A 288,358-nucleotide genomic window follows, 5' to 3' on the forward strand; every position below is an offset into this window, starting at 1 on the left:
TTAGCGGAAGTCCAAAGTGTCACAACGGTGGCTCTAAGTCTTATTAAACTTTAGGTTTCTATATTGCCTGGCAGGCTCCCCTTCCACCAAATAAATATAGGCAAGCATATTCTTTAGTTCTTTTCCTTCTTAAACAGTTTTTGGTCTCCTGCAGCTTAAAATTGGTGCCACCTAGTTTAATATCTCCTGTACTTTTATTATACCACGAGTGCAAATGGAACATAAAAGATGGGGAAACAACACAGCTCTGTTTCCTTCCTCTTTCTCAGAGCTGAGCAGAAATGTCACATGAACAAACAACGAATTTTTGACTGACACAGGTTGCTTCTGAAGCTGACTATGTTTTTAAGAGCTATGAAGAAAAAATAAATCACAATAGCAAATCCTGATGATTCCCTCAGAAATTACTCTGAACAGTGAATTTAATCTTTTGTTACTACAGCTTGCTATTCAAAGCCGCTGTTGCACTTTTACCTTTGCGGTGTGCCTTCTGATCTTCCTGTTTTTGAACTCCGTCTCTGTCTGTCTCCTGTAAAAACAAGCATTGTTATTAGCCCTGCTGCTCCCACATTCCATGAATCTGCTGTAATTGAGACCTTGATCATCCCACACAAGACGACGCATCGATGGAAGGAGAGGGAGAAAGTTGAGGTCCAATTAGCAACTCTGCAGCAGCCCCACTCCCGGGACTTCCAGGTGGTCCCATGGATCTAATTTGGAGAAGACTTTGAGAACGCCAAAGTTATCTCAGCCAGTTTATGCAGAAGACTGTTCTCGCTGAAGAATGGTTTCCACATATTATTCATGCACTGAATACCTGCTCCTGCCAATCATTAGTTATTACTATTCTAGTGAGGTCCCAAAGTACAGTACTGCCAGAAGAATGCCAGAAATTTTACTGTTGAAAATCTTTTCTTTTCTTTTAAACTTGCACATTCATTTTATTGCATTTTTATCTAAAAAGGAAATAAGGCCTTGTCACTGGTAACATCGCCTGACTCTGTATCTGGTCCAATTCTGTCAGTTTGAGTGTATCTGCACTGTAATTTTCAGTAAATGTCTAAAAAAGTTGGAACAGAAGTAACTGTTGTCAGTGAGGCAGAATTATATAGTATTTATCAAGCAAGTCCAGGCACATTTTGCCCAATCTGCCATTTCTCTAAGAAAGTGCCAACTTAATTGTATATCCCTAAGCAACAATCACATTGGCTCATAATGGGAATATCTCTTGTGAAAATATACAGATATGCAGAAAAAATCTGTAGAAAATGTCCGTTTCAACTTACAGAGTGCCAGAGCCTTTTTGTGTGTGTGTGTTTCATTGTATGATAACTAAATTTCAAGGAGGAATTGTTTGGGGAAAAAATAGAGAAATATTTAAAAGGAAAGAGTATTAAAGTCTTAATTGAGGGTAGATGGCAAAGTGAAAGTCTTGCTTTCCAAGTTCTAAATAAGTTCATATTACTCCTTATAGCTATTAGTTTTATTTTTGATGCGCCCCGAGGTCATAGCAAATTAGAACAAACATCCTAACGAGTGATTTTGCAGAACTACATTCTATTTATAGAGTTGCTAATTATTTGGCATTATTGCAGGCAAACCAGCCAATGAAATGGATGAAACTAATCCTGACTGGGTTCCAACACTACACATGAGTTCTGTTTTTCCAGCTGTGTATCTAATAGCGGTGACAACTCCAGACTAGTAGGTGGAACTTTTCTTTTTTGAGGACGGCTCCTTTTGCCTTTCACTACAGATGGTCTGTTTATGTTTTGATCGAGAGACTTTTTGGAGGCAGCTACCTTGTCAGATGACCGAACCACCTCAGCTGGCTCCTTTCAATTCGAAGGAGCTGCGGCTCTACTCTGAGCCCCTCCCGAACTTCTCAACCTATCTCTAAGGGAGAGGCCAGCCACCCTTCGGAGGAAGCCCATTTGCGCCGCTTGTATCCGCGGTGTCATTCTTTCGGTCACTACCCACAGCTCGTGACCATAGGTGAGGGTGGGGACGTAGATCGACCGGTGAATTGAGAGCTTCGCTTTTACACTCAGCTCTCTCTTCACCACAACAGACCAATACAGCATCCACATCACTGCAGCCGCAGCACCAATGCGTCTTTAAGTACTTTCAAATCTATTTATCACAATTTGAACAACGAACACGTTTAAAAAGTTAACACATACATGTCATTTTTATTTTTTATATATCCATCTATAGAACGCTGCATGTTATGTTCTAAATCTGCCTGTTCTCTCTCAGAAACCTGCCTGCAGAAAATGAACCTAAAGTATGTAATGCAAGGATGTCATCACTTTCAAGATGGAATAAGCATGAAGTTCAACTTTAAGTGACAATTATGGACACCTAATATGATAAGGAGATTCTGCAGTTCATTAATCAATGTATAAAACTACTATAGAACATATTTCTAGTGACACAGGACACAAACACAGAAGCAAGATATATAATTAGGATTATTTATAATAAATATGAATAAAACATTGCAATTTCTTTAACCAGAGAGAATAACTAAATCCTTCAGGACAATGTCACTTTAATGCACCGAACAAGCTATGTTATGTCATCCATCATGTGTTCTCCCACATGTTCTCACTGTAATTTCCCCCTCACCAATTTATGCTTGCACTAATCAATCTGAATGTTTGGGGGGAGTGGGGAAATCAAACGCATTTTACTTGCAGTACTCAAGCTGTACTCACAACGTGGAGGCTTAAAAATAGCAGACAAGGTGCAAAAATACATCAGGGTAAGTAAATGGTGGTCGGTCTTTGGGGTTTTGTCCCGATTTGTGATTGAGGTGTGAGACAAACGACCACTGGTCCAAGTGCGTCAAAACAATGATTTATTAAACACATGTGTGGGAAGATACACATCACTACATTGTCAACACAGATCTCCCGTCAAAGCATGCTTTCAGAATAGTTTTATTATGTCAGGGTTCACGCCTCTTCTCACGTCAGAAAGAATATCACATGCATAGGTTATAATTAATGACAGTTAAACAAGTTTCCGTGTTCAACAACATTCTGTCCTGTATAGTTGTCTGACTTCTCCAGATGTTTCCTGTAGACTTATTCATGGCATGCTTATCTTTAACACCTTCCGCATCACTAGTTGCTAAGCAGAGACAAAGCAAGATGTGTTTTCACCTTTACCCTAGAAAGTTTACTTAATGTCTGTGTGTGTGTAAGCGTGTTGTGCATTCATTCACAGCACTCCAAGTCATTCCTACAATATATCAGTTCAGACCATCACGCTGAACGAAGCTTCTGACCTTCTGAGGACTGAGTGCTTAACAACTCTTTCATGAGCACTTATGCAATGTGTGTAATAACATGATAAAAACTATATGTTTAATAAATGGAATAAATGTTTTCATCAAATGCCGCTGCTCAAAGTGTAATAAAAAGGATATAAAAGAATAAACATGAAAGTACCACCTCTTTCCATCCAGACGCTATCTGTCTCTATACCATCCTTTTTCTTTTGAGCTGCTTTTAAGCATGGTTCGTAGCAATCTTCCTTCCAACACAATTTGTTTTGATTGGTGGCCTTCAAAAATGGCGCCGTGCTCCCACAATACATTGTGCCATTATGTCACTTCCAAAGCCCTATACAATTGCTTATCCCAGCTGAGAGGCAGGGTGTTCCCTGTTTAGGCTGCCACCGTCACAGGGCTAACAAACAGAAGGCAGATGTGAGAATCACCAATTCACCTAACCAGTACAACATGCAAACTCCACAGAAAGGTAAAAAGTTCCAGCCCACATCCATTTTGCAGCATAGTTGGAGTGCTAGCATTTGCACCACTCTGATCTTAGACTAGTATATACTGCAATCACTTCTTATTGCAGAGGTAACTCATGTACATTAAAGGTTTATGGTAAAACAATGTGATCTACTATATAACAACAATGGTTTTCCAACCACAGAGTCAGTCACGTGACTCTTTTTTCTTTTCTTCTTAGTGGGGGGGTGTCCTTACAATAAACGCTCACTGTCTCCCTAAAATTCTTTCCCTTGCAGCGTCACTTCTTTTCACTAGGCTTCCTAAAATATATCTTTATCAGTAAAGCAGTTAAGGAAATCTGCCTCATCTGAAGTTTTATTTTTTAAAGAATTAAAAGCACCCCTTGAGCTACGCTAATCTCAACTCTGGCAGTGCAAGCATCGTCTCATCAAATGAACTAAAAAGGATTTACAATTTCCCCATTTGAAATAGTGTATGAGTCAGACTCGGTCTGCTGCTTTACAGAAATGCAATACAGATTGAAAGCTCGTCTCACTTTGTAGCTTAAGTAGTTCAAGTTTAATAAGTAGTGTCTTTCTTCAGATCAAAGCCGTAGGTTGTGCCTTAGCCTCAGCTTGTACTCAAACCTTTTCTTCGTGTCTTTTCGTGCTCTTTTTATTCTATGTAATGCTTTCTTTATGACAACAGCTTGCATCACACTCACATGTTTTTCCAGTTGCGCAAATGGTTCACCTTATTGTTTCTCACCTTTCCTTTGTCCTTGGGTGTTTTTTCACCTTCACATAAAAATTCACAAAAAAGAAAACAGAAACTGATATTCTTCCTTTTAAAAAAAACAACAGCTCTTCATCATGTGCTGAGTGAGCTCCTTTCCACCTTTTATCCATGTCAGATTTCTCTTTCTGCTAATTCACTGCCTTCATTAACATTCACTGTGTTCAACCTAGATCATCTATGACTCCCCCCACCCCCTGTCCTTCTTTCTCCCCAACCAAAGCAGATCTTTTTACTTTTAAGAATAACACAAAGAATGTGCTCCTCTGAGGTCTGCTTCTATCTTTCATTGAAAGTAGCTTCCTTTTCTCCTTGTCTGCACTTTGACTGGATGAAAATTGTAAAAAAAATAAAATAAATAGAACCGTTGCTCTTGCAATCTCCCTTTCCCCCTGAAATCCCTGACCTACTAAAGTGGGCCCATTGGAGCCAAGTCTATAATATATACTTAAAGCAGGAAATTGGATTATATGATTGCAGGACTGTATCCTGAGCTATGTCTCCTCCTTCTTTCAGCTGCTCCTTCTCTGTAGTGAGTTACATGAGAAACTCGAGAGTCCCCAGTGGAAGACATGGACGTCCTTCAGTCAGACACACAGCAAGCAGATCAGCTCAGTGCTGCTCGGGGAGGGTTCATCATCCTCTATCATCATCCTCTGCTGCTGGACATGCTTGACAGGATCAGAGGGGAGCATCTCCCTGGGTCTCATCACAGACATCAGGAACTGTGCTACTCTTTAGTGTTTGCAGGGTTTCAGCTGTTTGATACTGCTTGAGCTTTCATGCATATGGCAAAAAAATGGACTTTCTGTAGTGCTCATGCTGTATCCCAGTGTCACATGATATGCAAACTGTGCAGAACGTATTGCATACTGGTACTTTTTCTGCTTAGGATACATGAAATCTGTTCATTACTGCCTAAACAGGCAGTAACAAAATACTTTTAAATTCAGGTAAAACTGAGGTTTTTTTGCCTGGTCCTAAAAATCTTAAAAGATGGTGTCTACCCGATGCTTAGTCTGGATGGCATTACCTTGGCTGTAAGTCATTTTTGACCAGAATAAGTCCTTAATATAAGGTAAGAGATAAGACAAACCGTCCATTAGTCCCACATGTGGGAAATGGATTGTGTTAAATCAGAAAGTGGACATTGCAAAGTTACAGCAGCAAAACTTAAGAAAAACAATGTAATAAGATAAGATAAGATAAGATAGAACTTTATTAATCCCTCGGGTGGGGTCCTCTGGGAAATTCGATTTCCAAAAAAGCACAGCACCGACAGAAGTTACAGAGTTACAGAATATTATATATATATATATATATACACACACACACACACACACACACACACACACACACACACACACACACACACATATATATAAATACAGAGACAATATAAATAAAATATACGAAGGGGATAAATAGAATAAATAGGAATAAAAAAAAAATAGGATAAAATAAAAAGAATAACATACTTTATGCAATAGAATAAAATACTACGTGGTCAAAAAATAAATAAAATTACACTTAGTGTTATTGCACATGCGTGGTTGTGTGTCTGGTCAGCTGCAAAGTCTTTGTTGTGGAGTCTGACAGCAGGAAGGAAAGACCTGTGGAATCTCTCCGTCCCACATCATGGGTGCCATAAACTGCCGCTGAAGGAGCTGCTCAGTGCTGTCAGTCTCCTGCATGGGGTGGGAGATGTTTTCCAGCAGTGATGACAGCTTAGCCTCCATTCTCCTGTCACTCACCACCTCCACTGGGTCCGTAGGGCATCCTAGAAGAGAGCCAGCCCTCCGGATCAGCATGTTCAGTCTCTTCCTGTCCCCAGCAGAGATGCTGCTGCCTCAGCAGACCACACTGTAAGGCCACCACAGAGTCATAGGTCTTCAGGAGTGGGCCCTTCACTCCAAAAGACCCGAGCCTCTGCAGCAGGTACAGCCTGCGCTTCCCTTTTCTGTAGAGAGCATCTGAATTGTGAGTCCAGTCCAGTTTATTTTTTTAGAATAACACCAAGGTGCCTGTAGCTATTCACAGCCTCAATGGCCATACCTTGGATGTTTAGTGGTTGCAGTGATGTTGCACCTGCGTAAGACTACCACAAGCTCCTTGGTTTTTCCAGTGTTGCTCTTGTGACCCGTAGGAGGTACCTATTTCAATAGGATGGAGTCGTAGGCATACAGTCCACAAGGGTTTAATGTTGATACAAAAATAAAATTGAACATGTAACAGTATGTAACCCAGTAGAGAAAACCACTTTTGTTGTTATTCTTTCTTGGTTTCTTTTTATTTGTATAAATGTATTTCCATTCTTTTATTTTGAAAAGAAACATTTATTTTGAAAAAAGGAAGTGCGATCCTCCAGCAAACTTTACTTTTCTATTGCCTTTTTCATTGGTTGAAAGTAGTTTTAGCCCCCTCTTCTAAAACACCAGACTATCATTTCACATGAGCTAGGTCTTTTCTCACGTGGAAGTAGATGAGACAGGCCACGGATAGCTCGTGCGGAATTTTCTTTTTTTTTTTTTTTTTTTTTTTTTTTCTCCTTTTTTTTTCTCTCTCGTGCGGAATTTTTTCTTTTTTTTTCTTTTTTTTTTTTTCTCTCTCGTGCGGAATTTTCTAACATTTTGGCTAGGTTTTTTTTCCTTGTTCGTGTGGAAGGAACTACGATTTTGGATTACGTTGGATTCTCTCCGGATGGAGATGGCGAGCCTGAGCCCGGACTGAACTTTGCAGAGGAACTTACTGTTCTTCCTCGATGGAGACTTTGAAGTGGTAACACACAAACGAAAGAGAAAAAGAACTAGACTAAGAATTTTTGACATGACGAATGACCAAAGACAAAAAGACAATTGAACATTGAGCTCAAAGGGACTATTTTTGTTTTGCCAGCTTATTCTTATAATTGTTATTATTACCATTACTACTGTCAATGTGGAATTTGTGTCTTATTTCATTTTTGTGCAAAATAATAACCGTTGCTGCTCAAATTCCTGTCTCCAGCCATTTCACATTCTGTATTCGCCTCACTTTCTATTGTAGCCCTGCCGAACCTAGCAACTCGTCCGTAGTTTGGCTGTCTTAAACTATTTAAAATGAGTCAGTGGTTACAAGTAGCACCAAAAACTATTAATAACTCTACATTATTAAATATGGTTAACACTGTAAAATTGTATGATTGTAAGTGGGGAGACAGGATAAGTGCTGCGGGCACCCGTGCTTATAAAAAAAACAAAAACAAAAAAACAGGCTCCCCTATCAGGGGCAGGTCCCAGTCTCAGGTCTCACCTGTCACAATCTGGAGGTAGTTCTGCTGGCACCAGTCCACAACGCCTTGGGTCAATTCTGTGTACTCCTTGTCGTCCCCATTAGTGATGAGGCCGACTATTTCAGAGTCATCAGAGAACTTCTACCACAACTCCACCCAGTGCTTCCTGCAGAAGTCTGCAGTGTAGATGGTGAAGAGGAACGAAGCCAGAACCATTCCCTGTGGGGCCCCTGTACTGCAGACGACCCTGTCGGACACACAGCCCTGAGTTCTCACATACTGTTGTCGGTCGGTGAGGTAGTCCAGTGTCCATATTGTCAGGTGATGGTCCACTCCTGAGTTCTCCAGCTTGTCAAAGGCCTGGAGTTCGACACCCATGTTGTAGGATCTTTACTTTAGAACAGGGGTGGGCAACTCCAGGCCTCAAGGGTCCTCCAGGTCTTAGATATCACCCTGGGTCAACACACCTGAATCAAATCATTAGTTCATTACCAGGCCTCTGGAGAACTACAAGACATGTTGAGGGGGTAATTTCGCCATTTAAATCAGCTGTGTTGGGTCAAGGACACATCTAAAACCTGCAGGACACCAGCCCTGGAGTTGCCCACACCTGCCTTACGATATAAAGCACTTTGAGGTGACTCTTGTTTTGATTTGACACTATATAAATAAAACTAAACTGAGTTTAAATTGAATTGAACAGAATGAGATGTCAACCTGTAGGATTATTTGCCCTGGGTTAACATTTAAAATAATGGTTTTGAATTCGCAGCTCTTCTAAAACGTGTACACAAGTACACACAGAAAAAGTACACACTGAAACCAGAGGAGACTAAAGTGAAGATTAGATTAGGAACTGAGAGGATAATGAATACATGTGGAATCATGTAGGATCTGCACACATTTCTAAAGAGTTTTCCAGGAATTAACAAAATTAGATTTTTTTCTGACTGAATTAAATTTGCGATGCTCTGTTGCTAGACTGCACCAGATGTGCGTAGTCTAACATGAAATTGCTCATGATCTTAAAGCCTGCTATTGAAAGTATTTCAGTCAATTAACTTGTCTAAGAACCTAAATACTCAGTTCCTGTGTAACCTTTTATCTTTTCAGATCTTGACACTGTTTTGTTTCTGTTTTTTGTTTTTAATTAACCTGGCTGTGTTGAACATCTGTTGTAGTATCTGGTTATCTTTGCTTGTATCACTTGACAAACCCTAAAACCCCACAGAGATAAATAAGAGACATTATAGATCGTCATCACGCGGTCATCTGATAAAGACCAAAAAACTATAAATCACTAATCTTGAGAAACCTTGATCATCACAACAACCCCAAGCATTTTAAAAAAAGTGATGTATTATTTAAAATTGTCTCAGTCCTGGTTCAGTGACCGAGTGTTTTGTGTAATAATTAATCTTTGATTTCATCATGGTTTATCATTACTAGTCTTTTGGTTTATGATTCTGTATTTCTAGCTCTCTAGTTCTTGGGTTTTGTTCCTGTTCCTCTTGTGTTTAGTGTAGGTTTAGTTCTGTCTTCATGTTTATTTTCTTGTTCTTCAGTCAGTCGTGTCTCATGTTGTTGCTCGTGTCCCTGTGCTTCATGTGCTTCCTGTTTTATTCTGATATTCCCTGTCCTGAGTGCAGTGTATTTAGTATGCTTCCCTTTGTCTGGTTATGTTTGATTACTCCCAGCTGTGCTGTCCTGCTGTGTCTCATTCCCTCATCACTCCCGTGTGTATTTATGCCTTGTGTTTTCCTCTGCCCTTTGTTGATCGTACTCTCAGTATGCTGTGTGGGGTTGTTTTGTTTGTTTTTCTTACACGCGCCTCATAGTTTTCTAGCTCTGTTTCCCAGTTTAGTTCCTTAGCTTCCCAGTGTCTTTGTGTTTTGATTTTAACTCGTATTTTTAGTTCCTCGCTTTCGGTGTTGTTTTCTGTATGTTTGCTGCTGCAACCTTTAGTTCACCCTTGCATTTATGAGTCCTGCATTTGGGTCCTACGTCCTGCCTGCCACACAGCAAACCATGACACAAATGGTATTCATTTTACCGTTCTGTGTGCTCTCCGAGCTGTGCATCATACGGTGGTGTTTGTTAAGCAGCTGCATATATCAAATATTTCTGTTTTAGCAGATATTTCTTGAGCTACATCACACGTAAAGCATTAAGTAAATAAAAGCATTTGTGAAAATATCAAACTTCCATCCCATTTGAAATCAAACCTTTGGACACAACCTTCTTTCGTTCAGAATGAGTTGCCATGGTGATTTCACCTGACTGAAAGAGAACCACCTGTGTGACACTGAAACTCTGACCCAAAGCTCAACATTGCTCATAACCCATTAATCTTGCTTTGTGGTACAACCCTCAGATCAAGTATACTCCACTTAAATGAATCTTTTGTATGTCTCTACTACAGTAAAGCCTGCAGTTCTTCAATATTCTTGTAGCATCCAGAGTGAACATGTCTGTTCTGGGTTGCAGGAGTAAATTATGGATGATAAAATTTAATGCAAAAAAAACACACAATGCGAAGCTCAAAATGTCAGAATTAATGTTTTGTTTTGTTTCTTTTATATTCACTTATGTTTATAGATTTGCTGGTTTGGTTGTGTTTTATTTCCCTTCAGGTTTCATTTCAATACCAAAGCTGCAATAACAAATACCAACTGGGTAACCTGGTTTTTGACTCTTTGTGGTAACAGACGGTAGTGTAGAGTGTTGCTGTCCTTGCTGTAAACAAAGGGAAGATTTTAAGGTACATTTTTTAGCAGCATTTTTAGCCTTAACAAGAGAAGCTAATCACTGTATATGGAAAAACGGCAGCAATAAATACATTTGTGTAAAATCATTAAATGGAAACAGGGATGTCTTATTATAAAATAGCAGAATTACAGTGCTACGCATTTTCAGTATTTTTCTATATTATTTATTTTGTTTATTATGCGTTTATATATATCACTTTAGCTGAAAATATTTGCATGTTTGAGACTTCAAAAGCCCCTGATCTAAAATCAAATAATATGTCATAGAATATTTTCAGAATTCAAATGTATTAATTTGAAGTTTGTCAGTCAAAAAAAATCTGTTCTGTCACATTTTGTCAGACTTACTGCATAGCTGTGACCAAGGCAGAGACTATTGACATGGTCAGGATTTCCAAAACATAAGCAAGCAACACAAGTGAATCCATATGGTGATTTCAAATATCCACTAAATTAAAGAATTACATGTTTCTTCATAGTCTAAATAATTCCTCATGCTTCAGAAGTTCAAAATAATTTAAAAAAGTAGGGTAGCTGAAAAATTCATTTTCACAAAGCTAAAAATATGGCAGCTCATTAAAAGTGCATGTTTTCATATGTGGAGTTTGTTTTCCCCAAACGGGGAGGACATACAGTAATATGCTTCACATACGGTGAATGAAAATATCTGTAGGTTTGCTTTAACACACTGACGTTACGCTCTTCTCGTCATCACACGTTTCATTATTTAGAACATCTGTGTGGCCAGTTATAACAGTTGCAGTGAATTCCAGTGACGGTTCAAAAAAAGACCCCAAATTTAACCAAAACATCCAAAAAAATATCAAAACTTCAGTCAAATCCCGCTTCTGTGCACTTGTCTTGTTCGCCCCACTACAAACACATTTTTCACTTCTGTTTTTTTCTAGAACCGAGGACTTTGACATCCACATAACCTCATGGCATATGTTGTCATCTCAATGTGACAAAATCAAATCTGGCTGTATGAGATACTGAAATCACTACAGACAAGCTAAAGGCTTCCCTTAGACCTTGTTGTTCACAAGGTGAGCTTACCCATGGGTGCTACAGGCTGTACACGCTTATTAGTCCGACGCTGCTTCTTTCAAACCTACAGTGCAGCAAGTGCACTCCTGAGTCAGCGGAAGCAGTCACACTGTGTCCCCGCCGACTTATCTTACCCACTGGCACTGCCAGCTGCCAGAATTTAACAAGCAGACAGAGACAAGTTTGGATGTGGTTTGGGACCATTTACCCTCCTGGTGCTTTACACAACTAGGTCAGTGAGCTAAAGACTGCTAGAGCTCCTTCAGCAAATAACACCCTGTGGAGGAAAGAATGACTGAATCCATCCAAACGCATGAAAATAAGCTAGATATGAAAAAAAAAATAGATTGCCCAAAAACTGCCATTAACAGCTTCATACCAAATGAAAAGAGGTAGCCTATATTGTCTCCACTGTCTATCCAGCACTAGAATTTGAAAGGTATTAACATCTTAATATATATATGTGTGTGTGTGTGTGTGTGTGTGTGTGTGTGTGTGTCTGACATAAAAATTTCATGCTAGTTTTTCATGTTACTAGCAAGTAACTTGACCCCTTGAGTGAAAGTGACATGTTTTCATAAGTTATAACAAGTTAACACGCCAGGCCATAGGCTACAGTTTGGGGAAGGCCTCATTACGGATCAGCAGCAGCTGAACCAGAGGGAACAAAACAAAGGGCAGGTGTGGCACAGGAAAGAGAGTGTATGGGGTGTGGTCTGCATCCTGACCTTCACAAAAATGATCTCCAGTAAGAAATTATCTTGAGATTTTAAAAGTACAATGGGTGGCAGAGGCTTCCGCTAGCATGTATTGGTCCCTGTTCTTGGAAACAGCTTCCAGTCTGTGTTTGAGAGACTGACCTCCATTCTACTTTCCTTCTTGACAAAATTTAGTTAGACATGGTCCTGTGGCCTTGAACTATCCCTTCATTATGCATCTATTATCTCACACTGCTTAATGACCAGCCATGATGCAGTTGCACCTTCTGTTTAGTCCCCTCTCTTCAGCTCTCTATGCATTTATATGTCACTATTACATGCTATTAACCTTGTCTTTATTTTTTGTCCTGTAGTGCTGCTTTGACCCCTCTGTCTCCCCGTTCCTTTCTGTAGGTAAGCGTTTATTATGCTGGCTGTCATCTCTCTGTGCTCATCTTCGCTCCCTTTGTCTCCCAAAACCAGCTGCTGCATTGGTTTTGTCCTTGTACCTAAAAAAAGAGAGAAATGCAAACAAAATCAAAAACCAAACATGCACAGCTCGGACCAAATGTCATGATTAACTTTGGGTTAGTCAAAGTCAGCTTTATTGTCAAAAACCATATCAGGAAATTGAAATTGCAATGCTCCCACGGCCCTCAGTGTACACCAAAACAATATAAAGATAAAAATAAAATAAAAGTATTTTATATACAACAGTGTCTAACACAATAAGAGTGCTTGTGGGTGAGAGTTCGTGTGCAAGTAGGGGTGGGTGGGGCAGTCAGTGAAAAGACAATGGTGGAGGTTTGTATGTTTTGTATGTGTTGAGGGGTGGGGGTTCAGAGGGAACAGGCAATGCAGGTCTGGAGTTTGCGTGTGAGAGTCGAGGGGGACAGAACAGGGAGTGAATTCAGCATCCTGACAGCCTGATGGACGAAGCTGTCTCTCAGTCTGATGTCATCAGGAAGGAGACTAAAGATGTCCTGGTTAGAACCAGCAAACTGAAAAAGCTGTTGGACGGATGAGTGGAGTCAACTGTAATGCAGAGGCCTTTTTGGTGAGGCGGGTGCCGTAGATGTTCTAGAGGGAGGGAATTGAAGTATCCACGATCATCTCCAGTTCTGTCACTACTCGAAACGTTTTCTGGCAGGAGCCACAGACACAGTGATGCAGCTGGTGAGGATACTCTCGACAGTGTCTCTGTAGAAGGTGCTCATAATAGGGTTTGAGGCTCTTTCTCTCTTCAGTTTCTGGAGGTAGAAGTGGAGTCTTTGTTGGGCTTTCATAGAGAAAAAACACCGCATCACTGGCCAGTAGAGATCTTCTGAGATGTGCACACCCAGGAACCTGGTGCTGCTTACTCTCTCCACAGCAGCACCATTAATGGTTAGTGGGGTTGCGAGTTCTCCTGAAGTCTATGATGATCTCCTTAGTCTTCTCTAGATTCAAGGACAGGTTGCTGCAACACTTGGCCAGATCTTCTTCACTCCTGTAGTAGGTCTCATCTCAAAAACATGTTCAAAAATGTTTCCCCTTGTAGGAAATTTAATGTGTTTATGCAGTTTGGGAAGCACAGTCTTTGGGTCTCCATGATTGATATCACCCGCCAGGACGAGAAAAGCATCTGGGTGGGCTGTCTGCTGCTCACTGACATGCTGATGAAGTTCAGCCATACTGTTTGCTGCTGTCTATATCCCTCCCTCCTCCAATAACAACAACAGGAGTGAGACACTGAATGAAAATTCCCTCAGTAGGTAGGACGGTCTGCACTTGATGATCATAAGCTCCAGCAGAAATGAACAGTGTTTCTGTTTGCATCAACGATGCCTGGTGTTGTGATGCTGTTGTGGCTTGCAGAGTCCCAATCCACGAGTCTTGCCTCCTTGTGCGAGCTCTCTGTCTGCCCAGTCAAGTTGAATGGCGCTGTCGGGAATGTCCAGGGAGCGCACGTAGGACAGTATGATGGTGGAGATAACGGGTGGATTAGCCACTAGCCTCCGACTCAGAGGTACAAATATGAGCAGGGAATTCAGTCGAGATCTCTCTCTCTCTCTCTCTCTCTCTCTCTCTCTCTCTCTCTCTCTCTCTCTCTCTCTCTCTATATATATATATATATATATATATATATATATATATATATATATATATATATATATATATATATATATATATATACAAATACTGTGTTTGCGCTACGTTTGGTGACCTCAATCTGATTGAAATGCTGTGGTGAGACCTTAAAAACGCACATAACTAAACGGCTGCAAACCTCAACGAACTGAAGCAACGCTGTGAAGAAGCGTGGACCAAAGTCCTCCACAAAGAAGTGAGAGACTGTCACACAGAAAACAATTACTTCGGTTTTCACACACTGCTCCTGTATTGTGTCTTTGTAAAATAATAACAGAGTCATATTTCATATTTTGCCATTCACCTGGTTGTATTTACCTAATCGCCTAATCATTTTTAATGTCCTATTATATCCTGATATGTAAATCCTTAGAACCAAAAGAAACTTTATTTGAAGGACTTTTTAGTTTCTTTAATTTTCATAGTGAAAAAAGTAAACACTGACAATGGCTACGTGGAAACATAAACCCACAACAAACCAGCTTATCTCATGGCATTAAAAGTCATGTAGACGTGAATTCACTGCCGACTGAAATGTGCTTTATACCAGCAGGAAAACTGTGAAATTTCACTAGATCACCAAACCTTCCATTTTAATTAGTGCGACACCCACTGGTGTCACTAAAAACACACATTTTAATGAACTTCCTGCTGTTGTAAGAAAATACTGAAGCATACTTACTGTACAAGACATGGAACTGCTGCTGAATAACTTCTTTGTGTTGCTCGAGCTTCAGATAGATTGCAGCACCGATTTAAAAGCTTCTGATACTTTTCTTTTAATTCTTTGGTGACATATCACTCACAATAAATCATTTCCAATTGTGTTTTGCAGAAATATCAAGAAAAACCCTCATTGTTATATGAAAATTAAAAAAGATACCGAAAAGTAACAGCGACAAAGCTTGCTGTATCACACAAAAGGCCTCATCTCAGGTTTCTTTCAAACTGCTTGACAATTTATAACCGAGGACACAAACAGCATGACACTTCGGCTGCTGTGACAAATGCTTCAGGTTAAATGCTCCTTCTCTCACCAGAACTGGACTGCACCATGCCAATATGGCCCAGTTTCTTTCAAACTGCTAAGCCATTTTTAACAGAGACATGTCTCTCACTCCCAACTAAGAGGCTGGAAAAATGAGGCCACAAACTGAAGTTCCTGTAAGCGCCACTTGAAGTGGGTTTCCAAGTCTGTGGATCTTTCTCCTTTCCAAACTGTAACCAGCTAGCTTGGTCTCTAGGCCACTCCTCTACTAACTGAAGTCACAGAACTGGATCTCTCCATCTTTCTGTGGCAGCACGAGGTGGTGGAGAATGGATATGGAGGGGAGAACCAGTAATGTCAGCGGCACGGCAACTGGAAGCTTAAAGCTTTTATAATTTAATGTTGAAAAATAGCACATAAAAAGAGGCAATGAAACAGTTGCACATGTTGCAGTAAAATTCAGAGCTGTGGCTTACCAGTGGGGGAATGAGATGCCAGATAAGGACAGGTCCAGAAAGAAAAATCGCCAATGAATACCAGTCAGTCAGTCACTCTATGGTGCAGCTCAAAGCAAGGGTGCATGGCACACGTAAGGTTCCATCACGAAGGCGCCCCAGTCACCTTCACTTCAGGCCTTCTGTGTCTGTATAAAAGAAAAGTTGTAATGTACTCCAACAAAGAAAACCTAACTACACCCTCTGTGGTTAGCCCTACTGCAGAAACACACTGGTGATCCGCAGCTACATAAAGGGCCTCCTTCCAGTGGTGTAACACAAGAGAATGCAAATTAGTGATGGGAATTCCGGCTCTTTCTAGAGAACCGGCTCTTTCTGCTCGGCTCACTAAAAAGAGCCGGCTCTTTCGGCTCCCAACCGGCTCTTCAGGTTGTTTTGTTGCTTTAATTTATTATCAACAACAATATAAAATTATGCACAAAAGGAATTACTAATGTAAAAAAAAATGTGGTTTTATTTATATATGTTTATATATAAATATATACAGTGGCCTCTAAAGACAAAGCACATACAAACTCCAACCGTGTTGGGAAGGTTACTTTTAAAATGTATTCCATTACAGATTACCAAATACATGCCACAAAATGTATTCTGTAACGTATTCCGTTACGTTACTCAATGACTGTAACGTATTCTGAATACTTTAGATTACTCAATATATTATCATGCTTTTTACAACTACGTGAATGTACTATTGCTGTGTGATTTATTACTGTTGTTGAAGGTCCGCGGCTCTGAGCCGTAATAAAGGGACCTCTGGCTAATACGTAAAATAGCCGAAAAATAGCTTTACTTTGTTGTGTGGGTCAACTTTGCTTGCGAGAGACAGAGAGAGGCGTTGAAAGACTGCTCCAACGGAACTTATTGTTTTCGGAGGAAAACATGAACACAGTGTACAGTCGAGTCTTAATAGCTTACTTACAACTGGGCTCGTCAGGCACTCTTCTTGGCTGAAGTGGTTATTATTATATTTACATGCTTCCAGCTCCCGTTTTTGCTCGGTGACAGCTCGTACTTTTCTTTTTTCTCCCTCCCTCGCTCACAGACACATAACGTGTATGGCAGTCCATTCTCCCTGCAGCACGGACTACATTGCCCATGAGGCTACATTCTTTAGAGCAATGCCTGTAGCTCTCTCACCCAGGAAACAGTCAGAGAGAGAGAGCGTCGCCCTTTAACCATGGCAACCATAATGCTGCCGCCTGGAACAACAGAACGTAGCTGTCAAACAAATCCCAAACAGTCCTGACCCGCCACAATATGAAACAGGAAAGTACCACCGTGTAATCCATTTATTTTAACAAAGTAACTGTATTCTAAATACTACCTTTTTAAACGGTAACTGTAACGGAATACTCATATTTTGTATTTTAAATACGTAACGGCGGTACATGTATTCCGTTACTCCCCAACACTGAACTCCAAGATTTTTAAGCCCTATTGGGAGTGTCCCTAAGAGGGTTGTGGACACGCCATAGTTCCTTTGACTAATCACACGAGCCAAGGTGTGAAAACAGGTGTGAGTCACAATCAGCCAAGGTTTCAGGTGAACCCATTGTGAGACCTAAACCCACCCTATTATGTGATTTCCTGAGTGAGCATTAAGGCGTCTAGGAAGGGATCTCAAAACTGGATTATAGATGGCAGACAATGGGTATCGTAAACCCACCCACTCTGTTCAAAGATGGTCGTTCACAGTGGACATAGATGGTTTGAAATAGGAGTGAAAGAAGCCATCTGTCTTCCCTGTCCAAAATGTGAACATTGGCATCCTCGAAAGAGTGACCTTTGTCCTTTAGATGCGGGTTGGACAGCAGTCTTGTCTCGTTCAACTGTCTCTTCTATGTTGTGCCATGAATTTATGAAGAGACTGTTTGGTTTCTCTAATGTAGAGGTCTGAACACTCCTCGCTGCACTGCATAACTTATACCACATTGTTAAGTTTGTGTTTGGGAGTTTTGTCTTTAGGATGAGCCAATTTTTGTCTGAGTGTTCAGAATCAGAGAGACTTTATTTATCCCCAAAGGGGTAATTAAGATACAACAGAGCAGCATGACGTTAGAGATAAGGACGGGGCATAAACAGGCAATTAGAATTAGATAATAAATACACCGAATATACAGTATGTACGCAGTTTTAAAATTAAAGTGACTGAATAAGTAACTGTAAGTGAATAAAGTGAATACAGTGCCGGTGGTATAAAAAAAGTGTGTATAGTAGTATAGTGTTTCTCAGAAAAACTCAGAAGAGTCTTCTCCAAGCATGACATCCCAGTGTACTTCAGACACAGCCAAACCTGCTACATAAGGGATGACAATATTGGTCTGTTTGTCCTTGTTTTTAGGCTTTCTGAAAATATTGAGGTGTCACCAAAAAAGAGTGACTGACCCTGAAGTAATTCTACAACTGGCTCCCAGTTTGTAGTGAGGAGGGTTATTAAAAAGAAAGAAAATACAAACAGTTACCATACAGCACTGTAGCACTGAGGCTATGTAGACAGTTCTTTTTAGTTTATTATGAAGATCAAGTCATTTTCTTTCTTTTTTTTCTATTTTTCTTTAATTTGCATTTTTCACAAAAAGAAACAGACAGAATTTCACCAATTTAATCCCCCGACCAAGAAGGTCACTGAGATTAAAATAAAAAAATTTTTTGCTCGTTGCCAGGCAACAGTAGAACCCAGTGACACTATGCTATGAAGATAGTAGTTCTGTAATTGCCACTAGATTGGCGTTATCAAAATTTGAATCTAGTGGTCTGTTAAATTTTTAAAAATATCCATAAATAAACTAAGCATAAAGAAAAACAGCAAAAAAGTGATGACGAAACCCTTCAGTCCAACATTATCCTAACATAAACTTCAAACTAATCCATAAAACTGAGGGATTTACTTCTTGGGGGAGATTATCAGACTTTGACATATAATTTAAATGAATCCATGTCATCCACACAATTCAGTTTCACTTCAGTACACTTGAGGAAGCAGGACACAATCAAAATTGCCATTTCATGTTGCCTCTAGCTGAGCTGTTTTAGTTTGTTTGCAGTAACTTTGAACTATTTGGTCACTGTCTCTGTATTGCTGCTACTTTGTTAGGATGTCATAAAATTAGATCTACAATGTGTATCTTACAAATATGTCAGATATTGGGGAGGGGGGGGGGGGTTGTTTTCCCTGTGTTGAATTTCAAAGTGCTGATCAAAGCAGAGAGACTTTTCACTAAATTAAATGGAGAGAGAGAAAAAAAACCTGTCAGCATCCACAGCTGGAGCTCTTTATTGATTTTCATAGCTCGTGTTTCAGGCTCATTACTCATAGAGCTACAGTAAAACTGCAGCAGGAAACTTCAGAGGAGATGCTGCTGCCCGCATGAAATTGCCAAAAGCACCAGAGGAAAGCACCAAATCCCAAACCTAATTGAGGGCTGATCAGTTTCAATTACAAAGGTTTTCCATTCAGTGTGGCATAGCCGCTGTGAATGCTGCTAATGGCGGGAGAGATGCCCACTTACACCCACTCACAATATGTTATTGTGCCATTTTTACACAGAGTTGTGGGGTTGGAGACAATTCTAGAGATAAAAAAAAACAACAACTGAAGCTGTGAAGGACCATTGCCAAGTTAGATGTTCAATCCACAGTTGGACAATTGGAGGCTTTCTCTGTCTTTTTTCTTCATAGATTCCTGTAATTATTGCTTTGGCTTATTGCTGTTTATTTGGCTTGTAAGATGGTTGGCGATGTCTTTGGGTAAAATGGAATTCATCCTTGAAATTTCATTGAATTTGCTGGATGACTGACATGATAAGCAACTTTACTCGTATCCACCAGCTCAGCTGAGCATGGACTGCTTCCTCTAGTTTGTCCAAGAGATGTTGCCCCAAATGATGGATTTTAAAACTTCAGGATCTCGTTCGCTAATGATGGGAAGGTGGCACGTGAGACTGGTGCGGTGTCAGCAGTAATGTAGACGCCTTACCTGACCATCACGGTGAAGAGAGAGCTGAGCCAGAAGGCGAAGCTTTTGATTTACCACTCCATCTACTTTCCAGTCCTCACCTGATTTATCGGGCAGTGACTGAAAGAATGAGGCAAACTGGTTCCTACGTAAGACAGCTGGGCTCAATCTTAGAGATACTGAAAGGAGCTCAGACATCTCTGTTGGTATTATGCAGCGCTATGGTGACAGCGTGTTTTAACACAAAGTTTGACAGACATAAATCCTTGCTGAGCTTGCTGAGAAATCTCAAGCTGAAATTTCCCATACGAGTTCATAAATTCACATTTTTTACCAGTTTTCAAGACATCATGTTGGAAACATAGCCCTCTTCCCACCATTATTAAATTAAATCACTTTTTTGCATATCATCAGCTAAAGTGTCATGCTGTGTCCACTTCCTCCTGCTGTTCCCATTCCCTTGCCTGTGCAACTGCAGTTTAATCTATCAGTGAAGAGAATTTCAGCAGTAGTAACATGGAACACACAAGCAAAAATCCTGTTCTTAATGTTCCTGAGCTGGAGCTGCTGTGACAAACACTTCAGGTTAAACGTTCCTTCTCACTTGAAACTTAACTGGACTGTCAGTATGACAGGTAGTTCTGATCAGGGAGACAATATGCAGTCTGTGCAAACTTTCTACATCTTTGACGGCATGCATGAAGTGGATGCCATTTAAACTGTAGTTTGTTTTTAAATGCATTTGAAACACAGAGGGATGCAGGGGTATCACATGAATGGTCCATCTGTGTGCAGCTGACGTGGACGGACACAACCTTGTGCTCTGCAAAGTGCAACTGAAAAAGAAATAATGAGTTTGACTTGGACATTAATTATAAATGAAAGAACAGTGTTCACGCTGAATGCTCTGAGCATTCGAGGCTCAAAATGTTGTTGAGCACAACACATTATAAATGATTTCATCCCATTTAGAGAAGAAAGTTCCAGGGTCTCGGTTTTGTGCATGTCAGCCAGTTGGCAAGGTTCACTGAGACATTTGATGAAATTGAATCATCAAAAGTTTGTTTTTACTGTATAAAAGCTCTGCGCTGTATTTTAAAAAAATTATTATGTACTACTGCATGCAGCTTGCACATAATTGGACACACTACTCTGCCATAGCATTGTACTTGAACTTTAATCCATGAGAAAATTTGGAATAAAATACAAAACATGGAGTTTGGAATGGGTGTACCATTACCTTGGAACATTTGTTAAGTTTACTAGAAATACTGGAGGTCAGCCCAGAGAGATCTGCAGCACTTAATCTCTTGGGTTTTTTTTCCCTTTCTTTCTTTTTTATTACTCATGAAGTACTTTTATACTTTTGGATGCCCTCATATAGCTGTTATGAAAAGAATGAGAATATCTTTATTGATCCCAAAGGGGAACGCCATTTGAATGAGAATTGTGAAGCCTGGTGTCTGCTTGGTTAGGGTTGGTGTTGGTCCATAAAGATAAAGTGAAAGAAAATGTTTTCTTCTTTTTTGAGGTGTACTTTTTGAAAATATTGTAGATTAGTGCAGAGACCTCACTCCTAACCAGTCACAGCAGACGGCTGCACCTCCCAGAGTCTGGTTCTGTTGGAGATTTCTTCCTCTTGAAGGGGAGATTTTCCTTGCCACCATCACCAAGTGCTTGCTCACGGGGATCATCTAATTATGGGGGGTTTCACCTTACCATATAAAGTGCCCTGACGTGACTGCAGTTGTGATTTGTTGCTATAAAAATAAAATACAATTGAACTGAACTGATTTATCTTCAGGTCATCTGCAATGTTTTTTCTGGGTGCTGAAAAACAAGCCAGTATCTCCGCTTACCAGTGTCTTTCTGTATCTGATTAATTAATAATATCAGTATGCTTTGAATGTTGCTTAGTGCAGGTACACTAACAGGCTGTCCAGGCTCAGGCACATAAGAGACTACTCTCTGGAGATGATAAGAACCTATTTCTGTCCCATCTTTTCAAATTTTGAGATATAAGCTGCATTTTTCTACCTTTTCTCTGTTGTACCATCCTTCAGTCTTTGCCAATACAGCGTGATGAAGAAGATGCTGAAGCAGGAGATGAGAGAAAAGTCTAAAACAGGAAGTCAACTCAGCCAACTGATGTTCCCAGAAACTGCAGGTCTAATTTAAAAAAAAAATACTAGTTAAAAGGTTTGGTGGTTTGTCTGAGCAATTCTTAGACAACATACTTACCCCAAGTTGGCCTCTGTGTGTGACTGTTAGAAACCACTTAAGTATTAAAAAAGTGCTTGTATGAATGGGTGAATGAGGCATGTTGTATAAAGTGTTTGGAGTGCTCAGGTGCTGTATAAGAACCAGTCCATATATCATTTAACTTTACAAGAGCTGAAGTTATTGGATTACTGTACAGGTACACAGGTCCTTGTAGTTCTCATACGAGTGTTGCAAGGTCAAAAAGGTGTTGCAGTTTTTCCTCAAACCAGAGTAGCCCACTAATGGCAAAGGTACAAGCACTGGAGAGAAAAGGCAGATCGTATCTAAAGATCTTTAAAAACCCTGGGAACTATTGCTCCGAACTGTTTTAAAGTAAATGTAGCTCCTTGGAATCGAAATTTGAAGAAATGAGAGGCAATGCAAGACTTTTGCTGTATGTTACAGTACTGTTTTGATAACTTTTATTTTTACTTTTGACTCAGGACCATTGTTGTGGTTGAAAAGAAGAAAAAAGACATAGTTGTGACGGGGCGTGGTCTGTGGTGCCGCTGCAGGGGAGGCAGCACCTGAGTGGCATCCGCAATCACGCCTCACCACATAAAATGGGAACTGGGTTCTATCATTATGTTGTTGTTGTTGGTATGTGTCTGGCTGCGAGCTGCAAAGCTGCTGCTGAGTGTTTGTAACAGCAACCGGTGAATAAAGAAAGATGCTGCAAAGCATGAATATGTCGTCGGGTCTTCCGTGGTTCTTTCACAATAGTTTGCTAGGCTGGCTAGACACAAGTTATTGCATCAACGGTGACTTTCTAGATGTACCAAAAGGAAACCGATACATGCAGATGGAAATATGGTCAAACAGTAAAGCCTGTGGTAGCTGGAAAGGCCATGGGAGACCAAGCTTCTGTTGTCATCACTCAATAAATATTATTTTCACTGCCGAAGCTAATATAATAAAGCAGACACACACTCTCCAGTTGACTAAACAAAAAGCATGAAATAAACATAAAATAGGAGTTGAATAAAACAAACAAGTTAAAAGTTAAATGATGCATCCAGCAGTTTCATAAATGTGTTTTCCTGCCTCTCCCTCGTACCCAAAAAGCTTGTAGCTGATCAAACAGCTTTTTTTTGTTTTTTCTGTCTGTTTTGGATCGTTTAGGACCGAGTCTTCCCCTTTCATCTATTTCTTAATAGTGTTCATTCTGAATTACTGGACCACTAACAGCAGGAGTTTAAATTACAACAGTCTCCTGTCATGGTTTGCTGTGTGGCAGGCAGGAGAAAGACCCAAGATGCAGACTCACAGACACGGGGATAAACTCAAAAAACACAGCTTTATTGCTGGCCACGAGAAGTAATACAAAATAACCTAAAACTGGGAAAACTAAAGCATGAGCTGTACAAGGAACCGAACCACGGGGAGAATTACACACAACATGAGGGAGAACGCGACGCCGAACAGAGGGAGACTCAGACAGAAATACACAGAGGGTAAACGAGGAAAGTGGGCACACACGGGGAACACAGGTGATACTGATAATCATAACGAGACAGGGCGGGGTGAACTGAACATGACATGTACAGGCACAGAGGTTCAGACAGGAGGAGAGAGAGCATGGGGAAAACACAGACATAACGGGCTGGGGAAACATGAAACAACCACAAAGGGAGACGAGGGCTCATAAATACATAGAGGGCACACAGGGGGGAGAGAGAGCACGGGGAGAACTTAGACATAATGGGCAGGGGAAACATGGAATAAAACATAAGGAGAGACGAGGGCTCACAGATACACAGGGGGTAAAAGCCATGAAGGGAAAACACTTAGGGAACAACACAACAGGGCAACTCAGAAAACATGGCCTAAATAAGGAACGAAATACAAAAATACAAGGAACTAAGAATACTGGGCCCACATGGCCCAGGACCATGACACTCCCAGCTAATAAAGAGAGAAGTATTGGTAGGGTGATGAATAGCTTGCTGCTTAGTGGCACATCCATCAACTGACAGCATTTCCACGAGGCTGCTTTTGCCCCCCTTTCCTTGGGGGTGACCTATGTTCTTGGATTTAGATCTTGCAAATTAGATAAGAGAAGTTTGTGTTACTAAAGAAAAGGTTCTTCCACTTCCTTTTTTTTTTTTTCAAACCCAGATGGGTTGCACTCAGCCTGTTATCTACCACAGATATACCAAAAATGTCATAAAGGGAACCCAGCTGTGGGCTGAAATGCCAAGCAATGACAAATGCTTGTGTTATCATATGTTGTTGGAAAGTAAGAGTTCATGCTTTTCTGACTTCCAGCACATATAATTTCCCACATGTTCATCAGACATTAAAAAGATCATGTAAGCTGCGTTTCCCCAGGAACTTAATGTCTTTTACTGCACAGGCATGTTTTAAAGGCAGGCTAATAAACTTACATTGCTGAGAGCAGAGTACTGTGGGTCAGAAATGGTCAGAAAAGCACCAGCTTTATTTTCTATCCCACCAAAAAAAGTGCTGTGACAGATCATCCTGATATGTGCGGCTTCCTGTATTGAGAGACCGTGTATTTAGGCAGGTTTCTGCCCCACCATATTGAATGTCACCTGGATATTAAGGAGCAACTCATGTCACATACGCTAACTGCTTATTATTTTTCACCTGTGACCTAGGCCAGTAGTCTCATTGGTTTTTGTGGGGGGGGGGTTTTAAATCAGGGAACCAATCACTAACCAGAGCCCCTGAGGCAAGAGGAAAGGTCACACACATCAGTTTCTTTCTGCTTTAGACATTGAGCTGAAATGTGAATTTATCTGGTGGCGGCTCTGAGATACCAAGATTCTACCTCAGCAGTCCATTTCAGCTATACCGACTCCAATGCAAAGGAGCTAAAGGGAGGGCAGCAGGTCAAAGCATCTTCAGCAGGCTGACTGAACAAATAAAATAAAAATAGTTTTCATGCAGAGTTAGATATACTAGATAAAAATATTAAAGGCTTCGTTTGAAGGCGCAAAGGGTAAGACAGAGTGTCCTCTTCCTGTTAGGTTGTCTCCTTCCAAACATGCACAACAACCTACAGCTGCAACTAAACAAACCAAAAGGTCCTGTTTGCCACCATGTGTTTGATTTGTCTGTGTTAGGCTACTGTAGAAACATGGCTGTGGAACATTGTGTGGTTAAACAGCTGTCTCTGGAGATTATGCTTCAGTATGAATGCCAGAGGAATGCTTAGTGGAGAGGATTTAAGCTTCAGTGGTAATTTTGAGACCATCCAGTGACATAAAACATGACGACAAGCTACAGATTGTATGTTGTGTTGTGGTTTCTGCACTGCTAATTAAAAAAAATCTATATGTAATTAAGTAAAATAAACTTGCAGCTTATGTCAGTTTCATATCTTTACAGGGATCGCATAACATGAAATGATCCAAAACATTTAAAACATCAGATTCTCTAGAATACCATTGTGAAGTCCCCATTCTAATATTTAAATGTTTTTATTACTTATATTGCCCTACTCAACCTTTTAATGACATGCTAAATCAACAATTAATTAACTGATTAAAAATAAATAAATATATAAATAAAACTGAAATCAAAAACATTGTATGAACAACAAAGAAAGGTGAGAATTTCATGTGCTCCTAAACATTTTAAGGCTATTCCAGATAAGAGACATCTAAAACTTGAATGAACAATTTTTACATGCAACACTGCCTGGTTTGGTTTTAGGTTTTGTTTTGTTTTTTTGTGCCCAGACATTGTTTTCTAGGCGAGAATAAATCGGAGGCAAACAGCCATTCAAGGCGAGGGCAGAAGTCTGAAGAAGTTAGATGGCAAAAACTTTGCTTTTAAAAACTTCACACCATCTGATCTGATGCAGCAGCACACAGATGTGAACACAGACCGGGTGAAACACGCAACACAGCAGGTTCACACCTTTACTGCCTCGGAGTCTCAAAGCAGCTGAATAAATGGAACAATAACAGGGCAAGAACAGCCTGCCGACAGAAAAGTTTAAACCGGGGAGCCTGTGGTTCTTTGCTATAAAGCAGAAGGTAGCATAAATCGAAGAGAGACCTGCAAATTTAATTTGGGATGAAGCTGCCTTTAAAACCAAGCGCTGCCTCATTGAGGCACCAATGTGGTTGCAGCACATAACACACAATGGAACACATTAGAGTAAGGCCCCTCACAGACTTATGGATGGGAAATAAACTGCAGTGAGTTTCTGTCAGGAAAATCAAGGTCAGCCACACTTTGTGTCCATCACATTGAAAATTACATCTAGGTCACTTCTTTCATCTGCTGACCCCAAGCAGGTACGTTCCCTTAATCTACACGTGTGGTGTACACACGTTTTGGTTGTTTACTGCATGAATGGTATTCAGTACTGTTGTTTGATGCGACCTCTGAGCTAAAACTAGAACTACCCTCTTGTCTGTGTGCATCAGCCAAAAAAGACCCACTTTAAAGAGTTTAGGAGAATAAACAGACTCATTTAGATAACTGTTGTTATTCTAAGAGTGACTGGATTAAAAATAAAATCCATCACTGAGCATCTTTCCTTCATGCTTTTGGATTATGTTTATTGCTTCTGCCATTTCTTCAGTTTTTAATTTTAATTACTTTCCTTGTTTTGACCTTTAATACTTCCAGTCTTTCTTCAGTTTCCATCCAATTTTTGGCCTCATGATCTCAAATCAGCTTAGACTCTCCTGTGCATATAAGTACTTCTGGGTTTTCTTTCTTTGTACAACTCTGTAAAGTGTTCAGTCTCTACCTCTTTAAGGTTATTTTTCCTGCTTGCTTTATGGTTTTCCTTTCCTGTATTGTTCCTTCTGTCTGTCTGTGCTTTGTTTGCTCAGACTATATTTTTATATCATCTCACTGTAGGGAAAACTTGCACGTTGCGTTACTATAGGCTGTATATTAAAATGAACATAGTTATTGTTACGTCTGTGTTTACTGACGTCCTGTTCTTCTGTTATACACAGCTCTGCATTTAATTAAGAGTTATTATTATTTCTGTCTCTCTACCACACAATGTCTTTTGTTCTGTTTCCCTACCCTCACCCAAACCATATGGCAGATGGCTGCCTCCCTTGCTTCTTCCTCTTATAAGAGAGTTTTTCCTTTCCACTGTCGCCAAAGTGCGGCGGGGGGTCTGATTGTTGGGGTTTCTCTGTATTATTGTAGGTCTTTACCTTACAATATTAAGTTATTTTAGGCAGCTGTTGCTATGCATTTGCGCTATATAAATAAAATTGAAATGAACTGAAATTGTGACACTAAAATGGGTTTTTTGCCATTGCAGGGTGGAGCTCTACAGCATTTTACAATATTAACTTTTTATCCATATATGATAGCATTTGGACCTCTGGAGTTTATAAATGTTAGTGACTGAGCTTATGTTAGCTCATAATTCACCCTTTTGGTACCCTTTAATCTGGTATCCTCTGTTTACAAAAATAACCCAACCTGGCGGTGTTCAAAATGCCAATGACTTTGCTTAAAACTTTGGCATGCAAAACCACTCAGTGATGTCACAGTGGTGGCTACATCCATCTTTTAAATACAGTCTATGGGAATAGCCCAGCAGTGAAGCTTTATAGTACATCTTTTTGTTTGTTTGTTTTTCGCACACTAATTAGTGCATTCATAATTCTGCGAACCATTCAAAAGTCATAGCACTGGTCTTTCCATAATCTTTGTCAGATCATAATTGCTATGTATGGATACTGCAGTTAGAAGTTGCAACAAAGCACACAAAAAACCTCTGCATTGGATGAATGTTGTCACTGAACAATAAGCAAGTACTTGTAGAATCGTTGAGTATGTAATTTTCTCGTCTAATAATAGGCTTTTTATTGCAACAAAGTGTTAGAGTGCTCTTGTTCTGAATGGAGATATTTCTATTGGAAGGACACTTTCTTTTCTTCAGGTGACATTCTCTCTGAGTAAACATGATAATGAAATGCAGAGCAAACACTGAAAACAACAAAGAGTGTGGAATTACTAAAAGCCTTTAAAAAAAAACGTAATTTAACTTGGTCGTGGCGTGTATGTCCACACGCTATGACTTATTCTCATTGGTGAATTACTCTCCAATCACGTGCACATGGCATGTAATCATAAATTCAACTGCCATTTGTCTTTGGGAGCAAAGTCTAAACCAAGGGTTCTCAGAGTTCTGCCCGCAGGTGCGATAAGGCAGGAAAAATGAACAATTGTACATTTTCCTATTTCCTTTATTCGCTTCATCTTTCCTTTCAGCTTCACTATGATAAAGCAGCTCACAATGACATCATGAGTGCATTTCTCTTCAACTCTTTTATTCTCTCAACAATGAAAGTATTTCCACTAAAAAAAAATATGACGACGCCAACATTCAGCATAACTAACATTAAATATGTTGTGGATATTATTCTTGTGCAGCCCTCATTAATATCTGGTCTAGACTAAGCTCAAAAATCACATGTAATGTTTCCTCAACTCGACAGTGCTGGTGTGGTATCAATGTGAAGCATGCTGCAAAGTCTGGCAAATAAGCAGTTTAAACATCTGTGTAGATTTTTGAAAGCACAGTTGAACCACATTTTCCCCTCAACCAGATGGTTTCGAATTTCCATTCAACTGCTCCCAAACACGACAGGTGCAGAAGCACCTTCATTCTACAGGGAAAAGGATTAGAACAGTCAGCCTCACAAAGAAAACGTGCCTGCTCATTGAAAAGGCTTGCAGATTGTTGGGATTTTATCTGTTCTGCTTCCAATCTCATTTGGCCGTATTGATTCAGACTGGTGGTGGTAAGTATTTTGTTATCAAAATAGTTTAATATTGTGGCACAGGAAGATTATAGCTTTGTTTGGAGAAATGGGACAATCCTTTCCGCACAAACATTCTTAACGAGCAGTAGGTTGGCTGGAAAATAAAGAAAATACAAATACAGGCTGTGATTGCATGGCTATACATCAGCGGAGGATTGGAGAGGATCCCGAGGAAAACAAAAACCTAAGAGCACTTTTTCTTCCCAGTGTCCTGCTGTCAGTCAGGATTGGGGGACCCTGTGGAGAAGCTTGTTTAGAGCTCTAGAGTGTTTCCTGAGCAAATGATGGTGGACGCAATGTAATAAAGAAAAATAAATCCTGGAGCCCTCTGCTGCTTTGCTCTCCTACTCTGTCTCCTCTACGCTCTACTTCTTTCTCCTTATCTTTAACTTTCCTTTTGTGTCCATCCTGCTCTCCTTTTATTCATCGTCCCAATTCAAAGCTCTTTGTCTTACCTGCCGTACGGTGGGTTGTGGTGCGTTTCTGCTCTCAGAGCCTTCTCTGGCTTTCAGTTATCAGTCATTTATTCTCTAATCTCTCCGTCCAGGAGCAGCCTTGGTCTGACTCCATATGGCAGAGAGCAGAGGCAGCAGATGGCCTTTTATCAGAAAACAGAGACTGACCAGGTTACATGCACAAAAAAAGCACATCTCTAAATGCAAAACCCAGAGAAGCACACACAGACAAACATGTGCAGGTACAGTTGCTCATGCAGAGTTGCCAATGTACAAACAGCTGAAATTTGTAGCCTGTTCTCTTTTCCCAGTGTGTCAGTATCAAAAATAGGCACAAGGTGTCTGGTCACACAGAGTGCAATCAATCCTTAAGGGCCTACTATAACATGAGAATAATAAGCTTTTAATGAGCTGTGTTGAATTTAAAGCCAAACTTTATGTCACAAAGGTAGCTCTGTTTTGACCTGGCTACATAACCTGGCTCTGTTTAGAGTTTGGGTTTAAAATCATCTGTAAGCTCCACGTGTCTGATTCTTTTGATGACAGTATGCTCAAATATCACTATAGAGCCACAGCAGGGAGAAGATAGTATACAGCCTGTTCAAATTCACTTTAGTAACTCAGCCAAATGAAGTTGGGCAGTAAAGTTACAGCACCACATTACCCTGAGAATTAACATGTATTCAGTTCATGATGCAGAGAATGTTTACATTTGCTTTTATGTTTAGTCCTGATGTACTTTTAACACTGCTGATATTTCAGCAAAATGAACATAAATGGGGAAAACTGATTATTATTTTATTATGTTTGAAATATAGGGCAGTACTGAGACAGAAAGAAAAACGATTCAAACACAAAAGTCTTTTGTGAAACAAAAAGGAAATTATGAATTTTCAGTTTCCACAGTTTTAACCATGAGGCCTTGCTGTCTGTTCTCTTTGGCCGAAAAACCCTGAAGACAAGTGTCTATGTGCAGATTTTATTTTATTTTTTTCTGCTGAAAATATGCTTGTTTACTTCCAGTGTTGACCCTGAAGCCATAGTGATTATGAACTTGCAGAGGCAGTACCAACAAGCTGGTATCAACTTGTGTATTCTCTTGCCTTATTTGTAGCACCTGTGTTATATTTTGCTATTTTTTTAATCTATATTCTTCAGATCTCTCCTCTGGCTGAAAGCAGGTGGCACTCAATCAGTGCATTTTATGCAGAAGAAGAGTCAAATCATGTGGTAAATGCCCCTTTTGTGTAGGAGCCTGAAGCAGAAAGCCTGGGTTAACAAAGAGAGCTGATAACTACCATCATGATATCATCATCTCTGCCTGCATTCGCTGCCTTGACAAAAACCTAAAACCCTTAAGAAAGCTTTTATTAAACTGTAAACTTGCATCATTGTGTCCCCTTATATACAGCCTTATAGAGAGTCTCTGTACAGAGGCAGAAGATATTATAAATCACCTGAGCCGGTGAAGTGCTGTTACTGCTGCAGGTGTCAAGTAACTTCATTGAACTGAGTGACTCGCTGACTCAGAATTAATCATCAGCGTGACTCGCAGGTTCACCGTGCAGATAAAACAATGTGTTGCAGTGTTCTAGGCGTGATGCATGGAAACTATCTGTTGCACAAGTGTTTACATTCACCAGGATATTAAACATAATTGCTTGTGTTTGGTTCAGAAGACAAAGGGGCAAGAAGAACATCCTGTACAGCCCCGTCTCCTTAATATTACTGCAATCCACCTTTTCATATCAAAATATTAAGTTTGCTATTTTGAAAAAAGAAACTGTAGACTTGGCTTTAGAGTAATGAATATTATAGCCTTAGTTTTTAAGTTGTAATCCTCTTCAGATACTGTTGTGTCTGACTGCACTGTAAGTGCCGTGGATTTACGGTTTCTTGTGGAGCTTTTTAAAACTGTAATATTTTATTGTCAAGTCTTTTAAACCTGCCTTGCAAAGCACTTTGTTCTGCATTTTTGTAAGGCAGGTTCTGCAGTGTATGTAAATCAAGTCTGAGCTGGGGAATCCTGCAGTCAGCTCAGACTGAAGACTGAAGAACCGTTTCTCCCACAGAAAATGCTCAGTCCAAATGAACAGAATCAGTCTTTTGGGAACTGAGAACAGTCGTTAGTTTCATTTTCAAAAACTACAAAAAATTGACTTGATATCATTTCAGGGATATCCATTCCCCGAATGTTTTTTAATTTCCCCCAACCCCTAAAAGTCACAGAAGAACAGCTTATAGAAGTATTTCACACACAATGTTGCAAGAAGACAGGTCTGGCTTTGTGTGTGATGATGCCAGAAAATATAGGCTATGGTGCAACAACTAAATCTAGAATTACTGGGAAAACTTTCATGTCACTCCCTAAGGTGGTAGTTCTCAAACAGCGGGCGGGCTCACTGGTAAGGGGCGGGTCCACTGCAGGTGATGTAAACTTTTTTTCTTTTTTTTTTATGCTGTTGTTGTTGCCTCTGTTGCCTTTGTTTTTGAGCAAGAGATCCAGGAATATCCACGAGCAGCTGCTTCGTAGACCCTTGGGCTTTGGCCATCCTACGTAACTGAACTTTTACAGCCCCACACTCCTACCAAACCACTGAAACTCTTAAAAACAAGATATAAAATTTTAAACTGGAGCCAGCGTAGGGAGGTCAATACAGGAGTGATACTATGTCTTTCCTGCCAAACGGCGAACTGCAACATTTTGTACAGCCTGCAGGCAGTGCAGTAATAACTGATCAATGACATCTTTCAAATCTATAGTCGAGCTTATTTAAAGAAATTTGCCTCTGGTACAGTTATGATCATGGACGAAGTACAAGCTCCTCAGGGTTAAGAGCAGTTTTACAAAGATGATAAGAAGGACAGTTGTATATATGCATGATGTTTCTGCCATGAACAATGTAACACTGATTCTTACTTAACACATCACCCGCACTGTTATTCAAAACATATGCGAATTCAAAACATGTGCAACATATGGTCAGCTGCAATGATATCGAATACAAATCTGTTTCTTAGCAGCATGCTAGTAGTATGACTGCACTTAAGCCAGCCAGCATATGATATAACAATGACCTTAAAGTTAACATGGAAGGTTAAATTCAGTTGAAGAACTACAGGAACACATCCATCAGTTACTGATATGTGAAACAGCTAAGAACCACTGGTTTATGGAGACTTTCAGCACCCGAGAAAGCAGCAGCCGCACCCCAACACATGCAATGAAAAATTCAGGACCACGGACAGCGACCAAAACCACAGCGCCTGACGCAACTTTACAGCTGTTTTGTTTGACCTGTAAACAATGCAAACTACTTCAGGTAAATAGCCGAATTCAAGGGAGTTACTGGCAGTAACATACAGAGTTTTTAAAGTTTTGTATTTTTAATTAGCTTTTATTTTTATTTCGTTTTGACTTTGTTTTTAATTCAGTTTAGATTGCAGAGGGGATTTTCTTGTTTCACTTTAGTTTTTATTGTTTGAAAATGTTTGTTTTTTATTTTAGTTTTATTAGTTTCAGTCTTTCTAATGCTGTACTGGAGGGAGGGCATATCTCAGAGGCAAGATTTAGAGAAATTAAGATACCAAAATAAAAACACATGATTTTTTTAAATCTGTTGACTTATAGTGTGTCATAGTGCTTCTATAAACATGTCTTTCAGTGACCCATTGGGCAAGCTGTAATGTTTGTTTTATTTAATATTATATTTTATTTAGTTAGTTTGGTAATAAATAAATAAATATCAGACACTTAGTCTAGTTTTTGTTTTTATTTTAGTTAACGCCAAAGTGTTTGTTTGTTTGTTTGTTTTCACATCAGCCAGAATACTTTATTAAGGAGATGATGTGGTTACAGTTGCTCCAAGACAATAAGAACAATAACAGACTGTATTAATTAAATAAGACAATGTATTCCAAAGTTTACAAAATATAAGAGATAGCTGTAATATATACAAATAGTTCGATTATAAATATCCAGAATATTACAGAGGTGAAATATATACATAAATGACATTTTACACTGTGTGTACAGTTATTACAAGTGAGTAGTTTGGCCATATCATCATTTTTATGCATATTTTCCAACTGCAAGCTGTATAGACTCGAGTACTTATTGGATGTAAGCATGTCAGCTGATGTGTATTTGAATAATGAGTGAGAGTGTGGCCTAAGGAGCTCAACACTCTATATAAAGGTGGGCATAATTTTTAGCAGCTTCCCTTCCTCTGGGAAAATGGGCCAAAAGAGATTTAAAGGACTCTGAAAAGTCGGAAATTGTAAAAAGTCTTTCAGAGGAATGCAGCACTGTTGAACTTGCCAAGATGTTGGGGCGTGACCACAGAACCATCAAACATTTTGTTGCAAATAGCAAACAGGGTTTCAAGAACATATTGAGAAAAAAAAGACATATATTAAATACCAAAGATTTGAGAAGAACCAAACATTACATTTTCAATTGACAAAGAGCACTGGAACCTGCCTAATAATTGTGCACATAGTGTAATCTAAACTGTAAAATTATTTTTACTGTAGAGGATGTGCAAAAGACTGTAAATATTGCAGTGTGTACTGTGCATTAGATGGAGGAGTTGTACAGAGATATCCACAGGCGGGAATATTTTCCTGTGTTGTTTAGTGGTGCATTTGGGTAATCTCAGTCTCTCCCTGAGTGTGCTCTTGGGACTGGCCAGCACGTCATGGAGTGGGTGGGAGGTATTGTCCTTATCTTGGACAACATCTGCCTCTCCACCTCCATCCCCACAACATTACTGGCGTGGCAGATCAGTTTATTGGGTCTATTGGCATCTGTGACCCTCAACCATATAACAGTGATGTAATACCTGAACTGCCTTTTTTTTTAGATTACTGTGGCAACAAAGGATCTGCTGTGATTGTGTTTGCTCTGTCCTACTTCTGTTATTGATATTAGAAAAAAACACTGGATAAATCTCTTTTATATTATATGTTTACTGATGAACTTGCTGCCTCAGCAGAGACTATGAAATATTTGCCTGGCTTGTTTAACCCGTGTCTCTTGTCTAAAGTTTCTTATCACCTGGTACCATTCACATTTTTGTTATGTGTGTGATTTTTCATTAAAATTTTTCATTAAAAAAGAGAGGATCTTACCCCCAATTACAGCATTGATAATAATGGTAGCACACCTCATCCTTTGCTCAGTGGAGAATTACGTGCTCAGAACAATGCAGCTCACATCTGTTCTTCATTACGCCTCTATTCAAAGGTGCCTCTCATTATCCCTCCGCCAGAAATAGCATGAAAATAAATACACAAAATTAACCAACAATATGTTCTCACACAAAGAACAAAATTAGGGGGTAAATTAGTTGAAAATAATTACTTGAATCACTGAGTCATCATACAGTCAACACTGAATTCAGCACTGCACAACAGCACTCGCATTTTATTTGTTTAAAATGTGCAGGGAAGCACTAAAGAATTTCCAATAACATTTGACTTGTTCAGTTGTGTGAAATTGTTATACATCTTGCACCAGATTCTCCATCTTATCACAGATGTCATTTCAAAATCAGCAAAATCCAAGCAAATCCATTTCCCCAGCAGTCGGAACCAGAGACAGATGTTTTCCCAATGTGGGGGCAACATTCAGCTGCCTCTTGCTTATCATGTGTGGTTAAATGTCCAGTGGTGTGGGAGACGGAAACATCTGTTTACTCTGAGGGAACTGCTGTTTTACAACTAAAACCATGGTGGAATATCTTTCATGTGAAAGAGCAGATTTTCAGTGAGAAAGAACAAATTAAACTCTGATGCAGTTGTAGAAAAGCTGGAGGATTTACACAACGTACAATCAAAGTTCTGTTACTGTGCCTCTCCAAAAGTCCAAAACTTTACTTCATTAAAGTGTTGCTGCTACTACCACCTTTGTTAGTATGCCTGGGTTTTGGACCCAGTGTCTTACGTGATTACATTTTACTTTTCATTGACTAGTCCTTTAGTGTTTAGTATTTTTCCCCCCAGTTCTTCCTAGTTTAGTTATCTGTATTTCTATGTCTTAGTCTGTTGTTTAATTTAGTCAGTTCACTTTTATTTCCAGTCTGCCTTGGTCTCGTCTCTGTGCATCCTCCCTAGCATCTCCTGTATTTAGTCTTTCATTGTCTCCATGTTGGCTTACCTTAGTCTGTGTCTAGTTTATAGCTTCATGTCAAGTTCATAGTCTCTAATCTGTTTATATTTTGATCTATCTTCTTGCTTTGTAATATTTAATTGTCTTAGCCTGTGACCCTTGTCCTGTCTCCATGTCTATTCTCTCTGTACCCTGTCTCTATGGTTGTCTGCTCTCCAGATTATTTTTTTCTCTTTTCAGTGATGTCTTTGTGTTTGTTGTGTTGACCTTTAGCTTTTATGTCTTGAGTCTGGGTCTCTTGTCCACTGTGCTCTGTGTTCAGGCTTCCCCTGTCTCATTAGTCAGATTTAGTTCACCTGTGACCCTGGTGTATTCCATCTCCTTGATTACCTCATGTGTGTATTTAAGCCCTTAGCTTTCTTCTGTTCTTGGTTGTGATTTCCCTCTAAGCTGTGTGTCCTGTTTGTTTTGTGGTTCCTATGTAGTTTCCTAGCTAGTGTTCCGGTTCCTGCAAGTCCAGCAATAAAGCTGTCTTTGAGTTCAGTTCTGCGTCTGAGTCCTGCATTTGGGGCCACAACTCTGCCTGCCTCACAATATATTGTTACACCACCCAGATGTAATATTAGCTGTACCCTTTTCACTCTGTCAAGTAAACAAACTTTCAATATGGATTTTATTTTGTAGTGATAACGTTTCAGGCAGCAGCACAGTAAATTATGATTTCCTGTTTGTGCCGCAGACGTGAAGCACACCCTTAGACCTGTCCACTGAAAATTGCTGTTTGGTCTGAGTCATAACCAGATATCCAGCTCTCATTACTGGTAATAATCTTTGACATGAAAGTTGGGTTGCTTTGACACAGAGGTGGATGTTTTGCTCTGCACAATTTCAGGTCTGTGCCAAAACTGCTGTTGATGAGTCATCAGGACAAAATCTTAATATGGAGGTACACAGCCAAAGCCAAATTAAAATCTGGTATGGGTTCTGCTTTCTTTAGGCTTAATAGGCAACATCTTTTTATATCCCATAACTGTAGCGTTAGTGGCCACTTAGCCAAAATCCCAGGCTTCAGACTTCTATAAACAGAAGTGGAATCCTGGGGGAGTCTCTAGGATTCGGGCCCCAGGAGCTCAAAGGCAAGTGTCTAGTGGCAACATCTGTGTGCACGGGGTTTGGTTAGGCCTAAGGCACAGCCTGAAAAAATAACATACAATCCTGTAAGTGAATCCTCTAAAGCACAAGTGTCAAACTTCAGTCCTCAAGGGCTGGTGTCCTGAAACTTTTCCATGTGTCCCTGCAGCAACACTCCTGAATAAAATTAATAAAACTGATCAAGACTATAGAACTTGGCTGCATGCTGACATGGTAATTCAGTCATTTGATTCAACAGCTCATGAGTGAATGAACATGGTGCAATAAAAGTACTTTCAGAAGTACATTTTTTTCAAACACTTATAGTTTTGTACTTGAGTAGGGTTAGAGGTTGCCACCTCAGCATGCATTCAAGTTCTATATAGTCTTGCTAATGACCTACTCATTTTATTCAGGTGTGTTGCAGCAGTGACACATTTAAAAGTTTCTGGACTCCGGCCCTCGAGGACTGGAGTTTGATACACCTGCTCTAAATCTAGTTTGATAGATTCCAAGAATATTGAGTCTGTCCAGTGTCTTGGATCTGCCTGGAGTCTTCTCACATGCCCACCTCCTCTTCCTCCAAGAAGATGCCTAAAAGTCCTCACCTAGCAGGCACTCTGTCTACTGTGACCCCTCCCAAACAACCACGTTACTCACCCCATCTCTAGGTGACAGCCCAGACACCCCACAGAGGAAGCTAGTTTCTGCTTGTATCCACTCAATTTTTTCACTCACTACCCAGAGCTTGTGACCATTTGTGAGGTTCAGAATTTAGAGCAACCTTTAAATGGGCTCTGCTCTACAACAAGCAGGATTCCACGTTACTGCAGATGCTGCTTAAATCCGTCTGTCTTTTTCCTGCTCCCCTCTCCCTTCACTTATGAACAAGACCCAATGCATTTCACCTGAGGCAGCATCTCGTCCTTGACCTGAAGTGGGTACTCCAACCTTTTCCTACTAATTCTCATCCGACTCACTCGACTGCAAACCGCCTCAATTGCAACTTGGAGGTCATCTCTCCATGAAGCCCAGAGAAGCGCATCCTCTTCAGGAAGTAGAGATGAGATTGAGACCAATGGGGGTGGTTTGCAGCTAAGTGGGAAGCAGATGGGATGAGAATTAGCATCTCTGAGCCTGAAGCCAAAAGCCCTAAACCCCCCACACTGTGGCTGTATTTAGAAATTCTGTCCATAAATATTATGAACAGATTCTGTGAAAAAAAGGGAAGGCTTGTCTGCTGTATCTGACTTATTGCTGGCAATGTGAACCAAGTTCTCTCTGTGGCTGTACAAGAAACAACTGAGGATAATCAAACGCAACAGGCAGCTATAGCACTGAATTTGCCTCCTGCTAGGCTCAGAGCATGCTGCCCTGTTACAGGAGGAACAAACAGTTGTTACCTTCCTGTCTGTGATTCAGGAGCAAATGCAACTTCTTTTGAGTCATCAGCAGGTGAATTTTTAATCCCAAGAGAGTCATTGCTGCTCAGATTGGGGCTCGTTATGTCACAGCTCTCTCAGGTACAGTAGATCAAGAGACCTCTTCAACATATTAAATTCCAGTCTGGAAAGTCCCCCATCCAGACGATGAAGGCAGCAAACACAATAATCAAAGCAGCAATGTAACACTCCATTAGGAACACATTTGTCTTAAAGTCCTAAAAATTAAGAATGACAAAACAAAAAAACAGTGGGCAGGATGAGGGTTAAACTAGCTGTTTCATTGGTTGGCTAATTTGTCCTGTGCCCAGATGTCATCCATAAATGCCAACAGCTGTCCATCCATTTAGTTCTATAATCACAGGACTGATGGTTGGATTTGGTCATTCAGGAGAAGCACAGACATCAGAAAGTAACCACAGTTGGTGAGCAATAGCAGGGGGTAAATTGAGGATAATGGAAAGTCTGGCTCATGCAGCCTGCTGTGTTCAGGCTTGACCAACAGCTGTGAGGGACAAAGACCAACAAAACACAATGGAAAACACAGAATCTTTCGTATCCATTATAATTGTCCTTGTTCAGGACAGCTGTGTATGCATCAATTTGAGGAGCACCTGGCAGACTGACCTGAACTGCACAAATAGATTTGACAAAATGTGGTTTAAATGATGGTGATGATGATTCTGCAGCTGGCAGGATTACCTGTTCTGTCACCTCTGTGGCTGAGAAGCATTTAAAAAAAGATTATTTGTTTTAATGTGGAAATAAAAACATTTCCCAGTGTGTTCAACATGAATTTGTATTTGCCATTAAAACTTTCATATGTTTCTAACCTCAAACAAAGTGTATATGTTGCCTAAATCTAACCACCCAGCATAAAAACCTCCTGTATCAGTGCTTCCTACACACACACAAAAACGCTGCCAGTGGTCCATAATCAAGTGTGACTATATTTAGAAAAAACGATTAGTAGTGCATGAATTTCTAGGAGAAAAAACCTCTGTAAATTATTCAACAATATTATCATCTAGAGTGTACATATGAGAGCTCTTAATTCTGATATCCTCCTCCTGGATGACGTTTGAGTGACAGTCTTCATGTACTTTCCAAAAGTATCACCAGAGTGATAAATATTGAGTGATTGGTAAGACCGCTGGGAAGATCCTAGAGTCAGTTACAGTAAGTACAGCTGTTTACAAACACTCACCATGGGCATGTACGTCACTGTAACGATGTTTAATGATTTCTTTGAACTGTTCTGTTTTTTCCGAACACAGTTGTTTGCACCTTGACTGGATGCTTTTGGTAGCCATCAACAAGCTTCTGGCAAATTCTGACTGGATGTTTGACCAACCTTCTTGGAGTTCATTTAAATTGGTTGGTTTCTTGGCACAGACCTGGCTTTCAAGCGTAGTCCATACATTTTCAATGGAGTTATGATCAAGACTTTGGGAAGGCCTTGATCGTAATAAGGAAATCCCAAAAAGATGATTCTCTTCATCTGGTCATGGTGTTTTCTGTGTGAGAAATGTTTCGTTACTCATCCGAGTGAGTTTTTTGGTCTTGAACTGAAGAAGTCACTTGGATGACTCACTTTGGGCGGAAGCTGGAGTATCTGGGAGAACACACGCAAACATGGGGGGAACATGTAAAAGTCCACACAGAAAGGTCCCGGCAGGTGGTGGAATCAAACTCAGGACCTTTTTGCTGTGAGGCAACAGCATTAAGCCTTGCCCACTTTGATCTATCCGTGAGAAAAAAACTAAAATCACTTGAAATGTTTTCAGAGGCATTTCAGAATGAGAGCCTTCCATGTTCTTCTAATTATTACCTCCAAAATCAGAAAATATGGGGCCAACAAGACTGAACTCCAATATTACCTTAAAATATAACAGATTTCATACTTTGCATAAAAGGAATTGTTGATAATGAGCTGAATATAATTCATAATCTAGAAGGTTTTTTTTCATTTGTTATTACATTATGATAATGCTGCAACTTTATACAAAATTACAAAAAAACATGCTCAAAATACGGGATTATCGACGAGGTTATTCTTGGAGGGAAAACATCACTAATGGCAGAGTGTTACCTGTAACTCCTGAGGGAGTCCCTGGGAAGAGGTCATTTCTCATGAATAGTAGAGCATTTCACTGCAAGGTGATTCTTGGTGTGAACCTCCTGGTTGGCTGGAGCCTTCTTGTGTGGGGATTGCATGTTCTCCTCATGCCTCTGTGGGTTTTCCAGTTTCCTCTCACAGTCCAAAACACATGTCGTTAGGTTAACTGGATGAAAGTGCAGACGTCCAGAGAGTAGGGGAGACCGGGGATAGTTGTAACATTTTTGACATTTCTGTCTGTAAATTGGAGCTCTTTTAAGGTAGTGGATTCAAATTGTAATGCAAAGTATTTACATGTCTCTGCTATTAAATAGTGCAGCTATTTTCTCTGCAGCACAATTACCCATTGCATGGTATGGTCTCAAACACGAAGAGTGAAATGTTACAATTAACCCCATAGTCTGGGTTAGTTGTAACATATCCTGGGGTGAGATGTAACACAATGAAATAAGGGTACTGACAAAATATTAACATGTAATCTTTGTTTATTCAACACATGGATGCACTTACATCCATTTATGTAGCTGTGTGTGTGTGTGACAGAATGCAGAAATCTAGCTTTTGAACATATTCCAACCCCCCAAAAAAGACAAATTATGGAATTTTCTGTTTTCTGCAACTGAATATTTCATTAATTTTGGTTGGTCTTCCTTGAGTTTGGCCTCATTGGCTCAGTGGGCATTATAACCTACAACTCTTGCACCAATTTTGAACATAACAATGAAGCTGAAAAAATGTAGTTGTTCACCAGCATCGCAATTCCATTACTTTTTATCACGGCTTACCTTGGTGTGGTTTGCAAAGTGCTTCAGAAAGATGAGGAAATCTGTTTCTTGCACCCATCCTGATTTATTTCCACTACCAATACTTCCTACTGGTCCATCTCTGACACAGTGTGGGAATGTGTATGTGTGGGAACACAAACAGTGGAGGAATTGTGTTGCCAATGGCATTAACCACATATACAAAAGTGACCAGTGAACCTCTCTCTGCTGATGTCGTTGCCCCAACTTGTTTAATATAAGTTAAAGTAATAGTGTGGTAAGTTGTAACATCTGCATTATTGTTACAACTAACCCAGACTGTTGCTGTTACAACTGACCCAGACTCCTATAGCCATGAACTAGCTAACATTACAGCCAACGGCTAAAACATTAGCACTAAAGACCTACACAGAATATATCCCCATAGACATACAAATAACATAATTTAAATTTGATGAGTTTAACTGCAAAGCAGATAATGCTATTAGAAATTGAAATAAAGTAGAAAAACTTACTTTTTCGCATACAAATTACTTTTTTTCATGTTAAATTGTCTGTGTTTGACAAAATGTGCTGATTTTTCACATGTGATAGCAGAACTGAGTTGGGCATGTACAGGATGAGTCACATCATTTGAAACTTAGCCCTGATTGGAGAAATTGGAAGTGTTACAACTGACCCACGTTACAACTATCCCCGGTCTCCCCTACCTCAGCTGGGACAAGCCCCTTCCCCCGGTGTTGCATTGCAAAGATTGAAAACACTGGACAACAACTTTAACATTTCATCTAGCCCTTGGCACTGATTGGCTAATCACTAACCTTTGCATTAATTAAACCTTCTGGATAAAAATAAATAGTCACTCATCCGCTTTAGCTTTTCTTCTCTCATGGATTTTTTTCCCCTTTACATTTTTCCTCACATCCTTTTTGAACAAGAGCAAGAAAAATCTCCCCACATAACACGTTCATTATAACAGAAACTTTTCCTAATTTTACTAAGTAGCACACAGTTTTGCATCTCTTAAGGCAGTGACAGTGATGGTGTGGTGTTTTGAAATATCTGTCATCTTTTTTTCCCTCTTTTTAAATCCGTTTCTTCTCTCTGTTTATGATGCTGTGACATTTAGAGGCAAAACCTATCATGATATCATTTCGAGACATCTGTTAGTATTCATCTTTGATTTTTCTCTATCTCTCCCCCACACACGCGTGAGCGCGCACACACACCGCACGCAGTCATGCACTACAGAGGCTGCCATTGTGAATCCAGAGCACAGCATGGCAATCCGTTAATTACATAGCTCCCAAAGTTCAATGTTTCAGAGGCCATAACTACAAAGGAAAGAATGGAAATGTATAAATAATGAATTCGGCATTCTCTGTGATTAAAGCTGAATATCAAACCAATCAGACAGTCGTTGCAGCCGCTATCTGATTATCATTCTCTGGCTTTTTTTTTTCTTTCTCCGGCTGGAGTGATGCTCACTTTCCTCAGCTTTCATGCAACACCAGGGAAAACAGAAAAGGCGAAAAACAAAATAAGCATGAAATATTTGTTATTCATGAGTTCATTTTATTCAGATTTCCCTCTGTGTGATAGTTCATATCTCGCCCTAATATGGTTTCATGCAGCCGAAGTCTCCAGTGTGGCTCCGTAGATGGTTTTTGTCTCGAGGAGAGACAAAGAGATGACTTTGAACTGTTTGCACAGAAAGTGTGAGAACACAAAACTCTTCCACTCTCACTCTGACTCACAAGGTCATGCACACAACGAGGAGTGTCACATGTGGGCCTGCATCGCTTGACTCAGATGATTGATATATTGCAGCTCAATTTAAAACACTTTCTCGTTGCACTGCAGCACCTTCCAACCTCAGTCCTCCCACAGCACATGACTGTTTTTTGCATTGAACAAAAAATATATTTCAATCAATAAAACTTCAGGCAGTAGCCTTTTTTCCCATTCCATTCCTTGTTCTTACAACCTCTCCTTTTTACCTTTTCCCCCTCTTCTCTGGTCATGTTTATCTTTTTCCATCATTCCCTGCACTCTTGTTTCTTCCTCTGTTCCTCACTTTCTTTCTCAAAATATGACTAGGTAGAAATATTTAAACTTGTTGTGGAAGATTTTTGGACCAGAGTGATGGACAGCTTCTCCATCGCTATTATCAAAGCAAAATGAGGAAATATCTTTTGGAGAGAACCATCCCATTTCTCTAGTAGAATTCCAGACGATATAATAAGGTGCAGTGTACAGTAGCTAATGGCAGTTCAGTGGCCTAATATTCACCAATACCATTTTCTATTGGTCTGTATTTGTACAGTTTTCAAATAGAAATCCATTTTCTGGTCTGGTTGTAATCAGACTTTGATTAGGATGGGGTTTGACAGAGTCCCTAATTAAAATCATAGTGTTGCCAAATTTACATTTTTTTTAAGGGGTTTGGTTTAGTATTGTGTCAGTTGGTTTTTGGCCCTGCAACATATTGGCAATCTTTCCACAATGTGTGATTACTCAGACAGTGAGGATAGGTGCGAGCATCCCCTCTGGGATGGATGGATGTTAGCCCTCCATGAGCAACCCCCATTTAGACAAAAATCCTGAAAACACGGGTATTATGGATAGATATTGGATGCAGGTTTCATTTATCATCTGTTGCCAATTTAAAGGGTAAAAAAAGCAAATTCATGCTCATGCCTTGAAATAGTTGTTTTTGGTACTAGATCGCATTTATGGATCCCGCAGAAAATAAGCAATTGTGTTGCTATATCATAATTCAACAGTAAAAAGTTGACATCTAAAGTGGGGTTGGCTGTTGTTTCCACCAGTGTTTTCCCAGTTCATGTTTTTTGCATTTTAAACAATATATTTTAGTGTAACAATAGTTTTGTGCTATGCCCACTGGTTGTAATTAATTCAACTTTATTTCTTAGATATTTTTTCTCTCATTTTGGCATAGCAATTTTATATAAATACCCATGAGCCTTTGCTTTGTTTGTTATGGAAAAGTGCAAGGGAAGTGAATCAAAATTGTAGGGAGAATTCAATACGGTTCTAAGTCAATTAGAATAAGCTGCAGACTGTTTTTCCCCAGTAGTATAATGTTGGTCCTCTTGAGTTTAAAGCCCAGTGATTGGAAGTTACTTGCCAAAAGTTACCTTGAGTTGTAATTAGTTTGCGAGAGTGCACTAATAAGTGTTAAATTGGTTTCTGTTGGTAGGATACAGGATCAGCATCGTTCTAAATCAAACCCTCTCTCAGTGGTCATATATAATACCATCGCTATTCCTTAATATTCTCTCTGCTTAAAGTGATCAGAATTCCTCACAGGGCTACAGGGCTCTGTTACCAGAGTCAAAGGAATTGCTATTACAGGGCATTTACTGGAATGATCAATGTTGTCTTTGTGAGAAGGATGAGAACGATGAGAGTGGCGTAAACACTTTGTACTTTCTCCAGAAATTGTCTAGTTTTGCAGAGACCAAGTGGAAGCTTAAAGGTGAGTTCTGAAACCTTGTACATGTCCCATTAATGTGGAGTGTTGCAATTCACTCCCTTTTTTGTGCGGTCTTTAATGGTTATACAACGATGCAGCCGACTACATTTGCCTTTAAATGTATTAACCTTAAGTGACTGCATAGCAAATTTATTTTTTCAAGCTCAAAGATACAAAGTACAAAGATTGAGCTATTTGGCCACAATGATGAGGTAGTAGAGTAGTAAAAGTGAGCCTTTCCACCCTAAAAATATACCAACTGTCAAGCATGATGGTGGTAGGTATACTCTCATGCTGCTTTGTTCCCAGTGGTGCTGGTACATTGTTTTTCCCCATTCACTGTGCAAAGGAGGAAGACTACCTCCAAATTCTTCAACTTCCCCTCAAACCAAAGGAAGCTTATGCATAAGTTCGATAAGAAAGATCTGTAGTCACACATCTGTCTGCTTCCCAGGTGTTGGCAGTTAATCTAAGCTTTATAGATTAGCTGCCAACTAACTTCCACTTTCCAACTGTGTCAAGCGGATTGTGACATCACTGGTCTAGTCCAATCATCTTTCTGCCACCCTTCTTCAGGCCAATCGGCCTTCACTCAGCGTACTTTAAATCTTTGTGCTTTGTGCAGCCCACATCCTCCACATCTCCACCTCTCCCTCACCACTCAGGCTCCATTTAAGCCTCCATCTTCATCTCCAGCACCACTTGTGCAAAACTTGTGCACGCAGTTCAAGCTACTAACAAATACTACAGATGCAATGCACATAAACCTGCATTTGCTAATAGTGCTAAGTAACTGACTAATAATATATAAACATTTCCTACACCTAAACTGAAACATAAGCTTCTTAGATGCCAAATTATTATAAGCCATGTTGTTATAAGCCAAATTATTAATTAGAAAAGGCATTTAAACTGCACTAAACACACGAAGCGTTCCAACAGTTCCAGTTCAGTGGAACGGATTTGAAGCAGTGCATCAGAGTAGACTGGCGGCTGGCTCAACTCCAGGATTGAGCCATATAGGCTATAAGCTTTTTTTTGTTTGCTTTTTATAAATTCCCATAAATGAATATGAAGGCTCAATTCATTTTGAAGAAAGTGGCTATTACCTTATTTGTTCTATGGGTGGTATGAGGATCTATGGTGCTGTTGCATGCTGTGTGAAGAACTAACTTTAACTCAAAACTCCTACAGAGCTGTTTGATTTAATTTTTTTTTCATAAGCTGAAAAAAAACCTGTTGAAAATTGGCTTCACACTGTCACACAAATGTCAGCCCAAACCCATTAATGCTGTTATTTGTTTAGAGGCTGATGAAGGTATTAAGGCAGCAGTGGAGAGGAAATAAGGTGGTAAATGAGTGGAAGGCCGGCTGTTATCTGCTCAGTATGAAGCAAACAGCACAGAGAGAGGACATAAAAGATTGAATTTGTCGAAAATGGACTACACAGGTCTGTATTGTCAACAACCCAGATCCAAAGTCATTTTCTTATTTACCTCATACTTGTGCTGAGATAATCGAGTAAAATTTGGAGTCACAAACGTCCTCCTCCATTTCCTCCTCCGTGTGTCTGAAACCATCAACTGAACGTGGGACACTGATTACCTTAAAGCTACAGCTTGTGATTCCATTACCTCACATCAACTCCAGTTCATCAGGGTTTTTAAAAAAAATAATCTTTATATATATGTATTATGATTAGCTCAGGCATTTTCATTACAATGAATGTCTGTTTTGTAAATGAAACTATGTGCTCACCAGTGCAAGCTTGTTTCGTCTCATTTTATTTCATCTAAAATTTGAAAAGACAAACTGATACTTACATCGTTGCAGTTGCATGATGACAGTGGCAGTACACATTTAGATTAACAGAAAAAGGGTTCTGCACTCCACGACACTCCTACATGGGAAAGTAACAGCGTGGTCAGATCCTGAGGGGAAAGATGACACAGCAGCAGGACTAAAGAAAAACCTCTGCAACGGCAGCATTCAACACCCTGGGATGAAAACACATTAGGCATGCTAAGATATGCACAAGGGATCCTTTGGTGTTGCCATCTTGATGCACTGTCTACCTTAAGATAACAGTTCTTTTATTTAAAGTGCAATAAAGTCCACATTAGGAAGTTGTGAGATGGCAGGCTGAAAAATGACACTCACCACAGTGCAGTTAAAAGTAACACCATGATGAGATGGGAGTGACAGATGACTGCCGTGACTTGATATGTCTCATATCTCTGATGGCAGTGGCTGTAGCAAAACAATATGTGTAATATGTGACTCCTTGGAGCACTAACAAAGTTGTGACTGCAAGGTACTAACTTGCCTTGGTGCTGAAATGATGGTGTAACCCATTTATTGAACAACAAAGCCAAGAGCCTGCAGCCACACTAGCCCGCTTAGTGCTAATTTGAAGTTTTAACAGTTCTATTCATCATGTTTGTCTTGTGTTATCATGCTACCATGGTGATGTTCACCCATTAGAGACAAGATGCAGCTAACGTGGATTAGTCAGATCACTGAATGGTACATGAATAACATCAATTATTTTGTTCATTTTTGATTTTCAGTGACATTTTACTTTAACTCTTATTTCATGGCATCAACATAGAGAAAGGTTCGGCTTAAAGTTGGGGTAAACCCTAAAACATAAAAGCCTGAACTACTGATGTCAATGGTTTGGTAGCAATGCTCTTAAATGGAGAAATGGGATATGGAAAATCTATAGGGATATAAAAAAGTAACATAAGTAACTTGTAATGAATTAATCTGGCCTCATTTTATTACCACTCACTGCCAGTTACTATAACAGAGTTGCCATATATTTTGTACCATTGATTGTGCTATAAGATGATGTGATGGCCCTCATGCCTGGGCTAGAATTGCTGTCTGTTTTTCCCTTTGTGTTGATTTGCAGGTTCTTGCTAGGCAGATTTAACCACGCGTGCCTGGCCAGTCCTCCTGCATCATGTAAGAGCTGTCAGTCTTTGCCCTTACTCATTCATGTTGTTTCTTTTTGTCTAATAAATTCAGGACCCTGACAGTGACCACATCCTGTAATGAAACATCAGTGAGGTATTTGGTGTTTATTCAGACTGTTTATGATGTTTTGTGAAGTAATGATTGCTGAATATAAAGTCTCTCTCTCTCTCTCTCTCTCTCTCTCTCTCTCTCTCTCTCTCTCTCTCTCTCTCTCTCTCTCTCTCTCTCTCTCTCTCTCTCCAGCCAAAGCAGCTGCCTGTTGTTTGCCACTTTGTATTTTGCTCCTAAAATGTGATCTGTGGCTTCCCTGGCAGAGAATAATCCTTCCAGTGCCCAGCTAGCATGAGGTTTCAATTTAGGCTCTGAACCCCAATTAGCGGTGATGTGATGCCCCTCAGCTTGTGATTTAGGCTGTTAAGATAGGTGTACTCTTACATAAACATCAAGCCTTCGGTCTGATCCAATAAAAACAAAGGGCTGTGAGGCTGACAGCCACCTTCTCTGCTGTCAGAGAGCGAGCCACCTCACACTGTGCCTGTAATCACTGAGCAGGATCCCTCCACAGTGGCAATCTGACACAGAGCTTATTCACTCTGAAGCTTTCGTTTCTCCTTCAGTCTCCAAGGCTCTTTCACTCCATCTGTGATCAAGCAGGAACTGAATGCTGAAGTCGATACAAATGTAGGTTAACCTGGAGAAAATCTGCCTCTATACGCTAACACTTTTCCTAGTTAAGTATTTTAATACACTATGATTCCCAGCTGGACAAACTGAAATAAATGTAAATTGACCTTAGAAGTCCCAAGAATATTTGGACCAGACGGTCCTTGTTGGCTCATTACAAGCTTCTGCGACTTGGCTCTGCTGCATTTTTAGGCATGGCCAGTGGAAAAAATTCCAAAAGCTGCCTTGAGATGGAATCCTCTTGGAAAGCAAAAGACGGGCAGGCTTCAGGCCACCTGGTGTTAGGGTTGCCAACCGTCCCTTAAAATACGGAATCGTCCCGTATTTCGAAACAAAAGTACACGTCCCGTATTGAGCTAATAAGGGACGCACTTTGTCCCGTAATACAGTGAGAATCAAAAGTAGTCTATAAATGTTAATGGAATTAACGCTTTGTTGGAAAACATAATTCCCAGCCCCTCTCCTGCTTTGTGACCAATGAGCTGACAGCACACTTATGACAATTCGAGTATGACAAGTCAGATTACCGCTCATCTCATTGGTCGATGAAAGGTCGCTTACGGAGAAAATACCGGAAGACAACAGATGACCACAACAAGAAGCATGGCCAACAGGGAAACAAACGCCGACACTGCGGTGCAAGTCTCGGATGACAGTACACCTAAAGCTGGGCAGACACTGTGCGATTTTTTTCAGTCACGTTATTCAGCTCCTGCTCAAACTGCACGATTGACTCGCAGGGGTTAGAAGTTCGTATGTCACGATGTACTCTCACACTATACCGCCCGATGCTCTGATGCGACCTGAGTGCTCACACTGTGCCTCCATAACATGAAGGTTATAACAGAAAATCTGTCGCTCTCTCTCTCTCTGTCTTTCACTCACACAGACACACACACCACCACCATCAACTTTGCTAAATTGCTAATGAAAAACATGATCAGGCAGCTGTGATTGAGCAGCAGTGTAAATCCAACTATTTTCACGGTTGTTGTGGTCGTGATAATTTTGTGATGCCACATCGAAAAGGCTCGGATGAGCTTTCCAAAGTTCTACAAGTTGTGCCTCCATCACTTGTGTCCAGATCACACGCTGCACAGCCGTGCTGCTCCGTCTTTTTCACCGACGTTTACGTTTGCGCGTGAGCAGTGTGAGCGGCTCACGAGCGATTGATGATCGGGAGCTGCTCGAGGTGTTAATCGCTTCTCGTTACCCCACGTATACTACACGACGCACGATGAAGGCCAAAATCTGGCCGATCACCAAATCGGTCGCACGACTCAAAAATCGGCTCAAAATGGGCCAAAAATCGCACAGTGTGAGCCCAGCGTTAGAGCAGCAATGTTTGTTCGCTCAGAGAAAGAAAAATAGGCTGCAAAAGTACAGGGAGGAATGGGAAAAGGGAAACACCTGGCTGGGAAAATACACCATAACACCTTTAAAGCGCACTGCACTGTGTGCCGGCGCACTTTTTCCATAGGCATGCTTCTAGTGGTGGGCACATGAAGAACATGAGGGGCGTGAAAGCTCGGGGAACCCTTTACCAATTTCTTGTCCACCAGGCCACGGCTGAAGCAGATATGGTATGTAAACACTGGTTTGTTTTTTTTAAACCCTCTGGTTAAGGTTAATATGGGCATGTGCAGTGAATATCAGCGCTATGTGGCCAGAAGTGTGATAATATAACTTATTTTGTGTAATAAACAACTGCAAGGATAGATGATTACAACAAATAGATGACTAATACATAAAAGTAATACATAGATGAATAATGATGATGAGTTATGATGCGTAATCATGGGAACAAGTGGGTTTACAAACCTGATTAGCTTTAGAAAAGCTGAAATAATACCTCAACTGAAGCCAGTTGTACTAAATGCACTAAATGTGCACAGTTACAAGAATGATTTTGTTCTATTGTTTTCTATTAATTTATATAATTTTAAGTTAAGTAGGACAGAGTTCTTTTAAAGAAAGATTTACTTATATTCTCAAAAGTTAAGCATGACAGGCTTCTGTTTAAGAAAGAGACCTGTTTTACTGTGTTAATGTTGTCATTTTGAGCTAAAAATAAATGGCTAAATGATCGTTTGTTTCCCATATGGTCATATCACAAAGAATATGCATCTGCTTAAATCAAATTCAAGTCAAATGGTTAAAAAATAATTTCACACACAAAAAAAAGAGCTACCACACTGGGAAGGGTGAAGACAACTGGGTTGCCCGGCCCTGGCCACGAGGTGTCCCTTATTTATTTTTCAGGGAGTTGGCAACCCTACCTGGTGTAGGGACGTTCATGGGGTGACGCAAATGCTCAAACCCAAGTCGGTGACAAGTAGAGAAAACTTATTGCAGCCTTGTGTCACACTAGAGACAGTGTGCAAAAGATGAATATAGTCCTTTTTGGCTCCTCTGTGTTGTTGTGTGTATCCACAGCAGTGTTCTGAGCTAAATGCTCAATTATACGACTGACAGAGGCACAGTTACCATCTTAATCCTGGTTTAAACACGAGTTTAAACCTGGAAAAGTCAAAACACTACCAGTAGTCCTGGTGTGACTGAAGTTCTTGATTGGGATCAAAACCCAGGTGGTATATAAAAGACAACTGCAGCAATCCTGGTCTGTGGATTCGCATTAGCATTAGCAAACCCAATCTTTCACATTTTAGTTGTTGGCCTGTTTATTGTTTAGTGTAGCCAGAAGTCATCATGTTTAAACTAGAGGATGGAGAGATATATAAGGTATTTCTAGCTAGCACCGTTAGCTAGGTGCATCATACAGGTAGGTACATAATAAATTCTAGTAGTTTATATTTTACAATTTAAATTACTCTCTGGGTTAAGCACAGACCTCTTGGAAGATCCTTTAGCACATAACAGCAAAGCTCAGATACCAGAACTGAAATGCATTCGAGCGCAGGCCGGGGGAAGCGATGGTAGAAAAACAAATGTGACATCTTGTGTTATTGTTGCTGTGCCCACACGTGTCGCTGTCAGTTTATGTCAGGGCTGAAAAACCGACTGCAGAAATTAGATATGAGTGGTTACTCTGAATTGAGCACGAAAGGCGGCAGTGGAAATGAGGCTGTACACGTCTTCAGCCCAGAAATATTTGCACTGTCTGCTTGTCTTTTATCTGTTTTATATTTTATCCACCTGTGTTCCTGTGCCTCCTAGTCACTGTCCAAACTCCACTTGCTTTCACAGTCTTTCTGCCTTTATTTCTTTCTCTGGTGTCTGGATCCTTTTTATGGTACATATGCTCCATTCTCTTTTTACTTTCTCCTGTTTTTTGCTTTCCTTTTCATTTAGAGTCCTTATGTTGGCCGGATGAATTCATTGGCTCAGTTAAATATAGATTACAGTGTTTTGAATCTGAAACACAGATCATTCCTCCTTCCTGTTTTCTATAGGTTTCTATTCATGCACTGGACTATTTTAGTGGTCTACCCATTTTTTTCTATTTGCTGGAATACATTTCAAAAGGCTTTTTCTTGTCATATCACTTATGATCTGTTACAAATTCTGCAGCAAAGTATTCGAATTCCCTGAACGTAAACCTGGAAAAAGTGTGAGTGATTGTGGGGATTATTAAAGTGCATCACTTCACCTTTTTATCTCCCCTTCTCCTCCCCACATCTAATTTTCTCTGCTGTCCATTATTATCTCTCTTCTCATCACCTCAGCTCAGCAATCTGACCATGTGCTCATCGCTCACTTTTCTTTTTTTGCCACTTTAATCTCTTGTCTATTTGTACTTGATTTAATAGCTTCTATCTGACTTTGTACCCTCAAAGATAGGAAAGATTAGGAATGAGTATAGAATTTTAAACGGAACCTCATGGAGTTAAAATAGTCTTTGAATACTGAGTAAACAGCTTGGCATTCACACATTAACACGACAGATATGAGCTGCTGATATTTGTACACAGAATCTGTATTTTCTCTTCAGCGCAAATTGAGGTAAAACATTTGGAGCTCATTCACACATCCACACACACAGATGCTCACACACACAGTGAGCTACCATGCAAGGTTTTGGCCCAACCATCAGGAGCAGCACGGAGCTCAGAAGCTTGGTTAAAATAACTGCTGCTAAGCATCAGTGCTCATGGAAGGGACTACAGGCAACAGATGATCGGCACACAAAGTAGGTGATTTAAACATTATTTTCTGTCTCCAGAGTTGACCAGATTTACGGCGTGTGATGCTACGTATTGTTCGGTTTTTAAAAAAAATGCGAGCTGGCAATGAAAAGCTCCAAACTCACACTCATGAGTGAAAACAAGGTAAGACTTTAGCATGTTGGCAAAAGGAGTCCAACCAATAACTGTATGTTAGTCAACAGCTACTGTAGCTGCTAGCTTTTGTTTTAATATGGGCCGACTGACTCTCTCTATTAAAGAATTACTTAACCCAAACCCCAGGCTTAACCTTAACCCTCATCCTAAGAGATTCTAAAAGAGAGAGAGAGAGATGAATGATTGTATTTGGGGTCTAACTCCAATGACCCTCCATGGCAGAATGGAATCCAGCAGGGACAGGACCCCCAAGAGTCTGGACGCTGGTGGTGACAAAGATGAAAATTTGAGCCTTGGATGGAGCTCTGAGTGACTTGGGTGAGCGTGCATGAGTCAGTTTCTGGAAGGGAGAATGATTTAAACCACGCAGAGTGGCATGTGTGTATACATGTATGTGTGTGTGTATTTATACATACTATACAGTTATCTTGGTCTCCTGCCCTCCTGCTTTCTTTTTGTCAGACAAATGAACATGACAACTTGAAAAACTTGCTAAAAGTATGACAATAATGCAAGAAAGTCAGTAAAAGCTCGAAGATTAGGCAACTAAATTTGCTCTATTGCCAAAGCTGCTCTTAGAATAAATCTTCATCCTCTTACTTTCCAGGCTCTTCAAATGTCAAAACTCTTCCTACCTGTTTCTCGTTGTGTAATCCTTTCATGCTGGGGAAAAAGGATTAGTCACCTCTCGAGTCATTAACATATGTAGACGTCATGCCCCTTTCCCAGTATTTCACCAGACTCTGCTCGGTGTGCTCATCCAGACTTGGACACAATAATGATCTTGCGCTTCTAAAACTTTTTCTCATCTCTGTTCTTTAAAGCAGCAAAGACGATGATGAATGTTGTTGTCATTTCTCTACATAGCTCAAGTTTTAGTAGAAGACAAATCGATGCAAAATCCGTGCAGCCTAGTCTGGCTCCATGTATCCCTGCAACGGCACAGACACGACGACCCGCATGAGAATCACCAATGGGCCCCATTCATCAATCAGAACCAGCTGAAAACAACCAAAATCAATTCAGCATCAGTATTTTAGAGTGTGTAATGATTCTAAAAATAAATGTTCTGACCTTTATTTAATCAATGCAGGGAGATAAAACTCACTTTTCTTGTCATTGTCACCTTGGCGCTGCACAGTCCTCAGAGCCCACACTACAGCATCGGGGACCATTTGAGGAAACTATGAGGAATCTCAATGAGGAGGAATCTCAATGCATTCTTGATGTGAAAATGTTCCTTTTACACATGTACGTGTTTTCACAGATCTGGTTAGAAGCATTCAAAGTCAACAAATTGTTGCACCTGAAAACGGTCTTTTTTCCTTTTGGTTCTAGTCTGTGTTTTCATTCTTTATTTCATCGCTATTTGAAGTATGTCTTAGAAAACCTTCCTGAAAGACTTTTGCTACAAAAGTTGACCATGGTTAAATTCTTAAATGATCAAAGACATCATACGCTCATCGGAAGAACCACCTGGAGGCATTGGTTATGTTTTTTTTTTTAACCAAACTGTCTGACGCAACAGTTGTTAAATTCAAAGTATGTCAGTAATGTCTCAATAAAGCCCTCACCCGGTCCAAAAAAATGTTTTTATACCTTATAACACTTAGTTTTAGATAAAGACTATTTGATGTAAAATCAAAGGATAAAGTTTCATTTAAAACAGAGAAAAGCAAAACACCCGTGTTCATGTTTGCCAGGATCATACATCGCCTTCATTCATCCACGAGTCTGGCCGCACATAAAAATGTAACTTGCCGTTACAGCTCCATCACCTCGAGTTTGGTGTCAGAGAAAGACATTTTGTTGTACTTGCACACCTCTTTTTGATTCAGTGACTTTCTGAAATCTCTAGCAATCTCTCCTTACCAGCAAAGGTAAGAAGTTGTGATTGAAAAGAGAAACTTTGTGCTATTTATGTTTGATTCCCTTTCTAAGTAATCTTTGAAAAGAGAAACTTCCTCCTGGCAGACGCATGCATGGGTCTCACTATATACTCATGCATCTGTCTACTGTATTTAACTGGGCTTAAGCAGAAGATGTGGACAACTTAACCAAAATAGTAGCTTACTGAGGTGTGGCTGCTGCTGTGCACAAGCAACATCTTGGAACCACAAGTGAGAGTTGATCTAGCGGTCCCAGAGGTTTATCCATGGGACGTGGCTGACCCCCTACCACCAAGCCCAAACTCCCCGTGCATTGCAGCACTTATATAAGCAGACATCTACCAGCGACAGCTACTGACATGATGTATTCTTCTACAGATTTATAGCTTATTTTTCATTGAAGATGTTTCTAATAATGTTCAGAATCAAGACATGAGGGAAGGGTTAAGCTGGTGTCACCAAAGCAACACCAAAGACTTGTAGAGCACAGAGAAATGGACACATTTTCACAGTATGCTGTTGTTGTTTTTACTATAGGCCGAACTAAGAAAATATAAGGAAAGAAGCAGCTTTAAGCAAATGTCTGAGAACTGAGAAGAAAAGCAAAAACGGAGAGCTGGAGAGTACTAAAAAGCTTTGCTCTGATGTTCAACATCCAAAACAGCACCTGCATAACAGCTAGCATCAGTTACTCTCTACTCTTAGGAACACACACAGATGTTAGTGGTTTGGAGTTAAGCAGAACTACATTGTGGCGAAGTGTTAAGTCTGCACTATTGTTCTTCATTTGCTTTTTGTTTGAGTTGTGGAGAAGGAGAGCACAGGCAAGAACCCTATCCCACATTTAAGTTCCTTCTGCCTCCCGACAGTGAATTTGCACCTCTGTTTTCTCCCCACAGACGCTCCCACTAACAATGAATCAATCGATGACGGGCGCCGCTTCAGCCCAAGCTCTGTATCGTTTTGAATTTCATGGACCAGCTAAGTGTGTCTGTCTGTGGAGCTTGTTAGTTTGCTTTGAAGTGAGGTCTGACCGGAGATGTATTATCTCTCAGGCTGGAGTTGTATTATCCTTCACTGACCCAAGACCGAGATAATAAGACTGAGGGGCAAAGGGCTGATAGCTGAGAGAGAGAAGAAGGGCGACGCCATGGGAAACAAACACAATGTTATTTAGTCCCTTGTTCTTCCTTTTTATTATATTTGTTCATGCGGTGGCGTGTGTACGTTTTGCTTTTGTTTTTTTCGTTTCTTCCCATCTCTTATATTATTTTATGTGAGGCGATGATGCCTTCTTCACATTTTGCTGCAGGGAAAAATGTGTTATGATAGGCATGACCAAAGAATTTGTCAACATGTTTTTTTCCCCCCCATTTTCCTACAGGAATAACAGATTTATTGGCAGATGTGTAGATGTGCGTGGGTGTGTCTCTTTTTCAACAGCTGTGTAACTTTCCCATTAGCAAGGACGCCCCATGTTCATATGCATAAAACTATGCTTTGAGAACTATGAAACCTGGGTGTAATTGATGCTGCAGGTTATACGCCTGTGATACAGAACAAAATGCTGTGGATGAAGAGGGATGCTACACATACATAATGCAGTTTGTACAGATATTACAGAATTTGCATTACCAAAGGTTCAAATTTACTTACAAAGTTTTAATGCAATTTCTTAAATGGCTGTCCATTTGTATTCCCAGGGCATCAAATGAAGTACATTATATATTTGATATGACATTTAGTTTATTTTGCGAACCCATACTTGGCTAAGGCTTAAGACCACATGGCATCACTGTCATTACAACTCAGTATGTATTTGGACTATGTTGTCATCTGCATTTAGATGAATTAATGAGATAACCCAGCACTGCTTCACAGCAATGCCAGATGCAATATGATGTGGCCACCCTTGCATTGCTGTATTTAAAGGTAGTTGCAATTTAAGCCTTCATGTGTGAGACAGCCTTCCTCCTCCATCCGAAACTTTTCTTGTCAGCGTGGGATGGAACAAAATGACGTGAGGCAAGAAATTGCAAAACAAAAGGCAACCATATTCCCCACACCCCCATATAATTGTGCAGTTCAATGTGACAAACCCTCTGTACTCTTTGAAGATGCGTGGAATCAAAACCGTGACACTCTGTCATTGAAACGTCTTCCCATTTTGTTGTGTAATCTGAAGGAGCTGTTGGCCCAGAGAGCAAGCAGCACAGAGAGAGGGGGTATTAGTGAATTATGGGAGACAATTGGATTGTGTTTTTCTTTTTATAATGGTGCTGAGCCCAATAAAGAAACTTAATGGATATCTTTAGAGGAACACTGTGCTAATGTAATAGCCTGATCTGTCCCAGTTACAGCTCCCGAGTCTCAGGGAATGTTGATCATTTGCTAATTAACTGGAAATAAATATGAATATGAAAACAATTAGTATGCAGATAACATCAGTCTGGTTTGCACACCCTGAATACATTGCATCATCACTGAAACTTTTTTTACTCTCAGAAACCTAAAACCAGTCCTTTGATCAGCATGTTGCTGCTCGAGTGTTGTGACTGTGCAATTACATGAAAGCTCCCATAACACGGACACTATAAGTGTTCTTACCAAACCAGAACGTTCTCAGTCCTTCTCAGCCAACATGAAAAGTTTTGAGTTACGACACATCCCAGGAGACTCTGGGAGAAATGGGCCAACTTGCAAAAGCAATATCACTCCAGCCACGGATAAATCACTGAAACCTGAAAGCTATCAGAGTTAGTGGGTTGCTGGGGGAAATGATTATGGGATTAGCGCATGTGGAAAGTGTGTTTTTGCACCATCAGTCAGAGAAACTATTAAAGCCATACAGAACCTACAACAAGAAGTGACAAGGGGAGGAAATTAGAAAGCTGTGAGCACCAGACGTTTACGCTGAAGTTATTTAGGGAAGACGATCGCAACTAGAATGAGCAGCCTTTTCGCCCACCTGGTGCTCTGTCATCTCTGACGCTGATTGGTCACTGCCTCACACAGACTGAGAATGTCTTCGTCTCATCTGAGGGCAAAACTGAGAAAGCTATATGGATTGGATGTTAGGAAGGGGGGGGGGGGTAAAAAAGATGCATGCTACAGCAAGGGGGAGTCAGGACGATGCTGGGGGGAGACATCGTCACCCCAACCCAAGAGATTGGACCAAGCCCCAAGTGCCCTGGGTGCAGGATCGCAGTGACACTCCCGGCTTAAAGAGGTGGTTAGAGGCGAGAGGCTTCTAGTATAAGTCCCCCCCCATTATAAAACTATATAAAAGGACTTGATTTGATGATAACTTCATTTGTGTGTGATAACTGATTTGATGATAACTATTTTATTCAACTATGGAGAATTTTTTTTTTAAAAATTAAGTCCCAGAAGCACAGACAGACGTTCATCCAAATATAGAAACCTTTTTATTTTACAATTTTCAGAAAAAAATATCATACAATTCCAGTTTAATTGTACAGTTTGTTAAATACCTAAATACACCTTTACAGTTGCAATGTCAGTAGAAAAAAAATATTGGATATTTTTGAGATACAAAATGTACACTTCCCTACACATCAAAGCTCACACACCTACACAACATTGTGTGATGGGCCACGTTGGCCACTGACATTAAAAACATTTGCTCCTGTAAATTACGATTATTCTGCCCAACAGACTTTCGACTGAACATGTGAAGGTGGGAAAAAAAAAACGTAAAAATGCATTTGGATCTTAACGTTATAAAACGTTTCAGCACATTTACGATTGCTCTATCCCAGCAGCTGTGGAAAAGTATTACATTTGAAGTGTTTGTGTACTTGAACTGTGGTTTATACCATTATATGGGTGCCAGCTAGGGACAGGAATTGAGGATCGGGTCTTGTAGGGAACAGTTCCCAGTAGTTCAATTCCTTTCCTTTGATATGTTTCTTAGTGATGGTGTCGACTCTAAAAACGGTGCCAATGAGAACCGATCTATGTTAAGTGCTAGTGAAATCGATTTGCTAAATTCGTATCCCTAGTGTCTGCAAGGAAGTTTTTCTTTACTTAAATACTTTACCACAGTGGATAAAAGCTGAAATAAAGCAGTGCCTGAAAGTCTTCGACCCAAGTTATCCTTTGATGTAATAAAACAAACTTTACATGTGCAATGGAAAGGTACATATTACTCTGATTGAAAAAAAACCCAAACTTTTAAAAGCTTATTCAATTAAACATAATTGAAGGGATACAGTTGGCAACATCCTGTGAAATTTCCCCAGAGACACAGATCCATTTAAGTTCATTTTTAATTTAATGCACTTTGTACAAAACACAGTAAAGATGAAGAGCATGAACGCAATTTTGGCATCATCTCGTTTCCTCCCCCATCCTTTCCTGCAGAACAGCTGATTATCATTGCTATCATCCTATCTGCAGAATGCAGTTCCCATCATTTTGTGACGACTCACTAAACTGTCAAAAAAAATTCACAAAAGGTGCTCCTCGTCTTCCTGCCCTCGAGGCAAACATGCCAAGCTTGGGATTATTCTTTCAACAACAGGGACAGAGAGCTGAGTTTAGACTGTAGTGAGATAGCTTAATTTGTTATACTGATAATGTTATTTTAACCTCAGATTTATTAGTGATAGCACCAACATCTCAATCATGGTGGATCCAGGCCTGTGTGACTGGGGCTTTACCAAACATTTTCCTGAAGGGAAAACAAAAGAAGTCATGTTAATGACGATTCTGGTTGTGAGACCCAAAAGACTCAACTCTAAATACCAGCAATGACCTCTGCTTCTTTTCTGCGCAGCTGAGGCAAGGGGAACATGAAGATTACTCTGCAGGGAAGATTAGGACATCTAAATAAGTCTTTTGCTGTAATTTTGTATTTTATATTTTGTTACTTAAAAATAGGACTTTGGCTATTCTATAAAGCATTTTAGCACGTTCCAGGTCAAATTATATCATGATTTACTGTCAATAAACTGTCAGATACCTGTTTAAACACTGGCCTTCCAGTTGACTAATCATGGCGTTCTATTTGACAGCTAAGTTCTACATTTTCTCTAAAATCAGCTCGTCCTACTGCATTTGATCCTGCTGCCCCTGATGTTTTATTGGAATAAGGGATTTTCTGGCCCTGCTACAGCTCTTCATGCCTAAAACATCTTTGAAAAAGCACAAGCTAACACATCAGCTACCTAAAACACTTTTCTTACTAATTCTATACAACACAGCCAAAAGTCTGTAATGATGATAATCTTCTTCTTTTTATCCAAGATTTATGTGACAGTTGGGCTTGGCAGACTCAAGGAAAAACAGATGCAATAAACTGTTCTGCAGGATAAATGTGAGAGAAGAAAAACAAGATGAAATATTAAAGAATAGTACACTTTCTCAGAGAGAACTATAAAGTAACTTTTAGTACTTCGACAGTCTCATTTGAACCAAAAATGTTGCCTTATGTACCCACCTTCTATAAAACTTCCACAAAGAGTGTTCGTATTGACAATTCTTTAGAAAAAACAAACAAACAAACAATCCCAGCAACAGCCCAGCCCATTATCAATTCTAGTATGATGTCAAAGAAAAGAAATTCAAAGAAATCATATCTGGATATACAGTGGATAACAAATTGTTCCTGTTGGATCATCTGCTGGTAATCTTACTCGGTGGTCTGAAACAATAATTCTAAGTCATCTTTTAACAATTTGACAGTGTACAGTGTACAACAAAAAGGTTTACATTTAGTACGCTCCTGCTGCTAATAAATAACAGTTACATGCTGGTAAATGAACCATTTACTGTAACTCAAGAAGGGTTTTTTGAAAAGTAGATCAGGTTTTAACAACTTAACAGTCGAACAGGTTAGAAAACACTTGTGATAGTTATTTATCTTCACCTCTCAATAATCTCATTGCAAATCTACCAGCTCTGCTATCTAAATATGGGTTCTTGGTTAGCATTTGTGTGAACAATTTATGTGATAAGACAGAATTGGAAACAACAAATCATTGTTTGCACTGATTGTGATAAAATCCTTTTTGCATTTGTGTTGGAAAAGGTTTTAATCTGCACACAACAAGGAGCTCAATATATATTTTTCCCCAACATTTTCTAATATCTGACTTAAATACTGAAATATTGTGATATATAGTGAATATTACCATTTCTTTTGGTCTACTACTGCATGTTAATATCTTCCAGAGCCCAATACCTGGATCTGATGATTAAAATGGCACACACTGAACATTGTTCTGCTTCACAAAATGGGATTAGAGAATGTGCGCAGGCGACAGACCAGAACATCCCAAAACATAGTGTCAAACAGGGATTCAAGCAAAATCACCATCAGCTAAACCACAGGATCAAAGAAAGGATGAAAGCACATTTGATTAAAAACAGAATGAAGAAAAGGATTTATAAAGGCGGATGGCGACACTGGTAAACAAAGACAGCAATTTCCTCTCTCATTATAATATTCTGGATTGAACAAGTGGGAAAACAACACAGCATCATATCATGATTTCAATACAACAAAAGGTCTTCTTAGGGTTGTGGTTTACTTTTGACAGCAGGAGCAAATATGCTGGGAAAACAACAAAAAACAGTCTTTTTAGCTCTATTCACAGCCAGCAGTTACACGTGTGTTCACAAAGCCAGTGGTGCGTTCAAGGTCCTGCACCAGAAGTCAATTCATGATCAGTTCAAAGACTTGAGGAGTCTTTTACAGCATAAAAAAAATCCAAGCAAAGTCACTTCCTGAATTGAGGAATTGTTCCCTATTTTCATCTGGACATTTCAGGCCACACACATTTTCTGCAAATACACACAGCAACATCTAGTCCTCTTCTAACAAGGCACTAAGATTTCATTCAAGTTTATCATTCCATAAGTGCTTAATGCATTTTAAACCCCCCTCTCACACTCACACACACACACACACACGTTAGTCTCAATCCCAGCGCTACCTTGGCGAGGCTATCCTGGATAATTTCCCCTTTTGGTCTCTACTCCCGCTCACACTGTACTCTAAAGTGATGTGTCAGCATGGCGGCCGGCCAATCAGGCAGCCCTGCTGAGAATCAGCTGGCCTGTCAGTCACACGGCCAGCCATCCGGGCGCGCAGGGGTCTATTTGTGGTGCTGCCTGCTGCTCCGCACCTTGACGAGACCCCTTGCTTGGCCGTCTGTGACCGGGTTGCTTTAGTGACTGAGTGGAAAGCGGCAAATAGCGCACAGAAAGCAAAGGAGAAACTCAAAGAGGTGTGACAGCTACTCCCACTCCCACTGTCACCACAATAATGACAAAGAAGCTCTCGTGGTGCAGTCAGACAGAAGTTTGGCTTGGGAAAACTTACAGTGCATATTATAATTATTATTATTATAATAATTGCATATTGTTTTCTCCATTTGCTTTTGGTACAGCCCCAACAAAGTACACACTGTTGAATGTAGCAGGCAAATGAGCCCCAAACTTTAAACATCTTGCTGTGTGCGTAGTGCCAAAAAAGCACACTTGCTTGTATACTGCAAATCCTATGAGATGTAGTATGAATAATGAGGAGTCGTCGTAGTGATGCGAAGTAGCACGGCTATTTAGCTAACAAACCGCAGTAACCACGCAACCTTAAAACTAAATTCTGAACAAATACCTCCTGATTTAGTGGTCACTGCTTTGAGGAGCTTTTCTCAAAGCATTCTCAAATAAATGGACCCACTCCAGGGTGAGATCTCACAGGAAGCACTTGTTGGAGCCTTGTTACAGTGCGATGACCTTACCTTGGATCTTCTGTTTGCCATTGTCGCTTTTATCTCTGCGTAGGCCTCAGACAGCCTGCATTCTTATTGGCTATTTTAAGAGATGCAGGACCTCTATGAAGAAAGCAAAATCTAGTCTGACTGCACCATTACCCAGCAGGAGTCAGCCTGCACATACCCTGGCATCGGAAAGCGCTCGTCTCTGAGGAATATAAGAAGAACGTGGCACAGTGACAAATCTGTGAAGGACTAATCAATAAATACAGACAGGAAAGCAGAGAATAAGGAACAAATAAGTGAGGCACGTGCAAAAGGTCTTATCTCCTTGGACCGTCTTTGTCAACTTTCACCCACTACATTCAATGCAGCTCTGCCCGCAGACCAGGAGTTACACACATGAGGGGAAGGATGAGGGAGGGAACAGAAGGTTGTAAAGGAGAATCACTTCACCAGGTGATTTTCAGAGTGGTTCTGCCTGGCTTCACCCAGGTGTCAGTACGACTTTGGCTCAGCAAGAGCCCCTCCCCCCCTTCATCTACCCCCAGGGAGGTTGTCAGAGCTGGAGAGACATAAGGATATTTGAGAGGGAGAATGAAAAAGGTGGGCAAAGGTGCAGTCATGCAGGCAGATAGAGACGGACATGCAGGCAGTGGCAGACCGGGAGAGAAACGAGGGAGGAGAGATTGGAGGATAAAAGGTAGATGGACAGAAAGAGAGGGAGAGAGAACTGCAAACAACAAACCCCCAGAGAGGAAACAGTACAGGGGAAGAGAGGGAGATTTGAAACGGGCAAAAGAAATAAAGAGGAATGGCAGACGATAAAAAAATTAAATAAAAATCAGGAAGTGAGACAGACCTACTGCCACAGCAGCACCCCGACAGAACACACCCATCTCTCACAGAGTAACTTTTACACAAATCCCATCAATCAAACTCAAACCCAATCTTCCCTCACACTAATGCGTTTAACTAACCCCCTCTGCGTGCCGTCCTGCCTCACTCCCAGCACCCCAAAGAGAAACAGCTGTCACCTCATTGCGAGGTAAATGGGAAATACCCCAGTTCGCAATAGCAGCAGCAGCAGCTCCACTTCTGCGTGAGTCCTTCCTCGTGGATGCTGCAGGACTTCACTTGGCGCCCTGATTGAAGTGCTCCAGCACGGTGGCGTTGGTTTTCTCAAATAGCCACTGCTGAGTGGGCGAGGACGGGTCACACGTGTTCATGAAGACACGCCGCTCGTTCAGGCTGCTGTCGATACAGCTGTTGCTGACGGGGTGATACAGACTCTTATCCTGGAGGGAGAAACAAGGGAGATGACGGGCTGCGTCAAAGAGAAACTCTTTGGAAGCTCATTTGAAACATGGACAGTGTTTGAAACAATGACTCCCTGACAGCTAGCTCTAAATGCTCAACATTTTCATGTCTCGTCTGTTTTATGTCAGCGAGAGGGGATATCTCGACTGTTCAAACCTTCTGTTTGTGAGGGACGGCCAATGAGAATAATCTTGGGTTAAGGGTGGAGGACAGGAACTATAATGGCTTGTTTGTGGTGGAGGATAAAGACTGCACTAAAACTCAGCTCATGTTAAACAGTAACTCATGCAAAGATATTCTAATAGAATCAAATAATGAATATACAGAGCTGGGAATGGGTATAACAGGTCCACTTTAAACCAATGTTTGCAAGTAACGCTTTCAACTTGTGTTGTTTACTGCTGCCAGCATGTTTCTTTGTGGCTACATTAATAAATCCCACAATGGTTACAAAAATAGAAACGTGGCCCTTTGTAATAGCCGAGCATAAAAGCACAACAACATAATGAGCCCCGTAGATTCGGTTAAAAAGTGCAAAGCTTTGGGAACTGATTAAGCATTCTTGAAGTCATTCATTCTGAAGCAATTACATTTGCAATTTTGCTGTTTTGTACTGTAAGAGGAAAACAAAAAGGCTCAGAGAAAGAGCTCACCACACAAACATTACACATAACCACGCCGAAGGCTCCGACTCTGATCTCCGCTTCATCTCTGTCATACCTTTCTGTAGCGCCACAGCTGGTTGCCTTTCATGCCGTGGCAGTCGTACAGGGTGACGGGGCTGTTGTGGGAAATGGCATCGAAGCAAACTTTTTTCGTGTGCATGGGGTCGCCCACCCGAATGTCCTCTCTCCAGCCAAACGTAAACACCTGCAGGAGATATAACGTAATGATTTTTTCCTTTTTTGAAGTGCGATGATCTTTACGCGACATGAAAAATTCTCAGCACAGGGTGAAGGGACTTGCAGGGGACTTGAAATGAATCGTTTGTTTTGTAGGTCAGAACTTTTGAAAAGAGCGATACAGGGTTAAAATATCAATGTGGGAGAAATCGTTTTTATAACCTACTGTAAGAAACTTTCACTTTCCTATTAAGCTGCTTTTGCTCCTTTGTGCTGTTTTGCTTCTGTAGAGTTCAGAATTGAATTTTATAAAAATCTAAAAGTTTATCATAGTTGTGGCCTTTGATTATTGTTGGGAACTTCTGACCTGTTTTATACAGGAGGAGACTTGAACACCTCGGTTTCTGGAGTTTTCTGTATGAAACCTGTGTTCTCCTCTCTCCTGGTTACTCTGGCTTCCTCCCAAAACCCAACAACATGCATGTTAGGTTAATTTGTGATTCTCTGATTGGCTGTAGGTGTGAAGTGCTATGGGTGAAATTGGCTTGCAGTGCAAAGTGCTCTGAATGGTCAGTAAGAGAAGAAAAGTGCGATACAAATGCCAGTCTGTGTCCATTCAGTGTGAATCAGACTTTCAGGGAGCAATCTAAAAATAGCAGCCGTACTGGAAGCAGTGCAGCACTGACAGGAGAGTTCACTACACTTTAGTCACCATTTTTCCCCCATATCCAGTGAGGGTAACACATCTGACTGATGACCGAAAGGTAGCTGGTTCAATTCCAGCCGGAGACACAAATGTCAGGAAACGCATCTGGTGTAAGACTCTGCCAAATCCAACACGTGGAGTTACCTGCTGTGGTGCCCGTTTGTGAAAAGGGAGCAGCTTTTAAATAGGCAGATTTTTTCAACTCGCACTGCATTTTGTGTGTGTATATATATATATATATATATATATATATATATATACTAACCAAATGAAAGAGTTATGTACACAGCAGATATTTTTTTAACCGTTTACTGAAAATGTTTATCCTTTGTCCTCATGTCAACCAGCCCATAAACATGTCTGCATGCAGAAAAATGTCCTAATATAATACACTACACTGGGTGCATTTTAGTGCATGTGGTCTGAAAGAAGACCACAGTTTTGTAAAAGAAGAGTCAGGTTCAGTCTATGACCACAATATAATCAAATCGCTACAAAACCCTCCTCTCTGGACTGCTGGTGTCATAGAAGGTGCTTAAGCAAGGTATCATGTTTTTGACAGATGAGCAATAGTGTACCTTTTGTTATTATGATTCCCCGTCATTCTTCACAGACGCAGACATATTACTAGATTTTGACAGACTGTTTCCATCTTTCTCTGCAAAGGTTATTTTAATGTGTGCAGCCTTTTCCTTTGTCTTTACTATAGTCACGTATATGTACAAAGGAAACACAGACCCAACTGCGGGCTTTGTAACTCTCTAAGCAGTCAATCAAATCTTTTATTCAGAGCACACGTGAAAACAGGAAACAGAGGACGAGCTGCAGAAGTCTGAAGAGGAGAAACAGGTGGCGGGGAAAGGAGGCTTAAAGAAAATTTAGTTCAGAACAATGAAGAAAAGGGGAAACCCCAACTAAACCTGTTCATTATTTTAAATTAAACACTATTTGAAGACAAGCTCTTATTATTTTTAAGGAGAAGCCTTATTTTACTTGAAATGAGAACAACACTTTACTACTTTATTATTAGAGTAGCCTTTAGGTCATTGGGAAAATTAGTAATAATTTTTAAAATACTGCTGAATTTTACTGTGTTTTATTTGATAGCCGACACTCATTTCTGTTCATTCTGTACACAAATGAGTGTCGCAGTAATTTCACGAACAGATACATCCTGAAGTTTGCTGACGACACAGTGATCGTCAGTCTTCTAGTGGGGGACGAGTCAGGCCATGGACAGGTTGTAGATGATTTTGTAAATTGGTGTGATGAGTCCTTCTTTTCACTTAATGTGTCTAAAACTAAACTAAAGGAGGGGAAAAAACTATGATTATTGATTTTAGGAAGTCCTCTGATAGCTCATCACATATTATCATTAAAGCTGGGATAGTTGAGAGTTATAAATATCTAGGTGTGGTACTTGACCATAAACTGTGTTTTCAATCTCATGCTGATGCCACTACTAAAAAAAAGTTCAACAAAGACTTTTCTTTTTAAGGAAAACGAGATCTTTTAATGTCTCATCTGAGATGTTGTCTTTGTTTTATAGAAGTTTTATTGAATCTGTGATGTTCTTTTGTATCGCTGCCTGGTTTGGCAACCTGACGGTGAAGAATAAGAATCGGTTGGGACTTCTGGTAAAAACTGCTTTATTTTTGATTCAATAATTTTGTATTTATCTTATATCTATGAATACAGAGTATATCCATAATTACATACAGTTTTTATTCATGGTTCTAAACCTAAAAAACAAAGACCAACGTGTGCTGTATCAATTGTTCTTTTTCTTGACCCTTAGTTTGTTTTCTGTGACAGTGATGGATTAACGCAGCTTCTTATGATCCTTATCCATTTGTCTACATCTCGATGAGTTCATCAGAATGATTGATATCATAATCTGCTGATATCAAAGCTGCCTTAGCCGTGAAATCAACGATTATGATAAATCTTGATATGTACAATGAATTGAAACGTCTCAGCTAACAACTCATATTAGATTTTTGCATTTAGTTTCATTAAAACCAGCAAATGACTCATTTTGATTTGGTAAATGTAGAAGTATTTCTGGATTCCAGACATATCCAGACCAAAAAAAAAAAAAAAGTCTAATTCGCTCTTACTTAAAACCAAACATACAAAATTTAACTTTTAATCTCCATCTGTGTCCAGGTGACTGTCGCCCCTCTGGCTCCCAAACACTGTCTGAATGATTTGCTCCACTCCTCCTGTACAGGATCGAAAAGCCCCGACAAGGACAGCTGCCAGAGAGGCCACCTGTGAGCTGCAGCGAATGCATTTCGTGCTGGCTCTGAATACAGATTGAGACTGTGACACAAATTAAACTACAACGCATCTTCAGATTAAAGCAATTAAACTGTCAGAGCTCTGAGGCGCAGTATTTTGGCTGTGGAAACAAAAGGGGACATTCAATCCATTAAGTTTGTATTATGAGCTGTGCTTTAAGATCTACGCTGTGACGTGTGAGTGCAGAGTCCTTTTAGAACAATGCAGAGATAATGAAGAAGCTTTTCCATCTATGCGGGCACTATTTTTTTTGACATTTATGTCTCGTTAGCTGACAAAATCCAATTACTTAAGCGATTTCATAAATGTGCCCTTAGGAAAAACCTAAAATCGCTCAACTTTGTAGTTGAAAGGCACATTTGTGGACCACCAGACTACGCTTTCCTTTAGATTTCTTTTTAAATCTACATTGTGGAGTATAGGTGATCGCTATAATGCTTATTACATCCTGGACAGCCTGATGACACAGCAAGAAAATAGCCGTTATAATAAATCACTCCTACCTGTACACCTGCCACCTTCAGCAATGTAAGGACTGGCCCACACTATCGAAGCTAACAGAAAACTCCCAATGCAGGGAATGCTGGGAAATCTGACCACAGTATAATGAATCTTCTGAGTAAGTACGGGGCGGAGAGTGAAACACATCACTGACAAAATTAAAGAGCAACTTCTTTTAATAAAGCATGCCAGGATCCTGATGAAATCAAGGGTGCAATTACATCAACTATTAAAATTATATGGGGAAAATTAAACTATTAAAAACTTCTAAAATAACGACTTTTGGCCCGGGTATCAAAAGAAGATCAAAGTATGGTTTCTGCATGCCTAATGTTGAATTAATGTATGAAAAAGGAGGCAGTTAAAAGTTTCAAAAACAGGCTTTAAAAATAAAAAGGGAACTGTGTGTGCAAGGGTTTCAAATATTTAAGGGCAGGTCCACAAGAAAAAAAGTAAAATAAAGTAGAACGCAAGTCTTTGATGAAAACAAAACAAAACAAAAAAACCTGAACAAAAACACGAAAGAAAAAAAAACATTATGATGGATGAACCAAAACTCCCATGGAAATAGAAAAAGATAAGATAAGATAACCTTTATTAGTCCCACACGTGGGAAATTTGAAAAATATAAAGAAAAACAACAAAAAACAAAAAGGCCGTTTCTGTTGCAAAATCCTTGGAATCATAACATCCTCTGGGACTCACGGATTGGCAAAACCTGCAGTTTCTCCACCGGCCACTTGGGCTTGTCTTTAAAAAGTCAAACCATGTTGACGCCTATAAATCTGTACGCAAAGGCCACATTTTTTGAGCTTTGTACTGCAAGTTCAGCTTGGTCAGTAGAAAGATCTGACAACATGGCAGACACACTCCAGGTTACCAACGCGAGCAGCACAGGCAGCGATGATGCTGTGCCGAGTTTGCCTAATACAGTTACGCTGCAGCTTACGCTTCCCCTCAGGATATGTCTGGATTCTATTTTGAGATTTTAATTTAATGAAGATGCACATTTTGTTATGATCTGGACAATGTCAGCGCATTAATTCTCTGGATTTGCAGGTTTTCTTTATTGCCGCCTACAGTGATTGTATCAATGGGACCGTGTTAGGCGTGCTCACTGTGAGCACACAGGTTGACTTCTTTCTCACCACTCTCCCTGTATACAGAAGAACTTGGGTTAAATGAGTAATAATTAGACGTTAAAGGTGAACTAATAACATGACCTTAATCAGGCTCCATTCAAGCTACACTGATTAATAACTGACTTCAGTGACTTTTTCGTACCTGTCCATGTCTCCAGCTCACATCGCCTTGTCCCTTCACACAACTCTCCAGGCGGATAGGACTCCCCGACACAAAATGTTTACTCTCCATACACATGCTGCTACCCACGTTACGGATCTTCACCAAAAAACACACATAAGAGCAGAGTCACATAAGCATGAAAGACGGCAGAAAGACGTTATTCAGGCAATAAGAGTTGTACATCTTCAACAGAGATCAGAGGTTTTCTTAACTACCAAAATCACAAAGAATATAATGCAAAAAAAAAAATCATCAGGCAGCTTCAAGTAGTATTACACCATTAGTTTGGGTTATTTCAGGAGGCAAGAACACTGCAATTAAGCTCTAATTAAATTCATGCACTGAGTGTAACCGGTCCACAGCTCCAGACAGCAGTCTGGTATGACAGACAGATAGGAATATTAGAGCCAAATGGAGAGAATTTCTGACAGCTTCTTGAGTTATTTTAGAGGAAACCGCTGGTAATTACTCTTATCTTTTGGCCTGCCATACCAAAGGAGAAAAGGAAGAATTTGCTTAAGACACCAGTAACAAGACCAACTATCTTTAGACTGAACCTCTGGCACACAAAGTGGCATTTTAAAACTAAACTACATGAAGCTGAGAAAAAAATAGCTTCACATTACATATTCAAAGTACTCACTGTCATGACTTTCTAACACACATTTCTTGGTAGCTCTAGTTCCATCTTTCAATTAGGCTGCCTTTAATTAGAGGATAAGAGCAACTGTACCTCTCCCCATGCAGCAGCAGGAGGCTCCACAGGTGGGTAGTGCTTGGGCAGATCCCAGGCCACCTCACTCATGAACCACTTGAAGTTCTTGCAGTTGAGCCGGTTCCTCAGCTCCTTCTGCACAGTCATGTCTCCTGCCGACAGGTGGCGGTACTCAGGCCTGCGCTGGTAGATGTACTCGGCGTACTCGTCCATCCACACTTCTGCTACTCGCTTCAGGTTCTGAGATCAGAATGGTTTCTCAGTTAACTCTACAGTTACAGACCACATTTCACACTGTCAGAACAACAGAAATCAAGTTTTCACACCAATCAAATAAATGACTATATTTATAAAAATGTTGTTGGTTCATTTATTGGCAAAAGCCGAGGCTCACAGAATAACTTTGCTACCATCAGGTTAGTTCTTTGTATATGCAGTAAATTCTTCTTTCAAATTCTGCTTCTTACACAACTACATGATCAAGTTCTGCACGAACTGGACCAACAAATACCCCAATTTGCTAAGCTGTCACAAACTGACTGACAGCAGTGATTTGTGTATGTAGTGCCTGAATTGGCTCATCAGACAGCAGCCTCTTTGGTTGACAATCAAGTAATGCAGGAAATGCAGTTAAAAGTAAAAAAAATAAAAATAATAAAAACATATATAGCACCTTTCAAGAAAAAAAAAACCCAAAACAAAGTGCTTCACAGAAGCTAAAACATAAAAACAAAAATCAACCAAAGGCAAGTTTAAAAAGATACGTTTTTAGCTGTTTTTAAAAGAGACCACCGAATCCACATATCTCAGGCTCAAAGGGAGAGAGTTCCACAGTCTAGGGGCCACAGTTACAAAAGCTCTGTTGCCTTTAGTTTTCAGCCTCGTGTGTTGGACAACCAGCAAGCCCTAATCACATGACCTCAGGGACCTGCTGGGAATGTATGGATGTAAAGGTTCCCTGATATATGTTGGTGCTTGTCCACGCAGAGCCTCGAATGTCAAGGTCAAAACCTTGAAGTGGATTCTGAATTTATTAGGGAGCCAGTGCAGCTGAATCAGCAGGGGTGTGACATGGGAGTAGGGACAGGCTTAGGGCGTCGGGGGGTTCCCCGGAGGCATCTTCCTTGGGGGGCTCAACCCGGGGTAGCGGTCATGTCCGGTTAGGGGCTCTGTTGGCTCTCAGGTGACTGTTTCCTCGCGGCTGCGTGCAGCGGGGCTAGGGGAGGGTCTGTGCTGACGGACGTGGGTTACTGACCTGGTAGCCTGGCTGCCCCTGGGTGGTTCCGGGATGGGCGTGAGGTTCTGGGGGCGCTCCGTCTCTGGGCTGGGACCCGGACCGGGCCTCGGGGGCTTGGGTCCTGGTTGGTGTGTTGCCGGGGTTGTGGGCGGGTGGGTGCATGGGGGCCCAGCCCTGGAGCAGGGTGCCGCCGGTGCGTCGAGCCACCTGGGGGGCTCTTCAACTGGTGGGGGAGATTGTCACATCTTGCAGGAGCTTTCCTCTCTTCAGGAGCTCCCTCTGCAGGAGGGGGAGTTACAGGAGAGGTGGAGGAAGATCTCAGCCTGGGTGTTTATTGTCTTATGTAGTCTGGAAGATGAGTGGATGGTGGGGTGGGTGCAGTTTTCTCTGTGGTGGGGTTGGGTGGACTGTCCCGGGCTCTGTGGGGCCGGGCGGCGCTGCTGCACTGGGCCCGGTCTGGATGGGCCTGGGCCCCCTTTCCCTGGCGGGTCGCGGAGTATGGGGGTGCCTACTGGGGTCAGCGGGGGAGCTGGCCCCAGGGAGGGGTCACTTGCCCCTCCCTTCCTTCCCTCCCCATCTCCAGCTGCCTCCCTCTTCCCGCTCCACCACAACCACCCACACATGCAGGGCCTTGGAGTAGGGGTATGTCACCAGGGTGCAGGCTGCCTCTGCCTCAATTTTATCCCACAACTTAGACATTCACATTACTCACACTCTCATTACACATACATATAGGATCTTGGGGGTGGGCACGATACACGGAGTCCAAAGTACCATCAGGGTGTACACCCCACCCCTGGCATTGTTGCCCACCTCTCAATTTTAAATACACGTAGACATTGAGGGCTAGCAGGAGGGACCATGCGCTTACCTGCTGCTCTCTGGCAGGTAGCTCCAAGCCCTCCTGGGTTTTAAATGCACCTTAGAACACACATGCATCAACATTACAATGAGCGGGTGGAGGGAGGTTTGGAGTCTTCTCTCACCCCCATTCTCTGCGACCTGCTGGAGCGGGAGGGCTAGGACTAGGAGGAGGAGTTGGCCGTCCGACTGCGGTCTGGAGTGTGGAGCCTTCCTGCTGCTGCGGAGTCGGGGCGGTCTGCCTCCCCCCACCGCAGGGAAAAGGGAAACACCACCTGGGTCTGGGTGCAGTTCCCTCCTCCAGGGGCGGGGGCACCTAGACCCGGTTTGTAGAGTACGCTTGGGGAGTGTGATCGTGTGTACAACGTCTCTTTATGTCTGTCTCCACGTTGGTTGAGTGTGGAGTAAGTGCATATGAGAGCATGAGGGTGGGAATGGATGTTTGTATCTGTGTGTGCCTGTATGTCTGTGTCTATATGTCAGGTTGGGTGTCAGGCGCCACCTCTCTGGGGACATCTCAGGCCCTCCAAGGTTTGGAGGCCTATCTCCCCCTACCACCACTTTCCCTGCCAGTGGCGGACCCCCTCAGACATCGGTGCGTTGGTGGTTCTTTGTGTCCGGGGATGGGCGTCCAGGTACACACCGGCTCACTCCTTGGCGGCCGCTTATCGGGGCCTGGAGCCTGGGGCTCGCTCGGGCCACTTCGGAGGTGGGGTGCCCCCGGCCTCTCGGCCTGGGGCTCGGTCACTCAGGCGCAGCTGGCTGCCGGCGGAGCTCACGGGCGCGTCACTGCAACTCCCCCTGGCTTCTGCTCCGCGGCTGCTGAGTGAGCCCTCATCTGGGACTCTCCTCAGCTCTTTCCGGAACAGTGGCGCAGCTGCCCCTCTGTTGGTCTTCCTTGGTCTCTTGTGTTCTGGGGGCCTCTGGATGTCTGGAGTTTTGATCTCCTCCACACCTGCTTCACGCCCTGGAGGACGGGGCTGTGGCCCCCCCACACCCTCTAGCGGATTATTACATGAAGGAACCTTTTAAAAAACAAAAAACAAGCGCGTCCATGCTCACAGGTGTACACACGGGTGATCACACCCACAAACTACACCCTTTTTGGCTCCTACCTCAAAGCACACTGTGTTCTGTTGATCTTATGTGCTGCACAATAATGTTTAACATTTAGTATTTACTGTCATATTCCCATATATCATTGTGATGTTGTTTATTCTATTACTCTTGTTCTCTTCTGCTTGCTTTCTTTTTTCTTTCTCAGCAGGTGATCCAGGTGATTGATATATGCATTTTTTTTTCTCTGCCCGTTCTGTTGGATTTGTCTTTTGCCCTTCTCCCCCGTCCCTCTTCTCAGCTGTTTCTCTTTCCCTCTTTCTTTCTCCCCTTCTTTCCCCCAGTCAAGTCTGTCCCGTATTCAGTAAGTGAAAATAAAATAAACAATAAAAGGTGAATCAAATGGACCATTACGGCAAGGCTGGGATGGTCAGTTTGGTAAAGTAAATCCGTTGGGCATCTTTCTTTGCCTTTAGACAACAATTCTGATGGCAAAAGAGCCAAACGGGACAGGCCAAAAAAAAAAAAAAAAAAAAAAAAAAAAAAAAAAAAAAAAAAGACATGGGAGTACTTGGAGGACTTGGTCAGAAGCTTTGCAGCAGCGTTCTGAACAACTTACAGATGCTCCAAAGAGGCTTTATATAAACAAGCAAACAAAGAATTACAATAGTCCAGACGAGATGAAACAAATGCATGAATGACAATTTATAATTCAAAAGTCAAAAGTTACACCGAGGTTCCTGATAGAAGGTTTGGCAAATGTAGCAAGTGGACCCAAGTTTTCCATAACACTAGATGCAAATCCTTTAGGAGCACAAACAAGGACTTCAGTCTTCCCCTCATTTAGTTGAATGAAGTTTTCAGCCATCCAACCTCTAATGGAGTCTAGGCACTTATGCAAAATCTGTAGCATGGAAACATCTTGGGCTTAAAGGAGATATATAAATGAATATCATCTGCATAGCAGTGATAAGAAATGTCCTTAAAAGTGCTCAATAAGTGCTGAAGAGGAAGTAAATACAACAAAAACAATAAAGGCCCCAAAACGGAACCTTGTGGCACACCATAGGCAAGAAAAGTAGAAGAGAAACTGTACTCAGAGGTAGCCACAGAAAAGGATCGTTCATGCAAATAAGATTCAAACCACTCCAAAGCAGACCCTGATATACCCAGCCAGTGTCTTAGCCTATCTAGCAGAACATGATGGTTCACAGTATCAAAGGCGGAGGTCCAACATCAACAAAATGGAGCATTTTCCTGCATCACATCTCATCAAAATGTTGTGGGAGACTAAGAGTTTTACTTCAAAGACGCCCAAGTTAACTTTACAACAACTTTCAGGTAGAGAAAGTTGTTTTTGTCTTTAAAGCCTTTATAGCCAATATTTCCTCTTTTTTCTTAATAACGTGGCTGTTTCAGTGTATTACAATTTGGGCTATTGGCTGCAACAAGTGTCCACATGCACATTACATTCCTTTGTGGCTACTAGTTGGTTACTAATGGATATTCCAGGCTTTGTTTGTGCAGGTAACCCTCTAATATATTTACCATCTTACCATATGTAAATCAATAATATATTTTGTTCCATAAAAGAGCCATGAAAGATTTCACAAAAGCTGCAAATAGGTGAAGAAATCTAATGAATTTTCTTTATGATAAATGCATTGATAAAAAGTCATGAAATATGTTAGAAATTTAAATATTTGTGAAGTTTCAGTTTTTCAAAGTCATCTAATGAGAAACTGGACCAATTGTACTTGTGTCTATTCCCTAACCAACCACCAGTTTGATCATCAAAGTGGTGAAATTCCCTTTAGATTAATTCCAGACTCGTAATCTGCAGAACAGCTATCTGAGATTCTGTGTTAGTTTTGTCACGCTGTGCAGCACATTTAATATTCTCCCCTATGCCTTTTTTTTTCTGCTTTTGCTGTCTGAAAATATTTGTAATAAATATATAAATAAATAAAATCTGCTTTAATGTCTTACAGTTAGCTGGCCTGTTAGCTAAATTCCTGCCTTTCTGGGCATCGTGTCTTCACTGCAACAAACAAAGCCATCATTTGTACATCCTGCCACCCTTGAAGTTTTGATTGATTTGACATGACAAAATGATCAAAGCCGCTCAGTAGAAAGGAGGCCAGTCATCATACAGGACCTGTCATCGTGCCCCGGGAGGCGAGAGATGAAAAAAGTACCTTGTCTCTAGTCACGAAAGCAGATATAACACTGAACTGAATTATGTGCTAATTTACAAGGTGCCTTTATAAAGGATGAAAAACTGTTTCTTTTCTTTTTTTCTATATACTTGGTGTTGGGAAGCTGTTACGCCTAATTAGGTCTCTAATGACATTACACATGGATCTGAAACATTCTTTGTAGCTTTATGAAATAAGAAAATCTGAAATCAGCTGTGAGACTGGCTTGGCTTTAACAGAAGAAAAGGAGCAATATGCATAATGTGAGTTGATGTTGTGAATCCACACTTAAGTATTACTGCTTTGTCAATTCAACTTGTTTTTATTTTATATTTATATACTGATGACATTATTCACTAAAGATTGAAAAGATGAATTATCAGGAAAGAAAAACCCAAATGCCAACTGCATTCATTCTTCCTCTTTACTCAGAGGGGGGGCATCTTCTTTTGATGCACTCCAGTGGCTCCACCTTTTCTCCTCCCCTAAAGAAACCCAAAGGTCAAAGTCACCACTCCAACCAGATTTAAGGGCTAATATGCCTTGGGAATAACCATTTCGATAACCCCAACCTTAAGGTGAAATTCTTAGAAAAAGTGGTAATTTTAAGACTTTTCTTGGTATTTCATCACTAAGAGCTACTCTTAGTGCAAGGAAGTATTGGAGAATAAAAAATAAGGATTACGAAACAAGAAGCCCTTCTGAAAAAGTGAAACACGTAAAGGTCTGATTTAATGTCTTTTTACAAGATCACATCTTGAAAAAATAATTGCTAAAATCATGAGGAAAAACAATTTTTTTTTTTAAACCATCAGATACTGATAGAAAACCAAGGAGGAAAAAAAATAGAATATGGACTTACTGCAAGCTACATAAACAAAACAAATAAACAGAATATATCCATGTAGGTTGTTTGGGCAAACAAGATGCTTCTTTAGTTTTTATAAGAGTTCCAGATATTTAACTGCTAGCGGAGTTGTGTTGGTTGCTTCATGTGGTGCTGGTAATATCATTGCACAACCACATCCATTACGTTATTCGCCTGAACGATAGGTGCATGGCACGATTGTGCACGGCACGATTGTGCACGGCACGATTGTGCACTCGGCAAACGCACCGTTGGCACAACCTGCCAGGTTATAAAAATCAAGATGTGCACGACCCGTTGAAAACAGCAGCTAACGACAGTAGCGGTGTCGTCAATTTCATGTCAAATTTGTCATATGGTGCTGGTTGCAAGGCACTGAGATTTCCTGACCTACCATATCTTAAGATGTTGGTCATTATGTGAATCATTTGAGAGACACTGTAGAATCTACACATGTCAAGATGCGAGTAGAGCTCGAATCACCCGAGAAGACTTCCAGGACTTCTTGGTACAACATTGAACACTCGGATCCTCAAAAGAGTTTCCCTTCTCTGTGTAGGTGGAGTAAGTGCACAGGACAATAGAAGTCTTGAGAATCTGAGAGAGGAGTAAAGGACTCCATCAATGTCCACTGTGAACCGTCGCTCAACAGAGATTGTTATAAGATCTAATGAGAGCAACTTAAAATGAACAAGAACACCCAAATGTAAGACATCAGCTACAAAGAATGCATTATTTATTGTACATTTAGGCCACTAAATTATACATGTAGTGACATAAGCTCACAGAAAAAGCCCCACCCTTTTTGTCTCATTATAAGAGCATTAATATTCATGACTAAGAGGCATAAAACAGGTGAGGAGGAGAGAAATCCGATGCAAAATGAGCGACAGTAATGGCAGCACAGACAACATCTGACACAGGTTCTTTAAGCCTGCTTTGAGTTGCAAACATAAAAGCCTGAGCAATGCGAAATCCATCCATCTGAAGCCTTTGAGGCGTCAGCCTCTGGGGTGCGCACGCATGCCTGGGAGTATAGATGGTAGCAGCCTTGGAGGCAGGGATGGTGAAAGGAATGAGAATACAAGTTCAGCAATCCTCCCAGGAAGGAATAAATACAAATCCTCCAACCCTCGGAGGTACAGATGTAGTGAAGAAAAGCTTCCAGCCACACACACACAGGCACACATAAAATCCCTGTAGCAAAGCTCATCGCCTGCAGCAAAACTCAAGCTCTGTGCTCCCTAGGTGAAGTGCAGTTCAGTGGTTCTATCTTCCTGTGTGCCGACTGGACTTAGCGGTGGCTGAGATTCCCTGATGTGCACACACATACGTGCACACAAAACTCTATAAATATGTCTGGAGATCCTTTGTTCTCTTTATCTGTACCTGCTGAAATGCTTCTCTCACCACGATACTTAAAAAAAAATCAACATAAATGAAAAAAAAAAAAAAAGTCTTGAAGGTTTAATTCTTTCCTGAGGCAAAAGATTTTTAGAGCACGGGAGAAGTGTCTCTTAGTGAGCCATGACTAAATCCTTACACAAACCAAAGTCTTTATTGAGTCCTGTTAAGGGAATTCTTCAGTCCGTTAGTTCTGCATGTCTAGATATACATTCTGGATTTTGTGCAGCAGATCTCTACTATTAAAACTGAAACAGTTAAGGCACTCTGATGGACTGGTGACTGCTCCAGGGTGTATCCGCCTCGCACACTATGGGAGCTGGGACAGACTCTGGCCTCCCTGCAACCCTAAGTTTGATAAAAGTGGCGGGGGGGAAAAGGGTGGATGGAGGGAAAACTCTTTTTACTCAGTTGGGGTTGGTTCAGTTGCTTTGAAGTGAGAGCCACAAACAGTGTGTCATCAACAGCAGGTGGTGTCAAGCTGCCAAGCAGACGGGAGCATTGACCGGCACCGGAACTAAAGTCATGGACTGTTGACGACATAGTCAGCAACAAAATGGATTTTAGCCACCTAAGGGAAATCAATAGTGGTTTAAGTTTATGCCCTATTTACCCACAAAGCCAGAGCACATCATCAGATTGACAACCCCGCCCCCCCAGCAATTTTACCACACAAAATCTTAAACTTTTTCCACCTCCTGCTCTTTTGATTGGTTATTTTATATTATGGTGTCACATTGTGACATTTAACATTTTGGGGTTATGAATTGTTAGCCGTCTGCTGTCTTCCTGCATGTTGCAGGAGAACTTTATGCTTCAGTGAGCAGAGGGATAGAGGGGTGGATTTGCACAAGTCGAATGTTTGCGAAATAGTCGAAGCTCTAATCCAGCGCTATCAAACTCATTTTACATGGTGGGGTACATAAAGTCCAAATATGATCTTAAATAAGAAATGTCTGTTAGTAAGACGACTGTGAAACTGCCAAAAACGCAGCTAAAAATGCAAATTTATGCCCTCCTTGGCAGTTTTCACACTTTGCAAAGTCATGCAATGGGCTGTTTGATTACGTGATTATGTTTGCTGTGTTTGACACCCCTGCACTAATCTATTGATTTGTGTTCCTCACACAACATTATACTTGTGCTGCTAAATGAAATTTTCCATCATTTTGCTGATCATACTAGAGCTCGAGTTGACTTGATTTATTTTGATATGATATATAGAAATAAACATCTAGCTCCATCTCTCTGAATGTTTTGTTGGAGGATATATTTGAAGTTATGTTTTCCAAAACAACTGACACATTCTCATAAATTTAGAACTTCTAAATTTATCTTCATAAATTTAGAACTAATCCATTATAAAATATACAGAAGCAGTTCTTTGTAGTTGTTGTTGTTTTTTTCCCCCAGTCCCTACTGAAGAGTCTGGACAACACAAATGATCCAAAATACGCTCAGTGATTGTTACTGTCATTTGGAGGGGGTCATGTCCGTGGAAGTGAACATGTATATATATAGTAATGAGACTTGGGCACTCTCAAATTTGCCAGCCATGTACAGTAAGTATTTACTTATATAAGGATGTTATTCAGTGTCTATTAAACACTGGTCAGTGTTTTTCACACCAATGTTTAAAAAAAGAAAAATCACAAATAAAAAGTAAACAAAACAAAAAATAACAGCTTAAGAGCACTTTGTAAATTGTGCTAACCAACCTTATGCTTTTAGAGCTGAACTGATAACTAAGGTCCACAAAACAGAGGTAAATCTTAAAGTGCTGTTTGTGTGTGACAGCGCTTTGTGTCATTATCATGTAAGTCATTTTAAAAATGACTTACATGATAATGACATGTGGAGAAAAAAAATATACTAAAAAACAAAACAAGAAAATGCCAATCTTTTCTCCCCCCAAGCTGACATACAAAAAAAAGCTCTGTAGATCACACACACACACACACACACACACACACACACACACACACACACACACACACACACACACACACACACACACAAAAACACCTTCCACTCTTCCTAACATTTTTTCCGTCAGATCTTCTATCAGGTGTGTTTGAAAACAGATATAAATGAAGAGCCATACATGCCGAACATGAAGATTTTTTGTTATATTATTTACATTTTTACAATAAGCCATGGCCAAAATAAAATATACCAGCTAATACCAAAATTAAAAATTAAAATGAAATACAACAGTTGGTCAGTGACTTCAGCCATCACTGTGTGGTACAAAAAGAGCCTTTGGTGTTCAGAGTTATCTTGACCTAAGATCGCGCTAATTCATCTAGTCTAATGGGGCAAGTCAGTAGTAAATAAAAACCTGTATTATTATTTGATTCTTTGTAAACTAGTAGAGAAATCAACAAAAACCAGATTCATAACAGCCCCAGGTACAGTCAATACTTTTATACTGTTAAAACCAGCCTGTTTGTTTGCTATCAGTATTCAATACAGCCTCACTGTGGGGCTAATGGTCAGACCAAGAAGGCAAAAACCGAGGCCAAAGGGATTAATTACATATTCATCTGAGCCAAACAGAGCCAGGTGTCAGAATGAGGCTGAGTCATGCATAATGAATAATGTTCAGCTACAGGCCAGAAAGCCATTTTTAACACTTCTCATACTGTTTCACAGTGTTAAAGCTGCCATGGAATAAAGAAAGAATTTTCTCATAATTAGCTCCCCTAAGTTGTATGCTGTGTGTGTAGGTGACAACTTTTAGAAATGCAAAGTAAAGGAAACAAAAGCTGCTAAAAGCCTGCATCACACTCACAGCGGCTTGCAATTCAGTGGTCTTTTCATGTAATGCTAGCCTTCAGTATTGAGTAGATGGTAGATTTTGGATAGTAATCGGGTTTTTACGCCCAGTCACAGATAGGAGTTGTTAATGCTAATGCTTCTGCAACCTCCCAGGAAGGGTTGAGCGATGTGTTAAAAGTATCCAACTGCCACCATCAGTGCAGTAATCACAGGCTGCTGATGTTTGTGTGTGCATGGCAACGATCATTCCCCCATTTCACTGAGAGACTTAAATGAAGAACTTTGAGATGATGGAGTTAAATGAAGAAACAGGTGGAGGTCATGCATGTCAACCGAGTTCGAAAGCAGGGTTTGTGAAATAGCTGCAACTTTTAATACATTCATGCACAAAAACACAAATCAGTGTAACAGTTTTTATGCGATGGCCCAACATTTAATGTCCCTGATCACGATTTTTGTCTGTCTGTTGTTTACCGAGTTGTGTCCAAATACACATCAATATTGCGCGTAGACGGAGACGTGAAGAAATCCACTTTTGGAGGTTGGAAGGAGTTTAACACTCACACTAGAGACCAAAGTTGAAGTCATACACATTATAGATTTTCACACAACATCTGTAGAGCCCAACCAATGCAGCATTATTAAGACTGATACTGATATTTAGTTATTTAAACCTGATTCGGATTTTGTTTCCTTTCATATTAAAGAAACTAATGGATTTCCTTTGCATTTACTTTGTGTAGTTATTCATTACACTCTGCTCAGCACCACCTAGACTGACTGGTTATTATGTTTGTGGCGCTCCAAAGCGCATTGGCTTTTGTTGTTTGGACAGTAAAGAGAAGAAAGGGTTTTTGAGGTGAGAAATTCCTAACCGACACCTCTGCACAAGGCAAGACATTTCACCATGAGGTCACTGAACAAATACAAGGCACCAGAAATGGAAAACATCAAGCTTTCCCATAATGCTTAAGACAGATCTGAGACTTACCCTGGCAAGGCTGACACCACCAGGAACTTTGTAGGGGACATACTTCCTGTAGATGTGCCCAACCCTGGAGCAAGGAATGTCCTCCATCCGACCACCACACATCCACACCTACAGAGAGAGAGACGGGGACTCAGCAGTGATAAAGATCATATCTGAGAGTGAATTTGTGTAACTGAACAGCCTGGAATTGAGAGGGGCAGATGAGGTTAACATTTCCGAGATGAAACAGAAACTATGTGAGAAAGACAAAATGTGGGAAGACACGACCAGGAAAAAGCAACTGAGAGTAGACAAGGTCAAAACATAAAAGGAAAAAAAAGGATAAATGGGAGAAGTAGGAGAGGGACCTTTAAACTGAAGAAGGGTAGGGACTGTATAGGGTACGCACAGGGGTGCAAGGTATGCTGACTTGGTCATGAAATCCTGGAGAGAGGAACAAAAGCAGCAGGTTCAAGTAGCACAAAGAGAGTTGAAAACTTCAAAGAACTACAGATATGGATCCTATTTTATAAAGGACTGCAGAGGTGATAGAACTTTGTGCAATCTAGAAACACATGAACTTTTTTCAGAGACCAAAGAGAGGAAATTACACCGAAGAGAATGAGACAAGTCAATCATGCTTAGCTAAATGACAAAGACTCAAATTGGATTTGGTATGCTACTTAGCAAAAGCAGAGCTACCTTTCAAGTCTACAGGGTGTGAAAATCTAGTAATTTAAAACTAGAATTTAAGTGATTAGACACTTTAAATTAATGAGAAGACTTTGGGGTCAAAAGTTTGACTATATGAACTTTTGACCCCAAAGAGTTCGGGATTATCTTTTTTACATTACAAGCTTTGAATTTATTCTCTCAGTGTGCTGTTGATGTCAACCCGTTTTTTATTTAGCTGAATGATGCAGACGTGTAACAGTTGAAAGAAATTAATTATTACCACCTATTAATTAATTACCACCTAATTATCGGAGTTTTGGTATCAACCATAAAATGTAGTCTGATCTTAATCTAAGTCTCAATTATGCACAAACACAATCTGACTAACAGATAAACGTGTCGATAAAATATGCAAGAAAAAAAACTAATAAAGATTCAGCTGAAACATTAACACAGTGTGCTGCACAATAACGATCAAACTAATATCCAATACAGATGTGTTTAGGCTACAACATGTTACTTAGAAATGTGTGCTGCTGACTTCTCCACAAGCTACTGGGAATTAGATGTTCCAGTTAAGGAGATCGGATGGGACATGTGGGTTGTAGAGGTGTTCTCGTCTATATATAGACATGCAAAAATCTGCTCTTCCAAACAAACTAGTGTAACTCATTTTCATAGCACCTTAGAAAACTAACATCAATACCAGTGAATGAAATACCAATAAATATTTGGCCCGTTTAGCCAGTTTAAGGCTTACATACTAGTTGATTATGAATATTATGGACAAAGCATTTCAGGAGATTAGGGAAGAAGATCAAAATCTGTCTAAAAGCCAGATTAAAATACATCTACTTTAAATCAGGATTTAAGATTTATGTAAGATTTTATTGAGTGTACTTTATATGAGATCTCCACCAAAACCTCCCATGACCTTTACAGCACACTGTCCTCCATATCCGCCTAAATCTTGCATTCCTCCTACTTCTGTCGTGACTTGAACCTCTGAAGCCTGAACGTCTGATGATATAACAGTCATAATATGCTGTCTTTATACAATTTGAAATTCAGACACTTTAATCTAGAAAAGTCTTCCTTGCCTTCGGCTGAAGGTCAAGACATTTTCTGAAAGAAACCTCTCTGGTGATGAAGATAGAGGCTGTATTTAAGCTCAGGCATATAGTAACGAGAGCAAAATTATAATTTCCCACCTGAATGTTGTTATACTCTCATTCCCCTCCCGATTCTCCAGAGTGGACATCAGCTGGCTGCTATTTCAATTCAATTACTCCTTGTCAAGTTTGTTGCATCGCTCCAGCTTGGACAAACAGAATCGGGGGAAATAAGAGATTGAATCTACCCTCTCCACACTGTGCTGTAGGGGGGAAAAGTCTGACCTGCTGCACTGGTGCCTTCCATCCCCTTTATCCCTGCACTGAAGCACTTGAGCTTAATAACAGGGGCGCCCCACCGCAGGAGGGATCAAGAGCTCGGGTTCAGTGGCAGTCTGATTAAATTAAAAGTCTTATCACTCACCTCTAACACCTCAACCTCTACAATCTGCTCGCCTCAAAACATGAACACCAGAAACCACAGCACGGCGGCCCAGAGCAGCTTTAAAAGCTGTGTCCTTTTAAAGTACCATCTTGTTTATATAGCTCCTTTCAAAAACAAATTATAGAATGCAATTACACTGGCATAATAATTTAATTCCATACACATAATCAATCTGATTATACCTGACTTTTGGCACTAACTTACATCTGAAAAGTAAAGTGAGGAATGGTTACCTTAATGAGAGAAAGGGAATCCTTCTTAATGTATTAAGAAGATATTTTGGCTCTGCACTCCAACTGCAGTGGTGCTACGGATCGATGTTTTTTAGGAGAAGATGCCAAGAAATCTACCATACCAACAAAAAAGACCCGGGAAAAGAATGCAAACGAGTAAACATGGATGAAAGCAATGTAGCTCTTAAATTATTTTTAACAAATCAGCATTGCAAATGTCTCTTGAAGGGCTTTGATGTCTTTTCATTTAAAAGGACAAAGAGGGAAGGAAACGCTATAGCAACAACAGTATGATGGAAGAATGAGTCTCTTTTTTTAGTCCAAATAAAACTAATCTCACCCAAGAATCTCTCAATCTTCCTGTTACCAACTCAAAGCTTTAGTCACTAAATCCATTAACCTTTCATGCAGAGTTTGCTTGCCCAATTAAGCAAAAAATGAACGGCGCATTTATTTAAAGATGAATGGTGTCTGCTAGTAAAGCCTGATGCACAGAAAATGTGTGTGTGGTTCATAAAACTCCTTTCAAGCTTTCACAGCTGTCAGCCGGGCAGCAGTGTTCATCAGCCAGCAAATGGTTTAAAGTTGTGAGTTCATATATTTTTTCCTCCTACATTTGTTTTTAGACCACCTCTAAACTGAAAACTGAACCACAGCTCTTCATCTGCTGATCAGCAGCAAGTTTTGATGCTGCTGATGTCAGAATTCAAATGAACTGTGTTTTTTTAAAATGAACCAAGGCACAACAGCCACACCTAGACCCATGTACAGAACTGGGAGGGCAACAACGACAAGAGTCAAGCTTGAAAAGAACAAAGAGGAACTGAGGTGAAAAAGATAACCGACGGCTAGGATAGCAGTCAGAAGAACGAAACAACAACAGCATTTTGTAAGAAACATGGCAGTTATCTTGGCTGTAGCTACATGGTAGCATAGCTAGAATCAAACAAAGTCTTTATGATTTTGTTTGTTTAAAAACAGGTTTTGTAATACAACCATGTGATCCGACTGATTGCGGTTGTTACAAGCCTCTGACCGGTATCAAGAACAATGAGGCTGCAGTCTCCTGCATGCAGCGGCTCTAAAACATGGAGCGCTGTAATGTAATAGTAACAAAAGACTAAACCACTTTATCTTTGAAGGATTTTTATTTTTAACTAGTGCTGTCAACATTAATCTCGTTAACATGACGTTAATGCCATAACCGCATTAATGCGGCAAATCTCTGTTAGAGAGTTACTGCAGATCGCCCCGCGTGTGGGGCTGCACGGTGTCAACGCGTTAGCGCAGTTAGCTCATAAACGTCATTTTAATGAGATGACAGCACTATTTTTAACATTTGACCTTTCTTAGTGTTCATATGGATCAACCACTCCTAAGAGCAACCCTTTGCCTTATTGTTTAGCTTCTCCCTGTATATTATTATTGTGCTTTTGAATTTGCTCGTGCGTCATTTAGCTGGAGTATTTTTCTTGTCATTCCGTAGTGACGTCCAATAGATAAAAGGTAAGTGTTGAACTTGCATTTGATAGCATTTAACTGCAACTACAAATTTATAGTCAAAGAGATGTTGATGCAAGTGAAAGAACCCATGATTAGGCTCTGTATGATGACATTAAGTTGTTAGGCCTCCATCACTCAGGCCCAGAGATCTGCAAGTGATCATGGCGACCAAGTTTGCATCTAGTTGCATGAAAGACACCAGCTTGTTTGCGAACACTGACCAGAGTGATTTCAAGTGTTTCTCATGTTCCACTGCTGCTTGGCCAGTAGTTGGTGAGTGTTTGCAGACAAGTTGAGGTCTGCAAAGCAACTACGGACAACCGGAGCAACTGGGCAAATAAGTCAAAGAGATTATTGATGCAAAATTATAGTATCAGCTTATGTTTAGCACTGAAAGAAATTCAGGAACCTAACCAAAAACTTGTGGAGATGTGGAAAAAATGGTTATTTATTTGACTGAACTAATGCTAATATAATAATGTAAATATATATTCTACCAACAGAATTAAAGTCTTAGAGATAAATCAATGCATGCTTTGACTACAGGGCAGGGCAGCACGGTGGCACGGTGGTTAGCACTGTTGCCGCACAGCAAGAAGGTCCTGAGTTCAATTCCAACATCAGGCCGGGGTCTTTCTGTGTGGAGTTTGCATGTTCTCCCCGTGTTTGCGTGGGTTCCCTCCGGGTACTCCGGCTTCCTCCCACCGTCCAAAGACATGCAGCTTGTGGGGATAGGTTAATTGGAAAATCCAAATTGCCATTGTGTGAATGTGCGAGTGAATGTGAGTGCGAATGGTTGTCTGTCCCTGTGTGTTGGCCCTGCGACAGACTGGCGACCTGTCCAGGGTGTACCCCGCCTCTCGCCCTATGACAGCTGGGATAGGCTCCCGCGACCCTGAAAAGGAAAAGCGGAAGCGAATGGATGGATGGATGGATGCTTTGACTATTTTTTTTTTTTTTGGCATTTGTCAAGGAGTTTTTGCGTTTACAACAGCGGTCCCCAACCCCTGGGCCTTGGACCGGTACCGGTCCGTGAGTCATTTGGTACCGGGCCGCGAGAGTTGAGGCTCAGGTGTGAAATGTATAATTTTCAGGGTTTTTATCGGTTTTCAGCGTTATTTTGTTATCGTTTTTATCGTTAGCTCTGTTTTCCTGGGTCTTTTCACGTGTGTTATGAATAAATCTTCTTTTTTTCGGTACCGGTACTAGTTTTATTTTGTTGTATTTATCCGCGACACCTTAAAGGCCGGTCCATGAAAATATTGTCGGACATAAACCGGTCCGTGCCACAAAAAAGGTTGGGGACCGCTGGTTTACAAAATTATTACCACCATCTAAAATGTATGCCACGGTTGTCCTAAACTGACAATATTGCTCTTTACTAATCCACCAGTTTGCAAAAGCTCAAAATTGTTGTTATCCATGAATTTGACCAGATTAGTTATTTACTCATCTAAAAATCAGTTTTAGTAGATTACGCTTGATTAATTTCCAACTTCTCAGAGACATCCAGTATGCTGGCTCAAGTTTAGTTATAAGAATATGAACTCAGTTGGTTTTATATAATAAATAGTAACAATTTTAGTCTTAAACATGTTTGAAATATTTCTGTATAGTATACTAACTAATAGTGTTCCCTTGTTTTTATGACAGATGCTCTAATAAATTTGTAAATCTATGTATATAATGATGTAAAAAAAAAAATATATTTTTTTCCCTTTGGTCATAAATGTTGCCTATGTGAAAGTAAAACTTTTCACATAGGCAACATTTCATGCAAGGCATACGTTAAAATTTCTCTTATTCCGTATCAATAGCAAAATGGCATTATGTTAATATGAAGAGGCAGTCACAAGTAAAACTGTTTTGATGGAAAATTAGATTTAGGTGTTCAATTTGTATAAACAACAATGCCTCTGTGCTGGAAATTTCACTCTAAGGAACAATCGCAGTACTATCACACAGGAGCATATGTCCAATTTCATCAAACTACACAGCAGTGGCCTTTGTGTCTAATTGAGTGAGACGACAAAAGTCCTTACTCATTCAAACCAGAATTCAATTATTGTGACGGGCCGTTTTGTCTGTCCGGCGCACGCAGAGAGGAGGGGGAGACCACTGCTTAACATACTGGCCAAGTCGCAAGCAATTATGGCTGTGTTGTAGAATAATTCATGGTGAAGTACCAGACAAAAACATAATCTAATAGGGACTTCTGAGTATGATTAATGTGGAGAGTCGTAGATGCAACAGATTATATTTGGCTCATGAGTTGAAACCACAATGAGGGAAGCACCATTTGCTTTACAAGTCTTTTAGCTGCTTAGTTAAAGAGATACGGGGAAAACCAAAGAGAGGGAAGCACATGGGACCAAAATTCTTTAAAAGCTGTTTAATGTCAAAATATAGTAATGCTGAGCATATGAGCATTAAAATCAGTAAGCGCTTATTAAGAAGGAGGTGGTTCAGGAAAAATGAAAAATGTTTCATTTACTCCTGCACTTAGCAACAAGACCTCTTTTCTTAATAGCTTTACAGCAATTTAAGTTGTGCAACTATCTTCTCCTCATCCAGGTCTGCCCATTTCTATTGCAGTCTTTATTTAGTCCAGTTGCTTTCTAATGCATTCTAACCTGTTCTCGCCTCTTTTCTCTTCACAAGCTCTCTCCTTCGTCTCTTTTCCTGACATTGACATCTCTTGAAGTGACTGTAACCAATTCTCAATTTAGTGACAATGACGTGGTCTTTCCTGTTGATTCTGATATTATCCCCCCCACCCTCTCCTTTTGTTGCACCTTGCCATTACTGTTCCCATTTCCTCTGAACACTCTGCTCTCTGATTTTCATCAAATTTGACAATATCTCCATGAACACGTATTCTCTCCTGACAGCCACTTTTTTCCAGTGTGTCACAGGCTAACCTTGAATCAGTAAACAGTATTTCATATACTTGTTGGTGATTTTGGGTTTATTCGGCTTTAATCTTTGACAGCAACACTGAGTCACTGCAGATGACTATACTTTCTACCACTTCCTCTGCCCACTCTCAGTGCTAGAGGATGTGCAAAAAGCTAGACAGCATACAGTCTAACTGTTGTTTTCTTACTGACCCCAGTCTCCTGAATCACCACTGCTTCCTGCTAATGGATGATTTGACTTGTCTGTTAAAAACTGGCAGGTCAAAGGAATTCCACAAGAAAACCATAAAAGTTCTGAGGCGCTCTGACAGCAAGCATTTTGGGTCCTCTTAGAAGCGTGATCATCTTTATCCTATGACGAAACAGGACACAGGTAATCCGAGGGCACCAGGGCTCACTGGATGGCTTGAGGTTTATGAAATGATGTGAATTATGCAATTTGACCTTCATGGTCTCTAAATCTCAACCCAGCTGAATGCATAAGGGAGATTTTGCACCAAAATACTAGAGAATGATTCAACACTGTAATCTCAATTTCAAATGAATTTCTTTGCCAAGAATGATGTCATCACTTCTATACAGTTTTATTATGACTTATTAGTCATGTGACTTTTGGATACAAATTTTTAAATAATAGGAAAAAAGCAATTTTTACAAGATCATGAGTCAGTGACAAGCATGACTGAGGTTTCAGTGCTGTCATTTTCTGCTTACACACACACACACACACACACACACACACACACACACACACACACACACACACACACACACACACACACACACACACACACACACACACACACGGTTCATAACCCTGGGTTTAGTATATTCAGTACCAAACTGAAATGCCTGAATCCAAACATTAAACCAGGACCAACACGTCTTGGGAATCAAGTCAGCTTTCTTCACGGACGTCAAAGTGATTTTATTGATTATTTTCGATGCTACACTGCACTTGTGTGCACTCTTCTCTCTTTTTAAATTGTTTTTTTTTTTTTTTTTACCTTGAAGGATATCTCGTACTGCTCCCCTCCCCAAATCTCTAGACCGGTGTCGTATCCCCCGAGCTCCCAGAACCACTTCCTGTCGACAGCAAACAGTCCACCTGCCATCACTGGAGACCTAAAAGACACAAAGGCACAGTTGAGCATATATTGGAATACAACAGGAAGTATTAAAATGACTTCAAATCTTCCAGGCTAGCCACACACATAAAGTGCCAGGTTTGAACATCCCGTGACTTGCTAAATGCACACAGGATTAAATAAACAGAAAAGTGTGTTAGAGAATTCCGGCTCTATCCCACTCCAGAGCTGTGTTTTTCACATCCCCACGTGTGTGTGGCAACCCAGTGACACTCTTCACAGCACAAAACCAATTAACCCATCTGAACCAGTGAGAATACTGACTGGGATGACAAGCTCAGCAGTGCCAAACAACATAATAGTCCTCAGCTCAGAGTGCAGTGGGAGCTTCTCCCTGCAGCAGAACTGAACGTAAAATATCGAACAGCTTCTCATCAGGACACCGACAACAACAAGAGGAAAACGGGAGGAGCAGGCGGGCAGAGAAAGAAAAGTTTTATCCACGGGGAATATTCTGTATTGAACTATGAAATAATGCAAGACAGATGAGAACATAACCTCACAGAGAGCCTTATAAATCCAAGAAAAGCCTCGTTTCCTTCTATTTCCTGAAACATTACAAGGCATTTGTGCCCAGAGTTATTATCTAGTGATACACTAGTGCTCAGAATTTCAGAGCTTTATTTTTATTTTAATCTAAATTGTAGCAGTATGGGAATTAATAGCAAAGGGTATAAAAGGAAAATAAATTTGAGGACTACAGAATTAATTTTCCAATCATTCTCATGTTGAAACACCACGTTTGTCTTTGTTGCAACCAAGGTGGATACTATTGTTAGTGAATTATGAGTCTAGAGCGGTTAGCATGGATGATATGATGGGCTTGGACCATAATCTCAGGTCCCATCAGTGTTCAGAGAGATCGCTTGCCAACTTTGGCTTTTTTCCCCTTAAATTAATCATTAAATCAAAGAAATTTCACATGGAAGTTAATCTGCCTCTTACCAGCAGCACTTTTCCATTTTTTTACCGTTAGTCCAAGTATGTATTATGGTGGTAACGGTGAATATAAACCGTAATGCGTAACTGCTCCTTAACAACCAGCTTTGTGATCGTAGTGATAAAAACTAAAATGGAAACGAGACTGAGCCTAAATCACACATTAAGCGTCGTAAAGGCCATAAAAACACGAGCTGAGGTCGCTGCTTGTTTTCCCCTGCCTACGTTTGTTCTGATAAAGCGCGGCTTTCTGCAACAGTTTGAATAATTCTTTCACACAGGCATACTTGACCTGTCTGACCAGATAACTGTGCTTGTGCAGTTCATTGTCCATAACTGGTGACTGCTGTATGCTGGAGGAAACAAAGTGAAGCAAACAAAGCTGCCGCGCACGCACACGCGCACACACAATCTGCTTCCCTGGAATAGCGCAGAGTGAAATGCACCAGACAGACTTTCATCACAGGACAAAGGGTGAACAACAGTAGCTGCAGGGGCACAGAGAAACAGTGCTGCATGTCTGTGTGTGAGTGCTGATGGTGGGTATGGTCAGCAGACTGTGTGAGTTTAGCAAAGAGAGCGTAGACACTGCGTGGGCACTGATTTATGGGGTGGTGATTGTTAGCTCTTGTTCACCGGAGGGAGAAAACACAAACACTCTTCCCAGAGTTGCGTGGAAGGAAACCCAGCGGCTTTTGGGAATGACAGCACTGACATCTCGCAAGCTAGTCAATATGAAGATCGCTTAACCACAAGTTAAAGTTTAATCTGGCAGGGTAACAACCACATGTATGTTCAACTATACTGATAACAAGCATAAAACATAATAAAACAATTATTGATTTTGCCTGGGAGCCAGTTGCACTCCACTGTACGCCAGGCCAGGCGACATCATCTCAGGTGCAGATGCTTTAAAATGCTTCAGGTGATGGAAACAAACCATGTCCCATTCAAGATAGTCTCATCTATTCCATTCGTATCAATTAGCTTGACTAGGTCAATGGATCAGCAGCTTTTGATTGTTTCAATTGCAGCCTCCCCCTCAAGAACTGGTCATTGACTTCACAGTCAATTATAATTTGTAGTGTATGGTAGGACTGGGCGATATATAGAGGTTTTTTAAAAAATATCGATATATGAATTTTGGGTCATATTGCCCAGCCCTAGTGTATGGTATTAATGACTGCACCTGTACAGCCTCTAATGTTTGGAATTGAGTTTTAATGGCTTGATTTGTTTAGATTTTGTCCAATGTCATGGTGGACTGACTTGACAGTTCATTGTCTTTGTCTATGAGATCAAAAAGCTGTTTTTGGACTGTAGGATATTATTATACATTGCTAAATCTTTGATTCATATAAAATTAAATTGAAAACAAAATCCACATTTGGTTAGCATCATCAGATATACTGCACACCAAAGAAAAACAGGGCATTTCACTTAATTCTATACGCAATTTTGAATACATCTGACATATTATTCTATGCATGAATGTCCAATTAATACCTGTATTATAAAACTGAATTCAGCTTCCGTATCTGTCAGATTCTGTGGAACCTCTAATTCATCATTTCGTGGTCATTTGTCGTGTTTGTTTCTCACAAATGCCTGAACACACACGTGAACATTCACAAAGACCTCTTGAAAACAATGAATTCCATTCTCTTTCAAACAGGGAGCCACTACTCAAAGCCAGAAAAAACCCTGTTGCTGCAAAACACTTAATTTAAAATGATAATGAGTTGACTCAGTCACTACTCACACTGCTGCTCCTGAGTTGCTTAGCAACTACTTTGTTTTGCCGCTGTGCAGAAAAAAAAATCTGTTTGTGGAAGGAAAAAAAAACCGTTTTGGGAGGACATATTTAATTCATTTTATTCAGGCATATAATTTAATCAGCGTTTCGTATACACAGTACTGTGCAAAAGTCTTGAGATGCCCCTCATTTCTTTATATTTTGCTAGAGAAATGAAAAATGCATGCAGTGATTAACTGAAACATAAATCACTTCAGTAACACAGTATATTGGGCAAACAGGACTTTTTCAGTTCTTATGAGCTTTAAAGTCAACACAATACTCTAGCAGCCCATCATGGCTGAGGGCTGAAAAATGAAGTCAGTGACAGTTACTGGTTGGTCTCCAAATGGTATTACATGGAGTATTCACATTTCCATCAGCTTTGACAAGACCCCCAACACCAGTGGCTGAAATGAATTTATGAATTTATGACTCTGACTTTGGCGTTCCCGAATTAGTTCCTCTATTCAGCACCACCTGTGTCAAAGTTATCTGTATCTCTAAAGCCAAACTAAACATCTCATTCATTGAAACATGGGATTAACAATTGTGGGTTTACAGTTAGGTGCCTTGACTATTTGGCAGTGTTGGGCAAGTTACTTTGAAAAAGTACCGTATTTCCTGGACTACAAAGCGCACCTGAATATTAGCCGCACAAGCTAAAATCAGGGGAAAATCCTGTTTTGTACATACATTAGCCGCACCTGACTAAAAGCCGCAGGTGTTTCAATGTTGACTTATCATATGTAAGAGAATATGCACAAAGCGAATTGTCAGGAAAGAGATGGCTGTTTGGAGACACCCCTTTTATTAATATTTTGAAAATCAAGTTATGGGTACATATTTGCATAACTTTTCAGGTATATGTACAAGTAGCAGTAATTACAAGTAGGAAACATGTACTGTGCTTCATGAATGAGTAACAAATGTAGTACATAACAATAACCTACAGCACACCAGAAAAATAGATTCAGACTACCTTTTAGGCTCAGGTGCAGTGACACGGCTTTAACAAGAAGAAAAGTCAGTCATTCACCACCATCTTCCTGCCCACTAAAACCACCAAAGTCCTCTTCTCCAGTGTCAGATACGAACAGGCTCAGGGTGGCTTCGTCATCCACACTCAGATTCTTTCCTTCGTTGTCACTTTCAAAACCAAAGAAATCCTCGTTGTCAGTGTCAGAGTCGAACACCCTCTGAAGGGCCGTGGTGTCCTCCTCTCCATCATGCAGCAGTCCAGCCCTTCGAAATCCGTTGGTGATCGTGGATGTTTTCACACTTTTCCACGCTGTCAGATTCCACCGGTGGAGTTGGGCATAACTTGCTTTTCGCAAGTTTATCGCGCTACTTGTACGGCACTATGTTGGCTGGCGGATGGACATGTGACCAACATACCTCTCTTGAACCCGATACTGTGTGTCTGATCACATGCCCTTCCGCCAGGCAACGTAGTGCTGTACAACAGCGGAACAAACAAAACAAATCGTCTTACGATATGACAAAAATCATGGACAATCCATAGAAAAGCCGCACCTGACTAAAAGCCGCAGGGTTCAAAGCTGGTGCAAAAAGTAGCGGCTTATAGCCCGACAATTACGGTAATTAATTATAGTTACTTCTTCAAGAAAAGTAACTGAGTTAGTAACTGATTTACAAGATTCTAAAAGTAATTAATTACTTGAAAAGTAACGTTTGCGTTACTTAAAAAAAAATATATCTATCTATCTATCTATCTATCTATCTATCTCTATCTATCTATCTGGGGTCCAGGGTATAATTGGCCATTTTTGACTACTTATGATTTTCCCTCCACATTTCACCTTTAAAAGCTATTTACTTTCCCTTGTTTGGTATCATTCTTTTCAGCACAACCTCACGTGTCTGAATTTACAGTTATGTTTTCATTTTGACAAACTGTATTAACACAATTGATCTATAAATCACACAAAAAACATAAAATCCGAGTAGAAAAAGTTATATTTTTTACTGTGACAACCACAAACATGTTTAATGAATCATATTTCATAACTTTAAATGCAAATATAAATTGTCAATTTCAAAATCCTATGCACAAGTTTTGCAAACAAAGTTATTTGCAGCCATTTACCTTTGACCTTTTTTTTTATAACCATTTCAAACCATTTACAGAACAATCAGCTGTTCTGCATTCAATAAGATGCCACACAAATTATTTGTGCCACTTCAAAAAAATAATTTGTCCACTATAAAGGAGAACATCACAGCCTGATACCTGCAGGTCTGACAGCAGCAGGTGTATCACTCCTGTTTCTACCTGCAGACAGCAGTCGCCTCATTGTTCTGATGCAACACAAAACTATCCACAACACTACAAGACATCACAGTAACTACACACTCCAAACACGCTGAACATCACAAATCTCTCACATCTCAAAACTCGCTCTCTCTTTTTCTGCTGTCTTTATCTCTCTCTCTCTCTCACCTTGTTGCTTTGTCATCTTAAAGTGGTCATGTGATTGGCTTACCACGACTACTTTATTCTTCCTCAGACAAACAGCAGCACTCATGCGATTGTTTTGCCCCTTTAGCCCCAGGTGTTGTGCCAAAAAGTGATCGTCTACCAGACAGTGATTGCCGCCCGCGGGAGCGCGCGCAGCTGCTTAAAGCTGTAGCGCCCAGATTACTTACAGCTACTTCCGTGCAACTGATATAAACTGCAGTAAGCTGAACACAGCTTCAACCGTCTGTTTGTTGAAAAATAGTAACGCGACCGCACCGCATTTTCTTGTTAGTAACGGTAACGGCGTTGTAACAACAGGAATAGTAATTCTTTAGATTACTCCTTACTGAAAAAAAGCAACACCGTTAATCCCATCACTGCTCTTAGTACTGTGGTTTTTAGAGGAGTAGCAACTGTGCAGAACCACAGTTAACGTCATTATTTTTGGGTCAATGTGTCTCTCCATAACATGGTTCTTCTATAGTGAGGATAAAGTACAAGAAAGGGGGGACAAAAATACCCCAATCTCTTGATAATAACCACAAAATAAACAAAAATATATTCTGATCCATTTCCAGATCAATCACTACCTGAAAGGTCTTTAAGTATCTCATGCTTTACCTGACTCGGTCAACCTTTTAAGATGGATGAAGTGGATAGCCAGCACTACTGAAGATCCTCTTTGCTTTTGTAATGTGGGTCCGTCTTCGCCTTGTCAACGTAATTCAGTGTTGTAGCACACTAAAAACAATCTGTCCAGAGCGTGGGTCCCAGTCTCATGTGCAGACAGCACAGTCTATTTACTTTAAAAATGTCATTACTTTATATTGAACAGACACAAACACACACACAGTGAAAGTCTGCAGACCATCTGCTAGTACCAGGACCCCATACAGACTCTTTTTGATTACCTGTTCACCCACACTGTGAAGTGCAAGCTGAACATCGACCGGTGTGATGGTGGCCACAAATTTGTCCAGCCGGGTTTGCGAAACACTGCTGTAGTGTTTAAAGACGAGAACGGAAATTCCACCACTCTGAATGCCTGTAATTACCTTCCTACGCATGTCAACATTAAACTTTATTTCTTTTCAATAAAAGAAAATCACAATAGAAATGGAAATGGCAAATTGGATTTGCACAGTACAGACTTCAGCCCTCCGCCACAGAGCAGCTCTACTGAATTAATATTGACCGGCATCGACTAAAGTGACCTTAACAGGCCAGAAGCAGCAAGAAAATGCAATACCATAAGTAAAGTACTGGGCTCAACATGTACATTTGCCAGAATATAAAATCTCTGTACCCATTTGACTGCTGTCAGAGTAAATCAGATTGATGATACCACAACAATTATGTTTAAATTAAATCATGATTTCATAACCTTTAAGTTACATTTGATTTTGGCAAAGTTGTTAACAGCATTTGTCAGACCTGTGAAAATTATATTTATTGTCCTGTTAGTTTTGTACTTTTATTTATTGTTTTAACTGCAACTGATGAATGGTAAGTTTGCTCGTTTTAGACCATCTTCTCAGACAAAGTCAATTCCTACAAAGGAACAGAATCTCTGGGTGTATTTGAGGTAAAGGACAGCATGGTCCAGGTCTTTCTAACAAACAACTGAGATTAAACTACAAATGCTCAAGTTGATATTCTCCATTTCAGTCTACTGACCTTGTTAGCCTGAGCTAACTGCTAAATGAAACTTAAAGAAGCAGAGAGAGAGAGACAGAGAGCGGGGGGGGGGGGGGGACGACGACAAATGAAGGGAGTGTTGATGGCATTAACAAAAGGGACAGGGACAGTGACAGAGGCATGAGGACGGAGATAAAAATCATACTCCATTACCCTCAAACACACACGCACGCACACCTCCGAGATGGATTTTGCCAGCCCACCATGCCTCGTTCTCCACTGCTGCAATGTCAGAGTGAAAATGAAAATCTTTGCGACTCAAATTGGATTTGCACTGATGAAGGTCATTTCATTGGGTAAGAAGAGCAGACTAATTCACGAAATGAGGATTGATTCTGATTGTTCTGCAGCTCATTTCTTCTTTAGTTTCTTATCCTCCTGCATCACCGCCTGATCATGCCTACAGCATTTCCCCAGGATAGTCAAATATTCTCTGGCATCCAAACATAGACAAATGTCTAACTAATCCCTCAAAGCTCACAAATGGAGTGTTTGGCATCCCATGCAGTTATTTGGTTATTTATTTATTTCAGCATCCATTACTTAAAAGGTACAGAAAGGGGAAGAAAGTATGGCAAAAACCTATTAGGCTTCTTTGCAGAGAGGCAGTGTTGCCGGGGAATCAATTCAACAAAAGTGGCCTCAAGGCACTTTATATTGTAAGGTCAAAACATTCCAATAATATCCAATGACACTGTAAACACATTAATCTGTGACTGATCTTTGTTTAAAAGAAACTTTATAGACAACACTCAAATGGTTAACTACATGTGCAGCCAATCATTTAAACAAGAGACTCGCAAATTATCAAAAAATAACAACACACACAAAAAAATGTCTCAGCTCATTCTGTCCAACCAACAGCTTGAAATGTCAACATAAACAATTTAAAAAAACTCCATATGAGGGACAACTGTAGTCACAATGATGTCACTCATTGGGTTGTGATGTTCACTTTCAGCATCGTGGTCATCACCAATATGTTTTTTGTTTGTTTTTTTTAGGATCCTGCTTTTAAGGGAGAGGGTCGAGTGTAGAGCAGGGCGATATGACCAAAAATATTTATCACGATATACATTTGAAAATTTGCGATAACGATATAACTGACGATATAATTCACACTAGACAAAATACTTTACAACTCCTCAACTTTATTGGTGCAAAAAACAAAAACAAAACAAAAAACATCAATGTATTTTCACTTAAACAAGCAGCTGTTTTTTTTTTTTATGTGCATTAAAGTTATATAAAAATGTAACAGTGCAAATGCAAATTCCTTGCTGACAGTTTAACCAAAAGGCGTTTCCAGTGGAAACTGGCCGACATATCCTCAGCATAACCATGTGTAATATGCACAAAACTTAAAAAGAGGTTATACACACACAATACGGTAACATTATGTTGAAGCACAGTACGTATCACTCCGCGAGGCGCCTGCCTATGACAGCCGTAATGCTCCGACAATTACGCCGCGGTGTGGCTTCGTAGCTCAGCAAAGTCGTACTGAAACATTTGACAGATTTTTGAGCGCCGTGTACATAAAATCGTTTCGAGGTCAGTAAACACAACCAGAAGTCATACATAAGGCACACGGGATTATAAGGGGCACTGTCGATTTTCAGAAAAATTAAAAGGATTGATTTTAAGTGCGCCGTATTTTCCAAAAAAAAATACGGTAACAACAACGGCCCGCTAGCATGCTCTACCAAAGATAGTGTTTTGTTGTGTATCTGACGGACGAAAGCTAAACCAGTTCCACACCACTGAAGTTGGAGCATTTTTACAAACCAATTCTGGTTCATCCGTTTCATTCAACGATCCACTTTCGCCCTTCTCATTCTCCATCGCCGCCATGCTTTTTCCACCATGTGCGTATGAAAACAAAGGCACTGCGCCTGCGCGTTTTACCCATATTCTATCGCGATATTTCATTTTCTTATCTTTGCCCAACATTATACCGGTATTACCGTGAACAGTATGATATGGCCCAGCCCTAGTCGAGTGCCAGTTATCATCTAAGCTAGCAATGTCAATTAGTGCAAAGAGCACCCAGGCACCACATGGGTCCAACACAGACACCAATACCTGCTAATTACTGGAGGTACAAATAATTGGGTAGAATTTCACTCACCAAACCTGAAGCATAGACATTTTCAGTGGGTTTTTAGTAGAGATGGACCGATCCGATATTACGTATCGGTATCGGTCCGATACTGACCTAAATTACTGGATCGGATATCGGAGAAAAATTAAAAATGTAATCCGATCCATTAAATATCACGAAAGCACCTCACAAAACTTGCAATACGCCGTAACTCACCTCAGAACGTTAGCACGTTGGAGCAGTATGCATCACGTGATAGAGCGGCTGTGGCATGCGGGACCTGTGGGTGCTCTGGATAGCATTTGGAGCTTCGCTAGCAACCCGGCATTTCATCGCCGACAAAGTTATCCCCGAGAGAAGTACAGCAAGTGTGTAAGTCCATCTCTGAATGTTTGTAAAGCATTCCTGCGTTAAGCTTAACAAACGATATATGGAGCGACTGCCTCTTCTTGCTGCTACTTCAATCATGAAACTGCTTAACGATCAGCTGATCGGCTTTTCTGTCGCGAGTCCGTGTCTCTTCTTTGTTTTTGGTCCACTTTGCACCAGAAAGAGGAAACCAGCGGCTGAACAACAGCAGCACGTTTAAGCTTGATAAGCTGTTGTTAGAATTTATTTAATATTACTTTCTACACCAGGATCTTTTTCTATGACGGCTGGTAACTGTGCAGGGGCGGATCTAGCAAAGTTTAGCCAGGGGGGCCGATAGGGCATTAACAGGGAAAAGGGGGCACAAAGACATACTTTTCTTTCTTATTCTCATTTAAAATGTCTAGCTTTTAATAAATAATTATCTGACACCCAAAGTTTTAATTTGATGCAAAATGAATAGAAGTCCATTACTGTATATAGTAACTATTAAGTCTAATATATATACCCTAGTAAGCTATAGTACTTTTTCCTTTGGGAAGGTACCATCTGTGCAGTCTGCAATTTTGTTGAAGAAAGATGTTGAATCTATTTAATATTTCTTGAAAAAATAATTGATTTCTGTGCATTTTTTTCACACTGCATCAAATTAAGGTTGATTACGTCGATTAAGCATCATGAGGTGGAGCGTGAGGGGTGGTTCCCTATTTTTTATTTATTTATTTTTGTTGTTGCTGGGAGTTGGAACCCTATTAGTTAGGTTGCTTAATATTTACACTAAGTACTCTTTAAAATACCAGAATAGTGAGGATGGTGTAGGTTTAAGTTTATTAGATTGATCAGTATTGCTGAACTATGAAACATTTTTTTTGCATACAGGTATAACAGAATAGCTTTAGTGTAGTTGTTGTTTTAAACTTGAGTATGAACTTATACAAAATGCAGCAAGATATTTTAAAAACAGTTTTGTTGATTAAAAAACACTATATCGGATTCATATCGGTATCGGCAGATATCCAAATTTATGATATCGGTATCGGTATCGGACATAAAAAAGTGGTATCGTGCCATCTCTAGTTTTTAGTACAATTAACCACACAGTGGGCCACATGATTTGCCAGACAACTGCATTACAAATGCTCCAAATAGCACAAACGCAGTTGGAAGGTCCACTTCCAACTGTGTTTGTTGGAAGTGGACCTAATGACTTGAATAAGCTGAGCTGCAGCCCAGCGAAGGCACCCGTCTCTCAATATCTCTATATGGCTGAGTTAGAAAAATAAATAAATGAATCACTTCCCATTTCATTTTTATAAAGTTTCATCTTATTAGCTAGAGTTTGACTTAGTTTGAGGCCATTTGACAAACTGCATTTTTTGGAATTGTCATGCTGTATAAAACATGAGGTGACTGTGAAATGACCTAAATATCCACCGATCTCTAAATTGTTTTAACTCTAGAACTCACAGATCTACATAGATCTTTTTTTAAGCTATTGCTGCATAAAAGCTAATACAATAGCAGCTAAAAGTAAAGGTTAAGTAATTCCTTGAAGAGCTCTGCCCTAACTGAAGTAGCAAAATAATATAAAAATAGCTGAATGTCGCTCTTTTCCCACTCATAAACCCTACCTGACAAGAAAAACCAAGTAAGTCATAGTTCAGTGCTGCAACATAATCAGTCTTTTATAATGACATAGCTTTTGATATAGATATTGTACTGGCATTAAAAATCAGAGACAACATTTAAGACAGCGAGCTGGCAGCTTCACTTCACCGCCACACTCGTTCATTGAAATCCGAGAAAGCTTCCATTTCTCTGTACACTCTGGAATGTAAGACTGGGATTTTGGCATTTATCCACTTTGGAAATGGAATTCAATTTCATGTTTTGCAGCTTAATGGGGCAGTAGTCGAGTGCTTTAGTATCCATCCTATGCAACACTCAGGTGTAAACGCGTGTATGAGCATAGCAGTGCCGACAAAGACCTTCAGTGAATAAACACGGTGTGGTGTAAATCATTCAGAGGTGCACAGCTCAGACAAACCCAGTTGAAAAGCTTTAAGTCCCACTGGGGTCACCCATGGAACAGATGCATGCATTTAGTCATGGCACAATCAGATAATGGGTATAAAAAAAAAAAAATCCCTAACCAAGTATCAGAGTCACTCACTCAAAGGGTTCACTGGGGTCGTCCTTCTGCAGCTCTGTGGGGATCGGGATCCGCTTGTAATACATTTCCCAGTCAAACGCCCCTCGCATGGCGTCGCCCGCCTGTGTTTCATAGCCAAAGCTGTCGTGGTCGATGACATCAATCATCGGGCATACGATAGTCTTCCTGTTCTGGGCGATTCGGTCTGAGAGGGACAGAAGGAGGCACACACGATGGCGAGCAGGTTATGACAACAGATGGTGCAGAAAAGTCGTTTCCAAGCTTTGTGGCTTTAGACCTTTTACAGCCAAGCAAAGCCTACTCACCCTCCTGTCCACAGACTGCAGGTTATGAGGGGTCGGTGGGCTGTTTAAACAACTGGTGAAACTGTGTGTGACCATTTTTACCATGATTTATCTTTTACCATTGGTAAAAAACATGTTTTTAGGAACAAATAAAATGATTGATAATTTTTTACAAAATATTAATTTATTTTTCTACCATTTACTTTTACAGGAAAAAAGGTTAAAAGGTTTCAGTATAAATCAGTAACCATCGCCTCATATCTCTCAGCTCCATCTAGCTTAGATTTATTGCTTTGTGACTGGCTGAAATCTAATGGATGAATTATAACGCTCACTTATTTTACATGTGTCATTGTGTTGTCATTAGTTGTGTGCGCATAATCGAAGCAGCGTACAGATGTAAAAATGTCGTAAACCTGCGGTTTTTCTAGTCGTCAGTAAGGGAGCCACTCCTCTGACTACAGCAGGTTAGATCCCACAGGAGTCAGAAAATGACCCTACTTCTCATTTGAATGATATCAAACACTTTTCTGATAAGCACATTTACCATTTTAGCTCACACACCTCGGGTAGTTATAACAAACAGACCTGCCCTTCAGACAGCAATACACAGAGTAGAGGCACCTTAGATCAAATGCTGCTGGTCACATGATCACATTACATGGAAACCATATGCAGTCCAAGCCCATAGAATGAGTATTCGTTACTCATTCTAACTCATATTCTGGATTTCAAAATGTGATATGTATGCTTAAATGTCTGTGTGGGCTGGCATAAACATCGAGTGCTACAAGAAAGCATGATCAGGAAAGTTCAGCTGCTAATCACCAAGCGTATGAATCACACTGTGGCTTGCTTGAGTTATGCTGGCACTGAGCATGTACATCTCCCAAGGAGAGAACACTTTACTCTAACAATAAGAACACTTCTGGATTTACACTTTGGCTCCTAAAGGTCTCAATCAATAAATTGATGTTATTTTAGTTTTTTTTATGATCCCTTGTATTTTTATGTCTGGCTGGTTCAGCTTCTGGCTGTCTGTATACAATGATACAACCTTCATTTTTTATTTCATTTTTCATTTATTTTTTAGTGCTTTCCCCCCCAAGTGTTACATTTTTCTTTTTTGGATGAATTTATTTATTTACTTATTCAGAGATTCAATAATATTTCAGACAGTTAACAGTGTGTAATGCACCACCCACACATGACTTTGAGATGTTATTTATCTAGCAACTATGTAATATATGGGCTCTGAATGGACATCTTCACGTGATGAGCTCACATGACCAACAACATTCATTATCTGATGAAGAGCAGATGTGCTTGAAACATTAAAACAAACATGATGGTTGTTGTAATGAGGCAATGAAGAGTGAGAGCTGTTGTCTAATTTTTTGGCCCAGCAAATTTCCCACTTTTTGGTATATTTTATTCTATTTTTTAAAATCGTATTTAATAGATTTTTGGACACTTTTACACTTGTACAGCTGCTGTTATTGTGTATATACCGTATTTCCCGGACTACAAAGCGCACCTGAATATTAGCCGCACAAGCTAAAATCAGGGGAAAATCCTGTTTTGTACATACATTAGCCGCACCTGACTAAAAGCCGCAGGTGTTTCAATGTTGACTTATCATATGTAAGAGAATATGCACAAAGGGAATTGTCAGGAAAGAGATGGCTGTTTGGAGACACCACTTTTATTAATATTTTGAAAAACAAGTTATGAGTACATATTTGCACATGTAGTACATAACAGTAACCTACAGCACACCAGAAAAATAGATTCGGACTACCTTTTAGGCTCAGGTGCAGTGACACGGCTTTAACAAGAAGAAAAGTCAGTCATTCACCACCATCTTCCTGCGCACTAAAACCACCAAAGTCCTCTTCTCCAGTGTCGGAAACGAACAGGCTCAGGGTGGCTTCATCATCCACTCTCAGCTTCTTTCCTTCGTTGTCACTTTCAAAACCAAAGAAATCCTCATTGTCAGTGTCAGAGTCGAACACCCTCAGAAGGGCCGTGGCGGTGTCCTCCTCTCCATCATGCAGTAGTCCAGCCCTTCAAAATCCGTTGGTGATCGTGGATGTTTTCACACTTTTCCACGCTGTCAGAATCCACCGGTGGAGTTGGGCATAACTTGCTTTTTGGGCATAACTTGCAAGTTTATCGCCGCTCATCATCCACAACTCCCGCTGAACGCATAGCGCTACTTTGAAGTTTGTTTTTCGCGCTACTTCGTACGGCACTACGTTGCCTGGCGGACGGACATGTGACTAACATACCACTCTTGAACCCCGATCCTTCCGCCAGGCAACGTAGTGCCGTACAACAGCGGAACACACAAAACAAATCGTCTTACGATATGACAACAATCATGGATAATCCATAGAAAAGCCGCACCTGACTAATAGCCGCAGGGTTCAAAGCTTGTGCAAAAAGTAGCGGCTTATAGCCCGACAATTACGGTGTGTGTATATATATATATATTTTTTTATATTTATTTATTTATATTTCTTCATACATTCTTATATAGTTCTATGCTGTGTATTGTGTATTTTGTTGTACAGTTATTTTATTTTCAACTTTAATTTATATATTTTATCTTATTCTTTCCCACTTAAATTTACCCTTCATTCTAAATTGTGTTGTACAGTTATTTCATTTTTAACCTTAATTTATATTTTATTCCTTCCTAGTTAAATTTACCCTTTTTAATTTTTCATATTTATTTCCTCTTATTCATAGCCTTTTCTTTTTTTTAGGTCACGGGCAGTTGTCTAAGCATTTCACTGCATATCGTACTGTGTATGACTGTGTACGTGACAAATAAAATTTGAATTTGAATTTTTATTTTTCCCCAAAATGAGTTTAACGTCACACGTAAAGAGCAGCCATCACTAAGGTTATGACCTAGGCACACAGTGCAGGCCGGTTGAGGATCGGGCTCATGTTAAGGGTCATGGCTCAATAATGAAGTCCTCACCCAGCAGTGGAGGCAGCCAGTTCACATTGGCTTCACAGTGCGAGTCTAGGAAGGTGAGGACTTCTCCTTTAGCAGCAGCTGCTCCAAGCAGGCGAGTCCGGATCAGACCCTCCCTCTTCTTGGTCCTCAGGATGCGAACCTTTGGCAGCCGTACCATGTACTCCTCTAGTGCCACCTTAAGGTGTTCTGAAGAGACAACATGAGAGAGAGCATAATTTAAAGAGTGGAAAAAAAATGCCATAATGGTATAGAGAGGATCAATATCATACCTTGTTAATGCGTGCAGGTAAATACGGATCTACTGGCATGAACTGCTTCAGAAAACTGTCCACAAATAGGAAACCCTCACAACAAAAATGCTCTTCAAAAAACATGAAAAGAAAACTAACCCATTAGCTGTCACCATCAAACACGACATCTGCTGCTGCCACATGCTCCACACTGAAATGTCCCCCTTAAGGCCTCTACATCATAACGTACTTTCACCCATACAGAGAAAAACTTTATATTACTTACTTTTCTACACTCACTGACTTTTTTTTCCTTTTTTTTTTATATCTGCAGTCATTAGACAGAATGTTACCCTCAAGAGGAAGAAACCAACTGCGAGGAATGAAAAAGGAATTAAATCAGCCCCTCTAATGTGCGGTCATAAAGGCTTTTGGCAAGAAATAAAAAAAATTAAAAAAACAAAAACAAAAAACACAAAACAAAAAGAAAAACAGTGCTGCTGCCAAAATTGTGATGATGTTCATTCTACCCAAAACTCATAATGTCCCATTATGGACCCTTTTCCCAACAACAATCCCTTCACTGAGTAAATTACACGATCAAAGTGTTTTATTAAAGTTCATGTCTGAGCCACTGGTCCTATGCATGGCAGCTGTGCCATTTTCCCGTGTTTCTCTAGCAGCAGTGACAGTAAATCTCAACCCAGAGTGAGGTGTCAGTCAAATGGTCAGTTCCATCGCCTAAAATGGCAAATACACTGGAACAGGGTGGATGGTGTGTGTGTGTGTGTGTGTGTGTGTGTGTGTGTGTGTGTGTGTGTGTGTGTGTGTGTGTGTGTGTGTGTGTGTGTGTGTGTGTGTGTGTGTGTCGGGGGGGGGGGGGGGGGGGGGGGGAGATCTATATATATGGCGACATATATATAAAGACAGGGCAACTTGAAAGCGTCAATCAATCAGAGACTGGGCTTATACATGCACATTTTCTCCAATCTTTCATCACAGCTCGTCTTTGACAGAAATCAATCCTGCTCTAAATGGAGCCTTTAAGTCTTTCTGCTCAAACGCCCAGTCAGCTGTGACAGGTCAATAAATATAAAAATAAGTCACACTTAAAGCCATGTTTCAATGGCCATCTGTCTAGTGTTAATGTTTCTAAAGCTGTCAACCATTGCAGAGAAAAACCCAGAAAGTCCAGTGTTGTAGTAGAAAACTGAATGTACTCCACCTCAATCCATCCATCCATCGCTTTTCACTTTCTGTTTAAATATTCAGTAACCACCAAAAAAATCATTTGCACTTAACACCACCTCAAAAGGGGAACATCTTGATAAGACGCTATATGTTACAAACCAACTGGACGTGAATGGTCGCAGTTATAATGTTATCCACTGTGAGCAAAGACAAAACAGATGCACTGGAAAAGCAAACCACACAAATTGTGCTTCCTAAATAGTCTCCAACAGACAGACATGACTCAGCACTGTCTTTTAATCCATCTGTCTACTGTTAGACAAATGATTTAATTGCCTCCAAATCTGACGTCTACAGTGACTCTGCAGAGGATCATGTTCCAGCTCACCAAACAGTCAAACTACAGCGCCAGAAAACAAAAACGCAACAAATGTCACATCAAGTCTCTTTGAGCACATGGTTTGAGGTCAAAAATCATTTGCAGAGGCTTGGGTTTTTTGAAGAAGAAGAAAGACGTCATGATCAAAGTGTGCCTTCACCATTCTAAGGTACTGACCAACTCAATTAAAAATTTATTTATTTAGTGCTAACTCACAATATATTAGGACACATTACATTATAAAGTTAAGACCTTGCAAACCCAACAAACTCTGCTTTCATTGAACAATATCCATGCTGCAATCTCTGGGGCTAAAAAAAAGAAGCCTGCACAGAAGTATCAAACACAGCAAAGATGGGTTGTGTTTCCATTCTGTTAAGTTAGAGTCTACCATTTTATTAGCACTAATAGTTTCTCAACACCAATTAACAGAGTAAAACATGTGTTTCTGTGAATTGTTCATACAAGTTTCATGTGCAAATACCTATCCAAGCTCATCATTTTGGTACTTCACCCTCTTGTCCAAACATGGTAGCTTCCAGCTCCCCAAAAAGCTAACACAGAACTAACTAACATAGAAGGGACACCATTGAGGCTTCAAGCAAAATTTTTGCAGGCACATCACAAGCCCATCACTATATCGCCTCTATTTAAAGAAGTCTAAATCATCCATAGTAATACACGAATGAGGTCCAGTGTGACTCAGACAAATAAAAGTGCCTCATTGTACCATTTTTTCTTCTCTTTTGCACCTCTTCCCTGCATCAACATCAAAAATGTGAACAAGAACATTTCTCAGGACTACAAAAAGAGAACATTATATACATAATAAAGGAAGATACGCTTTACATTAAAATATTACCTCTGTCAGTGTTCCTCCTTACAAATGGCCCACTGTCACAAAGGAGCTCCCTCTAACACGTCCACTAATTGGATTTTGAATATCAGAAGGGTAGGAGGAGGAAAGGCGGCAGTCCTTTTACACCTTCAAACTGTAATCTGCAGCTGCTCAAATGACTGACAGTGTCTTTATCTCTGCACTCAGTTGTTTCTTTCCAGCTGTAATTCTTTCACTTTTTGTTCTACCTTTGTTGCTTCACTTCCCAACCTTCATCCTTCATTCCGCTCGTCTCTGTTCTGATGCTGCTTGGCAGCCATTGCCTCTTGGAGAGGTACTCCTAATCCCAACAGACATCAGAGGCACTGAAAATGGGAGAACTGGCCAAAACCAACAAACCAGACGCCAGCTGGTCCTCCGATTTGTCTCCATCCTCACACTTTCCCTTCATCCTTTTTTTTTTTTTTAACTTTCATTAACTTTTTAATGAAACTGAGGCTAAGAAGATGACAGCTCATCACTTGAAGCCTAACACCAAAATTCACCATCATTTCCCAGCTAGTCCAAAAAGACAGGACCTGGTCCAAACACTCCCCAATCAGACATTATTAAAGCAAAGCAAAGCGAATTAGACAACAGCAGTAATCAAGACCAGAGTGAGAGGTGCTGTCTATCAAACTGTCACAGAGGTCTCCGCTACGTAATCCTGAAGGCCTCAATTGAGATGCAGCCCGCCTCAAGTGGTCTGGCTCTAATTAGCCCTATCCAATTTGAAATATTAAAAAAAATACTTTAAAGCCAGGAAATAATTTATTTAGCAAAGTGATAATGAAATACAACTTTCTGTCTCTCCCTGTTGGTCCTGTGATAGACCGACAACCCGACGTGCCCCACTTCTCAATCCAATTAAAACTGGCATAAGTTCTGATAGTTGGAAAAGTTCTGAAAGCACTTGCCTAACATTGGGTTGTTTCCTTATACGCCACCAAAATGCCTCTGACCTGTCTGGGGCATTACAACAGGACCTTTGGGGATATCCTGTGGTGTTTGTAACCAAAATGCTGGCAGTAGCTCCTGTGGGACATGTGGGCTGTGGGCTGCAGCCTCTATGGAGGAGGCTAGGTCCACTGAATGCTGCCAATTCTAGATTGGATTGGGATCTGGGGAGGCGGGAGGCTGGAGGTTGGGTCAGTGCCTTGGGCTCATTGTCATGTTTCTTCAGCTGTTCCCGGGCAGTTTGTTTTGTGGCAGAACATAATGTCCTGCTGGGGGAAGCCAATGACACTGAGGAGTGTACAATAGCCTTTAGCTAGGTTGTACATGCCTAGGTAACCTCAAAATGCATGACATATCACAGCCCAAAGACTCACAGGAGGCTATTGCATGATCAATGTTATTCACTTCACCTGTCAGAGGTTTTAATGTTGTGGCTGACAAATATGTATGTAGTGAGATAAAATATAAGCACTGTTGTTCTCCCTCCTGATGACTTATGTGCCTTTAACATAATCTTGTGACACAGATATACATACATCTCCATGGATGTATCACCAGTTACTGGTGGTTGGACGGATTATGGTTGGTTGAAAATTTTTTTGAGGGGGGAAAAAAAAAAAAAAAAAAAAAAAAAAAAAAAAAAATCACCCAACCTTAATACAAAATGTTTCTGTGTGTGTGTTTCAGGTCTCATTATATAATAAAAAAAAAAATCAATATAATGTAACAGATTTCAGAATACTTGCCAATTCTGTACTTGTAAAATCTTTCAAATAATTCCTACAGCCAAGTAGAGTAATTGGAGATTAGTAAGTTTATAGGTGATATACTTTATATTAAAATGAGTCATTGCAGCAATAATATAAGCTACACAGTTTTGACATTGGAATAATGGCTGAGGGGCTCCATAGGGTCAATGCCACCATTAGAGAAAAGAAGGCCTTCACCTTCATTACATGGCAATAAATCGGCCCATTAGCTATTAAGCATTAGGAGATTGATTCAGGCTAAACTTTTGCCCTGCATGGGGCGATTCTTACATAGCCTCCCTAATGACAAGCAGGGAGATTAAACAATGAACATTTGCATTTCATGTAAAGCGCATTCAGACTAGGAAAGGAAAGCGGGAAAGGTTATGGTGTCTAATTATGAATGGTTAATTTGACCTGAATAAATTGGAATACGGCTCCTCTGGTTTACTGAAAACTGCCAGGGCTATAAATCACTCTAATGAGAGCAGGCTGACATCGGCAAACACATTAGTCATTATTAGAATGTGAAATCCAGGACATGAAGAGGGCTCGGACATCGTCGATGCCGGGGTCAGTTCTGTAGACCCCATTTACCGAACTAACAAACAATCGCTGCCTTCAATCTCTTTCTGTTCCAGGAATGCATCTTCCTCTTAGTCATTTATTAGAATTAAACCACAAACAATAAAACTAAGAGGGAAAAAAAAAGAAGAGGTCAGGGTGAAACGTGGGCACCAGAGCAAGTATTTAACTGGTACAGTGGTTCCCAAGATCTTTCAGCCCCAGAACCACCAGATCACAGAAAAGATTAATATGAATTTGACCAAGATACTGTACATGCAATAAATACCAGTTTTAGTAGCACCTCAAAAGTAATCATGAAGACCACCTTCCAAACACATTATAGCAAAGAAACTATGCTAAACAAGAAAAAAAACTCACTTTAAAAAAAAAATAAATAAATAAAAAAAAAAAAAATCACAATATCAACTATAAAAATATTTAATCACATCAACTTAACTTTATCCACAACTTCAACGCGCCTCATTTTGCTTAACAAAAATGTTTTGCAAATTTGCAAAGATTGGAACAAACTACCTTTCAACATTTAAAAAGTGTACAGGGTCTTATGGTGCAATATCTTTTGTTTAATATAAAGATGAAAAATCCCCTGTATTATAACCATGAGAAACCTGGGGTTGGGGGAAATCACAAAAGTTTTGTCATGAAAATTATGCATGAGGGTAAATATTCCGCCTTCAATGGCATATTTACCCATTTTAATGGATAAAAATCCTTAAACATTTGCTGATGTGGATATGACGTGGCAAATGTGTTAATTTAAATTCAGTTTAAACCGTATGTCGACGTTTACAACTCATCATTTACTGATGCATTGCTTTCAGGTTACCGTTTAACAGGTATGGTTTCTGTCTTAACCGGTGTTTAATTGTTGCCTTAGTATTTCATCTTCTTTAAATAGCTACTATCCCACTTGCTAGTTTTTCATTATGTCAAGCTAAAACGTTTGAGAGTTAATCTAGGTTGTTAGCTAGCTATTTCAACTGTTAGCCTAAAATGTCAATATTTAAAAAAAAAAAAAAAAGTAACCCAAGTGCAGCTAGCCATCAACTGCTGGCCATACTTTAAAATATAACTTTACAACTAGTTTCATAACAATTTAAGCTATCCATTTTATTTATTGATTTTGCTAAAACATATTTATCCACCTTGGTAGGTAAAAAGAAAAAAAAAAAAGAAAAGAAACTGCTAACCATAATTAACTAAGATGATTATGATGATGGTAGCCATTTCAACTTTGGACATTATACTAGCTAGGAATGTCCTATGTTAACCATATTTTTTTACTATAAATTTCAGTCTTCTTGTTTTATAATTTTAGCTATTTTACCCATTGATGGACTAAATTAGCTACCAATTTGGTTGATTGTTGATCCTCTAGCTAACAATTAACATTGCTATTTTACCAAAATTCTAATTTGTTTTTAAACATATGACAAATTTTTTTCTTGTCTGTTACATATATGAATTCATTCATTTTGACTCTTATTTGGAAACTTTTTCTACATTACTTGTAGCTATTCGGCAACCTGTTTAAAAAAAAAGTTTTAAGAGACCCCCTTAGAGTAAGAAGAAAAAACAAAGACTAAAAAGCTGAAGCATCTGTAATCCTGATCAATAATCCAGATTTGTTGAATATTTTGAGGGGTTCAGAAACGCCAGCTGTATAAAATAACCAACACATCCATAACACAGTTCATCATTCCTTCCTGTATATGTTGTGTTGGTAGAAGCTGGGGGGATTTTCAATTCAATTAACCTCAAATTAGAGTGAATCCAATGTGTCATCCAAATCTCATCTTTCCAACGTGCTGGATTACTTCCCAGAAGTCTTGGCACAGCACCAAAGAACCAAGCTGCTAATTTATTCCTCCAAAATATTCGGCTGCTTCTGTGAACTCTATCACACATCCTCTCTTTGAGCCAAAGCTGAAAACATCTGAAGCAGCTTTTTTTTTTTTTTTTGGCAACAGTCATAAAAAAAGAAGGATGCTGACGGAAAGTCCGTGATGACATAAGCCAGTCTGAGGGATTTTTTTCCCCTTCTTTTTCAAGAACACTCCCCCTCATCTTCCCCAGTCACACAAAATATACACTGCTTAAATATCTACTGAGCCAATGATAAGAGATGTATTACAGATGTGCACTTTGCTGTCACATCATAAAATGATGAAAGCAATATTTTGAAAAGCAAGGAGAGGACGGACAATTTCATGTTTCTGCCTTCAAGCACTGTCAAACATTTAGAGCAGAGGCACACAAGCTCCTGCTTCACAGCAAACACTACCGCCTCTATGGGGCTGCCTCAGTTCTCCTGCATATTTCAATTCTTTGGTTTTTCCATGTTTCTTCCATTTCCCTTAAATAGGACACTAGAAGTAAGATGTGTTTTATACATGTAGGACCATGTACATGGAAAATGTTGCCTTAAAAAGGAGGATACTAGATCCAAGCAGGAGGTAATTACACTTGTTGGAGACTTCTTTTAGTACAGAAAATGACCTTATTGCCACTTAATCAGTAACCCCCTAGAAAATACTTTGTCGTATTGCCCTCTGTAACTCAGTTCCACCCATTGCTCTAATTCATTTTTAAAACACCAAGATAGCCCAGATGTTCACCTTGAAGCCTGAAGAAGGGACTTCACTAATGGTTGATACCACTTTGGTTTTATTACAGCTAATGGTTGGTTTTCTCTTTTATTTGGATTTTATATCGGTGGACCGCATTTAGAGCGTAGTTATTTCAGACCCACTCTAAATAATATCCTTCACAGTCAAACATATTTCTTCATCCAACCAACAAGCAAGCTCAGAATCTAGATTTAAAGAGACTAAAGGCTAAAAGTTCATCCGTGCTTTCCAGTTGTTTTCTAGGTTATAGGTGGTAATGTTTCAAGGACAATTTCCTGTCTCTGTATTCCTTTTTTTTTTTTTTTTTTTTTTTTTTTTAAAGAAAATTTGTTCTTGCATTCCATTTCTTCTGGTCTACGAGTGAAATTGACCTCTTATATGTCTGCAAAAAAATTCAGTCAGTGCGTCTAAGAGGGAATCCATTAAAAGCGAGGCATTAGCAGAGAGCATGCTCTTCTGATCAGGTCAGTCTGCCCTGATTCAGACCATGTTTTGCTTTTCTATCCACAGAAACAGCAGAAAGGAGCCAAATGGCAAAACTGGTTAAAAAATAGTTTCCATGTTGGCCCAGAAGGAATCACAAATGCTTCACATATTGATTCACTGAATTTATAAATTTCTCCAACTAGCTACAAGCAAAAATCAAACATTTTATAATTCAAACCAAGCTCATATTATTGGGGTGTGAAGAGCTTTCTGGGAAGATTGGACCAGTGAGAAAGGAATATGCATGCATTGACGCATTTGACTGTTTTCCATGTTTACTCTCTGAAATACACCAACTCTCTAAATGCTTACGCATTGCGCTTAAAGCTGTAGAAGTAGTCTGCAAAAAACAAAAATAAATGTAAACAATGAAAAAAGATGAAACTGGGCAGAAGTGGGAGCATTTGATATGACAGAGGAAGCCAGTGGCCAAACAAACAGAACAGCAACAGCTACAAAGACAGAGTCACTGCTAACGTGGCAGCACTGATGCTGTGCTCACTCTAAATCTCCAAACCTCATCCTGTCAAGCAGCCCCGTACTGCTGCTGTCGACTGCTATAAAAATATCCCTGTGGGGATTGTTAGTCCTTGAGAGTCATTTCCATGGTCTGAACAGACTGCCAGCTTGGACCTGAGAATTTAAGTTTTGTCACAGATACTATCATCCAGGTTCTGTTGACAATGGAATAGCAAAAAAATATTTTATTGAAAATATAAGCTTTTGGTTCCCAATGTGATTTTTTAAATCAATTAAACTCGATGGCTCAACTACATTTAGCTTTTTCATAACCCAACCTTTGTTTCAGGCCAAGCGAAGAAGAATTCAGAAAGGAAACAAATGCTTTTTTCCTTTGGCATAAGCAATATTTTTCATACTATCAATTCTCAAAACTATGCTTCAGTTCTTTAGTCTTTGTATGATGTGCTTTATTATTTGTTAAGCAACAACAGCCATCAAACTGCTCACTTTGTATTCTTCTATGTACCGTTTAGGAATAAAGGAAAGAAATGGCAAAGCGTGATGGCACGCTGGATGTTTGGCTCAATAAGTCATTTTTCAATAACACTTATCATGTGTGCTTAAACACCTTCATGCCAACAAATGTACATGATGCAAACTAAAACACAAACACTTCTCTTTTGAGTGTCAATGGAGGGGTTTTATATACTTATTGGTTTGGTTTGTGATTTTAAGCCTTCCTTAATTGTCTGTTTTGAAGAAGTGTTATGTGGGATTAAAGATACGTCAGCTGCCTCCTGTTGTCACATAATTTGACTGTCTAGTTCTTGATCTGCCAAAAAAATATTTATAGTTATAATCTTGTTTCTCTAGTCTCTTCTTTAATTCCCTCCTAGCAGTTACTTCCTATTATAAAAGGATTGAACTCCCCCCTCCCCGCCTCCAACCAGGTGAACATGCCGAAAACACCAAACCTAGGAGGTGTCCAGGAGATCAGAAGCAACTTAACTGGATTCTTCCAATGTGGAAGGAGCACCAGCTCAAATCTGAGTCCCTCACAAATATCCAAGTTCCTCACCCTCGCTGAAACCATATACCCTTTACAGCAGGAGTGTCCAACTCCAGGCCTCAAGGGCCGGTGTCCTGCAGGTTTTTGATGTGTCCTTGATCCACAGCTGATTTAAATGGCTAAATTACCGCCTCAACAGGTCTTGAAGTTCTCCAGAGGCCTGTTAATGAGCTAATCATTTGATTCAGTTGTGCTGACCCAGGGTGAGATCTAAAACCTGCAAGACATCAGCCCATGGGGCCTGGAGTTGGACACCCCTGCTTCACAGGGAAGCAGTTCTACTGCTCATCTTATTCTGTTAGTCACTTCCCTAAGTTTGCAGGTCAGGTTAGTAACATAAAGCGGCCAGTAAACAATAGCTCTGCCCTGAAGAAAACAGAGGGAACATTTGCTGTAGCAAGGAGTGATCACGTGACTTGGTGTGCATTAAAGGTAAGTTCTATTTATCAAGACAGTCTCAGACCGCAGCAAATGTTACACCAATATGCATGGGAGTAGGGATGGGTATCGAAAACTGCCGTTCCCACTGTTCCAATTCCTTGGAATTGTTTGCCATTTTTGTAAATGATTCCCTTATTGATTCCAGTCGCCCCGAATGACGTCACCACATTGCGGAGCGTCATTTATCTGGCAGGAAACACGGCGCCTAAGCGGCTTAAACGCTCAAAAGTTTGATTATACTTTACGAGAACGGATGACAACAGGGCAACTTGCAATACTTGCAAAGTAGATATTTCATTTAAGGGAGGAAACACTACGAATATGCAAAAGTATTTGTTCACAAAACACACGATGACCTTAAATGAATGTCGTGTTTTTAATTCCGCTCGACTCGTGAATCTCAACCCAGCAGCAGCGGTAACGTTTGCACGTCCTCTCCTGTTAATGCGGCAGGTAAATAATCAACTAACAGTGCATATTATGTTAGCGCGATCTGCCTTATTACAAAACCTGCCATTACTGTGCATTTAGGCGACCACGATGAGACAGACAGAGTCTGGCTGGCTCAGATGCTGGCAGTTGTCGCTGCAGTCTACCGGTAGAGTCTCCTTTCAGGCCAGGACAGACAAGTTTGTGGTCAAAGGCTTGCACCCATTTGCCACAGCAGATGCCCTCGATTTTCGGTAAGTGAATGTGTTTAATTGTAGGCAGGGACATTACTGGATATTCTTGTGTAATTGCTACAGAATAATTTATGTTATACTTTGTTATTGCTACAGAAGAATATTTATTTTATTAATTTATATTTACAAATTTTTTTCCTGGGGACCCTGTGACACCCCATGGAAGAACCGTAGGCTGGATCTCTTAAGATCTCACAGTTGGGTTTGTAAGGCCATGTTACCTCTAACTTTCTATCTTGTTCAAAGAGAAGATATAAAACAAAGTTCTAAGCTAATCTTCTTTTTAAAAAAGAATTGATAAGAGAATCGATAAAGAATCGAATCGTTAAACAGAATCGAAAATGGAATCGGAATCGTGAAAATCTTATAAATACCCATCCCTACATAGGAGGTAATAAAACACGTCTCAGATTTGGTGAAAAGCTGAACATTCAGCTAGCGTACAGCCACTAATTGTTCCAGGTGCTTACTTTGGAGTTTCTTCCTTCTTCAAATTGCACAGCAGACAAATGGGCTCTGTTCTCCAGAGAAGGCCATTAAAGCACAGTAACAGCTCTCCAGCTCAAACTATCCCCTGTATTATTGACCATTTTTCATATCATTGTACATTTCTCTCCCCTGTTCCTCCCCTTCTCTTTTGTTTTGTGCTCAACTGTTAACCTATATGGATAATTATTTTGATACTAAGATTGTCTCCTTTACACTGGCAGAGTGCCAGACATTTGCACTAATATACATGCAAATGATCCCTTGCACAGCAGTGTTATTCTCAATTAAAATTTTAATAAGACATAACTGGAGTAACAACCTCTTTGGAAACGACCCCCCCCCCCCCCCCCAAAAAAAAAAAAAAAAAAGAAACACGCAAAATATTTCACTTTTGTGTGGTGGTGTTCATCCTGTAAGTCACAGCTGGGTACAGAACACTGGACACGTTTTGAATCGAAATCTTTTGTGGCAAGAATTTTTTGGAAAACAAAGATCTTTATGTGCCGCTCTCTGTCTCGCTCAATTTTTCACTTTTCTCCAACATATCTGGATGCTTACAGGTGCTAATGAAGTCAGCCTCCCCAGAGAACAGCTCTCATCTCTAAAGCATACGCCAATTAAAAAGGCAAACACTTGATAAAACATAACATGCTCCACTACTTCGCACAGCCTCTCCTGTAACATAAAAAAAAAAAAATAAAAAAAATAAAAAAAATACAAAAAGCACCGCCTTTTACCCCCTGGCCCTCAAAACGGCTTTATTAGAGAAACAACATTAGCTCCCCCAAATTAAACATGACATGACAGGTGAGCAATGCAGACAAGAACACTGAGAACGACTGGGGTCACCTTCTCAGAAGCACATGCTGTACACCATTTATATGGATTTTAAAGTATAGTCTCCATTCCTTGAGGCTACTGCCTGCAGCTCTTCTTTGCACTGGCTGAAACAATAGCGACCACAGAGAGGTAACGTGCCCATCGTAGGGATCTAGTCAGGACACTGAAATAGACTGGTGGCATAGCTTCCAGTTCTGTAGGGTTAGCAGCCAGGAGACATTTGCCTGTGTCCCACTGGACCTTCATGTTTTAAAACATTATTTAGCACTTTTTCATTCATTTAATCTGCCATAGTCCATAACATAGTCTACCACCAGTGAAAAACAAAGACAAAGATTGCAGAGGTTTATGAAGTTCTATTTTGCACATTATCAATGAATACAAAAAAGAAAATACAAAAATACAAAATTTACACCAACTCTCTTTTATAACTGTTCAAAGTCACTTGAGGATTTAGACACAGGCCACCTACAGACTCATTTTTGGAGTCTGTGAACAGCTTTAACAATAAGACACTGCTGAGTCCTCTGAGTCAGGACAGAGGTGGCCTTCTGCACTCCTAGTAAAGCTGCTCCATATCATATCTTCTATGATTATTTCACAATGAACTTTTATATAATATAAAAATGTCATCGTAATGGCAATAATATTGCTATAGCAACACCATGCCTTTCCTGGTGCGCACAACAATAAGACCAGGCCGGGCGTGTCAGCCTCCGATAGTGATTTAGTGCCAGGAAAGCGAGTTACTTCAACAACCTCCAACAAAACAGTACTTTGCACGAAAATGATCCTCTAAAAGTGGAAACAAACTTTTTGACTACTTTAGGAACTTTTGCAACCCAAATCTAAAATGACTCCACCAGTCGTTGGAGCACTCAGTAGATGCGCTCCATATGACATGAGGTGGATGGAAATGACTGACGTAAAGGAGGGCGTTAAAGCAAATGGTTAAAAGGCTCAAACCAAGATCTGTACAAAATGTATGTTTTATTATGTGACAGTTATGGATAAACTTGTGTTAAGCAGTTATTTTACAGTTTGTGCTTACATTTGATTTCTGCTGCTTCACCATTATTACATTATAATGCTGCTGGTGCATCTTGTTTCAATAGATTCTCATTTCAAATTCGGAAGAATGTCATCAGTGACAGTAGCTCACTGGAAAAGAATAATGGAAAATGCCTTTACTTAATGCATCTACTTATGTTGCCGTCTGCATGCTGTGAGCATCAATAAAACGCTGTTCAGCTTTTTATATCATTTCAGAAATTTTGTTAGTGTAAATTCTCAAAATTCTGTGATATTAATTTTAGGGCTATTTTGCCCACCCCTACTGTATTCTTTCTCTAGTAACCACAGCATCACATAATGGAGTGTGCACCTACTCGCCTACATGGTCAGACATGCAGATGACAGATGGTGAGCAGAAAAATCCATGGAGAAACTAGCCCATTAGCTGAGCTAACCTTGAAAGTACTGGGGAGGTTGGGAAGCTGGAGCAAGCCAACAGTCCCCTGCAGGGAGAGCGAGAGCTGAACATCCTCCCTGCACGGGCTGTGGAAATTCAATTACAGCCTAATGAAGAGTGAGCTGACCTCCCCGCACCGCCACCCCTCCTCCTTCATCCCTCTCTCCTCTCACCAAGCTGAAGCTCATCATTTACTGTAGCTGGGCAGGTTGGCAGGTCTAACTGGTTTCACTGAGACCGCAGGCATCTTTGTCCACAGAATATCCATGTCTCCTGACATTACACTGTTTGTGTACAATGGATTCCTGCCCTATTGTGTTATTTCTGTCCTTCTAAATCCTTCTCTTTTTGCCATCTGTCTTCTTTTTCCTTTACTAAGTTGAGGGCTAACAGGCTACTCAATTTTGTCACAATCATTGTCACAGAAGCTCTCAGCGCTAGCCCACTAATACTGATACAGAACGAATAACCTCCTGTCCAATCAATCTTTTATTTTTCCCTCACATCCTGGTCTTTGTTTTGATTTTGTTTCTATTCTTCCCCTATTTGTTCAAAGGTAACAAGGAAGTATTTACAGAAATAACAGGCTACTTTTAAAGTTCAGGTATCACAAATGAAATAAATGATGAATAATAGTCAGTGTGCCAATAATAGTCAGCAGGGTCATGTTGATACCTATATTTGTACATCAATTGGCTCATTATTTTGGTCAGTACTTGGAGCAATTGTTTCCTAGTTTCTTCAAGCCAATTATCTTTACCACAAAATATCAGAATTGGAAACTGTGCCATTCTCATTTACTCACATGCATATTTGTAAAACTACCAATGACTAAACAAAGCAAATCCTGTGCTCTGCTATTCTGTGTTAAAATGTCAAAAAACAGGAATGAAAAACACATCTGAAAAGCCAGTTTCAATAAACGCAGAGTGGAGTTACTAAAGCATACAGTAGGAAACGACAACAGGCAGCTTTTCAGCAAGCACTGAAGAAGCCAAAGAAAACGTCCAGAGACGACTCCCAGCCTGTGAAAATAACAAGCTCTTCCCCAATACACTGACCAGCTGTTGTCAGTTGGAGATAATATGAGTTTTTGTGCTCTCATCAAAGTAGTAGAACCCAGGCATGAGATGCACCACATCATAGTAACTGTAAAAAGAAAGCTCCAAGACTTTTGCAGGACCGTCAACCTTTATTAATGATATATAGAGTAGCTGTGTCAGCCCAATGTTGCTCTCAACTGTGCAGTGAATTAGTGGCAATTTTGCTCTGCAGAGAGAGCAGTTCAACGTGCAAAGCAGCTCTGGAGTTTTTGAAGCTAGGTTAAGGAGAGAGGTGAGCAGCAGTGTGGCTTCATGCTGAAAAAGAGCACTACAGATGTGATGTTTGCTTTGAGAGTGCTGATGGAGAAGTACAGAGCAGGTCAGAAGGCGCTACTACTGAGTCTCTGTGGATCTAGAGAAGTGTGTGACGGTGATACAGGACATGTATGAGGACAGTGAGGCAGCGGTGAGGTATGTGGAAGGAGTGACAGATTGAATCGAGCTGGGGGTGGGATTCCATCTGAGATTGGCTCCGAGCCCCTTTTTGTTTGTAGTGTGATGGACAGGTTGACAGACGAGGTCAGGGAGGAGTCTCGATGGACTGATGTTTGCAGATGACATTTTGATCTGTAGTGAGAGCTGGGAACAGATGCTGGGAACCTGCAGAGGTGGAGGTATGCACTGGAGAGAAGAGGAATAAAACTTAAAGCAACACAGAACAGATGTAACGGTAAAATAAGGAGTAGAGGTAGTAAATGTAGATGAGTGGGAGGAGTGGGAGATGAGTCCGGGGTGACAGCAGAGGTTATGGAGTTATGAGAAAAAGTAAGAGAGGCAAAGCTAACATGGTCTGGACATGTGCAGACAGTGGATAGACTGGAAAGGATACTTGAAACACCAGGTAAGAGAAAAAGAAACCACCGAAGACTCTTGAGTGTCGGTAAGGGGCCATACAGAGGGCTGGTGTAACAAAGGTGGATGTTAGGAATAGTGTGAGGGAGCCACATAATGTGGAGACTCCTCAAAGTAAGAAGAAGATGGTAGCCAAACAGTAAGAGATGTGTTTAATGATATGCTTTAGATGTGTGTTTCATCCAGTTCACAATGTGCCACAAAACAATAGCAAGAACACCAAAACCAATTCTGAAGGTGGACTTTCTAGCCTGCTGAATAAAGAGGAAAACAGATTATAGTTGGACATTCTGGAAATTTCTCTTTCTCTAACCCTCCTAAGACAATATTTACATGCAGCACAACCAACCTATTGAAAGATCCCTGCAACACTTGACCCAGTAGAACAGCACATACTTCATGCTATAGTCTCTTATAAGCATAAGTAGGTTCTCATTGGTAAAACTGACATCGTATAATCAAGTACTCATTCAGTGCTTAGAATAACCAAGTACCCCAAAGTAACTAAGTGGTTTATCCGCAGCCCTGCTTCACACTATACATTTCTGGCTCTTTGTTGTCTGGGGAGTGTTCAAAGGTTCCCATCAGCAGCACAAACTGTCAGGGTTCAATAAAAATCAAATCAAATATACAGGAATGAAATAATTTCACTGCATTTTCTAATCTATGTTCCTGTGATGAATCCTGTCAGATAATATGCTCGACTTCCAGAGACTTAAAAAAAAGCTGCGGTGATTCTCCCAGTAATGTTCTATAAAACTAAAAGTATGCCATCTATCTAAAAACACGGCAGGTATTAAAATCAGGAAATAAAAAGACACAAAATTGATTGTTTCAAACTATCCACTCAAATGGAAATGCCATTATGAAATTCTAGGACTAATTGACACCAATAACTCAAAGCATTTACTAAGGCAGAGGAACAGTTCATGCATTTAAATGACTGACAGTAACCACCGAAAAGGTTTAGTTTTCTTACCTTTTATGGTGCGAGGAAAAGGGAATGTGTATGATGACTATAATAACTGTAACCCCCAAAAGAGGGGGACTATTTTCCCAAATTTAAAGTTCTCAATTGATATCCGGTTGTTCAGTCTGACGTCACTAGCCGTGTCTGGGCCTAAACTCCGCTGCAGGTCCATATATCAAACAATCACTATGGCATTAGTGAGAGTTGAAAAACTGTCTAAAGTCTTTCATCTTTAATAAAATGATCAGCGTTCTGCTCTACCAGGTGTAACAATTGAGTTTAACATCCAGGCATCCATGAAAACGGAATTTATGACATTTAACGGAGTTAGAAGTTAGCAGGAAGTTAGCTCGCTAGCTTCTATCTAAATACAATATAGCATGTCCTGACTGCGGGGTTTTAGAAACAAATTAAAACGTACAGCTCTGCTATCACTTCCAACATAAATGAAGACAGAAAACTAAACAGCAGTGACGTTTGTAGGGTTACTGAAGTTGGGCTAGCTGGTATATAATGATGTGCTAGCGACACAGCTATGTTAGCATAATATAAACTAGCTAACTTTTTTTCCACTCGATAAAAGTTAACGTGAGTGTTCTCGGTGGTCAGGAACAAATGTAATCGCATGGCAGGATGCTGTAAAAGGACCAAACGTCAGCCAGGAGAACAACTGAGATAATCCATCCACAATACGAGGTTAGTCGTTCATATACTGCTGCATGGGCTGGGCTGTAGTTACATCCTAAGGTTTTAAAAACTGAGCTTAAATAAATGATTAGTGGTAATAAAAGCCGAGGGAGGTCAACAGTGATCACTGACTGTTTTAGGAGCTTTTTGAGATCAAATAGAAGAAAATACATAACATTAAACATGTTATCAACACAAAAGCCATATTAAACGCAGACTACTTTAGACCCGGAAGTAGGATTCGTCGCATCATCACTGAACAACCGGATTGCAGTGCCAGTAAAGTACTCTGATCAAAGTGGCCAATGTTTGCCAGGCACTAGCATTTAATTGCTCCCTTTTCAGGTCCTGATGTTCTCAGATGTCCTTGCAAATATAAAGTCAACACTGATCTCACACTAAAAAGTGGAAAAAAAATAAAATAATTATGCATACTGAAAAAAGGCCTCTTCTATACATATTTCTCTTAAACCTCTGTTCTAATTATCCATTGTATTCATTCAAATGTGAAGGTGCCTTTTACAGTCCAATCTATCAACCATGGTCAACCATCAGGTGTGCCAGAGACGACCTAATGTCCAAGGTATTCACTAATATGGTCTGATGAAAGTCATAAATCGCTTCATTCTTCTACAAAGCACCAAGCTCACATCTCTGACATTGTCATTCCCATTAACTCTCACCCATCTTCCCCTCTTTGAATGTTGTTTCACGCCTCTTGATTGTCTCACTCTGTGAGTAAATGTATTTCCCATGCCCATTTATCACCTGCCTCTACACAGCACTTTCATTTTCCTGCCAAAACACGATAACTATCATTTAGGACGTGTCATGCCATCTCAAATTGCTGGCAACAAATTTCCTACCGAGGATATAGAACTAATTACATGTTTGGAAACAATTAGAGCCGTTCACTAAACATTTGAGAATACAATCAGTGTCAAGTTTAATACTTTCGTTCTACCATACCGATTTTTTTCCTCCCTTCATTAAAATTCAGTGTTATCAAATGTTATGTTTGTTTTTCAGACAGTTGTCTAATTGATCCCATCAGGCAGCGGAGGGAATAATCCAACTATCAATCTCAAGTCAGTGATAGGCTTCCAGTGAATACTGCAGTGTGGCTCGGTGGTCCTGCTGAGCGGGACCGTCACTGTCACAGAACACAGTTAACAGTGACACATGGTGCCTGGTTTAATGAAACTGTGCTACGACGATGTCTGAGCACAATAATATGCCAGAGATAAGACGCCAAAGAGAAAGAATGGAGCTGCAAAATCAAAATCCTTTGGGTTTTTCTTTTTTATCTTTAACAACACAGCAAAAAAAAATCTTTTATTTTCTAAATTTAGTTTTTCATTAAGAGGAGAAAAATCATTAAAGTGATAATTGACAACTTTTAGAGCTGACAAATCAGACATTAACGACTCGTTCGAACCAGAGATAAGGCTGCTGAAGTGCCTACCACCGTTTCATGGTTCAATCATTGTAGAGTAAAACAAGACAGGGAAGGGAAAGAGACAGAAAGAAAAAAAAGTCGGTGGCTGCTTGGTTGTTTTATTACATTTGCAGTTGTGATCACCAACTGGTCGACGGTTAAGGGTGCAACACCCTCAACATTCAACAACCACTTTCAATTGCAAGGTGGATGGAAATCTGTCACCAAACAGCCGCGGTGTAATGTCAGACAGACTGATAAAGGATTGCATACAAGTGTCGTCCAATGTATAAACACAAGCAGACTCCCAACATCTTGTAGTCAATCTGAGAGAATCTTTGCAGATCTCTTTGCACTAGGGCAGCGGTCCCCAACCCCCGGGCAGAGTCGTTTGGTACCGGGCTGCCAGAGTTGAGGCTCGGGTGTGAAATTTATGGTTTTCAGGGTTTTTAGCGTTAACTCCGTTTCCCTGGGTCTTTTCCCGTGTTGTAGTTGTGTCTCTTATTTTGATAGAAATATTTACGTGTTACCATAGCGATCAGAGAGCATTAAGGGGCAGAGGGGAGGATGTTACTCTCAGTGTTGTTGGCGCATTTCAGGAGGACGCTGATAATAAAGTTACACAATTACACATGAATTCGTGTTTATTATTATATTTACAAAACACCATCGTTTTTGTCTTGGTCGTATCATTTTATTTTGTAGTATTTATCCGTGAAACCTTAAAGGCCGGTCCGTGAAAATATTGTCTGACATTAAACTGGTCCGTGGCACAAAAAACGTTGGGGACGGTTGTACTAGGGGACCCAAGTCAGCTAGTAGCTAACGGTTGTGTTCAGGTCATGTTCTTATGTCAGAGCAAGGCTGACAACTGCCTACGCCATTTGGCGGTTAAACTGCTTGACATCCATGTACATTTTTGCCAATTTATCAGTTAAAGACAAAGACCTGATCTTAGATTCATAGCAACAATTTCAAGGTCAATGACATCACTGCAGAGAGTTTGGTGGCGCTATGGTCTTCAACCACGGTTTTCTCTAGTGTAGCAACTGTGATTGTTAAAAGTGCAAAGTTGAAATACTGACATGTCTGGAGGTGTTATTGGTTCTAATGGATAAAGTTCTTTGAAAAATCTCAGTACAGCTTTTTATAAGTATCCTTCAACAATGACCTTTCTCAGCTTTCTAATACGGAATTGGGAAAAAAAACCCAAACATTTCTTTGTTTGCCATTGAACGCTCCATTATGCTCACCAACTAGTTACAAACTTTGTCTGCCATCATTCTCATTTGGTTCAAAGCTTAGTAGAAGCAATGGGCGTGAAACAAAGTAAAATGAAGGGCTGAAATGGCAAAGCAAACAGCTGGAAAACCAACTCTTTCAGGGAACCTGCAGGATCAGGTGAGAATGCACCGTGGGTTAATCACTTTATGCAATGCCAATCAAATTACCTGCAGTAATATCATCTATTGTAGGAAAGGAAGTGTTGATTAGTGCAATTTTAAGGATAAGGGGAGCCTATGTCATGGTGTTTTTAATCATTTACTATACGTACACAGTAGATAAGGTAATCCTCTTTTCTTCATCTGATAATGATTTAGGTTATTACCAAATAAAAGTGCTTTATGTGTTCTTTTAACGATAACGTGTGTGTGGTACTCTGCTGAGTAATCAACCTCAGGCATGCCATGACAGATCATATGATGAGATTCCCTCTCATCTACAGAAGGAAAAAGAAAGGGGGCTGATTTTGGACCAGAAGCAGAATTCTTTCTTTCAGTCGTAGGCTTTAATCAAAACCCAGCAGGTGCTGAGGGTACATCATATCATTTTCTACTGAGACCATTGTAGGAGGGGAAATTGGTCCCTCTTGCTTTTCTATGATGAATTTCTTACTTTATGACTGTTGAATGTCAGTGGCAATAAAAAAAAAAGTAAGAAAAAAAAAAAAGAGCAACACTTGTTCTTTGATTGAAATACAATGAAAACTGATATTTACTGCCAATCATTTTCTAATGATTAAAGTTTTTCCATGTCGGCAGCAAAAGAGATTAGAAGAGAGCAGAATTGAGGTTAGTAATGTCGCAGCCAACAATCCCAGCAGCCAATCAGGCTCAAGGCTCCACCAGAGTCAGATTTAGGAGCTTTGTTGATCTGATGCCTGGAAGAGAAGGAGATCACTCCCACAGATTACACATATCACAGTCCCAAAAAAGAGGAGAAGAAGAAACAAGCAGAAAACATTACGATGACAACTCAGGATCATTTTAAGACTCACACCAATGCATCACCGTGGCCAGTTTTATATTCCTTTAGCTTCTCACAGGCGTGCACAGCACTGAGTGTACACATATCATGACTAACAGTGGTGGTAATTTAGAAAAGATCCACCAATCCACTCTGTCAGATCAATGTACATTGACTGAGACCTTAACCAGCAAGCTGTGTGTTGATTAGATGCCTGATCTGCACTAAACTCAGCTTTGCTCTTCACCTAATGTAATTTGCTGTACTGAGCTAATATTGATACATAAAGCTATTCATGCTCACATGTATCATACTGCAAAAAAAAGCCGTGACAGTGTGTAAATTAACATGATGTAGTGATTTATAGGTTTCATTAACCCATATTTCATTTACAAAAGAAAACCTGGTTTAAACTGGGGGGAAAATGACCTCTTTGGAATTTGATGGCTGTCCTTTTGAAACCGTTGCATAAAAAAATTAATTAAAAATAAAATTTTATGATTTTATATATGATGACTTTTGATGAAATGTGTTCATGAAAAGAAGGAAGAAGAGAGAAGAAGAACAATGGAAGAGAAGAAGAAGGCAAAGATGGATGAGGAAGACAGAAGGATGGAGAAAGGAATGGAAGGAGGGAAGGAAGGCAAGAAAAAAAATGAAAGAACGTTTTATCCTAAATTTGAAAAATTATTGAGAAACAGCAGCTGAAGGCAACAGTAAAAAAATACCGTAAAAAAAAAAAAAATACAGCAATTAAAATACTCAAAATAACAAAAAACAAATGAAAAGTGATTATAAACTACTTAACTAAATACTCCAAGATTTTACTGCAACACAGCAGACTTGATACAAAGAAATTTATTTCCATTTAGCTCACAAAGGGAATCTGTTTCAGGAAGTCATTTGAAAAGGGAGACTGCTCAGAACTGCTGTTACTACATTACTGACAACATCGAGCAATTAGACAGGAAACATGTTGGTTTAGATCGAAAAAGGGGAAAAAGCACTACAGGAACTACTCTCTGAATGTCAGGTTTGTGTGTTCCAATAAGATCCATTACATAGTTTGCCCATTGGCGGGTTTTGTTCTTTGTCTGCAACTGCAAAATGTCACAGCCGTGAGGTAAAAGACCACAAGAAAACTAATTTAAAAAAAAAAAAATTTAAATAAAAAGGACAACAATGCATTAATGTGAGATGACAAATGAACGACGCTGGAAAGTTTTGCAACAGTCAGGGCAAATAAAACAAGCAAGCAAGAGTCAACAGAAATAACCAAGAATTGAAATATGAAGAAATGTCAAAGTCAGATAACATATGATATTAAACCACTAAAAAAAAAAAAAAAAAAAAAAAAAAAAAAAAAAAAAAAAATGTAAACCCACCACACTGAAATGGATTCAAAGCCACATAATGCAGTCATAGCTTGAGCTAAATTTGTGCATTTAACTTCATTTAAAGAAGAGCGTAGTTGCCTACACTCAGCTTTGTAGGTGTGTTCCCATATAGTCCTGATCAAAAGTTTAAGCCCACTTGAAAAAATGGCACCAAAAATAAAATGAAAGAAAAGAAAAAAAAAAATTCATACTTTGCATGGTTGGATCTTAACAAGGTTCCAAAGTAGAGCTTCAACATGCAACAAGAAGAAGTGGGACTGAGACAAAACATTTTTTGAGCATGCAATTTACTGAAAACAACACTTAAAATGAAACAAGCCGTTTCACAGCTGATCAAAAGTTTAAGACCACATGCCTTTAAAAGGCCAAATCTGTGCAAAAATGTGTCATTTTCTGTCAGGTAGTCACACTGTCATGATGTTCTGATGGCAAAGGGGAAAGGGTTGCTGAATGTGTGCCATCGCTGCTGAGGTGGGATGCAGTAAGACAGGTTTTTGGGATTTCTTAAATGATCCTGATGGTTATGGAACAAAAAAAGTCAAGTGGAAGACCCCCAAAAAAATGTAACCAGCACTGCGCTGATGGTTCCAATTGGCCGTCCGTCAAGACACTGGACGATCGTCGACCCAAATTAAGGGTGTTACTGGTGTCGACTGCAGACCCATAACCATCAGAATCTGAGACTGAAGAGCTTCAAAAACAAAGGCCTTGTCTTCTTGAACTAGAGTTTTTTTTGGAGGTGTGGTCCTAAACTTTTAAGTGGTCTTAAACTTTGGATCGGGACTGTATTTTTTTCCCCAATAACTTATGTTGTGTACCGTGTCACTGTACTTCTGCAGTGTGTGGAATAGGGCTGTGCGATATGACCAAAATCTCATATCCCAATATAAGACATCTATCATCCCGATAACGATATAAATCACAAAATTTTTACATTTTCTGTAAATTCTGTGAATCTTGAGCAGCTCGACTTGCATGAAGTGTGTTCAGCTGGGTGCTGTGTACCTAAAGTTGAGACTTTTAGCTATACATTTTTAGACATAAGTTGTAACGGACGCCGTTTTCTTTGCGAGTATTTATTACACGGCGTGCTCTAGAAAGCCTGTTCTAATGTTTGAGTCTAAGGTTTATTTTTTAGCACCTAACGCCTCTTTTTTGTTTCTCATCCGTAAAACTCCGCATACTCTTTCACGATTTAGTTTATTTTGAAAAGCCTCAACAGGATCTTGAGCTTTATTGTGAAAGGTTTATTTGCAAAACAAACAAGCGGAAGGCGGAGCAACGCCATTGTTTTACCGTCGTGGTTGCTAACGACAACGCGTAAAAACAGTTGCTTGTCTGTCCGTAGTGTTGTCATATTAAATATAAGAGAGAACTTTAACAAATTAATATAGCCACTATAATGACCATCAAAACGATGAAAAATATTTCCGTAAACAGTTTATTTTGCGAAACCATGAAAAACGATAGCGTAAAATGAAACGATAGATGTTTTTATATTATCATCCGATAAATATCCTTATATTGAACAGCCTTAGTGTGGAATATAGTGCAAACATTAACTAAAAAAAATAGCATTGAGTGCATTAAACTTGCAAATAAGCAGAGCTGACTTAAAACACAGGATGAGCCACACAAATTTCACATACTGTGCTGGATTAACTTTACTATTTAATTTAGTAACAGCTGTGTTAAAATAAGTTACATTAACTCATCTTATTTTTTATTTTTGGTAAGTAAGAAAGGAGAAGCACAAACAAGATGAGACGTCAAAGAGATGAAACAGGGCAGACATGTCTTATCCTAAAGATAAGACAAAACAAATGACAAAACAGAAACGTGAACACTCAAAGAAAAGATTAGAGACATGCAGGGAAAATGCAGAGAAGGAGAACAGCAAAAAGAAGAAGAACGGGAGGGAAGACAGGAGATAAAAGAAGACAGAAGACAAAAACAGCAGGTTTCAGTGTTTTGCGTGTTACCTATGAGTCAGTGTTCTGCCTGAATGAACTTCTCCAGCAGCTCAGAGGTAAGCGTGGGCGAGCGTGTGTGAGAAGGGTACAGCGAGGTAGGGATCACGTTACCCTGACAAGGTGCAACGTATTGAAAAACAGATGAATGTGGATGCAAATATTGCTAAATGTAATATTTTTCTTCCACGCCGGTGGGTGGCAACAGCCAAATCAATCATCACTTTGAAATTACAGCAGAGATTTTACACAAACATTACTTGGCAGCGAACATTTTGTACAGAAAAGTGTGAACGTTTCTTTTTTTTTGTATTTTCCCAAACAGGTTGCATAATTAAAGATGACATTTAAAAGGACAACTTCAAATGTATATTTTAATCTGCTGCTTTGGAGTCTGGCTGTGTTGACCGCATTGGCTTCGGATACACTAAATAGCTTACTTTTTTGTGGGGTTGGTTTACATTGGGCTTTGGTTTAAAGAGAGATTATGTTGTGCAAGTTAGTTTTTTGTTTTGTTTAAAGCTAAACAGTAACGATGAGAATCAAAGAACAAAGGAGTAGCAAAAAGCTTTCCTGTAGCTTAGGCTTGTTCATGAGTCTAGGATCATAACACTCAAGGCAGGGGTCAGATGGGTTTTGTGGGAAGTCTATATATATTTCCCACGGTGCTCAGAGTGCAGATTATTTTAAAAGTTACCTGTGCTGTCCTTGGTGCAGCTGGTTCCCACTGCAGAAGGACAAACTAATGTGGACAAATGTTCACCCTGCTAAGATGTCAAGTTCACACAATGTCTGGAATTAACAAATGTTTTCTCATTAGCTAAAAATAAGTATGAATAATTTGTTTTGTTTAGTACTTGTGATGACATCTATAGACTTAAAATGAGATTAATAAATCTAAAAGAAGGCTTCAAAGTTAAGTAATTTCTTCTTATAAAAGACACAAGATGAATACATAACTAATTCTTCTGCACTGAAGATGCCACTTAAGACAGAACAACACCACATGCAAGTTTATCAGGCAATGCCTGTAAAACATTTTCAGCCGCTAGCCCGCTAACAAGGTGACACAAGCACAGCACAACCTGTAATATCCCAAACCTAAACCCCTGAAGATCAACAAGCTATTATTGGCAGTTTGAATTCAATTTTACAATCAAATGCTAACATCAGTAGAAATTTACATGATTATAGACACAAAGATGATTTTGCTCATCTGACTGCAGTGTTTTTATCAACTGCGTGATAAATATGTTGTGTTCAGATGAGCAGAATCAACCTGGGATGTTCTTACCTGGATTACAGCATAGGGACCTGACACCCCTTCTATAGTTTGAACAAAAAAAACTTTTCTTCCTATTCATAATAAATGATCACCTCAAGCTGCCATGGTAACTGATGGCCTGCTGAACTGCTCAGATATATTCATGACTTTTTGTAACATTATTTGGCATTTAGAAATGAAGACATAAATGCATGAGCATAATAAATAATGTGGGAAACCATAAAAAATAAAAAGTGCTCTTATTTTATAATCCACTTTGATGTGTTCTAGTTCAGAGCTACAACAGAAGTTCTCTCCTCCAGCTTGTTCTGATGAGTTTATCCATATCTCTCCATCCTCCATCTCATCCAAATTAAATTCCCCTTTCCCCCCCATTATAATTATTTCCCATTTCATCACAGAGCGATGCATAAATTTGCACATCAACCTCTTGATAAACGCCCATGTCTGCTTTGCAGTGGAACTGAATTTATGTTCTTGTGCACTTTTGTTCGGTTGCCTGAGGACACCACTGTAATCATACCCCATCTATCCCAGTGTGCTGTCTCTGTAATAACTGATTCACTCAGTATGTGTTTTTTTGCGCCTGATAAACTGAAAAAAGAAACATCTGTGAATGTTACATTGCTTATTCAGTTTGGGAGGAGCAGTCTTTGCTGGTTTTGAGAAGCTTCAAGTCACAGTCCCAGCTTTATTGAACTGCTGCCTGTACAAGCAAAATGTACAATACAAGGTTACCACAGTGCACTTCTCTTGTATATAGAACTTTAGACTGTGTCTCCCCAACACTACTTATTTAAGTGGTGTTTTTTTTTTTTTTTTTTTAAACACAATAAATTAACTCTGGAAATAGATTTTCTGCATTTTTACTGCACTGTAACAAACTGTTGTACAATTATAGGACATTTTGACAACAACGTAGCGCATTTTAACACATCTAAACACTGTAAATACTGATGCCTATGGAGAAATTATGTATATACAGCTACAGCTATACCGTAAACCATTCATTCTATATTATACGACATTATTTTCTATATACTAAGACGTTGTTTATGTACATTACAGTACTTTACTTGCCCAGTAGTGGCATAACTCACTTATGAAGTTATTAATTGCTTTAACATACAAAAATCTAAAAGTTTACCGTTTGAATCCACACCTGTAAATGGTATTACAAAAATGTAATGTAATAAGTGTTTTTTCTGTTTTTGGTATTCCTATGACATTATCCTCACTTCATCTCCCATTGGTTAAAATTCATGAATGATCCTGGATTGAACACAGTTGAGAACTGAAGATACTACAAAGATTGTATTTAATATTCCACAATTTGGTTGTATATGTATGATGACAATACAGAGTCTAGTCTAACTTTTTTTTTTTTTTTTAACAGTAAGAAATTATAAAAATAAAATCTTACCAAATCATCAGAAATTGTGCACATTTCCATTTACCCAGTTTCTTCCTTCAATTTTATTTGAATTTTTTATGATAATATGCTCAGAATAAAACTTCTTTAACATATTAGAGGGTAAATAAAGTCTGCTTTTTTTTTCTTTTTTTTATAAAATGTTGACACCTGGAAATGCCATATGGTACTGCAAAAACAACTGAACAGTGACCTTTGTGTGGTCATAGGTATGAGTCATCACAACAACCTTTGCAATACTCAGTTAGATAATTCACACTATAAAGCCACATTATTGTCACACTTCTAGGTCTCATCATTGATCGTCCTCTGGGCTTCATTTTATAATGACACTGATTTATTTCTCTTCAGATTACTTGTGGATATTCAAGTCTCGTTCAACTAAATACCACTAGGCATCAGAACCCATTAAGGTATTCCTGAAATCATCTATAGGTGTGAATGCTCAGCAGCCACAGTCAATTATTCTGTGTGGCTTTGTTCTTTGTGTTAGGAGGCAGGCTGTGCTTTGCAATCAGTCAATATACAAAAAAGTATAACTGACTGAGTCACTCAAAAAAAAGAAAAGAAATAACCTACAATAAGCTTGTATTAGATTTCACAGTTCTTCCATAGCTGGAGTGAAGAAGTTCAAACCCTCAAATTAGAAGGAGCACAAGGAAAGAGGGGATTTTGAAACTTTACAACACTGCATGAGACAGATTTAATTTGTCAGTTTCTCAGAATCACAAAACAAAAACGTGCTTGTTTATTTGTCATCTAGAGGCAGAATTACAGTGGTGGACCAGCTGCAATAATAATGATTTGGAGTACTGAGTGACCTGAATGTTTTAAAGCTTCAACCAAACCGGGACTCAAATATGTAAATTTATCTATTCTTTTCACAATACATGCATTACCACACAAATTCAAAACAGCTGATGAATTAAGAAACAATAATTCGGCATTATTCATTGGACATCTACATTATTTAGGATTCTCTGATGCTACCAACCCCCCCCCCCCCCCAAAAAAAAAACAAAAAAAACAAAAAAAAAAAAAACAAAACAAAAAGTCACGTCAGGAATAACTTCAAAATTTTCAAGATGCCCCAAACCAGAGCGCCACAGTTTGACAAATTACCAAAAAGACCTGTAAGTAACGCATCTTACACCTATGCATCCCAACAAGGCAGCCACAGTTTAACGATTAAAATATTGACAGTTATAATCTTTTTTTTTTTTTTTTTTTTTTTTTTTTTTTTTAAGTATCTCTTCCTAGTGCCTTTTTTCCCCTCAACTTTCATCATCCTTCTTTCCCACCTCCTTTTGCAGCCTTCTGTTACAAAGCAATAACCCTCACTCTCACTAACCTGTCACAGTGCTTGTACTAATTCGACTTGTTTTTAAGTATCTTAAGTCAATGTCTGGTCCCATTTTTTAAAATAATGCATTAGAATAAAAAAAGAAAAAGAAAAAAAGAAAAAAAAAAAAAGAAAATCTCCTACCCAAAACTCCCTTCTTAGTATTTACAATAATGATGACTTCCACGTACAGCTCCAGCAACCGCTTCCCTTTCCTTTTTGGTTGACCAAAGAAAGTGAAAATCTATAGCAACACATTAAACTCAAATAAACAATGTTATCTTCAAAAGACGCAAGAAAATGATTTTCAGGGGAGGATTTAATCGAGTATATAACTTTAGAGCTACATCTTTCATCTGCATATTCATTAAACATGATGTTCGGTTCCAATAATAGTCTTTTGAATTCTAACTTTTGAGCACAAGAACTGATCTGAAGCTGACACACACCTACACGCACATTACAAAATTGCAATTTATGTAAACTGGGAACAACAGTACTCTAATTTCACATTTAATTTAATCTATTTTAAGATTCTTACACTTTTAACATCTAAAAATAACATCACAAGAAGTTAAATTAGCTTGAAATGAGCAGAAGTTCACAATCCACTTAAAACTTTCCTGAACCCAAAGAGTCAATACAACACAAAGCTGAGCACAGCAAGCACAGAGATAATATAAATCATCAGGTATCCTCTAAGTCAAACAGGAATAGTTGCATTAATTATGATATTAAAAGGAGAGAAGAGGCTGTTCCTGAAACGCCGCTCTGCAACAAGGCTATAATTACACAACATATAAACCTGGTACTAATTAGCACCTCAGAAAATATAACTGCACTGACAAAAACATCTCATCAATTGTTTATCTTCCTCATGTCAGCAGTGAGGCACCAAAACAAAACAGCGCCAATTAATATAACAGGCCATCAGTAACTCTGCGGGCTAGCCTGCTGCCATGGAGCACGGAGATTGTTAATCAGCCTGAAAGAAAGTGACAGGGTTTGATAAAATGTGAGCGGTTACCTGTCTCCTTAACAACCGACAAGAGCAGTTCACCTCTGAAAGTCGAGTAAAAATCCTCCTTCATGCCAGTTTCTTCTTCTTCTTTTTTCTCCATAAATTATTTAATATCTAAGGAGCTGGAAAAGTGAACCTGAAATTATGCATCACACGGTGGCTTTGCAGCAGGCTTCGTGATTAATATCGTGTTCTCACCTCCATCGAGGCCTTGCTGATAACATTGCACTTGTCCCCCCGATTTATTATGTAAGGGTTCAAAGCTGTACATTAATTCCAGAGTTCAAACTGATTAAGCTGTCTGTGTGAGAATACCGGTTCACACCAGAAAGTAGATTATTCTGCAGCTAACCTCGCTAACACTAGCCGGGCCACAGAACCCCCTCATCATCAGCATCTGTTCAGAGACGGCTGCAGGCAGCAGCTCCGAACACATTAACAATATAAATTCTTTTTATGCAGACAGGGAAGCTTTAGGCTTTGCTTTGAAAACTAACCCACGGTGTCGATTTTAGAAGGAAAATACACAAACAGCCATGACAAACATCTAGCATTAGCTGCTTAAGCTAAACATTTGCCCTGGCATTATTACAATGATACAAAAAAGCTCAGCTGATGTTACGAGCTCGCACATAGAGCTTGGTTAGGACTTGCATTTAATATAACCAAGTGTAATATTAGTTTGGGCCACCACCAAATTAGCTGAACCACACCAACTCCTCTAAGTTGCTGCGCCACTGCAAGCCTCTTTGAAACCCAGCTGTCCCTTTCCTGCTGTTTCTGCCTTATTCAGTATCATAGCTGTTCTAAGTGGTCTGTGTTGGGTTTTTGCTACAGCTGCCTGCGTAAAGTAAGTTGAAACGAGGATAGGAAGTAGAGCAGGGCGATATGACCAAAAATATTTATCACGATTTACATTTGAAAATTTGTGATAACGATATAACTGACGATATAATTGACACTAGACAAAATACTTTACAACTCCACAACTTTATTAGGGGGAAAAAAAATCAATGCATTTTCACTTAAACAAGCAGCTGTTTTTTATCTGCATTAAAGTTATATAAAAATTTAACAGTGCAAATGCAAATTCCTTGCTGACAGTTTAACTAAAAGGCATTTCCAGTGGAAATTGGCCGACACATCCTCAGCATAACCATGTATAATATCCACAAAACTTAAAAAGAGGTTATACACACACAATACAGTAACATTATGTTGAAGCACAGTACGTATCACTCCGCGAGGCGCCTGCCTACGATAGCTGTAATGCTCCGACAATCCATCCAGTGGTGCGGCTTCGTAGCTCAGCAAAGTCGTACTGAAACATTTGACAGATTTTCGAGCGCCGTGTACATAAAATCGTTTCGAGGTCAGTAAACACAACCAGAATTCATACATAAGGCACACGGGATTATAAGGGGCACTGTCGACTTTCAGAAAAATCAAAGGATTGATTTTAAGTGTGCCGTATTTTCCAAAAAACAGTAATAACGACGGCCCGCTAGCATGCTCTACCAAAGATAGTGTTTTGTTGTGTATCTGACGGACGAAAGCCAAACCAGTTCCACACCACTGAAGTTGCAGCATTTTTACAAACCAATCCGCTTTCGCTCTTCTCATTCTCCGTCGCCGCTATGTGCGTATGAAAACATAGGCACTGCGCATGTGCGTTTTACCCATATTCTAGCGCGATATTTCATTTTCTTATCGTTGCCCAACATTATACCGGTATTACCATGAACTGTATGATATGGCCCAGCTTAATAGGAAGGACCTAGAAAACAGCCTTGACCCCAAGTATTACTACTGCAGATAGAAATAATATTCTTGGAATTATACTGAATGGGTTACAAATAAGATTTCTGCAGTATGCATTATGTTTCTTATTTTATTGTACTTTTACTGACCATACTGGCAAGAACAACCAAATGCTCAGAAGTGAATTTAGGCAAGGCTCTCAGCAACAAGACTCTAGTCTTGTTAAGAAATGGCCGACAGGCCCAGTGAGATACATTTCTGAAATCCTGACTCACCACTATGAGAGAGAGTGTCTCCATTTCTCTCCCGGTCTGTTTATAATATACATACGCATGAGTGTCTTGGGATCACTTTCGGGCCTCCGCAGAAGCTGGCCGCCACGTTTACTTCTGAGCAGCTCGGTATTTGTGCAACAGTCAACATTACTAGCAAACAAATGATTCAGTGGTTTGTGTTTGTGCATGGAAAGGAGCAGGGGAGGACAGAACAGCAGAAATAGTTCACCTAAAGTTCAGTTATCTGTAGCAAGCCACACAGACTGTGCGTATGTACACGAACGCAGGTGTTTTCTCCTCAGTAGTGATGAGAGTGTGTGCGCTGTGTACCTTTGTCGCTGAAGTCGTCGACCAGGATGATCTCGGCTATGAGCTGTGGGGGAGAGCGATTCAGCACGCTGTGAACCGTCCTGAGCAGCGACGACCAGCCCTCGTTGTGGAACGGGATGATGATTGTGGTGTTGGGCAGCTTCTCTGCATACAGCTTGTGTTTACAGCTACACAAACACATGGAAGACACAAATAAGAGGGGAAATAGACAAAAGGGAAATATGTAATAATATATTTTTAGCCAGTGTGAAGTATCTCATTAACTACTGGACAAAGTTTGATGACTTCGATGCCCAATTACTGTTAGTAATACTAACAACCACGAACAATCTCGACACACACTTCTTTCTAGGAAAAATCAATCCAAAGCTCAGTGGTATTCTGAAATCGGTTGTTGCTACTGCGGTTCCCGCCTTCTGCTTTCTGTGTAGTACATGCAAAGGGGTGGGGGGCGGGGGATCCTAGAAGGGAACCTTGCCACCAAGTAAACACTGGATGGTACCAGTAATGACAAACCAATCCAATGCTCAGTAGTACTCTGAAATCTCATCTAGAAAATGACAGACAATAGTGAAAAATAGCTATAATTCAAGGCGTGATAACAAAGGCCTCCAACTCCATAAAGGATTATAGGCCTTTTCGTTTGGCCCCAACAGAAATGTAATTTTGGATTGCTCCCTGGAATTGGTCACTATTGGTCTGTTCTGATCAAAGTTGTCCCTATTACAGTATTCACATGGGTAATACATCTACAGGAGATAAATCTTGGAACAAGTGGTTGATGAGCAACGACTGTGTTGGTGTGACCAGTAATGGCCTGCATTTTCCATCCACTTTGTGCCAAAACACTATGGTAGATACACACCATAGTTCAGTTTGTTAAAGCAGAACACTGCATTGACAGTCTGAACATCAAGTTTCACAGCAAAACCCTGTGAACGCTGGAAAAACAAACACGTTACTGGTCACCTGACCGTTGCTTTCAAGCTTGGATGCTGCGAGCTGAAAACTGTTGTTTGGTCTCTGGATTGGAGTTTGAGATCCAGCTCTCATCACCAGTGAAGGTCCTTGACTTGAAAAGGCCAGCTTAAAACAGATTAACAGTTTAAATACTTTCTGTGTACAAGTGCAAGGTTGAAGCACACAATGACATGACCTATGAGCACTGATTGGCCAAATTTAAATCAGGGACAGTTTTTGATTTTTGTGAAGACGACATTTTCAGATGTCTTATTCTGTTGAGCTACAGTCTAACATTCAAGGACATTCAATGAGCTGTTGTGTTACAAGAAGAGGAAGAAATCTTTATTTTTAGAAGTTAGGAGGAAGATTTGCACATTTTTCCTAATAATCTTTTAATATTTTTAATGACCAAAAAAGTTGCAAAAATAGCTTTATTCCTTTTCAACCTGCTCGATGAAGTGTAACCTAAATAAATTGCAGATGGACTGGAGATATATAATGTAGCATACTAGCGTACTATAGTATTGTGTTAGCAACAGGCATGCCCACACTCAGTTCAGTGGCAAGCATTGTAAAATGTTTTATTCTTTTACCTTTAACTCTGCAAGTTCATCGGATTTTCTATACAACCTTTTCTTTGGGTACATTGTACATGTAAGCCCTTCTCTTTGTAACAAAGGTTCATAGAGCCTCATCATCATGTCTGTTTGGCCTTTACCAAAATGCAGTTACCACATAGTTAGAATAATCCTCCATGTGTTTCTGTGCTGGGGTTATTATTTAAAATGCTAATGTAGAGCGTGGTAGAAATTCTTCTGGAACCTGTGGAGCTGCCCTTTACCTTGCTGTACTGCTGTGCGCCCTCTACCAGCCCAACCTGAACAATGAGCTGCTCTTTTAATAAGATCTAATGAAGCATACCACCTGCTGGCTTGCCCCTCTAGACATTTGTCTCTTCTTTCTCTCGCTCTCTGAAAGATCAAGAGGAGAATCTATCGCGGCAGTAATTAAGTCTCTCAAGGCCCGTGTGGCTGCCTGAAACCCATCCTCTGTGTCTCTCCATCATGTCATTCAGGTAGTGAGCGAGAGCGAAATGGATATACGAATCCTGTAGAGGTGCCCGGGCCTGATGTGAATAGATTTGGCACACAGCTGTCGGACACCCGTCACTCTGTTACTTTGACCAGTAAAACAGATACACCTGCTGGCCTCCCCCATCCCCGTTACCCCTGTGTGAAGTATCTGGGTAGGTTTTAATAATCGATTCATCGATTAAAATCGATTCTGGCTTGGATAACGTGATATCGATTCATTAAAATCCTGAATCGATTTTTTTATATAAATGTATTTTGCCCAAAATTCCAGAATCTCAGGTGAAACGTCACAAAATTTTGACAACCACCAAACAGCTAAGACAGTAAATGAGAGCAGGTACACGGCTTCTGCACAAAGATGTAAACACAAAGCGCGGACCTCACGGCACGGACACGGTCGGGGCTGAAAGCCGACAGCTCGCTGATTCTGATGTTTCGGCGGGTCTGCGCTTTGTGTTGCACTGATTCTAAAGCTGTTAGTTTGATCTCTCTCCAAACAATATTGATCCAAACTACGCTCTCTCTCTCTCTCTCTCTCTCTCTCCCATTATTTGCTTGCTTGTTACGCGCAAGTCTACCGTTGTTTACAGCGCTGTCGGCCGATGTTTTTTTTTTTTTTTTCCCCTTTACTCACTTCCGAAAAGAAACTTTTTTAAATTATGCAAAATGCTTAGCCGTGTCTCTAATAAAACCGCTGTAACTTCAGAGGTTGTTCATAAGTTGATTAATGGTTTTCTTTCGTTTTTGATGTACTGCAGAATATTTTTATAAAATCCCAGGAAAATCACCTTCATGTTTTTCTGTGTTTATCTTCAGCTACTTTGACACAAAGGCATCTGCTGTGATGCTCACACCTTTGATAAAGTCTGGAAAGTGTCAGCTTCCTTTTTATAGATACAAAAATATGTAAATGTACTGATCTGAATTATAATATTTCTGACTGTGTGAGGAAAAATTTCCCAGATTCAAATCAAATCGATTCAGGACCTTGTGAATCGGAATAGAATCGATTCTAGAAATCAGTGACGATACCCAGCCCTACATCTGGGTCCTCATGCTAGTTTCCCACAAGCCCAAGTGGCCTAGACAATAAAAATGTTCAGTCTTCAACAGAACTCTGTTGAGTCAGATTTTAACCATCGCCCGTTGGTGGTTCTGGCTGAGCAAAGATCCAGTTATGAACTCAAAGCTGTCATATATAATGAAAAACCTCTTCTAAAATAATGGTTGTGAAAGACATGTCCAAAATGTTGAACCAGAAAAAAGGCAAGAACAAGAACTCCAAGTTTTTCTATTAAGTTATCATTGTGCCAGCACCTGTACCTTTACTGAATAAAGACTTTCCCTCAGCTCACTTTAGCAGAATCATTATGTTCTGAACCATTGCCAAATTATTTTAGCATATTCAGAAAGCTCCCTTGATGCAATCAGGATAAAAATAACACCAAAGACCTAAAGACGAATTTAAAGTAATCCCTGTGTCTATGTACAACAGCTCAACCTTTAAAATCATCCAACATTAGCAGGCCGGGCACACCTGAAGCTCTCGACTGGAAATTTCTCACTTATCTGCTTTTTCTGACATTTGATTCCACGCTTGCTTCACGATACTGCTGCCTGTGAGTTTGCAAAGTTTGAACTCTATTCCCTTGACAGCTATAACAAGCAAAGAGTTCTCTGTCCAATATAAACTTGATAAAGTGTGCCACCGTGATGCCGTACTGGTGGAAACTGGCTCTGTGATGGAAAATGCTTCATAAAGGTCACAGGATGTGGAAACTTTATAAATCTGAAGAAAGGGGGGGGGGGGGAATCAGAAAGAACATAAATGCTGTCCTGGAGGGACCTTGCAAGGGAAAGCATTTAAAACTGCTTCCCACAAGAAAGTGACAGCAGGGTCAGAGAACAGCCCTGTCAGGTAGAGGGAAAGAGCTCAAGGCTGATCTGTGACGAATCGGGTCACCAGATCCAAAGCTGTTAAGCAGATGATATTTATAATGTTGCCGTTGAGTTTATTTTCAGTATTTTGTTCTTAAATGAGTCAGAGGAGAAGCTGGAAAGAACCCAGCACTCTGTACTGCAAACACGGGCCCATATGGCTCACCGTGCTTCTACAGCATCTGTCTTTGAATACTTTGAATACTAGAAAATGCTCAGCTTAATGTGCACCTCGTCATCGCATCAAGTCCACGACACCGGGGCAGTAAACAAAGAAGCAAACATCTTGTCTCATCTTATTCATGAAGAGTAAAGCCAAGTAGTAGTTAAGTTAAGTGCTAGCGGTTGCACTTGTTGTTTGTTCATGTTATTCTTCAACTGGTCTTTTCTAGTTTTAGGCATAAATTCTAGAACAAAAGCGTGCTGGGTCCGACTCCCAATTCTGGTCCCCAGCATGGTTTGTTTTTTTCTGCTAATCAGTGCTGCAAAACAGCTTAATATTCTACAATGTCATTGTCCAAACTGAAGCACAGACTTTTTGGATGGACTGTACCACACAGCAGTTTTTATTTGTCAGATATTAAATGCGTTACATAAGGCAACAGCATTAAAAAAAAAAAAAAAAAAAAAAAAAACAAGGCCCAGTCAGTGAGCTGAAGTGAGGCCTAGTGGACTGCTAGCAGCCTACTTCGCACGAATATGTCACTCAAAACAGGTAAAACCTTTAATAATGAACAGGCCTCGATAAAATTTAAAAAGATGCGTTATGAAAATCATAACTCCTATAAAGATGTTATGAAGATGTTGAACTAGCAACCGAGATATAACCGCCTTTTGTACCAGGCTAGTAAGGCATTCATTTCTGCTACAAAGCTGCGGCATTTTCCATGGATGTTTACGGGAATAGACCTGCTTTTGAAGAGAGCCTCAAGTGGCCATTTCAGGAATTGCAGAATTTGGCTTTATTAGAAGTTTGAGCAAAGCTTTGCCTTTGGGATCATCTTCCATCTCGGAGTAATCAAACAAAGATGACAGAATTGATTAAAATGACCTCCAATCAATGAAGTTAACACATTACACTTCTTGCTCATAAAATCTGCCTTCTGAATGCTTCTACAAATGAACCCCTCCTTTAACTAGAAACATGAGAACTGATGGGTGGCGTTTGCTATGCACATTCATGTTCCCACAGAACAAAATTGTTTTCACACCATTTTTATTCCACGAGCTTTCTGCAGACTCCAACAGTAAAGCCAGACATTTATTTAAACTCCAAAGGAGATAATCCCATTGGACTCTAATGGCCTCTTGGCCACAGATTAGCAAAATCATCAATATGTTATTCATTCCATCCAGTTCAATAACCATGGCAGGAAATGGGGGTCATAAAGGGTTTTTGAGTTTGTCTCGTTTATTAAGCTTCCCTGTTGCTTCACTGTGACCAATCAAAAAGAGCCAGACTTTCCACTTTCTCCATCCTCTGCACTCATTCTCCTCCCAAGAAAATCCTGGTTGAAAAATATTCGCAGCCCCACAGCAGCCAGACGGAAAGCTGCTCCCGTACAACGTGGCACATGTTCTGTCACTTCCTAACACCTTGCACACAGGGGGACATCAATGACACTGTTAATTACTATCAAGAACATGGTTTACAAGTACATGGGCGACACATGGTGCATTATCAACTTCTGTGTGTAAAGCCAACTCTCTCCTGTTAATAGGCTGGTCAGGTTGATAATCGGAGCAATTGTTCGAAACAGTGCTCGTCGTAATGAGTTGGACCAAAGCCAGCCTGGATAATAAAGGTGCAAACATTACCAAGTAGGTTTTGGTTAGGGCAGAATTGTCCTGGTGTCTAATAATGGCTTTCTGCTTTACATTGAAATCGGTATTTGCTTCACTTTGGACATTTTGCATTTTTTCCTCTAGAAATCACTAAACTCTTTCAAGCCTCCATAGCAGATTTTGACCACACGCTAAACCCAAATGCACCTACTCTTTAAGTTCAATAAGTAGTGTTAATGTATTCAGAAATTAAATTAATTTAAGCTTCTTGAGTTTCTGTGACAATTTTCTCAGTTTTGACTACTTTTATCATGTCTGCACGTGTCAGGAGAGTTGGATGATGCCTGTATGGAACCTGTGGATTGCTGGGTTGATGAATACGTCCATTTCAGCACAGATACAGTTAAGCTCTGGTCATTGTAAAATGAAAATAACGTGAACATAATGCAGTTGTTGGTGATTGTCAAACATCAAACTTGTGGATCTAAGTGAACATTTGTCACTTAATCAAAAGATTTCAATCTGTTAAAAATTGTTATGTTTAAAAATAAATTAGACTAAAGAGACTTTTTAAACAGTGCATTAAAAGAAGGATATTTAACCATTTGGATTTTGAAGTTGCTAAATAGCATAATATTTATATATACACTATACACTACTATACAATGTAGTGTAAAGTGCTTTGGGGTCCTTAGGGACTGAGTAAAGCGCTATACAAATACAGGCCATTTACCATATACTGCAGAAAAAGTACCCATTCCAAACTCATTAAACTTTCACTCTGGTTAAACAGCTTTACAACATTTTTCCTCTTTTATTGCTGTGGAATTTCATCAGGTCTGAACTTTAGAGTCGATTCTTCTTTGTTCAAGTAAAACAACCAGTCAGATGACGTTACGGACGGACATATCAAGGCTCTTTTTGGACATTCAAACTAAACCAAATGTAGTGTTTAAGCCTAAAGTTGTCTTCAGACACAGTTAATCATTGGTAGGAATTTGACCTCCTTATCTGACCCAAACAGCGAATGTACCAACTATATGCTAGCTCTAAGCCAGAGGTGTCACACTTATTTTAGTTCATGGGCCACATACAGCCCGAATCGATCCCTGAGGTAGTAAAACCAAACATCAAAAGGAAGGAAGAAAAGAACAGAATAAAATGCCCTCTCTAAAGAACTACAAGTGCATCCTACAAATATGAAGAACAGCCTGATGTCTCAGTAAAATAAATGTAATTGCATCATAATGTCTCCACATTAATTACATTTACTTTCCTTACAACTGCATACCAGTTTAGTGGTTATTTGTATCCCTCTAATGTCAATCAGCAGTATCCTTCACTCTCATCAGTAGTTGCTTGAATCACTCTGCCGAAGCTTAAAGTAGGTCCAAAGTTAAGTTAAGTTGTTTTTTGTTTCTTTTGGTTCTATGGCCTGTGGTCACCACATTGCTGCCAGCTTCCTGTGAGGATGTGTGGACTTTCCATACATTTTCACTCCTGTATAGTCTTACTGTCTGAACATAGCCATGCTGGTAACAGCAATGCATTTCATTTTAAAATATATTTCACTGCAAGTTTCACTGTTTTTTCTTTCAAGCCAAAAGCCAGCCTGCTGGCTACTCCCAAGGCCTCATGTTTGACATCCGTACTCTCAGCTAAACAGCAATGAACACATTGATTGTGTTTGTGCGAGTATGCCTGTGTTCTGTTCTGTAAAGCACTGTAATACACAGTTTTATGCTTAAACCTAAACATTATGAACGCCTTTCCCGTCCTTTTCAAGGCAAAAAAAAAAAAAAAAGAAACATTTCCACTGACCTTCACTATTAATTAGTGTAAATCAGCATCTTGTTGAGCAGAAAGCTTATCTGAATCACTGATTTCAAATATTATCCTTGCACAACATGTATCTTACACAAAGAGCTGAGAACCAGCAGGTTTTCAATCCAGCTAAAGGACTGCAGCAGGTGATTCATTTTTTTCCTCTCCGGTTGATGGAATGCCAATCTGTAAAATAACCTGCTGCAGTCTTTGGCTGGAATGAAAACCTGCAGACCCTTGGTCCTGTGTGGCCCATTTTTGCCTCTATGATGAAAATGCTCACACCAACAGAGATGTATTTTTTGTAGAAAATGGCAGTTTTGCCTGAGGCTACTGGCCACTTCGCTAGAAATTTTAAGAAGTGTTTTCTCTTTTTCTTTTAATCTGGTGCCCACCTCACACTCAATAGAAATGACTGATATGGCAGATTGAGATGTGATAAAAATCCCCAACATAAGCCTGTTGGAACAGCACTGAACAACACTCAGTTATTCACTGACTCATGAAGTCTACCTCTGTAAAAACTCTACTGCTAATCAAATGGCAGCTCGTGTAGTAAAACTTTGAGTGTTTTACTACGCAGGCCAGTAATGTGCAGTCTCATATACAGAGTGACGCTAGAGACTCTGCAGATTTATCTTTAAACATATGAATAAGACTATAAAGTGACAAGTTTTTTGGTGTTCTACCGAAAACACACATAACTCACTTTGGATGGCGGATGTCAGGAACAGAGCGGTTCAGGGAGATGCGGTCGCTGACGTAAATGTTGAAGCCGTTTTCTCTGTAGGCTTGATCGACCCGGTCAGCATCAGTCAGGGGGAACGGCTTCCCCTGTTCACCGTTACCTACAAATGAACAACATTTCATCACAAAAACTTCAATCTATACAGACCAAAAGGGAGCAAGCAAATCTCACACGTCATTCTCTTCACAGAAATTCAACAAGAGGGGAGAAATTAAACAGTAAGTGAATTTGGGCTTTTAGTGACTGCATCACTACAGGAAGAGAGGCGTGCACGAGATAAAGAAAAGAACTTAACGAACTAGAATTACAGAATTATAACTGGAATTAAAATTATATTCACTGTAATACCAATTTACTCAAATGAATGCTGTGTTTTATTTAAGAACACTTCAAATTAGCAATTGAGTCCATGACCTCATCAGGAAATGTTTTCTCACACACACACACACACACACACACACACACACACACCCCTTTTGGACCCACAGGAGTCGCCCCCTTCTCATGCTTAGAAAGCTCCACCTTTTAGACCTAGAAGCTGCATCCATCCTAGAACACTCTCCACACCCACTTGTTAACTATAGCTGAAGTCAAAACTAATCTAAAATATATTAGTTTGTCTCTGGATATATAAATCGGAGATTAATGTTTGAGAACAAAACGACAAAAGAAAAAGCCACACAGGATAATATTACATCACCATATTTTGGGGATTCATTAAAAGAAGAAGTATGGTCCTGTGGAGAACAAAAAACAACTCTAATCATCTACAGACATGCATGTTTCATTAAGCAGAAATTACCCACGTTTCCCTCCAAAAGGAAAGAAGAGTGGAAAATAACTTTTAGCCTTTAACGGCTCATTTCAGGAGATAAACCCATTTGGACTAATTTACACTCAGTGTGTAAAAGCTGTTTTCCCTGAACAGAAAATTAAACCCAATCAGTGATGATTGTAGAAGATATAAACAGTATTTATGGCACCAGAAATGTATCCAAAGCACAGATTTACACCCTTGCTGGATACCAGGAGAGCAACGCTCTGGATGTGTGTGTGCAAATCCAAAAGCATCTTTCTTCATTAAGTTTCATTTTTTCAGGAGTTGTAAAAAGAGATTTTGACAAACCAGATCGAGATGCGTCTCTTTTGATTGCTTCATAGTCATGCCAGTCTTTTCGCCGCACACCGTTGCGTCCCAGCTGAGCGCCCTTCCCCGCACGATTCACTCCCTGATGGAAAAAACAGAATTGGACAGAGGGATGGTTATGAGCACCGTCATACACACAGACACATCTGCATTTGCTCTGCTCTGATGGCTGGATTAACCAGTGAACAGTATATTGGCTGCCATGTGGACATACAGCACACATTTCCACAGATGTTCATATTTTGTACTCCAGTGTGTCTTACAACTGTACGGCAAAAGGATATTTTAAGTAGGGAAGAGCTTCCAGAACTTCCTGATTTATAACAATCATTCACAACATGTTCAACCAATTTCAGCTTGAAGCTATTAAGCAAGCAATGTAAGAGAACTTCTAGCTTCAGTCACAACCAGCTGCTTCTTATGCACGCTTGCAAGTTGGTATCTTGGTTTAACTTTGCTCCTCAAGTTCCTCCTATTTTAGTAATTCTTTGGAAATAAGTGCCACATCGTAGACTGTGTATCAATGAAGTAAATGCTTAGGTGAAACGCATTAACTGACCCAGTAAGTAGTAGGACATGCCGAAAACACTTCACCAAGGAGGTATCCAGGTGGCACCCAGGCCAGACACGCAAACCACATCAAATGGTTGCTGGCAGCCCAAAAGAAGTGGTTCTTTTCTGGGCCAAGCTTGTAATGCTGTGTAAATAACTAAATCACTCAGACAAAACCTCCACATCAGGATTGGTACAAGAAGGTGAATATGAAAAAAAAAGTGGAAGCAAAAAACAAAAACAGAAACAAAAGAAATACAGAGTGATCCCATCTTTTCAAACTATTGCAGCACCTCCACCTGTAGAATCGCTGAGCTTCTGGACTGATATATATAAAAGAGACATGACTGTCGACTCATCTCTTCATTTCAGTAAAAGTCAGCTGAAACGTGCACGATCAGCAAAAATGGCGGCTTGCGACAGGGGATGTGATGTAAATTTGGCGTCAGCTTTCTCGTAAGGTGCCGTTTGCCCGGCACTAGGCGGCAGGCATGGGGAGGCCCTTAGATGAATGTGGTAACAAGGATGAGCAGAGTTGTGACTGACTAACAGAAGAATAGCACATCTCTAAAACATCTGTTAATCCAGTGATTGGGGATCAATTTGGATGTGCACCAAAAATAACGTTTGCCAGCGGTTAGTAATGTGGAAATGCAGTGAAAATTGGAGATTGATTGAAGAGTAAAAACGGCAAAGTCACATAATCATTGATTGTCCAGTTGACTGAAGCTGAATCTCAAGTGCTAGACATTTCTGTTCCAAACCAGCGCACAACCTCCCACGCCAAACCTGCAAAGGCTCAGCCACCTCGCACACAGAAATGGTCAGGAGGATGGTAAAAGACACCTTTTTTGTTGTTAATGAGATAAAATGTGAAAAACCAACATAAGTCGTTTACACAACAGAGCAGCACACTCAGTCTTTTTTACCTCACCCCGTCAGTATCTGTGTCAGCTAAGAGATTTCTCCAGAGCATCAGCTCTCACTATCTAACAATGCTCTGCTGAGAGTTCATCCACAGAAAATGTACTCTTCTATTTCATGCTTGACAACCCTGTGAGGAGAATATCAATGCCCTGACACACACACACACACACACACACACACACACACACACACACACACAGAGCAGCTCAGCATACAAAGGTGGAGGCTGTTTCTTCTTGCACTTAGTCATTCTACACGCTGAGTGACTTTCAGTGACTCTGCATTGTGAATTACAGGATCACAGCACAATGGAGAAATAATTAGCTCGATGGGAGGAGGCAATTAGTGAAACACTTTAAATACAAATGGCACCACTGACTGCATGAAATACTATGAATTATTAAACAGACTGCTGGCTTAGAGGAATACGACCCTGAATAACAAACTAATGGACAGTATATAACCACAAAGATTTCGTTTTAGGTTAATCTTTTTGATTAAGCCTTCAGACTCAGGCACAGACTCCCCCCCCCACCCCCACCCCTTTGACCCAGAGATCATTTTGACAATTTAAGGGTTATGTTAGGTTAGGGCTGGGCGATATGACCCAGAATTCATATCTCGATATTTTTTAGCTGGATGGCGATATAAGATATATATCTCGATTTTTTTTTTTTAAAGCCATAAGTTAAGAACAAAAAGAGAGTTCTAGTCACACTGTGTCCCAGATGTGGGCGCTTTTATTTACATAGATGTACATGAAGAAATTATTCAAAAATAAATTATCAGCATTTATTAAATAATCATGGTCCATAAATAAAAGAAAACAATGTTTTTTTGTGCATAACAAAAAGCTCACAATTGTGCAGTCAAAATGTAAACTAATAGACGCTGAGCATAGTAACAAAGAGACAGATTTCACAGCTGCACCACGTCTCTGAACAGGTGCCGTTTGTGGTCCTTATACACAGTACGGTAATATTACGTTGAAGCACAGTACGTATCACTCCGCGAGGCTCCTCCCCGGTAGCCCTAATCCTCCAAGACAATCCATCAAGCGGTGCAGCTCCGTAGCTTAGCAAAGTCATATTAAAACATTTTTTGACAGATTGCCGAGCGCTGTGTACCACATAAAATCGGTTCGCGGTCAGTAAGCACAACCAGAATTCATACATAAGGCGCACTGTCGAGTTTTGAGAAAATGAAAGGATTTTAGGCCGTGCAGCCCCTCCTGGCTGCATGTCGTTAGCGCGGTTAGCTCGTTAGCGCGGTTAGCTCGCTAACACGTTGACGCCGTCCAGCCCCACGCACGGTAACTCGCTAACGGAGATTTTCCGCTTTCATCTTGTCATTGCCTGCAGGTGAAGCTATGGGGGAGGCGGAGTTGTGTTCAGTGAAGGAGAGGCGAGGCCGAGTAACGTTGCGTAGAGACAAAAGTGGACGAAAGAGAGGCAAACCTGCGGCTCCACAAGTATAATTATAACGTAACATAGACTATATCGATATAAACGATATTGTCACATCTTATATATCGATATTTTTAAAAAACTCGATATATCGCCCAGCCCTATGTTAGGTTTAGATTTTTGTCAAGTTAATATATGCATTACTCAGTATGACCTTGTATGGGAAATTTTCTGCTCCATCTGGGGGCAAAACATTCCCACAAGCTTAACAACGCGTTTCTGGTGTAACAAATATGACGGTTGAAGATGACCAAATCTGACAAAAGAGGAATTTATAGTTACACATCCAGGGGCCATGCTCTAGCTTGGGGCCATGAGTACTACAAAACAAGCAAACCATAGAAACTGGCTGGTAAACTTTGGGGTGGAAAACCTTGAACAGCATATTTATTGTCTTTTTGACCACTCAAATACCAGTTTTCCACCAACACCCTCCTCAAACTAAAAGAGATTCTATGCCAGTCTATCAGAAAACAGTTACTGCCAAAATGCTGCCATTGGCGTGGTATCACAAAACTGGCACTAATGTCAGAGGCAATATTTGTATGCAACACTGCGATAAACTGATCCTCATCGACTGTGACATACAGACTGAAGAAAGTGGATATCAAACCACCAGCTAACCCTGTAATGCTTATGTTTTATCAGTTAATTAGTTAACCAAGTAAATAACCTGCCATGCTTCTCACACACCACACGAAGCTCAAAAACCAGCAATCCCCGAGTTGGGAGGCCTTATACTTAGGCAACTGGGGCTGCCTGAAATACAGGAACTACTACTATATCCTCTTTTGATACGTAGCATGGCTGCATAGTTTAATGGTTCACACATTTGGCTAACAAGCAGAAAATCTGCGGTTCAGTCCCAGGATGAGAGAGAGAGAAATCCCTTTGGGGTTGCAGAAGGAAAGGTTTGATTTGATTTGGTAAATCAGACATGCGGAGTTGCCCGCTGTAACAACCCCTTGAGAATAACGGGGCAGCCAGTAATAGCTTCTGTTGATAAATGGCACCGCAAACATTCTCAGTACCTGAATTAGACTTCCAATTTTAGTATGGTAAACTTGAATTGTACTTGAATACTCTGTAACTTTACTAGCTGTAATAACTGTACTGGACAGCTTTCGTACATTGATTAGAGCAGATTAAATTGTGTGAAGAAAACTGCATCAACTCACGATTCAATCTAAATTCTGACTTTTCCAATGAAGACTTGTGTGCTCCAAGACATCATCCCTTCATGAAGTACTCAACCTCTTAGGTCAACCGAAGAAAACCTTCAGCCCATTTGTAAGATGACTGACTAGACGGTGTGGATAAATGAAATAAGTTTTGTTTGTTTTTAAACTGATTCCGCTCCATTTACTCGTCCTTCCTTTCTTTCATGGTCTCCCTTTTCCGACCCCATGATCTCACTACTTCATTCCCTTTCTGTTGCAGACACCTTCAGTGTGTTGCATATGGATCTGACAAGCAGCAAGAGTCCATCTGTGCAAATTCATACTATAAAGGAACAGTACTGTGCCGCCCCATTTCCTCCTGATTAAAATTTCAGCGCACATCGCCACAATATTCCTCTGGGGTTTTTCCTGCTGCTCAACAAGACCTTGAAAAACAAGACAAGGAGAGGGGGGAAAGTTTTCAGCTAATGTGTGCACATGTTTAGTTTTGTGGACGCAGGACGTGGGCGGGTGGTTAAAGGAAAGAAAGTAATTGAAATAGACGGGAAAAGGATGGGCATGAAAACAACTGTCCACACGTGGGTAATGAAAGAGGAAAAGAAAAAGTAAAAGTCTGCAAAGTTTTAAGGTTTTGTGCTGTGGGTGGCAGGTTAAAACAACACAGTGACTAAAAGAGCTTCACACTAAAAGCAGCCTGCAAGTTTGTCACTGAAAAGCTAGAAATGTGAAGAACAACAGCAGTTAAAAGTGAACATCTCTACTAACTAATAAAGCTGATATCTAGATGCAAAAACCTTCACATCAGAGTCGCACTAAACTGTTAGGTTTGGTTAGAGTCAGGTAGAGGATATAAAAGAGTTCTCTCTACACAACAAGCAAACAGGATTAATTCAGCTCAAGGTGGCCATGGTTAACAGTGATGCCCACATGGTCTGGATGAGTAAAAGAAGGTAAGGAGGGCCACCAGAAAACCCCATAAATTGAGTGTATTCATTTAAAATCTACTTGTTTTTTCTTAGTTAACTGGATTGTGGCACAGCTAGGCATGGAGTATTACAGTTAAGTCATTCTTGTTGCTAAGGTTCATGGAGATGTCATTACTTCGGGAAAATAAAACAACTTGACCTGAATACTTCACTGCGTGTCATACCAACCAACTGGTTACTGCTGCTCCTTGCAAGGTTATATGCTGTGCTCATTATTCAGACTGGACTTAGAGGAAGAGAAACATTCTGAAACATACAAACTATCTGCAATTCTTACAAAAATTATTCCCCCCCCCCCCTCTTCAAAAACACCAGTTATGTTTAAGGTTACAGTGACTGTTATAAGGATTTAGCCCTCACAGGATTAAGCAGGATTTCATTACATTTCACACATTTTCCTAAAGCTCTACAAGTAACCCCAGAGCTGATTTACAGTAGCAGACAAATTTTAATGAAGCCAAACTCAAATTCAATGGCACATGAAAGAATGCAGCATTGTCCAATCACACAAGCTTGTGGTAAATTACTTTTTGTAATGAGGGTGCCAAATTTGTGTAGTTTAATTTACAACTTTGCAATGGCAGGGATCGTGACCCAGGGTGTTGCATCTATGTCATTTATTTAGGTTGAACCTGAAACAGTGCTCAAGGCTCAGCTACGAAAGACACAGGTTAGAGCTCCACGAAGGGTCTAGAGCAGGGGTGTCAAACTCATTTTAACTCATAGGCCACATAATAAGGGGTGGCTCAGGAGGTAGAGCAGGTGCATCCATCGGAGTATGAGTGTGTGTGAATGTACTTAGAAAGCACTGAGCGCTATATAAGAATCAGTCCATACTGACCACTTCGATCTTAAGTGGGCCAGACCAGTGAAACTCCCCTGTCTCTCAGTGTAAAGAAGTTACATTTAACTGCATTTTCTACGCGATAAAGAAAAAGCTGACAACTCTGAACTCAAATTGTAAGAAACTTCTGGTAGCTCGTTGCCCAGCCTGGTCAGGTTTTTTTTTTCCCCATTTTTCGTTTTTTGTTTTTTTAACTGTAGTCGTTTTTTTTTTGTTTTGTTTTTTAAACAACTGACATTTCTATAGTAGAAAGTGAAAAACAAACGTTTCAATCTTTAGTTGTTTATTGCTTCATTACTTTGAGTAGTATGAATGGCCAAGGGAGGTTTTTAATCCGTAGGAAAAAACTGTAAAACTTATTAAAATACAGTTAAAAGTCCAAAATTTCTGCTTGCTTGTTTACGGCGAGTTAGATTATAAATGGCTTCAAGCACACAGTTGGGCCTGCGAACCTCATTTAGACACTCAGACACTGAGCTGTGACTCTGTGCTACATGCACACATTTCTGCATCTCTGCTCCCCAGAACATCTGCCCACCCCTTCCTTCTTTCTTTCTTGACCCCAGTCCATCTTTGCACGTGATTGGTTACAACATGTGCCCATCAAAATAAAGTCTCGCATTTGCCTGTATGGATTCTTAGCAGGGCTGAAGATTTGGCTCACACATACCGGCTGACGTGAAATTATTTCGTTTGCCGGGGCCACAAGTTTGACACCCATAGTCTAGGGTGTAGTGCCTGGGTTTTCGATTCCAGGTATAGCACTATAGGTCCTACCTGACGAGTTCATACGGATGCACTGGCCCACTGTGGACAAGCGAGAGCAAACTTTTAATTCGTCAATCAATTAACCTATTTTCATCAGCTCTGGTGATGAGATTGGGTAGTAAAGAACGGTGTGTTGGATACAAGCATCCAGAATGAGTTTCTTTTGCCTTAGCGATAGATGTCCAGCCTCACCCTAAAATATAGCCCCTGCTCCTTTGCTTCAAACAGAAGTAGCTGGCAGACGACCGCAGGATAGACACAGAACTCCAAACTTCCGGGTCTACCCAGACAAACTACTGATACACTACTGTTCAGCGATTTAGGATGTGAAAAAGCTTAAAATTCAAGAACCCGATTTTGGTTTGAACACCTGCTAAATCTTTTGTATTTCATGTTTCGTAAGTACCTGAAGCAAGACTCTCCCAACAAAGCCAGCTGTGCTGCTTTAATGCATGGCTGATTTTGGTTTGAATAGCTGCTAAATCTGCTGAAGAAAATGTAAAACCGCTGATCAAAAGGCAGGCATGCAGCCAGAAGCAGCAAAGAGTTTGTCACGGAACACAAACCCTTTAACGACTTCATTCTTTTGTGAGGTTTTTTTGGTTTTTTTACTGAAGAAAATGTTTATAAATTAGTTTGTCTAGACCCTCTCAAGCATCAGTACATTTCATACAGTTTGTATAAAGTACTTTCATATTCTACCTTGTATATTTGTTAAACAATGTGAAACGACCACATTAAAATATTGTAATATAAATGATTACTTTTATTATGACCTTAGTACCTTTAAACCATCTTTTTGACAATAGTGAAAGTTAAATTTAGTTTCATCTCAGCCGGAGAATGAATATTCATGAGCAACACACAACGGGACCAGAGGCGGCTTGAAAGGGAACGGAAACTAAGGCGATACCAGACATGATCATCTGCGTCTCTGCGGTACTCCACAGCAGAGTATTGCCTCCCTCCTTTCTGCTAATCACCATCATCACAAAGCATCCACGCTGCCACAAACTCATTCCACTCTGGGCACTTTTCGGCTCCATCAATATTTAAGACTCAGCCCAAACACCCTGATAAGTCACTGAAAGAGTGACACCATGATCCTCACAGGGCACATTGTCTCCATGCAGCACTCTCATATTAACTGACAGGCCCCCAAAATGTCTTAAATGCAACGCAAACAGGAACAAATGCTCTAAAGGAAAGCAGAGGGAAGAGAAGAAGAAAAGCTGCGAGAGAGCTGAAAGCACAGGGATGTAACTCCTGTCACCTGGCACCATGAGCCCTCATTAAATTTAATGTAGCCTTTTAGTGGTCTATTTAACTGATGACAAAAGGCCACATGTCAGTCAGTGTTTGCACACAGACTCATAAAAGACAGACCGAGAGTATCAGGCAGCAAATGTGTGAGTATTTGCATAAGACATGGAGACAAAGCCGCGTTCCTTAATCTACCTAAAAATGTGATATCAGTCTGTCCAAATTGACGAATTTGTCTCCTTGGAGCGACACGCATTATTAAAAAGGTGTCTCCCTCTGAATACTGAGCTCTAGACTGCTCCCTGTATTCCTCCTCCCAAACATCAGACGGTTTACAGAGCTCTCGGCGCAGCCTCGGCCATCGTAGAACCGATCTGTTTTTGTTAAAGACAACTGAGCGTGAAGCTGAACCTGTAGATTACAGGTGCATCTACACTCCTACCCTCACCTGTGCCCATGGACTGTTGTTAGTGACAGGAAGAAGTCAATTGTAGATACATGTGGTAGAATTCTGATTCCTTTGAAGCATGCTGAGGAACTCACTCGCTTAGAGGTGGGAACAGAGCTGCCGTTCCTCTGTTCTGGAAAGGGGTTGATGTGTTTCAGGCACAGGGTTAGGATGCCTCGTGGGAGAGGTGTTTTGCACATTTTTCACATACTACAATAGCATCAGTTTACTCAAAGAGAAAAATGTATACCTAAAGAGCATAGGCTGCAACATGAAGGCAAACTGTTATGTGGCAGGGCAACTATGACGACTTGTAGCCACTCAAAGAGGAGCATTTTCCACAGCAATGATGTGATTTAATGTGCCAGTGGCTACTGATGACCTACATGCAAACATCTTGCGTAAAAAGAAGTCCACATGTTTTAATGATATGAGGGAAATTAATAAGGATAGCATATATTCAGCCTGGGCATCACCTGAATTGGGGGCATTTTTAAGGGTAGTGAAACTGTAGTCACTGGTCCATCGGTTTTCCTCCTGGTGACCTCGATGGAGGGATTTTCAGATTATGGCGAGGCTCTCTGAAACGCTGGCTGCCTAACCTCATTTCCATGCCGATGTGGTCTTCTGCTAATCTGCCCAACAGCAGATTATGTCTGCTATTTGGTCAGATAGTGGGACTGATGCTGGTGCTGTGGGTTTAGACTCTCAGCAGCTGTTGAGGGACATCAGAGCCACACAGTTCCAACATGCCAGAGACGCTCACAAAAGCAGCAGTAGGTCTGCTTCTGCCTGAGCAAAGGAATCAAAGGTAGTGTATGTGTGGTCACTCAGAGACAGATGTCTGGCTTACATTCATTTCTGTCTTTCCGCTCTGTGTCTTATTATTTCTTTCCCATCCGTGGGTACAGAGACTGCTTGAGGTTTGGGATTTCACAGATGAACCACAGATGTTGTTTTTTTAATTCATGAAAGCCGGAACAGTTTTTTTTTTTTTTTTTTTAATCCAACTAGAAAGTTGAACAAAACACTGCCCCTCATGTAAGCTGAATTCAGTCTTTCTACTAAGGTTGTTGTGACACCCACGGCAGAATCGGTTGCACATGTGAGCTGGCGACTGACATGTTTTCAGACTGGTATTTTATTTGTACGGATACAATGCCGAGGTAATAGTGCCACCTTAAAAGGACTGAAAAGGACGGAAGAAAATAAAAGCACTGGTCCCGTATTTCCCTCTTCCTCTCGTTTTGTAATTCATTTTCTTGCCTACTGACTGTAAAAAAAAAAAAAAATAAAAATAAAATTATTTTTTTAAAAGAAAGACAATTTGAGGAAAGTCAGATGTTTGAATTCCTGTTTGTTGTGTCCACCTGATGGATTTTCCTAACCCACAAAGATTGCAATCAAACTGCAGGCAAAATTAGCTCAAAATCTGATTACTTTGCTTTTTGCTGCACAAAGATCATAGCTATTCAATTCTGGATTTTGACCGCAGCTGAAAGTAGTCCTTAAGCAAATGTCCTCCAAAAATTTCTAATTTATTTTACTCTCAGTGATTCTATTCATATCCAGCCCAGCCACTCCTGGATCCAACCCAGCATCCACGTACACCTTTGTTCAGAAGTTGCAGCCGCCGTTCCACAAAAAAGCCTCATCCGCAGTGACCGCTGAGTGCTACTGCACATGAAATTGTAACAATTGACTTTAGTAAATCCATGTTTATTTTCATATATCCATCCATCCATTCTCTTTTGCGTATCCTTTTCAGGGTCGCGGGTGGGCTGGAGTCTATCCCAGCTACCATAGGGTGAAAGACAGAACACCCTGGATAGGTTGACTGTCTGTCGAAGGGCTTACACACAGAGACAGACAACCATTCGTACCTATGGGCAATTTAGAATGACCAATTAACAGAACCCTACTACTGCATGTCTTTGGACTACAGGAGAAAGCAGGAGTACCCGGAGAGAACCCACGCTAACACGGGGAGAACATGACCCACTATGAGCACCTGGTGACAGCGGGAAGGAAAAACTCCCTTAACCAGGCTTAGGGAGAGACAGCCATTTGCCACGACCCGTTGGAGGTGAGGGGCAGGTGAGGAGAAGGAGACAGAACAAAAGACACACTGTGAAACTAGTAATCGAGGAGGAACAGCTTTAATCAGGAGGAGGACCAAGAAACTGATCATTTTACCAAAGATTCAAATGGTAAATGAAAGGTGACCACTTTTTGGATTTTGGGAGAATCGCAGGCCAATGAAATAGCCTGCTTCAGTTCCAATAGAAGGACTCCAACACAGGCTGAACAGAGCTGGAGGAGGAGATGGGCAAACCTCATGCGCGCTAGCTAGTCGTACACGCGCTGGAAAATTCACTACTCTGGTCACACGTCGACGTAATATGACATCACACAGACTAGGAATCAAGTCAGGATCAAGATCACCTAATATTCGTGAATACTTTCTGTTAGTGAATTTTGCAATTTAATCGTGTATTTGCTTCAGAAAGATTTCCTGCATTTGAGGAACTGAATTTTCATGACAAAAAAAAGAAAGAAAGAAATCTGGTGTCTGGGATAATGTTTGAAGTAGAAGGAAAGCTGGTATTACCAGCGGTGCGGTATGTGATGAGAACAGAACTGCCCATTCATTCTCAGAGGAGGATGAATCAGACCACCTTGGGTCAATAGTTCTGTTTTCTCTTTCCTCTCCACCTGCTGAGAGCAGTCAGTAGCTCAGCGTGAGAAGAGGAAACCTTTCTGTGCTTTTTTTTTTTTTTTTTTTTTTTTTTAATTCCTTTTCCTGTTCTGTCAGATCACAGGCAGATCCACCTCAACCCCAAGAGACACAATTGAGAAACAGGAAAGGTGCCTTTCCTGTTTCACCTCACCCCCTGTTCCTCCTCTACCTCCACTTCTTCCCTCCTCTTCACGGGCACGTCAGCTTGCGCCAGCTGTCCTGCTTCATCACATAGAAGCATTAGACTGTACTTTCTAAAGGCAGAGCACTGTACCACTGTAAATACCACCAGCCAAAATTGCCTGAGATTCAACAAAACTGTAGATGTGGGCATCTCCTTTGGTGTCAAACCAATATGCAAGAGAACAGGTAATAGATAAATAAACCTTAAGGATAAATTATTACTTCTAAAAAAAATGCAATTTAAGAGATGAGCAACTTGCGACAGTAAAGAGTACAAACATAATACAAGTAGTAGAATATTTTAATGCCATTTAAAAATAAAGTGTTTGTAGCTTTTTTTCCCCATCAACCCAAAAACTGAGTTTAAGAAAAGCCGACTGGGAGTTCTGACTCTTCTCAAATGTCCCCTGGGTTCCAGCTCCACTGCTAAAGACCAGGCTCTCAGGGCGGCGACTGAGGCGCTGAGACCTCCCTGAAAAAAGAGCCCAGCTGCTCTGCCACACAGTCTCAGCTACCAACAAGAGTCATTATCCACAGCTTTGCTGCAACCACAGATACTGAGCAGAGGACTGGACAAAGGCCATGACAGATGGCTGCTTCTCTGCCTTCTCCTGGCACAAAACTCTTTAATTCTTGGAAGCGTGACACACAGACACAAAAAAAGGCAATTTTGAGATTTTAAAATGTTGTGTGAACAGTTTCACCGCTTGCATGATGTTTATTTTGCAATTAAAAAAAACAAACTGTCAGTGTTTTATCTAGTTCATTAATGTGAAGACAGTTTGAAGGTACTAAAAAAAAAAAAAAAAAAAAAATTAGTACCAGATGAAATATACATCTATTAATGAAGAGACTGAGGAATGCAATTGAAAAAGAGAAATTACACCAAAGACTCTGTGAGAGAGGTACTGGAATCTATGGAAGGATTCTGCAACAGCAAGGATTGCGAAAATCTGGTTGAGGGGACCAGAATTTTAAAACCATGCTTGATTACAAATGCAACGTCTCTGATTCATAATTGCATGTCTTATGATTTTTCATGTTGGCATTGACTAACCAATGAAAGAAAACAGCACTTGTATATTTTCCTCTAAATGGCTAGACTAATAGTTTACCTATAAACCCATCCCTGTTCCCAGTACCAATAGTCACCAGCTTCACTCTCTGAATGGTTTGTTTTTATGAACCAAGAGTTCTGACAGATCTTGGGAAAATGGCATTTTCTGAGTATGCACGTTGGACATGGAATACTTTACAGAAAGGCCTAAATTTGAACATGAATGAAGTTATACGGATGCAGGGAAGAAGACTTATGGACGTTTGTTTCATGAAGCCACTTAACGTTTTATGTTATGGATATTATATATAGTGCATTTTGTTATAGATTTTATATTTTTTTGTTGTATTTGTACCATTTTTGAGATATGTCGGGTTGTATTTCAGCTACCTAGCCCAGATCACACTTTGATTGTGAGATTGTGATCTCAACGGGACTTCCTGGTAAACTAACAGTAATAAATCCCTAAATTGGACCAAGGTCAGGAAATTGGCAATTTAACACATGCAGTCTGTTTTTTAGGATAACCATTGAAGTTAGTTAATTTAGATAATGCTTAAAAAACAAAACTGCCCAAAAATTTGCCAAGAGGTATTACTGAGATGATTGCCAAGTGACAGGACTTGTTTCTAGAAAGGTTTTAGATTACACCGTGCCATTTAAAAGAACGTAATTATCAGAGGACAGATAATATAATGGATGTTTAAGGCACTCCAATAGTAATGCCATGGCTGTGATCACAGCCTTTGTTGGCTCTTGTCCAAACCTATCAGAGAAAACACATTCAGATAAGCTCCTTAATATCCCATCTGAGCAAGTGAATGAATGGAAATACTTTACACTACTATAATACTGCCAGCTCAAAGAGCATTTTGTTGATCCAACTGAGCTAGATGTCGTCATCCCACGGTCCTCGTTTTTTTTTTTAAAATGCAAAAGCACAAACTGCTTTCAGTCCTACATCCAATCAAGGTACAGCGATAGAAACCACGTGCACTGATGTGGTATCCTTAAGCAAGGCAATAAATTTCTGTCCTGTCACGCTACATATCATTCCTTTTGCAGAAAACCAAAAGGACGCATTTTTCCAGCAAGTTGTCTACATGAGTGTTTTGGCCCCATGCTACCAGGTGAGCATCATATGAAGGTCTATTTCTCTTCATCGTGTCTATCACTTTATGACCACAGTGTACCCATGTTAGAATGGCTGCCTCAAGAAGGATACTAGGTCACAAAGCTCAAATAATCTCAAACTAATGGGATGTGATGGAATTGCAGATGACAAATCTTCAGCAACCCAGAAGGAGGATCTGAAAACATTTAGGTAGTTCTGAAAGCAAAATGCGGTAAAATTTCAAACGAGCCATGACTATCGTGACTATTTGAATAATCAACAGTCATGACAATTCCAGACTAAATGATAAAATATAGACAAATTGTTGAACAAAACAACTTTCTTACAGCATTAAATCAAAGATAATATGATTTACTACATCCATTTGCAGGCTTTTATACTAAAATTAAAAGCACCATTATATGGATATCATTTTTCCAGCTACCCCTATCTTCGTGCTGCTTCATGTTTTTTCCTGACGAGTAGCCAGGACAATGTTCAGCGCCCCCCCCCGCCTCATCCCCTGGCTTCCACTCTGTAAGCAGAACTCAGTCTCATCGCTTCACGTTGCTGCCGGGTTTGGCTGTGTTCAGCGTGGGAGGCCGGCTGCCACTGAGGGGACAGAGGACAGATGTGGCTTACATAATGATCAGCAAATCAGTTCTCAGTGCCCCTAATCCTGCAAGCATCCCTCCATACATCTCCCTACGGCTGCTTCGCCAAGCCATGCCAAGCTTACTGTGCTGTGCAGAGCCAGAGAGCCCCAGGCAAGTTGCTCCTTCCCACTACTGGTTAGAAAGAGCCAATCAATGGACTCAGCAGGGAGAGCTTTTACAGCTCCACTGGAAGGCAATTATCAACATTTTTCAGTAAAGGGACAATCAGGCCACCGGATGATAGCTCGAGGTTCAGCAGACAACAGTCCAATATGAGAACATTATGTGAAACAAAGTAGGGAGAGGCAACGCTTTGTGAATATTTAGAAAGACCCTATTCAGTGGCTGGTTCATAATAGAATAACAAGCTGAACATCTACAAATTTGTTTCAGCCTGCTGCACACATCAGGGCTGGGTACAGAGACAAATGACAAGCACCAGTTCCCCTAAGCAATGAAGGGACCCAACAATGGAAGAAGAAATGGGGAAGGATTCAAGATTCAAATAAAAAAATGAAAAGTTCACAGTAGTTTCCACTCTACTGGTTTGTGAATGCGGGTGTTCAACAATAATAATTTAAGCTGATTCCTTAATAAGGGATTAACCTCCCTTCAATTATCAGTAGCTTTTCTAAAAACAACATTGAACCAAAAAAACACCCTCAGGATGTTTATTATTCTAGGGTTTGAGTAGAATAGTCATTAATATCTTTTTCCCCTCTTCAAATCAAAGGATTGATCAGTTACAGAAAGTTCGGTGATTCATAGATGCAGCTAGTTACCATTTTTCTTACAGGACAATTCTAGATGCAAAAAGAAAAATATTGACCCCAGCAGAGACTTCTGGAAAGTCATCCCACTTTATGCTTTAATATTTCGAGCTACACAAATGAAATACCATTTGACAAATAATGCAGGGCAGGACATTTAACGCACTCAACGATTTAGCCTGTTAGAACCGTGGTTCGCTCTTTGTTCCCCCCAGTTATGCAGAGCAATTAGCATTTTCTAAAGGTTACAGACTTTGTTGCCATCATTCCTTATCATTTGGTTTTCTCAAGAAGGGCAGTAGAAGGTTTCGCTAAAGAAAAAGTTTGCCTCCTTCTATGAAAGCAGCAATTTTCCTAAATGGCACGGTGTAATCTTAATTAAAATACAAAATAAAAATCATTATTACTTTGAGAGATTAAGATTGCATTTTCATTTCACATCAACAGTATTTTTCTTATTCATTAATGTGCAGAAAGAAAAAAACCTGTAAACATTAAGCAAAGACATTAACCACTGAGGCTGGGTGTCGTCCATGTCCAAAAACCACCAGACACACATAAAGAAGAACCCTTCTGACCTCCACTGAAAGGGTAAATCTAACGCCGAGATTATTTATCCGACTTTTATAGAAGCTGAACTGCTGCCAGTAGAATTGGAAACATGCTGACACTAAAGGCGTGTGGGATCTTCTCAGGGGCAGGATGGTAAAATTAAATGACAGCTAAGATGATGAGTTATTTTTCACGCAGCATGACATATTTGTCATGAGCTTAATTCATACGTGCCAGTCAACCGTTCATAGCTGAAAGAAACTCAAATCCCATTTCCACATGCAGCAACACAGGTGATTCACCAATCAGCTCTGTGCTCATCATTTCCGAGAAGGCAGACATCTATGGGCTCAAATTGTGGTCATAAATATTTTGTACTTGTAAATCAGTTTTGTATGTGTAAAAAGAATTTGTGTGTGGGCTTAGCCAAAAAATACGGGTGAAACTCTGCAAGTTACAAGTACGAATTTTGACCCTATTTTTCTTCCTTTCATCTGATTGGCCAATGTCATGTCAATCACAAATGTAACTATCAAATCAGAGAACAGATGGTTTGGCTGTCGGAGGGGCGCTTTTTTGAACTGCAGGTCCTTGAAGGGTAATACAGTTTGAAGCCGGAGGATCTCTATATAAATATCCGATAGCAGTTAGATCCCCTAACTTTCAGCAGCTGTTGAAAGGATAAAGTTTTAGTATATCAGTGGTTAGAAATACCATTATTACTTTAGGATTATTTTAACACAAAGTCAGGGCTGACCCAGGACCATGGCTGTGAGTTACAGTGCACAGCATAAAGGTCCTTTCACATTGGACGCAGGATGTGCTGCTAACTGCCAACTAAAAGCCAAGGATCCAGAATTTGTTGCGCTGGCTGCTGAACTCTGTGGGTTTTTGCAGCAGCTCTACCTGTACTAGATGCACCTGCTCCTTGTCGTTTCTATCTCGGACTTTGTGTCCTCTACAAGAGTTTGTGTTTTTTTTGCTAGTTCTTCAAATGTTCAATAAAAACATGTATGCTCATTCATAATGAAGAAAGCTTTGTAACTATCCCCACTAGTGAAGACTGTCATGCTGGTTCAGCTTGGCAAACCTGAGGAGAGAGAGGAAAGAAAACGTTGTGCCAACTAGCAACAGCAACTCGTGCTGATCTTCTTGACCTTCCAGTTACTGAGTGGCTCACTGGTTTATTTAGTGATCTGCATTCATGGTTTCTTGTTCTAGTATACGTGTTAACAAATGTTAAATTATGTCCATAATACCACAAATTGTACAAGTAACGGGTATCTGGAGCAATTTTGCAGAAAGAAAACGGCAAAAAGTTGCTCAGTGCAAAGCAGCTGATAGGCGACAGGGTGCTGACATTAAACTGGACTTGTTGTACATTGCATCAGCTACCATATTGCCTCAGCTTAGAAATAAATCTTAACATTTATTGCTTATTTTATCTTTTCCTCACCCACACAGCTTGCATAACTAATCAATTTATTCACTTTACCTAGACAAGGAAAATAGGACATGTTCTCCTTACTATAATTCAAGCCCAGTAGGCTGCTTCTGTTGGTGGCGGTGTTTCTTTTTTATATATATTTATACACACAATTCAAATCTCATGAATTCTGGCAGTGACATCATCTGCTGTTTCGGTGAGTGGCTCAGTAAGAAAGGCCATGGTCCAGCAGAGCAAAAAATGCAGCAATTTCTTCCAGAGACAGCATGTCAATCTTCAAACAGCTGTTCAGAAGTGCTGGTGTGGTGGCAGCCTTTTTTGCAGTTTGAGGAGAAAAAAAAAAAAAAAAAAAAAAAAAAAAAAAAAAAGTACCGGTACTTTAAGACTAGGAAACGAGGCCGACTACCTCAGTTCAAACCAGCCCTCTGAAGCCGTCTGAACTAGAGGAAACATCTATTGCACCACAGTCTGTTAGAAATGAAATGAAGGCATCACACTTCACAGGGAACCGGGATGGCAATAGCCTAATGGTGAGAGAAGAAAGGTTTCATTCTGGAAACTTGATGGCATGAATCACGACTGTGGGAATGCAAGCGAGGCAAGCTCGACAAAGCTATGCAAGAAGCAGCTGCTGATGTGCCACCGAGGAGAGAGCCGAAGCCTTCGTTGCTATGTTTACATTCATTCATACATGGATTATTCTGGATAATCAGGCTATGCAGGAACGCTGGAAGCCCCCACCGGGCTCTATATGCGAGCAGGTTTTTCAGTTTTTTTTCTTTTTTTCCTTGAATTTAATCAGGTGTTACTGAAAGCAGAGGGATGGAGAAATGTATGCTTTTAATACTGCTGTGTTAATAGTTTCATTGCGACAACTCTAGTGCTGAAAAATGATCCTTTAATAAATCCAGTATGCTGATAATGACAAGCATTAAGCGAAGAGTCTTGCGAATGAAAAAGTGAGTCAATGGTTTTAATAATTAAATAAATAAAATTTAATTTAATTTAAAAAAAAAAAAAAAAAAAAAAAACATCCTTATCTCACTAATATGGACTCCAAACTTAGGTTGGGCAGTTATGGCATTATAGTAATGAACATAGGCAAGGGGCGTTGGCGCCATTTACATTTGTAGTCCCTGTTCTATTGTCTCATTGGCGAGCTGAGGGGGGAATGCTACACTTTTTTGGATGATTGCCGGCTACCCCCAGAAGCTAAGCAGGCTAACCAGTGGCCAGACTGTCCATGCAGAATTTGACTACAAAGTCCAGAGGATTTGCCACAAGCAGCTGACCTGAATAATGATCAGTGACCACTCACATTTCAATGAATAGGCAGGGGTTTTTTTTTTGTGTGTGTGTGTGTGTGTGTGTGTGTGTGTGTGTGGGGGGGGGGGGGGGGGGGGGGATGCTCACATGCTCAAACGCAAGTGGTCATTCTTCCAGGAAGTGAACTAAAGCAGGAGCACTAGAAGCAGTGCACTGCCAGCCAAGGAGACGTGCTGAAGAGGAATAGGGTGTCATAATTGAAATCAGGTAAGGTCTTGGTTTTTTTAATATTGTGCCCCCCTCGTTTATGGGTCAGAATATTAGACTGTTCAATATAATGCAGTATCAGCCATTATCACTTCAACACTAGACATGAGTTTTGTGTTTTAAGCATTCAGAAGTGTTGAAAAACAAACCCCTACATTTCTGGTTCTATCACTGAACAATCTGGGGAAACACTTATTCAATTATGAGCACCATTATATAACCAGTTGTCTTTCACTACAGTCTTAGTTGTGCCATGGTTCAGCTATGCTCCTGCCGAGGCAGTGCTTTCGCTCTGCAAAAACTTTTTTTATGTAAATTTTGTGAGAAAAAAATAAATATTGGAGGACCTGAATAAATTCAGTCAGGAAGTCTTTATAAGCCGTGTAATGTGTTTCTCTCACAGAAATCCACATTTATTTCACTGACTTATTCTTAATCCTTGAACCTGGAAAAGGAAGCCGGATTTCCCACTGGCATTTCTGATTCACATTCCTCCCCAGAGAGGAGAATAACCACAATACTGAAAGGCATGTGAACACACCGCAGTGCTCTGAGGTTCTGCTCAGTTGTTAATGGACACAGCTGAATGAGAAAAACATACCATAGCAGCAACCTGCTTCGAATGAAGTGGATCACGTGCTAAGGACGCCGACGCCTGCCCTCCTCCTCCATGATGCTTGGCTGACTTAACTGCCATGCCTGCAGTTTGCCTTATCAACTTATCTTTACTGCTGTGCAGCCAGGCAGGTGATGTAGAAAAGATCTTGCTTTGTCTTTTGTGCTTGTGCGCACACACACAGAGCTTTTTATCTCATATGCACAAAGCCCACAGCGGAGTACCTTTAAAAGGCACAGACTCAGAGAACATGCTGCAGAAAGGCACACACACTTCACACTTTAAAGCTCAACACTGAAAGAACACAAGCAAAAACAAAAATAATCTCTCTAGAAAAACTACAATGGTGCATTTTCCCTTGAGAAAGATAAACTCATCACAAGTCAGGCGTTGCGGTCAAGTGCACACTGAGTTTTTGCAGCAAAGAAAAAGGAAACCGAGTCTGTGCTCTGTGAGCAAACACAACACCGACAACCTGGTCTGAAGAAGAGCTCAAGCAACAGTTAATAACATATTCTCAGTGCTACGAGTTAATCAGGAACGTTTTACAGTTCAGGAATTCAGCTGATGAATAACACTAATGGCTAGTGCAGTTAGCAGTAGGTGACCTTTAATTCCTACTTCATCTCAATTACAAGCAGCTGATAATGAGGAGTACAAGGGGCAGAGCCAGTGTTCACATGGTTAATGTAACATAATCTACAATGTAGGCAGCGTTTGGAGCGGGACAGATAACCTGCAACAATAGCTCGCTGGCAGTCTGAAAATATTTCCCCATCGCCCACCGGCACAGACACATCGGTAATGGTTTGGACAGGAAGCTTTGGGATTTCCATTCACTGAAAACATTTCATCCATTCTCATGGTACGGTAATCCAGATGGCAACAGCAACCTGTTTGGTTAGTGTAGATTAGGGTTGGGTCATATTTTAAAATCACCCAGAAACCTGATACATTACCAAACGGTGGGTGGATGCATGTGTGCATGTTCAGCCCACCCGCTGACATCTCCAGAAGCAAAACTGAAGCAGAAAAGAAAAACAAAACCACAACAACATTCTGCATCATTATTACTGTTTTTAAACGGGGAAAAAAAAAAAAAGGTTCTCTACGCTTTGAGTACCAATTTTAAGAGCCGGATTATCATTGTGTTCTCTTCTTCTTTGTGGCAGTCAAACACTTTCAGTACAAAATATAAATATAATGTGAGTAACCAGAGTGTTGCTTTATACTAGCATCCGTCAGCCTGTGTTCATTTCTGTTTGTTTGTTTTTTTATTTGTTTGCTTTTTAAAACCATCAGCAGCTTGTACATTTTTTATTTGTCAGTGTTAGGAAGTTTTAGTCTATATTATGGCTGGAAGAAGACAGCAGAAATTGCTGAGAAATGCTCCTCTTGTCTTATTGTCAGATCTGCTATATCATAGCACAGCATGAAATCTTTCCTTATTGGGTTTGCAGAACTATAATACATTACCAAGGCCTGCCACTGGCCTGCAGCTGCACTTTTACAAACCTGGCTCCAAAAAGAAAACAGGTGGGTGTAACTAGGGCTGCTCAATTAATCGAATTTTAATCACGATTACGATCTGGGCTTTCAACGATCATTAAAAATGACTGAGCCGATTATTAGCCCCTCCCTCATTTATCCGCGACACCTTAAAGGCCGGTCCGTGAAAATATTGTCGGGCATAAAGGGTCCGTGGCGCAAAAAAGGTTGGAGACCGCTGATTAAGAGGACCCGAGGGAAGCTCGGAAAGCTAAGCAGAAGTTATTTGGAGAGGAGAGTGACTGCCGTTGGTTGAAAAGAGTTTAAAAAAAAAAAAAAACTTCAGTGGTGTTGCACACTATTTTATATTATTTTTTTAGTCATTGTTAACCCTTTAAAGCCGGTCAGAGCTGCACGCTCCGTTTTGCGTAACTATTGTTAAATCCCTGTAGAACCTGAACCGTGTAAGCTAGCGCAATAATTTGTTTTGCATATGAAACCGGAGGAGTTGTACTTACATCTGATGCCATCAGCTTGTCCTCGGTCACGGTTTCGTTCCACATATAGCTTTGCAAAAATTGCATAAAAAGCGCTTGCAGGAACAAAAACATAATATTCCAGAAACACGCTTTGCCGATCCAATCAGCTGTTCGTAACACTTCCCACAGTGAAATGATGCACATGCTGTTTTCTTTGCAAATTTGCATCATAGGATTGTTTTTTGTTTTTCCTGCAGTATATAAAAATTGCTGTATCTCCAAAATAAAACTATGAAGACACTCAAAATAAATTTCCTGTGGTGGGAAACTATTTTTTGCAACTTTATTGTATTTAAAGTTTTGAGGGATAAACCTCTTAAACTTCTCCAAGTAGAAATATATGTAAAAAAACAAAAGCGATTTTCAATTTTTTTTGTAGTTTATTGCACTTTTTTTGCAATTTATGTAATTACTATGGACTTAATGCATACATATTATTAAAATATGGGCTATAACAGTTGTATTGATGTATAGCAACTTGAAATGCTCCCACAAATGGCACTACAGCATGTAAAAAAATAATATAAGCTCTGGTGGACTTGGTTCTATAGTAGGTCTTAAAGGGTTAAATAAATATCGTCAAATAATCGTGATCTCAATTTCAGTGAAAATAATCGTGATTATCATTTTTGCCATAATCGAGCAGCCCTAGGTGTAACATACGCTATTAAATGATGGTGTCTGCAGCAAATATAGCAACATGACACTCACTCAAGAATAACCTAGAACAGGGGTGTCAACACTGGTGCTTTGTCCTACAGTATTTTACACTTTACCTCTTAAAACCCTACTAGGAGAAACACGTCACATTTCAAGTCTGCTAATAGCATCAGAACTAGTGACAGTATCTGCCTCTACAGCTACCCTTGGAAAAAATTCAGAGTCTATTCTAATGGCCATTAACCCATAACTTTATTAATATATTTAAGGTGCCAAAGCTCCTCATTAAGGGTACAGGAAGGTCATCAAAGGTCGTCTTCATGAGGGAACAAGTCAACACCCATTACACAAATGCCTTCAGTCCAGGGTTTCCCCACTGGCTACTGCATGCTGAGACTCATTGTCTGTATTCAAGCTCAACACAAAAGATAGGAGGGCAGTCCCAACCTGTGACACAATTCCAACTATTTATCCATTGAGTGGAATTCTTAAGGTGGTCTGACACCAAATTAGTACCACACAAACAGTATCCAATCAAACAACACTCAGCGATAACCTAATAGGAACTAATTCAATATAATCATTCATTTCTGTGCTGAGATTTTTTAAAGTTCCAGAGTTTATAACGCAGGTTTTCTGCTTGTGTTTAAAACTAACAGAAAAACTATTGCATCAGTGATTAAATTATTCAGGCCACCGTTTCTATGTGAAATAATACGGAAGAACAGTTTCTGGAAAAACCTCTGAAAGGGGAAATTAAAACACCTGACCAGTGGTTAGTGTGACTTTATGTAGATTTAAAGACAAATTTATGTTAGAAATAGGCCACTCTAATTATATAAATAAACACATATTATACAGTCCACATAAAACAGTGCACCTTCTTCTGTGTGAGGCTCAGCACAGTGAAGTACAGTGTGGGCCTTAAATTAGCATCCAGGGATTAGCTTAATCATCTGAACATAAAAAAGCGGCTTCATAACCCACGTGGCTGTAATTAAAAGCCTGACTCCCTGCTCTGTATCCACAGGCTTTCAGCTGCACCTGTCCCTCTTTTGGCTCCTTGTGCTGATCTGGGGCAGCAGATCCCTGCCAGGCATACAAAGCAGCCTCTGCACGCGCTCAGTCTGTGCCGCAGCCAGCAGCGATTCAACGTCTGCCTTGTGTGAGGAACCTGGGGAGGAAACGCTCTCCAACAAAGTCAGACTGTGAACAAACACCTCTTTTACCCGCGTGCTCTGCCTTTTTCTCCTGAGGTGTTTCCTCCCCTCCCTTCCTCCCTCCTTTCTCTCTCTCTCTCTGCTCAGAGTGATAAAGTACAACAACTTGAGACTGCAGCGAGTAACTCCACTTGTCTTTGCAAATGACTTTCACCCCTCAGTCTCCCTCATTTCCAGAGGCTTAACACATTAAAGATAAAATCTCATTTCCCAGTCTAGCAGCACAGCTAGCCCACAGCTCAGTGAGACTGCATCAGGTACTGATGTTAAGAGCTTTTCTCCTGATCGCAAAATCCTGCAGCCGGGTGATTCGCTCTAATCTCACTACGACCACATCTCATGTTACAATTCGCTGCTTCTATTACATATTTTGCATTTCATTGAAAATTTCAGCTTTTGCAGAGCAGGAAAAAAAAAGCCCTCTGTGGAACTGTATGAAAACAGCACCATCGCATTAGTGTTTGCTGAAACAAGCACTCGATGGATCATGCAACTAATTAATTTCCAGCAGAACAAGCAGAAAACATTCTCAGTTCCCATCTTCTCCAAAAACAGAATATGCTGCTCATCGTTACCATACGAAACAGTAAACTGTCCAATTTTCATACGTTCAGTCCAGAAAAAGAAGTCACAGCTTCCCACCGAAGATTCAGATAAGATGCAAGTGGCATATTCTCACTGCTGGTTCATATTTCTAATCAATAAATCATACATGCATGCTGCTAACACAACGTCATCTCTGTTACCTACCTCGCCTCGATCATTCATGGCTGTGAGATGATCAGTAGTCTTCACTGTCATTTCAACATATTTTGAGTTTCTGTACCCTCATCCTGTTTGACATCTGTGGGGTTTCTGCTTTGTATTTTTAGCACCCTCTAGGGGTTACACAGCATGGCAAAGGTGTTTGCCTGCACTTTAACGCATTGTATGTTTTTATATGTAAATATGAAAAGAATGCCCCCTGACATTTTCACATTAGAGATTGACCAGAGCTGGATGATTTTTAGCGTTCTCAGCTCAGACTGGTGATCGCAAGTCTGTTTATATGCTGGGCCCTTTCATGCTTTACACACAGCCAGCGTCACAGGCAAATAGTCGCACCTAACAGGTCGGCAGCTGCTAGTGAAGCAAACCGTGGAGTTGTAACAGCTCAACATGGACATTTTAAAAGCAGCTAACAAGGGAAAAAGTGGTTAAAGCTAAAGCTTCCCAGAGCCAGCCGCAAGCCAGGAGCTTCATTATGAACAGTCACAGGATCAAAGCAGAAACAAGGAAAACTATGGAGCCGAGTGACAAACAGAAGGAGTTGACATCACGTTACGTTGTGAAGTTAGAAACACCAGAAAATGGAGTTGCTGGCTTTTTGTTATACAAACCTGTTGCACCTACTTTTGCTTAGTAAAGTAAAATATGTCAGGCAAAAGTGAGAAAACACAACATTTTCCCCTGTTAATTATCTGTACTTCTTTCCTATAGAAGAGAGTGCTTCATTTCCTGTTGTTGTGAGGAAGTGAGAGAAGATCGTGCAACTTACTAATGTTTAAAAACACCAGAATGACCAAGAAAACTGCAATCAGTGCATTTTTTACTACATACCCGCGCGCCAATCTCCATAAATCAGCCGATATATAGGAATTTACAGTCATCGGTGGGTGAGTGTTTTTGTGCTGGTGATAGCATGATTAAGAGGTGAAAGATCACTCAGCGGGTAAATGACATATAATAACAGTTGTTTCACTGGAATACAAACGTTAAACAAAAGCAGAATAAATATTGGCATTGGTTATGCGCCAGGTTTGCGTGTTGGAATCAGCAGCAGAGTGTTGCATTCAGTGCATCAGCTAAAAAAGAAAAGTTAAAGAATGAAATATGTGACTAAATGCAGCACATCCGTGTTTAAGCTCTAGCTAAAGTAAAGGACCATGCTAGCAACAACAAAGAAGTGCTCGTATCTTTGAACTTGGCAGCATTTTATTTAAATGCACAGCCCAACACAGCAAATCACGTAAGGAGTTAGATTATATGAAAATTAAGTATTTTAATGTAAAACTAAGCAATACATGCACACAAAAATCCTAATTTAAAAAAAAAAAAAAAAAAAGGTCCAACAAGTTCTTCATCTTTCTTTTTTGTTTTTTTTAAATCCACATTCACGATCTCAGCAATTACCTCAGCGAGTACAAAATGAATGCAGTGCGGAGCTCTTATTTTCACCAAATCCTAATGTACAGCTGTGTGCAGTGTAATGAACTCGCACAGCGGTTATCATAAACCATGTTAAATTGTCTTAATCCTGCACTCACAGCCCCTCTAATTGCTCTTAACCCCACAGGATTCGGAGCGTTGATGTGATTTCCTTAATTGCAGAGAGCTTGCATTTCCTACACTTGCTGTCAAATAAAGAAATTCAGTGCAGCCTAAAATTACTCCCAATTCCAGAAACGTGCCTGGAAGGCCAGACCTGTGTGCGTGTATTTTTGGTGCAAGAACATGTTTTGCGAGGGCAGCCTAAATCCATTCAATTTCAATTTTGTTTCTGCACACTTTGGATTCAGATTTCCTGTAGGCGCAGCCTCGAGGTTCCCGAGCACTCTGAAATCGCTGCTTGCTATTGGCATGAAACATCATTCCCTCTCTCCCACATAACGTCGATAGAGCAGAAAAGAGATTTTTTTCACAGGACCAAAGGCTAAACTCTTATTCAACTTTAATGTTTATCAGAATAGCAACAGTGGAAACAGACACATAGCTCCAGGTCAAACAGTTTGAGGAAAAGCAGGGACCAGGCCCTGAAGACGATCGTTCCGGGGCATCGGAATCTGGGGCATTTAGATGACTTTGTGTCTAGCTGGCCCAGTTCCTAGAATTTAGTTTTGTAGATGAGAAAAATGTCAAGTCTTACTTCTACACGTCTCCCTATAGAAGTTTTGGCTGCCAAAGGAGATATCATTTATTTAACGTGTTATGTTTTTCAAGGGGCTTCATAAGTAACACCCACATTATGCTAATATGTACAGAGAGTCTCTGCGTACAATACACTGCCATTAAAGTATTTGCTCGTCTATAACAATGTAGGTTAAAAATGCAGTTTCCCAATTAAAATCCTTTCATTGGGTCCAATCATACGTCTGTGAAGCCGCAGCTACATAACAGCCCGTAAATGGTTCTTTGGAATTAATAAAAAGTAAATAAAGCATCAAAGGTTTGTTTATTTCCCCCAAAAGTACAAATGTCAGACTTTCAATGTTTTTCGAGGCCCGTGGGAAGCCTGGAGGACAGAAGGGTCAAACAAATATCTGATTTGCATTGTGACTGTGGGGTAGGAATACATCACAAGCAGACAGCCAGGGAATTCAAAATCAGACTGAAGCACTGGGGGTATTTATACAGAAACTAGCGCGCGCTCGAGTAATTTGTCCAGTAAGCTGTGGTTCAACAAACTGCAGTTTAAAAAAAAAAACATTTTAAACAAGATGTTCTTGCAATATTTTTCCCCTGTTAGGATTCCCCTTTTCCTGAGGCACTCTACATAAATGTCCTTGTTTACTATGAGCTCTGCTCATTAATAAGACCAGGCTGTCATTGAGTGACCTTCTGCTGACTGTAAAAGCAGTATATGCAAGTACGTGTGAGTCAAGGAGTGTACCGCACTGCACATGTGTCAGAGGCGAAATGCACAAGGTCCTGCAGTGATGAATGAACAGTAACCCACCCTATAGTGTGTGGCTCATAAATGTAGCCTCCAGTGTACAGAAGCCTGTATGATTCTCATTTCGCTGTGACAGGGTTGTGAATCTTGGCCAACTTTCTTTCCAAGTGCACACTATATCTTCTGGACTTATCAGAACTGATCACATCCAGTTAGCAGGAGCCAGTATAAATGGAACCTGACCTAGGACGACTAACAAGTATATGGAGTTCAATCTAGTTTTAGGCTCAGCTGGGCTTGAGTTTCCTCCAGGTCAGTATTTGTCCTAATGATCATTGAAAATTTTAAATAACTGCATAATCAGTGGCTCCATAGTTGTTTACACACTCGCCTAACAAGTGAAAGCTCAAAGGAAGGAGAAACAAATCCCTTTGCAGTTTACATCAGGAAGGGCATCCAGGCTAAAAAGTCCAACATGTGGAGCTACTTGCTGTGGTGAGTACTTATTGCTGCATATTCAACCTTAATGTTATATCTCTGTTTACAGTCAGGAGGCACAAAGAAACTGCCATCAGCTGTTTTGGAATGCAATAGAAAAATCACATGAAATTTCACAAACATCACATCAGTGCCTAAAACAAAACAATAAGTATCTGCAATGGTGAAAATTCAAGTTTTAACCACTTCAGAGCCATAAAATCAGAGCTGTGTGTAGAGCAGAGCTTCCTAAAAATCACTGCCGCTATGACATGTTTTTCATCAACACTTTAACACATAAAAAGAAAAAAAGACCCAGCCTGTTTTCATATCACTACATTTACATGTAGTATGCGTGTAATGAAAGTGTCACTCCTATAACTTCCACAGTACACCGAGAAATATTATAAATCAGGTTTCCCAATGCAAAACAGTCAAAAAGAGGTTAAAGTAAAAAGATGTTACCAGAAATGCGAATCAGCCAAAATCAGCAAACGCACACACATACCTCAAAGACTTTCTTTAAAAAAAATAATAAATAAATAAATAAAAAAAAATCGACAACCAAAACTGTAAGACAAAAAACAAGTACTGGTAATTTTAGCAGCACTGCGATGGTGATGTTGACGTAGCCTGCAGCACAAAGGTGTAACACATCTCCAGTGACATTAAAACACAACCGATATACTGTATCAATGACACTCCCCTGGCCTGAGTACATTTATCACTGGCAGTAAATATTGACAGACTGCAACACTATTTGTGAACATCTCTTCTTGCTAACCAGCTGTTTCCAGGCGTTGAACAAACTAAGTAAACACAGCATGAGTCTCTCCATCATCACCTCTATAAACATATAGTGGCAGCGAGGAATCTGCAGCCAAGGGATGACACTTTGTGCCAAAGCTTTCCAGTTTCTGCTTTTAGTCATTTGTAGTCCCGGCATGATTGACCAATGATATTCGAGCAGGCCTTCGATGTTCGCTAGCTTTAATTACCTGCGTTCATCCTTAGATTCTATCAGCGAAAGGTGCAATGAATGGAAAGTCTTGGCCCAAACATAGTTATCTGTTACATAACAGCTGGGCACATCTGGTAGCAGCAGCCCCAGTCATAAAATGATCATCAGCGGTTTTCTGAAAAATTGTGGGCGGCACGTTGGTGCAGTGAATAGGAGCGTTGCCTCACAGCAGAGTCTGAACCTGTCATAAAGCTGACGGCTTCCTGTGTGTGCTCCCTGTGCCCGAGTGGGTTCTCTCCAGGTACTCCGGCTCTGTCCCACAATCCACAGAGATACATGTTAAGTGGGTGTGAATTGGTCTCCGTCTCTCTCTTTTAACCCTGTGATAGACTTGTAAGACCTGCCTTACACTTGCACATCGCCCCAACTCACGTTTACCAATAAAGGCTAGATGCTGTACAGCTGTCCCCTGTGTTTGGTTTTTGCTCAAACTATAAGCGGTGACATTTGGAGATTGTTCATTTAAAATGACCTTTTATTCAGATTCATAATCATGCTGGCCGCAGCCAAAAGCTCAGGATTCAGACTGCTCTAAATGCATCACTTTACACATTTTTTCCTAATCTCAGCTCAGCATGATGACAATAACGTTGGTCATCTCAGGCACTCAACTCTGGCTGCAAGCACAGAGCTAGCAGAAGCCAATCAGAAGAAAGCCGAGCTAAAGGAAAACTAGCCTTAGAAGGAGAGCAGAACTTACAGACAGAGGGTGACCTGAAGGCCTACACCAAGCCTGAGTATACAGATTATTTTGTCCACACAATGATGTGAAGCTATTTCAGTAAAGCTACTGTAAAGATAAAAATAGTGGCTACCCCTTAGCCTCCAAGTTGATGCATCTATGATAATCAATTTCTAAATTCTAAGTTGCATCGTTTGAGTAATCATGTTCATGAGATCTTCATAAAACTTGACCTTACAGTCAAAATCACCGAGATTTGATCTCATCCAACATTTCAAGTTGATACACCTATGGTATCAATTTCAAAATCCTAGGTCACTTCCTTCTTTGGTTATGGCAAGACTCTCAGAAAACCTGACCTCAAGGGCACTCATATTCAAACTCATCTGAGATTTTTAGTGGATAAATCTATGGTGTCAATTTGAATATTCCTACGTGGCTCCATTCGAGTTAGTATTCACAAACTTGGATGCCCACAGTGCTGCCTGCCAAAGGGGGATAAAAGTATGTTCTGAAAATGAGCATTAAAGGCCCCCTTTACAAATGAGATTAATGTTTAAAAAAAAAAAAAAAAAAAAAAAGGCAACTTGATTTGAATAGCTTTAAAAATATTCAAGACCATTAAGAATAGTATTTAAGTTCGAAAGGTCAATGATGTCACTCCTGATGAGGAAGTTAAGACCTGACCAAAACTCTGCTTATGAAGAAACATTTTTAGCAAAATACCAAAACACTGTGTAAGAACAATTAAAAGCTTTAGCAAGTTAGCATAAATGCTTTTATCAGCCAGTCCACTCATGCAATCAGTTAGCTGCTCAGCACAACCGGCAGCAGGTCAGACCACACAGCCTCTTTTTTTTTTTTTTTAATTCCACCCTCTCTTCTCATCTTCTCTAACCTCCACTTAACCTGAACTGCTGGAGCAGGCAGGAGGAAGCTGAGCCACCTCTGCTTCAACACGAGTCCTTAATATGAGCCAGGAAATGTGCAAATTACCTTTCTGTCACTGTCACGGTGGGGAAGAGCTAAGCCAGCTTGTGTTTTCTGGAGCAGTGTGGACTACTCATTCAGAGACTGTAATCATGTGCACGGGCACATGATTACAGCTTACACTACGTGCACCTGATGCAGACAGAATTATATTAGCAGAGTGCAGAGTGCCATGGATGAACATGTCCATCTACACTGAAGGTGCCACATCGAAAAAGTTGAGTTGGCGTCTTTGTTAAAGACGGAACTTGTTAAATGACTTGCAGCATTCTTGTGCCATTAAATGCTCTTCTATTAATGGTATAAGTTGGCTTCATTCTTCAGATCAGGCCGTCTACTCCCTTATCAAACCGCTGTGGCGGCTGACAGCTGTTATCACACAGCTTGCTAATATGTAACAGGCTTTCCCTGCCTTGCGGATGTCCTTTAATCCCCATTCAAAACATTTCTTTGTCATTTAAGATATCAAATACAAACTTGAGCGGGGGAAAGTAATCCGTAGAGATCTGTGCAGAATAGGCTGGCTTTATCATTCCCACAATGCAATGTTATTCACAGATAACAACAAGACACAGAAGACACCACTGTGGACTTCTGAGGGGGCATTTATTAACATCTGCGGGCTAAATAGCAAAGTGGTTTGATTAATTCAGAGATATGAAAGAAGTTCTAACTGATGCACCAAAGCTGCCTTTTCTCTGTCCTCTCCACTCCAGCCAAGTTTGCTAGACTGGGCAACTGGCAATCGGCAACCACCACAAAGTTCACACTAACACACATGCAAGCCCGTACATCCATGAAAGCCTCTATTCAGCAGATTTTGGCTCATTTGAATTAGAGAAGCTGCCATTGTCTACCAAATGTGGTCTGATTTGTTGGGCCCTTTCATTTTCTTGGGGAAAAAAAAGGAAAGTGGACCAACATAACTTACCCAGCATCAGCTTGGGCCTCTCACTTGTTCATTCCTTTTTAACTTATGTCAGCCCATGCTAACTGAATCTGATGACATTATTTCCAAAAGCTTTTTACTCTTCTACCCTACTGCAGAAACATTCTGTTGGCTGTTGAGACAAATTCAATGTCATGTTATCCCCACCTGTATGTTCATTTACAGGCTGAAAGTGGAGGCATCTGTCAACAGATTTTTATTTTGGCTTCTACAGGTTGCCAGTTTAGTGCACTTTTCAAACCAAGTACATCATAATATATCATTAGTCATTGTTAGCTGCTGAACCTTCAGGGTGTGGTTACAAATTTACAACATTACCCATACAACATTAGGATACAAATGCACAATGTAAGAGAAAATCTCAAATATCATGTAACACTAGTTTGGTGTTCCATACAAGCCAAATAATTACTTTCAGAAATCTATATCCAAATTATTGAGCATGAGCTCCACTAGGAATATTCTGGCAGTCTTTCATTTGTCGTCTTTCTGGGCAGCCAGAGTACCCAGCAACGTCTCCACACACGCTGGATGAGTGATGTTCAAGAAGCACCCCACACAGCTGTGCATTGCTAGTCTGTAGGTGCCAATTAGCATGTGACCAATGCGTAGCATCCAGAGCATCCCCCCTGAGCTGTGCGTCTTGTCTTTTACGACTGCATGCCTGCACAACCAATGTGTTGGTTTAATTCTCATAGTCTCTTAGAGCAAAGGAATCAAAGATACAGTTACAACACAGCTCAAAGTTGCAACATAAAGTGGAAACTGACAGAGTTTGATGAAATATTGGCTTTTATTTTAAATTAAGTAATAACCTAAGCTTTTTTTTTTAAGAAAAAAAAAAAAAAAAAAGCACGGTGATTAGAAGTAGTGCCAACTCCTCCAAGCTAACCTCAGACACGCCTTTGTGTCAGCTGACGAGGTGTGTTTAAAGACCTGCCTGAGGTTAGCTTTTCCAGCTAGACAATCAGCAATTAGACCCAGACAACACCTAAAGTCTCTGGCAGTGCAGCCGCAGAGGGGCATAACAAGCTACTATATGGCATGGCACTCAAGCAGTGCTATATGTGGGTGTGTGCCATCACACTACATTTATGTAGGCTACTGCAAAGACACAGGAAGCACCTACAATTTTGTTGTACATGTACAATGACAACTAAAAGCTATTGTCCTATTCTATTCTAAATGTGACCCATCAGGTTCAGTCAGTTTCATGTAACAGAAATGACTCACTGCACAAAAAAAGGGTTGTGTCAGCAAATACAATGCTGCGATATAACAACGCAAAGTTCTTTTTACACACATGCAGGCGTCTAACATTCCTACTCATACTTTAGCTGATGCTAACCATAGCAGCTACTGCTAAATATCTCAGTCCAACTTTATCAGCTGCTTCAACATCACCTTAAGATGAAGGCCCAATGAGAACCTACGCACTGAACACATAATACACATAATGTGAAAGCATTGAGGGAAAAACTGTGTTTAGGCAAAATGTGAAGTTTCACAGAGCTAGAAAGTTGTCTACTACTTTCTGACCGGAGAGCCTGTAAGGATGTTCATTTATTTCTCATGAGTGGCTGCCCATGAAAATCTTGTCAAACAAGAACTTGCAGAAGCTCTTCAATGAGTAACATTTTGCAAATTGTGGCACAATTTCTCTACAGAGCGCTCAAAAATGGATTCACAACACCGCCACCACGTATCTGCTTCCCAGTATGACAAGCCCGGGAGTGTTTCACGGTTTATGTCACTCTGATTTGAACATCTTTGGTTGTCATTCGCTTACTTGGGCAGTACACGCAGTTTGAAGCTGATACCTTGAGCTGTGGGGGGAAAAGAGGTTGGGCGTCTGTGTTGAAACTAGCCAGCAGACTGTAGAGCCTCGTTTTGCTACATGCGTTTATGTAGGCCTACACATAGGTGGTTCTTTTCATATTCTTTAAATAAAGCGATACATTGTAGGTGATAAAGAACAGAGTCTGGATACAAAGGAACGATCACGTGAAAGTAATCCTTCCCTGCACTTTTTAACCGCGATCTGACGTCTGTCACCCTGTGAACGCAGCACGGCGAGCTTCACATTTTTTGACAACTTCCTGAAGTCTGTGTTATTGTAAGTTTACTGCCACGCTCAGGTCGGGGTTAGCTACGTGGCTTCCCGTTCATCCTAGTCGCTCTAACCGCTGTCTTCCCACTGCTAAGACAGCGCTAAAACACAGTCCATCTTGGCAAGTCATGTTACACACACGCACGCACAGCATGGGAATGCAGCTAAAAGCTTGATATATCGGGGTTAAACCTTCCGAAGCGAGAACAGGGGCACTGTGGAGTGTGTACTCCGCGGAATCTGCGCCTCCTCAGTGCGAACAAACTCCCATTTGAAGTGTTTCTCGCGGACACCTCCACCGCGGTCACACGGCGACAGAAGCCGCTACGGCCGAGCCTCCCTTACCTGTATCTGGGGGATGCCGCCCGGACCGTCCACTGAGTCGGGCGAGTTGTCGAAGACTCTGTCCTTGTACAAAGACCACAACCCGACATTTGGGAGAAAAAGAAGAGCCGCTATGAGCAGCCCAGCGAACTGCAGCAGCCTCTTCTCTTTCCGCCTCATCTCTCCGGGAGTAAGCGCGTGAATCTACGGCGGTGCGAACTGGCGAGTCCCGAACCCCCGCTTTTCCGAGCGGAGACAACTTTCACTCTGACTGTGGGGACCGACACCGGCACTGTGACGCTCTTCGGCTGGGAGCTCCGCCGCTAGGGGGAGTGAGGAGTTAAACCAGAGCGGGGGGGGAGGAGGGAAGCTGGAGGTTCAACCTCAACAGATGACTTTTTTTCCCTTTCTTTTTTTCCGAAGAGAAACTAAGACTACTCTTCATACTAAAAGTCTCTGTTGTGTACTTATAGCCAACAGAGTGAAGCTACAGCACCATCATCCCGTCTATGAGCCCGGAAAGTTCTCTAAACAGCCGACGGCCTGTGCTGCCTTTAAATACGCCTCGTAAATATGCCAAACTTTAAGAGCGTTCGCTGCCTTCTCCTTATCAGTCCAGTTTTATTTTTGCAACTTTGCTTGAAAGTGTCGGCACACATGTGAAACCCGCCATATTCGAGTTGCTTCTGCACGTGAAACTGAGAGATTATAAAGTCGTGAAGTTTGACCCTGAAGCACCTGATTGTGTGTACGACTGCTAGAGTTGCTTTGATATTGAATTCGTTGACCGATTTGTGTGTATGAGCTGAAAGCTAAATAATCAGAAAGGCAAGTTTTCAAAAAATTATCCTGAACTTGGGAATCCAGCATTGCTTGAGACATAATTACTTGTCTACCACAGAGAGAAGGGGGGAAGTCGTTTAATGATTTAGTATGAATTTAAATAAATCATATGAGTCACATGGTGCGACCTTCTGAATCACCAGATCTCATCTCAGCTGATGCCCCCTGGTAATTTATGAAGCAGCATTAATTTGGGTAATATTTCATTTAATCTTATTTGTGGCATTGTACTGAAATTGTTTGTAGGTTACCTAGAAGATCGTCTTAAATGAATAGAAGTGAATGCAGCTGTCTAAAATTATTTCATGCTTCTGAAGAAAAAAATTCTATGTTTTATGTCACAACTGAAATTAAACAACATTTAGGTTTAATTTTATTAGGAAGTCAAGACTGGATATACTCCCTTTGATGGCTACATAAGAAGTCGCTTGTTATGGTGGCTGATTCCTGCTATTGGGTGGCTGCTTCTAGAAATTCTATACAGCAAGTCGTTTGATGTGTAAAGTCCACAGCGCATTTCCACAGGTGTAGTGGAAGTGGACTGGTATTTGTACAGTGCTTTCTAGTCTTACTGACCACTCAAAGCAGTTTAGACTACAAGCCATTTAACCATGCGTAGACCGCTTGATTTAAGGCAATTAACTGCCTCACATCCATGAAAAATGTAAAATCACCACTTTGTCTGACTGGGAGAAGCTGGAGATTACTCATCTATGCAAAAGGAGAATACGCAAACTCCACACCAAAAGGCCCCAGCCAGGATTTGAACCAGGAACTCTGATGAAGTTAGGTGATAATGTGCACCACCATTTCCACCATTATATGAAGAAGGTTCCATGTTTGAGCCACGATCCTAACCTAACCTTGTTAAGGTAACTGGTTCTAAATTGGCTGTAGGTGTGGATGTGAGAGCATGTGGTTGTCTCTCTCTACGTGCTAGCCCTGCGATGGACTGTTAACCTGTTCGGGGTGTACCCCACCTCTTGCGCACTGTCAGTTGGGATACCCTCCTGTGACTCTGAATTGGATAAGTGGTTAAGAGAATGGATGGATGGATATTTGTGCAGTCGATTTCACAGGCAGGACTTTCCAATTTTAGTAGTGTTTGCGAATGACACTGGTTATTTTGTCTTTGCCACTCAGGAGGGAATTACCTCTGTGCTTTCAGTGATGTCACAGTAAAGAAATACACCCCAAACAGCTATACTGCAAACATATCTACTAAACTGAGCAATGCCACAGATGCAGAGTTGGTATCTTCACTACATCTCGGTGATGTGTGAAACATGTAGTATGTACTATACAAAAACAAACAAACAAAAAATACAGTTTACAAAACTTCTTTTAACAAATTACGAATGTTACAGTTAGAAAAGAAAACCCCTGGCCTTCTGCATGTAGTAACTGACTTATGTGCTCTATTTTATGCATGCACAACTTCATCATATCATTGCAGATCACTAATAAAATACTGTCAGTGGTGTTTTTTTAAATTAAAATCTCAGTGTAACGATTGTATTGGATGATGTATTGGGAGTAGTTTTCAAAGAAAGCTATTGCACATCGCAGTAAAAAAAAAAAAAGAGAGCGAGAGAAGGTATTTACTAGGGCTGGGTATCGTCACTGATTTCGAGAATCGATTCGATATCGATTCACAAGGTCCTGAATCGATTTGATCCACGATTCGATTCAATTCGATTTGAATCTGGGAAATTTTGCCTCAGACAGTCAGAAATATTATAATTCAGATCAGTACATTGACATATTTTTGTATCTATAAAAAGGAAGCTGATAACGGTAGACTTGTGCGTAACAAGCAAGCGAATAATGCAGAAAACAGATTTTGGGGATAGACGGGAAACTGTTCTTGAAGTACAGAGAGAGAGAGAGAGAGCTGTGCATGAAGTGTGATTTTTATCGTGGTGGAAGCAAACAGCAAAAGTAAGAGGGAGTCCATGATGATGTTTATGTGAAGCTTAGTTTGGATCTTCTTTTGCTGCTGGTTCAGTCAATATTGTTTGGAGAGAGATAAAACTAACAGCTTTAGAATCAGCGCAAAAAGGGCGTAAACACAAAGCGTGGACCCGCCGAAACATCAGAATCAGCGAGCTGTCGGCTTTCAGCCCCGACCGTGTCCGTGCCGTGAGGTGAGAAAGGTGACATCTCGCTGATTCTGATCCGCGGGTCCGCGCTTTGTGTTTACATCTTTGTGCAGAAGCCGTGTTCCTGCTCTCATTTACTGTTTTAAATGTTTGGTGGTTGTTGAAATTTTGTGACGTTTCACCTGAGATTCTGGAATTTTGGGCAAAATACATTTATATAAAAAAATCGATTCAGGATTTTAATGAATCGATATCACGTTATCCAAGCCAGAATCGATTTTAATCGATGAATCTATTATTAAAACCCACCCCTAGTATTTACTGATCCAGCATGGTCCAAATCAACCTTTAGCCCCTTTAATACAGCTGAGGTAGAGCCAGTGGTGGAAGAAATTAAGCAACCGTGCCTGTAATGGAGACAGAAGCAGCCAGCACACTTATTTTTTAAGCATTAGTTGTGTATTGTAGTCTGCTGTGGGCATGTGTGAGTGTAGTTTTGAAATAATTGTTGTTAGCAGAGAAGAGACTGTCACATGAGTTTTCATAGTGCGAGCTTCTAAAGGCAAAGCCATATGCACAGAATATCATTAATTATAAGAGTGTATTAATGAGCTGTCCAAGGTGAAATTAATCAGCTATACTGCCATTGATTTTACCAGCCATAAATGACGACTAAGTCAGCTGCAGCTAATTAACATCAATTCTGTATGAGTTGGCCTAGTTGGATGTTTGGGCATAAAATAAACACAGTATAATAATTATCTTCTCCCCGGGGGACATGTACCTACAACAAGTAATGAATGAACTTCCTGACCCACCAGTATATCACATATTTTGTCAGTCTTGTGGCAAATTGACAAACAGAAAGAAAAAATCAACAACTTTCCCACCTCATCTGCATTAAAACAGCTTCTGACTAACTCCTTGTCTCCAGTCATCTGGAAACCCATAATGCCCTGCAAAGCAACTTGCTACGAGAAAATTGATTTGTGGCCTGTAGCTTTTATTCTGGGTACACTGGGCTTGGTTAGGGCTGATGCAAAAGTTCAAGCTGCAAGCTGGAATTACTTGAGGAATGTCTGGGAGCTGTTCACGTCCCACCATTCAATACCTTTTCAGTCGTTATTTATGTGTGAACAAACAGGAAACAAGGATTTTCTTTTGGGTTTGATCATTCATCCTCTTGTCCTCTATCTCTGTCGCTGCCTTTAGCTTGAGACTTGTGGCATCAGGACTAGTTTGCAAAGCCTCTTTCAACAGTTTTTCCCACCATCCTCTTAGTCTTATGAAACCAGGCGTCCCAAGAACATGTTGAATTTGACTGTGAGTCATTCTTCAAACTGCCGTGTTAAAATGCTCATCTTTACAGCAAAAATAAGCTAATTTACAGCACAGGGGCAAAAATGTAGTTTTGGTCTGAAGTGCAAACTTCTCCATCCATGAAATCTGTGCAAAGTCTGAACCTTTGAATAATTAACCAGTTTTATTTTATTTTATTTATTTTTCGATGAAGTATAAAGGTTTGCATTATTAGGGGGATGGCCACTTTGACTAACAGTCAAGCACAGAAACAGATGGCATTAGCATAATGAGACAGCTAGTGGCTGAATATTTGAACTGAACAAATTTTTTTTATATATAACAATAATAAGAATATTCTTGCTGCTAATTGGATCAGTAGACTGTCCGAGAAGCCTGTGCTCCATTTTTAAGAGGGAAATACTCCTATACTATTTGTGTGTTATGGAGTATAGATTCATCCAAAGAGTCATGGATGTACTTTGCTAACCAGGCTAGTTGAGGCAGAAATCACCAGACACCCCACAATACGATATTATCATAATACCTCACTCACAAGACAATATTATTGTGTTTTTCCATTTATGATGAGTATTGCACATCTATCACAGTTTATCTCCTTTTTTCAAGGTCGTCACAGTTAAACTTTGTCAGTATCTGTTTTATCTGATAAGATAAAGTTATCTTGACTGTCAAACATGGCAACTCTGTAAAACCTGCTATAAATGTTATGCCATCACTTATGGCTGGTGCTATCAATCTGAGAGTGAATAGGGTGAAGTTGGCAATTACATGCAATCTGTTTCTGATAATACAGCAATTCACTGTGATAAATTATCAAAAATCACACTGCTGCTGTCTACAAAGAAAATGACATTTAACAGAACTTCACAGCAACCTTCCTGCTGTACAGAAATATAACCAGAATACAACCAGCAGGCAGCTAGTTGAGTCGAATCCTCTCGAGTTGTCCTCATTGACAGACTCATTCAGATTGATGGCAACATGTTGGCAAGCCATCTGTATTCATAAATTAGATAGCAATTATCGGTCAACGTGCAACAGTTTCTCTGAGTGATTGCAGTCTTTCCAAGTCTGAGTGCAACTGTTTGCTGAAAGGTTGCCTCCCATCAGGCGATCTGTGCAATCCCTTGCTATCAAAATTGACCATAAGTGGGCCTCGCCCTCAGTACAATCACCAGGAAGTCACCATTGTTCAAAAATGTGAACAATGGGGCGATCGTGGCTCAAGAGTAGGCAGTTCGTCGTGTAATCGGAAGGTTGCCGGTTCAAGTCCCGGCTCTGACAGTCTCGGTTGTTGTGTCCTTGGGCAAGACACTTCACCTGTTGCCTACTAGTGGTGGGCCCGGTGGTGCCAGTGTCTGGCAGCCTCGCCTCTGTCAGTGCACCCCAGGGCAGCTGTGGCTACAATATAGCTTGCCATCACCAGTGTGTGAATGGGTGGATGACTGAATGTAGTGTAAAGCACTATACAAATACAGGCCATTTACCAATGTATGTATTTAATAGATGTAAGGAGGTTTACTTACTTTACTGTTTGCTCTGAATTAGAAGGCAGATTTGTGAACCTGAGTGTGTCCAGTGTGGGATGTGTTTTTGTTTTTGTTTTTTTCTTTTGGTTGAGCTGATTAACTTTAAGTTTGCTTGGCAAACCTTATCTTTGGAAATACTAAGAACATGAGGGCTCACCTCATGAACCACCATCTAGAGAATTTTAATTTATTTAATAAAATATTTATCTGGTGAATATTTGCTGTCCCTGTATCGATACAACATTGGCACACAAAATATCGTGATGCTGCATCGATCCCCCCCCACCACCCCTATAAGCTAGCTAGCCTAAGTTGATTATTTAAGCCTTAATCCTCTCCTGCAAATATATTGAGTTTTGGGCCCAAAAAACAAACATGAACAGCAACACTGGTACTTCAGAATTTGGAGCCAGTTAACCAGTGGGTAATGCTGTGGTGCCTACGTCCATTCTTTATATACAGTCTGTGTTTGTGATTAAGCAGGTAAATCTACAATCCTGTATTTTATTCACCACAGAATATAGGAAAGAAAAGATTAGAAAATATTTGAACTGAACAAAAAAATTTACCATTTAAGAAAAATATTGGCTCATTTTCAATTTGATGGACATATTTCAGAACATTATTCGGACAGACTGTTGAAAGAAGAGGGTATACTACACAGAAGTAAACATGGCCCCGTCCCAACATCTTTAACAAATGTTGCTGTCATCAAGTTCAAAATGAGCTAATATATATTTTTTAAATGCTGCATTTTCTTATTTTAGACATTTGGTATGTCTTCTTTGTTCTGTTGTGAATAAAATATAGGTTTATAAAGTTTGCAGTTCATGGCATTGTGTTTTTTCTTTACATGTTACACAGTGTTACAGCTTTTTCAGAGTTGAGTTTGTACTATGCATTGGAACGCATTATATCCGTTTCCTACATACTATACAGTATGGCAATACGATGGTCTAGAGGAAGGGGAAAGAAGGTGCTTTCAGTTTAATTTGAGATGCCCTGTTGTATGCCTGCTGACTTTCTCTTATTCAGTGTTTGTTGCATCAGTGTTAGCACCACACCACTGCTGCTTGTCTGTCTCTGCATGCGACCAGCACAGTTAAGGATTTAAAAAAAAAATACTTGGCAAAACTCAATGTGACACCAGACCACAGGGTGTGGCTGACACCACAACAGGCTTGAACAAAAAGGAAAATATGAAGGATGACCTACTATCAGAGAATTCTTTGAAACATGCACAGCCATACAGCATGCTGTCAGACAGTACTGAACCCAATCTCTGAATAGATTAATTTCTATATTATATAAAGATTACATCCTTCCACCACTATAGGATGTTTTAAAATAATATATAAGCTTTAGATAATAAAGATTAACTTAATTAGGCATTTTGGAAAGCATATATTGTGATCTGATGTGGAAAGACGTACTCTTTTACGGCCCCAATAGATGTTGGGTTGGGTAACATTTTGGATTTATGTGGATAACAATAAGCTGATACTGATGTGCGAAGTGCACAACATTGTGACTGATTAACAAATAGCAAATCTCCTCATAAAACAGGTGTGGGCATTGCCGTAACATGGCCTGTAGCGCACAATTCTTGTTTTATTTAAACATTTGATAATATGACTGCTGTGTTTAAGTCTTGTTAACTGTTAGGATGCAAATTTGCACATATCTATCAGTTGTACAAGAGATGCATTAGGAAGCAATCATGTCACGCCCAGTATGGACAAATACAGCAACAGAAAACTGCATGGGAGTGCTGCTTTAAGAAAGACTCGGGAAGAAAATACAAAGCAATCCTTTAATCAACCCTGTCAGCTTTTCCCCTTAAAGACATAAAGTCCCAGCGACATGTTTGTTAAGATGAATTGTATCCTGCAGGCCCCGGCCATCCTACATGACAAACTACACAGTGATATCACTCTTCTTCAGTGCTAAATAAAATTTGATCTGACGTTAGATCATCCCTAATGACTCCTAGACTGTACTAGCTGGAGACAGAGCTGATTCATCGGAAAGAAATGAAATCATTTCAGGCTCATGTGCAAGCACCACACGTAGGCTGTGACCCAGGGGTTGTTTCTCAATATATATATATATTGTTTTACATGTTACCTTGTTGAAAAAGCAATGAAGTACTATATTATTATTTAATTACATCCTGGGGAAATTAATTCATTACATTATGTTTGCATTACTCTCTAACGTGGTCTGAGATCATTAAACAAACAAAACCTTAGACTTAGGGAGCATATCTTTCTTTTACAGTTTGTATTTTGCCATCATGTTCTTGTCCTTTGATGCAATAAAAATAAAACTAATGTCAGCAGCTGCAGACCACGCCATCGTTTTCCTCCTTCCTGTAAGCTGATTGTAGTGCAAGTGTGCAGATAACTGAACAGTGTTTGTGATAAATAATAACCAGATAATGAAATAACTGTGATGTGATTACTGGATTTATGTTGTTATACTGTTGTTCATATTTGTAAGGCTTTTAAGTTCAAAAAAGAGTGAGTGTTGCTGCCTTTGCAGGTACATGACTGTGGACTTAGTTCTAGTTTATGCCCATTAAACGTATTGATTTGTTAGACTTAATGTGATTTGTCACTTTTATGTTCATATAATTTTAATTGTAACAACTGCTTGTCTGTGTGTTGTTTCTGCACGAGGGAAGGAATCTATATTTATTTGGGTTTTCCAACAAACGTGAGCTCAAAGCCAGAGCCGTGTGCTTAAGATGACCATATTAGGAATTGCTGCTCTCATTAACAGTAAACACAACCAATAATTTAAAATCAAGCCATGAACAGAATGTTTAGAACAGTTTGAGCTTTAGGCTCATTATCTGGACAAACACTGACCTCGATATTTGAATTTTTGGCCATTTTTAATGACATCATCCATCTATTTTCCTGCTTAGCCAGTTAATGGTGGCGGAGCCTGTCCCAGCTGTCAGAGGGTGAGAGGTGGGGTAGCCCAGAAAAGACCCATTTGGATGAACTGGGAAATCTTTTATCTAGAGGCAGCAGTGCTGCATAAATATGTTGGATGGTTTTATATGTATACATATTCTTGCTAGAGGAGCACTGGCAGCAGTGGGAGACTTCTTTCTGCACATTAAAATGGCAGATCATCATAACTCATAACATTCCCACTTTGCAGTAAAACCACTTAAAGTCAACTGTGGAATAGCTAGGATTTTAGGAAATTTCACAAAATGACTTTAGTAATGGGGGCATCATATTACAGTAGCGTGCTCAAATAAAGTGAGCTCTTAAATGGTGCTTGATTTTATACATCTGTGGTAATGGGACTGAAAACTGAAATTTGGAAATTAACCCTGTATCATCTACATGAGTTTTTGTGAGTGTTTGAGCCTTCTGTATCATCAGCATATAAATTGCACACTACATTATTAAACAAAATGCACAAACAATGTCAGATGTAGCTGGTATTTACTTTTTTTTCTGGCAATTATTTCATGGCTCAGGCCATCAGACTGTTTAACTCCTCTCTGGAGGGGAGAGGGAGGGGAAACAGGAGGACAAAGGAGGGAACAACTAAGCTGTAGTGCCTCTTCACCTCACTGTGCAATACCTTTTGTGCAATACTTTTGTAAATAGTCAACGGTGCAATAGACTCAATACTTGAAATGTGCAATTCACTTGTATTTTTATTTTTATTCCTATTTATTCTATTTATCCCCTTCGTATATTTTATTTATATTGTCTCTGTATTTATATATATGTGTGTGTGTATAACTCTGTAACTTCTGTCGGTGCTGTGCTTTTTTGGAAATCGAATTTCCCAGAGGAACCCACCCGAGGGATTAATAAAGTTCTATCTTATCTATCTTATCTTATCTTATCTTTGAGAGGCAAAGTCCAACACTTTGGTTTCCTGGCTGAGAAATTTACAACATTGTCACCCAGAGTTCAGATTCGACACTCCGTTTGTTTAGTTTTCACACACTGATTAGTGGAGTTTTCTTTACTTGCTTTTTACTCTTTTTTTAGGTTAAAGATCATAGTCTACTTTAAAATGCCCTCATTAAAAACACATCCTTTATCTTACCTGGTAGATTTAAATTTAATAAAGGGGTCCTTAACAATATGATGAAGTGGGAGTGACATCCATCTCTATATTTTAATAACCCAGTGCATTATGGCATTAGTATCAAAGGACACCATGGGTTGTTGGAGCCTTTGACAAAATTGAATTATTTTAAGCCGTTGGAAGGTCAAGAGTCTGGGTACCAAAGTAGACACTGTAAATGGGCATAAGCATTTAATCTTAATCCGTCCCATAGCTGCTGATGTATTGAAGTGATGGGCCTGCTGACTAACTGGCAAGTCGACACTGGCATCTCTAGAGTATAGCCACAAAAACAGGAAGAAGTCAGAATTTCTCCAAAGCTGGTAATAGAAACAGACATGCTTTGCAGTTGTTTTTTTTGATAACTTTTAGCACTGATCTTCACCCTCAGAATTTTTTGTAGTTGCATTCCACAGGATTATAGATAAAAACATCTTTCTGCAAATCAGTGCCTTTTATTTACCTGACCTGGGCTGCACCATCAAAGCACTGTCTGCTTAAATGGGCTGATGTGTACTAATTGTTTGTCAGAAGGGGCTCGATGGCAGGATGAACACAGCTAATGGGTTTCAGCTCCCAGCAGTCAATCACTAGTCTGCCACCGCGGGAGTAACGGCATGTTAACAGGATACTCTGCTTTGATGCACTGCAAATTACCTTGATTTTTTTTCTCTCTCTCTGACCTCTTTCAAATCCACACCGAGCCTTTGACATCAAAAAGGAGGAGTTACGGAGCAAAAGGCTGCTCGATCAACGTAAATACCCACCACACTCAGAGGTTGCGGGGTTCATCCATAATTCATGCTGGAAGACACTGAACAGATTGAATTGTCACAACTCGGGCTGGTACAGACGAGGAGAACGAGAAAGGAATGAGCCATTATCTCCCTGTAAGTCCTGAATAGAGAGAGCAGAATTAGTACAGAGAGCAATTCCAACACCTCCAGCTCCACTCTGTCTTTTAATGGAGCTAATCTTTGCCCACAATGACCGGTTACATGCCAGCATGTTGAACATGAGTATTCATACAGGCCAAAAGATACACCCAGCTGGTTTATGATACCATGGTTAGGAGGAATGCCACATCACTTTTTGCTTTTTTTCAGGATGGCAGTAATCAGGCTTTTACTTTGAAGGAAAGGAAAAAAAATGATGTACTTGACCGAAAGGTTAAAACAGACCGTTTTTAAGCCTCATCTTTGGAATTTCATGTACCCGAGGTCTGATTTGGTCAGATTTGGGGTATGTGGTTTACACATTTTCGTGGCAAGTGAAATGTTGCAGGTTCAATTCCAGTTGGAGACGTCCAGCATAAATTTCTGTCAAATCAAACATGCAGAGCATGTCCCTCTGTAGCAACTCTTTTTTTACAAGGGAGCAGCCAAACAGCTGATAACTGTCTGCTGGGCCTTACCATCCGGCCAGGACATCTGACAGTCACAGCAGCCAACTTTGAAGCTCAAAGGTATCAAAAGATAAAAAAGATTACCCATTGCACAGTTATGAAGGGGAAAACTATCCAAATCACAATTATAAACATTACCTTGTGATCACATCTGGCTTCAAATCAACAACATTGCGATGGTGAGGATATGATGGTTAGCACTGGTAACTTAAATCAGGTCCTGGGTTCGAATCCACCATTTGGCCGGGGCCTTTCTGTGTGGACTATAGAGTCTGTGATTAAGCTTTATAATGCATTATTGCTGCAGTGTTAAACTGTGGTTAAGCTAATGTCATACAGAGTTTTTTTTTAACCTTTTGACAAATAAATACATAAATTAAAGAAAAGTATAATTTTAGCTGAATCTGATATTTTTTGGTATTTCTGTGCAATTTATTCCTTCAAAATTCATTGTGCAATTTGTTCAGGTTCTTCAGTAGGGAATCCCACTGATAATGTCGAGGTCTCAAAAACTAATTAAAATTAGTTATCTATTAAAATTAATGTATTAAATATGATACATTTGGCATTACGGAGTTAAAATATGATTAAAGTGTGATGTCGACACATTTTAAGTACGTCCTTGACCTTCATTCACTGTACAGATTTCATTTGACTTTTACAGTACCCAACATCTGTTTATAATCCCACTAAAGTCCTACACAATCCTCGGAGACTTGTTCACTGTGTTTGTAAAGATTGCGTGTGAGTGTGCATCTGTGTGTGAATGGGCCTTGAATTCCCAGACTTAGTTTTCACCTGCTCATTAAACCCATATAAACATTGATGCACGTCTTTCTAATGGACATTCTGCTGCGCAAGACTGATTGAACATATGTTGTTGATGATGTTTCATTTTGATCCCCCAGTGTGGAGCACGGCCTCTCCTTTCTCCTGCAGTGAAACCAGTCAATGATAACTCTGTGATCGACAGGTCCACGGCAGTAGAAATGTAAAGTCTTATTGACCCAGCATGTTAACCCTTTACAGCCGATCGGAGCGGGCACGCTCTGTTTTGCGTAACTATTTTTAAATCCCGGTAGCTCTGCAACCAAGTAAGCTAGCGCAATAATTTTTTTTGCATATGAAACTGGAGGAGTTGTACTTACATCTTATGCCATCAGCTTGTCCTAGGTCACAGTTTCCTTCCACATATAGCTTTGCAAAAACTGCATAAAAATCACTTGCAGCAACAAAAACATGATATTCCAGAAACACGCTTCGCCGATCCATCAGCTGTTTGTAACACTTCCTACGTCCATCAGTGTGAACTATCACATGACCGCATGACCTGCCCGAAACCGGAAGTGACGTCATTTTGCGGAAATGTAGTTTTTTTACGATCGGGGCCTTATGAGCTTGTGTTTTACTTGTTATGTGTTTTAAAAAGTTATGTTTGACTTTGTGACTTTCTGTGTCGTTTCTGGGATGCTTAAGACTCATATTGCACTGCTGGAAATAGTTTATTTTGATGCATATGCTGTTATTTTGCAAATTTGCACTATAATATTTATTTTCGTTTTTCCTGCAGTATATAAAAATTGGTGTATTTCAAAAATAAAACTATGAAGACACTCAAAATAAATTTCCTGTGGTGGGAAACTAGTTTGTGTAACTTTTTTGTATTTACAGTTTTGAGGGATAAACCTCTTAAATTTCTCTAACTAGAAATATATGTTAAAAAAACAAAAATGATTTTCAATATTTTTGTAGTTTATTGCACTTTTTTGCAATTTATGTAATTACTATGCACCTAATGCAGACATATTATTAAAGTTTGGGCTATAATGGTTGTATTGATGTATAGCAACTTGAAATGCTCCCAAAAATGGCTCCACAGCATGTAAAAATATAATATAAGCTCTGGCGGACTTGGTTCTATGGTAGGTCTTAAAGGGTTAAACGTGCTCCTGGATGTTATCCGGATATTATCAGGATGTCCAAAAAACTCACTGAAAAGCCTTCAGCTAATCCAAAATGCTGCAGCAAGAGTACTGACAGGGACTAGAAAGAGAGAGCATATTTCTCCTGTTTTGGCTTCCCTTCACTGGCTTCCTGTTAAATCCAGAATTGAATTCAAAATCCTGCTCCTCACATACAAGGTCTTAAATAATCAGACCCCATCTTATCTTAAAGACCTTGTAGTACCATATCACCCTATTAGAGCACTTCGCTCTCGCTCTGCAGGCCTACTTGTTGTTCCTAGAGTATTTAAAAGTAGAATGGGAGGCAGAGCCTTCAGTTTTCAGGCCCCACTTCTGTGGAACCAGCTTCCAGTTTGGATTCGGGAGACAGACACTATCTCTACTTTCAAGATTAGGCTTAAAACTTTCCTTTTTGCTAAAGCATATAGTTAGGGCTGGACCAGGTGACCCTGAATCCTCCCTTAGTTATGCTGCAATGGACTACTTGCACTAACACTTCCGCGTTCTATGTAGTCCTGCTCCAGTGCTTCCGGTGCGGTTAAACCATGGCGACGTTCTACACTCGATGCCTACAAGAGCTCCCAAAATTGAACATCACCGATGTTCATCGGATTTGCAGAGTGACGACTACCCCCGCCAGCAAATTAGATAAAGGATTTAAGTTATATGCTGCATCATATATACACAACTACGAAGGTAAGAAAACGTAAATTAACCGACAAAGAAACGCTAGCTAACGTCAAATGCAAACACTACGTTACTCCACTATGTCCTTCATTTGATGTCAGTTCTCTACATTACATGTTTTCTTAAACGGTGTTTTATGTCGTCCTAAACTATAGTTGAGGTTTTCTTAACTAATGTCACTTTTGTTGTTAGACACTGTTATATTAGCGTTAGGTAGTTGGCTAACTATGGAGGTAGTTAACTACCTAATGCTACTCTTGCTAAGTGTAAAATATATATGTTTAAGACATGCTGAAATGAGTAATACAGAAATAATGCTAATGGTACTTGTATCTTTATTCAGTGTCCAATAAAGACAGGTTGTCAGGGGAGGTCGGTGTGAGAGCCCTGTGCTACAGGTCGATGAGGAAGAGTGAGGCACCACACAGACTAAGTGTAGGCAGGAAGCTGTGTAAAGTTGTTAATCCCCGTTCAGTGGGGTTCAGTTCATTTAAGCATTAGTTAAGTTCATTCCTAAAGGTCCATCAACTTGAATGTTTTCCTTGTCTCCCTGCTTTATCACTCCTAATTTGACTAGTCAGATAGTTAAATCAACGTGTGTTTGGGTGATCAGAAACATTTGACAACAAGTTAATACTGCAAATATACACAATCTAAGTTATTACAGTTATCAAGCATGGTTAAGTTGTTTTAATAGGGAGAGAAGGAAACACTAAGCATTCAGGAGGGTACGTAACCATAACACTGAACTATGTTCCTGTTCGGCTCTTCCATGAAGATGTTACATTTTTAATTTTCGTTCTTTCTTCTTAGATTAAGCTTCTGGATTCATCGCCGGTGATACTGACACATAGCCAGGGCTCCTGTGTGGCAGGCGCTGTTATGTGCAATCACACAGTGGCATTGCTCTTCCAAACAGCACACTACTCACAACTCAGAGTGCCGGTTGTCCCCCCTGTGCATAGCTGCACGGAATCTGAACAGCAATGGCACAAGCCACGGACAGTGGTAATTTAAATGAGGTTAAAGTTTTTGAATTAGTCCATGTTTACATATGAACAGCAACACCATCCATAGTAAATGTGTCTTCTGTTAGGGTGTGAAGCCAGGACCCATCAACTCCATGATCTTCACTAAGCCAGTACCAAATAGAATGGCCCAGACTGGAGTACGGTAATTAGATTTGTAAAATTTGGTTTCACGTGTTACAAATGTATGTTGCTATTTTTTTCATACATACATGTGTCAGAATAGGTATTAATTTACATACAACATTACACTTTCTGAAGACGGCTAACTCAGTCATGTACATATACATCCCAGTCTCTAACTTATGCACCACTGTTTTACACCTTTTAGTTTTTAGTTTAGTTGTTGTTCAGTATAACAACCTTCTTCCTTACATTATTGTCATTGATGTTTTCTTTAGGAGTGGCTTCTACAGAGGCATGGTGGGTCCGTTACCAGATCCCTGCTTGTTCAGAATAACGGAGGCATATGCAAAATTTAATATTGAGGACAGGCCACTTGTGACCACAATGAACATGAGACCTGACAAGCCCCTTGTGGAAAGTGCCTTTGGGCTGGTGCAGGAGGGCAGTGTTCTGTCATATCAGCAGCCGGTTTTGACAACCCGGTACATCACACTACACCGCGATGCACCACCAACACCGCACTTGCCTCTGGAGGGGTATGACATCTTGCCATCAGATTGTGTGTTTGTGTGCTCAGAAGAAGAGCTTCTGCATCTGAAAAGCTTGTCTGTAACTCTGGAAATGGCTCACAAAATAGAGGAAGCTACACGTGAGCAAAGCTCTTCGTCTGAGTGGCATCAGCTCCGCAGGCCCAGAGTGACTGCCTCTAGGTTTCGGGAGGTGTGTCACGTCAGAGGCCAGAGCTCGGCCGAGTCACTAGCAGAGCGTATATTGAAGGGAACAAGGCAGACAGCAGACATGAGGAGAGGAACTGAGATGGAGCCTGCAATAGCAGCAGAGTATAGTAGGCTAATGAATGTTAACTACTCACCCTGTGGTCTGGTCATTCACCCCATTGCCCCCTGGCTTGCTGCATCTCCTGATGGTGTTGTTTTTGACCCCAATGAATACCCCCAGTTTGGCTTCGTCGAATTCAAATGTCCCAATGTACAAAACTTTATTGACTGCAAATATGTGCAGATGGAATGTGGTACCCCTAAACTAAAAAAGAGCCACGCATATTACTGGCAAGTGCAAGGACAACTGCTCATCAGTGGGATGCAGTGGTGTGACTTTGTTGTGTGGGCACAAGAGGACTACCTAGTGCAAAGAATATACATGGATATAGATGTGCACAATGCAATCAGAGAAAAGGCAGACTATTTCTTTTTTTTACATATATATGCCAAGATACCTGTGTTTGAAAAAATGAACAGTGAAAACAGCAAAAAGAAAAACAGATCCTTCAGGCTGGCTGGAACAAAATAACTGATGTTTTATTTTCAATATATTTCATGAATTCTTTTGTTGTTACATGTTACTTTTATGTGACATCAATAAACTGTTATTTAAGCAATGGCATCAATTTAATTTTTAAAAACACACATTAAAACGTTGAATTTGTGCAGAACTTATTTACATGGTAAGTATTTAAAACTCCATGCCTAGCATACTGATATACATTTAGACAATAACTGAACTGTAGAAAATGACAAATGGTATTTTTGATGTTACAAAAGTTCAATGTCACTTATGATTTTAAAACGATTTAGTGATTTACTTTATAATTTTGATAAATAGTTTTGTTGAATCTGAATAGTAATAATAGTAGTATAATTAAACAGTATTATTAACATTAAACATTTGCAATGAATTTGAATTATCAATAACTGAAACTCAACTATCGGCACTCAAGTACCAGTTCTGTAATCAAGTATTGTCAGCTGAGAAGGAAGAAATTCAACTGTAGTGGCCTCAGCTGCAGGTCATTTTCCATAAGTTACTTGTACTGGCACTGGTGTCTTGGGAAAAATCCATCTTGTCTCACTTAACCCATTTTTTAACTAATGCTGTGTTCTGGTCATTTGACAGCATACATGCCACTGCAAACAGTTGGTTGATATTATAAACATGTGACATGGTAATGATGCTATCAAAAAGTTTGTTCTGTTTGATCCTCCTAATGACTCGCTCCACATGTACCCTGAGTCTGGCTATGGCCTGCGTCTCCTTAACCTGGTATGCTGGCATCTGCTTCTGCTTAGATAGAAAAGGTGGGCAGTACACTTTGCATTTACAACAATCAGTGATTAGGAAGCCCTTATCTACCATCACTGCCATGTCTTCAGTCAACTTCTCAGCAATGCCTGATTGTTTGAATAGTTCCTTGTCACTAACCGAACCAGCATACAGATTAGAGATGAATGTCACTGGACCATGTGGAGCTATGCCAACCAGGGCTTTCATCGTACAGTGGGATTTGTACGAAGAGTACATTTCACTTTGGAGAAGTGGTGAGGATGGTGTCTGACACCTCAGCTCTGTACAGTCAAGGATCATCTGGGTGTCTGAGAAATCTTTGAATTCCTCAGGGAGGTAAGCTTGCACTTCTTCACGTGTAAGCCAGATGCACTGAGACCCCAGTGCAGTGGCAAGAAAATTTGTCCATGTTGCAATAATGCGGCTCACTGTGGACTGGTGTATGTTAAATCGGTGTGCCAGGTCCCTCTCCTTCAAACCAACTGACAGGAAAACCAGGAAAAGAAAAAACTCATCAATTGGCTGTAGCAGCTGCCTCTGGAAGGTGAAAACAAAAGGGAAAATGTTACTCCTTAAGCTATGAACTAGTAAAATTATTCTTTTCTTGGCTAAATGTTTTGTAATGGTTAGGCATACCATACTGTACCATGGGGTAAACAATGAGGTGCTGTAGTGCACAGGTGTATGTATGTAAAGGATACTGAGTCTAGCATACATACACCTGTGTATGTATGCTACTGTACATAAAGTAATGTTATTGTACATAAATACAATAACATTACACCTCTAGTTCTAACTACCAACAAACCCATAACCTACTGTTGATGTGCGTGCAGGTGTCAACACTTCTTCGTTCCGATTGGCAGCTGACTTGGCTCTTGAAACCCGGATCATTTTATAGATGCAAGGCTCAATCAAAACCCAGAATGCCATCAAATGATCATAGCTTGGAAATCTATTCACGAGAGAGCCATACATGTGTCAATCATTAATTAACATCCAACATTGGCATAAAATAATGTAAACTGTGACAAATATGCTAATGGAATGCTGTATAAAATAGTCTGATTAAGAGTATTTGGTGTTGTATTTTACCTGTAGCATTAGGATATTGTTTAAATACTAAAGCATCTACATAAAACATACAATCAGCAGAGAAAAAGTACATTTCTATTTTGTTTTCATTAAGACTGGAAAAACTTTCTAAATTTAACTGATGGTGACCTTGGTATATTTTAAACAGTTAGCTTGAATAGAACTTAGGTGTACCTGGTATAGAATCGGATGTCAGTGTCGGAGCCAGCAAAACGCTGTAACCCAAATTCTCGCTGGACACGTAACTCCTGTATTTCCTTCCTCAGAGTCTCCACGTCTTCGGACAGGTCTTCTGCAGCTGATGCAGATATGTCCAATGCAGATGGCTCAGGGACTGAGCAGTAGTCATGATCTCTTGTAAGACTGTGCTCTTCTTGATCGTCAGGAGGAACTAGTTCAGGGCGTCGCTCCGTTCTCTCCCAAACACTACGCCGCGGTGGTTCAACTTTATAGCCATTCCACTCAAAAAGTGTTGGTACAGCACCTTTAATAAGCCGCCTTCGACCATCGAGGGTTGTTGGCTCTATGAGTTGATCACTGGCAAAGTGTCTGCAGCAGACCCTGGTGTGAGAGGTAATCGTGAAATGATCCCGGCGTATATTTACCAGCCATTGTCTTCTCAAGTCGGAATGGGTCGGAAAGGCATGAAAACTTAGTATGCCGTTAAATTAGGCTGAAGCTGAACAAAGTGGGACACAGCAATGCTCGGAGTATTTCTTCTCCTGTTTTTGAAAATGTTCTGTTTTAAATACTTTCCTTTTTATACTCATTCTGAAGCGACATTAGCATAGCTACCGATAGATAAGCAAACGTACCGGAAACGCACAAGCGGTACTATTTGGAAACGGAAATACGTCACGTGCCCTAGTGCAAGTAGTCTATAGACGTAGGCTGCCGGGGGATTCCCATGATGCATTGAGTTTTTCCTTTCCAGTCACCTTTCTCACTCACTATGTGTTAACAGACCTCTCTGCATTGAATCATATCTGTTATTAACCTCTGTCTCTCTTCCACAGCATGTCTTTATCCTGTCTTCCTTCTCTCACCCCAAGCAGTCGCAGCAGATGGCCCCGCCCCTCCCTGAGCCTGGTTCTGCTGGAGGTTTCTTCCTGTTAAAAGGGAGTTTTTCCTTCCCACTGTCGCCAAAGTGCTTGCTCATAGGGGGTCATATGATTGTTGGGTTTTTCTCTGTATCTATGAAGCGCCTTGAGGCGACTTTTGTTGTGATTTGGCGCTATATAAATACAATTGAATTGAATTGAATTGAATTGAATTGGATGAATGCGTTGCCTCCGTGGTTTGTCCAGTGCTGGCTTCACAAAAATACTTTGAGGAAAAACTCGACTTTTCAATTCAAGTCAATAACATGTTTTTTCTTCCCAGCAAGAAGTGATATTATGTTAATGTGTGTTCTGTTGGTGATGTTGTGTACCTTTCAAAGAAAAATTGTCCCCACTATGACAAAAGGTAAAGAGTGTGCAAACAGGCAGACTCAGTTCAGTGACTTTATTTTACTGGCTTGGCAGAAAACATGACCAGATTACTAAAAGTATAACAACATAAGTAGAAATGACAGAAAAGACTGATGATATAAGCGAAACACGGCTGAGGGAGGAATGGTACACAAGGTGGGTATGGGAGGCTAGTGACTGCGAGGAAGTACCAAATTAAAAAAATGACTTTGACACAAATGAAATCACAGGTAGAAGATGCGCACGTAGCAAAATGCAGTTAAAAAAGAAACCCTTCCACATGTTATGACATGTTCTGATCAGCCACATATCCCACATGATAATGTAACCCTTTAAAGTTTACCCAGAATGCACTTTTTGAATTTTTCTCCAGAGAATTTTCATTAAACAGATCAAACAGCCTCAGCACCAATGCTTTTAAAAAAAAACAAACATTCCTCTGTGTTATACACACGAGACTGGTGCAATTTTCCCACTGAATCTTTGATATAGTCCATATTTGATGTAAAATTTTGGATAATAAAAACAAGATTTGAAATTACACTGGGACACTTGGTGTTGGTCTAAAATTAATTTGGTTACAGTTTTTCAAAGAGCCAAAAAGTATTTTTCAGTCCTAAAAATTTCATGTGGCTCTCTTGTGTCCTTTTGAAGTTCTGAGGGCTTGAAATGCTGGGAAAATTGAAGCAGCATACAGTACAAATGCATCCAGTTATCTAGAGTAAGGGCCTGTAACTTGGCTGTAACTTGGAAAACATTCATTGTATGAAGGTAAAATATTGAATAGCTTTTGTCAGATTTGATGGATTTTTATAAAGCCTGACTGACACTCAGCAATATCTGTGCATAGAATTTTCATTATTGTTAATGTCAGTGAATAATCAAGGTTATAACAAATAAAATCTGATTAAGTGAAAGTCAACTGAACATCATGCAGAAGGATCCTAACTGTAGCTAGTACTAGGGCAGATGTTAATTCCAGGTTCACGACAGGATGCAAACGCTTGTCACAACCTTGGATGTCTGAACCATTACCTGTCACCACCTTGACTCCCATAACCTCACTTGGCATATTATACTATAAAAATAAATTACACTCCTGGGCTACATTCATATTCTCTTCAAAAGGTCAAGGACCTGGTTAAATTATGCATATGTACTGTGTATTAAGCTGTTCTGATCTGTTCCTGATCTGGGAGTTTTTCCAACTTTGACGATGGAAGTGGATCATATAAGAATATGGAGGAGTGTGATTTGCTGTGTTTTGGTGTTCAGAACCTGTACATAAAAAGCTGATAGTAATTTCCAGTATACAACACATAATCTGAAGTGCTCTGGTGTGATGGCAAGCCACACACGGTAAGATCCACACCTCACCACTAGTTTGCTTCACTTTATTTTGTTTTTGCAGTCACTACTTTAAATATATTTTACTTATTGTCCAATGTATTGTTTCTTTATTAAATTGGTTTATTATTTTTCCATCACACCTTACAATGTTTATATAAATATGGATATGGATATATAAATATGTCTGTACATACTTATAGTTATAGCATATTCATAACATACCTTCATACCGTGTACACTGTAACATACCTATAATAGATCCATATTCTGTAATATATCTATATTATTGCTGAAGCACTTTCTGGATGGATGCAAACTGCATTTCGTTGCCTTGTACTTGTGACATGTGCATTGACAATAAAGTTGAGTTCTATTCTATTCTGAGTGCTATTCTATTCTATTGGGTGCACACATACGGACAGCGCAAGGTCAAAGTTCTGTTTTATGTTGTATTAATACATCTTTCTTTGTTTGAGTTACCTAGGGGTTTGGCTTCTCCTTCCTGGTTGGCAAAATGTGTCAAAGGGCTGAGGGACCTGAAGTACTGCTGACAGCCTCATGCTTTATTGCCTGGGGGGTGTTTGGAGTTTGTTTATTTTTTTGTGTTAGTTGGTTATATGGCAGGCTTCCCCTCGAGTGTCAGATGGTTTAGCTAAGCAGTATTTAATTCAATTCAATTTAATTTACACAGCGTCAAATCACAACAAACTGTCGCCTCAAGGAACTTTATATTGCAAACCCAACAATCATATGACCCCCTATGAACAAGCACTATGGCGACAGTGGGAATGAAAAACTCCTTTTTACCAGGAAGAACCTGTCTCACGGAGGGGCGGGGCCATCTGCTTCAACCGGTTGGGGTGAGAGAAGGAAGACAGGATAAAAGACATGCTGTGGAAGAGAGACAGAGATTAATAACAAGCATGATTCAGTGCAGAGAGGTCTATTAACACATAGTGAGTGAGAAAATTAGTTAATTATTATTTATATTCAATTATTTAAGTTCCCTTATATGTCATTTCAGGAAGGCATTCTGTCTTATGTTTGTTGGAGGTTTTGTTAGTTGTTATTTTGAGTTTAGTTTATTGAGTTGACCTCTTTTATTGATCTGCCCTTTTAAATTTTTGGCTTTGTTAATTATTTTTCATATTTTTGGGTAAATAAAACCCCACTTTTGAATTAAACACCTGTGTCCTCTATGCTTTACTGCTTGGTCCCTGGCATCTGGGAATACAAAAAAACAAAAACAAACAAAATCATGTTTCTAGTGGGACTAGTGCACCTTCCTTTTTTCCATATTGTTACCTGGATGTCCCATTCTCACCGTTTGCATGTCGTGGGTGATCTCAGAGTTGCATCAACTTCTTTTTCAGAATGACCCGAATTTCATATCAAGCATCATCACTGATGAGGACAGCTGTGTTTCTGGCTATAATCAAGCAGTTTTCAGTTAAAAAGTCCACACTTTCCAAGCCTGAGGACAACATTCAAAATGTGATGTTCTACTGCAGTGATGGGAATAACGGCGTTACTTTTTTCAGTAACGAGTAATCTAACTAATTACTCGTTATCATTACAATGCTGTTACTGTTACTAACAAGAAAATGTGGTGTGGTCACGTCACTATTTTTCAGCAAACAGTCGTCTGAAGCTGTGTTCAGCTTACCGCACCTTATATCAGTTGCAGTTTCTACTGTAACATTGTGGCGCTTCTAAGGAAAACATTCAGTCTGAACTACCTGCAGTTTGGTCTGTGACAAAGTGCCTTTATATACGAGCAGAGTCTGAAAATGCAGGAAGCTTTGGGCCACACAAACACAATCTTTGACAAACAGCCTGCTGGCCAGACTTGGATAGATTTCCTTTCACTTTACCAACTTCATGAAAATGAAAGTCAAGCTGAAGATCACTAAAGGTTATCTTTGACTTGCACATCACAAGTACAGGGAGAAATAATGATTGATAAATTCAGTACTTTCGCAGGCTACAAGATTAACTGGGGAAAAAGCGAAATACTGCCCATTAAATTAGAGAATAAACAATGGCTTACATCTCTCCCATTTAAAATATCCTATGAAAAAATCACTTACTTGGGCATTACAATACCAAAAAAATACAGCTCCCTAATGAAAGAGAATTTTCTTCCCTTACTGGAGAAACTTAAAAATAACATTCAGTACTGGAGGACACTTCCTATTTCTTTAATAGGGAGAGTGAATTCAATAAGAATGGTATTCCTCCTGCAGTATTTGTATCTGGTTCAAAACATCCCAATTTTCTTGCCCAAATCTTTTTTTAAAAAGATGGACGCCATCATTATGCCATTTATATGGAATTACAAAACACATAGAATAAAAAAAGACCACCTATGCAAACATAGATCCCTTGGTGGACTTACACTACCTAATTTTATGTACTACTACTGGGCATCAAATTTAAGAATAATTTCCCTTCTATTGGATGACACAGCAATACTCCCTAACGGCTTACAGATGGAGCGGGAGGATTGCCTTCCTTACTGTGTTGGTGGAATACTACTCTCTCCTATTCTTTTGACAAACTCATATTACAATTCGAATCCAGTGATTTATAATACCATACAAATTTGGAGACAAATAATTAAGCACTTCAAATTGAAAAAACTATCAATGTGTACATCTATTACAGCTAACCCCTCTTTCCTTCCATCATGTGTAGACGGAGCTTTCAATACATGGCAGGAATTGGGAATTTGTAAATTAAAAGATTTATACCTAAATGATACTTTTATGTCATTCCAATATTTAAAAGATAGATTTGGATTGCCTCACAGTCATTTTTTTAGATATCTTCAACTAAGAGACTATATCCGTACATACCTGCCACAATTTGAAAACATATCGTCCGATCCTTTGGACAGATGTCTTAGTGATGGAAGGGGGTTTGAACAGAGAATTTCATTATTTTATAATTCAATACAGGAGATGAGTATACCTTCAACTACTTCAATCAAAGAGGAGTGGGAAAAAGATTTTGGGACTCTCCTATCAGAAGATTTCTGGCAGGAGGCCTTACACAACATAAATACGCCTTTTATTAATTCCCGTCACTGTTTAATTCAGTACAAAATTATACACAGACTACACTATTCAAGGGAAAAACTTCACAAAATGTATCCAGAGTGTTCCCCCCTCTGTGAAAAATGCAAGATACACTATGGAAATCTGTTACATTGTTTTGCACTATGTCCAAGGCTTCAGGGTTTTTGGTATGATATTTTTACTTATATGTCTAATATTTTTAAAAGTAAGATTGAACCAAATCCGACAGTAATCATCTTTGGGATTTCCAACGAAACACAAAATTTACAACACTCTCAAAAAAGGTTTATGGCATATGCTTTGATTATTGCAAAGAAATTGATCCTGCAGCTTTGGAAAGGCAATGAGACTCCTGTATTAAAAATGTGGCTTACTGAACTTATAAACACTCTTCACCTTGAAAAAATAAGATATAGTATGAATGACAATGTAAAAGAGTTTGAATTAATCTGGCACCCTTTACTTATATACCTTGGGAAAATATAAAACTTTGTTTACTTGTTTCTCTTCCCTTTTGCCGACAGCCGGGGTATTGGGACCCCTTATGGGTGACTGCGGGTTTTTTTTTTTTTGTTGTTGTTGGTGTTGTTTAATTATTTGCCTTGTTAGTTTAGAGAAAAAAAGGAGCATAAGCTATGTTATGTCAATTTGTAAAAACTACAATCATGATACTTGCTCTCAATAAAAAAAATATTTGAAACAAGTACAGGGAGAAATAACAGAACTTTGATGGAGTGATCTAAAAACAGCTGCTGCACAGGAAGTCCTCTCAACATGTCTGAGAATCTGACCCTGAATAGGAAATTCAACACATTTGAATCAGGTAAAGGTTATTTTTGTCAAGCACCCTAACCCCCCAAGCTCCCTGACCCCCACCCCCATCTTTTGGTAACAGCATCGCAGGTCATTTACCAAAATTTCAGTGACTGGCAACCTTCTGATTTTCATTTTTCCCATTTTTCCCTGTTAAAAATGAACTTAAGTCTAACACCAGATGGATGCATGATCAATTCCACATTTCCAGAGAAGATTTTAATTGGATTTATTTTACCTTCTAATTATCTGTAAGTTTCAGTTCATGCTTGGATGTTTGACAGTTAGTTGTGAAAGATCTGAAACCAGTGAATTCACTGGCAAAGATTTTTGCATTTGATTGATTATATATTATATATATATATATTCAAATTTAACAAGAATACAAACACTCAAGTATTAAATAATTGATTTTGGGAATTTGAGAAAACAGCTATTAAAATTTATCTGAAAAATGTCTAAATTCTCGGCACTAACGTACGGTGTATGTGGATCCACCACACTGTGTTTCATGTATCAGAAAACACAAAATATCAACAAAAAATATCAAGTGAGCCTTACACTGTGGAACTTTGAAAGGACCGAGTAAGACAGTTTGTCTTTTTCCGTGCACAGTTTTAAATAACGCCTGTGGCCCAAAGTCTGGCATTTTAAACCTCTCACATGTGCTATCTTGAGGCCACCTGTCCATTAAACCCAAATAATCTTCTAGATATTGATGCAATAAAAAGGCCTCAGTAGAAGCATCTGATTAGATTGGAACAGCTGCTCCATATGGAGAGCTTGGCATGCACACTGTCCTCAACCTTCACAGTGAGAATGTAACACAGCAGTTGCCACTGAAGGTGGCAATTGGTGTTTATTGTTGGCATCTGGATTGCTTGTTATTTGATGGCTTGATTCAGTGGAATCTTCATTAGGGTTTATGGGCTGGAAAAATCAATTCCGGTTAACTAATCGAGTTAATCTTATTATATTCTACTGAATCACTGACTGTGATGCAAATGCTATGCAAACAGGAATGCTGGCATTTTAGGAAGCATTTCAGGAAGCATAATTGTTTCTGTCAGGTGGAAAGATCCATAGCTCCTTTTTTGCACGTCAATATTTTGCGGTTTAAGCACATCAAACAAATTCATGACCTCATGTTTGATCCTCTCTTTACTCGTGACACACATGCACAAACTTTAAAGATGTGGATGGAGGTGCAGAGAAGCAGGCTGATTACCTTGAAAATGTTCAGCAGTAGCTTGAACGTTTGAAAATGACTCTTAAAGAACAACAGATAAACCAACCTGGGTGACAATTTGATTTGCTTCTTTAAAGTTGCACTGATTGATTTTTCTGACCACTTGGTGGCAGAAAAACTTTGCAGGCAGACAGCTGTGATTGTGTGATCAATTAACACATTCATCTGCTGCTTCGAGCCAGTGGCTTAGGTGTTTGATTTAGTCTGTGTACTTGGTGCACTTTTGGCTCCATGGTGACATCTTAATGCACGGCGTTTTGAGCCGCAAAGGCTCGGCAGCTTCTGGGCAGTTTGCAGACATAACATCGATACTCTCTGTTTTGTTTTTTTTCATATATAAATCAATACATGGCCAATGTTTATCCCTGAGTGATAAAGCTCTTTGGAACGAGGGCATATTCGCTTTCTGGAGACTAACAAAAACTGAACCCTTTGGCCTTTTCTGTTTAATCTAGGAAATATTTACCACTTGTTTTGAACCAATGCCCGAATAATTTACATAAAATTCAATGAAAACAAGATTATGCATAAGTTCAATAAAGAAGATCTGTAATCACTCATTTCCCTGCTTTCCTGGATGTTAAACTGCTAGTCTATTCTCTACACCACTGCTACTTTCCCACACTATCAAACTCCAAACTAATATCATTACACTAGTCCAACCAAGTCACTCAGAGCTCCATCCAATCATCTTCATCACGTCCAGTCTAGACTCTGGGAGGTCCTCTCTTAAATCACTGCTGAGATCCTTGGAATCTAATCACCACATACATTAGTTATTTTCTCTATCTCAACAAAACATGTTCAGTTTTTCCAAATGATTTCTCTGTATTGAAATGCATTTATGTATAAGTAATAGCATGGTAACATATTATCTGTGTCACTGCAATTACCCTTCCCTTGTTGATAATTAATGCTTAGTTCTCTGCAGCACAAACGTCAAGGACACTGAGCTTGCAGGCAGAGTGCACAGGTGAGGCTGGAATGATCGGATCACGGGTCCTTATCTGCTCGTCAGTGAAATTGTCACAGAGATCGATAAAATCCTGCAGGGGCGATATCCTTTGAGAGTCAATTAGCTGCCCCCTCTCTCTCCTCTGTCCTTCCATTTTTTTTTTCAGTGAAGTCTGAAAGGCAAAATTCATGTATGAATGAATGCATGTGTGTTGCTCTTCAAACACATGAAATTTAAGCGATGATAATCCAAATTTAAAAATAGATTAAAAATAGGTTGCACAGAGTTCAGGGAGGGGCTGAGACAGACTCAGTAGTAGGTAAAGGTTTATCACATGACTGGAAAAGCACAGCTGGAGTGGTGACGGGAACTGCCAAGAAGGTGAGACTTGGTGGTGGAAAGAGGAAGTTACAGTACAGAGTATTCCAAAAAAAGAGGTTAGGAAAAAACTGAGATAGAGAGATGAAGAAAGTAGGCACAAGTACTGGGAGGCTAGGCTTGGAAGGAGCAACAAGACTGTCTTTAACCACTCTGTAATAGTTAACTAATATTTTTAATATTGTATTTTCTTATGTTATTTAAGAATTCTTTAGTGTAATATGTAGTAAGTGATGTGGCATTGCTTAAATGTTTAACTGTAGATATCAATTGTAAAAATACGTTGAAGGTACGATGATGCCAAATGGGTGATGGGTTGTAAAACTAGCTTGCTCAGTGTGCTTTATAATAAAGTACTGCTTTATTAGCTTTATAACAAGGTATTGCATCAGTGCACATATGGTGTTATTCTTGGTTTTAGCTCCAATTCCACCATGAACAGCACAGGTTTGCTTGTAATGGCAGAGCAGGCGATACAGATACATGGGTGCACATGTATAAGCTGACTTTATCCAGTTTTTCACAAACTCCACCATGGGAAATATTATTATTATTATGATTATTAATATTATGATGTGTTATTCAGGAGCAAGTTTCCAAACTAGTTCGCTAAAATTGCTAACTTGCGGATCACAAACAGAGCTGTTGACTGCTACATGATTTTTAGTTAGCAAGATGGCAAAAGATGACTTTTTTTTAAATAAAATACAGAAACTGTTTGTAATTTTTGTGCTTTGAATGACTCATCTCCAGTTTTTTGAGGAATTTGGATTTCAGACCTTCTGATGTATTTCAATCTTTAGTGTGAGCTGCATTTCCCGGGTGACTGCATGAAAAGCACAGGTATGCTCTCGCATTTCTTTTTCATTTTTCAGTGAAATACCTTCACTGGGTCTGGTAGAAGGTATTTCACTGAGAAAGCAAAATGGAATCTAAGAGCATACCTGTGACTGCATGAAAAGCACAAGTATGGCCTCAGATGGGGAAGAAGTGGTATAGTGGTTAGCACCAGTTTCTTTGTTATGTATTTGCATCTTCTTTTTAAAGGCATGCATATTAGGTTAACTGGTAATTCCAAGATGTCTGTACTTGTGAATGTGAGGGTTCACTGTTGACTGTACTGTGGACTAGACTGGCAACCCATCCAGGATGTACCCGTCTTTTTCCCCTCCTATGACAGCTGGGATAATCACCCTATCACCGTGACATGCAGTTTAAAAAAAAACTTAAAATGTTGGAATATAAATATAATACATTTTAGTTCCTTTTCTTACAATGTACAAACTTCTGGTTGTCCTTTCTGAATTTCTCACAGGCAAACATTTCTTTCCTTCCTCCTTTGTTTTCCATCATTCCAGACATGATAGTCATTTTTAAATAAGTTCCTTGGGAACATTTACTGCCCACAGCTTTCTAATTTCCTTCCCTTGTCACTTCTTGTTGTGGGTTTTATATTACTTTAATTGTCTCCCTCATTGATGATGCTAAAGCACTATTTCTCTAAACGTTAATCCCTTAATCATTTCCCTTGGCATCCTATGAGCTTTGGTAGTCCGCAGCAATCAGTGATGTCTTCATAGTTTGGGAGATATTGCCTTTGCAGCGTGGCCCATTTCCCTGAGTCTCATGGGATGTCGTGTAATGCTCAAGTTGTCACACCAGCTTTGAAAGCGGGGGAAGGACTGTGGATATATTACAGGACCGCATTATATTCGTGATGAATTTGGAGCCTAGACATGTGTCCTAGAGGATATAAACTCTGAAGTGCAAAAGAGAATTCAGATTTTTTTCACTATTTCAGGCATGAAAAGACTTAAGACCTATTTATGTTTTCCGTTGTTATAATATTTAATTGACAAGTGAGGAAAAATGTCTACAACTTGAAACAAACTTTAGTTTTCACGGTGAAGTCCCTCTGTGAAGGTGAGAGTGGTGTGGAATTTCATGAATATTCACACCGCCCATTTCCTCATTGTGATAACTTTTCCTTTGACACCAATTTGTCAATACTAGTCATAAAGAGTCCTAGCAGTAGTGTGTTTGTGGTGTTTGAGTTGTTTGGAGGTACTTATGTGTGTTAGTAAAGAGAACCCTTTAACCTTAATTTCATTTCTGGAAAAAGTTGATGGTATTGTGGTAAAGTTGCTGTATTGGTAACAAACTTTGCCTATTCAGATTTGTACGTTGGCATGCATGGGTGCACTGTGGAGGCCGTTTGTTGTCTGACCCTTTGGAAAGCATTCAAGTTACGTGAATTTTGCGGGGAAAAAGAGTAGAGATGGCACGATACCACTTTTTTAAGTCCGATACCGATATGAATCCGATATAGTGTTTTTTAATCAACAAAACTGTTTTTTTAAATATCTTGCTGCATTTTGTATAAGTTCATACTCAAGTTTAAAACAACAACTACACTAAAGCTATTCTGTTATACCTGTATGCAAAAAAAAATATTTCATAGTTCAGCAATACTGATCAATCTAATAAACTTAGACCTACACCATCCTCCCTATTCTGGTATTTTAAAGAGTACTTAGCATAAATATTAAGCAACCTAACTAATAGGGTTCCAACTCCCAGCAACAACAAAAATAAATAAATAAAAAATAGGGAACCACCCCTCACGCTCCACCTCATGATGCTTAATCGACGTAATCAACCTTAATTTGATGCAGTGTGAAAAAAAAATGCACAGAAATCAATTATTTTTCAAGAAATATTAAATAGATTCAACATCTTTCTTCAACAAAATTGCAGACTGCACAGATGGTACCTTCCCAAAGGAAAAAGTACTATAGCTTACTAGGGTATATATATATTACACTTAATAGTTACTATATACAGTAATGGACTTCTATTCATTTTGCATCAAATTAAAACTTTGGGTGTCAGATAATTATTTATTAAAAGCTAGACATTTTAAATGAGAATAAGAAAGAAAAGTATGTCTTTGTGCCCCCTTTTCCCTGTTAATGCCCTATCGGCCCCCCTGGCTAAACTTTGCTAGATCCGCCCCTGCACAGTTACCAGCCGTCATAGAAAAAGATCCTGGTGTAGAAAGTAATAATAAATACATTCTAACAACAGCTTATCAAGCTTAAACGTGCTGCTGTTGTTCAGCCGCTGGTTTCCTCTTTCTGGTGCAAAGTGGGCCAAAAACAAACTAGAGACACGGACTCGCGACAGAAAAGCCGATCAGCTGATCGTTAAGCAGTTTCATGATTGAAGTAGCAGCAAGAAGAGGCAGTCGCTTCATATATCGTTTGTTAAGCTTAACGCAGGAATGCTTTACATTCAGAGATGGACTTACACACTTGCTTTACTTCTCTCGGGGATAACTTTGTCGGAGATGAAATGCCGGGTTGCTAGCGAAGCTCCAAATGCTATCCAGAGCACCGACAGGTCCCGCATGCCACAGCCGCTCTATCACGTGATGCATACTGCTCCGAGTGCTAACGTTCTGAGGTGAGTTACGGCGTGTTGCAAGTTTTGTGAGGTGCTTTCGTGATATTTAATGGATCGGATTACATTTTTAATTTTTCTCCGATATCCGATCCAGTAATTTAGGTCAGTATCGGACCGATACCGATACGTAATATCGGATCGGTCCATCTCTAAAAAAGAGAGAACTGGTTGTGTCCACTCAGCTGTGCCATCTTTGCGTTTTAATATCTCTGGGCTGTATCAGAAGACACAGCTGTTGTCACCAGTGAAAGGTGAACATGTTTGACACAGAGGTTAATATTTGCTCTCTGTGCTAAATGGTTGACTCATCAATATCACAATTAATACCTCCTTCCTTGAATTCTTTGAGGATAATTTTAGAAAGGGGGGGATTTGTGACTTTCACATGGTTGCCCGTAGGTAGCATAACAACAGCATGCTTAGCACTAGTGAACATAATGTAAGTTTTGTATGCAAAACTTTATTTTCAGTCATGTATTTTCAAACTTACTGCCAGCTTCCACATCCATCCAGTACAAGACATCCTAATTCCAGTTTTCACTAATTGAACCAACATGCTGTCGTTTCCAATGACAAAGCAATGGAGTTACATTTGAAATTAACATCGACTGTGGTATATACTGGCTGACACCAGTGTCAGTAGAGCACCTTGCTAAGAGAAAGCTGCAGTAAATAACATCAAATATTTTCCCTTCCTTGTCTCTATAAAACAGCACAGAGTGGCTGGGCTGGAAAAACAAGAGCAGGGTCTGTGCACCTTACTGATGAGACACTGCTGGACTTCTGCTCAACAATTTCTAGCAAAAAACCCTCTCAGTGCTGTTTGGCCCTGCTGTTATGCGCAGAAACTTTAAAAGCGAGGCTCCGGCTGAAGTGTTTTCTCCAGTTTGTGATGGTCTGCTAACTTGTTATCATCTAGTCTTTGGTCAGGGAAGAACAATGAAAATGTGGTCTGAGATTAACTAAATAAAACTCCTGACAGTGAAATGCCAAATTCCAGACCACATCTCCCTCACAGTGTGGGAAAGTAAACAACACTATCTCAGCAGAATCATGTATAATAAAACCACAGGTAGGAACTAAACTGTAGGTTTTTATATATCATATTTTATTACTGTTCTGATAAAAGAGCGATCACCTGTTGTGTTCCCCGATATCACACTGATTTGTGTCGGCCACAAAAAGCTTGAGGTGCTATGTGCTGAGGAAAGTTGTTTTCTTTTATTCATCAACGGTGTTTTTGTTCTTTTTCTAAAACAGCAGGAAGTCTGAAGAAAAGGAAGAAGGGGAAACGCCAGAGAGCAAAATCCTGAAATATGAACAGCAGGAGACTTTTGAAATAACTCAAAAATAAGCCTACATTTAGTCACACTTGACAGCAGTCATATGCAGACTTCTGTGTCACTTCAAGAAGCCACACCACTTAAATGTATACTTGCTTGTTGAGGTCTGCAGTTTTTGAAAAGCCCTACCTTCCCAAAGGCTGTCAGCATGTACACCCTCTCAACGACAAAAAAGTGAACTAGTAAAAGTCATGCAAAAACTCTATTAGAAAAAAAATATATATCTCCCCTCATAAATCACCACTTTATTGTAGTACAGGAGTCTGTATGTCCTAATGATCACAGGGACTATCTTGTTGGGGGAAATTTGTCTGTGCTAGGGTCTCTCAAGACTAACTGGTCCTGAGTAAGAGGCCAGAACAAGCCTTTAAAAGACTAATTTGATGAAAAATAAAACCATGGGCCTGGATCTGGGTTACTGGGGCCCTACCCTGGAGCCCGTCCCTGGAGGCAGGAAGGGGCTCACTGGGGAGCTCCTGCTAGTTGAGGTCTAGCTCACTGGGGCCCAGCAGGTAGGTTCAGTTTAACAGAGGCACATGGGTCAGCCCTCCAGGTGGACCCAACACCTCCTGGAGTGCTGTATGGTTTCGGTGCAATGTGTATCTTGGCAGACTGGTCTCCAGTTGCTGAAACTGGTTCTTGGGACATGGAATATCATCTCTCTAGTGGGGAAATAGCCTGAGCTAGTGTGTGAGGCCGAGAGTTGGACTTGGGCTGGACTCTTCCAGTCTGTATGGTTAGACAGATGGCATACACAAACTTGCCTGTGTGTATGTATACAGTGTCATATAAACACCAGCAAAAATAGACATAAATGATCCAGACAGATGCTTGTAGAGAGAGTCATTTTGGACAGAGCGGCGCAGAGCCCGTCGTTCTCCCCAGTGTTAGCACTTGGCTAAACTCACACCCTGGCTTCTCTTCACATTTAGTTTACAGACATGAGAGTGGTAATTATTTTTTGGAAATGCCTTTTTTAAGATGCTCCAAGTATTTCAATATACTGGCTCCTTCCAATTTAATTACATCAAATACAACCAAGAGCAGCATAGTGAAAAATAAACACAATTCCCAAAACAGGACACATTTTAATCGGTAAAATAAGAAAACAATTACACAGCGTCTCAGTTTTTTTGGAAGTGGGATTGTACATATTTAACCAAGAATAAGGAATTTGATTTAAGCTTTCCCTTACTGTAGTGTTGGCAGTTAAAATAGGTACTTAAAATAAAATACATGTAATTTAGACAAGAAAGGAACATGGTTCAATCAACATGTGTCAAAAACAAAAAATGTAATATGTCTTATTGCTTTCTTACATTTTAAGAACCAAATGTTTTCACAAATTAAAGAGTCCATAAAATATGGATGTGGGGTCAGAAAACAGTATCATGTTCTATAAAGCTGCATAATAGCCAGCAGGGGGCCAATCGTCTAGCAAAAACAAGTCTGAGGTCTATGGCAGAAGGACACTATCACTCACCTGATCCATCTATTAAAAACTTTTTTGATGAGTTTATTTGTTGGACTGGAAAGTTTTGAGTTTTACTTAACACAGCACAATGTTTGTTTTATAAATTATGGTGACATTTAGAGTAAAATAATCAAGAAATAAGGGTTTGCTTCATGCACGGGTGCTTTGTGATTGATCAGATGCTAGGTTACAAATGTCAATGACTTCTATATGTCAGTCAGGTTCCCTTAATTATAATGTACAGTTAAAAAAACAGGTATTTTATTCACTCTATACTAAGCGGGATAAAGTATTTTAAAGGTTTGAAAACACTGTGATGTGAGATCAGTGGGGAAGTGAGTTACAGTGTAGGTCATGTTTTCACATTCACAGGACAGAGGAGCGTGTTTGTGGCATTCATTTGTTACATGCATGTAATTCAAGGTGAGAAAAGTGTGCCCCTCTCATTGTCGCTCACAATGAGAGGGGCACAAACACTGAATGATAAACGAGGCATTGTTGGGACTGTCATGCTGTGGTCATTGTGAGTGTATGTGTTGTGGCAGGGATATAGAGAGAAGCATGGATCTCTGGGGAGTTTTTACATTGATTCGTCTCTCACCAGAACTGCAGTGCTGTGTAGAAATGACAACAGCATTCATCATCTCACTGGTCATTTGTATAGACAAGGCAGGTCTGCAGTACAAGACAGCTTTGCAAGAGCAAATTAGCTGGAACAGTGTATGCTTGTTACCAGCAACATGTTTAGAGGATGGTTGAAATATGGCCAAACCACAAGAGTTTTTTACAGCAAGGACTTTTTACAGTATGGAAGAAAACTGATGTGATTTATAGGAAGCATCTTTTATCAGGATTGAGCAATAAAAAAGAAGTGACTCATACGGTATCTTTGAAGGTTACACGTGGCATGATTGTGCAGTAGTTAGCACTGTCGCCTCACAGCACAAAGGTTCTGGGTTTGACCCTGCTGGTCAGTTGTGACCTTTCTGAATGGAAATTGTATGTTTTCCCTGTGCCTGGGTGGCGTAGGGTCCCTCCCACAGTGCAGACATGTGAATTTTAGGTTAATCTTAGGCTACGTCCACACTAGCCCGGATAGATTTGAAAACGGCGTTTTCATCTGAAAACACTCCGTGTCCACACTAGCGTTTTCAGTCATTTTCACAGTTGTGCATCCACATTGAAACGGCCGAAAACGCTTACATTCCTGTACTGCGCATGCGTGAAACGCAAGAAAATTCGGCTTGCCTCATTTTTGTCTGCCGTTTATTTACTTTGCGGCTCGAAACGTCGCGGCAAAATGTTGAGGAAAAGCACCGAGTTTTTTAAATGGACTAACAATGAGGTGGAGTTGTTGCTGCGAGTAACACAAAAGTACAAAACTGCAAAAGCGAGTGAGAATTAAAGAACTTGAAGAAAAGCTATCTGGAGCATGTACAGACTGATATTAATCTGGGGCGATCGTGGCTCAAGAGTTGGGAGTTCGCCTTGTAATCGGAAGGTTGCCGGTTCGAGCCCCGGCTTGGACAGTCTCGGTCGTTGTGTCCTTGGGCAAGACACTTCACCCGTTGCCTACTGGTGGTGGTCAGAGGGCCCGGTGGCGCCAGTGTCCGGCAGCCTCGCCTCTGTCAGTGCGCCCCAGGGTGGCTGTGGCTACAATGTAGCTTGCCGTGAATGGGTGGATGACTGGATATGTAAAGCGCTTTGGGGTCCTTAGGGACTAGTAAAGCGCTATATAAATACAGGCCATTTACCATTAATCTTTAATAGGGCTGTCAAGATTGAGAGCAAACAAAACAAGTGCTGTATAATCCCCTCCACTATCTTTGTTTAATTGGTCACATGACTAAAATTCATCATCGTTTTTAAAAGTCTCAGTTTTTGCTGTCCACATTGTGACGCGAAAGCACCGTCTTCAAATGGATTCGTTTTCAAGAGCGTTGTCAAAAAGATGCGTTTTCCTTTGGGGAAAACGCCGTCTCAGTGTGGACGGGAGGCCAAAACGGAGAGAAAACGATGCGTTTTCAAACGAAAATGCATTAGTGTGGACGTAGCCTTAGTGTGGATGTGAGCCTGAATGGTTCTGTGACTCTCTCTGTCAGTCCTGCCCAGATTGTAATGAACAAAAAAAAGTGGGACCTGCTCCAGGACCGTTTCCACCATAGCTGAAAAACCAGTAAGAAAACGATAGAGGTGAATAAGCTATTCACTTTGTAAATAATACACTCAAAGGATTTAATAATTGCCTTGAGGCGACTGCTGTTGCGATTTGGTGCTATGTAAATAAAATTGAATTGAACTAAATTAATAATGCACCACTTTATTTTTGGCCCAATTTGGGAAAAGCTTTTCTCCATTACAAAACTAGCTGTACAAATGCCTAAAATAAAAGGGTTTCCTTTATGATCGTTCCCAACATGTGGGATTTCATCATCAAGTCATCCAAACTACACTCAGGTCACCTCTTCTCTGATGCAAACTACACCTCCTTTTGTTATTTACCTTCTTAATCGAGGCAATATGACACGATAAAACATGAAAAAAATCTGCTCAGGAAACAGAAAGCCAAGAGTGTTCACCAACCTGGTTGCCCAACACCTCTAACCACTGGGCTGAAAGGTGACCATTGTCAACTTCTTTGTGCCAGAAACCACAAAGCAACCGTAGAGTACCAGTGCCTTTACCTCTGCTTGGACTCTATTCTAACAATTGTCCAATTTAAAGAAGAAATTTCTGTCTCTTTTCATCGCAAATAGGGATTCTCAGGTCTGAATGGCTCCCTATGCCTCCCCTCTGCAACCAGTGCAGGAGGACAGTATTACAATGGCAACAGTGAATGCAAGTCAAGCAGGTCATCAAGAGTGAGGCAGTCCAGTGTGGAATCAATGAGCTTTATGTCAATGGAAACAATGCTTGACTCAAGATTTTAAACCCGGGGCTTTGTCAGATGCCACAAATCTGCTGGAGCAGTAAAAAAGCTGACAGCACACTGGATATGCAATAATCAGAACGTTAAACCCCTCAGCATCCCCCCTTCGTTCTTTCATTATTGACAGTCTCACAAGCTGCTGGTTGTGCAACTTTTACAGTGTGTATAGGAATTAGCTCACCATTATTTAGGAATGAGCTCATCCTTTCAAAGATACTACCCCTGAGCCCTATCAACTCGCTTTATTTCCCATCACCATCTAAATTCAGTATTTAAATCTGAGTCCCAGAGCATGATCAACCTAAACATTATTCATCTGTTTCATCGTCATGGCTTAACCGATCTGAACGTGATCCTGTATTCTCAGTGGGCTGATAACAAGAATATATTCATATACAATCTGCACCATCAGTAATTTCAGTGTCATGGCTTTTCGGCTCAAACTTTTTGTGCCATTAACCAATAATGAGAAGAAAAAGCTGTGCATAGCGGATTTTACTGTGCTTATTGGACACCTGGAATAACCATCTGTACAGTTCAGATGGTTAATGATTGAAAATGTGCTTTCAAACTAAAAATCAAGATCTGTAAACATTAATGTGACCTGTGGTGACTAAGAAGCTGAGACCATTTGGGACATAGTTATATGATACAATCTAGATTATGTAATATTCCTCTCTACGTATGGAATAGAAATATAAAACAAGCCTTCACTACTGAAGGGAATGGGGACAGCTAGATTATTCCCAAGTCTTATAGGACTTGTTGTTTTGAATTCCTCAAAAATTCTTCTTTGTCGCATCTCTTTACTCACCTCCCTCCATCAAGTACAGAATGTGATTTGATTTTCTTTCTCTATTTGTTAGATAGCAGGATTACTCAAAGTTCTGGACAGATTTGCGTGGGGAAAGTCTTTAGAGTTATTGATCTATATTCAGATCTGAAACCAGGAATGTTAGTGAACAAATCTTTTGCAAAGACCAGATAAAGAACTGCTAGTGACAAAGACAAAAATAAATAAAATTACAACCTTTTCTAATTTCTCTAATTTGTACGTTCTTGTGTTCTCTGTCATTCCTGCCTGTGTCATGTTAATTTGTCTCGGTACAGCATGTTCTCATCTAGGTTAACTTTTGTTCTTTAATAAATTTTCTCAAAAGTTTCAGCAATCACAGAACTAAGAAGAAAAATATTTTAACTGACACAGATAAACACTTTTTCACCCCCCCCCTTAAAGTCAGTTTTGCCTTTTTCCAAACTGTAGGGTTAGTGTAGGCTTAGAGTTGGGATTATCACCTATGATTACATGAAACTCAGAAGGTTACGTGTTTCCTCGGAAATGTTATTGTCCCTAAACAACACAGCAGTAGTCGTGTTATAACACAATACTTTTACGGAGTTATGTCAATCATCGTATTTAGCTGACATCACTTTAACATGAGACTCCAGGTTTTGTTAAATGTCTGTTGTCCAAGGATTGAAAGTGTGGATTTGGGAAATGAGAGCAGGTGCTTATACATAGGGAAAATGAATTCAGACAGGCCAGACAATTAAAAAGGCAGGAAACTAAAATAAGGAGTCACACAAGGTACAATAAATAAATAAATAAAAATGGGCAAACAAAGAAAAAACAATGACAAAACTCTTAAAGAACTGATGATACCTTTCATGAGTAAATCATAGTGTGAAACATACACTATATTGTCAAAAGTAGTTGCTTGTCCATTGACATCTGGATTTGGCGATTTTCAGGAGTTGAAAGGAACTCAATGCTACAGCATACCGGGACATTTTGAACAATTTCATCCTCAAACTGTGAAACCAGTTTGGGGATGGCCGCTTCCTGTTCCAATATGTCTGTGCACCGGTGCACAGAGCAAGGTCCTTAAAGACATGGATGAGCGAGTTTGGTGTGGAAGAACTTGACTGGCCTGCACGGAGTCCTGAACTCAACCCAATGGAAAACCTTTGGGATGAATTAGAGCGGAGACTGGTCCAACAACATCCAACGTCCAGTAACAGTGTCTGACCTCACAAATGTGGCTCTGAAAGAATGGTCAAAAATTCCTGTAAATGCTCCTAAACCATGTGGTAACCTTCCCAGAAGGGTTAACGCTGTTATAGCTGCAAAGGTTGCGCCGACATCATGTTAAACACTACAGATTAAGAATGGGATGTCAGTTAAATTCATATGCGTGTGAAGGCAGACGAGAGAATACTTTGGCTGATAGAGTCTGTGTGAGAATGGCCCTGCATTCTCTGCATTCACATCAATAAAAGCATGCAGGGAAATCAAGTCTCGTTAATACTTCACAACTGGACTTTATAATGAAAACAGACATTTGCACTACAGTGCTATGGTGAGATAGTGTCTGATTACTGTGCCTCCCTCATTTCTTATTTTGGAACTGTCAAAAATATATGGAGTGTGACACAAACACTATTACGGTCTCTGATGTCTGTGGAAAAGTACCTACACTCACATACCAGTGCAAATACGTGTTCTGGTTACCAGATTGTGCACAAATATATAAAGGAACTGTATGCTTGGTAAAATCCATATAAGAAGTTGCACCAGATTAAATATATGTGTGACAATTTAACATCTAGATATTCATAAACTGTTATATTCAGCAACCACTGATAGCCGAGGCAAGACATTCTCGAAAAGATGAAAAACTTTAACCAATGTGATGCGATGCAAACCTAAAAATGAACTAGAAGTGTAGGGGCTATTTTGTGTCTTATGTTTTGATCTCATTTTTAGGCAAAACAAATCCAACTTCTGCTCAGTTGTTGTTTACAAAATACTAAAAAGAGGAGCAGATATAATTACTTTTGGGATGTGTGTTTGAAGGGTATTCCTTCTCCTCCTCTTGCACGTAGAAGCAATACACAGAGGAGAGCGCATCCTCGACTTATAAGCTGCACAAACAGCTTTTGATGCAACAGTTAATGTATAACAGTAGGAAGCAGTCAGGGAAACTAGTATCTGATTAATAATTCCTTCTCATGCAGAGAGATTTCGAGACTGAGTCGAGGAAGGAGTGCAAACATATAAACAGTTGGCATATTAATGCACTTGTTGGGGATGAGTAAACTGGAACCACAGGAAAGAAATTATACACTATTGATTGCTGCATTGCAGAGTCGAACTGCAAACCGAGATTAAAACTCAAAGGCAGTCAAATCCAAATGCTTACTTCATTTGGTGTAATAACGGTCTCTGGAAAAAGTGCATGCATAACTGGGAGAATAGCTTTTTATATGATATTTTACTGAAAACATTTAGCATTGCTCTACAAGTTTGTGCTTATTCAAAAATAGATTTAAAGTATATGGTGGAAAACATAAATGTACTGACTTGATGTGAATGACAAAAAGCATGGAAAAAGAAAAATGTACTATACAGAGATCTCATGAAATAGAAATGGTATACTGAAATTAAATATCAAAAACATACAAGTTGATTCATACAAGATCTTAAAAAACCCCCAATAATATCAATAATGAAAATGATTAGTAAAGAATGTGGGGTAAAGTGAACAGTGTGGCTGGGGAAAAACTCAAAATATTAACATTTGCACAAAAAACACAAATTTTGTTTTGGTCAGAGCAAAAAGTTTTTTGAAATTTCTTTGGCCAAACAAGTATGAACATGAAGATATGATTTTCATGAAAACATGAAGATTTTTGAATTTGGTTTAATGACTCACCTTATTCAATTGTTATTCCATGTTTATAAAGAGTCGAATTTGTCTTTTTCAAACAAATTTCAAATTCAAATTCAAATTTTATTTGTCACACACACATAACCATACACAGTATGACATGGGGGTGAAATGCTTGTAGCTGTACAATGCCCGACCATTAAATGACAGAAGAAAAGTTTTACAATATTTACAATTTACAGTTTACTACAAAAATTTACAAATTAGCTTAGGAATTTACAGTAAAGAATGTGCAAATAGCAGAAGAGATTATAAAGATTATAAATTATAGGAATTATAGGATTATAGGAAATGTGTGGTGGTGCGTGTGGTGACGTGTGTGAGAGTCCAGTCTTATAGTGACGTGTTTGGGAGAGTCCAGTCCTACACCTGGTTCAGGCCCCGAATAGCCTGGGGGAAGAAGCTCCTCCTCATTCTCTCTGTTTTGGCCTTAAGGGAGCGGAAGCGCTTCCCAGACCTCAACAGTGAGAAGAGTCCATTGTTGGGATGGGAGAGGTCCATCATAGTCTTCCTAGCTTTGGACTTGCACCGCTTGGTGTAGATGGACAGCAGGTCAGGGAGCTCTGATTGAATGATGCGTTCTGCCAAGCGCACCACCCTTTGCAGATCTCGTCTGTCCTGCTTGGTGCTGTTCCCAAACCAGGTGCAGATGTTTGCCGTCAGGACGCTCTCGATGGTGCAGGAGTAGAAGTTCTTGAGCACCTTCAGTGGCAGATGGAAGTCTCTAAGTCTTCTGAGGAAGAAGAGACGCTGACGGGCTTTCTTAACCAGGGTGTTGATGTGACAGGACCATGACAGGTCCTGAGTGATGTGGACACCCAGGTATCGGAAACTGTCCACTCTCTCCACTGGCGTGCTACTGATGATGAGGGGTTTGTAATTCCTCGCCTGCTTTGTAGTGAAGTCCACGATCAGCTCCTTAGTCTTGCTGATGTTTAGGAGGAGGTTATTCTCCTGGCACCAGGTCTCCAGGTTCCTAATCTCCTCCAGGTAGGCCGTCTCGATGTTGTCGGAGATCAGGCCCACAACAGCAGTGTCGTCAGCAAACTTGACAATGGAGGTGGTGTCGGATGTGGCTACACAGTCATAAGTGTACAGTGAGTACAGCAGGGGGCTTAAAACACAGCCCTGAGGCACTCCAGTGCTGAGTGAGATGGAGGGGGAGACTTGTTTTCCCACCCTCACTGATTGGGGTCTGTCTGTGAGGAAGTTGAGGATCCACTGACACAGTGATGAGCTGAGTCCTAGATCCGTCAACTTGGTGAAAAGCTTAGAGGGAATTATTGTGTTGAATGCTGAACTGTAGTCCACGAACAGCATCCTAACATAATTCCCTCTGCCAGTGTCCAGAGGTGTCCAAATTTTATAAACAAACTTTATTTGTCATATACACAATCATACAGAGTACAAGATGCAGTGAAATGTTTTGTGTCCGAGCTGCGGACAGAAGGCAGACGTAGCGTAGGGGTGGGTTTTAATAATCGATTCATCGATTAAAATCGATTCTGGCTTGGATAACGTGATATCGATTCATTAAAATCCTGAATCGATTTTTTTATATAAATGTATTTTGCCCAAAATTCCAGAATCTCAGGTGAAACGTCACAAAATTTCAACAACCACCAAACAGCTAAAACAGTAAATGAGAGCAGGAACACGGCTTCTGCACAACGCAGACCCGCCGACGGATCAGAATCATTGAGATGTCGCCTTTCTCACCCGACGGCACGGACACCGTCGGGGCTGAAAGCCGACAGCTCGCTGATTCTGATGTTTCGGCGGGTCTGCGCTTTGTGTTTACGTCCTTTTTGCACTGATTCTAAAGCTGTTAGTTTTATCTCTCTCCAAACAATATTGACCGAACCAGCAGCAAAAGAAGATCCAAACTACGCTTCACATAAACATCGTCATGAATTCACTCTGACTTTTACTGTTTTGCTTCCACCACAATAGAAATCACACTTCATGCACAGCTCTCTCTCTCTCTCTGTACTTCAAGAACAGTTTCCCGTCTATCCCCGAAATCTGTTTTCTGCATTATTCGCTTGTTTGTTACGCACAAGTCTACTGTTGTTTACAGCGCTGTCGGACGCTGTTTTATTTTCCTTTTACATACTTCCAAAAAGAAAACCTAATTTCTGCCGTTCAACAGGCTTCTGAACAAATTTAAACTTTTTAAAACTATACAAAATGCAAAATGCTTAGCTGTGTCTCTAATAAAACCGCTGTAACTTCAGAGGTAATGTTCATATGATGATTAATGGTTTTCTTTCGTTTTTGATGTACTGCAGAATATTTTTATAAAATCCCAGGAAAATCACCTTCATGTTTTTCTGTGTTTTATCTTCAGCTACTTTGAGACAAAGGCATCTGCTGTGATGCTCACACCTTTGATAAAGTCTTGCGTGTGTCAGCTTCCTTTTTATAGATACAAAAAATATGTCAATGTACTGATCTGAATTATAATATTTCTGACTGTCTGAGGCAAAATTTCCCAGATTCAAATCGAATTGAATCGAATCGTGCAGTTCTCCTCCGCTCTTTTTTTAGGCTCTAAAACTGCAAATATTGAGTGATATTTTAGTGTAAGCTTTACATTTGCATAACACCTTTATGTTCCATCTCTCCCAAATGGCTCTGTGTTCTATTTACACATTTAAAAGAATTTGAACAAAAAAAACCCAACACTTTACTGTTAGTAAAAATCTGAAAATAAGGAGAGTGATAAATGAGAAGGCGCACAAGTGTGGATGGAAAAACTACCCGTCAAATAATTTACACTGTGTTTTTTTATGCCAGTTGTGTTCTTATGGCAACCAAACCTAAATTAAATAGTTCAAGTGAAGTGAGTCATTCCCTCCATGCACAATAATTAATCTAGGAACCATATACACATTGTACCCTAAAGTGAAAAAAACAGCAGTAATTGCCCTTTGTTTGTGCACAAGGAACATAAAATTAATTGCAGAGCTTCGATATATGGCCAGTTAGGAGTGTTGATCAACAAAACTATGCTCTACTGTAGATGCCATATTCAGAATATGGACAAAACCACAAAAACCTGGATACCTGTGTGTTTGTGCTCACCGTAGATCTATTCTTATATGCAAATATGTATCATCTCATGATTGCATTTGCACTTCTAAACATTTATTTCAAAATTATCTGAAACAGCAAACCACAAAACTGCTCCACCTACAACAGCGGTCCCCAACCTTTTTTGCTCCACGGACCGGTTTATGCCCGACAATATTTTCACGGACCAGCCCTTAAGGTGTCGCGGATAAATACAACAAAATAAAACTAGTATTGTTACCGAAAAAAAGAAGATTTGTTCATAACACACGTGAAAAGACCCAGGAAAACCGTGTTAACGATAAAAACAATAACAAAATAACATACATTTCAGACCTGAGCCTCAACTCTCGCGGCCCGGTACCAAACGACTCACGGACTGCTACCGGTCCGAGGCCCGGGGTTGGGGACCGCTGAGCTACAACATTACAGCTTCTTCCAGGCTTGTGATGCAACAAAGATGCGAATAGCAGTCAGGACACAGCCACAGGGAGACGAAATGATGTGCTGAAGGAGAGTTTTCTCAGCAGTTGTGTGCTTAAAACTAATGTGGTGAAAACATGCAAGGACAGGTGGCAACGGGCACTTTGTTAGCAAAAGAGTCTCTCTGTGTATCCCAGGCAAACATGAAGAGACAATTTGATCAAAAAGCAGTGGAAAGACAGTTTCAGCCTGGGGACAAAGTTCTTGTGTTGCTTCCCGTGCCTAATTCTGCCCTCATGGCTCGTTTCTCATGCCCCTATGTGATAGTGAAAAAAGTGTCTGACACCAGCTATATTCTCAACACCCCAGAACGCAGAAGGAAGACTCGCCTATGTCATGTTAACATGCTGAAATCATACCATACCAGAGACACCAGCATGACAGAACCATCCGACACCGCTGGGACGGCTGTCCCCGGTTCAGTCCCTGTTACCCTGCTAAGTGTAGAAGTTAAGGGTGATGATGATCTGGGTACCCTTTCTGAGGGACAGCAATGTGGGCGGTTGTCAAATTCTGTTTTTTTTAGCTAAGGCCGAGGCCCACCTGTCTCATCTTCCTCCGTCCCAGTGTAAAGATGTACTTGACTTGTTTGTTACACCCCGGCCTAGGCAACCGGCGTGCAACACAGAAAAAATAGAAATAAGGGAAAAATGCCCCCACGCTCACCGCTCTTGAGGAGGGTGAGCCAGCAAAAAAGACTAACACGGATCTCCAAAAAAATCCCAAAAAAACGAAAGTATTGACACAGACTTTCATCAAAGCAAAAATAGGCCATTTAATTACATCCAACACCAAACAAATACAACCGGGGGGAAGAACGACATGACAAACGGGAACACAGGGCTTAAATATCTAGAGGAAGCAATCAGGGAAATGGACAACAAGAGGGATGCTTTTGACTCAGCAAAATCCCTCCTGTGCAGCACCCCTGTCTTGGTGGCTCCTAACTTCTTTCGACCTTTAAGCTAGAGGTCAATGCCAGTGCCACTGGAGCCGGGGCTGTTCTACTGCAGGATGATGAGGAGGGTGTGTGCCATCCGGTCTGTTATTTCTCTGCGAAGTTCAAATGCCATCAGCTGAACTACTCTACCATAGAGAAGGAAGCCTTAGCTCTGCAGCATTTTGCAGTGTATGTGGGCTCCAGCTCTTCCCCTGTGACAGTGTTCACAGATCACAATCCCCTCGTTTTTCTGAACCGGATGTACAACCACAACCGGCGACTGATGCGCTGGGCACTGCTGGCCCAGGATTATAATCTGGTGATCAAACACAAGAAAGGTACTAACAATATAGTAGCTGATGCACTGTCACGCAGCTCACAATAAGGTGTTGTTGTTGTTTTGGTAGAGCGTGAATGTAAGGGGGGGGGGGGGGGATGTTACATCCTGTGAGGCTGTGGGAGTGTGTGGGTGGGATGTTTGCCCGCTCTCTCTGCCTCCTCCTCTCTTGCCACTCCTACCACCTCTGTCTCTCTCACTCTCCTCTCTCCCCAGGACACAGCTGCTCTTGATTAGCCTCGTTTGTATATATGGTTGGAAGGGGTCCAATTTTCACTGCATGTAACATGTACGTGTAACATTGCAGCGACAAATAAAGGCTCATCAACGTTAGTATTTATCATGACATTTTGCACTATGTTCCATATAAACATCAAATGTTAAATATGTTTGAACTGGAATAAGCAGAATTTGATTTATGGGATTTCCTTTATTTCCACTGAGCACAAGATTTGTACAATTCTGGATATAAACACCAAATTCAATTGCAGGAGATGTATCAGAACATTATGATGCCACAGCATCAATGAAGTGACTTCCAAAAGGTCTTTAGGGGAAGCTTTTAGAGAAGAAAGAAAACACTTACATAAAAGAAATGGATAACTAGTACAAGGCCAAAAAAGAAAACTTAAATGGGTCAGTAATGGAATACAAGTTGAAATAGCTAGGTAATAAATAAATGAATAAATAAATACATACTATGTCCAAAAAAACAGAAACAATTGAAATTGTATGCTAGAGCATAATAGCTAAATGTAGTGAATAAACAGTTAGGTAATCTAAACATATTTTAAATAGAGCTTTAAATAGAATTAACCAATATACTAAGCTAATATTTGCTAATGAGGTTAAATGTATCCCTTTCAGTTGATTCACTTGGCATAACAGGTAACATATATACTATGGGCTATCATGCTTCCCTAATATGATGAATCACAGAAACACAGCAAAATCCAAAACTGTGACAGAAAAGAAGTTTCAACAGCAGCGTTGCTGTATATAATCAAGCAAAGTACAATTTATTTTCACCATTAAATGACTTCAGAACAATACATTTAAACAGATGCTGATGAAGGAAACTTAAATCTATGTAATGCGTCAGTGGGAGTATTTCAGCTAAAAACACAGATGTAATCACAAAGCTTGCAAACAGAAACCTACATCATGTAATTCTTCTCTTTTATTTAATATCCAAGTAAATGTCGAGAAAAAAATATTTTCCACATATGGAAATGTGCTAATTAAATGAAAAGAAAAATAAAGCACATTCAAAGTCTGTGAAAATTCCTAAATGCGGGTGTATGTTTCCCCAACCGACCCCCTGTAGGACTCATCGGGAAATAAACTCTTCTTCTCTTCTTTTAGGAGTGTTTTTGATTCTGCTGAGGTAGAGAGTTTTGCCTAAGAGAAGCTTCCTTCTGTTGAAACCATCAGACAGTGTAAACAGCAGTCTGTGGGCGATTAATTATGCCTGGTGCAGAGACACACAGAGAGAGGAAAAAAAAGGGGCCAAAGATGGAGAGTGGAGTGTTCTGAGGTACAAATAAAGATAAGTAAAGAAAAAGTGGAGAGATCTCCACATCCTCTCAGCTTAACTTTTCTCTGAGTGCAAAATAGTCTAAATACTTCAAAGACAAATACTAACTGTTTGAAGTATTTGAGCTGCTGTTTTTTCTTTTTATTTGTCAAAACAGAGTAAGACAAATGTGCTCACATTAGGAAAATAAAAATTTACAGCAAACTGAGTGGGTTACCACCAGTGGGTTCTGCCAGTAACCCATTCAACAAGCTGGGAGGAAACAAAATGAATAGTTAACAGCAAAAGTTGGTAAGACGCCACATTACCATCTCCTGTTATAATCTGTCACTGCAGCTGCTGCCATGTACTACTACAAATAATACTTAGATTCCCAGATTAACTTTGAAGCAAGATTCCAAACATACTAAGATATTAAGACAGAGCTTCAATGACGAAAGGAACAAAGTGACTTGCAACACATTGTCTGGACCCAACTCCGCCCCAACTTTAACCATGGGCTAGTCTGGATTAGATGAAGAGACAGACTGTATCCAAATCCACAAAAATACTGTAGTTCATTTTTTAAGCTGTTTAGAAGAACCTATTGCTCCGATACGTGGAAAAGGTATGGCCACGAACACGTGTGTTATATTTATTTCGGTCAAGTCCTCTATTACTACCATTGTCATTACATTTGGCTATAGGGCTCTATTCTGAAACCTCCCATGTGTGTACCTGGAGTGCTTATAGAAGAGCACTTTAAAAAGTCCCCTTCACGCAGCAGAGCAGGCATTAGTAACAACACATATCACATTGGTTTGATTATGTGCAACATGAAACAATGAGCTGTGGCAGAGGTGGGTTTCAAAGAGGTTTGCAGTATTGCAGGAACTGTATGCAGGCGAAAGCTGACCTATAGTACCTCCTTCTGCGATCTGTGAAGACGACAGATGAGCTCGTTCCTTTGACTTTATTTTAAAATGAAAAGAAAAATGGGATAGTTTCATAAAGATTTTACAGTCAAACAAAGGTAATTCCACACACTAGAGTCCCAACATTATTTTTAAAGCATCCCTCTGTGTGTGTGTGTATACACTCACATCATTTAAAACAGATATGGACAGAGAGTATAAAATTTAACAGAGCAAGTACCTATTTATTTTACACAAGTGAGTCATCTTAGGTGGTCAAATTCTTCCTGATGTTTCTCTCCAGATAAACCCCCCAAAGTGTAAAAATTATATGTCAAAAAATATTTGTCCTTTGTTTTTGTGATTTTCAGTCTAATCAGTAAAATATCATCACGGAGTTTGAATATGAATTTGTCTGTTTCCATACATGCCTTTTCTTCCTTGGGTTTTTATTTCCATACTTGGTGCGCAGTACTCGGATAGCTCCTGCAAGTGTTTGACATTCAAGTGTAATCACAGCAAACAGCGACTTGTTCCTCTGAAAAGCCTCATTTCACAGTGAAATTCACCATCTGAAATGAGACGCCTGCTCAGACAAAATGATTTTTGCCATGAAAATGAAACTCCGTGTGGCAGGGGGATTGAAGTGATTTGCAAAGTGGGATGCTTTAGTCACAAAATAGTTACATTTCAAAGACACAATCGTCTGCTGTTCTGAACTATTAAGTCCTGAGCAGTGCGTTTCTACCTAAATTGAAGTGCAGCATTTGGTGAGGAAACCCATCAGTTATTTTAAAGTGTTTTTTTCCCTTTTTCTTCATAAGAAACCTCTCTGTCTCTGCATGATAAGGAGAAGTATGTTGATGAAACCCTCTTTTTGATGTGATGTATATTTGAGAAACACATATTTGACATCTTTTTAACATGACAGAAAACACGATTTTCATTTATTTGATATAATTTCTTTTTTTTTTTTTTTTGAAAAACGAACCCATGCATGAACTTTAGGGAGTTTTCAGTATTCCAAATGTGAAAAGCAGCTGATTTCCAATTATTGATGCTATTGGATGTAATGCTTTGATTTTCATGGGTTTATGTATGTATAACATGCAATTTTAGTGCAAACTGCTTTGAGTACAGGATTGTGTTTGAGTGCAGTCACACAACATGGTGTGAAATAACATGCAGAGAGCAGCTGATGCTTAAAAGAGGAATACTGGAGTTTTATTTATAGGCCATTTTATGATAGCAGGCAGGGGTTTTCGTCATGATTTTGAGCATATTATCCTTTTTTTCTTCCCTTCTTTGTTTTTTCCTCTTTGGTTATTTTCTTTTTGCCTCTTTCATAGTGTCACCAACCGTGCCGCACAGCCACGACAACGAGGGAAATGCACACGAGTGCCAATTAGAAGAAATAAACATTACTTTAAATGAAAGAAACAAGGTCAGAACTTAAAGTAACCATTCTGTATGTAATCAGTACAATCAGGGACAGAAATGGTGTATGTAACGTTGTTTAGTGCAGAAAACTAAACCAAAACAGCCCCAAACTCCAAAAAGGTGTCCCAGGCAGGAGAGTCACACAGCAGCTGAGCACTGGCACACTGGGCCCAGGTGTTGCCAGTCTCACTGACTGGAAACAAGCCACACCACCTGTCCATGCCTGCAGATGAGACCTGCCACACAACAGGCTGAAGGGCAGAGTGGAGTGGGTCGTCACAGATATACCTGACTCTTGCACCGAGGATTTTTATATTTTTGGACGATTAAATGATTATTCAAGTATTCAGTTTGATTTTTAGCTTCCTTTGTTACTCTGCATTTTAGGTTTGAGTTAGATTAGTATTTTGTAGCCAGAATATAGGCTTGATCCTTGATCTACCGAGTCTCATGCCTCAGTGCCATGCATTTGGGTACTAACCTGACAGCCTCTCTTCCAAATGTAAATGTATGGAAAAACCTTCCACATATCACCTAAACATGTCAATTCAGTACAACTTAAATAGCTGCTAGTTACTTTAAGGTATTTTAATTTAGAGAATCTACAATATTATAGAGAAAACTCCAACAAACAATTCTGTGTGAATGAGCACAACCTCTAAAACAACTCAGCTCTTGGGGCATCTGCTGCTACTGGTTGGAGAGTGAAGGAAAAGAAGACAGGGAAGTGGAGCAGAAAGTAGCAAAATAGTTCAGTACAAATGCCCCAGGTTTACATTCAGTCAGATTCTGAACTGTGTTCATGTTTAAAAGTGAAACGATGAACTGTTAGCCAGTAGTTGTTACCCCGAGGGAACTATATTTGTGTCAAAAGTTTCATGTGAGATGAAACGTAATCATGAGCAAAAAATGTTATTTCACAGGCACAGGTGCACACTGCAATAACAGTGCTCCTGTGTAAACAAACCAGGTGTGTAAAAGAGAGTCTGCATGTGGAGATCTGCAGTGAATCCACAACAGTCACACTGAAGGAGGCCAGAGTTCTAATGTGACCGATCATTTTCAAAGTGGTGATGCTAAACAAACTGTCACTGAGTTCATTTTACTGTGATTACAACTTGGAATAGGAAGTTTGATGAATTAATAACAGTTCTTTGTTGCTGTGGCAACAATCTGTGGAATATTTTAATGCTGGAGAAATCTTAAAAACCAGAGGATTCAAAAGCAAATTCTGAAATTTCTGCCTTTAAATTGTAAATAAATATGGTATAAAACATGTTGCTGATGTAGCCTGAACGCATCAATCACAGATGTTGTAGCGTGACTGCATTGACAGTGACCAGTCACATTAGGGGTCTTCCTCCCGTCGGCTTCTGCTTTCATAATATCAAAAGTCTGATTAATCTGAGCGAACAGAAATCAGCTTTGAGAGCAGACCTGCATGTGAGAGCTGCTTGAATCTGCTGCAGCCTTCATCAAGTGGAGGCTCTTGTCTTAGCGATGGCTTCTTTGTACTTTCTGCTTCTTTGGCTGATGAGTTCTACACGTGCGGGTTGTTGAATTCACGCACAAGGATTTTAATTGCACGAATGGGAATGAATACCTGCACCTGTGAAGGGAAATTGTTTGCACGCTATTCATAACACAAATATAATTCCATACAACAGCTTCTTATGAAGAAAAGGGGGTAATGTTTCATTAATGCAGTCAAGACAGGAGTGTTTCTTATGCTAATGATAAAGCCTCGCACTTACTAATGCAACTTAATGCACATTTACTTACACACAAGTGACACTAATTAAGTGTAAACAAGCACTTCATGACAAGTGCATTCACCTGCAAAGGTCTGACTCACCAATAGTGGTGAAGCTCAAGATAGCATCACCGGTTCAGGATGAGTAAACGCAGAAGGTATGGAAACAATAGTGCATGAAGCTGACTGTGTTTGTATCATGCGCCACTGATTCAGAGTTTCATTAAATGGTTACACCTATTGTTGATGAACACACATTTGGAGTGGACTCTGAAAAGCTCTCAGAAGGCACAGAAAGAAAAATCACTCAGTGTGACCAATTCACCTGTGACTCTGTGATATGTGCACACTGATACTGTCATTGTGTTCCTCTCTGTTTTTTATCACTGGACTTGGCTCAGGTCAGTCTGTCAGCCTTCTTGGAGAATCAGGTGAAATGTTAACCGTTCTGTGTTTTTCCACCATGGTTCCACAGTCACTTGTCAGGTCAGAACACAGCAGGATGGTGAGCTCAATTCTCCATTATCCCTCATTATTGTCATACCACAGCAGTGGCTATTGTCAGAGGGGTCCTCTCCCTTTCAGTGCTGTAATACTCATTTCATCATGTGTCAAATCTGACAATGGGACTTGAACACAATGGGTGCTGATGCTCAACTAGAAAGGACGCATCTACACAATTGTGCGTGGTGAGTAGTTCACAGTGAAAATGTGTGTATGAGCGAGAGCTATTAGAAATTCTAATAACCAAATTAAATGCCTCAAAGTGCTATCTGTGTCAAACCTGCAATTTTCCCCGTGAAATTAGTTCAATCATTTCCATCAACAACACTCTGTATTCTCTGTGAGCTTCGTAAAAGAATATTATTCCTGTGATTAAATGGGATTAATGTGCTTCTGTAGGTGTTTCCCTGTCTGTTTTCATATAGTCTAAAGACTGTTGTAAAATTTTCAGAATGCATTAGTGGAGTAATGTGTATATTCAGGCCAAGCAGTGTGTCAATCACTCACCTACAGGTTGTTGAGTTTATTCGAGCTGTAGAAAATGTAATTAGAATGAGTCATTTTCTGGCTTGTCAGCCACATCATCTCCAGTACTCGCTTGTGCCTTTTTTGGCAGTTTTGCAACTCTGAATAACACAAAATGAAACTGTCCTTATTTCTTTATAGTCAAATATGACTGCTGTCAGCCAGGAAGCTTATGTAAGCTGTGACACTGTACTTGTAGGTTAGGGCTCTCGCCTCACAGCAAGACGGTTCCTGGTTTGCCGATGCCTTTCTTTGTGGAGTTTGCACGTTTGCCCTGTAGCTGTTTGGGTCTTCTCCCAGCCCAGGACGTGCAGGGTAGGACATGTAAGGCTACAAAAATAGGGCACTTGTGTTGTGATGGCTCCGGCCTTGTTATTGTTTGTGGGCCTGTTTTTGTTTCCTGTTGTCCAGGTCTTCATAAACAGCTCCTCCTATCCTTCCTCACAGAAGGCTGGCACCCAGTGAAGAACCAAAGCAGAAAGACAACCTGTGTTGTAGTTATTTCTAATTTTAGTTGCATGTTAGCACATAATTATTATTATTTTTGCTATTCTCCTTTCTTTAGTAATTGATATTTTAGTAAATTCCATTAAGAGGGGATCTAAGTTACATATTTAAACATATTTTAAAGTAACACAATAGTTTGTTTTCCTGGTAATTAGTTACTTTAGTAACATTGTAACTCAGTTACTAACTCAGTTACTTTGTTGAAGAAGTAACTAGTAACTATAACTAATTACTTCTTCAAAGTAACCTGCCCAACACCGGTTATGTCCTGAATGAGCCACGTATAACCGTGTGAGGTAGATAAAAACATGTTTAATGTAGACTGCAGTTCAAAGTGCTTTGAATAGCCAGTAAGACTGGAAACATCCAATTCTATCAGGCTCTTTGTTTATATAGTTTTTGTCCTTTCACAGATTTTTACAAAATGTCAACTTGCTCTAAATGTTCAACAAAAATCAAATTAAAATGATATTTTCTAATAGCAGCAGTCCAAATAACACATTATTTAAAAGTACATGATTTTTTTTTATAGCAATCAATGCTGTTAATTTAATTAAAGGTAAAAAACCCCAACAGGAACTAAACCTCCAAAAAACCCTCAAAGTGGATCTGATATATGTTTATATTCATTACCTATGTAAAAATAGACGAGTTAGGTGAATGAAGAGGATGTTTTTTCTCTTTTGTTACATCAAAAACTCGAACAGTTTTGTGTAAACAGATATTAACATGTCTCGCTGTTTGTTCACCGTCATGTTGATTTTTCAGCGGTGTGTAACCTGGCTGGGTTCTGTGCTGTGATAAAGGGCGAGCTGCCACCATTTGGAGCCAGACCAGGGCTGCTCCTGGACACAGCGATTAGAACACAAAATGACTGATAACTCGGGGGCAGAGAGGCGCAGGAGCCGAGATCTGCATCACAAACCTCCAAAACTGCAGAGATAGACGGAGAGAAAGGATGAAAAGTCGGGAAGGAGATGGGAAGAGTACATTTAGAAGTCAGACTCAACACAGATCTCCAGGGATTCGTAGAGTAGGCTTTGTTTTTGTTGCTTTTGGTCCGTAGTGAAAATGCACTCCATTACTGAACTAATCATAAACCTTGTAAAATCAACTCTTTGGAAATATGGGCTTCATCGAACGGCTCTCTTTCCCCTGTAAGTTGATTATGTTGTTGTGCAGGTGATTGTACTGTTGTGCCTAATTTCTTATAGAAACCCAGAGGGGGAAAAAAAAAAGAGAAACAGGAACTTCAAAAATCAATAGCAAGACAATTTAAGAGAAATAAACTCTGCTCCCTCTCATTTAATCTCATACTTTCTGAGACTTAATAAAAACAAAAGCTTTAGAGTGATGAAGCACACTGGCCACAGCCATATGATCGATCTAGATTTTTTTTCAGGTGACTTCTTGACCTCTTTCTTGTGATGTTCAAGATATTGGATGGATCGGGAATTTCAGATTCCAACAAGGGGACAGAAGAAGGCACGTTATGAAACATGTATTTCCATGAGGTTTGGAGACTTCAGATCGAAACTTGATAGCATGTCTCAGTTTTATTTTTATCTGAATAAAGATGCATAAAAAGATTCAACTTTTAGCTGATCGAGTCTGTAAAAACTGTTAACAGCACCCGGACTCCACTAAGGCTTTGTTTTAAAGGTTTCCCTCATTTAACGATGTATGGATCAGTTCCCCTCCCAGCTAAAATAAAACGAACCTTTAAGTCACCAGATCGCAGAACTGACAGCGCACTATTTTCTGAGTGACGTTAACTGGTGTGTGAAAATGTGCATTTAGGTGATGGACGCATAAAAAGGAAAGCGTAGCTGACCTTCAAATCCTTGACAGCTACAACTCAACTGCTGTTTACTTGATGTCCATAACTCCCCTGGGAGCTGCAGACACCTCGCCGCGGCGTGCTGCATTTCATTGTGAGACGGTGCTGACTTTAAAAAGCAGCTCAATCTTCTCCCAGATTACATTTGTCGCAATTCCCTCTCTTTGTGGAGCTTTCTGCTTAGAGGAGAAGAACTGTAGAGACACAGCAGGAGACACTTTCCTTTCATTGTTCTGCCCTTTGTCCATCTGGAAAGCAGGTACTGGGAGTTTCATTGGGTGTGCGATCGCAGCTTCGAATCGTTTCATCTTATCAGATGTTGTGAGGTTATAAAAGCAAAGTTTCAGTTTGTTACTTCTCAGCTCTCCCTCACCTTTTTGTCTTCACGCCATGAGACTATCATCCCGATAACCCCCATTTGACCCACATCCATAAAGCACCACAATGAAACAAGTGGAACTAATTCATTAAAATTTCAATTTGCTCTCACCTTGAACGTCACCATAAAGCAGCAGTGCCACAGGTAAAATTATTTACACCGAGCTTGATAACCTTCTCTCCTGTTCCGAAGATAAACGTGTATTTTGGTAAGTAGAGCGGACAGACAGTGTAATGAGTGAGACCAATCCATTAAAGTTTGAGCGTGTATCAGTTTAAAACCACTGTACACACTGATAAACCGTGAGCCGCTTTTCCAAATAAAAATATCGCTCTCGTGAAGCCACGCGAGCACCTCTGCGGCTCAAGAGTTGCCGTGGCTCTCCTAAATATATAATTCCTTGCCTGTCCTCACTTTGGTGGAGGGTTTCACATTTGATTCAAATTGCTGATAATAGTTGGCCTTGTCTGTTTGATTTGTTTCAGCATCCACATTTTTCATTTATGAGCCACACCTCACAGTCATGGCTTTGGATAAGCAATAACATAAAATAAAATACAGTGCAGTCTGTGTCAGACTGAGAGTTTATAGAGGCGGAGCCATCTGAGAGTCCAGCAGAATTTTGAGGTCAAGGGCTGTACTAACTATTTTACAAATAATAAAATAAATTCAGCGCAGACTGAACTCTGAAATTTTTAAAAAGAGGCCATCTATTAGTCTTGATCATTTTTCACCATTTTACTTCATTTACTTCCATTTTACTTTTAGCTTCTTTCAGCTGATTTCAGTTCACAGTCAAACCCAAACTTGCCCTCCTCCCTTCCAGTTGACATTAAAACTCGCTCTAGCATAAACATGTGTCAAGTCTTATAGTCTTGGTTAAGTTTAAGAAACGGCATCTGTAATGGCATAATAAACGAAAGTCTGCTATATATGTATTATTAGCCCCAGTGGCCTAAAAGATAAGGCGTTTGCCTCCTAAGCCATATGGGTGTCTCAGACGATGGCTTTATGCGTGTCCTCAGTGGCATCTGATTTTAAGACAGAAAAATCCAGTGAATTTTCAGGCCAGCTAAATCTAAAAAGCACTGGTCTACTCTGCAGTAAAAGACAAAGCCAGCGCCTTTGACAGTTTCTCTGCTTTTTCTAATGCCTCCAAATAGCTCATGTGGTGGGTGCAGAGGATAGTGCTGGGAAAGCAGTCGGTCTGTGGATTACACTGAAGATTAGGTCGGGCAGAGATGAGGCTTGCTGCATTCCAGCAGCACCAGGGCAGATTAAAGTCACCCAGAGCAGTGGACATTTTAACCTAAGAAGATGATCCACCAGCTGCAGTGACATTATGGCAGCCCCTCCCACCCACAGAGCCTTATCTAATACAAATGTGACTGTGTGGGCTATTTATGTTGGCCACGTCTGGCTGTGTATACTTGTACTGGAACTTTGTCAGTTACATAACAGCACAGAGCATTCAAACTTGGTTAATGCATAAAAATGATTGTTTTCATAAAAAGTAACTTTAGAGGATTACATATAAAGAAAAGTACATTTAAAAATTACATCACCCAGTATTTAATACTTTTGAAAAAATATTTAGTACCTGCTGACATGGCCTCAGATACAGTCACATAATTATCAGTTAACAACAAACAATCCAACACATGGACACAATTCCTCATAGGGAAACACACAGGAACTGTGAAAAGCTGAAAACGAAAATGTGTAGGAATCGAGGCTTTAATGCTACAAGCCGAGCAGCTCATCACTGTTTTCGTTACCTGAAGATGAAGCTTGGATAACTCAGGTTTAACATCACTTTGCACATAAAGCTCTTAGCTTTGTTTGGTTAAGGACACAGTGGAAAGATCCACCCTTATGTGGGGTGGATCGAATCTATTAAAATCATTCTTTGGACTAAAAGAGTGAATGCACAGCATAATTAAAGAAATTATGTAATGCATGTAATGTAATAACTGCTTAGTAATGCTAATGTGATTATTTCGCATACAGATAAATAATCCCCGCCCCCTTAATAAAACAATAACAACAACAATTGATTTAAATAATCACCTGGCTATTTTATACCTATAACCTCTTCACCTAAGATTATATAAATCACTTGAGGTGCAACTGGCTAAAAGTTGTTTTGAGTTTTGAGAGACAACAACGCAGGACCTTAAATGCTTTTCCTTCATTTCAAAGCAGCTTATTATCATTATGACATGTTTTTCTTTTCTTTTAAACGACTTCAAGCAAACAGCAGGGGAGCCTTGAGGCCCGGTGATGGGTGAAGCACTCATTGTCACCTAATTTGCTAAACTATTCTGCTTCCAATTTGCCTATTCAGTCTTTGTTTATGCTCTCTGCCTCTCCCTTTCTCCCTTTATCTCTATTTCCTTGCTGCATGAAGTGAATGCTAATGAGTATTACAAAAGACATTTTCAAATATTGCAGCTCCATGAGTGGGGAGTGTTGCTTCCATTAGTGGCATTACTACCACAACAATGAGTTCTTTTTGTTTCGCTAAATAATTGTATGTATCTTTAAAATGTATTTCATCATCCACAAAATATATATGTGGTATGTTTTGTTTTCTTTCTTCTATTTTTTTTGACATTTTACAGCTATAACTGCCAGGTTCAGTCTCTGTCAAGCACACCTGCAAATTAACACAATTTCCATCACTCCCCTGGAAATAAACACCCCGTAGTAATAGAAGAGCTGAACTTCCTCTTTGACTGCTGGAAAAAAGGCTGTTTTTTGTTTACTGCTCCCTGGTGTCCCTGCTCATGCTAAGCATAACAATTTAGCTGCCACTCCCAAATCTTCCCATAAGAACAGTCACAAATGACCCACATGAGTCATATTTAAATGCGACAGTTATGCCGTATTTTACTGTGATATGGCAAACTATCCATTTTTTTGTATCTAAACTGAACTAAGAAGTGAAAGCAGGAGAAAAAATATGAATAAAAACAAAACAAAATAAAATGAGACACTAACCGCAGTATGACAAAGTTGTTTCGTTCTCTCCCGCCACTATTCCAACCCCCGAAATGAGCTCAAGAGAAAAAAACCTCATCCAGTGGTTCAGTGCTGTCTGTTAGTGATGTGCGATACCACTGATTTCCTTTCCGATCCGATACCAAGTAAAATTCAGGGTGGTATCGGCGATACTGATCCGATACCCATACTCTGTACAAAAACTTAATGTTTCATTGCATTTCATAATACAATATATAATTGTATTATGTAATTGTAATAATAACATAACCATATTGCTTCATAATGATTAGAGGACATCAGACAACTTGTTTTTATTGCTTAATAATGCAGAATAATCATATATAAAAAAAAAAAACTGACGTTGTGCGTTATTTGAGCATGTTGCCTGCCTGCAGCACTCTGCGAGAGACGTCTTTCTCGCCCTAGCAGCACCTGTCCCCGTCCTCCTCTTCAGTTCGCCTCAACATAAGCTCATCATATTCTGTGATGTGATTTACTCCGAGGTGTTTGACGATGTCAGTGGTGTTGCCACAACACCCCACCGTCTTGCCACATATACCACAAACCGCGTCTGGGCTGTTTGTGGAGGTAAAACGCATCCACACATGACTCTGTTTGCGCTCAGCCATTGTTGTGAGTGTGCACGCCAGGGGCTGCGACACATTTATACAGCCGTATTTCGCATATGACTATGAAAGGCGTAAGAGGAAGTAGTTCCTTCAAAATTAGAAGATCCAAATGATATAGTTTCTTTCCACTGCATTCATTTTAATGGAAAAACTACAAATTTACCCCAGAGTACTAAAATATCGATATTATAATATGAGAATCGATTCTAGAACAAAAATTGCTGGTATCGGAAGAATCGATATTTCAGTATCGATCCGCACACCACTACTGTCTGTGTATGGTTGGTCAGGTTGGTTTATTATATATGCGATTAAACGTGTCCAAAATTCATGTAAGTCTTCATGTAACGGCAGAACAAAGATTGCCACAGACTGTGTTGCCTAGTTTTAATCATAGTTACATTTTTATTGTTTGTATTTATTTGTGTAGTTGTTTTTTTTATCATGCTAGTTCTTGGTTTTCTTTAAACGACTTCTATTGATTTTACCTAAATCATGTTTTACGTGACTGTAAACCAGCGGCTCTGATTTTATTGTTGGCTTTTCCTGACCTAGTGGGAGCCCTAAGCAAACACTGAGGCTGAACTAATAGGAGTGTATGGTTCTTGGTCCCAAGGTGCCCTTGTTGATATTCTAGCTCTTATTATTTTGAGCTGGATCCTTTTCTGGTCCAGTTAGACAAACATTTATCAGGCTTGGGGATACAAAAGTATCTAATATTTATAAAACCAAAGAAACAGAGGGTTCAGTAATAAATTCACAATATAGTGCTTCTCATGCATGGCTGCTAACAACTCCATTATCATCAAAATAGTGATCATATTAGATGGAAGCCTCATGTCTGATTTGCTAATTGTTAGCATTGTATCTGCAAAAAGAATTAATGTGAGGATTTGGGGCATGCACTGTGCTGCTTTAGTGTATTGATATAAACAAAGTTAGCCTATGAGCATCTTTGAGACAGGATTGAATTTATAAAATTATAGCCTGTCATGTTTTTACTACTACTGTGCTTCTCTTTGCACGGTTTTGCAACAATAACATTATTTGAAACCTTGTATGCGAGGGGAAGGATTTTAAATTCAATTCTGGATTAAACAGGGAGCCGATGAAGAGAAGCCAAGAAAAACAACCGCAAAGCCAGTGAAGGCTGAAATTTAACAAACTCTTCTCAATTTCGCAAAAGTATATAAAGCAACTGCTGGGTTGATTTCTATGGAATCACACCGAGTTTCCTCTTTGATTTTCTGTCTCATATGTCGAGGTTAGAGAGACATCAGTGAAAGGCCACATGTTAGAATAACAGTTTAATTTTAGCAGTCGTGTAGACGACCAACTCTGGTTTCCAGATGTTCTTTTTTTTTTTTACAAATTCCAATACAAAATGATAATGTTACCCTCTAAAAGAGCTGGTGGTACAAAATTTGTTTTCCCACTGTCCAACGAACAGCCTTGAATTGCAGTTTCTCGGCCGAAATGTGAATTCTCACCTCCAGGCTCGATCGGAGGGGTGTCTGAGGTGCAGCAGAGCATGATGTTCACCGCCTCTGAAGACTGTAGCAACTTTGTTGTTGCAGTGGATTGATGAGGTTTATTTAGAGGAGCAGAATGAACGCTGGGAGACAGAGAGAGGAACACTGACAGATAAGGAGAGGGAGAAGGAGTAAAGAGTGCTAATGGAATTTCCAATCTGAAGGGAATTAGTTACTTCGTACAAGGTGTTCGCGGTGCGAGAAGAACGTGATGGAAGCCAAGAGGAAAGACGTACGGATGAGCACGACTCTCACAGTATTCTCACAACCTCGCACAGGCAAAAGCACCAGCAGTGTCCTTTTATTGTTGCTAAGAAACAAATCTAATCACATAAGCTATTGTCAATCACAGGCTAAAAGCAAACAGCCAACAACTGTTTCAAATGAAACAGTCCAAACCACACCATTGATTTTCTTTTTTGGTAGAATAAACAGCACAGGGAAAAGAAAAGCATCATTAAATGTACAATTGTCCTCGTTCCACAGCAAGTCAGTGAAATAAAAACATCTTATAAGTCTTATATACGGTTTTACAGAGGTCGGTGTTGTCAAGGACTTCTCAAAATTTCCAGAAGTTCTCAAACTTTGATTCTTCTATGTAGCCCTCAGACACTGTAGATGTCATATAAAAGTGGATAATATTGTTAATATTGAGGTGATTACATTCCTCCATACCAGATTTATTGTTATTTAAAAGGATTAGTCCTTGTAGTCCTTTAGTCCCTCTCCCCAAGGAAAAAAAAGGCTGACAGATCCTGACCTTGAGTGTAAATGAACCTCACATTCTAAGATTTTATTTATGGGTTGTTGTTGTTGTTTTTTTAGTTTTTTTAGCATGGTTCTGCACAACCTGAGGACAGCAGAGGGACCATCAACCCTTTTTCTGGAAAAAAAATGACTTGGGGTGCATCTGAAATTAGCAGAGGTGCACTAGTGTGTACAGAAGGAAAAATGGATTTCCTTGATCTATATGTGCATTTTAAGATGTTTGGAGAGTAAAAATGACTTCTGTGGTCTCTGACTCTTTTTGATTCTTTTTCTGTCTCCTGAGCTCCTTTACTGTGTCTCTCTACTCCCTCTCTCTGTTCTCCTTTTATCTCTCTGCTTTCAACTTTACATTGTTTCATGCATTTCGGTCTCAGTGTTCTCGTACTCGGTGTCCTCGTTGTCCTTTCCATCCATTTGTATTAGTTCTCGATGACTTCTCACTTGACTTTTCTGCCAAAGCATACAAAAAGAATTGTGAAATCCACTTCTATTTAGACTTTGTGTTTGAGTTTGAATGGATTTGAATTCAGTTAGATAAAAATTTAATGTGCTATCCCACTGATACCACATTTAAATTCTAAGCAGGTTAGGTGTTTATGGAGCCTGTGGTTTACGCTTTAATTACTGAAACACACGTGCATTATCTTTGCGGTAACTATCTCAGACTGAATGTAATCAGGCCAGCTGTTATACCAGAATATAATGGTCCTCCTGTCCTGCAGACACTGGGCAGTAATGGCTCTTCCTCTTTCACCTCCACATTCATTTGCTTTCTCTTTCAGTCCCTTCATCTTGTCCCACACTGATGTTTATCCATCTGACACTGAATGGATAAAATTGATATTAGCTGGCTAGCTAGCTACTTTTTAGGCTAACTGTGAGCCACTCACGTCTTTACTGTCAGTGTCCCCTGACTGTCCTTTGTCCACCTGCTGTTTTCTGTTTCTCCTCCTTTATTTTCTCTCTATTTCTTAGAGATGGTGGTGACTCTCAAAATGGAGCCAATTAGAATCAATAAGTGATATTGATAATCAAGATCCCTGACACCACTGGCTGAAATGTAGTGCCAAATCATGGCAGAGTAGCCATAATGTTTTAGAGATAGCTACTTGCTGTTGTACTACTCTTATTACTCCATACATGTTCACAAAGGTTCTAAGAAAAAATGTCAAAATTGGATGTATCACTCCATATAACCTGTTGCCACTGATTTTCAGTCCAACCTGGGGGTTTCTGACAGGTTGCTAGCAATGACACTTCTCTTAAATAAGGTGTCTTTTTTATGCTTGAATTATTCAAAAATTCAGAGATTATATTTCTCGGCTTGCTTGGGAACATGGGAGGTGTGGGATTCTCTGCTTAGGCTTCTGCCCCCATGACCTGGCCCAGGATAAGATGGGAGAAGATGGACTAATTAATACGTCCAAGTTAACAAACCCCACATTCCTCTGAAAATGATCAAGAACAATGACTAGACTGAAAATGAGTGTAAAAGGAACTAATGTCCAAAGAAACATTTTGAAACACCTTAAGAAAACCTGGAGAACTACTGTTTAAGACCACTTTAAAACAACAATACAAGCAAGTCTGACTCCTTGGAAGTGAAAATCTAAAGAAACGAGCAGTGGCTTAAGAACTTTGCATAGTGCTGTTACTTCCTGACAGCCCTTTTATATTTGTGCCTGTTTTGTTAGCTTTATTTTACTTTATCTTGAGCAAACCTGATTTTTTCTTCCCCAGTCGTTATGTTTTATCCTTCCCATCCTCAGCAGTTTATCACAGCACAAGTTCTGTTGACTTGAACAACATTTGCATAAAGGCCATTTGGCTGCTCATATAGTGCTTGAGGTCAGTTCAGCTGAGTGGATAACCAGGTAATGAATCTCCTTCTTTTCTTGTTAATATTGTGTCCCTTACCCCATTATTCTCATTGGACCGGAGGATAAGGGAATAGAATAGGAGCGAGAGAGAGCAAGGGGGGAGCCATTGGAGTACATGCATTATGTATCATATCCTACAGTGAAGAAGACAGCACTGTGAGTGGGAGTGTGAGCGGCCAGCAGTGCACTGAGGTGAACACAGTGAATGCTAATGAGGGAGCTGCATTTGCTGGGAGGTACATCTGATTAAAAGCACAAGTCATGGTGAACACAGCCAAGCGGTGTTATCAGAGAAAACACACACAAAGTAACGGATGTCAGAAAGAGATGAGTTTTGTGAGTTATTTTTGGCTTCAACGGAGATGAAAGATCAGATTACTGATAAAAGATCTGCGTCACTGATATGCTGGAAGTAAGGGGAACACATGAGATTTTAACTTCAAATGTTTTCTTTTAAGTCATCGGTTGACAGTTTTCCTAACTAAATTAGGCTCCTACATTATAATCGGTCGTTTGTGTCACAGCTCCATACAGCCACTAGCATACACAAGGTTAAGTGAATATTTATCAGCTGCTTGGTGATTTGTCTGCTGCACACAGCCTATCACATTTATTTGATGCAAAGGAGATCTCTGCAGGGATAACGAAGTGAATTACGTCAAACATGTCTTTTGTGATTTCTCAGGCACTTGAGACAATGCAAAATGTTGTTTAATGCAGATTATCAGAACAGGCGTTTTTTATTTTGTATTGGTTTGTTTTTTCTTCTTTCATCTGCCATCCATATGCCTCATGCTTCTATTTTGATTTTCTTTGTCCAAATTCTAATTTAAATGTCCACAAAGTTGCATAACACGCGAACTATCAGATGCTGCTAAAAGCACTGATATGATTGTATATTTTAATTTAAACTGAACTCTCCGGTATAACTAGAAACCAAACGGCTACATGGCGATACCTCTATGTTGTACAACCTCTTTGGCATATCTGGACATTTCTTCCATTGCTTCTTGGAAATTCAGTGTTGACTGTTTGCAGTGCCACTGCAGTTTCACTATTCAACCAGGTTTCAATTGAAAACTGTTTTCACTTGACTCACAGTGTCCAAATCTGAAGGCAGTACATCCAGTGAGAAGCAATATCTTCCAGCCCTTGCACTATAAATGCATCTCTAATAGTCATTTTACAAGACTGACCTGGCTGGTATTTCTGTAAAATTCTGTAAAACCTTCAAGGGGGAGGTACTTAAGAAGCATCTCGATTTTTAAGGATGAGTCCAGCCAGCCTATGGAGGAAACATATAGATTTGGAAGTGCTGATTCTAGTGTGTGTTGTCAGTTTTATTCTGATTAAGCCAACATCTTCCAAAAGAAAAGTTGCCAAACTGCAGTTCCACAAATGACCATCGTTTCTGTACTGGCTAAAATTTGAGATCCTGTCTCTGAATATCACAAACAAGATTAGTGACAAAGAACAACCTCAGTGTATTCCAACACTATGCTAATGTCTTTGATTATCAGGATGTCCCAAAATCTCCCTGAAAAGCCTTCAGTTAATCCAAAATGCTGCAGCAAGAGTCCTGACAGGGACTAGAAAGAGAGAGCATAATTCTCCTGTATTGGCTTCCCTTCATTGGCTCCCTGTTAAAATCCAGAATTGAATTCAAAATCCTGCTTCTCACATACAAGGTCTTAAATAATCAGGCCCCATCTTATCATAATGACCTTGTAGTACCATATCACCCTATTAGAGCACTTCGCTCTCGCTCTGCAGGCCTACTTGTTGTTCCTAGAGTATTTAAAAGTAGAATGGGAGGCAGAGCCTTCAGTTTTCAGGCCCCTCTTCTGTGGAACCAGCTTCCAGTTTGGATTTGGGAGACAGACACTATCTCTACTTTTAAGATTAGGCTTAAAACTTTCCTTTTTGCTAAAGCATATAGTTAGAGCTGGACCAGCTGACCCTGAATAGGTGTAGGCTGCCGGGGGATTCCCATGATGCATTGAGTATTTCTTCTTCAGTCAACTTTCTCACTCACTATGTGTTAATAGACCTCTCTGCATTGAATCATACTTGTTATTAATCTCCGTCTCTCTTCCACAGCATGTCTTCTATCTAGTTTTTCCTTCTGGTAGCTCCCCTTACGATAAGGGTTCAGATCGCGCGAACAGGTGTGAAATGTGTGTGTTTAGTTAGTTTGTTTGTTTGCTTGTTTTAATCAATTTTAAATCATGCTTTTTATTTGTTTTTGTTTCTAATGTCTCTGTAAAGCACTTTGAATCACCTTGTTGTTGAATTGTGCTATACAAATAAATTCGCCTTGCCTTGCCTTGCCTTCCCACTGTCACCAAAGTGCTAGCTCATAGGGGGTCATATAATTGTTGGGTTTTTCTCTGTATGGGTTATTGTAGGGTCTACCTTACAACATTAAGCGCCTTGAGGCTACTCCTGAAGACATGCAATGGTAAAGAGTTTTAAAAAGGATCTCACAATACACAAATAATTCTTTTAATTAAGATGGACTCATTAGAATCATAGTCTGCATATACTGTAGAAACACACAAAACTTCCAGGAATGAGTCCTAAGAAGCTGAGTGTAAATGGAATATCCATGGTAAATGTACCAGCATGTATAGATTGTGTTTTTCTAGTCTTTACTAACCACTTATGTACTAATCACTTAGTGGATAAAGGGCAATACCTCCCGGGCCACAGCTTATCCCAGTTTATGTAGCACTAATTTGTGTTGTGTTGATAAATCTGAAAACAAATGATACGCAATAGTACATTAACAGAATCTCTCTAACATAGATGGTGATATATTACAACAGAAACTCCTGTACCTGCAGCCACTGCATGAATCAGACCACACTGCTTTATCTACAGCAGTTCCTGCTGAGTTGTTAAAGTTAATCCTTGGATATGGGAGAGACTCTGAAGAAGGAGATCTGAGATTGTGATTACTGATCAGCTAAACTTCCCGGTTGCTGTGGTTCCTGGTGAAAATAAGATGATGGGGATGTTGAGCAGAATGGTGACTACTGTTATCTGGCTGGATTTATTTGAAATTAAATGAAGAATTAAAAAAACATACATGGTTTTAGATCAGTTAATGGTAACATTTATAGTGTTTTTGAGAAGAAAACACCGCATATTAATGCATTATGGATCTATTTTCTATTAATTTTAAATGCATTTTTATTGTCAAATTGTAATTTTGGTTCATTCACTCATATTTTTAATTCCTTTACTATGAACATGATTAGAGTGGATGCATTCCTTTCAGTGCAAACACCTTTAAAATCTGCTTGTGCAATAACAAAACTGCACAAGCAGAAATTTCCCACCCGTGGGACTAATAAAGGTATCTTATCTTATCTTAACAATAAAGGGACCTGTACAAAGTAGAATAAGGTAAAACAATGACCTGCCCTGCTCTCTAAATTAAGTCAAGTAAGCACACTTGTGCAGGTAAATAGAAAAGCTGTGGTTCTTTAAAACCACTTTAGTGATGAATAGGTGGTGAAGCTGAAAGAGACATGACGGCCTAAAGAGGGTTTTCAGTCTATTCACCTGCACAGATGTAAAGACATGACCTTTGCACAAAAGAGTGAAATTCAGCAGCAGTTTTGTCCTCCTGGTATTTATTTCACAATGGGTTTACCTTTTAAAAGCACATGCCTTGTAATGGATTTGTAATGTGTTGTACAACTCCAGTCTGTTTAAAACTCAGGCATTACAAACTGTAAAAACAGCGTTAAAAAAGGTGCTTATTATAAAAAAAACCCCAAAAAAGCTATATATAAACATTCCCAGTTTGCCCTGCTTTTTATAAAGTATTAGTATTTCTTTGCCCGCTTTAGTATTAACCCTCCACGCTGCATTGACTGCAAATGTTTGGTCAAACATTATATCCCTTAAGAGGTCCTTAATTGTACTTTTTGTTAAATAGGCTTGAAGTCTAAGGGAGTTTTCACACCTCCAGTTCGTTTACTCTGGTCCAAATGAGTTGACGAGCATATAAACTTGTAGCTATTTCCAGTGGTTTTAATTATTTTCACACAGAGAAAAATTCAAGTGAACTCCAAGCCAACCAAAATGTGTCAGTACAAACCAGTGTCCAGATGTCTCTGGGGCAGGAACAACAAACGTAAATACAGGAAGAAGGTGCTTATGTCTGGACTGCTGGAGAACATAGAGAATTTATGTTCATTTAAAAGCTAGTTGCTAGCTTGTACAGACCTTTGCACATCTGCGGTACCTTCCAGTACTGAGAATGCAAAGCTGCAATGTATACCTGGTAGTTGGTTCAGATAGGGGTTGCATCATGTTCACACCATAAACAAACCACTCTGGAATTTGTTTGGACCTGTAAGGAGGCCAGTTGTTCCAACGGTGCACTCGGTGTGGTTATTTTGGTCCTCACACGAGTGCAATTACTCTGTTCATACGTGCACAAATGAACCATTTCAAGTGAGGAAACGAAGGAGAGTTTGATTTAAACGGATTAAATACAGCAATAAAGTTATATAGTTAAGACTTGATCAGGTGACCCTGAGTAATTGTTTGTTTCTTGTTCACTCACTATGTGTGCATACACCAGTCTCAAAGGGGGTAGTAGTCTGATTCTTGGGGTTTTCTCACTGTTATTACCTTAAAATATTAAACGCCTTATTGCAAATGCTATTGTGATGCTATTGTGATTTGGTGGCACATACATAAAATTGAATTGAAATCAGATGACATCAGCCACATTTCCTAATCATTCTCTCCTTTCTGCTGCTCAGTCTATCTCAAAGTTAAAGTATGTTTTGGTCTATTAAGTCGCTTTTCTTTTTATTCCTGGGGCATTATTCACAATATAAATTTTGCTGGGTTAATGTAAACCTGAAAAACCATCCAATCTTTTCAGTCTTTTCATTAATGGAATGCTTTTATTGTGTAAAACTATTAAAATATTTTAGTGCCTGAACTTGAACCAGTGACATGTGGTGAAAATAAATTGGAAACTGGATACAAAGCAAAACAAAAGGCAAATGTTGTGACACCACTTCACCCTACAAATGTACCCTTAAATGTCTTTAAAACAGAGCTTTAACTGTCAGCATACTATATTCCCGAGGCCAGTGCATGAAGGTAAAAATCAAATCAACTGACAACAGTGCTTAAGTGAAGTGAAAGAATACTATGAAACTTTATACTCACCACAAATAAACCCATCTAAAAATGAAATTGATCTGTTTCTTGACAACGTAACTCTTCCAAAATTACTAGATAGTCAAGCAATGGAACTGGATTCGCCACTGACGCCAAGTGAACTCCAGGAAGCTCTGATAAGTATGCCCAATAATAAGGCTCCAGGTCCAGACGGCTTCCCTGCAGAATTCTACAAAGAATTCTGGATAATTTTGGCACCAGTATTCCACGGCATGTTGCAGGAAATCGAGGAAAATGGCAGACTACCACCAAATATGAATTCTGCCAACATTAGTCTCCTGCTAAAATCAGGCAAAGACCCTTTATTTCCCTCAAGCTATCGTCCAATTTCCCTTTTTTTTTTTTTTTTTTTTTTTTACTTTGATTTTTATTAGGTTAATTTGACATTGTGGACATACAGTAAAGAAAATAACAAACAGACATACATATAAACAAACATAGAGTCTGGAGTTTACATATCTTTCTCCATTTATCACGTTGCAGAAAAAAAAAAAAAGAAAACCTATTATGTTATTTCATTTGTGTCACTTCTGAATGTTTTCCACTTCCTCCATAGTCTGTCGTATTTACCTCCCATCAGTCTAATGTTGAGTGTTATTTTTTCCATCTCTGAGATATCCTCTACAATACTGATCCAATCCCGCTGGGTGGGAGGATCTGGATGTAACCACTTCTTTGTAATTGCTTTTTTTGTTGCGGCCAGAATTATTTTGACTAAATACACGTCCTCTTTTTGTATGTATTCTTTTATGTTTCCTAGATACATCACTTGGCAAGTATTTGGGAATGTATAACTCAAAATATTATCCATATTCATTTTTAAGTCTTCCCAATACTTTTTAATTTTAATGCATTTCCAGAATACATGAGAATGATCCGCTTCCATTTCTCCACACAATCTCCAACAATTTTGTAAACTTGAGGTCAGTTTGCTTTTTATTTTGGGTGTAATGAAAAAACGTGTCAAATTTTTCCAACAAAATTCCCTCCACAACGGCGAATTAGTTGTACTGTGTTGCAATTCACACATATTGAGCCATTCTTTCTCTGTTATTTTTATGGTCAGTTCAACTTCCCATTTCTTTTTAATATAGAGTGTTGAATCTTGTCTATTTTCTTCTAATGACCTATAGAAGGTGGAAATAGTTTTAAATTGTTTATGTTCATAGCAATCTTTTACTTTTCCGACAACCCCCAGTGGTTTCCCAAGCCAGTCAGATTTTATTTGTTTTGCGTAGTAGTCCCTAACTTGCAAATATCTAAAGAAATCTCTATTTTCCAATTTGTATTTGTTTTTTAGTTGTTGGAAACTCATTAGTCCTCCGTTTTTCATAAGGGTACAAACTGCTGTAATCCCTTTTAGTTCCCACTGTTTGAATGTTTGGTCCAATTGTCCTGCCTTGAAATTTTTATCATGTCTAAACCATCTGAGTATAAATAATTGTTCTTTTAACTGACATTTTTCTATTACTGTGTGCCATATGTCTAATGTAAATTTCACAATTTGATTCATTCCACTTTTATTCTTTGTCATTAAATGTTTGTCAGAGATAAAAATCTGAATGTTGTTTCCCTCGATTTCTTTCTCAATTTCCTTCCATCTTGCGTCCAATTTCTCTTTTAAACGTAGACCTTAAAATAATCTGCAAAGCTCTCTCAAAGAGATTAGAGAAAATGACCCCCCTCTTAATTCATCCTGACCAAACTGGTTTCATAAAAGGTCGGCACTCCTCAACAAACACTCGTAGATTACTTAATTTAATAGACTACTCATACGATAAAAACATCGAAACCATAATATTATCTCTAGATGCAGAAAAAGCATTTGACAGAGTTAATTGGAAATTTTTATTCGCAACTTTACACAAATTTGGTTTTGGAAACTCTTTCATAAACTGGATAAGAATATTATACAATTCCCCAACGGCTCGTATCAGAACAAATGACCAGACATCCTCCAGCTTCTGTCTCCTGAGGGGCACCAGACAGGGATGCCCACTCTCCCCCTCACTTTTTGCAATTTTTATCGAACCTCTAGCAGCAGCATTTAGACAGGCTACAACAATTAAGGGCATAAAATGTAAGAACATAGAACATAAAATCAGTCTCTATGCGGATGATGTGTTGCTTTTTCTGCAAAACACACAAACCAACCTCTCTGAGGTAATTACTTTAATAAACTGGTTTTCAAGAGTTTCAGATTATTCAATTAACTGGCCAAAATCTACAGTTCTCCCCATTAACTGCTCCTTCCATAATTCTTCCTCTGTCCCACTGCAATCCGGAAATATTAAATATTTAGGTATTAATGTCTCTCCTAAGCTTTCAGACTTAACTAAATTAAACCACATCCCACTTCTAAAGAAAGTAGAAGGCGATCTGACTAGATGGAAATCTTTACCCATATCACTCATGGGAAGGGTTGCCACTATAAAAATGATGATCTTGCCAAAAATAAATTACTTATTTTTGATGATCCCTAACAAACCATCACAAGATTGGTTCAGATCTCTGGATTCATATATTTCCAAATTCCTTTGGAAAGATAAACCCCCGCGTATCAGCTTAAAAACGCTACAAAGAACCAAGGATAGAGGAGGATTAGATCTGCCTAATTTTCACCAATACTTCTTAGCCAACAGGCTTCAGTTCATCTCAGAATGGTTAAAACATACCTTCTTAGTTGAGCCCTGGCTAGATGTTGAACAGGCACTATGCAAGGATCTAGAGATTTCAGATCTACCATTTATTAGCTCAAACATCAAAAGACATGAATGCTTTAAAAGTATCAACATCAGCTTTTCTCTGACAGCATGGTGGGAGTTTCTAAAAATAACAGAGTCTTCATTAATCCCATGCAAACGTACACCTATCTGGAATAACCCTGACATATTACAAAACAATAATATGATTAATTTCCCAGAATGGAGTTGTAAAGGAATTAAATACTTAGAACATATATTAGAGGGAACAGAATTTATTCCATTTGACAGACTAGTTGCACAATATGGGATCAACAAGACAAGATTTTTAGAATATCAACAAATTAAATCCATAGTAAAAAAGAAATTTAACCTCAGTCAAGTTGAATTACAAACACCACTAAGTGCGGCACATTTTCTTACTCTTAAATCCCCCAAATTATTATCTAAAATATACAGAACACTTTCTAAATTAGATGAATCAATATCCCTTCCTATTGCAAAGTGGGAAGCAGATTTATCAGTCAGCTTAGACCAAAACTTCTGGTCTCAGATTTGCTTAAAAACCTTTAAATTAATTAAAAATCCCAGTCTGCAATTAATACAATACAAAATACTACATAGAGTGCACTATACAGGTCATCGGATGTTCAAGATGGGCTTTACATCTTCCAACAACTGCTCACACTGTCAAGGCAATACACCAGACAATTACATCCACGCTCTTTGGTTCTGTCCACCAGTGCAAAAGTTTTGGCGCGAGATATGTGAAGACTTATCGAAGTGTCTGAAATGTAACATTCCAACTTCCCCCTTAGTGTGTTTACTGGGCAGCTTAGATAATGTCACTTCAGAAAAGAATATAGCCCATATGATTTTCACTGCCCTATGCATAGCCAAGAAAACAGTCCTCATGAACTGGAAAAATAAAAATAATCTTAATTCTAACCAATATAGAAATTATCTATTAGATTACATTAGTCTTGATACAGCCTCTGCCACCACATCAGATCAATTGCTCTGGACTCCTTTTATCAGCTCCATCACCTAGTGGGGGTGGGGGGTCATAATTTGGTCCCACCTTCACTGTTGTGATTGGTGTGGGGGTAGGGACAGGCTTAGGGCGTCGGGGGGTTCCCCGGAGGCATCTTCCTTGGGGGGCTCAACCCGGGGTAGCGGTCATGTCCGGTTGGGGGCTCTGTTGGCTCTCAGGTGACTGTTTCCTCGCGGCTGCGTGCAGCGGGGCTAGGGGAGGGTCTGTGCTGACGGACGTGGGTTACTGACCTGGTAGCCTGGCTGGCCCTGGGTGGGTCCGGGATGGGCGTGAGGTTCTGGGGGCGCTCCGTCTCTGGGCTGGGGCCCGGGCCGGGCCTCGGGGGCTTGGATCCTGGTTGGTGTGTTGCCGGGGTTGTGGGCGGGTGGGTGCATGGGGGCCCGGCCCTGGAGCAGGGTGCCGCCGGTGCGTCGAACTACCTGGGGGGCTCTTCAACTGGTGGGGGAGATGGTCACATCTTGCAGGAGCTTTCCTCTCTTCAGGAACTCTCTCTGCAGGAGGGGGAGATACAGGAGAGGTGGAGGAAGATCTCAGCCTGGGCGTTTACTGTCTTATGTAGTCTGGAAGATGAGTGGATGGTGGGGTGGGTGCAGTTTTCTCTGTGGTGGGGTTGGGTGGACTGTCCCGGGCTCTGTGGGGCCGGGAGGCGCTGCTGCACTGGGCCCCGGTCTGGATGGGCCTGGGCCCCCTTTCCCTGGCGGGTCGCGGAGTGTGGGAGTGCCTACTGGGGTCAGCGGGGGAGCTGGCCCCAGGGAGGGGTTACCTGCCCCTCCCTTCCTTCCCTCCCCATCTCCAGCTGCCTCTCTCTTCCCGCTCCACCACAACCACCCACACATGCAGGGCCTTGGAGTAGGGGTATGTCACCAGGGTGCAGAGGAGGCTACCCCCCCCTCTGTCCCCTTCTGGCTGCCTCTGCCTCAATTTTATCCCACAACTTATACATTCACATTATTCACACTCTCATTACACATACATATAGGATCTTGGGGGTGGGCACAATCACGGAGTCCAAATTACCATCAGGGTGTACACCTCACCCCTGGCGTCGTTGCCCACCTCTCAATTTTAAATACACTTAGACATTGAGGGCTATCAGGAGGGACTATGCGCTTACCTGCTGCTCCTTGGCAGGTAGCTCCATGCCCTCCTGGGTTTTAATTTCACCTTAGAACACACATGCATCAACACTACAATGAGCGGGTGGAGGGAGGTTTGGAGTCTTCTCCCACCCCCATTCTCTGCGGCCTGCTGGAGCGGGAGGGCTAGTAGGAGGAGTTGGCCGTCCGACTGCGGTCTGGAGTGTGGGGCCTCCCTGCGGCTATGGAGTCGGGGTGGTCTGCCTCTCCCCACCGCAGGGAAAAGGGTAACACCACCTGGGTCTGGGTGCAGTCCCCCCCTCCAGGGGCAAGGGTACCTAGACCCGGTTTGTAGAGTACGCTTGGGGAGTGTGATCGGGTGTACAGCGTCTCTTTATGTCTGTCTCCACGTTGGTTGAGTGTGGAGTGAGTGCATATGAGAGCATGAGGGGGGGAATGGATGTTTGTGTCTGTGTGTGCCTGTATGTCTGTGTCTATATGTCAGGTTGGGTATCAGACGCCACCTCTCTGGGGACACCTCAGGCCCTCCAAGGTTTGGAGGCCTATCTCCACCTACCACCACTTCCCCTGCCGGTGGCGGACTCCCTCAGGTGTCGGTGCGTTGGTGGTTCTTTGTGTCTGGGGGTGGGTGCCCAGGTACACACCGGCTCACTCCTTGGCGGCCGCTTATCGGGGCCTGGAGCTCGCTCGGGCCCCTTCGGGGGTGGGGTGCCCCCGGTCTCTTGGCCTGGGGCTCGGTCACTCAGGCACAGCTGGCGGCCGGCGGAGCTCACGGGCGCGTCACTGCAACTCCCCCTGGCTTCTGCTCCGCGGCTGCTGAGTGAACCCTCATCTGGGACTCTCCTCAGCTCTTACTGGAACAGTGGCGCGGCTGCCCCTCTGTTGGTCTTCCATGGTTTCTTGTGTTCTGGGGGCCTCTGGATGGCTGGAGTTTTGATCTCCTCCATACCTGCCTCACACCCTGGAGGACGGGGCTGTGGCCCCCCCACACTCCCTAGCAGATCGTTACATGGAGAAACCTTTGGAATACAAGCGCGCTGATCCACACAGGTATGCACACGGGTGTTCACTGCTCGTAGACCCAAATTACACCTTTCTTGGCTGCTACTTCGAAGCACATCTGTCCTGCGTGCTGCACAACAACATTGAATATTTAGTATTTACTGCTGTTTACACTTAGCTAGATTAATGCGATGGTGTTGTGTTTAGTATGTTGCTTTGTTTCTTTTTTTTTTGTCTTTTTTTGCTTGTTTTCTATTCTTCTCTCAACAGGTGATCCAGGAGATTTTTTTTCTCCCCCCCTTTCTCACTGTCCCTCTCCCCTTCTGTTTTTCCTTTCCTTCCTCTTTCTTTCTCCCTTTCCTATCTCTCACTCATGTCTGTCCCGTCTGTAACATCTGAAAATAAAATATAATAAATAATAAAAACAAAGATCGACCAAATGGACCAATACGGCAATGCCACGATGATCCATTTGGCAAAGTAAATCCATTGGGTATCCTTGTTGGTCTTCAGACAACAATTCTGATGGCTAAAGAACCAAATGGGACAGGCGAAAAAAAAAAAAAAAAAAAAAAAAAAAGAAGTGAAAGAATACTTGGGTGGAAGTCTTACCTTTGGCACACAGAAAAAAAACCCACAGAAAAAAAAAATCCAATAACTGTCACACAAATTAAAGAGACCCAGAAGCAGAGCACAGATATTGATGTTCCAGCAAACAGGAAATGTTTAATGCAAGTACTGAGTCACACATTGAGTCTTGGCCTTGAGGTCAGGGCATAGTTGAGGGAAGTCAGGAAGTCTGGCTGGCTGTTATGAGTGGAGAGTGACAGGCTGAGTGTGGAACTGGCAGCAGAGAGCTTGGGTCACCAAGTGGTCAGGCTGAGTTGGAGTGTGCTGACGGGCAAGGCTGAGTAGTAACCACGAGACAAAAGCCACAGGAAAGTTTGAACAGAAGCAAATTTACACAAAGGAAAAACTAGAATTATACAGTTTACACCCTAATAATTAAACTAACAAACTGGCAGGGTGTAGACTGGAAGCAATGGTACATGCAACACACCTGAATAAAATTAGTAGGTCACTAGCAAGACTCTATAGAACATGGCTGCATGCTGAGGTGGCTATTCAGCCATTTCAGTCATGTTACAGCAGATATGTGGTAACACATATGTGGACGCCAGCTCCTAGGAGGTTAAATTTACTTGAGTAGAGTCAAGGGTTGCCACCTCAGCATGCACTCAAGTCTTGCTAATGATCCACTAAATTTATTCAGGTGTTTCAGCAGGGACACATTTAAAAAGGTGGAAAAAACAGTGTCAAGGTAAATTAACAAATAAAACAAGATTGTATTAAAAGGTTTAAATTAAAGAGATGGCTTTACCATGTCTTTCAAGACAAAAACAAACCCCAAATAATGGGGAAATCGGAAAGAAAGGGATTTAAGAGTCATAAAACCCCCTCCGACTTCTCTACAGCCTGAAGACACCACAATTCACTAGTAGCTCAGCACATTAGCTGGCCAGCTGGGGTCAGCCTGCTAATCTCCCTAGCTTTTATACTCTAGTGCTCATTGATAAATGAGGGCCACCAGTGTGTCTGCAACTGGCCCTGTGCTGGCCCATGTGTGGGCCACCTCTGGCAAACCTGATCTGGGCCACCAAATGGCCGTCATCCTTTGCGGTATGTGGGCCATATGTAAGCACATTGTTTGGGCCAGATCCGCCAGATCCAGGCCATACCAATGTTGCTATGTGCGATACTAGCGATACTAGGCATATTTTTTTTGGTTTTGTTTCTCAGGTCAAAAATAAATTTGCTCCCTTGCAATGTGAATATTGTGGAGTGCTGCCTGGGGCTGTTACTGTATTAGAAGGCAACATGTTTTGAGATTCCTGCAGGAAGCAAAACTGGAAGCTTTGGCTAAAGATAGAGTCATCATGGGAGCAAAAGCTTGTAACATGAGTGAAAACCTTAAGACGACTGGGAAATCCCTGAGTAGGGATGAGTACCGGTGTCCGGTGCCATCATGGCACCGGTTCTGACATAAACGGTAGTAACCAGACCGAAAAGCAACGCACCTTTCGGTGCTTTATTTCGGTGCTTTATTTCGGTGCTTCCTTTTCCTGAGCTGTGATACACTTCAGATTCTAGTCAATCATTTTACGTTTCCGAGGATAGTAGGCGGGTCCAGGTACGTACGTTCTTTTAGAGTAGAGCAACAGATTAAAAATGCCCAAGGCGAGGCGGTCAAAAGTATGGCTGTACTTCACAGCAAAATATGCAAACTCAGCAGCCTGCAACAAGTGCTTTAAGCTGATACTGTGATACTGTCAGAGGAGGTAACACCTCGAATCCGATGAAACACCTGGCGACGCATAGCGTTTTTTTTTAAAAGCCGAGAAATGTGCCGTATTTGATAGCTTGCTGCGAGACCTCACACCGAGCACATCTACTGCGGGTGTGGTGCCTGTTATCGGACCCGGATTTAGCAACATCCCCCAAAAACCCGAGGAGGAGAGTCCTGGGCCCTAGCCCTGCCAGTGTAGCAGAAATGATGATGGATGATGATGGCAGCAGCAGCCGTTCTTCTCTGCGTGAGTAGCTTAATGTTGTTCGTGTGTAATTTACGTTGAGTAGGCTAACCACGTTATTAGATTAATGCATGTAAGGTGAACTAGCAAACATCATCATAGCTACATGCGGCTGTCTTCTTCTTTGATGGCAGATACTCCCTTCACCCTGGCAAAAAAGGCTAAAATGACCAAAGAAAAAGAGGGAAACAGCTAAACATGAGAGGTTTTTGGACAAAGTTTGTGTTTTTTCCATTGTTTAAGCACTGCTTCCAGCCAAGAGTGATACCATATATGCCCTATAGCTGCAGAAAAGGCTAACATTGTTATCTTTTTACAAAAAAACAGCTGAACATGAGAGGTTTTTGGACAAAGTTTGTGTTTTTTCCATTGTTTAAGCACTGCTTCCAGCCAAGAGTGATACCATATATGCCCTATAGCTGCAGAAAAGGCTAACATTGTTATCTTTTTACAAAAAAACAGCTGAACATGAGAGGTTTTTGGACCAATTTTGTGTTCTCCATTCTTTAAGCACCGGTTTGAGCACCGTTTGAGCAGCGTTTGAGCACCGGCACCGTTTCAAAAGTACCGATTTGGCACCGGTATCGGATAAAACCTAAATGATATATATGTATTTTTTTTGAGGTTTACTGGGTGACATTGTTTTGGAAGATGTTTTCTACTGTCAACATAGTGCTTGCTTTGCCTCTCGCTTTCTGCAGTAGTTTGTTTCTCTGTTTTCCCGGCAGTCAGAACAGAAAAAAAGTGTGAAGGGTTAGTACTTCTTTTTTTTGTCAGTAGGGTTGGGTGAAAACTTGCCTTTAAGCTAAAGCCAAGGCACTTTGTTAAGGATGAACTCTGTGCTCAATGAAAGCGAGAATCTCTCTGCTAGTACATGAAAACATTATCTGGTAATCTTTGCCCGTTGGCGCAGGCAGTTATTCATGAACACTTAATACTTTTGGATCACCCGCCTGCTGATTATTTCTTTCTTCCTAAGAGAACAAATGGGAATTGACTGCTGGTGTGACTAGTTTTCCAGGGAGAGGGCCCAGATGCAGAGCATTTGAGGCCAGATGTGTACTTTGAATAAAACTTAACAAACAAAACCACAATATTCTTTGGCTGTTATTAAAAAGATAAACACATTGGAGCTCATGATGGTTTCATATGAAACAAACAAGCCAACAAAAACTACACATTTCTTTATAATTAACTATAAAATTGAACTGTCAGCTTGGGGTTGGAATCCCATTAAGTTGAAATGTTTTACATTACAATAAGGAAATGTTAGGTTACAGTGTCAGTATTGAGAGCTGATACTGCTGACATTTCCTTGAAATGTGTTCCTGGGAAACACTGAAACCTGTTGCAGTTTCTGGGCTGTAGCACCAGCTTCATTACCTTAACTTTACTAGACATGCATGTGTTCAAGATTCAAGATCCAAGACTCTTGATTTCTTTTCAAAATGTTAAGTAGAGCTTCTCAGCAGTTACCAAACATTTATTAGTGCATCTGAATATCTTAGAATATAATATTTTTTCAAAATGTAATTAAAATCTTTCATGTTATTTATATTCATTATATGCAAAATGAAATATTTCTGAAGGTGTCTGACCTCAGGATCTCATCTCTGCATTTTGCACATGACGTCGTTCAGTGTGCAATCACCTCCAGCTTGCACTGGGGTCGTTTGCGGATGAGTGTGAAGAAACAGCTAGCACGCCCACTCTGGGTCAGGGGCAAGTTGATGCCTCAAGTGGAAACATGTAAGTTTCTCAGGGCCTTATTAACAAATGAGGCTAGAAGGATTGATAGATCAGATCAGAACAAATGGATTAGTGCAGTGATGCAAATGCTGTCTGTTGTGGTGAAGACTGAGGTGAGAGTAAAAAAGCAAGACTTGTCGATTGATCGACTGGGTGTGAATGAGACTGCACATACAAATGATCAAAATGAGTTTCTTAGAAAGGTGGCTGGACTCAGCCTTAGGATGAGGATCTTGGTCAATCGAAGGTCCTTGGAGTAGAGTTGCTGCTCTTCCACAATGAAGAGCCAGTTGATGTGTTCTGGGCACATGTCACCAGGCTGGCGTTTGATTGCTTTGGTGTTCATCCACAACTGAAGGCAGTGACCTTGTAGAGTGGAAGTCTGGGCATGTCTGCTTAGACTGCTGACTTCGAGATGTAGTGATATAATTGCACATGTCCTTTTCAAGGTCACTCCACGTGACAAGAGACCCGACCTGGAGCACTGTCAGAAAAATCTTACTAATAAATATACATTAATTAGTGTGTAATTACAATCCTACAATCCAACAAATTAATTCGTTCTCATAAGAATTAATCCAATAAACATTCTTTTGAACATTTTATTTTTGGTTATTTAATTTGTCCAATTACTTTTGAGTCCCTGAAATGAAGGGATTGTGTTAAAAAATGCTTTATTTCGTCACATTTTTATGGAATCTTTTTGCTCAACTCAATGAATTAAAGAATAAAGTCTTCACTGCAACCAAATCTCAGTTGTTTTATTTATTTAGTTTTATAATTGTACACAGTGTGTCAGAGACCTAATGTTATGCTTGAATGTCCTAAAACATTTTCCATCTGATAAGCAATTTACTTACATTCTCAAGTTATATGAGAATGTATTATTTATTTGCTAAGTGTCCAAGTCCAACAATGTTAGATTAACCTCAAAGAAAGTTTTACTAATGCCAGCTAACAGTGAGAAAAACAGCAGTGCTTTCCAACAGAAAAGTTCAAGATCTTTCTCACCACAGTATTGCTGTCGTTAGCCGTAAGTGAGCTTCACCGACTCATCAACCTGTATCAGACTGCTTTCATAAAATTTACAGCTTCCTGCATTTAACTGTGACAATTAGACATGAACACAAGCTGAGGTAAACAGTGGACTGATAGCCTTGCTCACTTTTTTTATTTTTGCATTGTTGAGGAGACTATGAGGTAAAAGTGTTAAATACGGCCGAACAATAATTGCAGCAATTCTGATTTATTGCTAAGTGTTGATCTCATTTAAATATCTTAAAATATAGTGAAAAAGTGTGTTTTTTCCGCAAAGAATAGTAGAAACATGCCAGCCATGATCATTATGGGGAACCGTTTAAATTTAATGTTTTGAGCTCTTGTGGCTGACTAAATCATGTTTGTCCTACAGCGGCCACAGTAGTCGGGATTAAGTACTTAAAAGATAGGAAGAAGTTGAGAAAGAAGGTAAGAAAACAGAATTCAGCTGACTTCAATCTACTGAGATTTAGCTGTGAGATTTTAAATACTGTGACTTTAAAATCTCTGAGCAGCAACAAGGAATGAGTTGGAAGACTGAATCCCCATAAAGATGATCTCTTTGTAATCCCTAACATTTTGATTTAACTGTAAGAAGCTGATGACAATTAGATGATGAAAAGCCAACAGCAGGGCTATGCCTTTAAAAAATGCTCTGCATTTGCCCGTGTTGAATTTAGGCACATGGCTTACCCAGTCATCCTCAATGACCTTATCCCTCATGCTTTCTAAGGCCATATGAGAATGTCGCAGTGCTTCATCGCAAGTGAGAAAGGCCTCTAATTATTTGCACGACATAGTCCCTTGGCATTAAAACAAAGCTGTTTTAGGCAAACTGTACTGGATGCCCTTTTTTAAGCCAGAGTGCTGTGGCAGATTGATACAGAGAAACACACCTGCCTCTTTGCTTCAAGATTGTTTGCACAGAACACATTATCTTCTGGTGCTGGAGCAAGGTTCTGTTGCTATTCATGTGTCTGTCTGTTAGAGGATTGGCTCAACTAAACTGGCTGGAATGAAAGCAATCAGGAATCCCAGCAGCTAGTCTGCTGACTGAGTCTCTGTGGGCAATTTCTGGGTGCATTTGTTTTACACACACAGTTTACCTGAATTCAACCGAAGCAACCTCAACAATGACTGTCTAATAGAACTTGAACCACAAGCAGGCTCCAAACAGAAATGTTTGGATTCTTGACATGTCAGGATAAAGACTTTCACCCAGTCTTTTTCCTGACATGTCTTGACACATGTCAACAGCCATATATATGTATATATATATATATGTGTGTATATATATATATATATTAGGGGTGCAACGATATTCGTATCGATATTGTACCGTTCGATACAGTGCTTTCGGTTCGGTACGCATATGTATCGAACAATACAACATTTGTAATTTATTTTATCAACTTTCCTTCTGATGATGCTGTCTGTGTTGAGCGCTCAGTGACTCTGCGTTCGACTACTCCGCCTAGGCTGCACTGTCGAGCGCAGATCCACTGAGCGCTCAACACAGACAGCATAGTCAGAAGGAAGAGCGCAGGGCAAGCTAGCAAGACAGAAGTTAAGCTCTCCTTGCAACATGGACCTCCCCCATCCTCATTCAGATCTGGCATTTGGAATTATTTTGGTTTTCATGTGACGTATGACCCTGAAGGTAAGCGCGTCATGGACTAAAGTAAAACAGTATGTTGGATGTGCCATGCAATGCTCAATTACATGGGTGGGAACTAGTGTGTTAGCGCAGTTAGCTCGTTAACGTGTTGGCCGTCTAGCCCCATGCACGGGGCGATCGGCGGTAGCTCGTTAACGGAGATTTGCCGTGTTGTGGCGTTAAGGTCATTTCAACGAGATTAACCTGAAAGCACTAGTGGGAACACAACGAATATGACTGCACATTTACGCCGACATCATCCTAGTGCAAAGACAAAAACAACAAGCATGCTACTAACTTTAGCCGAGTCACTTAGACAGCTGTTAGCACATGATTCTCCTTATGCTGCTGAGAATATAGCCCAGAAGAAGCGGATAGTATAGCTTTTATTTTGGAAAGAGACATTTCTCTGTAATAAACTCTCTTTTCCAAAGATGAGTGATTCCTCAATCAGATACAGGGCTCGCAATATCGCTAGCCTGACGTCCTGGAGCTAGCGATTTTTTCAGTCGGGGTACCAAAATCTATCTCTTCCCTGCCCGTCGGGCTATTGTAGGAAAAATATATGTCAATGCTTTTGCATTCTTTCAGAAATGTAGCTGGGTAATTATGTCATTGGCATCGGTGAGCCACTGTCAATATGTGACATATTGAAGTCGCATTTGAATTTGCGCTTGTTTTTTTGCTTTCACTTTGCAATCTCGCGAACTGTGTATAGAGAGCGACAGCACTGATCTGTGAGTGATGATAATTTGTGCACCAATTCCTCTGACATCGTCTTATTAATCGTTAGCTTACTATGCAAACATGACAAGTGAAATCTCCTGCAGCAAGCTTAAACATGTGAGAGGTTGATCGCGCAGAGAATCGCTGAGCTTATGTGAGTGCCTGTGTAAAAGCAGCAGGATATATATTTGACTACGATGACCTGGATGACTGAGAACCTTCACAGACAGATATATATTTTAGTTCTGCTGAGCCAAATAAGACAGGTCAGGGTGAAGAAGTGACAGCCAAAGAAAAGCTTACCACAAAACGGAGAAGTTATGACAAATCAGACTATAAGGCAAAAAGAAAGTGCAGCTTTATGGTTTCATGGACAAAAGAATTTCTGTGGCTGCAATATGACGAGCTAAATAACCAGGGCTGCACATAAGTGGTCCGCAGGTGCGCATTCGCTGTCAAAATAAAAAACACGCACAAGGGTTAGGGTTAAATTTAAAAACTGTACTTTTGAGTTAAAATATATATTTATAATTTTAATAAATGACAAATTAAAAAGGCATGAACATTTTTTTGTATCGAAAAAATATCGAACCGTGACACCAAAGTATCGAACCGAACCGAACCGTGAATTTTGTGTATCGTTGCACCCCTAATATATATATGTGTGTGTGTGTGTGTGTGTGTGTGTGTGTGTGTGTGTGTATTTGTGTGTGTGTGTGTGTGTGTTTTAACTGTGAATCATGACAACATTATGCTGGCCTAAGTAAATCCTTGTACAATAAATTACTTCCATGAGATGCATTTGCAATGCTAAGATGCCGCAGTAATGGATTCCCTCATTTGAGATAAATAAACTTTGATGGGAGGACAGCACATTTGACTCATTACTTTTGGTGGGTGGTAGGCAGTTTCTTTACATCAGAGTAATTATGCTGAGCTATTAGGCTTTGGAGGGACAGTGCAAGCCAGCCAAGCCACCTCTTTATGTTTGCAGATTCTAGCAGGGTGTGCAGTTGCTTTCCTCCAACAGACAGGGCTCTGCTGTCGCTTTTCTTTCAAGATATATATATATATATATATATATATATATATATATATATATATATATATATATATATATATATATATGTATATTAGGGGTGCAACGATACACAAAATTCACGGTTCGGTTCGGTTCGATACTTTGGTGTCACGGTTCGATATTTTTTCGATACAAAAAAAAATGTTCATGCCTTTTTAATTTGTCATTTATTAAAATTATAAATATATATTTTAACACAAAAGTACAGTTTTTAAATTTAACCCTAACCCTTGTGCGTGTTGTTTTTTAGCTCGTCATATTGCAGCCACAGAAATTCTTTTGTCCATGAAACCATAAAGCTGCACTTTCTTTTTGCCTTATAGTCTGATTTGTCATAACTTCTCCGTTTTGTGGTAAGCTTTTCTTTGGCTGTCACTTCTTCACCCTGACCTGTCTTATTTGGCTCAGCAGAACTAAAATATATATCTGTCTGTGAAGGTTCTCAGTCATCCAGGTCATCGTAGTCAAATATATATCCTGCTGCTTTTACACAGGCACTCACATAAGCTCAGCGATTCTCTGCGCGATCAACCTCTCACATGTTTAAGCTGCGGGAGATTTCACTTGTCATGTTTGCATAGTAAGCTAACAATTAATAAGACGATGTCAGAGGAATTGGTGCACAAATTATCATCACTCACAGATCAGTGCTGTCGCTCTCTATACACAGTTCGCGCGATTGCAAAGTGAAAGCAAAAAAACAAGCGCAAATTCAAACACGATTTCAATATGTCACATATTGACAGTGGCTCACCCAATGACATAATTACCCAGCTACATTTCTGAAAGAATGCAAAAGCATTGACATATATTTTTCCTTCCTACAATAGCCCGACAGGCAGGGCAGAGATAGCCCCGGGACGTCGGGCTAGCGATATTGCGAGCCCTGTATCTGATTGAGGAATCACTCATCTTTGGAAAAGAGAGTTTATTACAGAGAAATGTCTCTTTCCAAAATAAAAGCTATACTATCCGCTTCTTCTGGGCTATATTCTCAGCAGCATATTAAACATATCAGGTCTCCATAAGGAGAATCCTGTGCTAACAGCTGTCTAAATGACTCGGCTAAAGTTTGTAGCATGCATGCTTGTTGTTTTTGTCTTTGCACTAGGATGATGTCGGTGTAAATGTGCAGTCATATTCGTTGTGTTCCCACTAGTGCTTTCAGGTTAATCTCGTTGAAATAACCTTAACGCCACAACACGGCAAATCTCCGTTAACGAGCTACCGCCGATCGCCCCGTGCATGGGGCTAGACGGCCAACACGTTAACGAGCTAACTGCGCTAACACACTAGTTCCCACCCATGTAATTGAGCATTGCATGGCACATCCAACATACTGTTTTACTTTAGTCCATGACTCGCTTACCTTCAGGGTCATACGTCACATGAAAACCAAAATAATTCCAAACGCCAGATCTGAATGAGGGTGGGGAGGTCCACTTCTGTCTCGCTAGCTTGCCCTGCGCTCTTCCTTCTGACCATGCTGTCTGTGTTGAGTGCTCAGTGAATCTGCGTTCGACTACTCCGCCTAGGCTGCACTCTCGAGCCTAGGCGGAGTAGTCAAATGCAGATTCACTGAGCGCTCAACACAGACAGCATCGTCAGAAGGAAAGTTGATAAAATAAATTACAAATTTTGTATTGTTCTTTTTTTTTTCTCCCCTTTGGTTTTCTTTCTTTCTCTCGCCCTCTTTCTTTCATTCTTTCCCCCTGTCCTATCCCACAGTCATGTCTGTCCCGTTTGCAACTGAAAATAAAATAAATTCATAATTATAATAAAGGTCAATCAAATGGACCAATATGATGATCCACTTAAAATAAATCCTCTTGGCATCTTTCTTGGCCTCAAGACAACAATTCTGATGGCTATAGATCCAAACGGGACACAAAAAAAAAAAAAAAAAAAAAATTGAAAAAAATTGTATTGTTCGATACATATGCGTACCGAACCGAAAGCACTGTATCGAACGGTTCAATAGCGATACGAATATCGTTGCACCCCTAGTATATATATATATATATATATATATATATATATATATATATATATATATATATATATATGGCACTTAAACAAGGAGGAGAGCTGAACCATTGCTTTCATTAGGGTGACATTTCCAACCAGCCTTCTTCACCGTTATCTGTCCTGTCATATGTTTACTTCTGCATGTGATTTACATTCTCTCGCTATTGTTCTGGAACAGCGCAGGCTGTAGAGGCTCTCGAAGGGCCCTGATTCAACAAGAACCTTCCCACCATTTCTCCATCCACGGTGATTCATTTACTGTCTAATATTTACTCCATCACAAGCAGGTGCAGCCACAAAGGAAGATTTCATCTAGATTTAAAGTCCCTCTCTGCAAGCATTTCTCAGGCCAGCTCACTCTAATGACAGACACGCAGCCTTCCACAAATCAGCTTATTTATAGGCTAACACAGAGGCCTGTCACTCCTAAATTATGGCCCCCTGTTGTCCCCCCCTCTCTGCTAGCTAGTTTCTTTTCCTCTAGCTACTGTAACTCATGTATCCTAATTTAATGGAAATTTAAACTATGTTTGCCATATTTGCTTTACATATTTTAAGAATAATGACTGCTATGGTAACAAAATATTCACTGAAAAACATTCTCGAAGGAAAGCATTTAATCAACAAATGGATCAAACATTTCTTAAAATATTGTGCTGGATTATTTTGTAAACATTCAGCCAATAAGAAAGCAGCACTAAGATCTTGTGCATGCTAAATGTTGGGAGAGTTGTGTATACAGTACAATTTAAGCTTTGCCCACGTGGCAACCTCTGGTTCTGGAGAATAAAGTGTGGCACAAAAAAATTGCATTTCCTCAAATGACAACTTGAGGCTGGTGCCTAAAGTGAGTCAACTCCCACAGAATTATATTTTAAAATGTGCATCCTTTAATTGTATGCTTGTGTATGGCTATGATGACAATATTACATTCACTTTGTTATGTTCTGATACTACAACTACAAATAATAATCATAATAACAACAATAGCAGTAGTCTAAGGAGTTATCTGCTCAGTTTTTTTAAGCTCGTTTTTGCTAGCTAAAGTTAGCTTCTTTTTTTTTTAACACATCTCTTATTTTAATTATCCTACTACTATCTAGATCAGGAAATCCGGTTCGAATTCCCCTTGGCCCAGAGAATATCCTTATAACCATTATCAAGTGTTACTCTGCGTTACTACTTCAACTCTTCAATATTCAGCCCAACAGTCATCAGTGACTGTATGCTGTAGGAAGGTAAATGATGTACGTTTAAAAAAAATGCTAAAAATATTTGAACTTTTTTATTAAATGAAATAGACAAATGTTCCCGACATGGTTGATACACTTAAAGGGAAAATCCAAATGGTTGCTTAATTTGAATGAAGGCCTTTGGATTTCTGGGTGGTGTTACAGACATAATAATAACCCTGTGTTTTTATTAACATATTCCTTAGTGCATATTAATATGAAAAATAGTTTTGTTATATTCTAACTGTGAAGTTTTTTTTTTTTTTTAAGTAAATGACACTGAACAAAATGCGAAGCCCTAAAATCATCCATCCATTTTCCTCTGCTTATCCAATTCAGGATCCATATATTTATTTTAAACAAAATCTCAAAATCCGACCTTTGCTATTTATCACAGTTCCCTGCTTAGTCTCTTTGTCTTTGAGCCAGCATGCTGCTAATCACTTCATCAGAGCCTTAATAGCATTAAATAGCTGCCTGAAGCGAGGGCAGCAAAAATATCTCATCCAGATGCTGAAAAGCAGACACAGAAACAGTCCTTTAATGGTTCAAGTACAACCTCTCATTAGGAAATCAAGACAACACAATTGCATTAAGTGGAGTAAAAAGGTTTACTTTCTAATGAATGCAGGTATACAAGTACAGCTCCTGCACTCACTTTTCTCCCTTATATTTAATTGATGCCATTTCTTCCTGCGGAGCATGCAGCTGGCCTAAATTTTCGACTAATTTTCCAAACATCTACCTCCTTTTTTTTTTGCTAATGAAAAAAACAACAACACCATATGCCATGTGACTCCTGCTACCCCCGAATAAACACAGGACTCACAAAATAATTTGCAATTTGTGACCCCTGTCTTCCATCTTTCAGCCGGGCTTCCTAATATTCATTCCTTCTCTCCTCGATGCCAGTCAATTAAGGGTAACAGCATGGTGCTAATCACTTCATCAAAGCCGGAGACGCATACAAAGATGCCTGAAGTGTAGGCAGGAACGGAAACAGATTTATTCGGTAAACAAAAAAGGTGAAGGCACAAGCTGTGGATGCTGGAAGCAGTGGAGATGTAAGAATTCATTTATTTCCCTCCAGTCCCTCTTCTTATTAATGCAAATGTGTACTTTCTTACTGCTCATTTTAGAATTTCATATTTTTCTTTAAATACATTGTAAAGGTAGAATTTATTTCATGGCTTCCATGCCCATAATGATTATCTACACTTTCTCTTCTCAAGATTTTCTTGACTTTGGGAATGAATCAAATCAATTAACACAACAGAGCCACATACTCTTCTATATTGTTCTTTTCGCTTTATGTTATTTTACTGGGTCAAAAAAGCCAGAACAAAGCCTCAAGAAACACAACAAACTGTTCAAACATATATGATTTACCTTGGAGTTCATGTGATGGCAGCATAACCAGCACTGATGCAAAAACCCATTTAGTGCTACCATGCTACATGACCTCATGTAGATCAAATGTTGGTATTTAACATCATCTAAAGAGGTAATTTCTCCGTCACCAGACTGTATTCACACCAATATTCTGTTGGATCACAAGTATGCTTTTTGGTTCCTGAAATGTTAAAAATGTATACATCCACCATGTCGACAGAGCCATGCAGGCAGATGAAAGCACCCGAGGTCGTGATCTAGACAACTCACAACCACCATCTCCCACGTCACAGCGCCACACACACACACACACACACACACACACACACACACACACACACACACACACACACACACACACACACCATCTTCCCTGCTAAAAGGTCACTTCTGTTATTAAAGGTTGTTTTTCACGTCGGTTCTACTTTATTAGATAAGAAAGCTGCTCGCGACTGGAGAGATGGAGAGAAGTGTGGCAACAAAGTTCACGTATATCTGCCTGCTGGAGGTTCTTGGTGGGAGACCAAGTCTCTGTGCTCTGACATCTCCATAATAGATGCTCACTAAATGGCAAACAGAAAACAGCGGGTCAACCTTTCCCTCGTCTTGGGTATAGAAAAAAAGGGAGAGAAGAGAGAGATGGGGGGTGGGGTTAGGGAGAAGTGAATGCAATGTGGCCTATTGTTTCGTTATTCTGTCTGCACAGAGTGATTATGGACACTGGTGGCATATTTTCATGATGGATGGTACAGCCAGGGCCAGCAGGTGCCTATCCTGCTGGTATTGTGCAAACTAATGAAATGACAAATTGTTATGTCGGAAAAATTTGTGTATTTGTCCCTGTTTTGCTTTCCTTTTTTTCTTTTTTCCCCCTCTGAGAGCGTTATGCAGACGCGGATGTGCTTTCTCTCCTTTTCAATGAATCCCATTCATTAAAATTCCATCACAAAGGTGCATCAAGCATAATCAGATGCAGTCATCTCTGTGATTAGGGATATCTGTGCATGTTTGTACAAAAACAAACTCCACGGTCTCATTAGTGTATGTGAAAAATGTGTATGTCAAAGTCAATGAAAAGTCAGTGAAACTGTGCCAGACAAACCCATCAATGCACACAGCCACTGATTGCTTTCTCCAGCTACTGTAGTAAATTGCAATTGGAAAGGCTGGGTTATTATTGTCCCATCACTTGCTTGTATCCGCTGTCCAATTCAAAGAGAAAAATATGATCTAATATCACTTTGAGAGAAGTTTATAATGCTTAAAGCCTCCATTACACTAAGATTTATTTGAGTGCACAAGGAATCGCTTTAAATCACACTACTATACATCATTAATGTGTACCTGAGCAGCATAAAATGCTCCAGTGTATGGTCTCCAAAAAACGAAGAAAAACATGGGGCCATACATGGGTCTGGATGGCCATATGCAGACAATGGTATTGTTCATCTTGCTAAGACACTTTGATTGGTTGCATCTCTGTCCAAGGTGCTGAAGTTTACCCAGTGTTCTTTGCTGGAGCTTGTCTCCTTATGCTTGTAGATGTCCCTATTAATACTAACATTTTGACCCATTATTGTGGATGAAACTATTTTTTTTTCATTTTTTTTTAATAGAAAAATATGCAATATAAAATTGTCTTGAGTTTCATGATGATTTTACTTTTTTATCAAGTGATTAAAACTAACTAAAATAATGCGGAGGATAACTCTGCAATACCTTTAAATAAATCTGGAAATAGGTCAAAAAGTGGAAGGTGTCTTGAGGAGTCAAGGAAATGGCCTGAATTCGGTATAAAAGTGAAAGGACTCTTGCCCTCGTCGACACTTCCACAAACTCCTCCGATCACCTGATGCAGGATCTTCCTCCCTTGGTGCAGCAGAGTTAAGCATTCCAGAGGCTCAGGCAATAAGGCATGACACCCTGAGAAACATACATGACATACATCGGGGAGAGTGGCGCGGTTGCCCCTCTGTTGGTCTTCCTTGTTCTCTTGTGCTCTGAGGGCCTCTGGATGTCTGGAGTTTTGATCTCCTCCATACCTGCCTCATGCCCTGGAGGACGGGGCTGTGCCCCCCCCCCCCCACACCCTCTAGCAAATCATTACATGAAGGAACCTTTTAAATACAAGCGTGTTCATGCTCACAGGTGTACACACAGGCGCTCACACACAAAAACAGCACCTTTTTTGGCTCCTACCTCAAAGCAAACGGTGTGCTGTCGATCTTACGTGCTGCACAATAATATTCAATATTTAGTATTTACTGGTATATTCACATAGATCATCGCGATGATGTTGTTTATTATATTGCTCTCTTCTTTGTTGCTTGTTTTCTCTTTTTTCTTTCTCAACAGGTGATCCAGGTGATTGATATATGCATTTTTTGTCTGTTTGTTTTGTTGTTTTGTTGTTTTTTGCCCTTTATCACCATTCCTCTTCCCCGCTGTTTTACTTTCCCTCTTTCTTTCTTCCTTGCGCACACCAGCTCACCCTCATCTTCACCAGACTCTTCAACCTCTCACTGGATCAGGCAGCCATCCCATCCTGTCTAAAATCAGCCACAATCATCCCAGTGCCGAAGAAGTCTCCCATCTCCAGCCTGAATGATTACCACCCTGTGGCCCTCACACCGGTAATCATGAAATGCTTTGAGAGACTAGTCCTTCAACACATCAAGGATTACCTCCCCCCAGAATTCGACCCTCACCAGTTTGCATACCGTGCAAACAGATCCACAGAAGATGCCATCGCCACAGCCCTCCACGCTGTGCTGAGTCACCTAGAGCAGCGGCAAAGCTACGTCCGAATGCTCTTTGTGGACTACAGCTCAGCCTCTAATACAATCATCCCGGACATCCTCATCACCAAACTGGTCGCTCTTGGCCTCCCTCCTCTCACATGTGCCTGGATAAAGGATTTCCTCACAAACCGGCCCCAGACTGTAAGACTCGGCCCTCATCTCTCCTCCACTCGCACACTGAGCACCGGCTCCCCACAGGGCTGTGTGCTGAGCCCCCTCCTGTATTCTCTCTACACCCACGACTGCAGTTCGACCCACAACAACACTCTCATCATCAAGTTTGCTGATGACACCACGGTAGTCGGACTCATCTCGAAGGGAGACGAGGCAGAGTACAGAGAGGAATTCCTGAAGCTGGCAGCATGGTGTTCAGAGAACAGCCTGGCACTGAACACTAAGAAAACCAAAGAGCTCATTGTTGACTTCAGGAGACACAGCACTGACTTGGCCCCCGTCTACATCAACGGGGAGTGTGTGGAGAGGGTCCACACTTTCCGGTTCCTTGGTGTCCTCATCTCTGCTGACATCTCCTGGACAGGAAACATCTCAGCGGTCATCAAGAAGGCCCAACAGCAGCTCACTTCCTGAGAGTCCTCAGGAAGTACAAGCTGAACTCCAACCTGCTGCTGACCTTCTACCGCTCGTCCATTGAGAGCCTACTAACCTACTGCATCACGGTATGGTACGGCAGCTGCACCAAAGCAGATAGAGTGAGGCTTCAGAGTGTGGTCAAGACAGCACAAAAGATCATCGGCTGCCCTCTCCCCTCCCCGATGGACATTTATTCCTCCCGCTGCCTCAGCAGAGCAGCAAACATTATCAAGGACAGCTCCCACCCTGGCTTCAACATGTTCAGCCTGCTTCCCTCAGGGAAGCGCTACAGGTGCATCAGCACCAAAACCCACAGACTCAAAAACAGTTTCTTCCCCAAAGCGATAACCACCCTGAACTCACACATGCACAGATAACACAGCCCCCCACTTCCCACTTCCTCTATGGACCACCACTGTGCAATACCAATTCTATGTGCAATAACTCAACTGTATATACATAACACTATTTATTACATATTAGTCATATAGTTTATTACATATATATATATATATATGTGATTCCCTATGTTAATACTGTCCATATGTACATAGCGCTGCAGAACTGTACCCCCCCCCCCGGCATGCTTACACTGAGTAGGAGATGCTCTGTATCTCATTGTACAACTGTATAGTGACAATAAAGGCATTCTATTCTATTCTATTCTTTTCTTTTCCCCAGTCAAGTCTGTCCCGTGTGTAGCAAGTGAAAATGAAATAAAATAAACAATAAATCTAAAATCTAAAAAACAAACAAACCATGTCTTAGCAATTTTGAAACAATAACTAGGTGTCATCTAGACCTCTATTAAGAACTCTTGCCAGTTATGTTAACCTCAGCTGACCATGAATTGATGAATTTGAGTTTTTGTGATAGAATTATAAAATTTGTTATCTTTTCACTTATTCTTTCACTTTTTAATCTTTCATTTACAAACGTTAAAACCTTAATCAACTTCCTTTTTGCTGCAAAACATGGAGTTTAAGAGTTTTGTATCTATTCTCTCTCTGCCCAAAATAAAAGCTTTGTGGAGCAAATCAATCTCACTGATGAAGTAAAAGAAGCTCTTCCATGGTTCTTCATAGTTGTGGTTTTATTAGTTGGAATTTTACAATAACTGTCCTCAAGCCAGGTTCTCTGAACAGCAGCAAGTCTAAGAAAGAGAGTGTTTTCCTTAATCTGATAAAATGCTGTGAATTGACTGTGCAAACATGAAGATGACATAGGAACAGTGCAACTAGAGTCTATAGCGTTGTCAAGGTCTCAGAAGCATTTAGAGAAGTATAATTTATGTGACCTGAGCCGATGTCCTTTGCATATTATTCTAGTGTTTATTGCCTTAGACATTGGATGAGTGAACAACAGTATAAACATTTCAAGTCTTCTTCAGCTCATTTTGTATACATTTGTGCACAGCTACATAGACTACGTACTGCAGGGGTGGGCAACTCCAGGCCTCAAGGGCCGGTGTCCCTGCAGGTTTTAGATGTATCCTTGAACCAACACAGCTGATTTAAATGGCTAAATTAGCTCCTGCAGTTCTCCAGAGGCCTGGTAACGAACTAATCATGTGATTCAGGTGTGTTGACCCAAGGTGACATCTAAAACCTGCAGGACACCGGCCCTCGAGGCCTCGAATTGCCCACCCCTGATGTACTGTTTGATTTCCATCATCTCAATCTGCCACACAACATCCTGAAATGACAACGGAAAAACCTTTAAAAAAATGATATGAGGAAACACTCTGCAAAGGAACCTCAAGGCAGATAAAAATTGCATTACCAACTGAGAAACCCCTTTGCACTTTCTTGTAGATGTGATGTTGTCCAAATGGTGTGTGTGTGTGTGTCTGTGTGTGTAACATTTACCTCTGAATGTATTGATCTTGCCTTATTTCATAGCAGATTGAACCTTGTAGAATGTCCTCCACAACAAAAAACACATCACAAGCTCAGCTCATTTCCCTCAGCGTGAGACCTTCAGCGAAGCAAAGAACCAGGTACTGCTGTATGGCAGCACCGTCATCATGTTGTGGAGATGCTGTGGTAAGTTTGCAGGTGTCTCATTAAAAAGCCAGACTTAAGGGTTTGGGGGAAGCATTTTTACCAAATTACAAGTTCAGATTTGTTGGAATGTTTCCATCCCTCACACAAGAGACCTCAGGCTGAGTTGGTCATTTTCACACTTTTGATATTACTTTTACACAGATGGTCAAAGGAGCTTGCAAAGAAAAGCGTCTGGAATTCTTTAAGTTGCTTGAAGACGTTTCACCTCTCATCCGAGAAGCTTCTTCAGTTCTAAGTCCCAGATATAAACCTAGTGGGAGTGACCCCCCACAGAGGGAGAAAAGGACCCCCTGATGATCCTCTAATCGCCTGAGCCAAGGTGGGAAACTGGGCATGGGTCCCAATCAGCCAGAGTTTCGGGTGTGTTCATTGTGAAGTTTATATCTGGGACTCTCCACCATTTGACCTTAGAACTGAAGAAGCTTCTCGGATGAGAGGTGAAACGTCTTCAAGCAACTTAAAGAAGTCCAGACGCTTTTCTTTGCAAGCTCCTTTGACTACGATGACCTGGATGACTGAGAACCTTCACAGACATATTTTACACAGATGCTTTTTCTTTTGCTCTTTACTTTGTTTTGTGATTAGGTTTGTCGAATGAGCACCTAAAGTACTTGGTTAAGAATAACCAATATAAAAAACATGTTTTTTGCTAAGGAAAAGATGATGGTTTGGATTAAAATATTATTAATATAAATAATGGTTTCCAAATCCAGAGGCCTTGAGTAAGTTTGAATTCTGTCCTGTCCAGAGTCTGGTTCAGAATCCAAGGTCATCATGTGGGTCATTTAGCCTTCAAATAGTTCCCTCAAGTGCTGAACGAGCAGTTGGAATGTGTGCTGATAACAAACAGACTTGTTTTTTCATTTCTTACCTTTTAAAAATGCATCTCAAACTTCTTTACTGCTATATCTCTATGGTTTAGCTAGCATACATTGCTAACTTTCAGAACTCTTGAGAAGCTCCATGATCCACCGTTGCTGTAAAAAAAATAGTTCATTGGAGGGAAGGGAGATGATGTGACTCTTCCATTCGACAGCTCTACAAGAAACATACTTCCAAGTTAACTTCATTAGTTTTTAAGTTATGCTGCTGACTGTAAAAAATAAATAAATAAGAATTCAATTTCTATGAAATTTGTGTACAATTTTATGGCTGGTAGGGCATTACCTTTCTTTGTCATGGCCTGTGTGCCTATAACTACTCTTATTCAGGTAGTGTGTTCCCTGGTGTGACATTTTTTTCACCCTTTATAAATTACACAGTACATATTTAATGTACAATAAAACAATTTCTGATTTTACTCATAAATACACTGCCTAGACAGTGTTTCTGTGATCAAAGCCCGTGTTTGTTACAAATTACAGAAAAGAAAGAAAGCCCAACTCCTGCAGGATGATAACAATATTGATTTGTGTTGGAAATAAATCTGACCTTTTACACCATTTAGTGCTGTATGAAAGTCTTTTATTTATATGTTTTGTCGTCCCCCCCCCGAGTTTAACTGGAATGTCACAGTCTGCTGCTGGGCAAATGGCATTGAAGCACTTCATCACAGCAGGTTAACTAGCATCTCCCGTCTCACTGTGACACCAACTTCACGCAGCTCAATACTTTACTGCGGCACCAAATACAGCTCTCCACTAAATCAGATAGCAGCTTTAAGTCTTGGCTGTCTGGCGTGGCTGTTTATAGGATGAGACTGTCAGGCAAACCCAGAAAATATGAGAAGAATACCCTGGAACACTCGTAAATACTTTAAAAAATATGTTGAAGGGAAAAATTGTGGCGCTAATTAAAAACAAATAACAAAAATGTCTTTAACAGGAAAGAATGTACCAGTCTGAACAAATGACAGGCTGATTGTTTATTATTCCAGACATGTTGTAATCTCACTTTTCCAGGCTGGCGCGACTGCTGTGAAATACTTTTGCAGAACAACAGCCTCATTTAGTACAAAAATCAGACTTTATACTGAAAATACATTAATTTCTTTGTGCAGTTCAGAATACTTTAATGACATGTCGACAACTGGAAAGTTATAAGGTATAAAAAAGAACTTCATTCAGTGTTAGAGAACATGTTCAGGTAAAAAAAACACTAATTTAATGGATTTGACAAACAGCTGGTCTTGGTTTTCCCTTTTTGTCATTCCCTAATAAAATGAGGAATATATTATTTATTTATTTATTTATTATCACTGATTCAAGAAATTGTCTGTTTTAGGTTTGTCTTAAATATTTATTTTTTTACTGCTTCGATCTGATTGATTCCTGTCTGCAAACCACCAAACTGATATTTATGATAGGGGACTATCTCAGAAAAGAAACAAGTATTTGTTGCATAATAGTACACACAGTATTACATAAAATACATAACAAAAATGCATACACAGCAACGTGAGGATACACATAAAATTTATACATGTATTTGTATAACAACTAACACTGAAACATGATTTACTGCATGTAAAATATAAAATAAAGCATATTTTCCTTTAAAGGACACACAGGCTATGCAACTGTAAGCAACATTTACACTATGCTGAAAGCAGCAAAAGAGAAAAATGACTTTCTCAAGACATGCACAATAAATAAATAAATAAATAAAATATAATAAAAAGCAGCACAGAGCAGCTGAATAGAAGTGAAGTGTTCAGAGGTTTAGCTACAAAGAAAAACACTTTGTGGTGGTGCCGGCTGAGAGGTTCTAGTAGTGGAAAAAGCGTCAAACCAATGTTTGTGGTACAGGTTGTTCATGCAGTGCAAGTGTATTTGAGTCCATAAAAAGTGCCAGTTGAAAAAGGTGAAAAAACTAACAGCACAGGGGGTAGACAACATTTTTACAAATGCTTAGTAGTGCAGCAGATAACTTGAAGTTATGGAGAAATATTTCACAAGTGGATACAATTATCAAAAAAAACAAACAAAAACAAAACTCTTTTATGGTCACTCAGAGGAGCCATTCAAAATGTACAAGCTGTCAGGGGGTATGTGGCTGTTACCCAGCATTTTTGAGATTATGATTTTTTTGGAATTCTTTGTGTTTGTTTTATTTTTTCTGTCATTTGGTATTATGTTATTTCTAGCACCAACTGTATGTTTACTTAAGTTTGTTTCCATGTTGTCTGGTCCAGGTGTCTACGTCTCTCCATGTTTCCTGTTTACCCTGTGGCGTCATGTTCATTTGTGTCAGCTGTGTTCCCCATGTGTGTCCACTTCCCTCTTCAGAAAACTATGAATACAAACATGGTGGGTGAGAACACAGACGACGCGACACTGAACACAGCAAGGCTGAGGACTAAATACACACATGAGGTGATCAGGGAAAGTGGAGACACAGCTGACTAGAATGAAACATAATGACAACACAGGGGAGAGTAAAATAAATGCAGTGAACAAGGAACAGACTCTTTCAAAATAAAACAGGAAACACGACCCCGGACCATGACAGTTATCAGCCTGAATAAATGGCTCGCTTTTTCTTAAACTTCATCGTGTCTCTCGCCAGTCTGCTTTTGGGTCCACTCCTCAAACACATCTGGCCATTGACAGAAGCTAGCCATGAACTGTGGAAAAAATGTGTCCCTTTTTTTTAAAGACAGGTGTGGATGGGAGTGGTTCTGCTGGAGGTTTCTTCCTGTTAAAAAGGAGTTTTTTCTTCCCACTGCTCCCACTTGGCAGCTTGCCGTTTGATTGTTGGTGTTTTTTCTCTATTACTGTAATGTCTTGCAATATAAAGCACCTTGAGGCGGCTATTGTTGGGATTTGTCTGTCGGGGGTATAGCTCACTTTTGCCCAATTTCAGCTGGCCCCCTCAAATGGATGATAGTTAGATAACTAATAAAAATAATTGAGGGCTTCATGTGTGTAAATCTGATTTAATAACCACTGGAGAACATGAACATCATGCAACATGTTCTGTAAGCTGGAAGTATACTGTTCATTTAATTTGACTAGGATGTTTCTAATTTGGACTTCCCTATAGTCAGTAACACATGCTATAAAGTAAAATCCTTGAAACACTTTGAAAACTGGCAAATTGAATTTTTCAGTTTAATGCTCCCCATGGGAAACACACAAATACATCACAGTGACTACGGTTGGTTGTGGTTTGTTTTGTTCACAGTAAAATGGATATGATGAAAAATTGTTCTACTGACATTGCTTATGGAGCACTTATTTGCTTTTTATCTGTGTGGCAGATGCTGGGATGATTTTTCAAGCTGCTGCCTTTCACATAATTATTTTAATTAATTAATTTTTTATAGACCAGTGCACCTGCAGAACACACACAGATCATTAGGCTTCCTTACAGCTCTGTTAGCTACTTTGAGAAATTCTATATGAAAAATCTTTTACATTAGTAATATGCTGCTAATTGCTATTCAAAGCCATAAGTTCATTGTGCGTACAGAAGAGGAATGTACATTTTGCTCAGTGATAACTGCGAAATCTCTCAGGTATAAACTTTTGCAGATTTTTCTCCACACTGGATGGTTCTGCAGGCTGGCACTGACAGACAGGTGATATGCTGCATACTGAGATAAGCATCAGTCAAACACACAAACACTTTCAGCCAAACCCTGGAAAAATCAATATCTTCACCTTTTGGAAAAGATTAGAATAAGCCGCAGATGGATCGACAGAAGTGTCAGTGGACCATTTGGCCATCTGTTTGTGGTGTGTGTGTGTCTTCCAAGAGCTATACCAGCTTGTCCAGTCCTGCAGGTGACCTTGCCTAGAGCTCTAGTTGACCTCTGCTTGCCTCCCTCCTGCTGACTCATGGTTCTCATCCAGACAATGGCCTGTGGGCAGTTATGGTAGCCAGATGGTGGCTGCTGCTACAGGGCTTCATTTATTTAAAAAAACAAACAAACCACTTTCATCTGACCTTTTTTACTTTTAGCTTTGAATTAAAAGACTCGTTTTATCATTCAAATTAAAATGCCTACATAATGCTAATTTCCTGGCTCATAATTTCATATTAGGGAGTCTACTAGGATTTGTTTATTTACGTGTTATATTGTTTCAGCCACTGTTTTTTGCCTACCTAAAACAAGCTCCCCCACAGTTTAAATGAAAGCACACAGCTGTCAAAGATACATTTGTGGAACACATTTCATTTATTGATTAAAAAAGGGTTTTCCATTTGTCAAGTTTTGTGTAAAATCCTTAATCTTTAACTTTCTTTCTTCCTTAAGTGCTGAGCATGGTGGTGGTGAGATCATAATTTGAGCTTGTTTTGCAGCCACAGGACTTTATTACCAAATATGAGTCAAATATTGAATCATTGGGTGGAGTTTCTTCAGTAGATGGCTGTAGCACCAATAAGGTGGTGGTGTTTGTATGTGCCAAACCTCCAATCAGGTTTCTATATTTGTGTGTGTTTTATGGTAATTGGTAAATTTGGTATGCTAATAATAATTTAAAAAATGATACTCTGACCATTTAACCATTTTTTTCCATTTTTCTTATCAAGATTAAACAAATCTGACCAATAAGATGGCTTCATTTGGCAACAAGTGCGCTCATAGTTCAAACGTTAACCAGTGCTGAATACACAATGACATTTCAGTAGTAAAAAACAAACAAAAAACTATTTTACCTTTGACACTGCTTACTCAGGTATATGAAAGTATTCCTCTGCCTCTCCCACAATTGAGGCCGCAATTGCGGGATTCCCAACAAGAATTCAGACTCTCCCAATGACAGCTCATCACTGCCCATGGTTGCCTACGACCACATTCAGCTTGTATATCCTGCTTATTGCAGGAGTTAAGTTCTAAAAATAACCCGCGATAGGTGACAACTTTTTTTTCTTTACAATTATTATAGACTCTGTGAAAACTTACAAACATACAGTACTAATATATTATACACACACACACACACACACACACACACACACACACACACACACACACACACACACACACACAGCAGGTTCAGATGCAAAAAATCGGTTTTGAGGTGAGTGCAGCAAATGTGTCTTTCCTATTCATTAATTGATTGAATCTCTCGTTTCCCCAGTTTCTCATCTATGATTCTAAACCAAAATCCTGTGATCTTCATTTGACCATCAAAGCTCTGATTTAGACCAGAATAAATGAGTGATTTTTCTGAAAATTGACGGAAGTGCTACTGTTTATCTCTGGATACTCAACAGTGAAACCAAAAATTGCTTCCAGGAGATAGACATGAATTATAGTTGTCACTCTCAAACGCTGTGACTGATCAGACTTTGGTGAGTTATTGTGGCAATAAAAATGTCATGCTACCTCAGTATTTGTTACTTAGAGGCCAAAAAGAGGTTTTGCTTGTCAGGAACACAGACATTTATGTTGGTTAAGGATTTTTCCGCTCAGAACTTTTTCATACCACATCCTTGTCTCATGAATGCTGCAATGAATACAGCGCAGTCTATGAGCTACAGCTTAAAAAAAATCCATTAAAGCACCATCAGCCTTGTGTGGTTTCTTTGATGTCACTGGGACAAAAAGGACATGAATTATTTTGCTATTTTAAAGCTCGGCTCTTTCAGATAGGAGCCTTCAAATCCATCAGCAGTTGTTTCAAAGATGTGCCAGCGAGTTAATAAATTATACAATATATGTAATTAAAGAACAATTGTTTATGTGCTGATGAATATGTGTAATCTACAAGCTGTGATAGAAGAGGTAGTTAGTGCAGGCTTTGAATCTGTTATTTAGAGTAATAATTCAGTCTTAGTAGTGACATGGCACACAGATCCTCCCCTAACTTTCCACTTCCACCCTTTTCACTTCCCAAAGAACTAATCAAAGTTTTACCTGCTCCCTGGAGAGAACAGCTGTAAATTTTGCCCATTTTTTTTTATTCAAAGCCATCAGAATGAGCTGCTCATTTCACCATCCACCAAATCAAACTGTGTAGGCAAACATATTTGACAGACTGTCTGTGTCACCTGACAGAAAGCAGCACCCCACATTGTTTCTTATAATAATTCAAATAAATGACATCATTACCTTCAGAACACCACAGCCAAAGTAATTTAAGTATTATCCAGAGAGTAGAAAGCCGCATCATGTGACAGCAGCCGAACAATGATATATTGCAGCCTTATAGCCTCTCAGCTCTGGGTGATTTAATACAAAGTTTCTGCATAAATAATATGAAACTAGATAAAATTTACATGTGCATATATAAATATTGCAGCAAGGCTTTTACCAAGCCAGACACTAAATATAATCCTTTCTTATTAAAAAATATGAGTTTTATGATTCAATATATGAATCGTAAAAACCTCCTCTGTGCAGCAGTGCTAAACAGAATCATTAAAAAACTGCTGGTCATCCACAAACTGCCTTTAAATATTTGACTGAAGTGTGAATAGCAAGTAATATTAGAACTTGTGTTAAAGAAACGGGCACATTTATTTTGATTGCATTGTTGAGACTGCAGAAATGTCACAATAGAGATTGAAAATGTGACGTCACTCAGGGGTAAAACCGCAAAGAATTCTGGGAACTCGTGGCAAGAGGTACTAGCGCACGCAGGCTTTCAATTGAAATCAGTTATACAGCGATAAAAACAAACACAAAAAATGGCAAGAAGCTGTTGTATTATTAACTGCAATAGCCGGTCACATGACAGCCACGGGAAGCCGACGGGTAAAGAGATCGGTTGTTATCGGATTACGTCGTTGAAGAGAAATTGTTCGAGCCATGTTTCCGAAGTAACAAAGAGGCAACGGATGGCCTGGATTGCAGCCATTCAAAGATCAAATATAACGTCCCAGAACCCTCCAGCTCACAGGTTAGTCTGCTCCAAGCATTTACACAGAGGTCAGTCTGCTGTTGTAGTTAATGCGTCATTTTTCATAACAGAATTGGTGATATAGGTTACAAGCAAGTCTGGCGCTGAACAGAAATGGTCGCGCTATGCTCCTTTATTTATTGTGCATAAATAGTGAATTGTCCTGACACAATATTGCGTTTCGCTTCTGTTATTATGGTACATTGACAAAAACATATACTTTTATTCACAGGATAAAACAGTTGTTTTGTATCACTAATTGTCCAGTACGATTACAGCATACAGTATTATTGTCACTGCTACATTTCTGTAATGAACCAGAAATTATTTCCACTACTAATTAATTACCGTTGGGCTCAAAGGTTATATTAATAAACGGTTAACGAATGTGTATTTATGAAGACGATTTGTGAGACTGGTAAACTTATGATACGTACGATGGTCTTTCGTTCTACACGGTGCATTTCAAGGTCCTGTACCCATCCGTTGGTAAACTGTACCTGGGCTTGTTGCAGTGACCTGAAGTTACTAAACTTCATGAGTGTATGCACTCACTCCAAGAACCGTATAATTATAAATATGAGCGTGGTGAAAGTTGGGCAGCACGCTAACATATTTTGTCCACTCTGTGTGCTCGTAAGGGTCTGACCCTTTCACTGGTTTGATTTTTTTTCCTCGTATCTTTTCTTTGACTTTTCATTAAGTCTGTCTTTGTACGGACCGACATTGTTCTCCTTCGTTTTGTACATTCCTTTTTGGGGGGCAAAGAAAAAGCAAGAATTTATTGGAACCGGAGAATGAACGTTTTGCGGTGCTGCAAATGCTTGCATTTGATGTGGTACTTGGATTGTTTTGCCACGAGTTCACGGCATGCAATGCGCGAAAGTCACGTGGTCTGTCAATCTCTATAAATCAGTAATAATTAAAAGTGTAAAGGGAAACTAGTTATTTAGCCACACCCAGCTTCTAAAAAGCTTTAATTATAGACAGAATACAGGAAGTATAAAAGATTCATGTACCTAACTTAACATCACCTGCTGGTTTGTGATGTCCCATTGTGAAGCCTCTACAGTTGCGTTTTTGCCTATGAAAGCTGTTTGTTTTGGTGTTTTGAAACTTGCAAGTCAAATAATGGTTCTGACTGTAAACCCACAAGCTCATTGGCTAGCAACTTGTCAAGCACATGTTTTTGGCCAGTGAGCTTATTCTGGATGATTTTCTTTTCTGAATCCTAAAATTGAAAAAAGAAAAAAAAAGACTTATGTTATTCAGTATGACCGAAAATAAGTGACTGAGCCAATAAATTACCATTAAAGTATTTACAGAGGTATGGTCTGATGGCTGTTTTCCAATTTACTTCTATAAGCCCATTAGTCTTTGTGCAACCACAGATGTGTCCCTCTGTTGAACATTAAAAAGAATGCAGGTTTTAGGCACTTCTGTGTTGGACTGCTTTTCCAAACCCAGAAGCTCCTTCTACCAATGCTATAGCTCAAATATGGAATAACTGTCATGGCTGTGTGCAGGCAGGCAGGGAGAGAGGACCCAAAATGCAGGACTCACAAACGCAGGAACTAAAGGGTGAACCTTAAGCAGCTGTATTGATGTGCACAAACTGAACTGAACTGGGAATACAAAACTAAACTAGCAAGCAGGCAGGTATGCAAACTGATCGCACAGGGGAGGTATGAGGGTATGACGCAACAAAAATACAAGAGGTGAACAGAGCTAAGAGGAAACAGCTGGGAGACACGGCTGACGCTGATTACACTGACGAGACGGGGAGAGCGCAAAGCTGAACACACAGACATAAGGCACAGACCTACGAAGTAAAACAGGAAGCACACCACAGACAGAGAGATCCAGACGAGACACAGAACATACGCAGACTCATGAGCAGACAAAATAACACCATGGACAGACAGAAGGAACACAGAGAAGAGGGAGCACAGAATAAACACTGGGAAGCCAAAAAACAAAACCTAAAAACAAGAACTCAGGAAGTTAACAGGATAACCCCACACTTTGCACGTTTCATATAAAAATGAGAAGGAAAGATGGACATTGTCTTGATGTTATGTGTAGACAAAATAAAATAAAAAATCAATCCAGATGTAGATGAGAAGTAGTGATGGATGGATGGATGGATATTCTTATGGATCCAGGAACTCAATTCGTGCAGGAAGTGGAGTCAAGTTTCAGACTTAGCACAAGTCCAATAGTTATTGCAGTTTCATTACATACCCGGTGGGCTGGACTGCATCAGTTTTCACTGTGAAAAACACAGCATCCATATAAGACACTTGTAGTTATGTATGTAATTTACATAACCACAAACAGTACTGGCTATACTCTGTTGTGGGTGATTAAAAGAACAATAAATACATCTTGAATAAAGGGTTTACCTGCAAAAGAAACCATGTACAGAACAAAATAAGAAACTATAACTACATAAAAGCTAAACACGACACAAACCCACCAAAGCAAGCTGTAGAAGACTTGAAAGAAATACAGAAGCACTTTTCCGTGTCATGGAAACATCATGATGCACATTAATACATTTTTTTCATCCACATGTGAGAGAGTGTAGCGCTATATTTTATATTTATGAAGTAGATACATGAAGTATATAGTTTTGCTCGAGCGATACATTTCCAGCTCACTGCACTTTTGCCTCAGTGTCTACCTCCTGTAGTGACTTTTATTTCTGCCTCTTGAGTCTTTTCATTGACATTGCATGGAACAGAACCATCTCTGCAGTGTACTTTGCAGCGAGGAGAAGATGAAAATCATTTCCACAACATGTTTAACCAGTGTAGTCCAAAGAGTGGAAGCAGGGGAAAGGAAAACATTTGAGCTACTGCAAAGATTTGTTTACATTTTCTATCTTCAGTAACATCTGTGTAGTAAGGGGACAGCATTTTAGGAACTGCTACTTACTGCAAAAAAACTTTTTTCCTTTTAAGTGAAACTTGTACCCAAGATATTTCATAGCAGAGAACAGACAAGAGAATAAATTACTGTCAGTTCTATCCTTAGCTCTATCAATTTGACAAGCTAACTGACAGATAAATGTCATATTTGTGCATTAGTCTCTTGACAGATTGCCTGATGAGCTGACTGATCACCATACGGGATTTGTTTCTTTGATTTATTGATGTGGCCCACATACTCTATGAACTGTTTAGAATATCATTTTATTGCAATTTTCTGTTCCTACCAAATAAATTCAGTCATTCCTGCTGTCATGTTCTTCAAAATGTCAGGTTGCTATATTACTACATCCAAAATACTTGATTCTTTGTCATCTCACTATATATGTGCAAACTGGTGAGGTTTTTACTTCAGTACTTATAATTAACTGTTTTCTCTGACAGCTTTTCATATTTTGTCTGAAACCTTTCATCAGACTTCCATATCTGTACCTTACTGTGCTCTGTAAAGATGTACAGCCTAACTGTTTATATGTATGCAGGGAAACAAGAAAAGGAAAGCTACAGTGATAGGGGGTGGGAATCCATTATCATGTGAAGCATTAATCCTCATTTCAGGTTATTTGCATTTTTGAACTCGGGAGTGACATCACTCTTGAGTTGGCGCGTTCAAGGAAAAACAGGATTTGTTGTGGTTCTTAGTAAGGTAGAGCCATTAAGATATCACTAGCAATACAACATATTACTTATTTTTTTATGCCGAACAAACACATTCATTCATAGAGCCTAATCAGTGGCTTAGTGAGTCAAAAATACACAACAGTGGCAGTACAGATTAAACTTTCCCAGTTTTACTACTGCTTATGTTCAGTGCTGCCATTATGGATTTTGGGGTATGTTGATTCACTCCAACTTTCCAAGTGGAAAATCTGAGTTCAGGAGATGTTCCAGAAAAAAAAATTCAACTGTGAAGTCAGAATTGCTGATTTTTTCACGAGCGGACAATAACTCTGTTAGCTACAGGATTACCAGACAGTCAACACAACTCTCTATATCCAAAACGCTTATTATTGTACCAAACAACTCCATCAAACTGGACTCATGGAGATGAAACCATATCCTGAAATTACCATGGGTGATACATAGCTATATAAAAAAGACCTGCTGAGTAGCAATGTTGTTCATATTCTCTGTTATGAAGAGTAATAAACTAAAACTTCCAGCACCTAAAAACTGTAACGAGCAATATAGAAACAACTATTTTAGGACAACACTCACCCCACCAAGTCCACTGACTGTATTAGAAAAATATTCTGACTGTCTTGGGCTGTGAGGTGTGTAAAAGCCTCAAATACAAAGAAAACTCACAAAAACAGATCAATATTTGCCTTTCCATTGTCCCCATCAGCTGTAACACAAGCCAGGGGTTGCAGAAACCCCACATGGTTGAACTCACATTGTACCTGTACAACACAAAGGAGAAGAAGAAGGGTAACATCAAAAACATCAGAGAAGCAACTAAAATACGTGTTGCTAGCAAAACTGCGCCTTGGTCAAATCGAAAAATCAATCACGTTTAAAAAATATGGGAAAAACAAAGCACAATGAATCACTGTGCACAGTTCTCACCCGACTGGAGAAAAACCAACTCCTTTGATGAGGAGTCTGAGCAGACAACACCACAGTTTCATATGATCATCATAACATTGGTCAATGTTAAAACTGCCAGAAGAACCTAGGATGTGTGCTGTCACATACCAGGTTTATGTAGAAGGTCTCACATATCCATTAGTGATGGGATTTCCGGCTCTTTTTAGAGACCCGGCTCTTTCGGTTCGGCTCACTAAAAAGAGCCGGCTCTTTCGGCTCCGAACCGGCTCTTCAGGTTGTTTTGTTGCTTTAATTTATTTATTATTAACAATAATATAAAATTATGCACAAAAGGAATTACTAATGTAAAAAAAAGTGGTTTTATTTATATATGTTTATATATAAATATATGCGGTGGCCCCTAGAGACAAAACACGTACAAACTCCAAAACACATTTCTAGCATGAACTGAACTTCCAAAGCCGAGCTACTAGATCACTTAAATTACAATTGAAAGCATGTGTGTATTGTTTGTGTATTTATACACAGGCACTCATATATATTCAAATAATTTTAAAAAAAGTTCATTTACCTATTACTACCACACACCAAATCCGGTCGTTGGTACTTGCTGGCTTGTGTAGCCACAAGATAACAAAAGCTCAACACTGCGCCCAGCATCCTGGAGCACTTCTGTTGTCTTTTGTACGTGTTTTGAGTTTTTATGTGCTTCGGAGTTTGTACGTGTTTTGGAGTTTGTACGTGTTTTGGAGTTTGTACATGCTTCAGAGTTCGTAAGTGATTTGAAGTTTGTATGTGCTTTGTCTCTAGGGGCCACCGTAAATATACTTTTATTTATTCACTCCACATAAAATGTAATAAATAAATCATATAATACAAAAATCAACTATTTACATTTCAACTTTTAACTATTTAAATTTTCAGCTTTTTCCTTTTACAAATTTAAAGTGAAAACAACACTGCAAACCACAACACAATTAAATATAAATTATAATATTAAAACAAAAAGAACATGCATATTCTCTGTCATATGGGCCTGCATGAATAAACTTTCTGAATCCTTTATCATCTGCAACGTAAAATAGTTGTGGATGATTACTATACCTTTCTAATGTGACGTTGTTCTCCCTGGCTCTCTTTCTCTCCCTCTGGCTCTGTTCCTGTGCTAGTGAGTGTAACTACCGCCCCTCCCCCCTCTGCCCAGCGTAAAGCACAAGGCTCGCGTGCAGAGTGAAGCGAAAAAAAGTGCGAGAGAGAGAGAGAGGGTGAGAGAAAGAAAAAACAAACAAACACGTGACGGCTCGCGATAAGGAGCCGGCTCGCGTCGTTCACGTCAAAGAACGGGCTCTAAGAGCCATTTCGTTCGCGAACGACCCATCACTAATATCCATTATCACAACTCATGACTACACAGAAATTGTGATCTTCTCCAAGATCTAACAAAAGTAGTTTTTGATGCTTAAATGTATCCAGTGAGTAAAAAAGATGATTCCCCACTTCAGTGCACGCCAGTGTAAAACCTTTTGAGATTAAAAAATGTAAAATGTAAAAAAAACAGACAAAAAGAAGAAACCCTCACTTCTCTGGAAATCCCTTAAAGAACTCTCTAAAAGGGGGTATTAAAATATATTTGTATGTGCAGTTTAAACACAATAAACATAGTAACTAGGTCACGTAAAACTGTAACAACATTTTAATTAGGTTCACTTAGACAACTTAACAAATAACTTGGGTTCCCTGTACCTGCCTTTAGCATTTATTTGGACAGATACCACTGAGTTTAATTGGAAAATAATGAGCGCTTTACCTTAGCTTGGGGCCAGCTGCTTCTCTGCGATAGCGTGGCTACGCTTGCCAGATACATATCAAAATTAATTTTGTTAGAGAGAAGTTCTTATCATTTAAATTACCGTGCCTGTCGGCAAAGTGATTTGTCACATCAAAAGAGGTTCTGAGAAGAAGAAATTCTGCACCATCCAGTGAAACTCTAAATGACTTGTTGGCATCTCTTTGATGGGAAGTGACCAGTCGAAGAGATAAAAAGGAATAAGTAGCTGTGATTGTGATTAATGATGTGCCCGAATAGTGTCAAAATGCAGCATACATGGGAAAATCTTTGATAATAAAACATTAATAACACCTGAATCATATCATTGTTTTATAATATTATTATGAATAATATTGTGATTTTATGTATCTCTAACTGACAGAAAAGAATTGCTTGGTAGAACAATGGTAAATGGTTTTTGTTGGAGACTTTTCACATTTGACTTTTCAAATAAATTCAGAGAAAATAGTGAGATATTTTTAAAGGTCATGTCTCACCAAAATAACGTCTGTGGACGTCTTGTGTTTAGACAGTTAGACAGCTGAATTGAGGAACGCAATGCCATTTACTGTTAGAGCAAGATTGATTCTATCTCAGTACTGGGGGCATATTAATATTTATTCAAGTTCCATTCATGTTTTATACAATACCAACAGGAAAGGCATATCTGCAAGTTGTAATATAAATAATTTGTGGCAAAACTGTTGGTAAAGTAATGGTCACCACGAGGTTAATCATATCAACCTCTGGCTCTTGGCTTAATTTAAACTCTTAATTTCAAAGGCTTTTTCAGATTTATAGACCGACCATTATGATGTTAGGTTTGTTGACCTTTAGAGAAGGCAAGATGCCAAATGTGTCCAAAGAATTTGTGTCCATTGGTTTCTTTAAACAGAATAATGCATATTTAAGTCTGGATTGTTTTCAGATATAATCCCATGAGGTAAATGTGTCCCTGCTTAAATGCTGTCAAACAGAAGATAAATGGGAAGTCTTTCTTGGACAAATAAAGACCAAGTCTGATATCAATTTGAATTGCAGTATTTTGGTAAACCAATATTATCTCTAACCTTCGTCAAATAGATTATTCCAAAAAGTGCCACAGAGTTGACAAGCTGCCCCTTTCAACCTTGGAGCGCATTTGTTCCTTTGAGCGCACACAATATTGTTCCCAAATTCACCCTCCTCTGAGTGACAATATGTTGGCTACATTCCAGTAGGAGTGATTTTCACAATATGTCCAGACCCTCCTGGGAAATTTTGCTTTCAGCACCCACCAATTCCCTACACTCCCCGAATAAAATGGGTTTCCGGCTATTGCAAGAGAGAAAATTGCCTGCTCTGTGCAGAAAGACATTTGCTGTAAACGCAGTTATCGACTTGATAGCCCCCCTGTGATTATTGTGAAGTGGAATTACCCTGTTTTATCACAGAATGCACCTTCTGCCATTAGGTCTGACAACACCTCCCATTAGGTTTTGATGCTGTGATTGGTGACAAATGGTCAGGCTCCATTTTCACCACCTGTGAAACAGAACACCCACACAAATATCAAATTAATTTGTAATTCTCCCATCACACTGATTCTGAATACATTTACATGCATCTTGAGTGCTCTCAGGAAGTGGATATGCACAAGTCAGGGTTACTTTTGATCCTCTCCACAGGCCCTAATGGTGCTTGGGAAATGATCAAATAAAAACTCTTTCTTAAGTGAGAGCTCATTCATTTTAAGTGACGCAAATTACTCCTAATTTGATTTGGGGATTATGCATCTGACACTTCACTGTATTTACTCGTAATCACTGAAGTGCCAGGCTGGATATTTTGTCTTAAAATATACACCATATTTAACATTAGGGGTGTGTATTGGCAAGAATCTGGCGATACAATATGTATCATAATACAGGGTAGACGATACGATATATTGCAATACTAAAAGCCAGACGATATTTGTGTTTAGTAGGACTAAATTTAATTAGGAAAACTCAAGTAAACAGTCCAAACTGTTTAATGCTTGACATGAAACATCTGAAACAAAAACACTCTAAGTTCAAAATGAATGGAGAAATTAACATCTGCCTTATTAGAAGTCATGTCAAATAAACAAACAAAAACTACTTTACTGAAATATCAAGTATTTTTTAACATGAAAAAAGTAAACATGTAACACTGAAGTCTTTCTAAGTACTATGATTGTAAAATACTTATCCAAAAACTGCTCTATGGAGCATCAAAACAAAGCACTTTTTATGTGACCTTAACATAAACAAATATAAATCAAAAATGAAATTGCTTGAAGAATCCATCCAAGTAAACATTAACAAAAAATGTAAAGTGCTATTACAATTAAGTGTTAATAAAATAAAGTACAGCTCTGCAGTGTCCATCAATGGAACACTTTTAGTACAACCTGAAAAAAGGAATTTACTCATCTAAATAAGTGCTTATGAGACTCAACCAAAATGTCAAACATTCTCATATCAGAGATTTTACATGTGTAGTGTTTTCTCAGTGTTTATTTTTCAATTTCCAGATTTTTGTGCAGGAATACAAGCTGATCGACATGGTCAGCTCTCAGGACACTTCTCTGTGCATTTACTATGTCTCCTGCAGAGGAGAAAACTCTCTCTGCAGAGACACTTGTTCCAGGAATGCATAGGAAACTCCTTGCTACTTTGGATAGCTGAGGGTATTCCTGTTCATGGTCCTTCCACCAACTGAGAGGATTTCCTGTGAGAGGCAAAGGGGTCTCATCTCTATACCTCTTGATCTCAGCTGCAGCAACATCATGTTCTGATTTTGGTGCAGTATTGTCACTAGTAGAGGCAAACGTAGCTCCGAGCAAGTCCACCAATGCACATGAGGTCCTCTGTCTTTTTAGGGGTGGCCGAGGGATGGAGTCAAAGTTGTCTTTGATATGTGGGTGATGAGCCTCCTCTGTGGCATTCTCTTCCTCCACCTGTTTGTCAGTCTCCTCATTCTTTTGCTGCTGAAAAACATTAAATTCAAATAGTATTAATGTCAGAAAGTCAAAATTCAAATCCAAGATTCACCCTGTTTTTCACTAATATTTGATGACAAATGTCATCAATATGCTTTTTTTTTTTTTTTTTTTTGCTTTTTACTTTATTCACTTGCTTATAACTTCAGTTGAATTTTTCCAAATAAACTAATTTATTTACTTACATTTTCTTCCTTCTTTATCACAGTCACCACAGTGTCCAA

General features: G+C 39.9%; 3 protein-coding genes across 3 annotated transcripts; 1 reads left to right on the forward strand and 2 right to left on the reverse strand.

The window, feature by feature from the left end:
• Positions 1-57,741: 57,741 nt before the first annotated feature.
• On the reverse strand, positions 57,742-179,032 carry LOC146566249 (polypeptide N-acetylgalactosaminyltransferase 10-like). The gene is made up of 12 exons (XM_085289850.1): positions 178,411-179,032; positions 145,154-145,256; positions 143,989-144,127; positions 135,676-135,842; positions 104,024-104,209; positions 100,748-100,931; positions 89,047-89,164; positions 81,175-81,282; positions 69,797-70,018; positions 69,043-69,159; positions 64,126-64,275; positions 57,742-63,383 (listed from the first exon to the last, which is right to left on the reverse strand). The coding sequence occupies exons 1-12, from the start codon at positions 178,567-178,569 to the stop codon at positions 63,219-63,221; spliced, it is 1,818 nt and encodes a 605-aa protein (XP_085145976.1). The 5' UTR covers positions 178,570-179,032; the 3' UTR covers positions 57,742-63,218.
• Positions 179,033-192,151: 13,119 nt separating this feature from the next.
• Positions 192,152-195,018, forward strand: LOC146566250 (uncharacterized). The gene is made up of 5 exons (XM_085289852.1): positions 192,152-192,358; positions 192,693-192,784; positions 193,163-193,357; positions 193,446-193,522; positions 193,779-195,018. Exons 1-5 carry the CDS (start codon positions 192,208-192,210, stop codon positions 194,809-194,811), a joined length of 1,548 nt encoding a protein of 515 aa, XP_085145978.1. The 5' UTR covers positions 192,152-192,207; the 3' UTR covers positions 194,812-195,018.
• A 171-nt stretch (positions 195,019-195,189) lies between these two features.
• LOC146566251 (uncharacterized) lies at positions 195,190-197,328 on the reverse strand. Its single transcript, XM_085289851.1, has 3 exons — positions 196,852-197,328; positions 196,402-196,537; positions 195,190-196,119 (listed from the first exon to the last, which is right to left on the reverse strand). The coding sequence occupies exons 2-3, from the start codon at positions 196,513-196,515 to the stop codon at positions 195,367-195,369; spliced, it is 867 nt and encodes a 288-aa protein (XP_085145977.1). The 5' UTR covers positions 196,516-196,537; positions 196,852-197,328; the 3' UTR covers positions 195,190-195,366.
• Positions 197,329-288,358: the final 91,030 nt, after the last annotated feature.

This window comes from Mchenga conophoros, linkage group LG10 (genome assembly GCF_057382185.1).
Source record: "Mchenga conophoros isolate Kocher_MC1m ecotype Shallow Benthic linkage group LG10, M_conophoros_male_GT1.1, whole genome shotgun sequence".
Classification (NCBI taxonomy): Eukaryota; Metazoa; Chordata; class Actinopteri; order Cichliformes; family Cichlidae; genus Mchenga; species Mchenga conophoros.

Bases quoted from the DNA above. Each gene is read 5' to 3' on its own strand.
- LOC146566250 (XM_085289852.1), top strand. From the start codon at position 192,208: ATGGCGACGTTCTACACTCGATGCCTACAAGAGCTCCCAAAATTGAAC. The intron at 192,359-192,692 runs GTAAGAAAACGT...ATCTTTATTCAG, and splicing joins ATATATACACAACTACGAAG to TGTCCAATAAAGACAGGTTG. The intron at 193,523-193,778 runs GTAATTAGATTT...TGTTTTCTTTAG, and splicing joins ATGGCCCAGACTGGAGTACG to GAGTGGCTTCTACAGAGGCA.
- LOC146566249 (XM_085289850.1), bottom strand. From the start codon at position 178,569: ATGAGGCGGAAAGAGAAGAGGCTGCTGCAGTTCGCTGGGCTGCTCATA. The intron at 144,128-145,153 runs GTTTGTCAAAAT...GTTCATTTGTAG, and splicing joins AAGAGACGCATCTCGATCTG to GTAACGGTGAACAGGGGAAG. The intron at 70,019-81,174 runs GTAAGTCTCAGA...TTCTGATCTCAG, and splicing joins GTGGTGTCAGCCTTGCCAGG to AACCTGAAGCGAGTAGCAGA.
- LOC146566251 (XM_085289851.1), bottom strand. From the start codon at position 196,515: ATGGCATTCTGGGTTTTGATTGAGCCTTGCATCTATAAAATGATCCGG. The intron at 196,120-196,401 runs GTAGGTTATGGG...TTCACCTTCCAG, and splicing joins CACCTGCACGCACATCAACA to AGGCAGCTGCTACAGCCAAT.